The 288,358-nt window shown below is 40.2% G+C and overlaps 8 protein-coding genes across 16 annotated transcripts; 4 read left to right on the forward strand and 4 right to left on the reverse strand.

Moving 5' to 3' along the window:
- Positions 1-14,575: 14,575 nt before the first annotated feature.
- On the reverse strand, positions 14,576-22,999 carry fam177a1.S (family with sequence similarity 177 member A1 S homeolog). Of its 2 annotated transcripts, XM_018232210.2 has the most exons (6): positions 22,560-22,999; positions 22,022-22,466; positions 20,868-21,044; positions 18,344-18,410; positions 17,440-17,537; positions 14,576-15,364 (listed from the first exon to the last, which is right to left on the reverse strand). In XM_018232210.2, exons 3-6 carry the CDS (start codon positions 20,994-20,996, stop codon positions 15,167-15,169), a joined length of 492 nt encoding a protein of 163 aa, XP_018087699.1. In that variant the 5' UTR covers positions 20,997-21,044; positions 22,022-22,466; positions 22,560-22,999; the 3' UTR covers positions 14,576-15,166. The 2 variants fall into 2 exon arrangements, with proteins under 2 accessions (XP_018087699.1, XP_018087698.1); XM_018232209.2 differs by lacking the exon at positions 22,022-22,466 and having other exon boundaries at positions 14,577-15,364; positions 22,560-22,997.
- Positions 23,000-26,787: 3,788 nt separating this feature from the next.
- On the reverse strand, positions 26,788-43,147 carry srp54.S (signal recognition particle 54kDa S homeolog). Its single transcript, NM_001087095.1, is given in 16 exon segments — positions 26,788-27,116; positions 27,873-27,968; positions 28,890-29,060; positions 29,321-29,429; positions 31,060-31,133; positions 31,414-31,500; positions 33,282-33,382; positions 33,532-33,680; positions 35,009-35,159; positions 36,005-36,062; positions 37,091-37,157; positions 37,251-37,355; positions 37,502-37,586; positions 38,213-38,304; positions 39,421-39,524; positions 43,032-43,147. Coding segments are annotated over 15 exon segments (1,515 nt in total). The 5' UTR covers positions 39,499-39,524; positions 43,032-43,147; the 3' UTR covers positions 26,788-27,024.
- Positions 43,148-46,938: 3,791 nt separating this feature from the next.
- Positions 46,939-95,353, forward strand: baz1a.S (bromodomain adjacent to zinc finger domain 1A S homeolog). Of its 2 annotated transcripts, none has more exons than XM_018232212.2 (28): positions 46,939-47,234; positions 49,886-50,016; positions 54,342-54,620; positions 56,723-56,860; positions 58,122-58,214; positions 59,037-59,124; positions 60,579-60,716; positions 62,018-62,108; positions 62,688-62,854; positions 64,630-64,725; positions 65,053-65,191; positions 65,519-65,665; positions 66,354-66,449; positions 66,820-67,044; positions 69,241-69,406; positions 70,224-70,331; positions 70,666-70,778; positions 76,242-76,820; positions 79,175-79,338; positions 79,455-79,603; positions 80,506-80,654; positions 81,276-81,371; positions 83,479-83,726; positions 88,251-88,459; positions 89,430-89,905; positions 91,549-91,694; positions 92,662-92,749; positions 94,364-95,353. In XM_018232212.2, the coding sequence occupies exons 2-28, from the start codon at positions 49,904-49,906 to the stop codon at positions 94,555-94,557; spliced, it is 4,695 nt and encodes a 1,564-aa protein (XP_018087701.1). In that variant the 5' UTR covers positions 46,939-47,234; positions 49,886-49,903; the 3' UTR covers positions 94,558-95,353. The 2 variants fall into 2 exon arrangements, with proteins under 2 accessions (XP_018087701.1, XP_018087700.1); XM_018232211.2 differs by having other exon boundaries at positions 46,940-47,135.
- A 4,077-nt stretch (positions 95,354-99,430) lies between these two features.
- Positions 99,431-118,396, forward strand: cfl2.S (cofilin 2 (non-muscle) S homeolog). 2 transcript variants are annotated; one of them, XM_018232213.2, is made up of 4 exons: positions 99,431-99,759; positions 108,912-109,219; positions 115,415-115,491; positions 117,900-118,396. In XM_018232213.2, the coding sequence occupies exons 1-4, from the start codon at positions 99,757-99,759 to the stop codon at positions 118,013-118,015; spliced, it is 504 nt and encodes a 167-aa protein (XP_018087702.1). In that variant the 5' UTR covers positions 99,431-99,756; the 3' UTR covers positions 118,016-118,396. The 2 variants fall into 2 exon arrangements, with proteins under 2 accessions (XP_018087702.1, XP_041430789.1); XM_041574855.1 differs by lacking the exon at positions 99,431-99,759 and adding an exon at positions 106,903-107,163 and having other exon boundaries at positions 117,900-118,311.
- A 5,140-nt stretch (positions 118,397-123,536) lies between these two features.
- Positions 123,537-143,130, forward strand: snx6.S (sorting nexin 6 S homeolog). Its single transcript, XM_018232214.2, has 14 exons — positions 123,537-123,694; positions 123,819-123,869; positions 127,230-127,334; positions 130,502-130,612; positions 132,560-132,681; positions 133,430-133,553; positions 134,598-134,693; positions 135,792-135,897; positions 138,087-138,162; positions 138,268-138,307; positions 139,804-139,890; positions 140,030-140,189; positions 141,153-141,238; positions 142,368-143,130. Exons 1-14 carry the CDS (start codon positions 123,689-123,691, stop codon positions 142,419-142,421), a joined length of 1,224 nt encoding a protein of 407 aa, XP_018087703.1. The 5' UTR covers positions 123,537-123,688; the 3' UTR covers positions 142,422-143,130.
- Positions 143,131-144,333: 1,203 nt separating this feature from the next.
- Positions 144,334-197,622, reverse strand: LOC108700461 (calpain-3). 6 transcript variants are annotated; one of them, XM_041574837.1, is made up of 24 exons: positions 197,114-197,621; positions 177,482-177,551; positions 176,328-176,446; positions 173,817-173,950; positions 173,329-173,497; positions 172,770-172,898; positions 169,794-169,877; positions 167,775-167,860; positions 167,412-167,489; positions 165,872-166,032; positions 162,864-163,033; positions 161,657-161,668; positions 160,216-160,424; positions 158,885-158,921; positions 158,370-158,390; positions 155,473-155,577; positions 152,997-153,071; positions 151,940-151,997; positions 150,948-151,012; positions 149,299-149,367; positions 149,089-149,167; positions 147,282-147,398; positions 146,620-146,678; positions 144,334-144,537 (listed from the first exon to the last, which is right to left on the reverse strand). In XM_041574837.1, the coding sequence occupies exons 1-24, from the start codon at positions 197,396-197,398 to the stop codon at positions 144,511-144,513; spliced, it is 2,418 nt and encodes an 805-aa protein (XP_041430771.1). In that variant the 5' UTR covers positions 197,399-197,621; the 3' UTR covers positions 144,334-144,510. The 6 variants fall into 6 exon arrangements, with proteins under 6 accessions (XP_041430771.1, XP_041430774.1, XP_041430772.1 ...); XM_041574840.1 differs by lacking the exon at positions 172,770-172,898 and having other exon boundaries at positions 197,114-197,622; XM_041574838.1 differs by lacking the exon at positions 155,473-155,577.
- A 38,247-nt stretch (positions 197,623-235,869) lies between these two features.
- On the forward strand, positions 235,870-237,039 carry clec14a.S (C-type lectin domain family 14 member A S homeolog). Its single transcript, XM_018233671.1, has one exon. It carries the CDS (start codon positions 235,870-235,872, stop codon positions 237,037-237,039), a length of 1,170 nt encoding a protein of 389 aa, XP_018089160.1.
- Positions 237,040-249,088: 12,049 nt separating this feature from the next.
- Positions 249,089-251,672, reverse strand: sstr1.S (somatostatin receptor 1 S homeolog). Its single transcript, XM_018233817.2, has one exon. It carries the CDS (start codon positions 251,173-251,175, stop codon positions 250,066-250,068), a length of 1,110 nt encoding a protein of 369 aa, XP_018089306.1. The 5' UTR covers positions 251,176-251,672; the 3' UTR covers positions 249,089-250,065.
- Positions 251,673-288,358: the final 36,686 nt, after the last annotated feature.

Consider the following 288,358-nt stretch of genomic DNA (forward strand, 5'->3'; position numbering starts at 1 on the left):
TTCTGAAGTGGAGTTTCAGTAAGTTATTTTTTAATAAAGGCTTTGCTATTTAAAAGTTTAATTTGCAGAATTCTGCACTGAAATCCGTTTCTCAAAAGAGCAAACAGATTTTTTTATATTTAATTTTGAAATCTGACATGGGGCTAGACATTTTGTCAATTTCCCAGCTGCCCCAAGTCATGTGACATGTGCTCTGATAAACTTCAGTCACTCTTTACTGCTGTACTGCAAGTTGGAGTGATATCACCCCCTCCCTTTTCCCCCCCAGCAGCCAAACAACAGAACAATGGGAAGGTAACCAGATAGCAGCTCCCTAACACAAGATAACAGCTGCCTGGTAGATCTAAGAACAACACTCAATAGTAAAATCCAGGTCCCACTGAGACACATTCAGTTACATTGAGTAGGAGAAACAACAGCCTGCCAGAAAGCAGTTCCATCCTAAAGTGCTGGCTCTTTCTGAAATCACATGACCAGGCAAAATGACCTGAGATGCACCTACACACCAATATTACAACTAAATACACTTGCTGCTTCAGGAATGACATTTTATATTGTACAGTGAATTATTTGCAGTGTAAACAGTGTCATTTAGAAATAAAAACGACACCATAAAAATCATGACAGAATCCCTTTAACAGTGTCATTAAGTAGCTATGATTTAGGATTATATAACGCAACTTCAGATTTCCCTCGATCTCTCACTTACAATAAATCACATTTATAGGAGTCATTACATTTATCAAGGATATTTCTGTATTTCAATAAGTTTATGTTTCCATCCTTATCAGTCATTACTATCTATGCACTCATTTTCTCACCATCTGTTGCTATATATATACAGTATATATATTTATTTCTTTATCTATATATAGAGATCATGTTCGTATCAGATCACACACATCCGATTTGTATTATGGGAAACCCCTGGATCACAGACCAAGAGAGAATGAGGTTTTATCGCCATGGTCAGTTGTCGGATAAGAAATACTGGGGATTCCCAAAGTATTGTCACTAAAGTCACACAGTGGAACAATCGCCTTCTGTCTTACACTTAAATAGTCCTGACAGGAAGTTCTGACACTAGGGGGCCGATTCACTAACTTCGAGTGAAGGATTAGAAGTAAAAAAACTTTGAATGTCGAAGTGTTTTTTGGGCTATTTCGACCATCGAATGGGCTACTTCGACCTTCGACTACGACTTCGAATCGAAGGATTCAAACTAAAAATCGTTCGACCATTCGATAGTCGAAGTACTGTCTCTTTAAAAAAAACTTCGACCCCCTAGTTCGCCATCTAAAAGCTACCGAACTCAATGTTAGCCTATGGGGAAGGTCCCATAGGCTTTCCTAATTTTTTTGATCGAAGGATATTCCTTCGATCGTTGGATTAAAATCCTTCGAATCGTTCGATTCGAAGGATTTAACCCTCCGATCGAACTATTTGCGCTAAAATCCTTTGACTTCAATATTCGAAGTCGAAGGATTTTAATCCCAGTCGAATATCGAGGGTTAATTAACCCTCGATATTCGACCCTTGGTGAATCGGCCCCTAAGCGTCGAATTTCGAAATACAAAAAACTTTGAAATTCGACCATCGAATTAAAAAACTTTGAATTCCACGTTTTTTCAACAAATTTGGCAACCCTGCGATCAAAGAAAAATCAATCAATTCGAAGGATTTCTATGCGACCAAAAAAAACTTTAGAAAAGTGCTCTGGAAGGTCCCCATAGGCTAACATTGCACTTTTGGCGAAGTATGAAGTCGAAGTTTTTTTAAAGAGACAGTACTTCGATTATTGAATGGTCGAATAGTCGAACGATTTTTACTTCGAATCGTTTGAATCAAAGTCGAATGGTCGAATATAGCCTATTGGATGGTCGAAGTACCCAAAAATTTACTTCGAAATTCGAACTTTTTGAAATTCGAACCATGACTCGTGCTTAGTAAATCTGCCCCTATAGAATATGACGACAAGGATATTCCTATACTGAAGGGGATACTAGAGCCGTTGCTGCAGCACAATAAGATCAAGTAGTCGCTGGGAAGCGTCTTTGTAAATATCCGGTCTCTCATATTGCGTTATGCAGCAACTACTTTATTTTTAATAAAAAGTCACGTCTTTGTATAAAAAAAATGAACAGTATTTTTTACCCATTTATAAAGCATCAGTCGCTCGTTTCCTTTAAGTGGCCGTATAATAAACAGTTTAAATATTCGGCATGCGGTTTTCTAGGTGAGTTTTGAATGTCACAAAAAGGGATAAGAGTTAAGGGCTGGGACACACTGGGCGATTTGGGGAGATTTAGTCGCCTGGCGACTAATCGCTGCGACTTTTCTCCCTGAATGCCTCCCCTCGCTCTGCGCCTGGCTAAAATGAAAAATCGCCTGCGCTAATCGCCTCACGAGGAAACTTCGGGCGACTTCGGAAAACGAATCGCCGCGTGTGATTAGCGCAGGCGATTTTTCATTTTAGCCAGGCGCAGAGTGAGGGGAGGCATTCGGGGAAGATTGGTCGTGGAAAGTCGCGGCGATTAGTCGCCAGGCGACTAAACCTCCCCAAATCGCCCAGTGTGTCCCAGCCCTAAGTGTTTGTTTTGAGCGTTTGTTGTTTGGAATCAGTACGAATGGATTAGGTTTAGGATTCAAACTGATGCACAAACACACTGGGGTTGATAGAATTAGTCAGGAATGGATTAGGGTTTGGTCTAAATAATAACATTTTCAATCTTAATACCTAACCCTAAGGGGCAGATTCACTAACGGGCGACTTTTCGCCAGCGTCAGCTTCGCACTCGTCGCACCACTTCGCCAGGCGCAAATACTCTATGAATACGCTAATTCACTAAAATGCGAAGTTTCATCCTGGGCGACGAACGCTGGCGACTTTTCACGAGCGTTACTTTGGCAGTGCGCGCATTTCATAGCAAGGATTCGCTAGCGTTCATTTGTGCCTAGCGAAACTTCAATAGGGATCTTGCTCTTAGATCAATTTGCATATGGCGGGTAATTTAAAGTTGTATGGACGTCTTTATTATAAATGTTGGTGCAAATGCTTGAAGTTACCACTTTTTATTACAAATGTCCAGGGAACCTTAATAAAGACAAGAGAGTTAATATAATGCCCTACACATGAGCCCACTGTATAGTTTATGTTCCATATGTTATAGAATGTCTGGAGAAAACCAGTTACCGAAAAAAGTAAGTTTTGCAGCCAATCCCGCGTTAAAAAACTGAAAAGTCGCCAGCGTTTTTGGAACTTTAATGCATTTTCGGCAGACAGGATATGATGTACAGTAAGTGACAGAAGATTGAGGAAGATGGAGCTGCTTTATAGCACTTCGCCATTGGCGATGTCCCTGCGGGTGGAAACGCTGGCGAAAAGTTACTAGCCACTTTTACTGCTGTATTAATAATAAAGATTCTCTGTGTGGCTACAATTAGGAGGAAATTGGCTAAGTAGTGACGAGCGATGCAGGTTATGAGAACAATGTGGAAGGTTAAAGTGACCCAAGAACCTCTACAATGATTTGCTCGATGCAGTAAATACTATAAACCTAAGCGTCTGTCACCGATAACAAAAAGAGGATTCGATGGCGGAGCTCTCCCCACTCCTTCCTCTCTCCCTCGTCCACCGCAGCTATCGCGGGATCTCGGTAACTTTGTATTGGTCAAATACTATAAACCTGCCTGTGTTGTGTGTAATTCCTGCAGCAATTGTAGAAGATCTTTCTCCGGAAGTTACTCCTCTATTTATTAAAACTCGACATGGATTTGTAATATATTCTAATTCTGCTGCTGGAAAGACAAACCTGACAATGGACTGATGTTGTTACCATCCATGGACTCGGAGATGCCTGACACAACTGTGCAGAATTGCCTGTATTGTTACTTTAGCAGAACATTATGAAGAATTACCGCTTTCTGTAAGGGTTATTAGCCCTTGGATTGGTCCTTTTTTCATATGATGCAGAGTAATTCCAAGTGACAGTCAGATTATTGCCCTGAAACTGACGGTGCAAGAAGAAATGCTGCAACCCCTGATTGTTCCTCCTTGTCTCTCACTATTTCTCATCTATTTGCTGGTCTGCCTGTACCACTGTGAGGATCTTGGGGCAAATTCTGTAACCGACGAAAATTCGCCAACGAGGGCTTCGCAGCCATCGCAACACTTCACTAGGTGGAAATTCCCTAGGACAATGCTAATTCACTGAAATGCAAAGTTGTGTCCAGGGCGCCAAACTCTGGAGAATTTTCGCTAGCGTTACTTCGGCAATCAAATCGAAGATGCGCTAGCGTTGCCTAATTTGCATACGGCGGGAAATAATAAAGTACAATGGACGTATATGTTGCAGCAAATACATTACATTACACAAGTCCAGGGAACCTTAATAAAGACAATAGAGTTGTTATATTGCCCTACACATGAGCCCACTGTATAGTTTATGTTCCATATGTTAGGAAATGTAGGGGAAACAGGTTACTCAAAACTTTTTTCAAGGACTTTTGCAGCCTATCACTCTGAAAAAAGGAAAGACGCCAGAGTTTTTTGGGACTTTTTCCACTAAAAAATATGATGTAAGTAACAGAAGATTGAGGAAGATCTATTCACTCCAATGCACTTCTCCTGGTCTGAGCTGGTGACAAGTCTGGCGAAAGAGCTAACGTTCAGTAAAATCCGCATCTTAGTGAATTGGCGGCGTTACGTTCATTCACCAGAGTGAAAATTCGCCTGCCGATAGAGTGCGAATGACCGCTAGCGTCTGTCTCTTACACATGCGCCCGTTAGTAAATCAGCAAAGTGCCTGAATGACGTCACTAATTTTCGCCAGCGTTAAGGTGGCCATTCACGGAGAGATCCACTTGTTTGGCGATGTCGCCAAACAAGCGGATCTCTCTCCCATATGCCCACCTTGAGGTGGGCAATATCGGGCTGATCCGATCGTGGGCCCTAGGGAACGGGTGGTCGGACCGCATCAATGAACAGATGCGGCCGCGATCCGACAGGATTTTTAGTCCCATCCGATCGAGATCTGGCCGACTTTCGGCCAGATCTCGATCGGGGAAGCCCATCGGGGGGCCCCATACACGGCCAATAAGCTGCAGACTCAGCCCGTGTGTGGCCACCTTTAGTCACTTTGCCCTTTAGCAAATCTGCCCCTTAAGGACTGTCACTAACGCCTGTTGTCCTAAAAGCAAAGGAACATACGCAGAAAGATCTCGTGTCTTCTATTTAATCCTGAGCATGTGCAGAACCTTATTGTCAATACATAAACTGTCATAAGTAGAAATGGCAGTTTGGACACACATTGAAGCAAACAAAAATCTCATCTTTCCTTCCCCGTGGAATTCCCCAAAGATGTAATGAGAGGAGGAGGCAGACAAAGCCCAGTAGAAGCCTCATTAGTGAGTGAAACTTCGTCTATTAACGACCCTTGTTCACAAAATCACCAGGATAAACAGAGGAGGCGGCTTGTGACCTTTTCCATCAGAAACACAAAGCAGGACCTTTCCCTTTGTTTTACGTTTTCTTTTCTCTGTAGATTTTTGGATGAGGGACAAGTCACACCAGAACTAACCTGACTCTTATGTGACTGTCTGTGGTTTCTATTAAAGGACAAGGAAACGCTGCTGCTAAATTCCACACTATATTATAGAGACCCCCTGTATGTACCCGATCATTGGTTTTTTTTAAATACAGCTCCTGTCTCCCGTAGCGATGTCTCAAATTTACCCCTATTTCCCCTCACTCACGGCCGCCATTATTAGAAGGCGAACTCCTAAAGTTTTATAATGTGCATGCGCCACCTGATCCTTCACCATTCTGCACATGACCTACAGTCTTGGTCTTGACAAACTAGAGATGCATCATGGGGAATGTTGTTACTGAAGTTTGAGGCTTTGCAGAAATTGCAGGGATTGAATTGAAAATGAGCTGAATACAGAGGGGAATGACAAGGGCATTGGCATGTCTATAGGTTTGGCTTTATCCTTAACATCTGACAAGGGCATAAAAATAATATATATATATGTACGTTAGGAATATCTACTGACTGGACTGACAGCAGCTCTTGTGTTGGATAATCACCACCAAACTTGACATGGGGGCAGCCATTCAAGCACAGGATACACAGTAGATAACAGATAAGTACTACTATAGTTTATATAAACAAGCTGCTGTGTAGCCATGGGGGCAGCCATTCAAGCACAGGATACACAGTAGATAACAGATAAGTACTACTATAGTTTATATAAACAAGCTGCTGTGTAGCCATGGGGGCAGCCACTCAAGCACAGGATACACAGTAGATAACAGATAAGTACTACTATAGTTTATATAAACAAGCTGCTGTGTAGCCATGGGGGCAGCCATTCAAGCACAGGATACACAGTAGATAACAGATAAGTACTACTATAGTTTATATAAACAAGCTGCTGTGTAGCCATGGGGGCAGCCACTCAAGCACAGGATACACAGTAGATAACAGATAAGTACTACTATAGTTTATATAAACAAGCTGCTGTGTAGCCATGGGGGCAGCCATTCAAGCACAGGATACACAGTAGATAACAGATAAGTACTACTATAGTTTATATAAACAAGCTGCTGTGTAGCCATGGGGGCAGCCACTCAAGCACAGGATACACAGTAGATAACAGATAAGTACTACTATAGTTTATATAAACAAGCTGCTGTGTAGCCATGGGGGCAGCCATTCAAGCACAGGATACACAGTAGATAACAGATAAGTACTACTATAGTTTATATAAACAAGCTGCTGTGTAGCCATGGGGGCAGCCATTCAAGTACAGGATACACAGTAGATAACAGATAAGTACTACTATAGTTTATATAAACAAGCTGCTGTGTAGCCATGGGGGCAGCCATTCAAGCACAGGAAGTGAAAACACTAGTTTTAACAGTGTAGAGCAACACTTCATTATATTGTCATTCCTTAAAAGAGAACTAAAACCTAACTTTTCTGCTGATTCACATGCTCTGTGCTGCTGTCACTTACTGAGCTTAGGGACCCACTCACAATATACAGTACACATAGAATAGAAATGTCACAATATAAGGCTGATTAGTAATTAATACACATAATTACTACATGGCAGCACAGAAACCAGTGCAATTAGCATCAGAATTGAATAATCAGCAAACCAGTAGCATCATCTTATATTACAGCCAGGGAATCTCATTTTCTGCTGGATAATTAGTGACGAGCCCTAAGCTTAGCTTCTCAACAGCCAATCAGAGCCCACTGAGCATGTGAGTGTCACAGACACTTTCCAAGATGGTGACCCCCTGTGACAAGTTTGAAGTCCTGGATCATTGCTGCTATTGACAAGCTCAAACTTTAGCCTCGTGAAATAAGTTCACTATAGAAAATAGGACATTTTTAGCCACATTCATTGTTAGCGTTTAGTTTCCTTTTAATAGTATTGATTCTGAAAGGAAAATTGCTTTTTGGGTGTTAGGATGTGGGAGTTGATCTTTACCAGGACTCCCCAGTTCTTTAGAGCAGTCCCAGGAGATAAACGTGGGTGTTTATTAATCATATTGAAAAGAATGAACATAAGAGAACGTATGACTGTATGTAGAGTATATAGGGAATGCCATGGAGTTTCCGCAGGGGATTTATACTGCAGGAATATTATAGGGAGAGCTTGTTTTTTGTTTTAGTGGATCCTTTATTCTGTTTTTATCTCATTTCCCCCCAGACTAAATGAAGAGAGGAATTTGTTGTTAAATCAGACCCTTAACTTCATACAATTCCTATAAGGGACTTTTTATCATAAATATCAACTTTATTTCTCTTTGGCCAGTAATTGTAGCTGCACATTTATAAGATTTGAGTCACTTGTTTGTCAATGACTGTAGATATGGCACAGATTTCTGTAGTGGAACTCACTATATCTGGAACGAACAACCAGGGCCTTGCCAAATGTTGTTGAACTCCAACTCCCAACTACCCTATGTCTGATGAAATAGGTTTACTAAAGCTCCGTAGCAGCTGTACAACCCTACATTTATTTGGAACTTTACAGCTCTTACATATGACTGTGCCACAAATGTGCCCTAAGGGTAATGTTACATGGGGCCAATAACACTCCAAACCACCTTTGCCGACAGTCGGTGATATTTGGCAACAATCGACACTTGAATATCTTCAGGCTCAACTTGGCCTTCTTTGCTCAGTGACTGGCAGTTGCTATTCACATCAAATGGTGCCTGTTTGATTGGATTGGAGCAGTAATAGCAAATACACATAGTGGAGAAATGCAGCTTGTGCCATTGAAGGAAAAGTAACACCATAAAATGAAAGTGTGTTTAAAGTTGAAGGAAAGGCTACAAGTAAGTAAGCTTTATCAGAAAGGTTGATATAAATACACCAGTAACCCCTCAAAGTAATGCTGCTCTGAGTCCTCTGTCAAAAGAAACACCATATTTCTTTCCTTCTATTGTGTACTCATGGGCTTCTGTATCAGACTAACTGTTTTCAGCTTTAACCTCCAGGGCTAGGGCTTGAGCATGCTCAGTTTGCTCCTCCCCTCCCTGCTGTAATCTGAGCCCAGAGCTATGAGTGAGCAGGGAAGAGACTCAGGCAGGAAGTGATGTCACCAAGCTAATATGGCAGCTGCTATCCTAAACAAACAGAGAGAGCTTCTAGAGCTTTTACTGGTAAAGCATTCTGCAGAATAAATATAGTGTTATAGCTTGCACTATTGTGGCTAATCTATTGGCAATAAACTACTTCGGTAGCTTTCCTTCTGCTTTAAGGTATAAAGATCCAAAATACAGAAAGATCCATTATCCAGAAAACCCCAGGTCCCGAGCGTTCTGGATAACAGGTCCCATACCTGTAATAATTTCTTAAATGTATGTAACAACACTGAAAATAAATTACAACTCCCGTCTTAGATGTGAACTTCAGTTCTATTCGGAAATACTTTTCCAAATCACTTCACTGTAGATGAACTACAACTCCCTTTTTGGAAATCTCAGCATAGCAACTAAAAGACTATTTGCACCAAAGCAACTGAATGTAACACAGATTGTATTTATACATCACTCATGTTAAAATCCCCTATCCCATTAAAAACAAAAAAAGCACAGCACTTGGAGCACTCCGATAAATACATATATCATATGCCAATATATGGAACGTTCATAAGGCCTGGAAAAATCATTATTTGGCAATACAGGTATGGGACCTGTTATCCAGAATGCTCGGGACCTGGGGTTTTCCGGATAATGGATCTTTCCATAATTTGGGTCTTCATGCTTTAAGTCTACTAGAAATTCATTTAAACATTAAATAAAGCCAAGGTTTTGCCTCCAATAAGGATTAATTATATCTTAGTTGGGATCAAGTACAAGCGACTGTTTTATTATTACACAGAAAAAGGAAATCATTTTTAAAAATTTGGATTATTTGGATAAAATGGAGTCTATGGGAGACAGCCATTCCGTAATTTGGAGCTTTCTGGATATCGGGTTTCCGGATAAGGGATCCTATACCTGTACTGCGCTCAGAGAATCACTCCGAACACGTTTACACCAATTTCTGCCACAGAATGTAAAATCTCTTGAAACAGTCAATGATTCACCTGCTTCAGCAAAACAAAATTTTCCAATAATCTAAACTTTTATCCTCTTTTTCAACTTGGATTTTATGATTTTTCGGCTATATTGCTTTCCTTTAAAAATATGAAGCAGAGAGAAATTAAGAGGCTAATGATGACCTAGATGTTACTATGGCACAGCAGCTCCACCTAAAGGCAAAATGTCAGTATGACAATCATAGGGTTAAAGGAACAGTAAGGGCTGAACTCCACGCGTGCAGACACCATTAATAATTCTCTGAATGTCTCCTCCTGGATCTGATTTCGAAATAACGCTTGTTATTAAAAATTGTATGTTTGGAGGCATGAAGATCATTTCTCTATTAAGAAGGTTTTTGTTAATGGTTTTTAAAGGGATTCTGTTGCAGTAAAACATGTTTTTTTTTTTAAACCATATCAGTTAATAATGTAATAATGATGTCCAGCACTGAAATCCGTTTTTCAAATAAGCAAACAGATTTTTTTTATATTTAATCATGAAATCTGACATGGGGTTAGAAATGTTGTCAGTTTCCCAGCTGCCCCAAGTCATGTGACTTGTGCTCTGATAAACTTCAGTCACTCTTTACTGCAAGTTGATCGGGGTGGCACTCGGATAGCTTTGTCTTTCCGAAGTGGCCTGAAGTTTCCTTGTGAGGCAACTTCGGAAAACGAAGCGTTCCGAGTCTCATCCCACCGGTGAAAAACAGCGTTCAACGGACATTGATTACAGGTAATGCTAAAATGCACATAAAATATAAAACAAGTTAGGGACCGCCATTCGGGGTTTACCTTGACGTGGTATGGTGGCTTATCAATTTTATGATCATAACTTTGTAACAAAATAACCCCTGTTTTGGGTACATATGCAATAGCATTTATTATACTTATATATATATATATATATATACTTTAAAGCCTTTAGAGTGCTCCCACAACCCCCGTTTTGATATTGTATATTTATATATATACATATATATAGTGAATAAAGTACCCCCTCTTGTAAAATATAAGGATATTATAAGTTACCGAGGAGTTTCATGACCATATAAAAGTACGAGGCCGAAGGCCGAGTGTTTTTATACAGGTCATGGAACTCCGAGGTAACTTCTAATATCCTCATATTTTGCAACTGGGGGTACTTTATTTATTATAATACACAAGTTTCAGTGAGTCATGTGACAGAAATGACATCAGAACTCACCGTTTATAACTGATGACATCAGAACTCACCGTTTATAAGGATATCATTTACAAGATATTCATGGCTTTTGTGTATTATATATATATATATATATATATATATATATATATATATATATATATATATATATATATATATATATATATATATATATATATAAACATAGATACACACGTGTGCCCGTTTATTTTAGGATTAAATATTTGACATGATCAAACCAAAAGACCCTCTGCCAATTACCCTTGAGGATCTAATCCCCAGCAGCCAAGGTGATACTGTTTGTAGTATTCTCATCAATCTAAATGGGGTTTGGAGCAATGAAAACAGAGAAGTGCTGGTGGCAAATGATGGGGAAAGCCCTCCGGACGTTGATGAAACATAAGGAGAAATTTCCGCTCATACAGAATGGGACTGGCCTGACTCACTGGCCTGACTTGCAATAACTTCTGAGCTTTTAAATGGCCACACGAATTAGCACTTCCCGTGTAAATCTACATACAGAAAAAGCAGATGTGTAAATATGAATTCAGCTCTGAGTTATTGCAATGTATTTAAAATTATAATTGCATTTGACTTTAAATACATGTCACTTATTTTCACACCGGTTTCAAAATAACTTTATAGAGGAAGTAACCGTTTCATAAATTTTATTTGAACTAAAGTGTCATTTCTCTTACAGGTCCAAAAACTATTTTTTCTTCAGAACTCCACTTACTTTTTCCAGGGTGCATCGACTCCCAAAGTCCTTATCTTGAATAACAGGATATGAAGCAGACCATCCTCAGACTTTGCCTTTAAACATTTTATTTCAGCGGAATTCACATACAAGCTGTCGGGGGAAAACCCCAACCTGAGGAAGGGGTTTTCCCCCGAAAGCTTGTGTGTGAATTCCACTGAAATAAAATGTTTTAAAGGCAAAGCCTGAGGATGGTCCTGTTATTCAAGATTTGTCTAACAGCTATCATAAATTGTACATTTTTTGTGTTCGTTTTGTGCTTCTCAAATGAAAAACTAGCCCAAATACAGCTCTAGAAGCAATAGTGTCTGATCATTCATTGGGGTCAAGCATCATTTATACCGGCCATGCCAGTAAAATACCCGCCAGGTGGCAACCCTCGCTATAACAGAGGAGGATAGAGAGGCAGGCACTTTACACTATTTAATCAGACTATAACAGTCAAACAATATAATTTTTCAAAAAGGCGGTATTTCTATCAACACAAGAAAATGTTGTTTATGTAAATGTACTTTCCCTTTTCTCTTGTACAAGAAGTTACAAACATTGTGCTATTTAGCCTGCTTAGAATTTGCATTACTTGTCTCAGTTAAAGGAGAATTCAACCCGTAATAACAAAACCCCTCCCCCCTACCCTGGGTAGACCCCTATCCCTCCAGCCTACCTGCCCCCCCCCAGGCAAATGCCCCTATTTTTTTACTCACCCCTCCGTGCCGATTCTGGCCTCGGAGTTCATGGCAGCCATCTTCCTTCTTGGGTTTTTTTTTTGGAAGTTTAGGCGCATACGCAGTTGGAGTAAATTTCCAGTCCCGAACCACTGCACATCCCCTGAAAGTCGCAAAAATTTCGGGAAATTTTCGTGACCTTCAGCGCATGCGCTGTTGTTAGGGACCGGAAATGTACTCGAACTGCACATGCGCCGAAAATGCCGTCAAGACACGAAGATTACCGGAGAAGAAGATGGCTGCTGTGAACTCTAAGGCTAGAATCTGCACGGAGGGGTGAGTAAAAAATGAGGGGCATTTGCTGGGGGGGGGGAGGAGGGAGGGGGTCTACCCAGGGTAGGGTTTTTTATTTTAATTGCGGGTTGAATTCTCCTTTAAGTAATTATGTCTGAAACGTGATAAATATAAAAAGAGAACAATAAACAGAAGGAAGTTGCCTGGTGGGTATATACAAAAACACCAACTATTTCCTCATAATCAGTGTGATAATATTCAGTGTTGGGAAACACAATACCCTGTACATTGGAACTGTGGCTTTTCCCTGAGACACTACCAGGTATACAATAAGGACAATGCAAGCCAAAATCACTAACCTGGGATACTACTTGTCTCTCCTCTTCTTTTAAAGAAATGCCGGGAGCAGAGTAGATCTGATGGATAAAGCAGTGCTATTGTGGCTGTTCATCCCAATGATGCTGAGCTGGAAATTGATGCTTTGAAGGGCCACAAGACATGTTAAATACTATACAGCTCCCAAAGTAAATCTACACAAAGCTAATTCTGTACTGAGAATCTGCAATTGTGTACAGGGAATCATTGGGAACAATAAACCCTGGACTGGTACAGTTTTAAGAAGAGGTGCGCCGGCCTGGAGTCCAAATAGGTAAACAGAATCTGTAGGGGGAGCCAAACTAATTGACACCTCTCAGTGATTTTGGTTGTGTTGTCCTTTAAAAGGATAATGAAATACTTAGGGTAGGACTACACGGACGTTTTCGGCACGATCCGACGCGCTGTGACAAGTCGCATGCGACGGAAATAATGTAAGACAGAAATGTCGGATGAAGTTGCAGGGTTGATCCGACGCAACACGACTGTCAGATGCAGACGATGCATCCGACAGTCGCGTCAATGCTGCGACTTCATCCGACATTACTATCTCTTACCTTATTTCCATTGCATGCGACTTGTCGCAGTGCGTCAGATAGTGCCGAAAACGTCCTTGTAGTCTTACCCTTAAAAGGAAACTATCTTTGACATATAAAAATCATTTACTCCTGTCTTGCAGCTGCCCAATCACAACTCATAATTCACATTAGCAGCATCCCAATTCCCACCATTGCTAAAGTGAAGTATGACTGGAGGTTTAGGGCAGTTGCACCACTGAATTAACTTTTATTCTTTAAAAAAGCTCTGTTTCCCCAATAATAATGTTTGTTTGAAATTGCCATTATCCCTTTAAGACCTTCATCCACATGAGGGGTGTTTAGTAGTTCTCCAAGTGCTGTGAACTCAAGTTTCATGGAGAGTCTAAGTTACTGTTATAGTAAATGGCTGTGCAGAGCTAGCTCTTCATGTCATCAATGGTGGGTGCAGCAGAACATACGATTAATACAGTTGTACAGTGGTTTTATATGTTGTATGGGCAAGATACTAAGCACAACTGGGAAAAATCTTTAGAACATTTTTACAATACAAAGAGACAAAGCCATTTATTGTCCTTGATTAGAAACAATCAAGTCTGTGTGTGTCTGTATATATAATATATATGTATAACAAAACAACCAAGGCTGTTAGAAATGGGTGCTGTTTAAAATGTCCAGATAACATGCAATAACTTAAAGGAACAGTTAAATATAACCTTAATAAATAGACGTTACAGGAGTTGGCCTTTAAAGGGGAACTTTGGTGAAAATTTAATATAAGCTTCAGCATACTGAAATAAGAAACTGAAAAAATCTGTACCATGTCTGAAAATAATCAAGTTTATCTTCACTACCCTTCTCTCAGCATCTGTTTCTCTTCATTCTGTCTTCATGCAGCAGTTGGGTGTCAGATATTCACTGACAGTTAGATCCAATATATCTTATAGGGGGGCTCCTTTTGCCTAGAAGATGTATTAGAGATCACTCTATTAAACTCACCAGACATCATGTCTCTCTACATGCAGAATTTGTGCAAAAGGCAGTTATTTTGTTCATACTGGAATCAGTTATTTGAGTGAGCTCTAATACATCCGCTAGGAAAGGAGCCCCCCTATAAGATTTATTGGATCTAACTGTCAAAGAATATCTGACACCCAACTGCTGCATGAAGACAGAATGAAGAAACACAGATGCTGAGAATAGTGGGAATAGTGAAGATAAACTTGATTATTTCAGAAACAGTACAGAATATTTAATTGATTGTATTAACAAAGTTTCTTATTTCAGTATGATGAAGCTTATATTACATTTTCATGAAAGTTCCCCTCTAAGTCATGTAAGTTTGAAAATGTACATTTTTTCCTGACCGTTGCTCGTTCCCCCCCAGTAGTCATCACAGAAAAGGCTTTGAACAGAATGACCTGTTAATAGAGCAAATCTTGGTAATGCTTTGCACTTGAACCTCTATGACCCTGATGGTTCATGTTTGATCCTTACAAGGCTGTGCACAGGGAATTGCCCATGAGATGGGGGGGGGGTTGTTTTTATATCTCCTGTTGCTTCAATAACAAACTGCATGCCGGAATCATCATCGGTACCGACGTGTGCCAATATCACTGGTACAAGTTACAGCTGGATGGTTGTAGACTTTTCATTTGGAGAGAAGTTTCTGAGGAAGGCACAGTTTTTTTGGCAAGAGTGATTTTCCCTTCAGTTCCCAGCACAAAGACAACAAAGCCATTCACTCCTAGGTGGGGACAGCAGAAAGTTCCTGCTTTTTGGACAGACTGACTGCGTCCCCTTCTTCCATGACAAAACTAATGTTGACAAAGGAGCTGGCGATGGGCTCAGGCTGCTGTGTGGCTGTTTCGCTCTTGCTTTGCTGATCCTCGTATTGCTTCTCTGCTTTTTCTGACATTTCGTTCTCTTCCTCCTCTTCTTCTGCCTTTGGGAGAAAACAGATTTTGCAGAAGACTTTTAAACTGTGTGGCTGTACAATATATTTTCAAAGCAAACAATCCACAAACTATAGAGTAAAATATATATATATATATATATATATATATATATATATATATATATATATATAAATATATATATGTATTAATATAATAATATATATATATATATATATATATATATATTATTATAATTAATATAATAATATATAGAATATATATAACAAACTATAGAGTAGTATATATAGTAGTAACTTAAAGAGGAACTACCACAAAACTATTACTTTAATATATTGTGTCATTTCTTATTTACTCCGGGCAAATTTTCAAATATGCTTTATAAATATGTACTGTTCTATAGATTATAGTTATTAGAACACTTTCCCACTTGCTTCACTACCCGGCTCTGTGTTTGTGTGCAACATTTCTTAATTTTTAACACTGTACCTACAAACATGTTTTAAATTATTTTACAGGTATGGGACCTGTTATCCGGATGCTCGGGACCTGGGGTTTTCGGGATAAGGGGTCGTTCTGTAATTTGGAAAAAAATCAAGTAAACATTAACTAAACCCAATAGAATTGTTTTTTGCTCCGATAAGGACAGATTATATCTTAGTTGTGATCAAGTACAAGCTACTGTTTTATTATTACAGAATATGCAAATCATGAGTCTATGGGAGAGGGCCATCCCCTAATTTGGAGCTTTCTGGATAACGGGTTTCCGGATCCCATACCTGTATATGACTGATATATATCCCTTTGTAAATGTCCTTTGTACAATAAACTGACTTTCTTTCCACACAACTACAAACCATACTAATATAGGGGTCAGCACATGCTCAAGGATAGAACGCTGGAATAGCTGGGAAGGACTTCTGTTTAATATAACTCAGTGGCACCTAAATATTATTTCATATGACATTACTGGATCCTCCTTTCAAGCCAACTTCTAGTCAAAATGCTACAAAGGGATGGGTTAAGTGTTGTATTTATATAAAAGCACCTAATGGCCCGTGCCAGGACGACTTTGTTAAGGGGTGGCCCTTGGGTGCCTATATACTGAATTCATTTTTTTTTTAGAAATCAAAAAATCCCCAACCTCTGCTTGAGACTTATCTGAAACCAGAGACAGGGCTGGTGCAGGTGAGAGTCTTAGCCTGTTGGCAGAGATGATGTCATATTTCGTCAGTTCGCATGCGTGATTGCAAGAAGAGGGAGGACGCACTTAGGTAAGATGCATGGACTGGCAGGTTTCATTACCAGCTTCTAAAACTACTTAGAATGATCACAAATAGGCCTCACGTACAATGAGGGGCCTTGACATGGCACGTGAGCTTACATTTTTTGGCCAAAGTGTGGTACGAACACCTCATTTTTTGGTAAAAATAATTTTTAAAGGCAAACCGTGCGCTATCAATTTTTCTCTTTTTCTTTGTGTACAAATATTGTTTTTTTTATTGTTTATAGTAGCTGTTATATGCGAAGATAACTTTGCCTGTCTGATCAGAGACTTCCCTGAAGAAACAAATTCAATTCAGAATGAAGGCTCAGTCTACTCGTGCTCAGAGTTCTTCATGGGCATGAAGAGACACGGCTTCCGCAGACCAGCTCTACAGAGCTCCAGGTTTGCACTATTACCATATTTTATTATTTTTATACTTTTGCCTCAGCTGAGGCTTCCTTTGGTTTAAAGGTGCAGCAATCAAGTGGTGATGTAACTGGCATAGTTGCTTAACAAATTCTTTGGGTCTTGTTTACGCCATCCAGAATTTGGGGCAGCTATTGGTATGTCTCCATGGTTCTCACAACTTTGAGGACGTAATCCTTTTTTCTTTAGTCCTATGGGGGAACGACGACACAGGGTCTGCATTTCATCTTTCTGTGTCCTGCCTCCTGATGGAGGAGGGGGATTTACCCCACTGTTTCTGTGTTTGCCATTGGACTAAAGAGAAATGGATTTATGGGTGAGTATGAAAAACCCCCTTTTTTAGCCGTTGTGATTTCCAAGTTGTTCACAATTATTCAGCAGGGACCCTGAACCCATCGTCCCTAGACAAACCTCTTTTTGCATTCTGTAGTATTCATCAATAGCGTACTGGTACTTCGGGGTACTGACACCCAGCACAGAAGCTATCTTCTCCCCCAAGAAATCACAAACTGAAAAGATAAATACAGACAAAAAAATAAATACAAAGTTATCCACACCCTTATTGGTTCTGTTTAATATAATAAAAGGTCAACTATAGCCTCTGAAAACATTGAACGGTCAGTAGATATATAAGAGAGATAACAAAGAACAGACTTCCTGAGGTTTTGTTCCTTAGTCTGAAGTGTGCTTAATATTCACATGCCCTTCAGGGAGCTCTGTTTTAGGGTTCTAGGGTAAAGAAGAACCCAGTAGATTTAGGGTACAAACCTAAATATAATTACATTTAAGGACACAGAATTCTGCAAGTTGGACTGATATCACCCCCTCCCTTTCCCCCCAGCAGCCAAACAAAAGAACAATGGGAAGGTAACCAGATAGCAGCTCCCTAACACAAGATAACAGCTGCCTGGTAGATCTAAGAACAACACTCAATAGTAAAATCCAGGTCCCACTGAGACACATTCAGTTACATTGAGTAGGAGAAACAACAGCCTGCCAGAAAGCAGTTCCATCCTAAAGTGCTGGCTCTTTCTGAAATCACATGACCAGGCAAAATGAGCTGAGATGCACCTACACACCAATATTACAACTAAATACACTTGCTGGTTCAGGAATGACATTTTATATTGTAGAGTCAATTATTTGCTGTGTAAACAGTGCCATTTAGAAATAAAAACGACATCATAAAAATCACGAGTGCAAGCTACATAGAAAATAATGATGCAAAGCCCTTAAACAGCAACCAAGCATTTTGTAAATGACTCCTTGTATCATACTCTGCTAAAATAAATCAAAAATAACCCTCAAAAAATACCTGAAAGAGTTGACGTTGCCACACGCAGCATATAGAACCATAAGTATGGAGCCCAGGTTAACTTTGACTGCAGAAGGAAAAAAGAAAAACTGGTATAACAATTTGCATCGATAAAGCAAGGCCAGGGTGTTACCTTCTGTATACATAGAGGAGCGGATTTATTAAGGATCAAATAGTAAATTCAAATTAGAATTTTCAAATTTGAGTGGTCAAAACTCTCGAATTGGAATTGGGAATAATCCAAACTCCATTTGAATATTAATTTGAAAATCGAGATTTAGCAAACCTTGACCCTTGGAATAATTCGATTTCGTAACCAAACACTTGCTGAGTTCATGTACAAGTGAATGGAGGTCCAGTGAACCATTTTAAGATGTTGATGTTAATAGCCTTCCTGAAATTCGAGTTTAGTCCAATTCGATTCGAGTTTTTGGGTCGGTAATATTAGTTCAAGTTATAGATATTCAATTTTATTAAATAATCTCCCAAACAAATGTCGATTATATTCAAATTTATTTGAGTTAAAAAATTCACTTGAATTTGAAATTCGACCTTTAAAAAAATGGGCCTCACAAAGTACAGCAAAAGTGACATTATTTTTCTAATCATTTGATTTCTCTTACAAAGTCAAGCTAAAATGAATTCAAGAAAGAAAGCCACAGAAGAATTACAAGAAATCGTTCTGTACTTTGAATGCTCCGTTAGACTTTTTCTGTAAACAAGGCACTGAGCTTCAGTACTGAACAGTCCCAACAGCATTTGATTTCCCGACTTGTCATAAGTAACACAAGAGGAACAGATATTCTCTGCCCTGCCTATGGGATCTGTTATCCAGAAACCTGTTATCCAGAAAGCTCGTCTCCCATAGACTCCATTTTATCCAAACAATCAACATTTTTAAACATGATTTCCTTTTTCTGTGTAATAATAAAACAGAACCTTCTACTTGATCCAAACTAAGATATAATTAATCCTTATTGGAAGCAAAACCAGCCTATTTATTTAATGTTTACATGATTTTTTTAGCAGACTCAAGTTATGAAGATTCAAATTACAGAAAGATCCATTATCTGGAATAGCCCAGGTCCTGAGCATTCTGAATAACAGGTCCCATACCTGTACCACCAAAGAACACAGACATTGTAAGAGAGTGGATCAGCTATTGAGAAATTACTAATTAACTACAATATTTTCCAAGCATAGAATAAAGTGCATCACATTATTTCCCTTGAACTTCCAAGAAGCAACCAGGATAATTAGCTCTGTATTATATTATGTTTATATATAATGCAACTTCTACAGAATTCTGAATGCTAAAAACGAGTACCAGTGAAACTGAAAGTTCCCATTCTAATTTCTATGTGGCCTGTGTATGGAGGGAGGCTGCAACCTCCTGTAAAAGAAAGGCACATGTTCCCAAACTGTAGTGTTGTCCCCCAAATGGTGACCAGAAATATTGGGCGTGAGGGTGATTTCAGTTGTCACATGATTTTCAATTGTAGCATTGTGTCGCAGCATTGATAATTTGGATTATTTGGTTAAAGGATAAGTAAACCTTTAAAATAAGTAAATGTAAAATTGATGGGGGTGCTATTCTAAGCACATTTGTAATTTACATTCATTATTTATCTTCTTTTGATTCCAAGATATTAAGGGATACATGTACTGTTAATATGAATGAATTTTGTTACAACAGTGCCACCTGCTGGTCAGTTTCCCACCAGTCTGACCACCAAGTAGACAAGGAAGTTGTCAGGAGAAAGAAAGAGGCTGATGTTCTTCTGCTTAGGGAAAAAGTAGAAACCTTTCTCACATCTTTCCTAAGCAGAAGAACATCAGAGCAGCCTCTTTCTTTCTCCTGACAACTTCCTTGTCTACTTGGTGGTCAGACTGGTGGGAAACTGACCAGCAGGTGGCGCTGTTGTAACAAAATTCATTCATATTAACAGTACATGTATCCTTTAATATCTTGGAATAAAAACAAAATAAATAATCAATGTACATTGCAAAAGTGCTTAGAATAGCCCCCTCGTCAATTTTACATTCACTTATTTTAAAGGTTTACTTATCCTTTAAAATGGGGTCTATGGGAGACAGCCGTTCTGTAATTCGGAGCTTTCTGAATAATGGGTATCGGGATAATGGATCCCATACTGGTACATGATTTCAGACAATAAACTTTCAGCAGTTTTAACTCCCAGAAGTTCAGAGGGCTGTTTCTTCTCTTCTGCTAGCCGCTCATGCAAAACTGATGTTGCAGAACTAGTTTCCACAAACAAATAGCACAAACGAAGGTGATTATTATATTACCATATGCACAAATGGCACCTGAAAAATGAAAGCAGTTAAAGTATTTGCCCAGTTCTTGCTGGAGTGTAGAATCATGGAACAAATATTAAATTGTGCAGATTATTGTTTTTTAGAAGCAAGTATTTTATATGTTTTTTTTTTATAAGAAAGTAATTTAAATTTCAGTTTTCCTTCTTTACATTTGTGTAACACAAATACAGATAACATTCCATACCGGGTCAATCGCTGGCAAAACATCCTTTCTTTCTTGTAACGCCTCTTCCTCATCAGTGCTATACTCTTCCATGGTCTCACCACTTGCAAAGTGGATAATTTGCCGAGGGGTTTTCTTCTTTTTTCGCATATCCCCCAACTCTACACTCTCAAATTCACGGTCACCACTTGGATGTACCTGTGAGAAAAGCAATTACATGCTAAATCTTTGAATTTATATAGAAGAAAATTCTCTCATATAGATAGATATATAAATGATAACAAATTGATAAATTGATTGATAGATAGATGATAGATAGATAAACGATAGATAGATCGATAGATCGATAGATAGATAGATATTCCTGAACCAGAGTATTTAGTTGTAATATTGGTGTGTAGGTGCATCTCAGCTCATTTTGCCTGGTCATGTGATTTCAGAAAGAGCCAGCACTTTAGGATGGAACTGCTTTCTGGCAGCCTGTTGTTTCTCCTACTCAATGTAACTGAATGTGTCTCAGTGGGACCTGGATTTTACTATTGAGTGCTGTTCTTAGATCTACCAGGCAGCTGTTATCTTGTGTTAGGGAGCTGCTATCTGGTTACCTTCCCATTGTTCTGTTGTTTGGCTGCTGGGGGGGAGGGGTGATTTCAGTCCAACTTGCAGTACAGCAGTAAAGAGTGACTGAAGTTTATCAGAGCACAAGTCACATGACTGGGGGCAGCTGGGAAATTGACACTATGTTTAGCCCCATGTCTGATTTCAAATGAAATCTAAAAAAAAATCTGTTTGCTCTTTTGAGAAATAGATTTCAGAGCAGAATTCTGCTGGAGCAGCACTATTAACTGATGTGTTTTGAAAAAATGTTTTTTCCTATGACGGTTTTACCATGTTCATTTTATAAAATTTGGCAGGTTATGAAAGTTTGAAAATATTTCTCCTTATCTAAACTCTTTTGTTATGTCTCAAAATTGTTACAAAGTATCTTATTTGCACCTGTTAGCTGTTCTGGGCTCTCTGCTAAAAGCCAATTAAGTGAGAAACTTTGTTTCTTTTTCTGGCTGTTCAGTGCAGAGAAAATAAGGACTTTCCAGTACAAATGAGGGACTGCGGGTTGAGCTGTCAAAAGAGGGACAGTTGGGAGGTATGCTTTAATAAAACATATCTGGACTTACTTTGAAAAGCTCTGTATAAAGCCGTTGGCACTGGAAGAAGCAAAGTCAGACGTTGAAAGTCAAGAGAGTCAAATTTGTCACATTTCGCTTGGCCACAAAATCTTGAGACGGGAATATTTGGCGTTTTTTGTTTGTTTGCACAATTCATACAAATCTTTTTATTCAAATTGAAATCTGATGAGACATTTCGCTCGTCACTACTGGAGAGGTGACAGGACTCGACCCCAGAGAAAGAACGACACGAATGTCACTGGTTCATTTTGAAGAAGGAATTTAGAGTCTGGTTTCCATGGTGACGCAGAGGCCACAGATAAATACAGTCACGTGTGTGTTGGAGACACAAGGCCCTGAGAAAGGCTCCCAGGAGATGATGTGAGTCATTTTAGTCCTACTGAAGTCCCAGAGAAGTGACATTAGCTCCTCCCCCTCACGTTACTGCTCTGTGCTTTACGACATGACGGAATAGAAACAATAAAAAACCTGTTGATGGAAACTCAGTTAATGGGGACGGTATACAATTGACTAGAAATGAACCCACCTCGCCAGTCGCCATCTCCTTTTATCAGTCGAGCACCAAACTGAAGACTTGGATTATCTCCTACTCGCCAACACTGGCTGAGCTCGGGCTCACTAGGCGGGTTTCGGGCGTCGTCTACTCACTATTTACATCCGTGCGTTCCAAGCCTCGATCTGAAATCAAAACCCAGCGTCTTAAACTGAGTGTAATCGAGTCCTGACACGCAAACACGGAGTATAATTTCTGAGTATCCTGCAGGGACATCAGTCTACAAAGCCTCTGCTACATGATATACCCATGATTTTCTTTTCTTCCGTTTACAGTTACAAGAAATGATTCAGCACTCTTTCCTTCATTGGATCGTTTTCAACCAGCGCCTATACAGTTACTAGTTCTACACAATGTTCCTCATGAATAATAGGGCGGCGCAGAGCGGGAGGATTATGTGGCCACACCCTTTTGTGGCCACACCCTCCAACAATCTAAACCTAAACTAATATTTTACAAAATTTGGCAGTTTATGAAAGTCTGAACACATTTCTGTGGTTGTTATGGGTTATTACAGTTTTGCTAATGAAGGGAATTGCTCTTTATGCTGCAAGTCACAGTTGCCCCAAAAGACCTGCTTATCTTAAATTGTTACAATTGTTTCTTTGCTTATCTTAAATTGTTACAATTGTTTCTTTGCTTATCTTAAATTGTTACAGATATACAGAGCCGGACTGGCAATTTATAAGTTCTGGCAAATGCCAAAGGGGCTGCTGTAAAATGCCATTGAAAGTGACTATTAAGTGGGCTGTTTGGGCCTCTGGGTACAGTGAATGGCAGGGCCTATTTTGAATCCCAGTCCAGTCTGGCAAATATATCAAAGTGCACCTGCCACATATTCTGGGCTCTCTGCGAAAAGCCAATTAAGTTAGAAACTTTGTATAATTTTCTGGCTGTTCAGTGCAGGAGCTCAAAGAGAAAGTCAGGGCATTTCAGTAAAAAACGACCCAGGACTGTGGGTTGAGCTGTCAAAATAAGGACTGTCCAGCAGAAAACGGGACAGTTGGCCATCATCAATACCGGCTAGACATATTGTCAGTTTCCCAGCTGCCCCCAGTCATGTGACTTGTGCGCTGATAAACTTCAGTCACTCTTTACTGCTGTACTGGAGTGATATACCCCCCCCCAGCAGCCTTACAACAGAACAACGGCAAGGTAACCAGATAGCAGCTCCCTTAACACAAGATAACAGCTCCCTGGTAGATCTAAGAACAACACTCAATAGTAAAATCCAGGTCCCACTGAGACTGATTCAGTTACATTAAGTAGGAGAAATAACAGCCTGCCAGAAAGTAGTTCCATCCTAAAGTGCAGGCACAAGTCACATGACTGGGGCAGCTGGGAAACTGACAATATGTCTAGCCCCATGTCAGACTTCAAAATTTAATATAAAAAAATCTGTTTGCTCTTTTGAGAAATGGATTTCCGTGTAGAATTCTGCTGGAGCAGCACTATTAACTAATGTGTTTTAAAAAAAAAAAAACATGTTTTCCCATGACAGTATCCCTTTAAAGACACTAGATCATCATCATTTTTGGCGTATTATTTTAATAAACACATGTGAACTTTTTGTTATTTCTTGCACTAAACAGGGCAAAGACTGAAACCTCTTTCACATTCGATCGTTCCTTGGTTCTTAGGAGCAACTGTGTGGCCAAAGGTAGGATAGGTATGTTTATAGAGATCTTATTTCTAATATACGATCCTCATTATAGTGGGAGATAAGGGGCAGAAAATGTAAGACGCAGAGCTACTAGCAGCAGCTACTTGTTAGGGCGGAGACACACGCTGCAATTTGGTGAGATTAGTCGCGCAGTGACAAATCTCCTCACCTTTGGGGCGACTAATCTCCCCGAAGCGAGAAAACTTCAGACGACTTTGGAAAACGAAGAGCTCTGAGTGCCATCCCACCGGCGATTTACATTCTAGCCGGCGGGAAGGCAGTTTGGGGAGATTAGTCGCCCGAAGAAGAGGAGATTTGTCGACGGGCGTCTAATCTCACTGAATTGCAGCATGTGTCTCTGCCCTTATGGCTACAAACTTCCACAAAAATACCTTTCCATAGACAATACTGAGAATTGCCTTTGCTAAAACACACATAGGGGCATATTTATGAAAGAGTGAAGTTAGAGATCGTCACAGTCCTCTAGAGTGAAATTCCACCACTCTCCATTTATTTCCATGGGATTTTTAAGAGTCTTTATCAATAGGTGAAAGTTCAATCTTTGATAAATACGCCTTTCAAAATCCCATGTAATGGACTCCCTTAAATTTGATGTGACCTGCTTTATAATATCACCTATAGCTGTATCCTGTGAAACAATTGTCATATCCAGTGATGTGATCCTCTTTTCTGTATAAGTCTGTGTTCAACCCGACATCACTTGTACGACATATTACCAGACAAGGTATTGTAATTCTTGTTTTAGGTTTGTTGTTGTTAGAACCAATCAAATTTACCTTTAAAGGGGTTGTTCACCTTCCAAACACTTGTTTTCGGATCGTTCACCATAAACAAATATTTTTTTCAGTTGCTTTCTATCTTTTACGGTTTCCCCAAAATGTAAGTGTAAAGTTTAATATTCCTGTCTCTGGTGATTCAGTCGGGCAGCTCAGTGAACTATCGTGACCGTTTTACTAATATTGAAGTGTAAAGTTTCATTTTTCACCTTCTAAAGCAGTTCTGGGAGGGAGGGGGTCGCCGACTCTAACTGTTCTAAATTCATACATATAGTTGATACAGTTGTTATCGTTGTCCCTGCTGAGCAGAATCTCTGAGTTCCATTAAAAGCAGTTGTTAGAATTGATACAATAGTTGCTAATATTCCACAGATGCTGCTGAGAAATGGATCAACTAATTGTAGCAAATTGTAACAGTTCAGATGCTCCTGGATCACTGAGCTGCCAGACTGAAACACTAGCGACACTAGTGATGTGCGGGCTGGCCCAATACCCATGGGTCGGGCCGACCTCGCACGCTCCTTTTTGGGTCGCGACCTACTTCCTACTTGGTCCAGCTTCCTACTTCCAGGTTGAGCTTTTATAGATGCGTGCCTCTCACCCCGCCCCTTTTGTGATGTCATCGGTGGGCGGGTCTATAAAAGGAACCCGGAAGTCAGGCTCAGGCGGGTGGCGGATGGGAAAAGCCCGACCCCACATCACTAAGCGACACAAACATTAAACTTAAATTGTGGGAAAACGCTAACAAATAAAAGATGGAAAGTAATTGAAAAAAAAGTCTTTGTTTATGGTGAACAATCTGAAACCAAAGTGTTTGGAAGGTGAACACCCCCTTTCAAAATGAATAGAGAGGGGCAGTATTTCACTCTAGAGGACTGCGGCAATCTCTAGCATTACTCTTTTATAAATATACCCCATAGTGTTTTAGCTAAGCCAATTATCACTATTGTCTATTTTGTAGCTGTAATAAGTAGCTGCTACTAGTAGCTCTGCGTGTCTTCACCCTAAAACAATATCAATTTTCCAATAGTGATATATACCAGAAAAAAAACAAACATGAGAAAAATATGGATTACTCTCTCATCTCAGGGGGACACAGGCACTGGAGGGTTAACTTTACCTTCCAGGAGGAAAGGACACTAAAAAATAAGAACTCTGACAGCCCTTCCACCTATCCCCGCAGGCTACACCCCCTCGGGAGGCTGTCACTCCAACAGTTCTTTTAGTGTCCTCATGGGAGGAGGACACTCTCCCCTTATGGGGAGTTTCTTCTTATTATTTAACTTTTTTCTTCCTTTTTCTTTTTCCTTACAGTTTTCCCCCGGGCAGGAGCTCCGGTTCAGTTCTAGGTGGCATAGGGCTGGTTGTCTGGACACGAGTACTGACTCTTCTTCTTTCAATTACAAAAGAGGGATTTTTGTCTTACCTGTAAAATCCTTTTCTCTCTCCATTGAAAGGGGGACACAGGCACTGGAGGGTTAACTTTACCTTCCGGGAGGAAAGGACACTAAAAAAAAAGAACTCTGACAGTCCTACCAGGGGGCTAGCCCACCTATCCCCGCAGGCTACACCCCCTCCGGAAGGCTGTCACTCCCCAGAACGTTTAACAATACTTCTAAAAGCTAAGGAGATAAGTGGAACCATTTAGAAATTTATTTTACAGTAAATTGAATTCCGGTAAAGGCTGTGAGAGCTGGAAGTTTATACAAACAGTTTGTCTTTGAAGTAACATTAACATTTCTTTTTTTTTACAACGGACTTTGTTTTGATAAAAACTAAATTCATTGTCCAATAATTTAAAATAAGGTGTTGCACCCCAGTTCCCTGAAAATAAGCAATACTTGGGGGATTTAAACAGTAGAAGAGAGGTTTCTTTTTATTTTTTAATGGAAATGGGGAATCTATAAGAACATTTTGTTTGCCCAGAAAGCATTCCAGTTATACGAAGCTGCAGTGGTAAGAAACTTCCACTGTTTCTTTACATATTGTTGAATCCCATCATCCCCTTTGTGCTGCCAGCTGCTCCTTGTTGGAACTGTTTCATCATTGATTGAAGTCCTGCCATGCCACCTAAAGGATTAAACATGATATTAATAAGCAACAACCAGACCCTACTGTTTTGTCCTCTGTCTTTACCACATTCCTAAATTGTTCTTGCAGTGCTACATTATTTTGTGTGTGTAAACCAGGAATTTTGGAACTAATACAGTAGCTTAACTACTGGGGGTGCACAAGGGCCCGCGGGAACATTGATAAGAATATCATGGATGGCCGGGTGGGGGAATTTTCAGTGGAGCAGCAGCTCAAGGCCCCCTGAATTTATACATGTCCTTGTCATTGAATAACAACATATTTCTATATAAAGTAAAGCAAAGTTAATTTAATAAATTGAAATGTAATAAATTGAAAAATAATTTATAAAGTGTGTATACTGCCATTTTATCCGTTACTGTTAACTGCCGTATTATAATCTCCAGCTCTAATAGGGCAGTTAAAGGGATACCATCATGGGAATTTTTTCCCCCCCAAACTTCTCCAGCAGAATTCCGCACTGAAATTCATTTCTCAAAAGAGCAAACTTTTTTTCTTAATTTCATTTTGAAATCCGACATGGGGCTAGACATATTATGTTTCTCAGCTGCCCCAGTCATGTGACTTGTGCTCTGATAAACTTCAGTCACTCAATAGTAAAAACCCATTCCAGTTAAAAAGAGACTGAGGAGTATCTGAATTTGCTTATCCAGTTGCTTCAAATAGGACCCCGTTATTCACATCCTTCACTGAAAAACTGCAGGGACCCATTCTCCAACTGTACAATGAACTTACCCATGTGCTGCAAAACTCTGGGGTCCATCATTTTAGCCATTTGCTGGTTTAGTTTGGCCATCTGTGATGGGTTTACATTTTTCGACATATCACCACCTAAAAATAAACAAGCAATATGTTAGCCCTCAAATATTGACATATGATATTTTCATTTAAGCCGTTTACATTATCACAAAGTCCAAGAATAACTTGTTAATGAAATGTACATGAACAATGATTTCTCATGTATAATGTTTAACTAAAAAGCATTAAAGATACCTTTGTACTTGTCCAAAATGTCTCCTTTTCAAGTGGCCAGAACTGACTAATAGCAGCATCAATCGTAGGGTCTTAAACCATATTACTCAGCTTGAGTAAATGATAATATGCAGCAAATGATGGGGTGGAAACTTTAGGAGGATTAGTAGCTTCCTATACAGAGTTATAGTCTGGTGACACGTGGGGGCACATTTACTAAGCTCGAGTGAAGGATTCGAACTAAAAAAACTTCGATTAGAAGTTTTTTTTTGGGTACTTCAACCATCGAATAGGCTACTTCAACCTTCGACTGCGACTTCGATTCGAACGATTCGAACTAAAAATCGTTCGACTATTCGACCATTCGATAGTCGAAGTACTGTCTCTTTAAAAAAAAAAACTTTGACTACATACTTCGCCACTTTAAACCAACCGAGCTGCAATGTTAGCCTATGGGGACCTTCCCCATTACTTTTTTTGTTTTTTTTGATCGAAGGAAAATCCTTCGATCGATGGATTAAAATCCTTCAAATTGTTTGATTCGAAGGATTTAATCGATTTTTCCTTTGATCGATCGATCAAAGTATTTGCGGTAAATCCTTCGACTTCGATATTCGAAGGATTTTACTTCGAGGGTCGAAAATCGAGGGTTAATTAACCCTCGATATTCGACCCTTAGTAAATGTGCCCCCTATTATCCTAAAAAGCTAAAACGTGTTTTATAGCAGTCTTATGTAGGAAGACACCAACAGTCTATTGCCAGCACAAGTATTTCATTACCTTTGAAGAGGCCTTTGATTCCACCCATCTTTTTAACCATTTGAGCAAATTTTGTATATTGTGCCAGCAGTTCTTGTACATCTCTAGCAGAGGCCCCGGATCCTCTTGCAACTCTCTGAACACGGCCAGGCTGCTTGGTAAAAACTTTGGCACCATCGGTGTTATCCAGTTCTATAGGAAGCAAAAAAAAAAAAAAAAAAAAAAAAACAATTGCATAGGGAGAAACATCAATAAATGATCTTTTCAGTGGGAAACAAATGTAATCCTTTTAACCAGGAATGAAGTGTACAGAAGCTTGATTTGAATCCAAAGAGTAAATGATTATGATCCTGAATATTATGTTCTCTATGAATGCTGCAAAACTGTTGTAAAGTGCTCAGATTCCCACAAGCAGTAATGGAGAAAAAGTAACAAACGACATAAAAAGTTACCCAGGTCGTTCATGCTGTCCATGATGGTCATTAGCTTCTTCAGTCGAGCCATTGATTCCTGCTCGTTGCCTTTGCTCATAAAATCTTGTCCAAAGCCAGGGATCATTCCCTGTTAACAGAGTTAATGAATTGCTCAACTAATGCTAACTACAGATGAAGGGTATGCAACCAAAAAAAAAATAACCAGTGCTATAATAAAAAAAACTCGGTAGAAGTACTACATAAATACAAGCAGAGTAGACATTTGCAATCTATTTCCCCTTTTTTAAAAAAACAAAAATGATTATATATCCTATGAGCCGTGGCATAACTAGATGTCACTGGGCCTCACAGCAAATTGATTTTAGGACCCCAAACATATACAGAGGTTGAACTTTTTTACCTATATATATATTGAAATTGCTTATTAATTATGGCCTCATGGAGCCCCCAATACGTCCTGGTCCCACCTGCAGTCACAGAGGGTTTTCTCTGTATTTATGCCCCTGCCTATGATGGGAATTTGGCTTTTAGTCATTCATAAAACCTAATTTGAACCTTAAGTTTCTCAGATATGAAATAAGAGAAAGCTTTTTCACAGGTTTTGGCCATTACACATGGGTCTTACTCTTAGAAAAGGTTAGACAAATTTAAACAGAAAATATAAACACCATCCAATTCGGCTACGTTAAAAAGGGAAATAACAGACAGGTTACAGTACCCAAGTACACACATTGGCAAATTCATTGATTACTAATGGTAGCTGCCATTGTGTCTTCTTCTAAATCAAAATAAAGTACCATCACATAAATAGATGCTTTGCATTATGCTTCTAGGCTATATATCATTTAATGCATAAGAATACACTTGTGTTGAGAGAAAAAAAAAAAACATAACCTATGTTTTCTATAATGTAACTTTACTAAACCTAAAGGAACAGTAAAACCAAAAATTGAAGTTTTTTTAAAGTCAACCTGTCACCCAGACACAAAAATCTGTTTAATAAAAGTCCTTTACAAATTAAACATGAAATCCAATTTCTATCTTTTATTAAAGTATTCATATAAGTTGTAAGGTCATTTAAAAAACTAGGCTGTCAATCAAATATAGTCTGCCCCTCCTCTATGCCTTAGGCAGACAATTACTTTCACTTTCCATTTAGCACTTCCTACATGTCACTGCTCTCCCCACATTTTGTTCCCCCACAAAATGGCTCCTGCCTGCTTCCTATAATTGTGAATTCCCAGACTGAAGGAAACAAGATTCAAATAATTTATATGGTGTAATTAAATTTCATTTTGCTTGACTAATGTGATAAAATAGAATTTTTTAATAATTTGTTTGAGTGACGGGTCCCCTTTAAAGTAATTAAAATAGAATGTAGTGTTGTCATGCACTGCGAAAACTTTAGAAACACTACTATTGTTTATATAAATGAGCTGTTGTGTAGCAGTGGGGGCAGCCAAGCAAACAAGAAAAGGCTTAGGTTACATAGCAGATAAGCTCTGTAGAATATGATGGTGTTCTACAGAGCGTATTTCTTACCTGCTATTTAACCCGTGCCATTTAGTCCTATATAAATTGCCTCCACTGCTACACAGCAGTTTATATTAACTATAAAGGAGTGTTTCTAAAGCAAACAGATCTGTTTTACCAGTGCAGGGCAAGACTACATTATATTTACATCAACACTTTCATTATTTGGTGTCACTGTTTCTTTAAATACATACAAAATCTAGAGTAATTGTTTTGGCACTCACCAAGATCTGGCTGAATGGACCCATTTTCATGATATTTTGAAATTGCTCATACATGTCTCTCAAAGTGAACTGGCCTGTAATGAAGAGGAAAAAAAAAAGGTAACTGCCACAGCCTCATTAAACTCACTATACAATACATGCAAAAATAGACATTTTAAAATAACCATAATGTGAGGAATCTTGCAGTTATGTACTGGAAGTTTATCTCCTATCACAGCATTTCTAAAATATAGGGAGACTGCAAATCTGTTTATTGGTACTGAATGTGCACATGAAAATGTTCTGAAGAACTCGAAGGGAAAAAAACATTTAGCAAGTTGCATTTAATAGGAATCCTCCCCTTTATGAACTTACCATGCTTTAATTTGTCGATCATGGCCTCATTGTCATCCAGATTTAATTCATTCACTTTATCTATCAATCCTTCAATGTCACCCATACCTGGAGAGAGTGAAAACAATTGTCAATAGTGATGGCTAAAAGCTTATAGCTTTGTCAGTAAATACATACATTTTTGAAACTTTTAGATATATTGGACATATTACTGTATGTAGATTTTAATTTCATTATAACCTTGAAAATTAAAAAACATTAAAAAATAAAGTGTTTTTAAAGAAACATTAAAAAATAAAGTGTTTAAAAAATGTACTGTTGCCGTTCACTGGTAAAACTGGAGTGTGTTTCAGAATCTCTACTATAGTTTATATAAACAAGCTGCTGTGTAGCCATGGGGGCAGCCATTCAAGCACAGGATACACAGTAGATAACAGATAAGTACTACTATAGTTTATATAAACAAGCTGCTGTGTAGCCATGGGGGCAGCCATTCAAGCACAGGATACACAGTAGATAACAGATAAGTACTACTATAGTTTATATAAACAAGCTGCTGTGTAGCCATGGGGCAGCCATTCACACACAGGATACATAGTAGATAACAGATAAGTACTACTATAGTTTATATAAACAAGCTGCTGTGTAGCCATGGGGGCAGCCATTCAAGCACAGGATACACAGTAGATAACAGATAAGTACTACTATAGTTTATATAAACAAGCTGCTGTGTAGCCATGGGGGCAGCCATTCAAGCACAGGATACACAGTAGATAACAGATAAGTACTACTATAGTTTATATAAACAAGCTGCTGTGTAGCCATGGGGGCAGCCATTCAAGCACAGGACACACAGGGGATAACAGATAAGTACTACTATAGTTTATATAAACAAGCTGCTGTGTAGCCATGGGGGCAGCCATTCAAGAACAGGATACACAGTAGATAACAGATAAGTACTACTATAATTTATATAAACAAGCTGCTGTGTAGCCATGGATGCAGCCATTCAAGCACAGGATACACAGTGGATAACAGATAAGTACTACTATAGTTTATACAAACAAGCTGCTGTGTAGCCATGGGGGGCAGCCATTCAAGCACAGGATACACAGTGGATAACAGATAAGTACTACTATAGTTTATATAAACAAGCTGCTGTGTAGCCTTGGGGGCAGCCATTCAAGCACAGGATACACAGTAGATAACAGATAAGTACTACTATAGTTTATATAAACAAGCTGTTGTGTAGCCATGGGGGCAGCCATTCAAGCACAGGATACATAGTAGATAACAGATACGTACTACTATAGTTTATATAAACAAGCTGCTGTGTAGCCATGGGGGCAGCCATTCAAGCACAGGATACACAGTAGATAACAGATAAGTACTACTATAGTTTATATAAACAAGCTGCTGTGTAGCCATGGGGCAGCCATCAAAGCTGAAAAAGGAAAAAAGGCACAGGTTACACAACGGATAACAGATAAGCTCTGTTGTATACAATGGGATTCTTCAGAACCCATCTTTTTTGCATTGTGTGTTTGAATGGCTGCTGAAGAGCGTGAAGTACAGCAGTAGATTGTGGTTACCAAGGAGTTTGTTACTTCCACACTCACCAACATACACAACTTGTTTTGAATACAGATAAAGAAGTAAGGAGACAGGAATATGACTATGAAGATTTTCATTCATCCAGGTCATGGTATATTTAATACAAGTAATTAAAAAAAACAAACTAGACTCAGAAAGTCCAGTTGTTTTTTTGTTTTTTTTATTACTTATACAATCTATTATTCAGCAGAATGATGGAATAATGATGGAATAATTAAAGGATCATAAAATGAGTGAAATTCACACACATATGAAAGAAAAATAATATTGCTTACCAAGAAGCTTGCTGATGAAAGGTTGTGTTTTGAATGGTTCAAAGTCATCAATATGCTCCCCAGTACCAATGAAAATGATAGGACTCTTTGTAGCAGCAACCCTATAATCATAAATCATAGTTACTAAGCCTATATCAAACTATATACACCACTGCAAATTAACATTGTTTGTCAGTGAGTAGAGCCACCACAATATAGATGTTTTTTAGGTAGTGGACCTACACACATGTTATGTACTCATAGCACTTACGCACTAAGTGCTCCTCCACCTTTTGCATGCCCATCAAGCTTGGTTACAATGACCGATGCTACATCCACCTTATCTTTGAAGGCTTTGGCCTGTGCTTCACAAGCTTGTCCAATAGAAGCATCCATTACATAGACTATATTATCTGGTTGCTGTAAAAAAAAACAAAATAAATTAGGGAATCCTATTCTGGAACCACCAGTTCGCAAAGCATGTATAGATTTTAAAGGTGAAGTAAAAAGTGCCCTGTATAGTCATCTTTCAGTAAGTGGCTTTGGTGGATGAAAAAGTCAAACAAGCATTCAGTTTCAGAAACAATTTAAATCTGTATATTTCTGAAGTACTGGAGGAAACACTATACTATCAATTATATATCACTGGCAGGAACCACCAATTACTGGTGACAAAGTGCCTACATTTTTTTAAGGTCTACATAACATGACCACTAAACACACTGTTGCTAATGTATCCTGCTGAAATGGATATTAAAATGTCCCTGCAATATTCACTTTCACATACGATGCATTTAAAAAAGAACTAAAGCCTAAATAAAGAAGTAGCTAGAAATGTTGTACATTATATTTTGTGCTTCTGTACCAGCCCAAGGAAACCACAGCCCTTTAGCAGTAAAGATCTGTGTCTCCAAAGATGCCCCAGTAGCTCCCCATCTTCTTTTCTGCTGATTCACTGATTCACATGCTCTGTGCTGCTGTCACTTACTGAGCTTAGGGAGCCACTCACAATATACAGTACACATAGAATAGAAATGTCACAATATAAGGCTGATTAGTAATTAATACACATAATTACTACATGGCAGCACAGAAACCAGTGCAATTAGCATCAGAATTGAATAATCAGCAAACCTGTAGCATCAGCTTATATTACAGCCAGGGAAGCTCATTTTCTGCTGGATAATTAGTGACGAGCCCTAAGCTTAGCTTCTCAACAGCCAATCAGAGCCCACTGAGCATGTGAGTGTCACAGACACTTTCCAAGATGGTGACCCCTTGTGACAAGTTTGAAGTCCTGGATCATTGCTGCTATTGACAAGCTCAAACTTTAGCCTCATGCAATAAGTTCACTATATAAAATATGCCATTTTTAGCTGCATTAATTTTTAGGGTTTATTTCTCCTTTAAAGTAAAATTACTGGAGGTCAGTTAGGGATGGGCGAGTTTTTCGCCGCAAAAATGCCGCCCATAGACTTGCATGGCCTTGTGTGTCAAAAAAAACAAAAAAAGGCTCGCATCCAAAAATATTTTCCGCGTGATAAGATTTCTTTTGTAAGGTTCAAGGACAACAAAAACGGTATCCATTTAAGATTGACAGACATAAGCAGGATTGTAGGTTCCTGGTAAAGCACTGAGCATGCATGTCCAACCTTATGCATCCTATGCTGTAACAAGACGGATGCCAAGGATGAAGGACCTTTAATCACAAGTTATTATAAAAAGAGACATTGCTTGCTAGTCCTTACTACTGCATTAGAAACTTGCAACATTTCTTCAAACAAGGAATCTTCCTGTTTGTGGCGCCCACTTGTGTCCACAATGACGATCTCAAAGTTTTCATTTTTAAATTTCTCCACCCCTTCATATGCAATGTTCACTGGATCCATTTCTGTGTAACTGGGTTAAAAACAGTAATGGAGTATTATAATGAGTGATCTGTCGAGGAATACACAGCAAAAGGATTTTAAAATACAGTTTAAAACTACAAATCCCAAAAACAGTTTGTCTTCGGCACACCACTTACTTGATATTAATAGGGTGCATTCAATTCCAGGCTGCTTCAAGCCCAACGCAGTTATCTCTTGAAAAAGGGGAAAAAGAAGCACCTGAGGAAGGGGTTGTCTCCAAAAGCTTGTGCCACATCTCTGCTGCAATAAAATGCTTTGAAGGCAGAAGCTGAAGTACGGTGTGCTTCTTTTTCCCCTTTTTCAAGAGATTAAAACTACATATGTAAGTATGTGTATATATATATATGTGCACTGGGGTTCATTTGGATGAGTTGAGTTTGATGGTCTGTTTTCAACCCAACTTAACTATGTAAGACAACCCTATATTAACAAGAAAAGAAAAACTTTAACCCCCTTTTTATTTTGGATAAAGATGTTTGATGGGTGTAATTCCACTTCATGCCCAGCATTTTGTGCTTCTTCCAAAGGACTGAAGGCTGAGAGCTCAGAACAAACGGGGAATGTGCTATGTGTCATAAAGGATCGGGTTCCATAATCTTTTTAAATTAAACAAGGATAATAATTCATCTTTTACATATCAATTATGTTTTAGTAATTGGCTTACATAACCCAATTCATGTTGGGTATCACTTCAGCTCTAGGAAGGATATCAGAAGGATAGCGTTTGTGGGAAAAGCACTGAGCTAAACCTAAGTCTTGAAATAAAGGGAGTAAATTAAATCACAGCTGGCAAAAAAAAAAAAAAAGTATATTGAAAAATAAAAATAAACTTACCTGCCATAGAAGGGTATTCTGGCTTTTGTGGCATTCTGTTTTAATTGATCAAAAGCTCCTACAAAAGTTATTATTTGTGTTATATGAATTCATACAGAGTAGTATATATAGGGGGTTATGTAATAAAAGGCACTATGTTTGCCCAGCAGCAGTAACCCATAAAAGCCAATTGTATGTTTGCTTTTAAACAGGTGACCAGTAAATGCTACCTTCTGATTCGTTGCTATGGGTTACTGCTCCTGGGCAAACTTAGTGCCTTTTTTTACATAACCCCCATAGTGTTTTATTTCTTAAAGTGGACCTGTCATCCAGAAACAAAAATCTGTATACTAAAAGTCCTTTTCAAATTAAACATGAAATCCAATTTCTATTTTAATAAAGCATTCGTAGCTGTTGTAAGCTTATTTGAAAATCTCAGCTGTCAATCAAATATTGCCTGCCCCTCCTCTATGCCTTAGGCAATTACATTCACTTTCTATTCAGCACTTCCTAGATATCACTGCTCTCCCCACATTCCCCCTCTCTATTTACAATTTAATTGTGTAACCAGGGCATGGGGATGGACATTAGGTCCCCCATTCTGGTGCACAAACAAGATTCTGAGATGATACAAGGCTTGCCTTAATAAGTGTCCACAAAATGGCTCCTGACTGCTTGCAATAATTATGAATTCCCAGACTGAAGGAAATGAGATTCAAATATTTTGTATCGATTAATTAACGTTCATTTGGCTTGCTTAATGCAATAAAATAGGATTTTGAATAATTTTTTGGGTGACTGTCCCCTTTAATGAAAATCTCAAAAAAAGACAACAAATTCATAATTATAAATTCATTCACATTCATTTTAGTGATAAAACTGAATTATATTTAAATGTTGCCATACAGTATGTGGCTTTTAAGCCTTCCATTGCTTCCATAGAGGTCAAATTAACATAAAAAGATGACATACTTGCTGGGTTTTCTAAAACAAAGAAATATTACAAAAAGCCACATAGAATCTGTTGTCTAAATCTATAACCCGTCAGTATAATGGATCAATTTCACTTTCTGAATATTTACCCAGTAGTTGAAGCCTAAAACTCACCAGCTCTGAAAGTGTCAGCGCATATCAAACAGGTTTTCCAGCCTTTCCTTTGATAATAATATGCCAACTGTAAAGAGAGAAAATCATTTTACATGTATATTTACAGTATGACAGAGATAAGTGAGCCTTCCAGGTAAGTCATTTGTTACAATTCACCCACCTTTGTACACGTAGTGGTTTTTCCACTTCCTTGCAAACCCACAAACATTATCACATTTGGTTTTCCTTTAGTGGGTGTCCATGCTTTAACCCCTGGATCCACCAGCTGTGAAAACAGGCCATCATTTATTATAATGCAAAGAGAACTAATCCGTTTACACCTGAGCCATGTAGTTCCACCTGTGTAGATGTATCTGTTGCTATTTTATAACTGCTTTAGCTCTTCTAATAACATTTTTCTTTTGTAAGTACCTTAACAAGCTCTTTGAAGACAGCAGTCTGGATCATTTTACGCTTATTCAAGCCAGATGCCATTTCCTCCAGATCGATAGCAGACCTAAGGGAAGAGTTTAATTCTTATTATATTATCCGGTCACTTGAGTACACCATCCCAAAAACATGGCACAAATCTCCTCCAGGCAACCCCTCCACCCACTAACTTGTATGGGCAGATTTATCAGATTTATCAATTTATTTTTTTACTACAACTCGAATGGGAGGTTATATGCATATGCAAATTAGGATTCGGATTGGTATTCGGCCAGAACTTTCGTGAAGGATTCGGCGAATTCAAAATAGTAGATTCAGTGCATCCCTACTTGTAAATGAACTCGGCAGGTTTTAAGTGGCGAATATTCAAATTAGAACGGTTTCCATGGTCGAGGTGTGATAAATCTCGCATTTGAATTTACATTCGAAGTGAGGGAATAAAATTTGAATGTGTGAATTTTTACACCAAAAAAACTTTAAATAAAAATTCACCCTTAATAAATCTGCCCCATATATAGTTGGACCCAAACTAACTGATATGGAAACAAATTCCCTTTTGAGCTACAATGTTAAGTTTATGCAGAGATACTAATACACAAAAACTAAAACTATGGCGGTTTCCTATAAAATAATCTGGCAATGTGGGTGTGCTGCAATACACATTAATTTCAATTTCATTTGAACGATACTTACTTAACATTTTCCCTTAGCTGTTTTACAAGCTTTATGTTTACATCAGCTTCCAGTAAAGCCGTACATACTTCCTTGAGCATAGCATTGAGCACCTGGAAAAAACAAAACAAAATACCAGTCTTGCAGATTTTTCTCTTCGCATGTAGTTTAAAAAGTATATACGCTAGTCTTTTTATGACTCCTCTTCAGGTGGAAATGTGTCAAGTAATGGCACAAAATACTTTATAGTGATTAATACATTACATAGCTCTTTCTGGTAGGGGGGGGTCTATGCGGGGTGGGGGGTAGGGTTTTTGGGTAAAGGGTTTGTTTCTCCTTTAAGGGACACTGTAGCAGTTCTTAGGATCAGAAAGAGCTATGTAATGTATTAATCACTATTTGGTATTTTGTGCCATTACTTGACACATTTTCACCTGAAGAGGAATCGTAAAAAGACTAGCAAAAACTATACCCCAAAATCACTTGAGCACCGGATAGTTTATATCAAATTAAGAGCATATTAAATATATATTCCAATTAAGTAAATATTGCCCTTTTACATCTCTTGCCTTGAACCCCATGTTTATGATGGCCTCTGTGCTGCCTCAGAGATCACCTGACCAGAAATACTGCAGCTCTAATTGTAACAGGAAGAGATCACCTGGCCAGAAATACTGCATCTCTAACTGTAACAGGAGGTCACCTGACCAGAAATACTGCAGCTGTAACTATACCAGGAAGAGATCACCTGACCAGAAATACTGCAGCTCTAACTAACAGGAAGAAGTGTTGAAGCAAAAGACGCGACTCTGTTAATTGGCTCATGTTACCTAACATGTATGATTTGTTTATGTGCACCGTAAATCCTACGATCCCAGGGGGCGGCCCATATTTTTTAAAATGGTAATTTTCTATTTAAGATTACCCGAATATACTACACATACTACTACTAAGACACATACTACTAAAAAAGTACATTATTATGAAAATGATTTATTTACATGAAGCAGGTTTTACATATGAGCTGTTTTATAATATATATTTTTAGAGCCCTACATTGTTCGAGGGGTATAGTTTTCCTTTAACCTGTACCAAGTCTACCTGAGCTAGTGCCAATTAAGGAAGCTGGGGCCTTGCATGCAACTACAGTTATGACATAACTATTTTTTACCAGTTGCAGTGTATGCTGAAACTATTTTACATTTTGGGCACCTTAAAAAACCTCTCACCTCTTCATTGATGATGGTTGCATTGCTCAGTGAGCGCAAGGCTGATGTGATCTTTCGTCCAAGGTCTGCCAATACCATCTTGGCTTCTGTTTGTTATAAAACGCCTGTATGAAAACACAACATGCCAAACATCAATTGGTCTGTATGCCTACTTTTTAATATTTATGCCAAATAAAGACTGATTTTTTAACTTTAATGGAATGCTTTGGAATATATTCTAGTTTATATAAACAAGCTGCTGTGTAGCCATGGGGGCAGCCATTCAAGCACAGGATACACAGTAGATAACAGATAAGTACTACTATAGTTTATATAAACAAGCTGCTGTGTAGCCATGGGGGCAGCCATTCAAGCACAGGATACACAGTATATAACAGATAAGTACTACTATAGTTTATATAAACAAGCTGCTGTGTAACCATGGGGGCAGCCATTCAAGCACAGGATACACAGTAGATAACAGATAAGTACTACTATAGTTTATATAAACAAGCTGCTGTGTAGCCATGGGGGCAGCCATTCAAGCACAGGATACACAGTAGATAACAGATAAGTACTACTATAGTTTATATAAACAAGCTGCTGTGTAGCCATGGGGGCAGCCAATCAAGCACAGGATACACAGTAGATAACAGATACGTACTACTATAGTTTATATAAACAAGCTGGTGTGTAGCCATGGGGCACCCATTCAAGCACAGGATACACAGTAGATAACAGATAAGTACTACTATAATTTATATAAACAAGCTGCTGTGTAGCCATGGAGGCAGCCATTCAAGCAAATGATACACAGTAGATACAGATAATAGAACAGATAAGTACTGCAGTAGTTTATATAAATAGTAAAAAGTACTATAGTAGTACTTATCTGTTATCTACCGTATATCCTGTGCTTGAATGGCTGCCCCCATGGCTACACAGCAGCTTTTTTAGAATAGTAGTATTATGTAGTAGAATTTCTGCAGCAAACACACCAATTTGACTAGTGCATGGCAACAACATTATAGTGTCATTCCTTCAAAACACTTTAATTTTTTGGTGTTTCCTTTAAAGGGGTTGTTCACCTTCCAGACACTTTTTTTTAGTTTAGTTGTTTTCAGATTATTCACCATACACAATTACTTTCCATCTTTTATTTTTTTAATGTTTTCCCAAAATGTAAGTTTAATGTTAGTGTCTCTGGTGTTTCACTGACATGTTTAGCAACATCTCCAGAAATCTATCTCCAATGTTAGTAAACATGCCCCTCAGTCTGGCAGCTCAGTGATCCAGGACCATCTGAACTGTTACAATTTGCTACATTTAGTTGATCCATTTCTCAGCAGTATCTGTGGAATATTAGCAACTATTGTATCAAGTCTAACAGCTGCACTCAGGGATTCTGCTCAGGGACAAAGATAAGAAATGTATCAATTTAGAACAGTTTAAGAGTCGGCGACCCCCCCCCCGAGAGCTGCTTTAGAAGGTGAAAAATAAAACTTTACACTTCAGTATTAGGAAAACGGTCACAAGTAGAAGTTGGAAAGTAATTAAAAAACATCTTTATTTCTGATAAATATCTGAAACCAAATGAACTGTAAAAAGTGTTTGAAGGTGAAGAATTCCTTTAAAAGAATAGCTGCTCACACCAAACTACACCTGTGGTGGGGTTACTACAAGTACTTATGGGCACCTCCTAAAGTACACGTCAGTATACAGAGGAACAAAATGATGGCAGACAGGCTTACAGATGCCAATGGAATTGCCCTCAAGTTTATTTGATCACATTAGTAAGGACAATCATTTCGGTCAACAAGGTATTAAGTCAGCACGTATCCCTTCCAATTTGCTTCAGTCTGGTGCAAGTCCAACAGTTTCCACCTCCAACTTGTTCACCGAATTATGTATTATCGACACCACCAATCCTGAGTTTCTTTGCTTTAAAATGCCTTTATTGAGACATGGGCTCTGACCAAGACAATCGGCTATTGTCTGGGTCAGAGCCCATGTCTCAATAAAGGCATTTTAAAGAAAAAAAAAAGAAACTCGTGATTGGTGCTGTCGATGATACACAGGACAATCAATCCTAAAATTATAATTCTTTACCATCATGAAACTAGAAAGATTCCCCCTTCCCCCCAATAAAATGATTTATGGTTACATCTACGCAAGCCACTGAGTTCTGTTAAAGGGAAACTTAGCGAAAATTTTATAGAAGCCTCATCATACTGGAATAATAAACATTCTAAAATAATATCAGTTCAATATTCTGCATTGTTTCTGAAATAATCAAATTTATTTTCACTGTCCCTCTCTCAGCATCGGTTTCTATTCATTCTGTCTTCATGCAGCAGTTGGGTGTCAGATATTCATTGACAGTTACATCCAATATATCTTATGGGGGGGGCTCCCTTTCCTAGCAGATGTATCAGAGCTCACTCAAATAACTGATTCCAGTACAAACAAAATAACTGCCTTTTGCACAAATCCTGCATGTAGAGAGACATGATGTCTGGTGAGTTTAATAGAGTGACCTCTAATACATCTTCTAGGCAAAAGGAGCCCCCCTATAAGATATATTGGATCTGTCAGTGAATATCTGACACCCAACTGCTGCATGAAGACAGAATGAAGAGAAACAGATGCTGAGAGAGGGATAGTGAAGATACAAATCAATAATAAAGGGCTGGCACATACCAGACCACACTCAATAGAAAGATGTAGTAAAAAACATCAAAGCAAAGCCTTATGTGTTTCGTGCCTTAGGGGTACTTAGTCATAGTGCTCCTCAGGCATGAAACACATAAGGCTTTGCTGTGATGTTTTTTGCTTAGATAAATACTTTTTTACTACATCTGTCTACGGAGTGTGGTCTGGTATGTGCCAGCGCTTTATTACTGATTCATATTATTTGCTTTAGGTCTGGGGCTTGAGCACCTGGACCCCCCCCTTCTTTTTGGGTAAATTAACCCCACCTATACTGCACTCGACACTGAATATCTTTTCCATTATAAACTTCCAGATAGTGAAGATAAACTTGATTATTTCAGACACGGTACAGCATTTTTAATAGATTCTATTTAGAAAACGTATCATTTCCGTGTGCTGAAGCTCATATTACATTTTCATTTTCACTGTATTTCCCCTTTAAAGCCAACACAAGGCGCATTTGTAAAATACCGGCTCTCCTTTTCTCTGTAAAAGCACAAACATCAGACGCCAACATTCCTACATAAAAGAATCGGAGAGGGAACAAGTGAACAATCATTGACAATGTTTTCATTTGATCAAAGGCCCAAATCTAAAGCTCAGAAAGCAAGAAATGAACAAACGAGGTGCTAGAAAACTGCCAGAGGAATTGCTGACTATATAGAAAACGAAGTAGGTTTATAAACTACAGGACACAAATGACATTTCTCCTCAGATTTAGATTTGCTAAAATGTGTCAGAAAGTGTGAAGTGAACTCTGGACTCTGTATATTGAAGAGCCATGAGAGTTACTGCTAGTGAAATAAGCAGCCGGTAAAGCAACAAGGCCTAATTGTGAGGCAGCTGCTGCTGTGAAGTGGAAACTCACAAGAATACGGAAGCCGATAAGGCGATTACTAGTAATGTAACTACCAATTTACCTGACGTAAAACAAGCCCCTCCCACTATTTCCTGTTATCTCCCCAACGGAACCGGTCGGTGCTGAGGGAACACAATGGCCATGTAACGAAATCTCTAACTCTAAGCCACCGACAAGAATCCCACAGCACGGCAACTTCCGTTCTATACGAAACGTCACCATTGGAAGTTCCCTCGTGACCCTTCAGCTGATATCCGCTTCCGGCTTAACCCCCTAGCACTTCCGCTTGGGACTGGGACACTCCTGATTTCCATAACGCAGCCCGCAGTTCCGGATAGCTTTAGACGTTTAGCTTTTTGGACGACTAAATTCATCCTCACTGCGCGAGCGTATGACGTCATTGACGTATATAAGCGCAGTGACGCCACAATGATGTTGGGTTTGAGGGGGAGACTAGCTGTACCTATAGGATAGTGTTCTGCTGTGTGGCACATAGTCTGGTTTGGGGATAAAGTGATGCGGGGTTCTGTTCCCAATTTTTGGTGTTCCTTGTGTTTGTTATCTTACTCCAGTTGGTGTGTTTGATCACATTAAAGGGATATTGTCATGGGAATTTTTTTTTTTAAAACACATCAGTTAATAGTGCTGCTCCAGCAGAATTCTGCACTGAAATCCATTTCTCAAAAGAGCAAACAGATTTTTTTATATTCAATTTTGAAATCTGACATGGGCTAGACATATTATCAATTTCCCAGCTGCCCCCATTCATGTGACTTGTGCTCTGATAAACTTCAGTCACTCTTTACTGCTGTACTGCAAGTTGGGGTGATATCACCCCCTCCCTTTTCCCCCCAGCAGCCAAACAAAAGAACAATGGGAAGGTAACCAGATAGCAGCTCCCTAACACAAGATAACAGCTGCCTGGTAGATCTAAGAACAACACTCAATAGTAAAATCCAGGTCCCACTGAGACACATTCAGTTAGGGCTCTTAAGATGGCCATAGACGCAAAGATCCGATCGTACGAATCAACGCACGATTGGACTTTCCCATCTCCTGACCCTCCACTAACCATAAAGATGAAAGTCTTACCATTCCGACCAAAAAAGTAGTAAAAGAACAGATCAGCCTTCTGTACTACCTCTGACAGCAATCGTACGATGGTTATGTCTGACAAATCTAGTGACAGTCTCCCACTGAAAATCGTACGATCGGTAATACATGCAGAGATATTATCGGCAGGCGAATTTTCTAACCTGTCTGATTGACCAAACGACCGTTCTCCGCCGGACGAAAAATGTCGGGACTCCACACACAGTCCGAAAATCGTACGAATCCGCGATTCGTACGATCGGAACGTTGCGTCTATGGCCAGCTTTACACACGGCCGTTTTTGCCTGCGCTCCCCTGCGTTGCGCTTTCTTCTGTTCAGCCGCAGGGGAGCGCAGGAGTAGACCCAGTCAATTATTTTGAAGGGGGACTGTACTAACTATATTAGAAACTTTTTTTATTTTGCACAGCCTGTCTATTTACCTAGTTAATATATTAAAAATGGGTAGAGTCCAGAGGACCTCTTGTATTTGTCTGTATAAATAATTCTACAAATGCTCATATCAAGCAAAATGTGGTTGAAAGTCACTAACTTTTTCCTAACTTGGCTGTAACCCTTTCATTCCTGAGCTTATCTTTTGATCAGTGATCTCTTTCAATCACATTATGGGTATGACCAATTGTGCAATTGGGAACTGGAGGGGAACCTCAGGATTTGCCAATGATTTCAGAAGTTTATATCCCTGGATCCATTGATCTTTCTGACAAGTAGCTTTTGTCTACAGTATACTCCAATTATATACTGTATTTTTTACACCAGCTACCATTGCCCAGGCTGGTGACTTGTGTAGAAGTCGGGAGTTACCAGATTTCGGGCTCTGTACCCCAGTCTCCCATTACATTCTAGCATTTTCCTATGACTTTGCTCAATTATAGACAATTTTAGGGCAAAAATCTGCTGGCCACCAAAGTGTCTAGAGGTTCAGCTTTTACCAGTATTTATTGAAATTGTATATGTATTAGGCCTTATGGGACCCCTATACCTCCTGGGCCCCCCGCTGTAGTAACGCTCCTGGTGACAGGCAAATCAGTCCCATTTTGCTTCATGAATATTTGAATAAGACGTATTTTCACATATATTCATTTATTTTTTTAGACTTTTTCACTGCACATATTGTGCTATGTTTAAACTACATTTGAAGTGCCTCTTGGCTAGTTTCGGGCTGGATTTATAGCCAACTTTGGCTGGTTTTCAAAATTACTCCAGGCAACCCTGTCAGTAACACAACTAAAGTTTTTATTTTTGCATTTTTCTCATAACAAATCATACAAACACATACATAAAAAAAAATAAAAAGACATTCATGTTGTAAGTGGAGCCATCAGTTAAAGTACCCTCTCGTGTAAAACACAATATTAGTGGGCGTCTTCATGTTCCAACCAAGCGCCCTAAATGTCCTCAAACTTTTTGGGGCAGCCCCTAGCTATATAAATCAATTTTTGGTAAGGCAAGATATTGTTAACCTGTCCCCTCCAAAAGGCAATGGTTGGGGGTCAATTGACTTCCAGTGTAAAAGGATAGATTTTTTCGCATAGTATAAAAGTTGTAGACAGCAAAGTTTAACAGTAGACTTCAAACCCAAGTTGTCCATCACTCCCAAAAGACAAACCATTGGGGTTCTAAAAGCCCCCACCAGCCCACTAAATACTGACTTTCTATGGGACCTTATAGTCCCTCTGGCATTTGCCAGAGCCCAAAGATTGCCAGTCCGGGCCTGCCTGTTACCCCAAAGAGGCATCCAGCAGGACCACACAGGTCTCGCCTTATGAACAATCTTTAGTGCTTTTTTGAACACTTCCACTGCTGTAGCCATTGGTATATACAGTAATTGAGCAGTACAGTGAGGATCCTCTATATAGCCTATAGCCAAAGCCTCCAATGAGCCCATGTTGACAACTTCAAGCATAGCAGAAGGCAGCGCCGATTCTGTCAAAGGAGCCGCCTGCAATGCCGCCCCCCCTCGCCAACTTACCTGTCGGAAGTAGAGTTGCCACCAGGCCGGTATTTTACCGGCCTAGCCGGTAAAAGACCTGCCAAGGCCGGGGCCGGTATTACAAATTTACCGCCAATGCAGTTGCCGGTAATTTGTAATACCCTTTAAAAAAAGCCCCTGGCCTGCCCCCAATTCGCACAGAACTTACCTTTTTTTCCAGCGCTGTGGACATCTCTGCGATGTTGCTCCGCCCCTTTTGCGGCACAACACATAGCTCCACCCCTTTTGCATCACAGACCGCCCCCCACTGGCCGGTAATATTTTTCAGTAAAGGTGACAACCCTAGTCGGGTGGGGAGGCAGGAACACTAGTGCGGAGAGTGCAATTGCGCTCTCTCGCTATAGTACAGCCAAATTTCCGGTTTAAAAAACGGAAATTCGGCTCTTAAAGGTACAGGAGCGGCTTTTTGCCTCCCCTGGAAACCTCTCTGGCGATGCCGTCTGATGTGAGCGTCTCAGCTCACCTCATTGGCGGAGCGCCCCTGGTGGAAGGGTTGTTAGAAAGTGGAACTATCATTACCAGCAATGCGCGTAGGTGAGTTGTCTCGCTAAAAAGTACCGCCTGAGATTGGGCAAAGCAAGGCCCCTCCTGTTGTTGGCGCCTGTAGGGTTGTAAAAGTAACACAACTATGAGCTCCTGTCAGATAATGAATGACTTGGTGACACATTGGACGCTGAGGCTTTAGGGGCAGGCGGTATGTTTGGAAACCACTACCAAAAAAAACTTTATTTTGTTATGTTATAACCTATAAAAAGTTGTACAATAAGAATTGAGAGTGAAGGGCCTCAGCTTGACGTGCCCAGCACAGATTCCCGCGTGTTTTTACCACAACTTCTGTCAGTCACTGAAGCACCAATCCCTCCTCTCATTCACTGGCGGAGTCGCTGCATTTATAGACAGGGGGGCGTGACGTCAGTGTCTCGCGAGATGAGACGTCGGGATTAGCTGTCCGGCAGGAGTCAAGGCGCTAAACGTTAACCGCGTTGCGGGACTTTTAAACAGCGATCCGGGGACTGCGGACTGTGTTAAGGAAATTGGGACTGCCCCGGGAAAAGCGGGCGGTATGTCCTCAGTTGTGTCCTCTCTCCTCTCTGCTGTAGTCTCTTGTCAGCCTGACTTGTATTGTGACAACTTTATCTGTGGGACTAGGAAGTTGTGAGGTAAACAAAGCGCGGAGGGACAGTGTTCTGGGCTGAAGCTTTTACACAAGTATCAGCAGCTGTACGGAAAGCAGTTTAGGACATAGTCAGGAGAACTCGCGCTCTACTGGCCGCTTCTTTATTACTGGCGGATTCACTTCTTTCCCCACGTGACTATAAAACCTGCACAACTGACTGAGACGCTTTCAGCTGATATTCATTGTCTTTCAGTTAAAGGGGAACTAATACGAAAATGTAATATATAAGTTTCCTCATACTGAAATAAGAAACTTTCTAAATACTATCAATTAAATATTTTGCATTGTTTCTGAAATAATCAAGTTTATGTTCACTATTCCTCTCTCAGCATCTGTTTCTCCTCATTCTCTCTTCATGCAGCAGTTGGGTGTCAGATATTCACTGACAGTTACATCCAATATATCTTATAGGGGGGCTCCTTTTGCCTAGAAGATGTATTAGAGGTCACTCTATTAATCTCACCAGACATCATGTCTCTCTACATGCAGGATTTGTGCAAAAGGCAGTTATTTTGTTACATTTTGTTTGTACTGGAATCAGTTATTTGAGTGAGATCTAATACATCTGCTAGGAAAGGGGCCCCCCTATAAGATATATTGGATCTAACTATCAATTAATATCTGACATGTAGAGAGACATGATGTCTGGTGAGTTTAATAAAGTGACCTCTAATACATCTTCTAGGCAGAAGGAGCCCCCCTATAAGATATATTGGATCTAACTGTCAGTGAATATCTGACACCCAACTGCTGCATGAAGAGAGAATGAAGAGAAACAGATACTGAGAGAGGAATAGTGAAGATAAACTTGATTATTTCAGAAACAATTGAGAATATTGTATTTAGAAAGTTTCTTATTTCAGTGTGATGAAGCTTATGTTAAATTTTCGCAATAGTTGCCCCTGAAATGAATATGCTGTAACACCAGAAGTTGATAGGTATACAGGTATGGGACCTGCTATCCAGAATGCTCAAGACCTGGGGCTTTCCAGTTAACGCATCTTTCCGTATTTTGGATCTTCATACCTTAGGGGGCAGATTTACTAAGCTCGAGTGGTTCGAATGTCAAAAAGTTTGAATTTCGAAGTAAATTTTTGGGTACTTCGACCATCGAATAGGCTATATTCGACCATTCTACTTCGATTCAAAGTAAAAATTGTTTGACTATTCGACCATTCAATAATCAAAGTAGTGTCTCTTTAAAAAAAAACTTCGACTTCATACTTCGCCAAATTAAAGCTACCGAAGTGCAATGTTAAAGTTTTTTTTTTGGTCGAATAGAAATCCTTCGATCACTAAAAGTCGTTCGATCCAATGATTTTTATTTCGACCACAGGATTGCCAAATTTGTTGGAAAAAAACGTCAAATTCGATGGTCTAATTTTGAAGTTTTTTGTACTACGAAATTCGACCCTTAGTAAATCATTCCCTAAGTCTACTAAAAAATCATGTAAACATTAACTAAACCCAAAAGGATTTTGTTTTTCCTCACCAGTAAACTTAGGGCGACTTTGGAAATGTGAGTGCCTTGGTGCAGGCATTTTTTTTCCCGTTAAAGCCGGTAGAAGACACGGGGATGCAGTTCAGGGACATTAGTCGCCCCAAAGAAGAGGTCATTAGTCGCTGGGCGAAAAAATCTTCCCGAATCTCCAGATGTGCCCTTACCCTAAAGGGGTGGTTCACCTTTAAGTTAACTTTTAGTATCTCATAGAATGGCTAATGGCTTCCAAATAGCCAATCACAGCCCATAATTGGATCCCCACAAACTTTTTTCATGCTTGTGTTGCTCTCCAACTTCTTTTTACATTTAAAAGTGCCTCACAGATAAAAAAAAAAAAGGTTGGGGATCCCTGATGTAGAGAGGGATATTCTGAGGCAATTTGCAATTGATTTTCATTTTTATCATTTGTGGTTTTTGTTATTTCGCTTTTTATTCAGCAGCTCTCCCGTTTGCAATGACAGCAGTCTGGTTGCTAGGGTCCAAAATACCCTAGTAACCATGCATTGATTTCAATAAGAGCCTGAATAGAACAATGAGTAATGTAAAGTAGTAATTACAATAATTTTGTAGCCTTACAGAGCATTTGTTTTTAGATGGCGTCAGTGACCCCCATTTGAAAGCTGGAAAGAGTCGGAAGAAAAAAAACTATAAAAAATAAACAATGAAGCCCAATTGAAAAGTTTCTTAGAATTGCCATTCTATAGCATACTAAAAGTTAAATTAAAGGTGAACCACCCCTTTAACATATGGAGATCCATATGATAGAAAAATCCCTTGCAGGTCACAAGCATTCTGGATAACCGCTCCCATACCTGTAGCATACAAACCCATAATGTTATTTTTGCCATGCTTCAGCAATCCATTACTTCTGTAAATGCAATTTGCAATATCCATGAACCTCCCTGTGCAGACTGGGATGCCGGGAATAGTGGTTTATTAAGGACTGGAGGGCTTTCACATTAGCCATTGAGGAACACCTTGGGGATTTTGTTTTCTTTTTATTGTGAATTTTTAATACTATACAAAAAGTAATTTACAAAATGACTGCTGGTGTAATGGCAGGCACCCGTTGCACTGGCTCTTTTTTTATACAGTCCTATGTTGTTAACATATTCCATTCTCTGAAACTGCAGGGTGCCGGGAGAGAGGACATGCCGTTACTGCACAGAAAACCGTTCATTCGACAAACCCCACCTCCGGATTTACAACCAACCGAGGAGCTTTTCTACTGCCGAGTTACAAATGAAATCTTCAGGGACTACGAGTAAGCCTTTACACAATGCTCTTCTGTCCAGCTGTTCTCTTATCTATGTTTCCCATGCCATGGGGTTACATGTTTTTCATTAGGATGACTTTATTTAAAGGGATACTGTCATGGGAAACATTTTTATATTTCCAAAATCAGTTAAAGGGGTTGTTCACCTTTGTAACAAATTGACAAATCTAACAGTTCACATGAATAGAACAAACTTTTCCATAGAAATAGTTAACAGAAAAAGTACAGTTCAAGAGATATTCACCTCAGAAGTGTCCCTGTACTAATCCTTCAGTTCCACACAGACCCTGTGCTGGGAGGGGGTCACTGACCCCCAAAAACACTACAGTGTTCACTTCCTCTTCCTTATATGACATCACACATTGTACTGGCAGCTAACTTAACTCCTATTGGCTATGTCTGCTGTCAATCTGCCACTGCTTCCTGTGCTGGGGAATTTGAGCAGCATTCAGGTACTGAAGAGAAACTGTTACAAGTTTGTGAGAGGGAGGGGGAGTGTGGGCTGTGTACTGCAGAGACTTCAACTGTGCAGATGGGGGGATCAAGGTGCTTGGGACCTGGAGTTTTCTGGATAATGGATCTTTCCATAATTTGGATCATCATACCTTAAGTCTACTAGAAAATCATGTAAACATTAAATAAACCCAATAGGCTGGTTTTGCTTCCAATAAGGATTAATTATATCTTAGTTGGGATCAAGTACAAGGTACAGGTATGGCATCTGTTATACAGAATGCTTGCGACCTGGGGTCTTCCGGATAGCAGATCTTTCTGTAATTTGGATCTTAGTACTAGAAAATGGTGTAAACACTAAATAAAGCCAATAGGCTGGTTTTGCTTCCAATAAGGATTAATTATATCTTAGTTGGGATCAAGTACAAGTTACTGTTTTATTATTACACAGGAAAAATAAATCATTTTTAAAAATTTTAATTATTGGATTATAATGGCTACTATGGGAGATGACACTTGTACTTTCCAGAAATATATAATTTTTTTTGGGGGGGGGGTCCATGTATTATTTTGTGTATTTACCTCCTAAAAAAGGTAAAATATTTTTCTGGTATAGATCCCTATATCATGAAAAATATAACTTTTTCATTTTTTGGTATTTAGAGCTCTAAATCTTGTTCCAGAAGTGGAACACTTAAAAAAGGTATCGTTTTCCTAGGTAAATTACCCCCCCCCCCGGGAGAGCGCACAAAATGTTCAAAAAACGTACCTTCCCTCATCACTGCTCTGCCTGTCACTTAGGGCTGCCACCTCACCCTTTTAAAACCAAACACATATGAAATGCACAGCCTGCATGGCTAATTAGCAATTCATTTAGATGCATGATACATGGCTGCACAGAAATCAGTTCAGTCTGCAGCATCTAAATGAGTTGATAATTAGCCATGCAGGCTGTGGATTTCATATGTGTTTGGTTTTAAAAGGGTGAGGTGGCAGCCCTACTGTCCCTGCAGATGTGTAAGTTACATACCGTATATACTCGTGTATAAGCCGACCCGTGTATAAGCCGAGGTACCTAATTTACCTAAGAAAACTGGAAAAATGTATTGACTCGTGTATAAGCCTAGGGGCCCCATGTCAGATTTCAAAATGTGAATGTGTAATCATGTTTTATGGCATAGAAATCTATCTAAAACGATTTAAAAGAGTCAGAACTATTAGCTGGACAATTGCCACTTGTTTTCCCTGTGACCTCCCACCTGTCATGGCTGCTCAGAAGATCAATGAGGTGCTGCACCTAGGAAAGCAGAAAAAAGGTACCGTACCGTACGCTCCTTCCGCGGCCCCAACACACCTCCCTCTCCCATAGCGCAGGACTGTCTGTGCCTCTCCCATAGCGCAGGACTGTCTGTGCAGGTCCAGGAGCAGATACGCTCCTTCCATCAGTTCCATGCTGATCCATAAACATTTTCTGATGTTGAGTTTTTCATTAAGCTATTAAAGAATGGATGGCCCGACACCATGCAACGCACAACTGACACAATGCAGAATCTTCTGCAGCCTTAACAAGAGTGACTGTATTGCTGATGTCACAGGCTCCATTCATTACCTTGTAAACTCTAACACTGTAACGATCGCCGCCCGGAGCAGGTCCAGGAGCTCCGGGCGGCGCGTCCTTCCCTGCCGGCGTTCGCTCTCAAAATGGCGGCGCCCATGGCCGCCACGTGGGTAGCGGCGCCGGCCGCTACCCACGTGGCGGCCATGGGCGCCGCCATTTTGAGAGCGAACGCCGGCAGGGAAGGACGCGCCGCCCGGAGCTCCTGGACCTGCTCCGGGCGGCGATCACACAGACAGTCCTGCGCTATGGGAGAGGGAGGTGTGTTGGGGCCGCGGAAGGAGCGTATCTGCGGCCGGTGAGGGATTGGCTACGGTATGACCCGCGTATAAGCCGAGGTCGAGTTTTTCAGCACATTTTGGGTGCTGAAAAACTCGGCTTATACGCGAGTATATACGGTATGTTTCTCAGCAAGTCAGTGCTGGTTTTGTTGCAATTTTGTAAATAACTGACATTATGCTTAATGCCAAAGGTTGCCAAACAATGTTGCTCCTTCCTTTTCTGCAGTATTTGTCTGCATGGCTGTGTGATTGTTTGTTGCAAGGCAGGTTTGTTTATATGCTGCGTCTGTTAACTTCTGCCATTACAATTGAGTAATCAACCAATGACCATTCAAATTATGTGACTGGTTACAGTTCACAAGCACCCAATAAATTACTAGGAGGAGGGCAGTATCAACATCCAATAGGAAACAAGTAAGGGCAAAGCCTGGGCATGATGATGTCATCATATAGGACGTTCTTGGTGTGTCAGGTTCAAAATAGGCCACTCCCATCACTTCAGAAACTGGTCAGAGAGACAGGAGAAGGACTGAGTTAATAGGTAAAAAATTAGCTTTTACAATGGCATTTTTACTTTTTGTTATGGAAAATGGTTTTTCTAACACATTGAGAGCATTGTTAGTGGTTTCATAAGATTTGTACATTGAAGGTGAACAACCCCTTTAATGGTGCTGCTCCAGCAGAATTCTGCACTGAAATCCATTTCTCAAAAGAGCAAACAGATTTTTAATATTTCATTTTGAAATCTGAAATGTGGCTAGGCATATTGTCTGTTTCCCAGCTGCCCCCAGTCATGTGACTTGTGCTCCCTAAAAAAAAAATCAAACCTTCCCGATCAATATCGTGTCCAGATATCGATCAGAAAGACCCGTCGGAAGCCTCCAAACACGGGCAGATTTGGTGTCAAATTGGTCTAAACGACCGATATTGGCAGCTTTATCTGCCCCGTGTATGGCCACATTAAGAACAACACTCAATAGTAAAATCCAGGTCCCACTGAGACACATTCAGTTACATTGAGTAGGAGAAACAACAGCCTGCCAGAAAGCAGTTCCATCCTAAAAGTAGTTGCCTGTCCTGCCTCTATGCCTCAGGCATAGAAGAGGGGGCAAGCAATATTTGATTGATAGCTGAGATTTGTAAATGATTTTTAAACAGCTATGAACGCTTTAATAATTTTTTATTGTTCTTGAAGTATTTGCCTTCTTTCCAACTTTCAAATAGGGGTCACTGGCCCCATCTAAAAACCATGGCTCTGCAATGCTATAAATGTATAGTTATTGCTAGTTTTTATTCCTCTTTCTATTCAGTCCCTCTCCTATTCATATTCCAGTCTCTTATTTAAATCAATTCATGGTTGCTAGGGCAATTTAGACCTTGGTAACCAGATAGCTGTAATTGCAAACTGGAGAGCTGCTGAATAAAAAGCTGAATAACTCACAAACCACAAATAATAATACTTGGAAAAAAATTGGAAGTCTCACAATATCGCTCTCTACATCATACTAAAAGTTAATTTCAAAGGTGAGTAACCCCTTCAATAAAGGCTGCTAGTTATCTAGGAACTCTATAGTATTTTCCATTATTTTGTCCATTATTTTCAAATACTAAACATTACAATTATTTCAAATACTAAATATTAAAACTTCAGTAATATAAAATTTCCTTATGTTGTTTTGTTAACGTTTGTATTAATTCCCATGTAGACCCATCAACTTTTCAAGGCAACTATTGTGTGACAAGTGCAAGCCATTGAAGCCAATGAGGCAGACTTGGGGCTTTAGCACTGCATTGTCGTGACTCTTAAAATGCATGCCAAAAGTGCCCCATGTGCTACTTCCTAAACGTTATTTTTATAAACTGTCATTTCAAGTTTACTTGTAATTGCACATAGATTCAAAAATACGTGCTTTTACTAGTTAATGTATAACGTTTCTACTTCTTTCCCTTTCTTCCTTACTCAGTGAGTTTTTTGAACGCACTATTCTGTGCAACAGCCTAGTGTGGAGCTGCTCCCTAACAGGCAAATCTGGCCTTACCTACCAAGAAGCACTTGAATCCGAAAAAAAAGTGAGACAGAGCCTGAAGACCTTCCCGGAGTCCTTAATCGTCCCTATCTTGTACCTCTCCACACTTGTGAGACGCCAGCGGGCGACAGATTTGTGTCAGGAAATATTTGCCTACGTGAAGGACAGATTCTTTGTTGGTGAAACAGTGACTGTAGTGAGAAACAGCGGTGCAAGGTAAATCAAATAAGCCAGTGAAGCAAATCATTGCGTGTCTTTGTGAAAGTACCAGTGTCTGACATTTCCTCTTACAATGGCTGAGCCAGAAAAACAACTCTCTGTGAAAGACTAAGTATTCTTTCATGATGTCTCACAGTGGAGGAAGTAGAGTCAAACAATTAGTGTTTCATTGGTATTATCTATATTATTTATTGTGTATCGCTAATAATGCTGCTTGGCAAGGGACACAATACCTTGTTGCTTACATAGAAGGCTAGTCTTTCCTACTTGGCAGTCTTTTCTTAAGATTAATCGCTGTAGAAAAGTTGGCCCGGGGACAGTTGCAAAAAAAGTTTATTAAAGTAATTATTTTGGTGATGTATCATGCTTTATTATTGACTTTGCTAAACATTTAATTATAGCAAAACAACAGAGGTAACAGAATATTTTTTTTTAACTTGGTGGTAACCTTTTTATGTGGGAATATAATTGTAAGAGGTGCTCAGTTCCTCATTTTCATTTATTTTCTTCATTCAAATGTCAAGTTTACTCTTCTAAAAAATCTTTTTTCTTTTTCTTGTGCATGAAAAGGGAGGATCTTTGATTTTGCAGCTTATGTACTGGTCAATATTTGGTTTATTAAAGCATTTTGCTCTTGGGCTAGTGACTGGGTTTCTGGTTTAGTTTGCCTGTCACAGGCGACACATAATCAATGGCTGATTGGACTCATTCAGATATGAATTTGACCAGGAGGATAATCCAAGCAGAGATCAGTCGGGAGAAGCCATTTTTGGCCCCAGCCAAAGGCTCTTTCAAAATTATTTGTGTTTTACCAGTTATTAATATTATTTCTTCCACTTCTAGGGGGACACAGAGACCGTGGGGGTAAAGAGTCCCGCCTATCAGGACGAAGGACATGTATGACATCAGAGCTGAAGCCCCTTCTACTCTCCCTTAATACCCTGCTATGACAGAAGGGTCCTGGTTTTTTTTAGTGTCCTTCATACCAGGAGCTTGGACTGGCCTTTAGGCAGGCCCATCTAATGGAGCCACTGGTTCCTGCTTAGCATCATTACTTGGTGTGAGGCTGTTTTAGACGTTGTCTGTTCACTCCAGGCTAGCCCCCTACACGGGATCCCCTGGCTGTGCCCTGGTAAGACACAGGCTCACTTCCCCTCCACCAGTGGCCACCTGAGTGAGCGGACTCTCCCTCTGCATTCAGGCTTCAGCTCCTCTCCCTCCCAAACAGCCATCCTATCAACCAGGCACCCATCACACAGGACAGACTCTAAACATTGCAGAAGGCAGGAGGGACGTGGGCAGAAACGCTAACCACACAGTTACTTTTGTTTGCTTCCTCGTAATGCCTCGCTAAATTTCAGGAGGGCCAACTAGATCCGCACTGTTCTTCTTGCAGCCCAAGCCAAACATATGTTTCCCACTCCACAGATTCACATCTGAGGTCGGCCCCAGTTGTTCCTTCCTTGGGACCCTCTCCCAAGGGGGACTTCGATTCCCAGGGTTACAAACTTCACCCTTCGCTGATGGCAGGGGATAAAGGTAGTTCCAGGAATAAAGGTAGAGAAGGAGGGTCTTCAGCTTTGATGTCATAAGTGTCCATCATCCTCATGGATTGGGCTCTTTACCCTGCAGTCCCCGTGTCCCCTTATGACTAGAGAGAAAAGGATTTAATAGTAAATACATAAATCTCATTCTTCAGTTTCAGATATAGAATAGAGGCTTGATTCAATCGTGTTTATTTCACATCTCGGTAAATGATTTTTTTAAAAAATAAATGTATGTAGAGGAAGAATATTCTGACTCATAAACTTGGGTAATAAGAGCTGGAAATTGTTAAGACAAGCTTGGAATTCCACAATTCTAACAGTAAAAAAAAAAATTTGTTTTATTCCTGTGAGGGCAGTTAGGATTTGCTGGAAAGTCAACTTTTGTAACTAAAAGACAGTTTTATGGATTTTCACACTAAAAGTTCTCTGTTACACATGATGAGAAAATAAAAGCGGAGCAAACCATTGTATGAATGTTTAAAACCATTCTTTCATGCACAGACATGCTTTGAAAAGGATTCTGCATAGTTTCATTCAGACTTTGTTTTTCAGGTTGGAGTGCAAAATCTTGGATGTTAAACTCCCCCCTCAGCAAAATGGTGTGGCTAATGGCCACATTAATAATGATGATGATACCATTGTTATCAGTGATAGTGATGAGGAACCGCCTACTGAAACACCACACATTAGGTAGGAGGATTTTAACATTAATTGCACATTGATTTAGAAAACTTGTAACTAACTGGACACATGACTTTATCTGGCTTCTAATTTTTTTAACCACTATTTCAGGACCATTGTTTGGTAGAACAACTTGTGTGTTTAGGATCGTTGTCTTACTGGACGACCCACTGTCCATGGACAGATGTCTTGACATTTTCCTTTATAATTCTCTGGTATAGTTCAGAATTAATTGTTCCATCAATAATGGTAAGCCGTCCAGGCCCGGATGCCCAAACCAAAACACTCCCACCACTATGTTTCACAGATGGGATAAGGTTCTTATACTGGAATGCAATGGTTTTCTTTCTCCAAATGTAACACTAGTTTAAGCCAAAAAGTTCTATTTTGGCTTCATCCATCCACTAAACATTCTTCCAGTATCTTTCTGGTTTGTCCACATGATCTTTAGCAAACTGTAGAGGGGGGAGAGCACTTTCTCCTTGCATACTATGCCATACACACCATTGCTGTTCAGTGTTCTCCTGATTGTGGATTCATGAACATAAAAATTTGCCAATGTGAGACAGTTGTTTAGAAGTTACACTGGGTTCTTTTGTAGCCTCTCGGACCATTAGACACCTTGCAATTGGAGTTAACTTTGATGGTCGACCACTTCTGGGTAGGGTAACAACGGTCTTGAATTTCCTCCAATTGTACACAGTCTGTCTGACTTGATGGTTGAGTCAAGAGATTGTCTTGTAACCCTTTACAGCTTTATGTCCATCAGCAACTCTTTTTCCGAAGTCCTCAGACACCTCCTTTTGTTCGAGCCATAAATCACAACTACAAATGTGTTGTATGTGTCATCAGGATTTGCTGGATCCTCAGTTATTTAAGTAAAACAGGGTCTCTCACTCACTCCCGATTGACATCCTATTGACTGAAAACACCAGACTCTGATTTCACCTTTAAATTATATGATAATCATAAGGATTCACTTATTTGTGCTACACGAACATAAATACATCACCAAATATAATTGTTGTTTAATTTGTTTAACAATTTTTCTTTATGCACTTTTAGGATTTGTTTGAAAAGCAAAATATGTTTTAGGTCACATTCATATAGAAAACTTTCAAGCACAGCTGTGTATTTGTGTGTGTAAACAAATCTACACACAAACACACACACCCACACACATTGTGTTTGTGTCAGATGTGTTTTCAATTCTTCCAACTATTCGTAACATTATTGTATGTTTTCTTTCTTTCTTTGTGTTGCTCTTTAGGAAGCCAACTGATCCCTCCTTAATTAAATATAAAGTTAAGCCAATTGAAAAGGAGCTATATGAATCTTTTACTGTCAAAGGATGTCAAATCAGGTTCGTATGAGCATATATATTGTCTAGTTCTTTCAAAGATGGGTGCCCACATCATACTTGGGGAGAGGGAGATAGACGGAATGGTGCAATATGTGAGTAAAACAGACAAAGGCAGACACTAGACTTGTTTATGGAAAGCCCTCCTACTATCATGGCAGAATAGCAAAGATTGTATCAAAATTGTATTTTTCTCTGCAACAAACATCACTTTTCTTTTGCCGATACATTTTTCTTTAATATGGGCTGTGTTTTTTGCAATGAACAAGGTTTTGGGGGCTCAAACCTAGAGCTATTTAAAGAAATGGGCATGTCATTCTTTGAATGGAAATCCCTGTCACTCCACATAATTAAGAATTTTCGAATTATTGGGAATTATCGAGTTGCTTCATCTATGGGAAGCTTGCACAACGCCCAAAAAGTTTTCTCGTTTACATGCTCAAGAAAAGTCAATGAATAGGGGATTAATAAAGTCGAAAAAAAACACTTTCTTGAATGAGAATTGGTGAGAAAGAAAGTGTTTTGAAAGTTTTATAAATACCTCATGAACGATTGGATTATACGAAGTAAACGGGCGCCGATGGATCGTGGGAACGCATCGACTAACTGTTGCTGTCCTCGATCGCTATAAAAATCATACCTGCCCGATTTTTGGGCAGATATCGATTGGGTAGACCCATGGGACGCCCCCACATGTGGGCAGATAAGCTGCCGAATCGGTCTAAAGGACTGATATCTGCAGCTTTAACTGCACAAGTATGGCCACCTTAAGTTGTATCCTCTTACTCATGATTACAATAAATGCCAGCTTTCATTTATTTCTAGTCGAAAACCATCGCTATTTTCCCAAGACAGACTGAAACTTTTTCTGAAGCTTCACTGTGAAGCACATGATGGAATAATAAAGACTAAGGTAAAGAAGTTGTTTTTATTTTTCATTTATATTTAAATAAACAAAATCACTTGGCCTAGAAACAGACAGTAGATGCATTTTATGGATCAGGGTTCCCTTGCAGAGCTGTGGAGTATGAAGCAAATTTGGGTACCTGGAGTTGGCAAAAATGTACAGACTCCTAATAAATTAAAATTGTAATTTAAAAAAAAAATTACAATGTCCTATTTCACAGATAATAGTCATAGTAACATACTTCTGATGTAGGAATAAAGCTCTGTGCATAGCTGTTTCACTAGTGTGAAGTCCAGCTGAGCAATTGTAACCTTACTGTTTTCAGTTTCTGTCTTTTTCTTAAAACTTTAGGTATAAAGGGCACCTGTTGCGCAGAAATATTATCTGCAACAAATGGTACAGGCTAATAGTGGTTGCACACACGGTTGGGGGTAACAGTATTTTTTTGAAACTAACTTGTTACTTACCCTTCTGCGCAGGTCCAATCCACGGAGTTCACAGACGACATCTTCTTCCACGCGATCATCTTCCTGCTTTGACCGGCGTTTTGGCGCATGCGCAGTAGGAGCATTTCGCCAGTACAGATCTACTGCGCATGCGCCAAAAGTCACCAAGTTTTCCGATTTCACTTCGTGACTTTTGGCGCATGCCCAGTAGATCGTACCGGCGAAATGCTCCTACTGCGCATGCGCCGGTCAAAGCAGGAAGAAGATCGCGTGGAAGAAGATGGCGTCGGTGAACTCCGTAGACTGGACCTGCGCAGAAGGGTAAGTAACAAGTTAGGGGCATTTGCCCAGCGGGACGGGTAGGCCAGGGGGAGGAGGGAGGGTGAGCAACACACGGGAGGGGGGGAGGGTTTTTGCACCGACTAGGTTTCCTTCTCCTTTAAAGAATAACGGGAAGGAGCTCCTGGTGCAAACAGTTATGTCAGTCAGAGCCCATGTGCAAATGCGTTTCTGATGTCATGCACATAATGAACAAGTCCTGGCACTTGCTCGTTATGTGCATGTCTGTGTCCCAACATGGTTGCTCGTACTGGAAGCTCCCAGGGGGCAATTTTTAAAAAAGAAACTGTAACCCCCAACTGGAGTGTGGGCTCTATTACCCTTCACCTTTGGGGATAATATTTTTCTTTAAGAAATGTTTGTAGTTTCTCTAATTAATAAAAAAAAAAAAGGCCACACTTATATAGGCTTAGTTGTAGATGTAGACCCAAACTTGAACAGGATCCTTATTCATGTTGGCAGCGATAGGCATGGATGGCCAATAGGTTAGTAGTTACACTTCCTAGCCAGTAGTTCTTTGGTTTGTTCCCAAACACAGATACCATCATCATATAGTTTTAAAATTGCTTTGGCAGACGGAGGTACCATAAAGTGAGGAGTCTGAGTTGAAGGATTTATCTACTGACCCGTTGTCTGGGATCTCATATAAATGGAAGCTTTTTCTTTTCTATGCAGGCAAATTCAGTCGCAAAATACCAGGTTTCTGTGGGAAACTTTCTAAATTATTTCCCTGAGGAGCCTCCGGATTTTCAGCACTCACTTCCAAACAAAAAAATAAGTGGAAAACCCCTTCCAAACAAGCACTTAAATCGGGTAGGATTGATTGTTTTTATTTTTTATGATTATGTTATTACATGGTTACAGGTATCATACAGGGGTGTATAGTCCGACCTTAGCAGATCTGCAACAAGACAAATAGTTTGTCCTAGTCCTTTGCTGATGTGGACACCAGGGGATGATATTGTTTATCTGAATAGGTAGACTGCCTTTCAGGATCCCCCCACAGTTGGATCTCCCTTCCATTATTTACCTGTACTTTCCAGAAAGAGTATGGAAGATGTGGGTAGGACTGCGTGCATTACAGTCCTGCTGTCGTTGAATGATCTGTAAAGGCGCCCAAGAGCTGGGGGCAAACAAAAAAGACCATATAGCTAAAACAGCATGGGGAGAACACTGGTGTGTGTGTTTATACAGAAAACGGAAATAATTGTCTGTGTGTGTTAAATATATGTTTGTGTTAAATGTGTAAATATTATTTGTAGGGGTTGAAAGAAATTTATTAGCAAGAACTTTTTTAAAAAGTTTAAAGGCTGTGTCTTGATGGATGAATGTATTTTTCAGCAAAGGCCCATCACCGTGCACCTACCATATATACTCGAGTATAAGCCGACCTGAGTATAAGCCGAGGTACCTAATTTTACCTACGAAAACTGGGAAAACTTATTGACTCTAGTATAAGCCTAGACACAACTACAGCCCTGTCTCCCAGCAGCGCACATTCTGCCAAAGCGGCCCCCCCAGCGATCAACCGGACTTCTTTGCAAAGTTGATGGTGACAGAGAATTGCCAAATGGATTACTGTGTGCATTGTCCCACTGTCCCACTACCATGTGCAGAGGGTGATGTGTGATATTGCCATCACTGTTATTCTTTCCTATAACCAACAGAGGGCGCTGTGTGATATTGCAGTCACTGTTATTCTTTCATATAACCAACAGAGGGCATTGTGGGATATTGCAGTCTCTCCCCAAGTGTACTGTTGGTATAGGAATGATTAAAAGTGACTGCAATCTCAGCTACTCGGTCGGGTACCGCTGACCGGAGTATAAGCCGAGGTAGACTTTTTCAGCACATTTTGAAAGCTGAAAAACTCGGCTTATGATGAGACTTTGAGGCCAATTTAGCAAAGGTCGAATTCATTCATTTTTCTTTGGATAAAACAAGAAGCCCACATTTAAATAACATTTAGTGTTTAATGTAGGAACAATGAAAAGGACATGCTTTGGTATATAACTACTTCCAAAAATCACTCCAAGTGTCTGTGTAGCATTTAAACTGTACATGTTTCTTTTGGTTTATCAACATCACTTACTTTTCCGTATTATTGTTTAAAGGGCAATGGATTAGCAAACAAGCAAAAACTGATCCAAGCTGCTAAAGAACGAGAGAGAATTTTGAAACAGAAAAAGGAGCTGAAAGCAATGGGTAAGGAAATCCCCACTAGCGAACACCTTTCATATTCTGGCTATGTGTTTATTTATTGCACACGTAACAATTGTAGATAACGTTTTCTTAATGTTTTGATTATATCTCTCGATGAACTCGATAGCTTCCTTGCTTGCCTGTCTTAATAACCATTAGCTGTATGTCATTACATATCAACTAAAGCTGTTTCATACAATTTCAACTTGCCTTCCTATTTCCATTTAAAGCCCCTTGTTAGTAGAGTCTTGGGATTGAATGAAATCCACTGGTCAACGCACACACATATGGTGGATTTCGACCAAAAAATGTTTTGTGTGTTTGTGCTTTTTTTTGTGGAAATCTGCCTAAAGTGCACAGTGACATTCAGATTTAATCTCTTCCGACCTGTCTACCTACACGGGGAAGCTGTGGATTAAATCAGCCTTTTCTTTGACAGGGAGAAAACTCTTTCTGTCATAAGTCTGAGGTAGAAGGCAGGGGAATCTGTTAATGTTCTGTAACTTCAGTAATGCCGATAGTCATAGTAGATCGGAATATCTGCTAAAACAGCATCTTTGCCCTCTCTGAATATTTTATTAGAAATGGAAAAGGCAAAGATGAGAAGAGAACGTGCAGAGGAGGCAAGATCACGCATGCAAGAGAAATTTATCAAGGAAAAGCAAAGGGAACAGCTGAAAAAAATAGTAGAGGTGCAAAGGTTAAAGAAGAAAGAAGAGAAAGAGAGAATAAAACTGGAAAAAGAGAAGGTAATGCACTCTTTAACAGTATCAATTCTAAATCTAGTAAATTCATTCAGCTTTTCTTATGGCTCTTAGGTAAATTTGAAAAAAAAAAAACATGAGCACACAGAGTATGCTATGAATTATTACTATTACATAGAAACCTTCAGATGTGTTGGATATCTGCTAGTGTTTTTTAAATGGCAGAGACAACCCAACTGCGGCCTATGACTACAATTCCCAGCTTTACTGGGAACTCTGCAGCTGTGAGCACCCTTCCACCAAAAAGGTCGCCCTGCTGTTTTTGCATGGTTCCCATTGAAGTCACTGGGAGGTGGTTTATAGGCACTTGAGAAAAGCTACTTGTGACATTAGCCCAAGGCTGGGTAAAAATTTCTTTAGTACCTTCACTTGAATGAAAAAGGAGAATGGCATCATGAAAGGCTATCAGTCCATCTTACTGTTAAATTAATAATCTGTGGTTATTCTCTTGCCAAGGCAGCTTTCATTAAACTTGCCCCTCATCTCCTTTAAACATGATTTAAAAAAAAAAAATAAAAAAAAATAAAACATACATTATGATTAGGAATTAGTTCAGAATGGTCCCATAGGAACTGCAGCAGTGCAATATGTTTTTTTTTTAAACTGACTTAAAGGAGAAGGAAAGCTACAGAGGCATTTTTGCCAATAGATTAGCTGCAATAGTGAAAGCTAGAATGCTATATTTATTCTGTAGAATGTTTTACCATACCTGAGTAAAAAGCTCTAGAAACTCTCTGTTTGTTTAGAATAGGAGCTACAGTATTAATGTGGTGTGACATCACTTCCTGCCTGAGTCTCTCCCTGCTCTGGGCTCAGATTACAGTAGAGAAGGGAGGGGCGGGGGAAGAGGAGCAAACTGAGCATGCTCTTGCCCAGGGCAATGAGTTTTAAGCTGAAGGCAGGAAGTCTGATACAGAAGCCCATGAGTACACAATAGAAGGAAAGAAACGCAGTGTTTCTTTTGACAGGGGACTCAGAGCAACATTACTTTGGGGTTTACTGGTATATTTAGATGGACCTTTCTGATAAGGCTTACTTAGTTTTAACCTTTCCTTCTCCTTTAAAGGAGAAGGAAACCTAGTCGGCGCAAAAACCCTTCCCCCTCCCGTGTGTTGCCCACCCTCCCTCCCTCCTCCCCCCTGGCCTACCCGTCCCGCTGGGCAAATGCCCCTAACTTTTTACTTACCCTTCTGCGCAGGTCCAGTCCACGGAGTTCACCGACGCCATCTTCTTCCACGCAATCTTCTTCCTGCTTTGAACGGCGTTTTGGCGCATGCGTAGTAGGAGCATTTCGCCGGTACGGATCTACTGCGCATGCGCCAAAAGTCACAAAGTTTTCCGATTTCACTTCGTGACTTTTGGTGCATGCGCAGTAGATCGTACCGGCGAAATGCTCCTACTGCGCATGCGCCTGTCAAAGCAGATCGCTTGGAAGAAGATGGTGTCGGTGAACTCCGTAGACTGGACCTGCGCAGAAGGGTAAGTAACAAGTTAGGGGCATTTGCCCAGGGGGAGGAGGGAGGGAGGGTGGGCAACACACGGGAGGGGGGGAGGGTTTTTGCGCCGACTAGGTTTCCTTCTCCTTTAATCACACTAGAACAATCTCATTTAATATAGTCAAATGATAGGCATGTTTCGAACTGTAAAATTTAACAGTTTTGCTTACTAAAAATACATGGGTGAATTTCTTTACAGATAGCATAACTTTCAAAACAATGTTTTGCATAGCTGTAATGACCATGTATGATTTACAATTTTAGGAAAGGGAGAAACTTCTTGAGGAAAAGAAGAAATATGCAGAACGTCTAAAACTGTGGAGCAAGCCTCGGGAAGATTTAGAGTGTGATGACCTTAAGGTATGATTTATTGTAGATTTTAGATACCGGTAATTGCCTTAGACATATTCTGGTACTATAGCCAGCTGTTGACAATACTGCTTTTCTAACATATAATAGGTAAATGGGTGCCTTCCACACTCACCCACAATATTGTAAGCTACATGCCCTTATATTAGCCATTCTGTTGAATTACCTTGTTTCTGAGAGGCCTCTAATTAAAAGAGGTATCTTACCTGCCAAAAGAATGAGGCAGGACTCTGTTTACTTTTTTCTCCAAACTAACCACTGTGTTTATTCTCAAAAATGCATCTAAACCATAAATCCCACTTACTTATTGTATCTCAGGAGCTTCCTGAACCTACTCCAGTGAAAACAAGGCTCCCGCCAGAATGTTTTGGAGATGCCATCATGGTGTTAGAGTTCCTACATGCATTTGGAGACCTGTTTGATCTTAAGGATGAGTTTCCGGAAGGAATGACATTTGGTAAGTTATTACCCATTCATAATCCGTACAGGTGATTAAATAGTAATAAATCAGCCAAAATATAACCCACATCTATCCCTCAGCACAAACCCTCCTGACCCACTGGCGTTGCTAGTTAGGGAATAGTCTGCAAGTCTTAACCGAGTATTAACAGCTGTTAAATGTCTGTGTATGCATGTATGTATTTAATACAAGGTGTAATATGTTTAGCTGAGAATAGGTCATGGTTGTGTAGCATATGCTGTTGTAGCAATGGTTATAGCTAATTTTTTAATGAATTTTATATTTGATCTTTCATCATCACAAATATTGTTTCTGTTTTTGCAGAGATGCTAGAGGAAGCTTTGGTGGACAGTGACCCTGAAGGTCCACTTTGTGAACTTCTCTTTTTCTTCATGATTGCCATCTTTCAGGCTATGGCTGAAGAAGAGGAGGAAGTAGAAAAAGAACAAATAGCAGAGGCTGAACCCAAAGGTCAGATGTTTTGTCCAAAACTGTTTTGTTCTGCTCCAGCAGAATTCTGCTCTGAAATCCATTTCTCAATAGAGCAAACTGGTTTTTTTATATTCAATTTTGAAATCTGACATGGTGCTAGACATTTGGTCAATTTCCCAGCTGCCCCTGGTCATGTGACTTGTGCCTGCACTTTATTAGAGAAATGCTTTCTGGCAGGCTGCTGTTTTTCCTTCTCAATGTAACTGAATGTGTCTCAGTGAGACATGGATTTTACTATTGAGTGTTGTTCTTAGATCTACCAGGCAGCTGTTATCTTGTGTTAGGGAGCTACTATCTGGTTACCTTCCCATTGTTCTTTTGTTTGGCTGCTGGGGGGGGGGGAAGGGAGGGGTTGATATCACTCCAACTTGCGGTAAGGAGTGATTGCAGTTTATCAGAGCACAAGTCACATGACTTGGGGCAGCTGGGAAATTGACAATATGTCTAGCCCCATGTCAGATTTCAAAATTGAATATAAAAAAAATCTGTTTGCTCTTTTGAGAAATGGATTTCAGTGCAGAATTCTGCTGGAGCAGCAATATTAACTGATTCATTTTGATAAAAAATGTTTTACCTTGACAGTGTCCCTTTAAATTAACTGGAAAGTATATTTGGTATTCTGCAAATACAATACTACTCAGGATTTCCAATCCCCCTTTATTTACAGATTTGTCAGAAGCTTTGGATGAAGATACAGATCCAACAACATCTGCCCTTACAGCTGTGGCCACTTTAGCAGCAGTGTGGCCCCAACTACACCAAGGTAGCTTACTTTTTTTGCAAACATTATCTTATGAAATATTTTATTAATTGTGTTTTGGTTGGCTGAGAGAGGGAAGTTTATAAACCACCCCCTTCGCCCTAGGGATTTTGTTTATCAATAATTAATATTTTCCCATAAGGAATATTATTAAACTACAGATAGATTTGATCGATAGAAATGTATTCTAGATGCCAGCACTTTTTGTAGTAGATGTTTTTTTATTCAAAAAATATTTATTGCTTCCATGTTTATTCATCATCTGCAGATAGTGTTTCCCTTCATACATTTGTTTTCAGAATCTTTATATGGATCTTCTTGAAAAACAATCATTTAGCAGTATAACACATTTTTTGGTACTTCCCTTATGCAGGTTGCCGTCTAAAAGAACTAAATTTGGACAGCTGCACGCTGTCTGAGATTCTGCGGTTACACATTTTGGCATCTGGTGCTGATGCAACTTTTGCTAATGCTAAGTATCGATACCAAAAGCAAGGTGGATTTGATGCTACAGATGATTCTTGTGTGGAACTACGGCTCAGCAATCCTACCATCCTGAAGAAGCTTTCCACCATATCTGTTTATGCCCTGCAACCTGGTGAGACTATTAAAGGAGAAGGCCGCAGAGGCCTTTTATTGCCAAAAGATTAGCTGCAATAGTGCAAGCTAGAATGCTATAGTAGTACTTATCTGTTATCTACTGTGTATCCTGTGCTTGAATGGCTGCCCCCATGGCTACACAGCAGCTTGTTTATATAAACTATAGTAGTACTTATCTGTTATCTACTGTGTATCCTGTGCTTGAATGGCTGCCTCCATGGCTACACAGTAGCTTGTTTATATAAACTGTAGTAGTGTTTCTAAAGCAAACACACCAGTTAAACCAGTGCAGGGAAACTGTAAATATTTTAAAACACGTTAATATTTTGTGTTACTGTTCCTTTAAGTGCAACATGGTAATGCCAGAGTTTTGTTTGGTGTGCAGAGAGTTGGATACAGTTTTGATTGTATCATGAGTCTGAGCTTGCTTCGATGCTTAAACTTTGTAACATACAAAGAGTGCACAAGCCTTTTAATTGCACATTATTGCTTTAAAATACTGCTTGAGCAAGCAAGTAGGTACAAATTCGGGAAAACATTTTTTTTTTAAAGAATTTTCAGTTACATAGTTAAGTTGGGTTGAAAGAAAGACCAAGGTCTATCAAGTTCAACCCCCTCAAAATGAAACCCGGAATCCACACAAACACACCCACCCACTGAAACTATATACCATTATCTATACTAATTGTAGCTTTTACTATTTCTATAGTCTTGGATATTATGCTTGTCCAAGAAATCATCCAAGCCCCTCCTTAAAAGCATTAACAGACTGAAGAACCACCTACGTTGCTTCAAATAAAAGTTATTTTCCTCTAGTCCAAAGGGGGGGCCTCTGGTCTGATGATCCATTTTATGGAAGAATAGATTTCCCACTAGTCTATAATGCCCTCTAATAAACGTATGAAGAGTAATCATGTCCGCTCGCAAGCATATTTTCTCCAGAAAGAACAATCCAACCTTCCCTCATAATTGAAATCTTCCATCCCCTTAAAGGAGAACTAAATCTTAAATAAAGAAGTAGCTAGAAATGTTGTACATGATGTTTTGTGCTTCTGTACCAGCCCAAGGCAACCACAGCCCTTTAGCAGTAAAGATCTGTGTCTCCAAAGATGCCCCAGTAGCTCCCCATCTTCTTTTCTGCTGATTCACTGATTCACATGCTCTGTGCTGCTGTCACTTACTGAGCTTAGGGACCCACTCACAATATACAGTACACATAGAATAGAAATGTCACAATATAAGGCTGATTAGTAATTAACACAATAAATTACAATATGGCAGCACAGAAACCAGTAGCTTATCCCTTAATACCCCTTCAAATATCTTTCCTACCATTAATGACAAACTTAACAGACCTATAGCTTTGAGGCTGAGAATGGGATCCCTTTTTGAATAGAGGCACCATATTAACAATTCACCAGTCTATCGGTACCATGTAAGACCTCAATGAATCCTGAAAGCTTAAAGAGGTTTGGCAATGACAGAGCTAAGCTTGTTTAGTACCCTGCGATGAATACCATCCAGTCCCCAGGCCTTTGTTTATCTTTACATGTTGTAGTCTTTCTTGAATTTCCTCTTTTGAGAACCATGCATCATTTGTTGTATTACTAGATTTGGGACAATTAAGAAGGAAACCTTCATTAACTGGTTCCTCATTTGTGTAGACAGACAAAAAATAACAGTTCAGAATCTCAGCTTTTTCTCTGTTCTCATCATCCATCTTAATTTTAGCTTGTTTGCTTTTTTGCATAATTTATTGGTCTCCTTATACCTGAGAAATGTTTTAGCTGTCCCGGCTAATTTGAAAGCCAAAAAGCATGTATTTTCTTACCAGCTTCAACACCAAAAAGGTTTTGCTTTGTGACCACATCCCTTGCTTACAAGGCGGATATACTAACATGTATATTTATTAAGCAGCATTTTAAAGACATCCCACTTCTGTGTTCAACCCTGTGAACAGCCTCTTTCAGTTAATATGTTGCAGAGAAGTTTTCATGTCTAAAATGTAGTGTTTTAGAGTTGTTTCTAACATAATCTCAAAGTAGACCATGTTATAATACCTATTCCCTAAATTCTCACCCACACAAATGCTAAAGATGAGTTCAGTATTATTAGTTACTACCAGGTCAAAAAGAAAGTAATTCTTAGTAGGTTCATGAACGAGGATGAACCCAAATTAAATCTGTTTCCCTAGGTGAGAAGTTGATGATTCTTCATGCATTGTGTGGGAAGCTGCTGACATTAGTCGCCACAAGAGATTATATTGAAGACTATGTGGAAGAGCTGCGGCAAGCAAAACAGGAGTTCAGAGAGCTGAAAGCTGAACAGAATCGAAGAGAACGAGAAGAGGCTGCTGCCAGGTAATAAAAAATACTCTTCCTCTGGTAGGAAAGCAGTCTTCCAGGATGGGGTAGGCTTTTATACTTTTCCTTGTAAAAAAGCACTATAAATATCATTTCTACCAATTGCAACCAGGCAATGACTCAGACAATGACTATTTTAACAGGCTTAAATTGTAATATAAAATTACTGACCATTGCACAGAAGTTCAAGGTAATTTATTTACATGACTGTCATTAACAGAAACGTGGAGGAACTTTAATCCCTGATCCAGAGCATTAGAAAATTGCAACTAGTGCTTATGTGCTTACCATCCGCAAAAATGTTCTTTTCTCAAGTGTGCCTATTAAAGGTTAATGCTTGGATTGAAATAATTTAGCATCACTAACAGTAGATGCCATATACAGGTATGGGATCTGTTATCCAGAATGCTTGGGACCCGGGGTTTTCCAGATAACGGATCTTTACGTAATTTGGGTCTTTATGCCTTAAATCTACTAGAAATTCATGTAAACATTAAATAAACCCAATAGGCTGGTTTTGCTTCCAATAAGGATTAATTATATCTTAGTTTGGATCAAGTACAAGTTACTGTTTTATTATAACAGAGAAAAAGGAAATTATTTTAAAAAATTTGGATTATTTGGATAAAATGGAGTCTATGGGAGACAGCCATTCCGTAATTCGGAGCATTCTGGATATTGGGTTTCCGGATAAGGCATCCTATACCTGTATGTCGAATATTATGCAATGAAACTAAGCTATTTAACTTAGTAGCTGGTATATTCATCGGTATACCTTATAGATGAAATTGCCTTCCCCGTTTTTCCAATTTAGGATTCGCAAAAGAAAAGAGGATAAGCTAAAGGAACAAGAGCTGAAGATGAAAGATAAACAAGACAAACTTAAAGATGAAGAGAACAAAGACTTTTCCAAAGATATTGGGTATGCCACAGTTGAATTCATAAAATGGGATGTTTAGTTTGATTAGTTTAGTTTTTCTAGGTTTTAGCCAAGAAGGTACACATTATTTGTATTATATTAACATTGGTCTCTCACCTGGCCTTAAATATAGTTATACAGGTTTATGATGCTCTCCCTCCATCATGCACTGCTCAGAGCTTTATTGCACTGCTTCTCCTTTCTCTTCATTGTATTTAGTCAAGGACAGGTAACCAACTATATACTTAGAATCTGAGGAATCCACTAAATACTTATTAATAATGTTCCTGTAATAATTTTGCTAATATTAATTGGGTTGGCACTACTTTTGTTCCAGAAATGAAGAGCAAGATGAGTTAGACACCAGCTCTGAGAACAAAGATGCTGAGCAAAGGGGCCAGGATTCAGCTTCTGAGGATGAAGAAGATGCTAAACCAACTGGCAAAAAAGGTTAGAAAAAAGAGAGACCTTGCAGTTAATGCAGTAACTGTATTATACCTTTAGGTGTTCTCAAACATTTACTCTATCAACAGCTGAAATAGCAGGATGATCTGTTGAAACTCCTCGAACGTTCCATACATACCCAGAGTGTTGGGAATTGTGGTCAATTTGCCCAACTGTCCATCAAAGTCTGAGCATTTATGACCAACTTAAGTTAGCCACTGTCTCAAGAAATGCTTGAAGAAATTGTTGAGATCTTATGGGGTGTTTAAGGCTCCTTATATTCTTGTGTGAGTAGAGACCCTATTGCCAGTTTGGGGTTTAAGACCTAGTCATCACCTTTTAAGACCCTTGGAAACCTTGCATGTGTATAGAATTATCTTGAATTACCTTGAACTCCTTGAGAGCTGCAAGGCCTGGTTTACCCCAGCCTATTGATTCTGGGTAACTCTCTTGCATCTAGTAAATCATTCAGTATTTGGTATCTCCCTTATCGGTAACTATAATATGAAGGCTTAAATAAAACAGGCCATACATTTTGTAGGGCACCTTGAAATATTTTCTCTCACCTAAATTGGGGGACACAGGGACCATGGGGATGAAGATCCTGCAGCTTGAGAATGGACATTGTTGACTCCTCCTCCTGCTCTGGGGTTCATCCCCATCCCTGTTTCTTTTAGTGTCCTCAGAAGAGAAGACATGGACTAGGTGGCTGGAGCAAGTGATCTAACTACGGTGCAGCTCATGCCACAATGGGGCCAGCGAACAACAGTACCCCGTGCCCCCTCAGCCAGAGGCTTATTAGCATATGCCCACCTGCCTTCCCGCTCTATGGAGGCTGCAGGCAAGGCTCCCTTCGTTCCCCTGAGGCTGCTGTTCCTGCTCCACGGAGGCCTGCACCAGCCTATTGGACAGGGGACATCATCTTGAGCACTATTTATCTCTGGCTGTAGAGGTAAGGAATAACCTTACTACCCACCCCAAATAGGTTGGCAGACATAGGGGGAATTATGCCATACATCAGTACCGGGTTTTGTTCTTCCCCTTCAATCCCCAGCGTTTTTAGTTAGAGGTTTAACTCTGGGGTCTCTTAGCCCTCCTCCTCTCCCCACATGCACCTATCCTTCTCCTCTAGCCACGTTGTGCTTAGCCTAGAGGAGCGCCATCTTGGAAAGGAGCAGGCACTTCAGGAAGTCGGCGCAATCTTGCGTCTCTGTTCGCTCGCAGCTTCTCCCGTGCACTGTATCACCACCGCCATCTTGTCTAGCTGTGCCTGTTTGATCAGCGCTCCCCAGTGCGAGTGCAGTCAGGATCCATCGGAGCAACAGGTGCAAGCACAGTCAGTTAGCACGACAGTGCAGAGACACCTAAAGCCCTTCCTTACAGGCAAGTTCAGTTTTTTCTAGGGGGAATTATACCTGCTTCGGGTCTTCACTAGTGTAGTAACCCTCTTGTCTCTACAGACAAGGGATCCATCCCCTAGCAGTGGAACTTCCTTCCATGCCCCTGCCTCCTAACTACCTAACCAGGGAAGGGAACCATGTCAGACACAGCAGAGGAAGCAGCCTTAGCCAAAACCACAGCGCCTGCACACAGGTCACCTCTGGTTTCTTATTTGGCCTGTGCAGCCTGCAGGATTAAATTCATTAATGCCTTATCTGCACCTGTCTGTACAGCATGCAGACCCACCATTGCCTCTCTTACCACTGCTCAATCTGACCCCCACCCACATCTCACGCAGACATCTCAGCCCATAGGGGCTCTGACTCAGAGCTTGTACGCCCGAATCACTGAAACTCTGGACAAGGTCCTTCAACACCTATCTAACCCCATACAAGCCCCAGATAGGCAACCAGCTACAACTAAACGGCCACCCGATTCTCCTCCGGGTCCAAAAGGGGGCCTGAATTCCTCCTCTGATGAGGAAGGGCAATTACTCTCAGACAATGAATCCGTATAAGATACTGATCCAGATCTGGAAACCCCCAGAACTCAAGGGGAAGTTAAAGGGCTAATTCAGGCAGTTCTCAGAACCCTTAATATTGAGGAGACAGTCTCTACCACTACAAACCCGGTGAAAAACATTTTCAAGAGACAAAGAAAGAGCTCCTGTGTCTTTCCAGCATATGAGCAGTTACAGGAGATAATCAAATCTCTAATCAAAGCAATTCACACAGGTATATCCTTTCCCACAAGAATGCTTAGATTTGTGGTCTTCTCCTCCTACAGTCAATCCGCCAGTCTCCAGACTGTCAAAGGCTACCACTATTCTCATAGCGAATGCAGCATCCTTCAAGGATCCAATAGACCAAAGGCTAGAGGGTTTTTGCAAGACTGCATCCGGGACAGCTTTTAGGCCTATGTTTGTTGTGCCATGGAGGTATGGGTGGAACAGGTAGCACAACTATTAGGTTCAGAGGATCCTACTACTGATCTATTGCTTTCCCAGATATCGGATGCCACAGCCTACATATGTGACGCATCACTGGATGCAGCCAAGCTGGTTGCCAGGGCATCGTCACAATCTGTAGCGGCTCGCCGCTTTTTATGGCTCAAGACTTGGTCGTCAGACATTGCATCAAAGAGGTCCTTAGTTAGTCTTCCCTTCCAGGGAAAACAATTATTCGGAGCCGAACTCAACAAGATAATCTCACAGGCCACAAGGGGTAAGAGCACCCTGCTTCCACAAAGCAAGCTTCCCAAGGGAGGTTCGAAGCAGGAGGCGCTTTTGACAGTCGTCCAAAATCTAGCAGATTTAGGGGTTATCCAACCTGTTCCACGAACAGACAAGGGAAAGGGGTTTTACTTAAACCTGTTCATTGTTCCCAAGAAGGATTAGTCCTACAGACCGGTGCTGGACCTGAAGGGTCTCAACAGATTTGTCAAGACCTACCACTTCAAGGTGGAGTCAATCCACTCCATCCTGATGTCTATGGAAAAAGACGAATTGATGACAGTAATAGACATCAAGGACGCCTACCTGCACATTCCTATTCACCCCAGTCACCACAGATTTCTGAGGTTCTATGCAGCAGGGGACCCACTGGCAGTTTGTGGCCTTACCCTTCGGCCTGTCGTCGGGGCCTTATCAGTACTCCGACTGAGGAGCATAAGGATGATACCCTACGATCTTCTAGTGAAGGCTCCCTCACTGGAGGTAGCACACAACCACACCTCCCAGGTACTACACACGCTGACTCAGTTAGGTTGGCTAATCAACTTCAACAAATCCACTCTCATCCCAGCACAGAGGATGGAATACCTAGGTTTATTCCTAGACTCCTGTTTGGAACGGGCTTTCCTACTACAGGAGAAGATCTCCACCCTACAAAGACGGATTGGGAACCTCGGGAGGGCTGTCAAGTTTCCTCTTCGAGCGACCATGCAGGTGTTGGGCACAATGGTTGCATCATTCCCTATGGTCCCATATGCTCAGCTCCACACCAGACCCCTTCAACAGCTAATATTGCGGCACCAGAAGAGGGATCGACAGAACTTAGACAGAAGGGTATTGCTTCCAGAACTGGTCAAGCTTTCCCTAGATAGGTGGCTTCTCCCTCACTGGATGACACTGGGAAAGCCCTTCCCCAACCACTCCTGGACGGTAGTGACAACAGATGCCAGTCTTTGGGGATGGGGAGGAGTACTACACCAGAACACAGTACAGGGTCTCTGGGACCAAACTGAGAAACTTCTTCCTATAAATCATTTGGCACGATTCTATACTTTCTAGAACACTGGACAGCACTCCTGAGGGGCAGGGCAGTGCAAGTGCAGTCAGACAATGTGACGGCAGAGGCCTAAATAAATCATCAGGGAGACACAAGAAGTCTGGTGGCCTTGGCAGAGGCAAAAAGAATCCTATCGAGGGCAGAAAAAAACGTTCCGGCGATCTTGGCAGTATATTTGCTTGGGAAAGACAACTGGAAGGCAGATTACCTAAGCAGATAAACCATAGATCAGGGCGAGTGGAGTGTCCAACTGATAGTGGACAAATGGGGTCTACCAGAGGTCTAGCTCTAAGTTCACTCAAGGTACAGGTCTCTGCACTTTCCATTTTATTTCAGGAAAGACTGGCAACAAGCAGCAACGTTAGGACTTTTTTACAGGGGGCTATCAGGCTGGTACCCCCCTATAGGGATCCAGTTCCCCCTTGGGATCTGAACTTGGTGTTGTCAGTCCTACAGGAGGACCCCTACGAACCACTAGAATCAATTCCACTATCCATACTTACAGAGAAGGTGGTGTTTCTTTTGGCAATCACATCAGCCCGCAGAGTTTCGGAACTGGGGCATTATCATGCCGGTCTCCATTTACCATCATCCATTATGATAAGGTGGTTTTGAGGCCGACTCTGGAATTTTTACCAAAGGTTGTTTCGGAATTTCACCTAAATCAGGATATCGTGGTTCCTTGCTCTGCCCTGAAACAAAGAATTCACTGGAGCGGCGTCTAAACAAATTTAGATGTTGTCCGAGCAATCAAGACTTATTTGGAAGCTACAAATGATATTAGGAAGACAAACTCTCTTTTCATTATTCCAGAGGGTTGCAAAAAAGGAATGAAGGCTGCCAAGTCAACCATAGCAAAGTGGATATGAGCCACCATCATCAGATCTTATGCTGTGAAGGGTAGGACACCTCCCTTCAAAATTCGAGTTCACTTTACATGTTCAGTCAGTGCTTCCTGGGCTGTTCCTCATCGGGCATCGGCCAAGCAGGTGTGTCGAGCCACTACTTGGTCTTCCATTCACACCTTCACGTGCTTCTACAGGCTTCAGCTGAGGCCAGCTTTGGGAGGAAGGTTTTGCAAACCGTTCTCTGATCAAATCAAGGGGTAAAGGTCCCGCCCTCAGGGGTTGCTTTGGGACATCCCCATGGTGCCTGTGTCCCCCAGTATAGGTGAGCGGAAGGAATATTTTAGTACTTACCGTTAAATCCTTTTCTCTCATCCTACATTGGGGGACACAGGCCTTCCCTCCCTGACAAAAGTTAGATGTGGCCCCTAGAATCAGTTCTCCACGTGGGAGTTATTTTTATATATATTTCAATCATAAGGGGTGGGAGACTCCTTTTTCTGTTTTGGGTGATATGGTTCTCCTTCTTCGGTAAGAAACTGGAGAGAGTAGGAGGAGTCAGGGAACTGGAGATAGTAGGAGGAGGCAGGGGATGAAGCCCAGAGCAGGAGGAGGAGTCAACTTTAACTCTTCGTGTCCATTCTCAAGCTGCAGGATCTTCATCCCCATGGTGCCTGTGTCCGTGCAAAATGCCAATTTGGTAAGTTATTATGATAGGTGGCGTATATAAATATCGGTTATCTGTTGGTCAACTTTTCCTTCTGAGCATATACTTCTCCTTTAAGATTTTAAGGTTTTTTTCTTCCTCCTCCCCTCAAGCTGAATAAACATTTTAGAGGGAAGACTTGATTAACTTCCATGTTTAATGACCGTTTATTCATTCATTATTTTTAAAGGCATCCGAGGCCAGAAGGGACTTAAAGATGGGAAGAACAGAAATAGGACTAGTGATGGGGGACTGGAAAAGAAAGAAGATTTGACTGCTGAGGAGGAAGAGCAGTTGCGGCAGGAATACCTAAAACGAGAACAGGAATTGGTGGAAAAGATCCAGCAAGCAACTGCTTGCACCAACATTTTCCCTCTAGGCCGAGATCGATGGTACAGGCGCTTCTGGACTTTCTTTTGTGTGCCGGGACTCTTTTTAGAAGAGGATTACTCTCACCTCACTGAGGACATGCTGCAGCCTCAGGCAGTTTCTAAACAAGAAACACCTCACAAGGACATCACTGGAGTAAACGGCCATGACTCTACATCTCCTCTCCAAGAGAACAAGAAAGAGACCGAAACTCCAAAACCGATAAACAAGCCAAATCGCTGGTGCTACTACAGCTCTACAGAGCAGCTGGACAAACTGATAGAAGCTCTAAACACAAGGGGCCACAGAGAAAGTGCCTTAAAAGATACACTGCAACTGGAAAAAAGCAAGATCTGTCAGAGGCTGGATAGTTTCCCAGTTAATCGCTTCAACATTGCAGGTATAACCCAACTGACCCTTTTTTCTGAATTTTTACAGTTTTTCTTATTCTGTGTGTAATGTATCATTGAAATGATGCATCATGGGGACACGAAGACTTGGTGCACTTTTCTGGTAGGTGAAATGTAACTAGTATTGGCAAATGACATCCATTTTTAGATACTTTATAAAAGTAGAACAAAGCTGTCCATTGCAGCACCAGTACGTTGTTTGCATGGTAGCAGTAAAGAAATGCTGCAGTTTACTTCAGCACCAATCAATGCTGTGCAGCTTTTTGGAACTATAATAGTGAATTATTTTTCCCCATCACTACTCCTATTCTTTGCCTTGGTTTACATGACCAGATTTTCTTTTCTTTGCTGCATTCCGTTGCACAGGGCCCACTGTCTGTGCAGAAGACTTACTCAAACCTCTCTTGCCTCCCAAAATTTCCTTTTATTTTGCAAAGAGGCAATGGGGGAAAAAAGAAAATGGCACATGTTCAAAAGTTTAAACTATTCGGGAAAGAGACAGCAGAAAAAACTAAAATTGTGGCAGCAAACTATTCAGAACATGGAATATTTTGGATTCTAGTACAGAGGAAAAGATTGACGGAGTTGTTTAGTATACAAATAACTGAGTAAATAGGCTGTGCAAAATAAAACATGTTTCTAATATAGTTAGTTAGCCAAAAATACTTACAAAGGCTGGAATAACTGTATATGTAACATAATAGTCAGATTTCTACTTCCTGCTTTGCTGCTCTCTTGATTTCCACTGATTGGTTGCCAGGCAGTAACCAATCAGTGACTTGAGAGGGTCATAACTGTTGCTTTTGAATCTGAGCTGAATGCTGATGATCAATTACAAACTGACTGAACAGTTATGTCCCATGTGGCTCCCCTTATAGTCACTGACTAACTCAGAGTTAGAGAGCTGAAAAGCAGGAAGTAGTGTTCTGGCTATTATGGTACACATCCACTCACTCCAGCCTTTATACATTACATTTTTTGATAATTATATTAGAATTTTTTTTTATTTTGCACAGCCTATCTATTCACCCAGTTTTTATTTTTACACTGAACTGTTCCTTTAAGGTAGCCACATCACCATAAGGTATGTACTTGATAACAATATAGTGATAATCAAGGCATTACCTTTCCTTCTTTAAAGGGGCAGAATACCTCTTGTTCAACATTAGCTCAATGAATAAGGCTTGTGCTAAACATACTTTGTACTTATTTTAATCCTGAAAACATTTATGTAGCTTCAGTTCACTTGTTTTTCATGTTTAGCTCAATACATATACCCAAAATGATGTATATTTTCGTGATTAAAACAAAAGGCAAAAACAGTTGCAGCACAAGCCGTATTCATTGCACCCATGTTAAACAAGTGGTATATTGTCCCTTTAGGAATGCAGTCCCAGGTACCTGCTTGTTCCTTCATCCAAGCCTGTGATATTATTAGGAGACCTGGAAGAAGAAAGTAATGGTGAGGAGATCCAAGCAGCATACTTTCATATGCACAAGGATACTATTTATGGAATTCTGTATGGCATTAATGCTAACATAAGGGGCATGAAGTGCCTGGCTTTTAGTAGTCTTAAAAGGGATATTCCAAAAACATAAGTGGTGCAGAGAACAACTTCAGTGGCTTGTTTATTTTATTTAGATAGATAGAGAGAGATAGAGAGAGATAGAGAGAGAGATAGATAGATAGAGAAAAAGAGAGAGATAGATAGATAGAGAAAAAGAGAGAGATAGATAGATAGATAGAGAAAAAGAGAGAGATAGATAGAGAAAAAGAGAGAGATAGAGAAAAAGAGAGAGATAGATAGATATAGAGAGATAGATAGAGAGAGAGACAGAGAGATAGATAGAGAGATAGAGAGATAGATGATAGATAGATAGATAGAGAGAGAGACAGATAGAGAGATAGAGAGATAGAGAGAGAGATACACTCACACATATACATTTTCTTAGTAGTTTTTATGCGGAGTGCTTATCTTAATTAGGCAATAGTAGAATGAATCGTATAAAATGTGTGTGGGGCCCATAAAGTCATTGTGATACTGATTGTTTGAATTTTATATAATGTAGTCCAAATGGGTAAGGCATAGATAGAGAGAGATAGAGAGAGAGAGAGAGAGAGATACACAAACATATACATTTTCTTAGTAGTTTTTATGTGGAGTGCTTATCTTAATTAGGCAATAGTAGAATGAATCGTATTTGTGTGGGGCCCATAAAGTCATTGTGATACTGATTGTTTGAATTTTATATAATGTAGTCCAAATGGGTAAGGCATTCCCACATTTGCTAAATAATATCGGTGCAAGAAAAGATCACATAAAAACCTTTGCTGCTTTCGCAGATAACACTCCACCAACATTAGACTTTAAGCCTTGTCGCGGAAAGTTGCTCAATGCATCTGAGAGTTTACCAGTATCTGCCGAGAAACAGCTTGAGCTTCGACTCTGTGACCTCATTCTGGACATTGAAGATAGAATCTATCAGGGAACCTTGGGGGCTGTTAAGGTATTCATTTTCTTTGCAAGTAGCTAGTTGAAAGAATTTAAAATAAAGTCTAATCAATTTAATTAAATTGATACAGATGTAATAAAAATGAATACTTGCCCCCCTTCTTTGAGCAGGTACCAGACAGGCAATTGTGGCGGGCGGCTCTTGAAAACAATGCATTAGAACTTCTGAACGACGAAGCAAAGGAAAATGGTTCATCAAAACCTATAAACCATGAAATGGAGGAAATGGAAATTGACATAAAGCAAAGTGCTAAAGACAGGTATAGACTCTATATTTCCTTAAAGGAAAACTATACCCCCATACAATGTAGGTCTCTAAAATATATTGCATTAAACAGCTCATATGTAAAACCCTGCTTCATGTAAACAAACCATTTTCCAAATGATATACTTTTAGTAGTATGTGCCGTTGGGTAATCATAAATAGAACATTGCCATTTTAAAAAAGTTACAGCTGCAGTATTTCTGGTCAGGTGATCTCTTCCTGTTACAGTTAGAGCTGCAGTATTTCTGGTCAGGTGATCTCTTCCTGTTACAGTTAGAGCTGCAGTATTTCTGGTCAGGTGATCTCTGAGGCATCACAGAGACCATCATGAAACAGGGGTTCAAGGCAAGAGATGTAAAAGGGCAATATTTACTTAAATATATATACCAGTTTGGTAAGATTTTTTAAATATGCCACAATTTAAAATAAACTGTTGCTCAAGTATTCATTTTGGGGATATAGTTTTCCTTTTACAAAGTCAATAGAGTATCCATATTTTCATTATATCATTACTCTTAAGAGATTATATGTGCATCACTCCTTAATGTAATTATTAAGGGGCGATGAACTTATAAAAATTACTCTGTGAATTGTTTGGATCTCCACACTGATATCCTCCAGCAGTGTTGGTATTTACATAGCACCATCCAAAACTTGTCCCAACATTTAATACCAGATAGCTGCTTGATACAGGGAGCTTTTATAAATCTGTATAGCCTTCCTTTCCATACTCAGGATGGGTAAATATGCAGATCACTAAAATGGCTTGCTAATGGCTGGTAAAATGTTTCTTAATTGCGAATATTTTATTATGAGAAGCATTTAGTAGTATTTTCTTTTGTTAAAATGTTGTTCCCCGTAGAATTGGAAAAATGATTGTAATATTGTTATTTTTAGGCTTCTGGGGTTGAAGAATGACACTCCTAGTGCTACATCCACAAGTACCAACACTCCCCAACCAGTGAATAATGCTGTGCGGTATCTAGCACGTGCACTGCTTCAGATTGAGCAGGGAGTAGAACGCAAATATCTGAAGGCTCCTCTTGGTAAGTGTACCTGAGGAATTTCATTCACATGTTCTTTTCTACCTATACTTACAGGGAAGTTGTCTGCTCGTCTAGAAATCAGTTCCAGAATAGATCTACCGTATATACTTGAGTATAAGCCGTCCCGAGTATAAGCCGAGGTACCTAATTTTACCTCCAAAAACTGGGAAAGCTTATTGACTCGAGTATAAGCCTAGGGTGAGAAATGCAGCAGCTTCTGGTAAGTTTCAATCAAAAAATTGAGGGTTTCTGCTCCCATTGGAGATGCTGGCGACCATTCTTGGATGCCGGCGAATATTCTTGGAGACTATTCTTAGGCACCGGCGACTATTCTTAGGTGCCGGCGACCGTTTTTGTGCTTGACCCGAATATATGCCGTGGTAGAGTTTTTCTGCATATTTTGGGGGCTGAAAAACTCGGCTTATACTAGAGTATATACGGTATGTCTTCTTATTAGATTAGTACATTTTGCCTCTCTACAGCAAGCCTTCTACCCCTTTTAATTGTCACAAGAAATGAACATTGGTCTGAACCTGGACCTGTTTGCAAAGCCCAGTTTGGTGCTTAATTTTGTGGGCTGGCAAGTTTACACCGTTACGCAACTTTTTTGTACTTATGTAGGAGATGCTGAGGATACTAAGAAAGATGCAAAATCAGACAAAAAGAAGAAAGATGACAAAAAAAAGAAGGATGAGGATCAAAACAGTGAGAAAGATGGTAAGTAAAGATGGTATTGGCAAAAAAGAGGTTGTTTGTACCTCGCATGGAATCTTTTCTTCTAGTTTTCTACCACTAGTTAGAGTATTGTTAGTGCTTAGTATGTTTGGGCTTGTTATGGTGTTCTTGGTGCTTTTGCATCTTTATGATTCTACTTTTTTGATTTTTGTAGTTTTTATAGATATGTATACTTTCCAAGCATTCCAAATGCTGGGAGTGGTAGGTCAAAATCTAAATCACTTCCAGCCTCCGAGTGAGATTAAACAAGGGCAGTTAACTAGCAGAATCGGGGTAATATTTGGGTGAAGCCTTACCAAGTCTTAACTACACAGCTCTTCCTTGGGTGTGGTCGTTGGCTGGATTTATAGGGATGCCATCTCATTACTGGCCCTCATCCATAACTCTGTGCCATGCGATATAAGTGTAAGACTTGCACATATCATTTCATTCTCATTCTACTTCTCTTGTGCATATCGCTACAGTTGTGAAGCGGAAGCATTCACAATCTTTCCCAATAGCCTTTCAGCAAACCTGGTTGCCTAAACTCTAAATCATTATAAATTGACACTCAGCAGTACCTGAAGGTGGTCTGATATAAAATATAGACACACAAATTGTCTCAAGTTTTAGCAGTGTAAAGATTGCATGGGCTGGTGGATGTGTTCAGTCTGATTCATAAATCATTGATATCACATGCAATTTGAACCTTGTTTATCACCAGACCTCACACACAACTGCACTGTTATTAGATCTCTCTTTCCAAGAAGTCCTGCGTAATTTGTCTTATATTACATTTGCTGTGTGAGGACCCCCAACTGCTGCAGCTGTGCCGAGTCACGATTTGCTTGGGAAATTGTCTCTTGATTCTGTCTCAATCCCCAGGATGTCTTGCACAACAAGTCCATGTAGTCTATCATGAAGTTGATTTTGTGTTGAATTTGGTTTAAATTGCAGCTTGATGCCTGCAGACATTGCACTAATGGGGAATAAATTAAAGATAATTTGTCTCCGTTTATCCCTATTCCTAAATAATTATACACAAATGATTTGTTCAAAATATGCATTCTACATTTGTCTCCTAAAATTAGTACAGGTATGGAACCTGTTATACAGAATGCTCGGGACCTGGGGTTTTGTGGATAAGGGATCTTTCCATAATTTGGATCTTCATACCTTAAGTCTAGAAAATCATATAAACATTAAAGGGATCCTGTCATCGGAAAACATGTTTTTTTCAAAACGCATCAGTTAATAGTGCTACTCCAGCAGAATTCTGCACTGAAATCCATTTCTCAAAAGAGCAAACAGATTTTTTTATATTCAATTTTGAAATCAGACATCGGGCTAGACATTTTGTCAATTTCCCAGCTGCCCCAGTCATGTGACTTGTGCCTGCACTTTAGGAGAGAGATGCTTTCTGGCAGGCTGCTGTTTTTCCTTCTCAATGTAACTGAATGTGTCTCAGTGGGACATGGGTTTTTACTATTGAGTATTGTTCTTAGATCTACCAGGCAGCTGTTATCTTGTGTTAGGGAGCTGCTATCTGGTTACCTTCCCATTGTTCTTTTGTTTGGCTGCTGGGGGGGAGGGGGTGATATCACTCCAACTTGCAGTACAGCAGTAAAGAGTGATTGAAGTTTATCAGAGCACAAGTCACATGACTTGGGGCAGCTGGGAAATTGACAATATGTCTAGCCCCATGTCAGATTTCAAAATTGGATATAATAAAATCTGTTTGATCTTTTGAGAAATGGATGTCAGGGCAAAATTCTGCTGGAGCAGCACTATTAACTGATTCATTTAGGAAAAATTTTTTTTTCCCATGACAGTATCCCTTTAAATAAACCCAATAGGCTGGTTTTGCCTTCAATAAGGATTAATTATATCTTAGTTGGGATCATGTACATGGTACTGTTTAATTATTACAGAGAAAAGGGAAATCATTTTTAAAAATTTGGATTATTTGATTATAATGGAGTCGGCCATTCCATAACGAATTTCTAGATAACCGATCCCATACCTGTATGAAAATTACCACTATCCTGCAATAGTGTTTCTAGAGAAACTGAAAGTGTTTATTTCTAAGCCTTTTTTCTCCCTTGTATAGATGTGAGTGAGAGTGGTCGTGTCCAAAGGACAGTGTTAGACCGTTGGAGAGAGTCATTGTTGTCATCTGGGAGCTTCTCTCAGATATTCCTTCACTTATCCACTCTGGATCGTAGCATTTTGTGGTCCCGCTCTATCCTCAATGCGCGCTGCAAGGTCTGTCGTAAGAAAGGAGATGGAGAGAGCATGGTGCTATGCGATGGCTGTGACAGAGGGCACCATATCTACTGTGTTAGGCCCAAACTTAAAGTAAGTTCAGTTGAGATCATATTTAACATTATGGGTTCAGTTTAAAAGTTCCACTTCCCTTTTATTAAGTATGTGAGCTAATAATAATTAGGAAATAATTTAGCTATAATAAAATAAATAGTAGCTATAAATTTTCTTCCAGCCATTCCTAAGGCAGGGTTGCCATCCGGCCGGTATTTAGGAAAAGGTGGCAACCCTATCCTAAGGCTATCCATAGGATGTGCATAAATACTCCCTGAGCTGACACCCACACACACCCCTTTTTTTCAAGTTCGCCCACGATGTAAGAAACAAACAAATTTGCTCTTGTTTTTGGCAGTTTGGCTTCTTCATTATAGTCGGTTAAAATGCACAGCTCTATTTGTCCCAACGTTTAAAAAGGGGGCACTTAAGTTAGAATACCAGCAGCTACTAGGTGTGTTTCTCACCACCCTCTTAAGGTGGCCATACACGGGCAGATAAAGCTGACGATATCAGTCGTTTGGACCGATTTGACAGCTTTTCTGCCCGTGTATGGGGGCTTCCGACGGGTCTTCCCGATCGATAGCTGGCCACGATATCGATCGGGAAGGTTGGATTTTTAACCGACCGACCCGTCGGAGCCCCTTGGCGCATCGTAATTCGATCGTTCGGCCATACGGCCGAACGTTCGAATTACCCCCGATATAGCCATGCTGTTTAGTGGCATATCGTGGAAAGATCCGCTCGTTTGGCGACGAGCGGATCTTTGAGTCTATGGCCACCTTTACAGGCACAATAATGAGGACAGACTTGCCTATTCTTTGATAGCTACATTACATTTCAGGTGTTTTCATTATCAAAATCTGAATTTTTCTCACTATTTTCTAAATACCACTCCAACCAAATCTGCCAGAAATTTCCCCCCTATTTATCAATAAATTTTCACGAAAAATTTCTTGTGCGGGGAAAAGACTCAGAATTATACTTTTTTTCTGATTTGTCACCAAGAAACCTGTGACTTTTTTGGATTTGACGCCCAAAACCTGCAACTTTCTCAGTCGTCTCAGGGGGACACAGGGACTCTTGGGGTTAAGCTCCACCCTCTAGGAGGCAGGACACTTAGAACTGGTTTGTAGGGGGGCGTGACAATATTATCAAGGCGGTGATGGAGGTACTAAAGATCATGCAAACCGCAGGACAGCAATCATTGTCTGCGAGCCTCTTCAAAGGGCAACACAAGTCCACTGTATGCTTTCCGTCACATGAACAATTGCTCAACATCATACAAGAGGAGTGGAATTCTAAATGAAAGTTCCAGGCCACTCGAAAATTTTCCAAGTCCTATCCTTTTTCCAAAGAGTTAGTCGAGTAACTGCAGTAACGTTGAGACGCCAGGGAATTTCGGTGACACCTTATCTAGACGATCTTCTCAAGGCCAGGATGGAAGAGAAAGGCAGACAGAACCTTCTTCAGGCGGTAACTCTACTTCAGAGCTTCGGCTGGACCATCAATTGGGACAAGTCCAGTCTCAAACCTAGTCACCAGATGATATTTTTGGGCCTCCAATTCAATACCATCACACAACGAGTAAGCTTGCCGCTGGACAAGCAGTTAAGAATAAGAGACCAAGCCGGCCTTCTGCTTGCCAACTGAAGTCCCACAGTCCACTTGGCAATGAGCGTTCTCGGACTGATGGTGTCTGCCATCGAGTCGGTGCCCTTTGCCCAGATACACCTTCGACCGTTACAAACCAACATCCTGTCAGGGTGGAAGGGAGATTCTCTCTCTCTCTCAAACGTTCACCCTGCTACAAACAACGAGGGTATCACTCGCCTGGTGGCAAAGTCTAGTGAACCTAGCCGCGGGCCAATCCTGGGCAATGCCGGACTGGACTGTAATAACAACAGACGCAAGTCTACTCGGTTGGGGAGCAACGTGGAACAATCTATATGTACAAGGTCCATGGTCCCCCAAGGAGTCCAAGTTGTCCATAAAGACCCTAGAACACCCTAGAACTTCGGGCAGTAAGACTAGCACTCAACTACTGGTCTCGCCATCTTCAAGCCAAGTCTGTCCGAATTCAGAGCTACAACTCCACCACAGTCGCGTACATAAACAGACAAGGAGGAACCCGCAGCATGGCAGCTCTAGCGGAAGTACAGCAGATCCTAAGTTGGGCGGAGCTCAGTTCAGTGAGATTATCCGCCATTCACATACCAGGAGTATCCATCACAAAGGCGGATTTCCTCAGCCGAAACCTACTGGATCTGGGAGAGTGGGATCTTCACCTGGAGGCATTTGCGGAGTTGGTGAGGGTATGGGGCAAACCCCAAATCGATCTGATGGCATCCAGAACCAACCGCAAAGTGACCAACTTTTTCGCTCGGTATCGGGATCCGATGGCGATGGGAGTAGATGCCATGACTCAAAGTTGGCAATTCAAACTAGCCTATGTCTTCCCCCCCCCCACTCCCTATGCTACATCAGGTGTTAAAGAAGGTCAGACAGTCAAAACTCACAGTAATCGTGATAGCACCATATTGGCCCAGGAGGACCTGGTTCTCGGATCTTCAAGAGATGTCCATTGTTCAGCCAATTCGCCTCTCACCCAGACACGACCTACTACAACAGGGTCCCATAGTTCACCTGGGACTTTTTGCTTTGACGGGATGGTTGTTGAAGCAGCCATTTGGAGACGACAAGGCATAACTGAGGAGGTCATTACCACGATGCTTAAGTCTCATAAGCCTACATCATCCAGAGCTTAACACAGAGTATGGCAAAACTATTGGAACTGGTGCAAGGACACAGGTTTATGGAATGCGACATACCAAGGATTTTGTCCTTCCTTCAGAAAGGATTACAGTTGGGTCTGTAGTTGAGTTCCTTGAAAGTACAAGTGTTCGCCTGGCAATTGATAACTCCATCCTTACCTTGTTACAGGGAGTAGCACACATTGTTCCTCCCTTGCTATCTCCAGTTCCTGGTTGGGATCTTAACCTGGTCCTAGACTCCCCCTTCGAGCCTCTGGAGGTAGTATCTGAGCAATGGCTCATCCGGAAGGTGGTATTCCTAGTGCCAATTTCATCTGCCAGAAGGGTATCGGAGCTTAGTGCCCCATCATGTGATCCATCACTCCTGGTCTTCCACAAGGAAAAGGCAGCACTGCACACGGTACCATCCTTCATTCCAAAGGTAGTATCATTGTTCCACATCAATCAGATCGTAGTACCATCTCTTTGTCCAGATCCAAAAAACGAGAAAGTACGACGACTACACAAACTGGATGTTGTTAGGGCACATAGTTGGTACCTGGAACAAACCAAATCATTTCGAAGTTCTCAAACTCTATTTGTGGAGCCAACTGGGCCGCAAAGAGGTATGGCAGCATCTAAGTCATCCATTGCACGGTGGATCAGAGAGACAACCAGTCAGGCCTACCTATCCAAAGGAAAGCTACCCCCAGAGAAAGTTCAGTTCTGCAAGTTTTTAAATTTCAAGTTCTATTAATCCCTGTGTTCAACAGTCTCTTTGGTACAAATTGAGGGATTATGGCAGTGTGAGGTTAAGCCGGACTCCTGGACATGCCCCCCTACAAACCAGTTCTAAGTGTCCTGCCTCCTAGAGAGTGGAGCTTAACCCCGAGTCCCTGTGCCCCCTATCGACTACAGAGAAACGGTGAGTATCAAAAAATCGGATGTGACGCCCAAACCACAAAATCTTCAGATTATTTAACGAAACCCAGAGCAGATCAGGATATATTAAAAATGTCAACTGGACATCTGCCTTTGACTTCTACATGAACTTGCAGGTCTAAGTTGGAATACTTTTTTTTATTCTGACTTTTAACACCACTGGGGGCTAATAAATCTCGAAAAAAAAAAAAATTCTTCTACGAAAAAAAGTTTTTTTCCCCCCTTTGAAAGTCTGACCAGAAAAATACAAGACTTAAATAAATAACCTTCAAGTACCTCTATATATGACACGTCTTTAAAATAACTTTTAGTAGGATGTAGACCACATATTCTGAGATTTTGCAAAGTTTCTGAATTTTTTAATCGTTCCTGTTTTTATCATTGAGCTTTATGGTCCACGTCTCTCAATTTTAGCAGCTATTTGGTTGGTAGGGTCTACTTCAGTCTAAGAACCAAGCAGTATTTTAAATGAGTTTGGGAGTTGAGTAAATGAGGGCCTGAATAAAAAGGCGAGTAAAGAAGGGAGAGGCAAATCATTCTGAAACCATATTAAACTAAAGGCCAATTGAAAATGTGCTAACTTTAGGATGTTCTATAACAGTGTTGTCCAACTTATTGCATGTAATGTGATGATTATTTCTCATACAGCAGGTTTACAATAAAATGATGTCAAACATTCAGGTCTATGGAGCATATGAGCAGCCATAAAAGCCTTCAGTTGGACAGCCCTGTTCTACAACATAATAAAATTTAAACTGAAAAGTCGTATAATATACTGATTGTTTATGAAATAATTTTTTGGTCAAATATTTAGATTCAGTCAGTTGAAATGATTTCAAAGCACCCTTTAAGCCATTACTTCTTGCAGTATGTTCCAGAAGGAGACTGGTTTTGTCCAGAGTGTCATCCCAAACAACGCTCCCATAGGTTGCCATCCAGACATAGATATTCAATGGATAGTGATGAGGAAGAAGAGGAAGAACTTGACGAAGAGGAGGAGGAGGAGGAAGAAGAGGAGCAAGAAGAGCTAAGTGAATCTGAAAATGAGCAGGAAGATGAAATGTCTGAAGAAGAAAGGTGCGTTCTTCACTCCTAATGATTTCCAGTATAATAAAGTTTTACTGCCAGATTTATCAAAGGTCAAATTTAGAAGTTATGTGGATTTTGTTTTTAATTGTAATTCGAATGTACTCACAACTCGAATGGGAGGTTATTTTAGACAAATCTCAATCGAATGCAAACGACCCAAAAATTCTAATCGAATGCGAATCGAGTTTTCCTCCAGAAAAAAAGACAATTAACATCTTCAAATGGTTCAACTGACCTCTGCCATTGACTTCTATATGAACTCGGCAGGTTTTGGGTGACAAATATTCGGATGAGAACTGTTTCCAGGGTCGAGTGTGATAAATCTCACATTCAGATATAAAATTCGAGTTGGTGATATAAAATTCAAATTTGTGAATTTTGATAAAAGAAAATTTGAGAATTCGAATTCGATTTACCATTGGAACCTTAATGAATCTGCCCCCAAAAGTCATTTTATCCATCTTGTTTCTGGACAACACAGAAATGTTAAAGTATGACTTATAAAACCACACATTTTTGTGCCAAGTTTAAAAAAAAAAAAAAAAAAAAAAAAGCTACACTGTCTTTACAAGTGAAAAATAAAGCTGCTGGGTCTTACTATACCAAGGCCACTCTTGCTGTTGAGGAGCACAGGATTCCCTCATATAAATTACATTTCAGTCTCAATTCCTGAGGCAGAATTTAGGCAGAGGAGTTGCAGGAGGGGAGGACACAGCTACACTTTTGGCAGGTTTATTATTTGTAACAGGTTGATTCTGTCATTTGCCATGAGAAGCCAACCAGGCATGGGCTGCAATGGTTGTTCATAACTATGTTTTTACTTGTTTTTTGACAAGTATTGTGCTGTTAAATGTTTATAGCCAGTCAATTTCATTCGGACAAATGTAGAGGGACTCCAGTATGCTTTTGTATTGTGCACAGGAGAAAAATACTGATTTACACTTTGTTTTCTTTGTAGCCCACCAAAAAGAGGGAGAGCCAAAGTGCAATTGCCTTTGAAGATGAGAGGTGGAAAAGCAACTGGCAAACTAGGGCCCAAGCCAAAAACAGGGAAGCAAAGTACACCCAAAAATACTCGGCCTGCACAAAAAGGTAGAGGCCAAGGAAGAAAAACACGTTCTGCACCATCTCTCGAACCTACATCTCGCCTCTCTGCATCTGATTCCCCAGCCCATGGAGTTTCACCTAATTCTTCCCTTGTAGATGTAGTTACTGTAAATGGCAGAGGACGAGGTAAAGGAAAGGGAAGAGGCAGAGGTAGAGGACGATTGCAGAAATCTGCAGATAACACACCAGCAAGCAGCCCCTTTGCTTTCCGCCCCTTTAGTTTAGATTCCAATGAGCCAACTCCACCTGGAAGAAAGCCAAGGTCACAGAGTTTGTTACCCTCACAGGCTGAGCCCAAAGGAAGAGGCAAAAAGTGCTTATCTGGAGGTAAGATGGGATGTGTGTGTGTTTAAAAAAAAAAAAAATAGAGAGTGTAAGTGTGTTTAAAGAGAGAGAGAGTGTGTGTATGTTTAAAAGAGAGAGAGTGTGTGTGTGTTTAAAAAAAAAAATAGAGAGAGTGTGTGTGTGTGTGTTTAAAAGAGAGAGTGTGTGTGTTTAAAAAGAGCGAGAGAGTGTGTGTGTGTTTAAAGAGAGAGAGAGAGTGTGTGTGTGTGTGTGTGTTTAAAGAGAGAGAGAGTGTGTGTTTAAAGAGAGAGAGAGTGTGTGTGTGTTTAAAGAGAGAGAGTGTGCGTTTAAAGAAAGAGTGTGTGCGTTTAAAGAAAGAGTGTGTGCGTTTAAAGAAAGAGTGTGTGCGTTTAAAGAGAGAGAGTGTGTGCGTTTAAAGAGAGAGAGTGTGTGCGTTTAAAGAGAGAGAGTGTGTGCGTTTAAAGAGAGAGAAAGTGTGTGTGTTTCAAGAGAGCGAGAATGTATGTGTGTTTAAAGTGTGTGTAAAGAGAGAGCGTGTGTGTTTAAAAAGAGAGAGAGAGTGTGTGTGTGTGTGTTAAAAGAGCAAGAGTGTGTGGGTGTTTCAAGAGAGAGAGAGTGTATGTGTTTAAAGAAAGAGCATGTGTTTTTAAAGAGAGTGTGAGAGTTTTGCACCACTGCATTAACCGAACACAACCATTTTGTAGTTTAGTTTCCTTTCGTAACTTCTTTTGATTGATGTATGTATGTATGGAGTTTTAAACTTTTTAATCGGTTTTGATATGCAACACCAAATGTTTTCAAATTACTTCATTCTGTTCCCATTTCGCGAACCCGGCGACATGGGTATAGGGCTGGCCCGCACATCACTAGTGTGTAGGTGCATCTCGGGTCATTTTGCCTGGTCATGTGCTTTCAGAAAGAGCCAGCACTTTAGGATGGAACTGCTTTCTGGCAGCCTGTTGTTTCTCCTACTCAATGTAACTGAATGTGTCTCAGTGGGACCTGGATTTTACTATTGAGTGTTGTTCTTAGATCTACCAGGCAGCTGTTATCTTGTGTTATGGAGCTGTTATCTGGTTACCTTCCCATTGTTCTTTTGTTTGGCTGCTGGGGGGGGGGGGGGAGTTGCATTTGCAGTACAGCACTAAAGAGTGATTGAAGTTTATCAGAGCACAAGTCACATGACTGGGGGCAGCTGGGAAACTGTCAATATGTCTAGCCCCATGTCAGATTTCAAAATTGAATATAAAAGAATCTGTTTGCTCTTTTGAGAAACAGATTTCAATGCAGAATTCTGCTGGAGCAGCACTATTAACTTATGGGTTTTGTATCCCTTTAAACCACATGTTAAAAAATGAAGAGCAATTGCAAATTGTGTCAGCATAGCACTCTATATAATACTAAAAGTTAAAGGTGAACAGCCCTTTTAAATAGAAGACCCTCCATGCCATTTTATTATGTTGGACTGGAGGTCACTAGTTCAGCCTATTTCTCAGTTAAAAAATCTGTAAGTATGTGGTTCCCACTTCAAAAACAGAAATGTTTAACATTTCCAAAGTTTTGTGGTTGTTGATTAACAGACTCTGTGTTGGCTGGAAGTACAAATACTGTAGACTGATTCTGGTAGAGAAGATGTTAAAATGTTTAACTTGTTTTCCATTAAGATATTTCTTCATTGGAACAAGGAAACCGGAGGAGCTCAGGAAGGCATCATGGTGTACATGAACTGTCAGCTTGTGAGCAGCTGGTTGTAGAGCTGGTCCGGCATGATGACAGTTGGCCTTTCATGAGACTGGTGTCTAAAAAACAGGTATGTTCAAGGTGATACATGTGGCTTGGGGTTCATTAGGGATTTTCCTGTGTGTGATCCACTTCACATTCATATAATGGGTGGGATAAGATGAGCTGGCCATTTTTAAAGGGCATGTAAAAGCAAAAAAAATAAAATCCCATTTTTACTTTCATTAATGAAAAAGAAACCTATCTCCAATATACTTTTATTTAAAAAATGTGTACCGTATTTATAAGAAACCTGACTTTATGCAGTGAAATTCTCCCTTCATTTACTGCTGTGGATAGGAATTGTCAGACGGTCCCTAACTGCTCTGCAGGGAAACAATCATACTTATGAACAGCAGGGGGAGCCCCCGCCTTACTTCCCAGCCATGCAGAACTCAAGCAGCTTTGTTTGTTTCCCTGTAGAGCAGTCGGCTACTGTGTATAGATTTGTATTGGATTTTATTTTTGCCTTTACATCCCCTTTACTGTTTCCAACAACAGCTGCAGGGACAAAGATCATGGAGCCAGATTTAAACAGATAAACTGGGATTCTGTTTGGAGGATTATTTTGCTGTAGCCACTGGTTCTGCAGAGTTGGAGAAAGTTTATATTAAACAATACAAAAACTATAAAATCCACATTAGATTACATGACAACACAGGACCCAGTGCAGTCTGTATATTCTGATTATTAATCAGTCTTGCTGTATCGGCTTCTGGCAGATATTATTTGACTTGTGCTGTTTTGATCATTTATGATGATCCCTAAGCAGCCCAGATCACACTGAGCAAGTGCACAGTCTTGGTCTTGCAAAGATGTTTAACAAAGTTACAAGATGGTGACCCCCTGTGGCCAACTTTGAAAGCATAAATCATTTGTTTGATTAGGCTTGTGGTGCAGTAAGTTCATGTTTATGTTTAGTATACAAAATACAGCATTTCTAGCCTTATTCTATTTTAGACTTTACTTCCCCTTTAACGCAAAGTCTTTTATTCTAGGTTCCAGATTACTTTGATGTCATCCAGAGACCTATTGCCTTAAATCTTATCCGTGAAAAAGTGAACAAATGTGAATACAAATGTGCATGTAAGTACCTGCAAGGTCTGGAGCTTTGTCATGGAGATTTTTTTAAGACATTGGATGTTATCTCACATATTCTTCTAGTTCCACAGAATTTATGTACAGGTATGGGATCCGTTATCTGGAAACCCGTTATCCAGAAAGCTCCAAATTACGGAAAAGATGTCTCCCATAGACTTTTAATTTTAAATAAATTTGTCAATCTTTTAAAAATTTCCTTTTTCTGTATAATAATAAAACAGTCTCTTGTACTTGATCCAAACTAAGATATAATTAATCCTTATTGGAGGCAAAACCAGCCTATTGGGTTTATTTCATGTTTGCACAGTCTTCTAGTTGATTACAGGTATGATTACGAAAAAGATCCATTATCTGGAAAACACCAGGTCCCAAGCATTCTGGATAACGGGTCCCATACCTGTACATGAACACGTGTATGTTAGTTCTATGCAATTACAAAAACTTGGGTATATAGATTATTGTACTTAAAGTAAGGTAATATACTGTATATTAATATAATATATAATTATAATCACTTCCTAATACCCCCTGGGTTTGTGCACCGGCCTGGGGTATTTCAGGAGAAGGTTATTTGCCAAGATCAGATCTAAGCTAAGATGGAAGATGCCAAAGAGGAAGGTGATGATGAGCTTCTACAGAACAATACGAGGCTGCTGCAGTTTTTAGCAAACAGGACTACAGGCCAGAGGCCTTTAGCTTTCCTTTAAAGGATAAGTAAACCTTTAAAATAAGTGGTCAGTTTCCCACCAGTCTGACCAGCAAGTAGTCAAGGAAGTTGTCAGGAGAAAGAAAGAGACTGATGTTCTTCTGCTTAGGAATAAAATTAGAAACCTTTCTCACATCTTACCTAAGCAGAAGAACATCAGCCTCTTTCTTTCTTTCAAATAATATCTGCCAGAAGCCGATACAGCAAGACTGAGTTTCCCAGCTGCCCCCAATCATGTGACTGGTGCTCTGGTAAACTTCAGTCACTCTTTACTGCTGTACTGCAAATGCAACTTCCCCCCCAGCAGCGTAACAACAGAACAATGGGAAGGTAACCAGATAACAGCTCCCTAACACAAGATAACAGCTGCCTGGTAGATCTAAGCAGAAGAACATCAGCCTCTTTCTTTCTCTTGACAACTTCCTTGACTACTTGCTGGTCAGACTGGTGGGAAACTGACCAGCAGGTGGCGCTGTTGTAACAAAATTCATTCATATTAACAGCACATGTATCCCTTAATATCTTGGAATAAAAACAAAATAAATAATCAATGTAAATGTCAAAAGTGCTTAGAATAGCCCCCTCATTCATTTTACATTTACTTATTTTAAAGGTTTACTTATCCTTTAAATAAAATAAAACCTAAACATGCATCCAAACTCCTGTGGATTCTCAATATCTATTTTAAGCATATAAATGGTTAATTAGTGCTTCTTAAAACTTTTTTTTTTTTTTTTTTTTACTACGCTTAACAGAACTAGACCTGCTAATATCCAGAATTTTTATTTCGTCGCCATACCGAATCCTTCGCAAAAAAATGTATTCGAACAATGTACCCAATCAACTTTGCATAATAACATTTGGAATTATTTCTGTATTGTATTTATTTCCAGCGGAGTTCATAGACGATGTCCACTTGATGTTTTCGAACTGCTTTGAATACAACCACCACAACAGCAACGAAGCCAAAGCAGGAATTCGCCTCCAGTCTTTCTTCATCACCGAGGCTCAGAATTTGGGGCTAGAAGTGTCTCCTAACAACAGAGCTCCTGCCAAAACACCTCCTGCCAAAAGATCTCGCTTTTAACCTTTCTTTACTTTTATCAGGGATTCCAGACAAGGGACCAAGGGTGCCAGTCCCCCACCTTCTCTCTTTCCTGGTTGCTAGGGGCGTAGCCTGCTGCATCATCAAAAGTAACGACAAGCACTGAATTATTATTATTATTATTATTATTATTATTATTATTCTAATCAGCACTCAGGGGAAAGCAGCTTTAATGGCTGCTGCAGCAGGTTCATTCATGTATTTTATACAAGTCTATATGTATATCAGATTAATGTTAGACTGTTCATTCCTCCATTTAAGGTAAGATGTTTTAGACTCATAGCCGTGCTACTGTGTCTGAACCTCTAAAGTTATAAGGTTTCTATGGTTACCGCTTAATGATAAAAATGTTCTGATCCGTTTTACCCTGTTTGCAGATTTACAGTTGAAACGATGGGGAAGAAATGGCGACCCTATAGTTTCGGGCCAAGCAAACACTACTTGAGTGAAATAAAGTGGCTATATTTTTTGTGACTAATGGAGTATTTCAGAATTTCTTACCTAGATATTTATTTAGAATCCCATGAAAATATGCAAATGTTTTTTTGTTTGGTTTATTTTGTATTTATGACATTTTTGTACTTGGAAGATACCACTTGTGATATAAATTTGATATTGTTCCTATCGGGTCCTAAAGACTTAGGGTTTGAGCCTGGAATTGACTTTTGGGGAGTGTTGCAACTAGATATACAGTTACTTACACAAGGGAATTGCTGATTTTTTGGCATTTTTTTGTGCCGGTTCCAGTGTAAAAGAACAATAAAGTTTCCTTTTCAAATGCTCTGCTTGTTATTTCTAGTTTGGCCTTACACATTATAGGATAGGCGTCGTCTTTTAGCTGCTGCTTTGCGCTTGGGATTTTATTTTAGAGGAAGGATATTGTCACACTCTTGGGGTTTAGGGGGGTTAGTTTGCCTTTAAACAGTATGTTTAGAAGCTGCCTTGGGGTAGGACTACACTTGGATGCAACTTTTTTAATACAAAAGTCGCATGGTGTAGCAGCGTTCGTACGACGCGTCACCACTGTCTGACGCAAATGATGCATCTGCATACAACAGTCATGTCACGTCAGACGAACGCTGCTACACCATGCGACTTTTGTATTAATTACCTTGTTTCCCGTCGCATCCGACTTGACGCAGGCGTTTTGTCGTCCAGCATCGGATCCGAAAGGAAACGCATCCAAGTCAGCCGAGTAGTCCTACCCTTATTCTTTGAACAAGTGTTGAAAAGGGGTCTGTAAAGGCCTAACTTTTAATTTCAGATTGTATAGCTATTTAACAAAACACAAGGCCAAGGTTCACTTCAATATGGGGGACAAAAGGACAACAATGCAGGATAATTGCTAATGTGCAAGTTTATTGCAATCCACACAACATGTTTCGGGCATCACAGGCCCTTTTTCAAGTGTGTATTAAAGGTGCAATACAAGACTTTGAATAACCACCCAGGGGTGTATTCCCCCGCCTCCACCCACCACATAGGTTAAAGGGATACTGTCATGGAAAAACATGTTTTTTTTCCAAAACACATCAGTTAATAGTGCTGCTCCAGCAGAATTCTGCACTGAAATCCATTTCTCAAAAAAGCAAACACATTTTGTTATATTTAATTTTAAAATCTGACATGGGGCTAGACATATTGTCAGTTTCCCAGCTGCCCCTGGTCATGTGACTTGTGCCTGCACTTTAGGATGGAATTACTTTCTGGCAGGCTGTTATTTCTCCTACTTAATGTAACTGATTCAGTCTCAGTGGGACTTGCTACAGCTTTACTATTGAGTGCTGTTCTTATATCTACCAGGCAGCTGTTATCTTGTGTTCGGGAGCTGCTATCTCCAACTTGCAGTACAGCAGTAAAGAGAGACTGAAGTTTATCAGAGCACAAGTCACATGACTGGGGGCAGTTGGGAAATTGACAAAATGTCTAGCCCCATGTCAGATTTCAAAATTGAATATAAAAAAATCTGTTTGCTCTTTTGAGAAATGGATTTCAGTGCAGAATTCTGCTGGAGTAGCACTATTAACTGATGTGTTTTCGAAAAAAACATTCACTTAACGTTTTGCTCTCTTTTGATGGAATGGCAGATTATACAATGTAGATATTATATATGCAAAATCCAGAGTTATGTGCCATTTTCAATACACAGAGTATGCTTTTACCCTTCACCAAAATGTCATCTTTAAGTTAACTCTAAGTTATAGAATGGCTAATTCTAAGCAACTTTTCAACTGGCATTTATTTATTTTTTGTATAGTTAACTATTTGCCTCCTTCTTCTGAATCATTCCAGCTTTCAAATGGGGGTCACCGACCCCATCTAAAAACAAACGCTCTGTAAGGCTACAAATGTATTGTTATTGCTACTTTTTATTACTCATCTTTCTATTCAGGCCTGTCCTATTCATATTCCAGTCTCTTATTTAAATCAATGCATGGTTGCTAGGGGAATTTGGACTCTAACAACCACTGAAATTGTAACCTGGAGAGCTGCTGAATAAAAAGCTAAATAACTAAAAAAAAAAAAAAATACAAAATGAAAACCAATTGCAAATATCACACTCTATGTCATACTAAAAGTTAATTTAAAGATGAACAACCCCTTTAATGCTGGGTACCATGGCTATTGCTTCAGGAACTCAAAGGGGAAGGGGACAGTTCCATGATTTTCTAAAATCCTAATGTCTCAATTGTCCCCTAATCTTTAGTTTGTAAACTCTAATTCATAGGGCCGTCTAGTCCTATTGTGTCTGTAACCCTTGTTTGTTATCCACCATTTATTCCCTGTTTGTTATAACTGCAGTAAAGCACTGCGTATCTTGTCAGCGCTATATAAATAAATGATGATGATGATCAATGATGATTTGTACAAAGTAGCCCAGTGCCGCTTCCAGTTATTTAATCGTGTCTCCATCATGACGTGACAAGAGTCAAGTGAGTCCAGAAGCCCATGGGGCAGATTTACTAAAGAGCGAAGTGGCTAACGCTAGTGACTTTTCATCAGCGTTTCAACCGGCAGGGACAAAGCCAATTTACTAACAGGTGCCAATTCGCTAGCGAAACAAACCTTCGCTAGCGAAACAAATCATCGATAGCTGTCATTCGCACTCTATTGCCAGACAACTTTTCTCTCTGGCAAACGGACGTTACAAATTCACGAAAGTGCGCCAGAGTTGATTTCACCACCTCAGACCAGGGGAAGTGCTATAAAGCAGCTTCATCTTCCTCAATCTTCTGTCACTTACATCATATCCTGTGAGCCGAAAATGCATTAAAGTTCCAAAAACGCTGGCGACTTTTCCTTTTTTTCAGCGTGATTGCCTGCAAAAGTCCTAACACGTTTTTTTGGGGAACCGTTTTTTTCCAGACATTTCTTAACTTGTCTTTATTAAAGGGATACTGTCATGGGGAAAAAACTTTTTTCAAAATGAATCAGTTAATAGTGCTACTCCAGCAGAATTCTGCACTGAAATCCATTTCTTAAAAGAGCAAACAGATTTTTTTATATTCAATTTTGAAATCTGACATGGGGCTAGACATATTGTCAATTTCCCAGCTGCCCCAAGTCATGTGACTTCTGCTCTGATAAACATCAATCACTCTTTACTGCTGTACTGCAAGTTGGGGTGATATCACCCCCTACCTTTCCCCCACAGCAGTCAAACAAAAGAACAATGGGAAGGTAACCAGATAGCAGCTCCCTAACACAAGATAACAGCTGCCTGGTAGATCTAAGAACAACACTCAATAGTAAAATCCAGGTCCCACTGAGACACATTCAGTTACATTAAGAAGGAAAAACAGCAGCCTGCCAGAAAGCAGTTCCATCCTAAAGTGCAGGCACAATTCACATGACTGGGGGCAGCTGAGAAATTGACAATATGTCTAGCCCCATGTCAGATTTCAAAATTGAATATAAAAAAATCTGTTTGCTCTTTTGAGAAATGGATTTCAGTGCAGAATTCTGCTGGAGTAGCACTATTAACTGATGCGTTTTGAAAAAAACATGTTTTCCGATGACAGGATCCCTTTAAGATTCCCTGGACATGTGTAATAAAAAGTGGTAACTTCAAGCATTTGCACCAACATTTATAATAAAGACATCCATACAACTTTAAATTACCCGCCGTATGTAAATTGACCTGAGCGCAAGATCACTAGCGAATTTTCATAAGGCAGAAATGAACGCTAGCGCATCTTTGCTATAAAACGTTTGCACTGCCGAAGTAACGCTAGCGAAAAGTCGCCAGTGTTCAGTGCCCGGGGCGCAACTTGGCATATTAGTGAATTGGTGTAGTCTGAGCGCATTTGCATCAGCAATGGGTGCGAAACGGATGATGGCGAAAATTCGCCAGTTAGTGAATCTGCCCCTATGTATATAGAAGTCCAGCAGAAGAGTGGCTACTGTAAGGCTACTGGAACAACAAGACTGGGCCTCACTGAGTGAAGGAGAAGTTTGCTTTGTGGTGGGAAGGGGAAGGCAGCGGAGAGGCCCATTTAAAGGGGAATCATTGAGCCGCTTGCCTATCCTTGTGCCAGTTCTTATTTCTAGTTATCACAAGGTTTATAATGTAACACTCCATCCCGGCTTAGTAGTGTCTCTTGCAGCAGACTCTGGCACAGGCAAAATCTTTTTTTTTTTTAATTTTTTTTTAATATAAAACGTGAGCATGTGTCTGGGCCCTGGCAGCAGAGCAGTTAATAAAGACTTGTGATTTTAAAGTATATTTTTTCTCGGTGTTTGTTTTTTCGTTGTAAACTAACGAATTTTTTTAAAACATTTTTTTGATGTTACTGGTCCTTTAAATGGCTTGTAGTGTTAGTGCAGCTGTCAGCTCTGAGAGTGTGTGGTATGAGCAAGTGCAAGGCATTTACTGACTGCCTGTTCTCCCAAAGTCTCTCCCCTCCTCTCTATCCAAACGCTCTTCCCCAGTCTTACTTCTTCTTGCTGCTGCATTCATCATCCTCCTCTTCCTCTGCCCCTCTCTCACAAGCCCACGTGTGTCTGTCCTGCCTCTGCCTGCGCTTCTTTCCCTCACTCCCCGAATCTTCCCTTTTCTGGACCGTTCTGTTTGCCACTTGTCAGTCCCAGTAGCCCCTCCTTATTGACTGGATCACTTGGCAAGCTTGGAAATCAAGGCAACCCCCCGGATATAACGCTCTCCTGACACAAGACAAAAGCATGGTAAGGAACCAGCCAATTTGCACTTATTCTTCTTTTTCTGATATAATCCTTGTGTCCCCGGGAATAATTTCTCTACAATTCTAGTCGGGGGGATGTAATAAAAGTCGCAAACAATTGGCACAAATAAGTAATATGCCATGTATTACTCTTCCTCAAACTGTCAGCACATTGCAAATTCTAATTGCCCACTTTGAAGGAGTCGTAATCTTTTGGAGCAAACGTAACGACTTTTTTACGTAAGAAGTTCACAGTAAAATTCGGTCACAAAACCGTTTCCGGAGTCGCAAAAGTTATATTAAATGCGCATAACTTTTTCGCATGGTCGAATATTTCTTCCATTACCGACTTTTATTGCGTTCCCCCACTTATGGGATGTTGTGATGTAATAATTCATCTTGCAGACTTCATGGTCCATGCAATTATATTCTTATTACAGACGGGCAGCTGGTATGTGATATAATGTATAAAGATTCTCTGCTGTACTTGCAACTGTATCTCCCGTAAAGCTGCCAGTGACGGGCAAAGCATGTGCTCATTTCTCACATAGTTAAGTTAGTGAGTAACTTTTGGGTTATGTATCTCGGCCCTGCTGGAACTTTCCAGAGAGTTTGCTTATATGGTATAAATTCTCTACTGTTATTATTATTATTATTATTATCTTCTCATATATGTTTTAGAAGTAAGGGGTAGGAGGCTTAAGGTTTGCCAAAAAAAATAAATGTCAAATCAATTTTTAACTCGAAATATTTACATTAAAGACGTCCAATCTTCAGCATTTTACCTGAAGACAGTCGAGGGGTTGTGGGAGTTGTAGTTTAACGGTAATCTCACCGTTTGATTTCTCCAGTTGCGTGGGCCCCTTATACTGTAGCTTTAAAATTCATGAATTTATGATTAAGCATTTTCTCATAATAAGACCAGAAAATAAATACATTTTAACCCGGCGCAAAACTTAAGCTTTCCTTATATAAAGCACCGAAGGGTGCCGGGGGTTTTGTGACACTCCCAGGACAGAACAAGTGGGGAGAAGAACAGAAGAACATAGTGAGGGAGGGTCCCCCCCGGCTGCATTATTTCAGAGGAGACCTTAAAAGGGCAAGAAATAAGGGATAATCCTGCTCTGTACTCTCCGAGCTGCTGCTCCTCATCTACATGCTATAGAATTCCCATGATTCATAGTGAGATGCTAATGAGAGTCATGTAGAAGGAATGTGAACTGAATAATCAGACTCCTGTGTTGTAATATATAAGGTCTGTGTTTTTTCCATGTGTTTAGCTTTCTCTCTCTGATACTGATTCAAGAACACTGAGCCTCATTTACAGCAGGAAATATTTGGGGCCCCGGTTTTCCCTAAAAACTGTCACTTTGACTGGAGTGTTGATGTATTATATCATTTTATTATGTTCATGGCACAAGCAAGAGTTTTGTATGTCAACGGTATAGGGCAGTGCACAGTGAATCTACACAAGGCTGCACTTTCATTACTCCTAATTGTAAGAAAATACTTGTTCACATTACATTAAAGGGATACTGTCATGGGAAAAAAAAATTTTTTCAAAATGAATCAGTTAATAGTGCTGCTCCAGCAGAATTCTGCACTGAAATCCATTTCTCAAAAGAGCAAACAGATTTTTTTTATATTCAATTTTGAAATCTGACATGGGGCTAGACATATTGTCAATTTCCCAGCTGCCTCAAGTCATGTGACTTGTGCTCTGATAAACTTCAATCACTCTTTACTGCTGTACTGCAAGTTGGAGTGATATCACCCCTCCCTTTCCCCCCCAGCAGCCAAACAGAACAATGGGAAGGTAACCAGATAGCAGCTCCATAACACAAGATAACAGCTGCCTGGTAGATCTAAGAACAACACTCAATAGTAAAATCCAGGTCTCACTGAGACACATTCAGTTACATTGAGAAGGAAAAACAGCAGCCTGCCAGAAAGCATTTCTCTCCTAAAGTGCAGGCACAAGTCACATGACTGGGGGCAGCTGGGAAATTGACAATATGTCTAGCCCCATGTCAGATTTCAAAATTGAATATAAAAAAATCTGTTTGCTCTTTTGAGAAATGGATTTCAGTGCAGAATTCTGCTGGAGCAGCACTATTAACTGATTCATTTTGAAAAATGTTTTTTTTCCCATGACAGTATCCCTTTAAAAATAAGTAACTAGGTCTATTGTATCTACTGTATCAACAGGCCTTCAAGATTTTCAGAGATGCCAAACTGAGATCTAGAAATGACAGTCTGGATTGGCCAAATGCCAAACTGAGATCTAGAAATGACAGTCTGGATTGGCCAATTCTTTGCATAAAGAATAAGATAATTAAAGGGATAATATGATCATATTGGTGTGTTTATAAGAATAATGCTGGGTGTCAACAAGTCAAGATGGAGCATTCTGATCCACTTGTACAGGCTATGGTTTGGGCAAGCAAATGAATCATATTCACCCATCCCTGGGCATGGCACCCAACATATAGCCTGGCCAATTAGTTTTTGACGTTTCAGAAGTGACTGCACATCTTGTAGATGCATCACATACATTTCAGTGGACTCTCATCCTTCCACTGCTGGGGCCTATTTGCTAATGGTGTTCCTTTTCCTAACAAGGTTTTCATCTCAGAGGATGATTCTTCAAACGTTTTTGGAGTGAGCTAGACAAGGTTCCATGGTCTGCTAATGTGAATTAGACACGAGACTAGGTGGCACCAGACTTGTTTTTTTGGCTTTGAGAACATTGGGATACAAAGGGATTGAATCTCCACTACTGAGTATTGTCCAACAAGCACTGTTGGTTGTCTCCCCATTAATAGCAGTGGAAAGTGATGCAATTTCCCTCGATCCACAGTTGATGCCTGAAATACATTATATTTCGGGATCCTGGTGATTTATAAGATTGGATGGGAACTGTGTATATGGGTCAGGGATCTCCAGTCTGCGTCACTTGTGTAACTGGACTCCAGCTGTCAGTCCAAGTCAGAGGTGTAATCCAGTAACATATGGTGCCCCAGTTGGTTTCCCAGCTCTTCAAACCTTCAGACCCCTGGTTACTTTTAATATGCATGGATTTCATTTGACTTCTAAGTTATATTTGCATCTAAATAATACATTGTAGCCGCTCTGTTCCCCCCAGTTTATTCAATGGCCCCTTTGCATTGGGCACAGATATTTTCTTGAAGAGCATTTATTTTTAAACATGTACTTGTGAATACTGTATGTATTAAGTGGCCTTAAGACTCGTGCATTCCTTCCATTGACTGCCTTGACATGTGTATGTGATGCCTCGCTGCTGTAAAGTGCAGAGGGAAGTGCTGCAGTACTATAGGGCTTTATTGTAGTTGAATTAATTCATTAGGGCTCTTACAGACGAGCGTTTTTACCTGCGTTCCGGTTTCACGCATTCAACCACAGGTCAGCGCAGGAGTAGACGCACTGAATTGTTTTCAATGGGGCTGTACTCACACAGACGCATGTAGGCGCTGAACGCAAGAAAAATGCAACATGCTGCGTCCCAACCTGCGTTCGGCGCTTACATGCGTCTGTGTGAGTACAGCCCCATTGAAAACAATTCAGTGCGTCTACTCCTGCGCTCCCCTGCGGCAGAACGTGTGAAAATGGAGCGCAGGTAAAAAAAGCTCGTCTGTAAGAGCCCTAATATATGAGGTTACAGTATATAAAGGAATCTATATATTGTTGCAGCCAGATGAAGTTTACCAGTAGAAACATGGTATTGGGTTGGACATACTATTACCACAGACGTGTTATATCTTTGGCAGACAATCCATGCATTTACTGTGGGCTTCACTAACATGTGAGCTCAGTATCTGGATTGCCTAAAGAAGAACAATTTCCCAGAGCCCTACAGCTGGAAGTAGGAATAGTAGACAAATAGAAACTATAGAAGGACAACATGGCGACAATATGGCGGCTTGCAGCATTTTAGGGAGATTCCAGGGACTGAGACTAATGGAATCAAGGTTATTTGCAAACTATGGACTTATTAACTGCAGTATCAGCCATGCAGCATATGTATTTTATAGGCTTGGTCAGGCAACACTTCTCAAAACGGTATCATTTTACTAGGACATATGAAACATGCCATGAGCAGGCTTATGATGACATATCTATAGTCTGATGTAATGTTAAGCTATTGAGTTTATTTTACATTTATCATGAATGTTAAGAATTGTCCTAAATGGATATCTAAATAGGTTTACATTTTAGTGGTAAAAATTAGCAACTGATCTGAATAAGTTACTTCTATCAGAGGTAATTGCCAACCCTCCAGTGGTTTGAATCCATTCTCATCTACGGCATAGGGCTCTTTTAATTGTTTAATTGCCGTTTAGTCTTCTTCTCTTTTACTGAAAAACATATATGTGGCCCCTGTGAAGCTGCAAATGATGTACATATGGTATATCTGCCCTGTAGTGTTGCCTGGGTCAGGAAAAACTCAACCCACAGCCAACTAACCTTAAAGGGATACTGTCATGGGGAAAAATTATTTTTTCCAAAATGAATCGGTTAATAGTGCTGCTCCAGCAGAATTCTGCACTGAAATCCATTTCTCAAAAGAGCAAACAGATTTTTTTTATATTCAATTTTGAAATCTGACATGGGGCTAGACATTTTGTCAATTTCCCAGCTGCCCCAAGTCATGTGACTTGTGCTCTGATAAACATCAATCACTCTTTACTGCTGTACTGCAAGGTGGAGTGATATCACCCACCTCCCTTTCCAAAAGAACAATGGGAAGGTAACCAGATAACAGCTCCCTAACACAAGATAACAGCTGCCTGGTAGATCTAAGAACAGCACTCAATAGTAAAATCCAGGTCCCACTGAGACACATTCAGTTACATTGAGAAGGAAAAACAGCAGCCTGCCAGAAAGCATTTCTCTCCTAAAGTGCAGGCACAAGTCACATGAAACTGACAATATGTCTAGCCCCATGTCAGATTTCAAAATTGAATATGAAAAAATCTGTTTGCTCTTTTGAGAAATGGATTTCAGTGCAGAATTCTGCTGGAGCAGCACTATTAACTGATTCATTTTAAAAAAAAAAAATTTTCCCATGACAGTATCCCTTTAAGCAAACCATTCAGAAAGAGCCAGCACTTTAGGAGAGAAATGCTTTCTGGCAGGCTGTTTCCTACTCAATGTCACTGAATGTGTCTCAGTGGGACCTGGATTTTACTATTGAGTGCTGTTCTTAGATCTACCAGGCAGCTGTTATCTGGTTACTTTCCCATTGTTCTGCTGGAGGGGGTGATATCACTCCAACTTGCAGTACAGCAGTAAAGAGTGATTGAAGTTTATCAGAGCACAAGTCACATGATTGGGGCAGCTGGGAAACTGACAATATATCTAGCCCCATGTCAGATTTCAAAATTAAATATAAAAAGATCTGTTTTTTTCTTTTGAGAAACTGATTTCAGTGCAGAATTCTGCTGGAGCAGCACTATTAACTGATGTGTTTTGGGGAAAAAAATGTTTCCCATGACACCTGAACCCAAACCTAACTAGCAAAATTTTGCCATTGGACCTTACAAGACATGTGCCTGTAATCGTGCCCTCAATGCTAATTCTGTGTGTGCCTCAGACTAAAAGACGGGGAATCTTCGGGAGTAGTGGAGGCACATACTTCCCCAGTCAGGCCCGCAACTTAACCCACAATGATTTGCCAAATTTCAACCCAAACCCACCCAACTGGCGGTCAACGCGTGGGTCATCGCAGGTTTTCGGGTCAACCCACACATCACTACTGCCCGATCTAAACCATCACACTTGCATGGAGCCACAGACCGAAATTATGACATTTAGTTCACAGACCAAACAATTGTTAAAGGAGAAGGAAAGGCTAAAAGTAAGTAAGCTTTATCAGAAAGGTCTATATAAATACACCAGTAAACTCTCAAAGTAGTGCTGCAAAAGAAACAGCACATTTCTTTCCTTCTATTGTGTACTCATGGGCTTCTGTATCAGACTTCCTGTTTTCAGCTTAAACCTCCAGGGCTAGGGCTTGAGCATGCTCAGTTTGCTCCTCTCTCCCTCCCTCCTCCCATCCCTGCTGTAATCTGAGCCCAGAGCTATGAGTGAGCCGGGAGAGACTGAGGCAGGAAGTGATGTCACACCAAGCTAATATAGCAGCTGCTATCCTAAACAAACAGAGACAGTGTCTAGAGCTGTTTACTCAGGTATGGTAAAGCATTCTGCAGAATAAATATAGTGTTATAGCTGCACTATTGTGACTAATCTGTTGGAGCTTTCCTTCTCCTTTAAACAGAACCATATAGGAGTCTTTTAAAGTAGACAGAATGCCAAAATTGACCAATAAGGACAATGGCAAATTATGTTCCCTGTCCATAAAAGTATCCATCTGAACAATGGTGTAGGGATGCTTTGTGCCGGCAATATTCTTGTCCTATGACTAATAGTGTCGATACGCCAGCTACAAGTGACAGTTAATCCAGCAAGATATAAAGCTGTTCTGAATAGCAAGTAAGTCATTCGCTGAAAGAATATCTTTGTACATAATTGTTTTGCAAAGTGTCAGGGAGCTGTTAGTTCATTGCTGGTCCATCAGTGCAATGAGTTTGTTGGACCATCAACATTCATAATAGATATACCAGCCTTTGTATTGCATTGTATGTGAGAATATGATCTAGTGGAGGTTATTTCTATCAGCCTTTGAGAAAGTGTGTAAAGCCATGAATAATGAACTATTGCAATACATTTATAATCTACAGTCTGGTCATTTCCCAATGGGACCAGACTGTAAATTATATCCTTATAAACGGCGCGTTCTGACGCCAGAACGCGCCGTTTATAAACTTAAAGGGACAGCACTCGCAGCTGCTGCCATCGCCTCTACCCGACCTTCCCACCACTATAGCTTTCGGCTCTGCATTTGCTTACCTCCCACAACGCGCTCCACCCCCTCCCTTCGGCTTCTCTTTCCTTCATAGCAGATCTCACTCCAGTAAAAAATCTGCAGCTGCCTCACTAGCGTTTCTCTTCTCCATTTTCACTCCCCCTCGCATCAACTATCTGAAGTCTCGCTCCCCCTCCCTCACCCTTCCAAAGTCTTGCTCCACCTCCCGTCCACTCTCTGAAGACTCGCTCCGCCTCCTTCCCTTGCCTTCACCCGTCTGTGATGTAGTGAAAGAAAATGTCACACAGTGCGGGAGCTAGCCTTCAGAGTGGATGGGAGGCGGAGCGAGACTTAGATAATGTAAGGGAGGGTGAGAGAGACTCCAGGTAGTGTATACGAAGGGGAGGAGACTTTGGTAATGCAGAGGGGGGGGGGGTGCAAAAATGGAGAGGAGTCCTGTGAAGAAAAAAAGGAAAGAACTACATCCCAGCTGTGACATGACCATAGCAAGAAGAAATAAAGGTACCCAGCTAAATATACTAAAGTATGGCATAATTTAAAAAGCAAAGAACTCGTCAGAAAGTACAAACTGAACCCAGAAATTGTAGATTATAATGAATAATGTACCCCCCACTGAAAATTTATAAAGATATTAATAGTCACCTCGGAGTTATGTGACCTGTATAAAAGCACTCGGCCTGCGGCCTCGTGCTTTTATATGGTCACATAACTCCTCGGTAACATAATATCTTTATAAATTACAGTAGGGGGTACATTATCCACTATATAATACACAAAAGCCGTAAATAATATCCTTATAAACGGTGAGTTCTGATGTCATCAGTTATAAACGGTGAGTTCTGATGTCATCAGTTATAAACGGTGAGTTCTGATGTCATTTCTGTCACATGACTCACTGAAACGTGTGTATTCTTATAAATAAAGTACCCCCAGTTGCAAAATATAAGGATATTAGAAGTTACCTCGGAGTTCCATGACCTGTATAAAAACACTCGGCCTTTGGCCTCGTACTTTTATATGGTCATGAGACTCCTCGATGACTTATAATATGCTTATAATTTACAAGAGGGGGTGCTTTATTCACTATATAATGAAGAAAAATAAGAATGTTTTGAGCTCAAGACCTTTCTGAGATGCAACATTTTTTAGGCTGCTTTTGAAATGATACATGAAATATAATCAGTGTCGGACTGGCCCGATGGGCCCTGACCCTCGTGGGCCCCCGCCGGGCCAGAACCCTTCTCCAGATATTTGGAATTTTGATATTTGGACAGCAGTCCCAGTGGGCCCCGGGCCCCCCAGTCCGACCCTGAATATAATCACCCTGCTACAGTGTTCTAATAGCAAATTATTACTTTAAATTATATTATTACTACCCACAAATATTTTATCCTGATTGATATTCAGACCTGTCCCACCTTGGGAACTCAGTCCCATAAACTGGGAGCCTCTGATGTCATAACACAAAGGGACATTGTGAGAGGCTGCAGCTTAGGTTGAACTTAAACTGTACGCTGAGCCTGTAACACAGGGGAGCCCAAAAGCTAGATCGGGATCTACCAGTAGACCTTTAGCTGGTGATCAGTAGATCTCAAGACACTGTCAACAAACAAATATTTTCCATGGAACAGAATGCTCACAAGGATTTTATGGATGTAGATCATAATAGGACAACATCAATAAAAGAAGACCTCACATTAGTAAAGTTTGGGCACTCCTGGTGTAACACCTTCATAGAAGCAAGTGGGAAATGTATATGAACGATTCTGTATTGAAGAGTATGGCTCATTCACCACCCGCTTAGACCTCCAACTAGGGTTCCCAAACCCCGAATCCTTTGTGAAAGATTAGGCCAAAAACCAAACCCAAATTTGCTTATGCAAATTAATAAATCGAGGTGGGAAAAGAACCATGCGTAGGGCACATAGTTAAAAACTTCCTTGTTTGTGTGATGAAAAGTCCCATGATTTTTTGGATTCGGATTCTGTTTTGCTGGACACTTGGATTCGTCCGAATCCTGCTGAATCCCAAACTGAATCCTGAATTTGGTCAATCCCTACCTCCAACACATGCCCTACCTCTTTGCTCTTTCAGGCTTCAGTTTTATAAATGGGTCAGTACTGATGGTTACTCTGATATATATACAGTATATATAGTGATATATTGCATATTTAGACTTTTCCTGTAAACGGCAATATGCTTTTTTGCAACCTGTCTGTGACATTATTTCTTCTTCTCACCGTTGACAGGCTTCTGGTGTAACTGTAAATGATGCGGTCATAAAGGTATTCAATGAAATGAAGGTGAGGAAGTCTTCCACACCAGAGGAGATCAAGAAGAGGAAGAAAGCGGTGCTGTTTTGTCTCAGCCCCAATAAGAAGGAAATCGTAGTGGAAGACACTAAGCAGATATTGGTTGGTGACATTGGTGAGGCAGTTGAAGACCCCTACAGGACCTTTGTCAACCTTCTACCACTCGATGACTGTCGGTATGGACTGTATGATGCAACGTATGAGACCAAAGAATCCAAGAAGGAGGACCTTGTCTTCATATTCTGGTATATTTTTTAAATGGGTTGCGGTGAATAAGAATTATGGCATTGTCCAACACTCAAATCTTTTTTTTTTTTATGTGGGGTTTTCATCTTTACAGTGATGGGTAAGGTCTCTCTTTTATTCAGATTGTGACTTCAGAGTGTCAGAAGATCCAAGTCCTAATGGGCCCTGGTCAATGACGATTCCCATTAGCCATTATTATCAACAAAGGATTATGTAATACTTATAAATCTACTACCTACATCTAAATGTTGTGAGAGTGGACCCTTAGGGGCCCATTTACTTATCTCGAGTGAAGGAATAGAAGAAAAAATACTTTTGAATGGTCGAATATGACTATTTCAACCATCAAATTTGCTACTTCGACCTTCGACTACTACTACGACTTTGAATCGAACGATTCAAACTAAAAATCGTTCGACTATTCGATAGTCGAAGTACTGTCTCTTTAAAAAATTCTTCAACCCCCTAGTTCGCCACCTAAAACCTACAGAGGCCACTGTTAGCCTATGGGGAAGGTCCCCATAGGCTTCCTAACAATTTTGTGATTGAAGGAATATCCTTCGATCGATGGATTAAAATCCTTCGAATGTTCGATTCAAAGGATTTAATTGTTCGATCAAACGATTATTCCTTTGATCGTTCGATCATAGGAATAGCGCTAAATCCTTCGACTTCGATATTCGAAGTTGAAGGATTTCAATTCGGCAGTCAAATATCGAAGGTTAATTAACCCTCGATATTCGACCCTAGGTAAATCTGCCCCTTGGTGTTAGAAACTTTGGTGAGCCCTATGAGTCCCAGTCCAAAACTGCTTTTATTTTATGAATATAAGTTTTTTAAAGGTTATTTTCTGTACTTTTTCAATTTGGCATATACTGTAGTACAGGCATTTTGGTCAAGTTATACCAATATAACTTTCATGAATAAGGTGTAAAATTCACAATGGAAGAAACCACAATTTATTCTAACATTTCATTTGCAAAAATGTTTCCTGCTAGATAGCGCCAGTCTTAGGGGGTTATTTATCAAAGTCTGAATTTATTTCAATATTTTCTGAAAAAACTCAGACCATATCTGCACGGGTTTATTCGGCTTATTCATTAATACGATTTCCCGAAAAAATTTTAGCATCAAAAATACGAATTTTACAAATTTTCACCTGAAGACTGAGATTTTTTTTTGGAGTTTTGAAAACCCGAAAACTTCTGAATATTGCACAAAACCCAGCGCAGATCAATATATCTTCGGGTCTTCTCCCTTTGATTTATATGCAACCTTGGCAGGTCTGTGATGCCGGATTTACGGATTCTGACTTTTTCCATCCTCGGGGTATAATAAATTCCGAAAAATTCATGATTATGGTGGGCATTTTATTAACATTATTAAAGGGATCCTGTCATGGGAAAACATGTTTTTTTCAAAACACATCAGTTAATAGTGCTGCTCCAGCAGAATTCTGCACTGAAATCCATTTCTCAAAAGAGCAAACAGATTTTTTTTATATTCAATTTTGAAATCTGACATGGGGCTAGACATTTTGTCAATTTCCCAGCTGCCCCCAGTCATGTGACTTGTGCCTGCACTTTAGGAGAGAAATGCTTTCTGGCAGGCTGCTGTTTTTCCTTCTCAATGTAACTAAATGTGTCTCAGTGGGACCTGGATTTTACTATTGAGTGTTGTTCTTAGATCTACCAGGCAGCTGTTATCTTGTGTTAGGGAGCTGTTATCTGGTTACCTTCCCATTGTTCTTTTGTTTGGCTGCTGGGGGGGGGAAAGGGAGGGGTGATATCACTCCAATTTGCAGTACAGCAGTAAAGAGTGAAGTTTATCAGAGCACAAGTCACATGACTTGGGGCAGCTGGGAAATTGACAATATGTCTATCCCCATGTCAGATTTCAAAATTTAATTTCTCTTTTGAGAAATGGATTTCAGCGCAGAATTCTGCTGGAGCAGCACTATTAACTGATTCATTTTGAAAAAAGAATTTTTTCCCATGACAGTATCCCTTTAACATGTATTTATATAGCACCAACATATTTGGTAGCGCTGTAATAATGTTTGGCAACCTGCAGGACATGCCATTTAGTTCCATGAAGAGTCAGCTGCTTCATTGCCATTACCGTAGCTTTGTTCCCTACGTTTATTGTTTGTTTATAAGGATTTGCTTATTTGATGTACCACTGAAAGCTCATCGTCTCACAGAATATCCTGAGATGAATAACAAAGTTATCTTCTTGATTGATGACATTGTATAGTATAATAATAATACCATAATGGACAATTTTTATGCGAGTCTCATCCTGATTCAAGCGATTTTCAGGCAAGAATCATATGAGAATAATCAGTGCTGGTTTTCTGGGGGACAGTTTTGGGGGTTATGTAAAGGTATGGGTTTATCCAGAAACCCTATTATCCAGAAAGCTCCGAATTACAGGAAGGCCATTTCCTATAGACTCCATTGTGCGCAAACAATTCTGATTTTTAAAATAATTTCCTTTTTCTCGACATAGACAGGCCTACCCAATAGATATGTGGCCAAAAATCAGCCAGATGTCGATCAGGCAACTTGATTTTTCTGTTGGATTGAGGATCACATTGGCTCATTGATACAGTCCTTGCTCCTAGGGCCAAACAATCTCGTTGCCATGATATAACCTTCTCTAGGTGACCCTGTCGGGAGAAAATATTCAATTCTTTGGCAACCTCGTCAAATGAGCAAATCTTACAGTGTATGGCCCCCTTAATAACAGAACCTAAAACACTACCTTGTAACTAAGCAACATGAATCCATATTGGACTTATTTAATGTTTACATGTTTTTTTAGCAGACTATGCTGATCCAAAATTACAGCAAAAACTCCTTATCCTGAAAACCCCAGGTCCCAAGCAATGTAGATAATAGATCCTATACCTGTACTGACGGAGGGTAAAATGCCCCAAATTTCTTTGGTGGATGTACCATAGACCTAAAAGTCTATGAAAAGAAGTAAAAGTAAGTAAGAAGTAAAAAAAAAAATAAAAACCCCACTGTGACTGCACCAAGTCCCTCAGATAAAAAATAGAGGCTTCGTGGACTGCAAATAATGTGATATTGCAAAAGAGAAGACAAAAAATGTAAGTGAAAAGGAACCACTTGAGAACCCCTCAGGGAAAGGTGGAGATTAATAAATGGATAGAGCTAGTGCCATTGAAAATATTAAAGGAAAATTTAACCTCTGGGGAAAAAAAACCCTGTACCCCCACCCCAGGTAGACCTCCGCCCCCCCAGGGTAGCTACCCTCCAGGAGAAATGCCCCACACTCCATACTTACCCCTCTCGCAGATTCTTCCAGCGGATTTCGACGCATCCATCTTCCGGCTCCTCTGTAATCTGACTGCGAGTTTTTCAATTTCCGTGTCATTCCGCGCAAACTGCTCCAACTGTGCCTCCTCTAAGGGAGGTTATTTATCAAAGTCCCAATTTATCTCAATATTTTCTGAAACAAACTCCGACCAAATCCGCGTGGGTTTTTTCTCCTTATTTATTAATACACTTTTCTGAAATTTTGGTTTGAGGGAAAAAACCCAAGATATAGTTATCGAATTGTACAAATTTTTCAGCTTTTCCACCCAAAAACTTTTTTTTTTTTAGATTTTTGCCAGAAAACCACGAAATTTTCCGATTATTGCACGAAACCCAGCGCAGATCAATATATCTTCAGGACTTCTCCCATGGACTTATATGCAACCTTGGCAGGTCTGAGATGCCGAATTTTCGTATTCAGACTTGTTCTATCCTCGGGGTTTAATAAAAAATTTGGACTTCATACTAAAAAAACACGAATTTTCAGGTTTTTGGCATTCGGAGGATAGTAAATAACCCACCAAATAGTTATAGTAGCAGGGTCGCTTTAATAAGCGGGCAAAGGGGCATCTGCCCAGGGCCCACTTTTTTGGGGGCCCACTGCTGAAACATAAATATAAGCAGATAGAGAAGTGCCGGTGGAGTCCAGAGGGAGCCAATGTATCAGGTTGCCGCATAACACCAAGCTCCGCGCTGGCCCTGCACATACACGTCATGAGCCAAGAGTCATCCAGAATCCGGATCCGCTATCCGACCACACCGAGTCTGACACACACAGTGAGTGACCCTCTTCCACATTCGCCCCAGGTCCCAATTAGCTGAGCCGGCTCCCTCACACACACCTTCTCTAACCTCCTCCTGGTCTTTCTTTCATCTTTCTCTCAAAAAATCTCTGTCTATTGCTTTCTTCCTTTCTATCTGGCTTAGTTTGAAGGCAATGTCCCCTGTTAGAAAATGTTGATTCCCAAAGCTTACTGGCACTTCTTACAGCGCCCACTCATTTTGGGGCGCACTGTCAGTGACTGCATAAATATTTAGAATTTGTTTTTTTTGGTTTGCCACCCTGTGGTCCTTCTGACCTGGCCCATTGTCACTAAACTAAATTCTGGAGGTATTTATATATGAAATAATCTCTGTGCCATCCTGATATTCCTGCTATGGGTTCTGGGGTTTTTATACAAGGAACTGCCACTGTACCATCTTGCTATGAGTAATAAATAATTGTTTATTCATTGATATAGCCCAACAGGTTATGCACCACTTTACTCTAATTTAGAGTCCTGCGCAGGTCTGTTTTTTGGAACCTGTACCCGACTTGTACCCACAACAGGCAATCCGCAAACCGAACCCGCATTCTTTCTCGCTACCCGACCCGCAAGTACCTTATCCGCAATCCGTACCCGCGACCCGCTGACCATCAAGAATCAGGAGGTGCTGTCATTGTAAACCGGGAATCCCTGAGATTTTCCATGATATTGAAGTGGGGGGACTCCAGAATAAATTAAAGGGATACTGTCATGGGAAAAATTTTTTTTTTTCAAAATGAATCAGTTAATCGTGCTGCTCCAGCAGAATTCTGCACTGAAATCCATTTCTCAAAAGAGCAAACAGATTTTTTTATATTCAATTTTGAAATCTGACATGGGGCTAGACATTTTGTCAATTTCCCAGCTTCCCCTGGTCATGTGACTTGTGCCTGCACTTTAGGAGAGAAATGCTTTCTGGCAGGCTGCTGTTTTTCCTTCTCAATGTAACTGAATGTGTCTCTGTGGGACCTGGATTTTACTATTGAGTGTTGTTCTTAGATCTACCAGGCAGCTGTTATCTTGTGTTAGGGAGCTGCTATCTGGTTACCTTCCCATTGTTCTTTTGTTTGGCTGCTGGGGGGGAAAAGGGAGGGGGATGATATCAGTCCAACTTGCAGTACAGCAGTAAAGAGTGATTGAAGTTTATCAGAGCACAAGTCACATGACTTGGGGCAGCTGGGAAATTGACAAAATGTCTAGCCCCATGTCAGATTTCAAAATTGAATATAAAAAAATCAGTTTGCTCTTTTGAGAAATGGATTTCAGTGCAGAATTCTGCTGGAGCAGCAATGTTAACTGATTCAATTTGGAAAAATTTTTTTTCCCATGACAGTATCCCTTTAAATACCTTTTCTCATTACTGGACACACCTGCCTATGAAGCTCAAGGCTTAACGAGCTAATCCAACCAATTTGGTGTTGCCAGTAATCAGTATTGAACAGTTACATGCATTCAAATTAACAGAATTACAAGGGTACCCACATTTTTGCACAGCCAGTTTTTCACATTTGATTTAATTTTATACTACTGAATACTGCTTCACTAAAAATCTTTGTTCAGAAAATACCCCAGTACTCATTCAACATGGAGAAAACATACTGTACAGACGGTGTCCCAGATTGAAGTCAACAGAAGACTTCAATCGGCAGATGTGTCTGTGCTCTGTAAGGCTACAAATGTATTGTTATTGCTACTTTTTATTACTCATATTTTTATTCAGGCCTCTCCTATTCATATTCCAGTCCCTTATTTGAATCAATGTATGGTTGCTAGGGGAATTCAAACCCTAGTAACCAGATTGCTGAAATTGCAAACTGGGGAACTGCTAAATAAAAAGCTAAATAACAAAAAAAAAACGAAAAATGAAAACCAATTGCAAATTGTCTCAGAATATCACCCCCTACAATACATCATACGAAATGTTAATTATATGGTGAACAACAACTTTAATGGAAATTGTCAACGACCATTGTGTTTATATGATCTTCCCTGTATATTTAGGCTTGTTTATATTGTAAAAGGTTACTAATGTGTTATTTCTTAGGGCGCCAGATAATGCACCTCTAAAAAGCAAGATGATATATGCCAGTTCCAAAGACGCAATTAAGAAGAAATTTACAGGTTTGTATACAGTTGTACACAGTATAAAAGGTGCCCAATTAATAGGACTTACCTTATTACCCCTTGAAGTTTAAGTACTACACCTGGGCAGTATTTTCTGGCATATTGTTACACTGTACAGAGACATTTCAATATAGTTCCTGCATATCAATGTCATTTTCAAAATGAATCAGTTAATAGTGCTGTTCCAGCAGAATTCTGCCCTGAAATCCATTTCTCAAAAGAGCAAACAGAATTTTTTTATATTCAATTTTGAAATCTGACATGGGGCTAGACATATTGTCAATTTCCTAGCTGCCCCAAGTCATGTGACTTGTGCTCTGATTAACTTCAATCACTCTTTACTGCTGTACTGCAAGTTGGAGTGATATCACCCCCTCCCTTCCCCCCCCCCCAGCAGCCAAACAAAAGAACAATGGGAAGGTAACCAGATAGCAACTCCCTAACACAAGATAACAGCTGCCTGGTAGATCTAAGAACAACACTCAATAGTAAAATCCAGGTCCCACTGAGACACATTCAGTTACATTGAGTAGGAGAAACAGCAGCCTGCCAGAAAGCATTTCTCTCCTAAAGTGCAGGCACAAGTCACATGACCAGGGGCAGCTGGGAAACTGACAATATGTCTAGCCCCATGTCAGATTTCCAAACTGAATATAAAAAAATCTGTTTGCTCTTTTGAGAAATAGATTTCAGTGCAGAATTCTGCTGGAGTAGCACTATTAACTGATGCGTTTTGAAAAAAACATGTTTTCCGATGACAGGATCGCTTTAGGTTTTGTTATCCAATTGAGTAGCATGCAGTCACAAATCACTTTGTCTCAATCAAATTCTTTGTATTGCAACAAAAAACATGAGTGTAGGGCCCACTGGAAACCACACCAGGTCAGACCAAAAGTTAAAAAAAAATGGAAAATACTTTATTGAACAAACAACTCAAGCCTTATGCATTTCATGTCCATCTGACACTTACGTGTTTCATATCATGATTTATTAAGGGTTGAATTGAAAATTCAAATTTTCGCTTTTTTATGGTCAAAACTCTCGAATTCCAATTGTGAATTATACAAACTCGATTCGAGTTTTAATTCGAAATTCCAGATTTATCAAACTCTGGCGCTTTAGGAACTCGAATTAGACTATTATAATTTAAAACCTGCCAAGTTGATGTACAAGTAAATGGGAGACATCCAGGGACCAATTTTGACATGTTAGTAGCCTTCCTGACATTCGCGTTTTTTTCTGAGAAAAAACTCGAATCAAGTTTCCAATTCAAGTAGTTAAAATTCTACCGAGTTTTATATATTCTATTATTTTTTTTATAAATATCCCACCAGTCAAATTTCGAGTAAGTTTGATTTTAATAGAGTTTTAAAAAACTCACATGAATTCAAAATTGGACCTTTAATAAATGTGCCTCCCCATCATAGGCTCCTATGGGAGGCTATAGGAGCTATGATTATGGGGGTTATTTATTAAGGTCCGAATTTATATCTCAGTATTTCTAATATCAAACTTCGAGCAACTCTGAATTCCCGAATGGACCTTATTTATGAAGAAAAAAGCCTGAAAAAATAGGGACAGGCAAACTTAGGAGCTTTCCCCCGAAAACTCAGAATTGTTCAGAGTTTTCCGCAAAAACTAAAAAAATTTCTGAGTTTTCGGAGTTTTTTTGCACAGAAACCATGAAATCATCGGATATCAGTACGGACATCAGCGCAGACACTGGAACCTTCCCGTTGACTTATACAGGACCTTGAGAGCTTTTAGATGCCGGGGTTTCGGAGTTTTTAGACCATCGAACTTTAATAAATCTCTTTTTTTTTGCTCTGAAAACGACAAATTATTCAAGTTCGGATATTCAGAGCTTGATAAATAACCCTCTAAGTGTCAGATGGACATGAAACGCGTAAGGCTTGAGATGATTATCCAATAAAGTATTTTCCATTTTTTTTAACATTTGGTTGGACCTGTTGTGGTTTCCATTGTGCCCGACACTCTTCTTTTTTGTTGCTATACGGTCTAAATCCGCTCCCTTGAGCTGAGAGCCTGGGGCTGGAGCACCTGGGCCATCCCTCTACCTGGTGAGTCTTTATGAGCAGCTGTATTTATACTAGAAATATTTCTTGGATGACTCAATCATTGATTGACCTCAAAACCCCTTTAGCCTTTATACCTTGTATTTAGTCTTTGGAAGGGCCATTTAGAGCAATCTTATGAGCCTAGCATGTCCTCCTAGCTCATTGACTGGTCTTAAGCTTATTTAAACTAAATTAAAAAGTACATACAATAATATTATATTTATAACACTTTTCTAAGATCTGCCTCACCATGAAATTCTGGTCAGTATAAGATCAAGCCATTGAGATGTGTTTTATTATAACACTGTTTCTTTTCATTCAATACAGGCATCAAGCATGAATGGCAAGTGAATGGATTGGATGATATTAAGGACCGCTGTACCCTGGCAGATAAACTGGGGGGAAATGTAGTGGTTTCTCTTGAAGGAGTTCCACTGAAATGAATAATTCCCATCCTACCCTGCAGAAGCGAACCCAGTCGAAGCTTTTGTTCTGACCATAGGCAAAGTTTTAGGTGTTTTATTTATTGAATTTATTGAATTTCCTCATTTTCAGTCCCCCCTAAAAAGGTAACAGCTCATGAAAATAGGATGTTACCATGTAAACTTAAAGGCATAGAGCATCATTTACTTGGTAACGGCAGGGTTGCTTTAAATTAGGGATGCACAGATTCCAGGATTTGGATCGGCCATTTTCAGCAGGATTTGGATTCGGCCAAATCCTTCTGCCCGGCCGAAGCAAATCCGAATCCTAACTGGCATATGAGGGAAATCATGTGACTTTTTGTCACAAAACAAGGAAAAATGTTTTCCCCTTCCCACCCCTAATTTGCATATGCAAATTCAGATTTGGTTCGGTATGCGGGCGAATCTTTCGAGAAGGATTCGGGGTCTGACCAAATCCAAAATAGTGGATTCGGTGCATCCCTACTTTAAGGGGCAGATTTATCAAGGGTCGAAGTACAAAAAACTTCGAAATTCGACCACCGAATTTTTTCAGCAAATTTGGCAATCCTGCGGTCGAACGATTCGAACGATTTTAGCGTACAATCGAACGATTTTTATTCAAAGACTTAGAAAAATGTTGTAGAAGGTCCCCATAGGCTAACATAGCACTTCGGCAGGTTTAATTTGGCAAAGTATTGAAGTCGAAGTTTTTTTAAAGAGACAGTATTTCAATTATCGAATGGTCGAATATCATTTATTCGATTATCGAATGGCCGAACGATTTTTACTTCAAATCAAATTAAATTTGAAGTCGTAGTATCCTATTCGATGGTCAAAGTATCCAAAAAATTACTTCGAATTTCGAATTTTTTTACTTCGCAAATTCCCTCAAATTCACTTCGACCCTTAGTAAATCTGCCCCATAATGATAGAGAGGCAGCTCCTGTTGTTAAACCCTGATAAAGAGCCCAAACCACAACCAAGTCTAACCATTTCTATAATAATTATAAAAGCTGCAATACAGAATCGTGCATTTTTGTGACCCAAAAACATTAAGCTGGGTTCGGCAGCCCAAGGGACGGTGGGCACGGGTATCATGGTCACCATTTCCCAATGTCATCAGGATATAATTTTCAGTGACACATGCAATATAAATGACTGCAGCTCAGCAGCTGTAAAAGGTTTTATTGCATCTGAAGCAACGTGATACCCCAAAGCTTACAATAGTACTGCAGTTGCTGGGAAGCCTTCAGAATGGGCAGAAAAAGCTGCTAAATCTTCCAGCTGTTGTAGGACATTTCTCAATAGTTGACTCAATAAACGATGCCATAACTTCACATGAACCAAGACATTTATTACCGATTCTGTGCTAATAAACCAATTATAAAAACCTTATTTTTTTAGCGCCACCAAAAAGTTGCAATAAAATTGCTGTTCCGGCTATTAACTTTACTTGTCACAGTTTTACTTGATGATGGGCCAAGGACATTTCTCAAACATTTCTGGGAATATTTTCCGCTAACAGAAACATTTACTAAACCAAAAAACAGTTTTTATTGTTATTATTATTAATATTTGATGACGCCAGAAACAATGTTTTGTGGAATTTTGGACAATTCGTGTGCAACGTTTGCACCAGGTCTAGATTCCAACCAGTCAGCACGTAACTAATTCTGGACAACTGTTCCAAAACAAACATCTGTTTGGTTGCAGATTTTGCACATTTTAGAGCTTGACCCCATTCAAAATGGACTGGAATTTAGTGTCATCTTAATATTTATGCTTAAAATTATGTTATAATTCAAGCAGCACTGTTTAATATATAGTGAATAAAGTACCCCTTCTTGTAAAATATAAGGATATTATAAGTTACCGAGGAGTTTCATGACCATATTAAAACATGAGGCCGAAGGCTATTTTTATACAGGTCATTGAACTCCGAGGTAATTTCTAATATCCTCATATTTTACAACTGGGGGTACTTTATTTATTATAATACACAAGTTTCAGTGAGTCATGTGACAGAAATGACATCAGAACTCACCGTTTATAACTGATGACATCAGAACTCACCGTTTATAAGGATATAATTTACAAGATATGTATGGCTTTTGTGTATTATAAGTACATTACCCTACGCAAGCGGATGATCTAGAGCAGTAGTCTCCAACCAGTGGCCCTTGAGCAGCATGTTGCTCACCAAACCCTTAGCTGTTGCCTCAAACAGGTGCTTATTTTTTGAATTTCAGGCTTGGAGGCAAATTTTGAACAAAAACCAGAAGTACTGCCAAACAGAGCCTCCTGTAGGCTACTAGTCCAGGGGCTACCAAATCACAGCCCTTATATGGTATCCAGAGTCGGACTGAGATGCCTGGAAAACCTTTTTCCTTTTTTTTCCGTTATTCACTTTTCTTCTTTCTTTATTATTTGAATCACTTCTCCTTACATATTATCATCCATTCTTCCCTCCATTCCCTCTCTTCTCTCTTAGAAATGAGGGAATGGCTGTGGTATAGACATACAAGGCAAATAATTGGGTGAGCAGAAGGGCTCACTGATACCTGGGCCCACCGGGAGTTTTCCTGGTATCCCGGTGGGCCAGTCCGACACTGAAATCCCCGGAAACATGTTTCATGTTTTTCTTGCTCCTTTTACATTTGAATGTGGCTCGAGGGTAAAAAACTCGACAGCAACTTCTGATGAGCGACACTGTGCCCCTAAATCCTTATGAATTACACACAGGCACCCCCATTGGTGCCTGTGTGTAATTCACAAGGATTAACCTTTAATTGATAATTCCTTTATTGGCCAGATTATTGTTCGGGTTTCACAAGGCTGAAAACCGAACAGAAATTTAAAACTGGCCATACACAAAGAGATCCGCTCGTCTGGCGACATCGACAAACGAGCGGATCTTTCCCCGATATGCCCACCAAAAAAGTAATAAGCTCTAGAAGCTCTCTGTCTGTTTAGAATAGCAGCTGCCATATTAGCTTGTTGTGAAATCATTTCCTGTCTGAATCTCTCCCTGCTCACTCATAGCTCTGGGCTCAGATTACAGCAGGGAGGAGAGGAGCAAACTGAGCATGCTCAAGCCCAAGCCCTGGAGGTTTAAGCTGAAAACAGTTAGTCTGATACAGAAGCCCATGAGTACACAATAGAAGGAAAGAAATGTGCTGTTTCTTTTGACAGAGGACTCAGAGCAGCATTACTTTGAGGGATTACTGGTATATTTATATAGACCTTTCTGATGAGGCTTACTTACTTTTAGTCTTTCCTTCTCCTTTAAGTCTATTAGAAAATCATGTAAACATTAAATAAACCCAATAGGCTAGTTTTTCTTCCAATAAGGTTTAATTATATACAGTATTAGTTTGGATTAAGTACAGGTACGGGATCCGTTATTCAGAAACCCGTTATCTAGAAAGCTCAGAATTACGGAAAGTCCGTCTCCCATAGACTCCATTATAATCAAATAATCCAATTTTTTTAAAAATATTTCCTTTTTCTCTATAATAATAAAACAGTAGCTTGTACTTGATCCCAACTAAGATAATTAATCCTTATTAGAAGCAAAACCAGCCTATTGGGTTTATTTAATATTTTCATTTTGTTCTAGTAGACTTAAGGTATGAAGATCGTAATTACAGAAAGATCTCTTATCCGGAAAAACTCAAGTTCTGAGCATTCTGGATATGAAAAATCTGAGATATAATTAACCCCACGGTTGCAAATATCAATAAATAAGTATAGGATAAACCATACTTTGATTAATTAGAGAAGAATTAAAAATCCAGAACATTAAAACCATTTAAAGATTGGTTTTGGGAGTCAGTATGGGACAGAGAAGATGTAAAATCTGTAGGAACATTAGTAGTAACTGGATCCCACTTGCCAGCCCCATACACCAGGCCTATTAATAGCAGACACATTCCTGCTCTTGTCATCGCTGGGCACAAATGGCAAAGACACATTCTATGGGCTGCACAGGGGGGGATTCTATGGGCTGCACAGGGGGAGAGTCTATGGGCTGCACAGGGGGAGAGTCTATGGGCTGCACAGGGGGGATTCTATGGGCTGCACAGGGGGAGATTCTAAAGGCTGCACAGGGGGAAAAATAAAAGTCTGGCCGGGTGAGGAGGAGGGGAAAAATTACTTTAAATTATTCAGATGTGAGAGAAGAATGAAACACTGCAGTTACTTATTAACCACTTGGAAATGTCGGCGCTCCCTCCTCTGTGCTATAGGAACAGGAAGACATCACCTGACCAGAAATACTGCGGCTCTAACTGTAACAGGAAGAGATCACCTGACCAGAAATACTGCAGCTCTAACTGTTACAGGAAGAGATCACCTGACCAGAAATACTGCAGCTCTAACTGTAACAGGAAGAGATCACCTGACCAGAAATACTGCAGCTCTAACTGTAACAGGAAGAGATCACCTGACCAGAAATACTGCGGCTCTAACTGTAACAGGGAGAGATCACCTGACCAGAAATACTGCGGCTCTAACTGTAGCAGGAAGAGATCACCTGACCAGAAATACTGCGGCTCTGATTGTAACAGGAAGAGATCACCTGACCAGAAATACTGCAGCTCTAACTGTAACAGGAAGAGATCACCTGACCAGAAATACTGCAGCTCTAACTGTAACAGGAAGAGATCACCTGACCAGAAATACTGCAGCTCTAACTGTAACAGGAAGAGATCACCTGACCAGAAATACTGCAGCTCTAATTGTAACAGGAAGAGATCACCTGACCAGAAATACTGCGGCTCTAACTGTTATTTTTTAAAATGGCAATTTTCTATTTATGATTACCCAATGGCAGATACTACTAGAAAAGTATATTATTATGAAAATGGTTTATTTACATGAAGCAGGGTTTTACATATGAGCTGTTTTATGCAATATCTTTTTATAGAGACCTACATTGTTTGGGGGTATAGTTTTCTTTTAAAGCACCAGCTACTGAAACGACTGCAGACTAAGCGGATCTAGCGGGCGTAAGTTAACAGAAATACTTCTGTGCAGTTTTAATGCGTTTCTATTTTACAACATAATGCATACCTCCCAACTGTCCCTTTTTCGGAGGGACAGTCCCTCTTTTGACAGCTCAACCCGCAGTCCCTCATTTGTACTGGAAAGTCCCTCTTTTCTTTGCACTGAACAGCCAGAAAAATAAACAAAGTTTCTCACTTAATTGTAAAACAAACATGGTAATTAGGGGGTGTGGCCAGAGAAAGGGGTGTGGTCAAAAAATTGCTGCGCTACGTGCGGAAAAAAAATAGTTGTCCCTCTTTTTACTTCTAAAATGTTGGGAGGTATGCAACAAAGAGAAAAATGTCCAGAGAAAAACAGTTAAAAATGTGCCACTCTTCTTATAAATGTGGGACAGACTATGAAAATAACACCCATACATTAAAACCTGTAACTTGAACCTACTCCCCATCAAGTGATCCGCCGAATAGCCGTAATATCACCTAGCAACCATTTACCCACAACAAAAATGGCCGCGGCTTCTCTTTGTCACGTGACACTGCAAAGCTTCCACCAGCTGTCAGTCCGCCTCCTCCCTCCCAGCTCCGTTGTCACGTGCCCCGGCGGCTTCCCCCTTGTCCCTCGGTTCGAGTCCTTCCCCTGCTTCGCCAGTGACAAGACTTAGCCATGATGGTAAGCGGCGCAACGGGCGGGGGATGGCGGTAATTGTCCGTGTGATATTGGACGTGGGGTCGGAACCTATTAACTGTAAGACTGCACTTATGGCTAATAACATATGTTTGTATTCCCTATTCAGCAGGAAGGCCTGGATGATGGACCTGACTTCCTGTCAGAGGAGGACCGAGCGGTGAGTACACAAACAACTACTGGCAGCGCCGGGACATAGAGACTTCCTGTATCACTACATGTCCCATAATGCTCCTCACCTCACACACCTGCACCTCATAATCCTGCTGCTCTCCCACAGTCTCCACTCTCTGTCATAAACCTGTGTGTTACATGTATTCCCTTTAGCTTTCTCCTTATAAATGTGTCTCTATGATATGTCTCAGTCTCAACTCTATCATTTACTTATTGCCTTGGCAACCAGGATACCCTGATATACCCCCAGCAGTGTCGTAAAGAACATCATAAACAACATAATATAAATATCATGATCTGTGTTCTCAAAACTGTCATCAAAATATACCAAGTATAATATTCTTTAAATACGTGAGAGAGAGACATAGAGCTCGTCAGTAATTGATGGGCAGCAAATGTTTCCTTTTTCTTTCAGACACAACCGTAAGGTCACTAAAGTGTTGCCTATAAATCAGACCTGGACTGGCAATCTGTGGCTTCTGGCAAATGCCAATAGGGTTGCCACCTTTTCTGGAAAGAAACACCGGCCTGCCTATATATCTATGTTTTTCCCTATTAATAACATTGGGATTAACCATAATTTTTACCGGCCAGGCCGGTAAAATACCGGCCAGGTGGCAACCCTAAATGCCACAGGGGCTGCTATAAGATGCCAATAGTGTTGCCACCTTGTCCAGAAAAAAATACCGGCCTTCCTATATATTTATCTTTATTCCCTATTAATAACATTGGGATCACTGACCTTCCTATATATTTATCTTTATTCCCTATTAATAACATTGGGATCATATCACTGACCTTCCTATATATTTATCTTTATTCCCTATTAATAACATTGGGATCACTGACCTTCCTATATATTTATCTTTATTCCCTATTAATAACATTGGGATCACTGACCTTCCTATATATTTATCTTTATTCCCTATTAATAACATTGGGATCACTGACCTTCCTATATATTTATCTTTATTCCCTATTAATAACATTGGGATCACTGACCTTCCTATATATTTATCTTTATTCCCTATTAATAACATTGGGATCACTGACCTTCCTATATATTTATCTTTATTCCCTATTAATAACATTGGGATCACTGACCTTCCTATATATTTATCTTTATTCCCTATTAATAACATTGGGATCACTGGCCTTCCTATATATTTATCTTTATTCCCTATTAATAACATTGGGATCACCGGCCTTCCTATATATTTATCTTTATTCCCTATTAATATCATTGGGATCACTGACCTTCCTATATATTTATCTTTATTCCCTATTAATAACATTGGGATCACTGACCTTCCTATATATTTATCTTTATTCCCTATTAATAACATTGGGATCACTGACCTTCCTATATATTTATCTTTATTCCCTATTAATAACATTGGGATCACTGACCTTCCTATATATTTATCTTTATTCCCTATTAATAACATTGGGATCACTGACCTTCCTATATATTTATCTTTATTCCCTATTAATAACATTGGGATCACTGACCTTCCTATATATTTATCTTTATTCCCTATTAATAACATTGGGATCACTGACCTTCCTATATATTTATCTTTATTCCCTATTAATAACATTGGGATCATATCACTCACCTTCCTATATATTTATCTTTATTCCCTATTAATAACATTGGGATCACTGGCCTTCCTATATATTTATCTTTATTCCCTATTAATAACATTGGGATCACTGACCTTCCTATATATTTATCTTTATTCCCTATTAATAACATTGGGATCACTGACCTTCCTATATATTTATCTTTATTCCCTATTAATAACATTGGGATCAACTATCATTTTTTAAAGTAGCGGCCAGGTGGCAACCCTAGATGCCATAGAAAGTCAGTATTTAGTGGGCTGATTGGGCCTCTGTCTACCTGAAGTGCCAGGGCTTATTTTAATTCTCAGTCCAGACCTGCAATAAATGCACAAAACAACTTATCACTTTATAGCATTAAGTTCCCTGACACCTGGGGGCAGATTTATCAAGGTTGAATTTCGAGGGTTAAAAAACCCTGCTTCATATATTTCTGACAAATTCCTCTAGGCTCTGGATGTATAAAAGTACCTGCCAGGCATTTCACTGGGTTGCATGGGGACATAGAGTTGGGGCAGTACAGAATGGAAAGCAATACTTACGTATTTGAGAATAAAGAGAGAGCTATGGCTGAAATTATAATTGCTACTTCATGCATGGTAGAAGGAATACAGATTTTTCTTTTTAAATTATCTTTCAGATGCGCAGCAATGTTATCTTTTCTTGCAGAGTTTGATCGTCCATTTACTTTTGCTTTTTTGAATTTTTACATGTTTACGTGCAAATCCAGTAGACTATTTTGATGCATCTTGTGCACATTTTACACGCAGTGTATCTTTACTTTTCACTTTTAGGCCGGCAATTAAACATCATTATACTTTTCTTTCATTAGGCAGAATTCCATTTTTAAGTTTATATTCTTGTTGAATGAAGGGAAAATAATTGCTTGTGGGTTAAGTAAATATTCTTTATGTAGAGTACTTCCAACCTGAAACTTTTCACTCCTAGGTGCAGGTAATGAGTACTTGGATAGGAGACTAACTGCAGACTTTAGAAACATCTTACTAATCTTAAGGTTAAAAAGTTGGAAGTTGACTCAAATGCAGACCGTAAAGAGGAAAGCAGAACTATCATATTGACTAGGGATGCACCGAATCCAGGATTCGGTTCGGGATTCGGCCAGGATTCGGCCTTTTTCAGCAGGATTCGGATTCGGCCGAATCCTTCTGCCCAGCCGAACCGAATCCGAATCCTAATTTGCATATGCAAATTAGGGGCTGGAGGGAAATTGCATGACTTTTTGTCATAAAACAAGGAAGTAAAAAATGTTTTCCCCTTACCACCCCTAATTTGCATATGCAAATTAAGGTTCGGATTCGGTTCGGTGTTCGGCCGAATCTTTCACGAAGGATTCGGGGGTCCGGCCAAATCCAAAAAAGTGGATTCGGTGCATCCCTAATATTGACCAACAAATATTCTAAATATATATATATATATTCAACCAAATATAAATATATATATATTCGGTTGAATTCTAGCCAGGTCAGTCTGCAAGACGTTTTATGTTCTCCCTTTGCTTTCGTCAGTCCCTTCAGTTGAATGGCTCCTTACCAAAAAATTGGCCCTAATATGTGTGATTGTGATTAGGGACCTCAGATTGTAAGATCCGCTAGGGAAGGGACTGATGTGAATGATGAATAATCTCTGTTTAGTCTAAATAATGGATAATAGTAAAAAATTAAATACCGGCATTATTATTATATTTTTTATATTTATGAAGCCAAGGGCCATCAATGTTGACCTGCAGCCGGATGCCACCCTTCAAGTTGATATTTCAGATGCACTGAGCGAGAGGGACAAAGTGAAATTCACGGTTCATACCAAGGTGAGTCTATGGGTAGACAAAATATAATTGAATGCAATGTGTGTGTGTATTAAATGTGCCCCTACTTGCAGCTCATTCTCATTGCGACTGTGTTATAAAGGTGTGACATACACAAGCATCACAGCTGGAGTGACAGGGAGTCTCTGTTATAGTTATTCGCTGTCTCTTCACTAAGGGTCAAATATCGAGGGTTAATTAACCCTCGATATTCGACTAGGAACTAAAATCCTTCGACTTCGAATATCGAGGTCGAAGGATTTATCGCAGATAGTTCGATCTAATGATCGAAGGATAATTCCTTCGATTGAACGATTAAATCCTTCGAATCGAACGATTCGAAGGATTTAAATCCGACGATCGAAGGAATATCCTTCGATCAAAAAAAGTTAGCCAAACATATGGGGACCTTCCCCATAGGCTAACATTGACTTCGGTAGCTTTTAGATGGCGAACTAGGGGGTCGAAGTTTTTTTTAAAAAGACAGTACTTCGACTATCGAATGGTCGAATAGTCGAACGATTTTTAGTTCGAATCCTTCGATTCGAAGTCGTCGTTGAAGTAGCCCATTCGATAGTCGAAGTAGCCCAAAAAAAACTTCGAAATTCAAAGTTTTTTAACTTCGAATCCTTCACTCAAAATTAGTGAATCGGCCCGTCAGTGTTACTCTGATATGTTGGACTTGTTTGCTGTGGCTACCAGCACCCTAGGCCCCTAACTGTCCGTGTTATTATCCCTAATCATAATTTCATAACCTTATCTGTGCATTTGAATTTATACATCAAAGCTACCACAATGTTTTCCTTACTAGCGGCTTAAAGGGGTTGTTCACCTTAAAATTAAATTTTAGTATGATGTAGAGAGTGAAATTCTGAGACAATTTATTTTTTATTATTTACGGTTTGTGACTTATTTAGCTTTTTATTCAGCTGCTCTCCAGTTTGCCATTTCAACTATCTGGTTGCTAGGATCCAAATGATCTTAGCAACTATGTATTGATTTGAATAAGAGACTTGAATATGAATAGGAGATACCTGAATAGAAAGTAGCAATAACAAAAAAAATCTGCAGCCTTACAGAACATTTGTTCTTTGGATGGGGTCAGTGACCCCCATTTGAAAGCTGGAAAGAGTAAGAAGAAAAAGGCAAATAATTCAAAAACTATCAAATAGAAAAAAAAGTCAGATTGAAAAGTTGCCATTCTATAAAATACTAAAACTTAATTTAAAGATGAACCACCCCTCTAATCCATTGCCTCAAAGGGATACTGTCATATTATAATAACTTCCAGTAATTATTAGGGATGCACCGAATCCACTATTTGGGAGGCAGCTGAACCCCCGAATCCTTTGCAAAAGCTTCAGCCGAATACTGAACCAAGACTTTTGGTGGGGTGGGAAGGGGAAACCATTTTTTACTTCCTTGTCTTGCATATGCAAATTCGGATTTGGGTTCAGCCAGGCAGAAGTATTTGTCCGAATCCTGCTGAAAAAAGCCGAATCCCGAACTGAATCCTGGATTCGGTGCATCCCTAGTAATTATAATTACATTTTACCTATCTTTTAATAATGCTTCGTTAATTTCAGTTATAGTCACATAAACTCGGCTACAGTTGCATAAACACCATGGATTCCCCCACACAAACATAATTACTTTGCAAGTAGTAAAAGATGTTTTCCATGACAGTTACTACTTTACACAATCTTACTCGTTGATCTCAGGTGTAAATAAGGGCTTTGTTTCTCATATCTGACCACAGTATCTCATACTGTATAAGTAGAAGAGCGCTCTCTTTGTATAATCACTTGCACTTATTATTAAAGTTTATGGCAGTTCTGAGTAAATACGCATAGTAGGTATTCTGTAGGTAAACCCAAGATATTTCCTGGTCCGTGTTTAAGCAAAAGCACCTTGTTATTATTAATATTTTATTATATTATTATTATTGGTCAAGACTCAGATCCTGTGCAATCATTACTGCTTACAAACAAATGTCCATGTAAATGAAACTCCACAGCCGACTGCTAAATGTACAGAGTCTCAGCTGGATGTTCACCAGGGTTGTTGGTGGTGGTGGTTATGGCCTTGGCCTTGGCACCATCACTATTCAACATTGTCAGTCTCTTCCCACAAAGACAGTTAAACCAGTGGGACACTGATTATAAGCAAGGACGTCGAATTTCTTATGTGCGTATAAATTGCAGTTGTACTTTAGTTTCAGTATTCCTGAAAACCCTTGTGCCCCCTGTCATAATAATAAATGGAAGCCTCTTTTTGGCTACCCAATTAGCAGTTTTCAGCCTAAAAATGTCATTTCATATCATTGTATGAGGTCTCAAGGGTCTGCAGCATTTTTCCAACCTAAATACATGTATTACTGTGTAAATTATTAGAGAGAAGCTATTGAATACAATATACAAGACTTTGTGAAAGCGAGTAGTACTGTATATAAGGCCAGAAAGGGGTGTGTTTACTACAAAAGGGGTGGGGTTTTTTGTTCAGGGGTGTGGTCAGATGGGCCTCTTGGCACCCACCAATCCAAATGGCAACTAGGGAGCCACCTGGCCGTTCGATTGAAGCATTTGCAGTAAATCCTTCGACTTAGATATTCAAAGTCGAAGGATTTTACTTCACTGGTCGAATATCGAGGGTTAATTAACCCTCGATATTCGACCCTTAGTAAATGGGCCTCCCCGTGTTTCGTCGTTAGGGCTTCTTCTAAAAGTGGTCGCTATTGGCTGCCAACTTGGCCACTCCTGAGTCCACGGCATATTGGCATGAGGATTGGGCCAGAATGGCAGCATGTGCTACCAGTATAATAATAATAATAATAATAATAATAATAATAATGGGGCTTAGAGAAATATTGATTATGAAGGATGGAGCATTATGTTGGCAAAGACCACATGAGACACTGTATAAAGCATTACCTGATCAATAATATAAGTCCTGCTGTCATACTTAACTCTTTGTATTCAGGACAGGTGAAAAAAAATATTTTCTATCTCCCCGGAAAATCAGTTTTAGGCCTGTTGGTGTTTTATGCAATATAGTTTGGCCGTATTGTTATGTTCTAAAGTTTGACATTTTTCAACGTTTTATTATATTTGTAAAATCATATTTTATTTAAGCTAATTTTTTTCTCGTTGCTGTTGATTTTTTATTGGCAGAGCTCATTACCGAACTTCAAGCAGAATGAGTTCTCGGTAGTAAGGCAACATGAAGAGTTTATCTGGCTCCATGACTCCTTTGTGGAGAATGAGGAATACGCTGGGTATATTGTAAGTATGGCGGCAGATCTGTACCCATGACTGTCCCTCGCATTATTGTGTGTTTGTGTGCGTTCATTTTGTGAAAATCTCTATCAACATAGATGACGATGCTTTGCTTTAAGCAGATTTATAATTGAACTCTACATTTTATTCATTATAAACTACAGTCATGATCATAAGAGTTACTTTTGTTAACCCTATAATTTTCTCCTTAGCTGCCTGTTAGTGCCGATTACAGAAAGACTGGTAATTGGCAGATATTGAAGGAATAAATCAGGCTTACAGCTTGGGAAAGAAGACAATATTACTTCTCTGTAGTTGCGGCTGGGTGCTAAGCTGGAGACAGATTTAGGACACAGTTACAGTATTTTTACAGGGTAGTGATCCCTACATTTTGTTGTTATCTCTTACAGTAACATTTACTGTTAAGGCTAGTGGCCCAACGACAAATCTTCTCTTTTGCTGGCGACTAACCTTCCCGTACTTTGAAACGATCCCGCCAGCGATTCGTATTTTAGCCGGTGGGATCGATTCGCATTTCAGAAGTCGCCTCACGAGACCTGGGATGACTTTGGAAATATGAAGGGATCCCGCCAGCGATTCTTATTTTAGCCGGCATGACAACAGTACGGGGAGATTAGTCGCCCGCAGAAGAGGAGAATTAGCAAATGATCTCCCAGTCTGCCTCTAGCCTTAGGTAAATGCGAAGTCGCAGGAACAAAATTCAAAACACAAAATTGCGTTAGAACCCACTTTTCAGACTCCCCTTATTTTAATTACTATTTTGTATTTAAAGAATAATTGTTTTATTAGTATCCTGGGGATTCCTAGGTTTAGACTCCCTGTTGTGGGACACTAAAAGGCAATGCAACTAAAGATCTCATGAGACACAAGAAAATGCAAGTTTAATAATTGCTGGTATGTTAGTGCCCTTTTATATTACATACCCTTCTCCCAGCTCCACTATATTCTAAAATGCTAAAATTCTACATTGCTGAGTTCTTACCACTGGAGGCAGTGCATTTATTTTAGAGTCAATTCTTTGACAAGAGATCCACCTAACTGGAGTATTAATTACAAACACAGAGATCCAGGGATAGGCATCAAACATCTACAAGCTCCAGCGTACGGACGAATGCATGGAATGCACCTAATCCACTATTTTGGATTCGGCCGAACCCCCGAATCCTTTGCGAAAGATTCGGCCAAATACCGAATCAGAATCTTAATTTGCATATCCAAATTAGGGGTGGGAAGGGGAAACATTTTTTACTTCCTTGTTTTGTGACAAAAAGTCATGCGATTTCCCTCTCCGACCCTAATTTGCATATGCAGATTAGGATTCTGTTCGACCGGGAAGAAGGATTTTGGTCGAATCCTGCTGAAAAAGGCAGAATCCTGGATTCGGTGCATCTCTAGATGGTCAATTAACCATGTAATAATCTGGCTGGTGCAGTGTCCCATGTCCGGGATATATGTCATAATAATATTATTGGGGGGCAAATTTACTTATGGTCGAATATCGAGGGTTAATTAACCCTCGATATTCGACTGCCGAATGGAAGTCGAAGGATTTACCGCAATTCGTTAGATCGAACAAAAAATCGTTCGATGAAATGATTAAATCCTTTGAATCGTTCAATTCGAAGGATTTTAATCCATTGATCGAACAATTTTTCTTTGACCTAAAAAAGCTTGCAAAGCCTATGGGGAAGGTACATTGACTTCGGTAGGTTTTAGGTGGGGAACTAGGGGGTCAAAGTTTTTTTTTAAAGAGACAGTACTTTGACTATCGAATGGTCGAATAGTCGAACGATTTTTAGTTCGAAACGTTCGAGTCGTAGTCGAGGTCTATTCCTTCACTCGAACTAAGTAAATGGGCTCCTGTGTGTATGTCGGAGGAAGGTGAGATATAATTGTATAATTAAACTGTCATTTACCCTGGTGTTTATGTAGATTCCTCCTGCCCCACCAAGACCAGATTTTGATGCTTCCCGGGAGAAACTGCAGAAACTTGGCGAAGGAGAAGGATCAATGACCAAGGAGGAGTTTACCAAAATGAAACAGGAACTTGAAGCGTAAGTTTACTTCTATATTGAAGTGTAGTTAAATAGATAAAACTGAATCATTAAACCCAAGAGCGCCAAAGAAGTATGGTAAGAGGTATTTATTGCAAGTACTGGGCAGAGCCACACACTGTAAAACCAAAATACACTTGCACTCCAGATCGGCCCATTCCAAAGCTAAATGAGTTTAAATAAATGTGTCCTATTAAACAACAATGACTGTGATTTTAAGTGATTAGATGTTAGGTAATCCATTGAATGCATAGATCCAAGTACCAGAAGATACATTAAATAGTAGGGTTTTAAACATCATGTGATATTATTTCTGATCTAAATAGTGTAGAGGTATTTCTTCTATTTTCCCACTGAGGATTTCTTTTCCATGAACCTCCTGTTGTGTCTTTTAACCAGGAGGGGACAGAAGGTTAGTGATAGGCAGTCACCTATTTATATATATATATATATATATAAATATATATATATATATATATATATTTACTGCGTGTATATATATATATATATATATATATATATATATATATATATATATATATATATATATATATATATATACTGTGTGTGTGTGTGTATATATATATATATTATGATAATATAATATATTCTTTAGTTAACTATGCAAAATCTGTTAGACGCAGCTTGCCTTTTGATTTCATTTCATCCTTTCTGTCTTTGTATGGTTTACTCCTTGTTTTGCATGAGCCTTATATATATATGACCAGATGCTGGTGCTTATTTGCAGAGAATACCTGGCTATCTTCAAGAAAACCGTAGCAATGCATGAAGTCTTCCTGTGCCGAGTTGCAGCTCATCCCATTCTTAGGAAAGATCTAAACTTCCATGTCTTTTTGGAGTACAATCAAGACGTAAGTGGTGCACTGTCATATTATAAAGCGCAGACCTATTACCTATATCTTACAGAGAATATTTGACCCTTGACAGTCCCTGTCCAAGTAAAGCCCTTTTTTGCCTACCACAAGATAAAAAAATTTTTTCTACAAATATGGTATTTTAGCCAAAAATATATTATATTGTTAAAGACATTTAACAGCTGCGTTAGGGAATAAACCAGATGTATACAGATACCTGCACATCATAATAAAGGTAGCTTAACTATCATCATCATCATTTATTTATATAGTGCCGACAAGTTAAGCAGTGCTTTACCTTAGTTATAACAAACGGAATAAATGGTTGATAACAAACAAGGGTTTACAGAGTAAACTAAAGGCTAGGGTACAATTGACACATTATGATTTTAGAAACAATTTTGTGATTTGTGAACTATGTAACCAACTGTAATTAAGGGACTAAAGCGAATAGAGAAGTTTGTAGGAAAATGTAGTACAGATATGGGATCTGTTAAAAGAAACCCGTTATCTGGAAACTCGTTATCCAGAAACCTCCGAATTACAGACAAGCTGTCTCCCCTAGACACTCTTTTATCCAAATAATCTAGATTTTTAAAAATGATTTCCTTTTGTTCTGTAATAATAAAACTGTAGCTTGTACTTGATCCCAACTAAGAGATAACTAACAACAATAACTAACAAACTGCAAGAAATATAATAAACTGCACACCTTTTCCTGCAATTTACAAAAACAAAAAAACAACCCATTATGTTTTAGCCAGTGGCACTGAGGTGATTTTTATTGACTGCCATTTTTGTCTAACTCTTTGGCTTTGTGCAGTCCTTCTACTGTACCTTCTTACCTTCAATCATAGATGAGATGTGCATCTGAGTATAAGCTTATACTACTGTGGAATATATAGACGCTTTATAAATGTGCTAATAATATTAATAAGGCCCTTTCGGAAGGAAAAGTTGACCACACCATGTGATGCATTTCAGTAATATGAAATAGTTCTTGTAGGAATTCTATCAGTTCTCTTTATCCACTTGTTTCAGTTAAGTGTCAGAGGGAAGAACAAAAAAGAAAAGCTAGAAGACTTCTTCAAAAGTGTGGTGAAATCAGCTGATGGAGTCATTGTATCTAGCACCAAGGTGAGATCCTTCTGGCATTTTCTCAACTTTGAAGTATAAGACTAGAAGTGCAAACATGGATATAAACCTGTGCTGTATCTATTGTGTCCGGCATTGAGGCTGTTTTGTAAGTATGGCTTAATCTTGATTTAGATGTATTTGGCTTTAAAGGGCATGTAAAGGCAAAAAAATAAAATCCCATTTTTACTTTCTTTAATAAAAAAGAAACCTATCTCCAATATACTTTAATCAAAAAATGTGTACTGTTTTTATAAGAAACCTGACTGTATGCAGTGAAATTCTCCCATCATTTACTGCTGTGGATAGGAATTGTCAGATGGTCCCTAACTGCTCTGCAGGGAAACAATCATACTTATGTTCAGCAGGGGGAGCCCCCGCCTTACTTCCCAGCCATGCAGAACTCAAGCAGCTTTGTTTGTTTCCCTGTAGAGCAGTCGGCGACTGTGTAGAGATTTGTATTGGATTTTATTTTTGCCTTTACATCCCCTTTACTGTTTCCAACTCCAGCTGCAGGGACAAAGATCATGGAGCCAGATTTAAACAGATAAACTGGGATTCTATTTGGAGGATTATTTTGCTGCAGCCACTGGTTCTGCAGAGTTGGGGAAAGTTTGTATTAAACAATACAAAAACTATAAAATCCACATTAGATTACATGACAACACAGGACCCAGTGCAGTCTGTATATTCTGATTATTAATCAGTCTTGTGTATCGGCTTCTGGCAGATATTATTTGACTTGTGCTGTTTTGATCATTTATGATGATCCCAAAGCAGCCCAGACCACACTGAGCATGTGCACAGTCTTGGTCTTGCAAAGATGTATAACAAAGTAACAAGATGGTGACCCCCTGTGGCCAACTTTGAAAGCATAAAGCATTTGTTTGATTAGGCTTGTGGTGCAGTAAGTTCATGTTTATGTTTAGTATACAAACTACAGCATTTCTAGCCTTATTCTATTTTAGACTTTACTTCCCCTTTAATACTTACAATTATATAATTCTAGAATCTAGTTCAGGGACCTTCTGTATCGCTTCATACATATGACACTTTACAGTGTTTTTGCTGCTCATCCACAATCATTTTATTTGTTGGAAGGACGTGGATGATTTTTTTGACCATGAGCGGACCTTCCTTCTTGAGTACCACAATCGAGTAAAGGACGCAAGTTTCAAATCTGATAAGATGACACGATCCCATAAAAGTAAGTACTCGTTTACTGAGGTCTGCAAAGGAGAGGATTTGTTTTTTGCTCTTTGGGAATCAGTGTTGCTGGCACGTTATTAGTGTCCGTGTCGCCCACATTTTTGTATTGGGGCTCTTTTATCAAACTGTGCCTGGGCAGTAACCCAGAGCAACCAATCGGTGATTAGATTTTTTTCAGCCATTTGTAGGTAGAACTATGAAAACTATGATATTAAATGATCCCTAACATGTCTTAGAATGAAATGGGATACTTTCTACCTCTGCCCTTACTCATATTATGGCTTAGATGCTGCAAAGTTTTCTATTCTGCCCATTTAAAGGAGAAGGAAAGCAATGGAGGCATTTTATTGCCAATAGATTAACTGCAATAGTGCAAGCTACATTCTTTAGAATGCTTTACCGTACCTCAGTAAAAAGTTCTAGAAGCTCTCTCTGTTTGTTTAGGATAGCAGCTGCCATATTAGCTTGGTGTGACATCACTTCCTGCCTGAGTCTCTCCCTGCTCACTCATAGGTCTGGGCTCAGATTACAGCAGGGAGGATGGAAAAGGGAGATGGAGAGAGGAGCAAACTGAGCATGCTCAAGCCCTAGCCCTGGAGGTTTAAGCTGAAAACAGTTAGTCTGATACAGAAGCCCATGAGTACACAATAGAAGGAAAGAAATGTGGTGTTTCTTTTGACAGTGACTCAGAGCAGCATTACTTTGGGGGTTTACTGGTGTATTTATAAATTTTTAAAACCAGATAAACAAATTAGATATAGAGGCACATTTATCAAAGTTCAAATTCATGTTAGTTTTTAAAAACTCCCATAAACTCGAAATTCGACCAAATTAAATATATTAATAAAATAGAATTTTCAAAAGTTGGATAAACAGAATCGACCTGAAAACTCAAATCAAATTTGGTTCAAATTTAAAAAACTCGATTCAAGTTTTTTCCCTGAAAAAAACTTGAACGTCAGGAAGGCTGCAAACAACTCAAAATTGATCCCATGACGTCTCCCATTGGCTGCCCCCATGGCTACACAGCAGCTTGTTTATATAAACTATAGTAGTACTTATCTGTTATCTACTGTGTATCCTGTGCTTGAATGGCTGCCCCCATGGCTACACAGCAGCTTGTTTATATAAACTATAGTAGTACTTATCTGTTATCTACTGTGTATCCTGTGCTTGAATGTCTGCCTCCATGGCTACACAGCAGCTTGTTTATATAAACTATAGTAGTACTTATCTGTTATCTACTGTGTATCCTGTGCTTGAATGGCTGCCCCCATGGCTACACAGCAGCTTGTTTATATAAACTATAGTAGTACTTATCTGTTATCTACTGTGTATCCTGTGCTTGAATGGCTGCCCCCATGGCTACACAGCAGCTTGTTTATATAAACTATAGTAGTACTTATCTGTTATCTACTGTGTATCCTGTGCTTGAATGGCTGCCCCCATGGCTACACAGCAGCTTGTTTATATAAACTATAGTAGTACTTATTTGTTATCTGTATCCTGTGCTTGAATGGCTGCCCCCATGGCTACACAGCAGCTTGTTTATATAAACTATAGTAGTACTTATCTGTTATCTACTGTGTATCCTGTGCTTGAATGGCTGCCCCCATGGCTACACAGCAGCTTGTTTATATAAACTATAGTAGTACTTATCTGTTATCTGTATCCTGTGCTTGAATGGCTGCCCCCATGGCTACACAGCAGCTTGTTTATATAAACTATAGTAGTACTTATATGTTATCTACTGTGTATCCTGTGCTTGAATGGCTGCCCCCATGGCTACACAGCAGCTTGTTTATATAAACTATAGTAGTACTTATCTGTTATCTACTGTGTATCCTGTGCTTGAATGGCTGCCCCCATGGCTACACAGCAGCTTGTTTATATAAACTATAGTAGAGTTTCTGAAACAAACACACCAGTTGTACCAGTGCAGCGCAACACAACATTATACTTTCATTTTTTGGTGTTACTGTTCCTTTAAATGAGGCAAAATATCCATATTAACATGAGAAAAGGCCGCTAATCTCAGTATAAAGTTTGGAGACAATAAAATACAAATATACTATTGCCAGCTGCAAATAGTTTTACATTATAGATCTAAACAAAGTGAACCCAGAAAGGCAAACGATTTACACAAAGCAGCTTCTTGTTTAATAATTTCTTATCCACCCACCTCAGGTGCTGCAGACGACTACAACAGAATCGGCTCAGCAATGTACACCTTGGGGACACAAGACAACTCGGATATATGCAAGTAAGAACAAATTGGTTACACAAATGGCATTCCCAATAACCCATAATCATTTAGTTCTGTATAATATAAAGCTTCAATATCTCATCGTCTTTTTATGTCTTCCAGATTTTTCTTGAGAGTCTCCGAGTTGTTCGACAAAACTCGCGTATGTATATTTACTTGGGGTTAAGGGCCTTGCGTGTCTTTATAATAAGAGGGGCATTATTGTGCTGAAAAAGAGAAACGACCTTCCCTAAACTGTTGCCGCAAAAAGGAAGCGCAGAATTATCAGTAAAGACTATGTCCAGTATAATGTAAAGTTTTGCTTTCACTCGAACAAGTTACATAGTTGAAAAAAGACAAAGTCCATCAAGTCCAACCCCTGCAAATATAAACCCCGTGTCCACATACACACACCCCTCCCTACTGTCACATAAAAGTGACGATCACAGTGAAACTCACAGATGTGTGAAAGTGTGATCCAGTCACAATGGTAATGTGAGTTTCAATGAGGCAGGTGTTAATCTTTCAATGTTCATGACTGGAAGTGTGAATTGTTGTAGAGCCGCTGGGGTAGGAATTAGGGATGCACTGAATCCACTATTTTTGGATTTGGCCGAACCCCCCGAATCCTTTGCGAAAGATTCGGCAGAATACAGATCCGAACCCTAATTTGCATATGCTAATTAGGGGTGGGAAGGGGAAAATATTTTTTTTCCTTGTTTTGTGACAAAAAGTCACGCGCTTTCCCTCCCCGCCCCTAATTTGCATATGCAAATTCGGATTCGGTTCGGCAGAAGGATTTGGCCGAATCCTGCTGAAAAAGGCCGAATCCTGGATTCGGTGCATCCCTAGTAGGAATATATAAAGTGGCACTGTATGTTGATGACAAATGGTGTCACAGACCTTTCCTCTGTTCAGGGATGGTTTTTCCACTTTGGCATCAATGGCCTCTTTCAAACCATATGTCCTAACTATCCAAAATGTGCACATTGCTGTCCCTTTTCCTTGAGATGTAGATAGACTTCCGAGGAGTTAGCCCTTCTATGTTGGCCCATTCTCTTACAAATCAGCTGTTTTGTCCCCTCGATGTATCGATCAGAGCACTCTTCACTAAACTGGACTGTATAGTATTGTGGTCTGTGTGCTAACTCCTCAGGACTAGACTGGATTGGTGATTGGATGTCTATGACTTTACTACCATCAAGGGTTTAAATGCTGGGAATTATTAAATAGCAGCACCAAATTCACCGTTTATTTCTGCAGTAGAACTAATGTGTCTGCTCAGCTTAATAATACCTTTGTCTGGTACTTTTGAGGTCCCTCTGTACCAGAATCCATTGTGCTGCGCACATTACATATAGTCTGTGTGAGATGGTAGTACAGTAATTATCATAGAGTTTATATGCTCAGGACAGTTTCCCTCATCTCTTTCTTTCGTAGGCTGAATATGACACCAATTACACTTAGTATTGTTGTGAGAGCCTACATGGCCCAGTCCAACAGTGATCTCTGTAAAGAACTGCATAATAGAAATCAAATATATTCATAAGCAGCTTCCAGTTACATTGATAAAGGTCTTATTTCTCTTGTCGTGCTGGTATGTTACTCTCTCTTTCTATCACCTTGTTACAGTGCTGCTCCCTATTTTTGTTTGTGTAGAAAATTGAATCTCGAGTGTCGGCTGATGAAGACCTAAAGCTTTCGGACCTCCTTAAATACTATCTAAGAGAATCACAAGCTGCTAAGGTACTGTGCATTATATACTAGTTTGTCCCTTGCTAACCGTGATGGGAAACCTGTCCAGGATTATAGGCTTCATTGACTTTTGTTGGAAAATTTGTTTGTAGAATTGACTGTTACTTAAAAAAAATGTTATGTTCTTCAGGATCTCCTCTACAGAAGGTCTCGCTCATTGGTGGATTATGAGAATGCGAATAAAGCACTAGATAAAGCCAGAACAAAGAACAAAGATGTTTTAGCAGCAGAAACCACACAGCAACTGAGCTGTCAGAAGTTTGAGAAGATATCAGAATCTGCAAAGCAAGGTACACCCTGAGTTTCCCTGGAGAAAGTAAACGTTTGGACCCCTAAATGTTTCTTAAATAAGGGTTGCCTTATTCAATCGCTGCGGACATCTGTTTGAGCAATCCTATCTGCCGCCCCCTCACATTAACTCTTAAATCTCTGATTTACTGTACTATTTGAGCCTTATGTTGTGTTAGATTTCAATATCTTAATCTGGACCACTGGCCACTGCAGAAACGTGTCACACTTAAAGGGATACTGTCATGGGAAAACATGTTTTTTTCAAAACACATCAGTTAATAGTGCTGCTCCAGCAGAATTCTGCACTGAAGTCCATTTCTCAAAAGAGCAAACAGGTTTTTTTATATTCAATTTTGAAATATGACATGGGGCTAGACATACTGTCAATTTCCCAGCTGCCCCTGGTCATGTGACTTATGCCTCGACTTTAGGAGAGAAATGCTTTCTGGCAGGCTGCTGTTTTTCCTTCTCAATGTAACTGAATGTGTCTCAGTGAGACCTGGGTTTTTACTATTGAGTGTTGTTCTTAGATCTACCAGGCAGCTGTTATCTTGTGTTAGGGAGCTGCTATCTGGTTACCTTCCCATTGTTCTTTTGTTTGGCTGCTGGGGGGAAAAAGGGAGGGGGTGATATCACTCCAACTTGCAGTACAGCAGTAAAGAGTGACTGAAGTTTATCAGAGCACAAGTCACATGACCAGGGGCAGCTGGGAAATTGACAATATGTCTAGCCCGTGTCAGATTTCAAAATTGAATATAAAAAAATCTGTTTGCTCTTTTGAGAAATGGATTTTAGTGCAGAATTCTGCGGGAGCAGCACTATTAACTGATTCATTTTGAAATTTTTTTTTTCCCCATGACAGTATCCCTTTAAAATAAATCCCATATTCTTATGAACAGAGCCTACCCACAGGCTAATGTTTATGCAAAACAATTTTGTCCAATTTATTCTTTTTGAAACAGAACTCACGGACTTTAAGACTCGGAGAGTGGCAGCATTTCGCAAGAACCTTGTAGAACTGGCTGAACTGGAACTAAAGCATGCCAAGGTACGCCCACAAGTAATATTTCTGCCTACAGACCGTTACCCACTTACTCAATACTTATAGGAGCAGAATGCATTACTGGTGTAGAAGAACAAGCTTGAGGCTTTCTTAGTGCTGACGCATTTCATATGTCCCTTACTGATTGGTTGCAGCTCAGTAAAACATCAGAGGCATCAGCATGTGTTGCCTCAAAGGCATTATTTTTGCATGGCACAGGCTGTAATAGTCTAATACAATTTGCTATTAGTCTTCATTTTATATAGGTTTTCGGTTATGGTTTATATTTTGCAGCTCTTAGGCTCCAGCTCACCTCTTATGTGAATTAATGTGATGTACGATAAGGGAGCATAGCATAGGCGTTTCGTGGTTTTCTGGGAAAAATAATATTACAGGTACTTTCTCCAATCAGAATGTGGACTTTGCTAGCCCTCGCCTCCATTGTGGGAAACCAATTTGATGTCATGTGAATTCATGTGATGTTCGAGAAGGGGGCATAGCATAGGGGTTTGGTGGTTTTCTGGAAAAAAATAATATTACAGGTACTTTATCCAACCAGGGTGGTCTCTGCTAGCCCTCACCTCCATTGGGGAAAGCATTTGATGTTATAGGTGCCCTTTGAGTAACTTGGAATCTCATTTCTTAGTACTGCTGCCTGCATAGTAGTTTTCTTACTAAAAAAAATTGCTTGTGCTTTTTTATCACTCAGCCTTTACACCATAAATTGTTATATAGATAGACCTTGTGATAACTGTTATTCTTAAAGGGAGACAACTATTTTTTTTTTTTTATCCGCAAAACCAAAAGAGGACGGCACTCCAGTAAAAAAAGGAGGTTTATTGTGGTGTCCTGCAGATATCCATTGCTTTACGTGTTTCGGGAACAAATCCCTTAATCAAGCCTATGATTAAGGGATTTGTTCCCAAAATGCGTAAGGCAATAGATATCTGCAGGACACCACAATAAACCTGCTTTTTTTACCAGAGTGCCATCCTCTTTTGGTTTTGTGGATATGTGTTGGCAGTGGGTACGCTGCGGAGAAACCCGGTGCATTATATGGGAGCAGCCACGGGGTTGTGAGTTTGGAGCGGTCCCTTTTGTTTGTTGGTAACTATTTTTTTATGTTTCATTGCAGGGTAACTTACAGCTGTTGCAAAGCTGCTTGGCAGTGTTAAACGGTAGGCCATAAAGCACACTCCGTCCTTATTTCCATAATAATAAACCCTCCTTCCACATCCTAGAGTTACGTCACGTTTCCTTAAAGGAACCTAATGGGCATTCCCAGCTCAGCAGAGGACGATCTCCTGCACAGAAAATGGGCAGCCTCCAAATAAAAACCAGCCACGTGCTTGTAGGGCCCACTCTATGTATCCACGTGTACCTTTATTTAGTCCAGGGAGGGTCAGCTGTGGGTTCCCATCTGAACTGCACCATAGGATTCTGGGTCGTTGCTCTACAGAGACTGACACTCGCTGATTTAGTCATTGTATGCTTTATGTCCTTCACAATGCGATTCATCATTTTTCCTTGTGAAGATAAATACTCCTCTTGTTATGAACTGTATTACATAACGCTGCCAATCATAATTACCAATGTATGTTAATCATGGATGATGTTACATTCACGGTTCGAATGGAATTAACATTTGCCATTAGTCGTACGCGTCGTATATCTTGTCCGGGTTCCATGTAATAAGGTTTTTTTTTTTTTTAAGCTGTTATCTTGATTTACCGGATTCTATATTTTTCGTTTTTATCCGACATTTCTTAGATATCTCAGAGCGCTCCAATGATCTTTTTACATTTCTTCCTAACGCTAAAGCATCAATATGTTTGCCTTAACTTGTAGACTTATCTCAAATTGTAAAATAAACTGTGAATCCGATGATTTTTAACTTACATTGCCCTTGCGTTCTTGTTTTGCCATGATAATGTTCATGCTTTGGCGACCCCCCCCAAGAGCTAAATGTTTTATTTGCCTGAATATCAATCTGGCCTTATTGAAATTCACTTATAAGCCAACAACACGTATAGGGTTATTGGGGAACCATCGTGTTCACCCAAATATTTCCATTTCTCATCTGTGATTGGTGCTGTTTAACCCTTATACCCTTTATATATCACTAAATTTGTGATTAAAGACACAATATGTTTATACACACCCAACATTATATTTAAAAAGATTTGAAACAGCATTGCTTTCAAAATAAATCAAGCTCTATAGATATATATAGTTCTCTAACATAATCCTTGGCATGGACTATATGGGAAATACGTTTGTGAAGATTCTCATCCATCCAGGTCATGGTATATCTGTAGAAATAAGTCAAAACAACTGGATTTGCTGTTTTGTTTTTTTTTAACTTGATGACGTTTCACCAGTCATCCAACTGGCTTTCTTAATTCAGAATAACCAAGTCATTCTAAATTGAGAAAGCCAGTTGGATGACTGGTGAAATGTCTTCAAATTAAAAAACACAGCAAGTCCAGTTGATTTGACTTATTTCTACAGATATACCATGACCTGGATGGAGGAGAATCTTCACAAACATATAGCCCATGCCGAGATGTTGTTTTAAACAAGGTTTATGTTGGAGAACTACCGTATATACTCGAGTATAAGCCGTCCCGAGTATAAGCCGAGGTACCTAATTTCACCTCCAAAAACTGGGAAAGCTTATTGACTCGAGTATAAGCCTAGGGTGAGAAATGCAGCAGCTTCTGGTAAGTTTCGATCAAAAAATTGAGGGTTTCTGCTGCCATTGGAGGTGCCGGCGTCTCGTTTTTGGATGCCGGCGACCATTCTTGGACGCCGGAGAATATTCTTGGAGACTATTCTTGGACGCCGGCTACTATTCTTGGACGCCGGCTACTATTCTTGGACGCCGGCTACTATTCTTGGGCGCCGGCGACTATTCTTGGGCGCCGGCGACTATTCTTAGACGCCGGCGACCGTTTTTGCTCTTGACCCGAGTATAAGCCGAGGTAGCATTTTTCAGCATATTTTGGGGGCTGAAAAACTCGGCTTATACTCGAGTATATACGGTATATATATCTATAGACTTATTTTTACAGATACTATAAAGGAAACGAGGGCCCCAGTCATTTTCTCGATGCTTTTAAGCTGAACACAGTTTTAGGGTAAGGCAATGAAAACTTTAGACTGTATCGTGAGGTAAATGTGACAAGCTCCGTCCAACAGAGATCCTGAGAGACTTTCCTACGCAGAACCTTGAGAGAAGATCCTAACCAGGAGCAGAGAGGTGGAGTTCAGGCCTTCTAAGCATACATGGTAAGCTGCAGCCACTGGAAAGATAATGTCAAACATTCTGTAAACCATCCATTTTTGAGACACACACAAAGGACTACAACTTAACTGTGTATACAAAACATTTTGTTATTTAGTACCACTATATTTTGCATAAGGAATACATTGTTGCAGGTATTGGATCCGTTATCTGGAAACCTGTTATCCAGAAAGCTCCGAATTACAGAAAGGCCGTCTCCCATAGACTCTATTTTGTCCAAATAATTCACATAAATGATTTCCTTTTTCTGTGTAATAATATAAAACAGTAGCTTGTACTTGATCCCAACTAAGATATAATTAATCCTAATTGGAAGCAAAACCAGTTTATTGGCTTTAATGTTTATATGATTTTCTAGTAGACTTTAAAGATGAAGATCCAAATTACAGAAAGATCCATTATCCGGAAAACCTTAGGTCCCAACCATTCTGGATAACAGGTGCCATATTTGTATACCAAAGAGACAAATCAGCAGCTGCTTTGTATACATACTGCATGGCTTCATAGTGTCAAGCTTGCCATACTCTTGTTGTTATTGTCGGCCATTTGTGACCTAGCTGGCAGCTAACTGGCCCATTTATGGGGATGAATCAGTGGCCTGTTTGACATTAAAGGGATCCTGTCATCGGAAAACATGTTTTTTTCAAAACGCATCAGTTAATAGTGATACTCCAGCAGAATTCTGCGCTGAAATCCATTTCTCAAAAGAGCAAACAGATTTTTTTATATTCAATTTTGAAATCTGACATGGGGCTAGACATTTTGTCAATTTCCCATCTGCCCCTGGTCAGGTGACTTGTGCCTGCACTTTAGGAGAGAAATGCTTTCTGGCAGGCTGCTGTTTCTCCTACTCAATGTAACTGAATCTGTCTCAGTGGGACCTGGATTTTACTATTGAGTGTTGTTCTTAGATCTACCAGGCAGCTGTTATCTTGTGTTAGGGAGCTGTTATCTGGTTACCTTCCCATTGTTCTTTTGTTTGGCTGCTGGGGGGGGAAAGGGGGGGGGTGATATCACTCCAACTTGCAGTACAGCAGTAAAGAGTGATTGAAGTTTATCAGAGCACAAGTCACATGACCAGGGGCAGCTGGGAAATTGACAATGTGTCTAGCCCCATGTCAGATTTCAAAATTGAATATAAAAAAATCTGTTTGCTCTTTTGAGAAATGGATTTCAGTACAGAATTCTGCTGGAGCAGCACTATTAACTGATTTGTTTTGAAAATTATTTTTTTTCCCATGACAGTATCCCTTTAAGTTCATGGACAGTTGCATAGTAGCTGAGGGTTACAGGTATGGATGTGTTTGAGGGTTAGACAAGAAGTGAGGTACTTCATTTTGGCTGTTTTTGCCTCCGTCAAGTGGAAAGTACAAGGCACAGACCTTGAGGAGGTGCTCAGGGCACTTATACATTCAGTTTTCTTACAGGTAATCAATTGAACAGAGGTTTTAGATGGAAAATAATGCAAGCAAATATGCACATAAGGAACTTGCACTGTAACAAAGAGGGTATACATTATCATCTGCGTGTGTAAATTGTGCACAAGTTGTGGTGTAATTCACTGTGAGGCAGATTTATCAAAGGTTGAATTTCATATTTGTGAATTTTTTTTTTACTCTAATAAATTCGAAGGTACTCAAGACTCGACCGTTATCATGCTTAAGCAAAAACTCGAACGTCTAAAATTCAAACAAATGTTACTGACTCACAAACTCAAATCGAATTTCAATGAAACTCGATTCGAGTTTTTCTCCGAAAAAAACTCGAATGTCAGGAAGGATATCGACATCTTCAAATGGGTCAACGGACCTCTGCCAATGAATTCGGCAGGTTTTAGATGGCAGATATTCAAATGAGAACTGTTTCCATGGTCGAGATGTGATAAATCTCACATTCAAGTTAAATTCTAATTTGTGAGTTTAGACACAAAAAAATCTGAAGTACATTGACTTTACTCAATGTTACAGGATTGTCTTATCTATGACTCAGTATCCATTCCTTTGTCCTGTATCTCTCAGGCTTATTGTGTAGCCTCTCTCCCTGTCACTAAGAATCAAATATGAAATATATGATATATTACCTCCAGCACATTCAGCTTAATGATACCATCTCCATCTTTGTCAAATGCATGGAATGCCCCTGTTAAAAGCAATGGAAAACGATGAATGTCGCCAAACACCAGGTAATAATGCACTTTTCCAATATGTGTCTGTATGTACACGTGCTGCAGTTACGCATTATAGATGAACTACTATATATGTCATTGATTGTGGTACCTCGGTGTCTATGTTACACGCCTAGATAACGAGTTCATTAGTACCGCTAGCAGCTCCCTATTATACATGTCATATAGTTAGGGTAGGACTACATGGACCTTGACAAGTCGAATGCGACAGAATTAAGGTAAGATAGGTAGAAATGTCAATGAAGTCGCAGCATTGATCCAACATGACTGTCTGATGCAGACGATGCACGCTGCGCCTGCATCCGATAGTCAGATTGCGCCAAAAACGTCCATGTAGTCCAGTCGTTTAGCGCCAAAAACGTCCATGTAGTCCGGTCGTTTAGCGACAAAAACGTCCATGTAGTCCGGTCGTTTAGCGACAAAAACGTCCATGTAGTCCAGTCGTTAAACCCAAGGGCTGCAGATAATTCTGCCTTTGGAGATAAACTAAAGGAGATAAACTAATAACACGTGGCGTTGTATTCTGGACAGTAAAATGTCTGGACAAAGCAACTTACGGAACATTCCTTCCAGACGCACAAAGCAGCAGATGAAACTGTCAAAGTTGATGTCCATTCTCTTATTGGCATAGCGCATTGTGATAATATCATACAGCTGATTGTTCAGGTGGAAACCTAGAGAGGAAACGTGAAAGGGGGCGATTAGCTAAATAAGGAACAAGTCTGAAATAGAGGTACGTTTTTATATAGGCCACTCGTTTTTTATATTATTAAAATTAGGATAAGTTTGTTTACACAGCTAGGCTAGTTCATAGGCAAGCCTATCCTCCCTAAAGCAAATAAAGGAATAACAGTTGTTTTTTTAAATATATATATATATATATACACACACACACACACACAGAGTTGTGTTCAGAATAGTAGTCTGTTTAACGATCAAAATCCTTAATAGCTTTTATTTCCATACACACAAATGCATTGGGAACACTGCACATTCTATTCCAAATCAAAACATGAAAACAAATGTATCAAATTTGTGTTATTCCTTTACAGAAAGTGAATTAAAGGGAATATTAGGCTGTTCCAAAATATAGCAGTGTCTGCATCTTCTATATAAACTCATTCACTGTATAAACTGAAAAATATTTCAAGATGTTGCTTTCCTTTGAATGACTGAACTAATATTTAGTTGTATAATAATCAGTGTTTCTGAGAACTGCTGCACATCTGTGTTACATGGAGTCCCCCAACTTCCAACAACCTGTTACATTCCACAATTCTTCTGCATTTCTTGCTTTTGTCTCACAAACACAAGTTTTCTATTGGATTAAGGTCAAGGGATTGGGCTGGTCACTCCATAATATCAATCTTGTTGGTCTGGAACCAAGATGTTGCTCATTTACTGGTGAGTTTGGGGTCGTTGTCTTGTTGTAACACCATTTCAAGGACATTTCCTCTTGGGCATAAGGCAACATGATCTCTTCAAGTATTTGATGTATTGAAACTGATCCATGATCCCTGGTATGTGATAAACAGACCCAACACCACAGTATGAGAAACATCCCCATATCATGATACTTGTGCCACCGGCTTCACTCTCTTCACTTCATTACTGTGGTTTGAATTCAGTGTTTGGGGGTCGTCTGAGAAACTGTCTGTGGCCCCTAGACCCAAAAAGAACAATTTTGCTTTCATCAGTCCACAAAATGTTGCGCCATTTCTCTTTAGGCCAGTCAATGTGTTCTTGGGCAAATTGTAAGCTCTTCAGCACGTCTTTTTTTCAACAATGGGACTTTGCGGGGGGCTTCTTGCCGATAACTTGGCTTCACATAGTCTTCTAATTGTAATGGTATCACAGGTCACTTTACTCCTTCTCTGATCTTCCTGGAGCTGATCGTTGGCTGAGTCTTTGCCATTTTGGCTATTCTTCTATCCATTTGAATGTTAGTTTTCTGTTTTCTTTCACATCTTTCAGGTTTTGGTGCCATTTTAAAGCATTTGAGATGATTTTAGCTGAGCAGCCTCTCACTTTCTGCACTTCTTTATATGTTTCCCCTCTCCAATTAACTTTTCAATCAAAGTACGCTGTTCTTCTGAACAATGTCTGGAACGACCCATTTTATTCAAATTCTCAGAGAGAAATGAACTATAACCAGCAGCACAACATTTTCTTCTTCTTCAAAAGGTCTTGAACTCCACACTGATATTATTTGACACAAGCCTCAATGAATAATTCAATTACACTGAATTAGCAGCAAGTCATGACTGTTGGATTTCTATAACTCTACTGCACCTACTAGTAAATTATTTACACACAGAATTATGATTTCTACCAAAAACAAAAAACAGTGGTAGGAAACGTTACCAGCTTCATTGATGGCATTGCGCATCTCAAAGCTACTGATGGTCCCCGACTGGTCGGAATCCAAACGCAGGAAGATTTTCTACAATGCAGGAAAATATATATTTTTGTAAATATAATCATCTGCTAAGAATATAATATGGCTTACACATAACGGATACAAGATGTTGAATTGCAATTGAGACTAAATCATATAACAGATACATGTATTACCTGCCATTGTTTGATCTTTTGCCAAAGGTGATAGAATTCCTGCAGGTTGAGCCTCCCGCAGCCATCGGTCTGTAAGAAGTTTTAGCTAAGGGTGGACAACACAACAGCGCCGTGTGCAGAACGTAACATGTCCTTGGAGCACATACTATAAGAATATCTAGAAATAAAACTCTCATTCTCTCAACATTACTCAACCACAGTGAGTAGAGTTTGCAAGAGAGCAGAGGCCATGCTTTATTGAAACAGAATTAGGAGTCAGATCAGAAAAAAACAACTGAGGTTACTCAGCATCCAGAACAGGAGGGTTGTGTGTTATTAAAGGTGGTCTTATTAAAGGTGCTATTGGGGATCTGCCATAGAAAAGTAAAAACGTTGCACCACCTTAGTCTACCATAATGAATTGCCATAGGCAGATATACCGTATATACTCGAGTATAAGCCGAGTTTTTCAGCCCCCAAAATATGCTGAAAAACTCTACCTCGGCTTATACTCGGGTCAATCGCAAAAACGGTCGCCGGCGTCTAAGAATAGTTGCCGGCGTCTAAGAATAGTCGCCGGCGTCCAAGAATAGTCGCCGGCGTCCAAGAATAGTCTCCAAGAATATTCGCCAGTGTCCAAGAATGGTCGCCGGCATCCAAAAACAAGACGCCGGCACCTCCGATGGGAGCAGAAACCCTCAATTTTTTGATTGAAACTTACCAGAAGCTGCTGTATTTCTCACCCTCGGCTTATACTCGGCTTATACTCGAGTCAATAAGCTTTCCCAGTTTGTGGAGGTAAAATTAGGTACCTCGGCTTATACTCGGGACGGCTTATACTCAAGTATATACGGTACTCCGTTACCTTTATTGAAAATAGAGAAAACCTCAAAGTGTCAAGCGAAATGGACATGGACTTAGAATTATACAGAGAAGAAAAATCATCCATAAACTAGGGAATTAGGAGGGAAGATCCTGCCTTAGCATGAGGTCCGACTCATTCAGTGCGTGAAACACAAGCCTTCTCAAAGGCCCATATGAGAGTGTGTTACACGTGTGTGAAATGTAGCAGATGTTTCGTTTCTATAGGCAGGTCCTTATAACTCATGCTAAATGGGAATGGGTGGGGGAGACTAATTGGAAGGATGGGAATGTGGCAGTTGGCTGCCAAAACTCACTTTTTTGACCTTAGCAAAGGCAAGTGAAGGGAGGTTCAACTATACTGTTCTCTTTTCAAGCAGACATTGGCTATTTTGTAGCTCCTAACCGACTTACTTTAGGATGGTTATTTCACCACCAGCTTATTCATTATATACCAATACCCGGGCAAGATCTTCACTCCTAATAATCCATGTGCAATAATAAAACAGTATCTTGTACCTGATCCCAACTAGGATATAATTAATCCTTATTGGAAACTAGACCATCTTAATGGGTTTATTTAATGTTTATATGATTTTCTAGTAGACTTAAGGTATGAAGATCCAAATTACAGAAAGATCCATTATAGGTCTCAAGTATTCTGGATAATAGGTCCCATACCTGTACTAGAAAACCCAGAACATTTGCAAGGATGAATATGTCAAAATTCCTGCAAAGTAAGAGATTGTGAGCTACTATGGTCATTCTGCTGGTTTCCAGTATCATTATATTAGATATTAAAAGGATACATCCATAAGCGCAATCATACTGCGACATGATTCTAGGGTGAATCCACTGGATTTCAGGGTTTTATCTGAACAAAAGTGGAGCAAAAATGGATTATAATCAAATCCTTCTGATCAGTTCTCTTGCTCTTGAATTAAGAAATTCCATGATGATAATGTAATGTAGTTACAGGCAACTGATAAGCAAACTTTCTGTACAGATGGGAATTATTAAGGATTTATTAAAGCTGGCCATAGACGCACAGATCCTATTGTACGAATCGATGATTCGTATGATTTTCGGATCGTGTGTGGAGAGCGCCGACATCTTTCGTCCGGCGGATCCTGCCGGAGCCCATTGCGCATCGTAATCGGATCTTTCGGCCTAACGTTCAGATTACCCCCGATATAGCCGTGCTCGTTAATGGCATATCGGGGAAACATCCGCTCGTTTGGTGATGTCGCCAAACGAGCGGATCTTTGCGTCTATGGCCACCTTAAGAGTGACTTAGCCTTCCAATAAAAGTGATTAAATGTTTTCTAACAGTAAGATTTACTAAGGTTCGAATTTTCGAATTTTTTTGGTCAAAACTCCAATTTTGAATTTAAAACAAGCAACTCGAATTTGAATGTGAGATTGAGTGTTAATTACCTTCCTGACATTTGAGGTTTTTTTTGGAGGAAAACCTCAATTCCAATCAGTTTCGAATTCGATTTGAATTTTTAGATCATTCTTATCCGATCCAATGTTAGACGTTAGATAGACGTTAAATAACCCCCTATTTGAGTTGTGAGTACGCTTGAATTTCGTAGCACATAACTTCGAAATTCAACCCTTGATAAATAACCCCCTAAATGTTTAAAGGCTCTAGTGTAGAGAAGGCTGGTTATTCGCTCCCAGTTTAATGTTCATCACTCTTATCCTCATCTACAGCAAATAGCAATGCTTCCAATGAACATTCGCTTTAATGAAAGGGACGCCTCTCTACATTATTACAGGAAGAAAAAATACTTACGTTTGTTAACGACATTGTTCAGGACACTTTGAAGCTCATCAGCGCTAATTTCCATGTCCTAATTAGTGAAAGAGAAGGTATTTTGTAAACCTTAAATATTTGTCGTATGCCCTTTTGAGCAATAAAAGAAAATTGGATCTTTGCTTAATCTGTTACTTTTGTTTTTTAAAAGTTGATGTACTTCTCTTATTCCTGCCCATACTGCCGGATATGACCACCTCCTCTTTTGTCCCTCTGATTATTCCTTTCTCTAGAATACGCTATGTAAAAAGGAAAAGTTGCTCGCGTCAAAACCGTCACGCGTCAACATTATTCGGACACCCATTGACTTTAACACCAGAGGCATAATTGACGTGAGCGCCAGAATTGATGCGGGCGGCAAAATTCATGTTTTGCAAATTTCGTGGAACTGGAGCGAAAATTCTGGAAAAAAGGGGATAAAATGCTTAAAGGAACAGTTCAGTGTAAAAATTAATCACTAGACAGGCTGTGCAAAATAAAATATAAAAAATTCTAATATAGTTAGTAGTTATAGTAGAACATATGGGTTAACCTGACCCATTTTAGATTTGTGAAACGGTAAATAATTCACTAAATACGATGTCAATGAACTTTTTTTCACAGACCATTTTTTTTAACATTATATTAATATAGTCTAGGGGGGGTTTTATTGCAGCAAAATATTTTGCTCATCCCTATAAGTTTGCCAAAAATGTCATCTATAAAGGCTGATCTGGCTATTGTGTTACACATCCACTCACTCCAGCCTTTATACATTACATTTTTGGCTAATTAACTATATTAGATAAAGTTTTTATTTTGCACAGACAGACTGTCTATTTACCTAGTTTTTATTTTTACACTGAACTGTTCCTTTAATATCTCTCTCAGCTCCTGTTCTTTCAGTTCCTATGGCTTGAGTCATGTTATATCCTAGTCCAATAGAGCACTGCATATAATAATGAATAGCGCTATCATCATCATCATCATCATTTAAATATTGGACTGAACTTATTAAATATCAAACGCCATTTGGCTGTGAAATATTGTTACTTACATCCCCTGCAATTTGTTGGAAGATATTCCTAAACTGCTTTTCTTCCTCTGTCTCGGTGTCTGTAGTAACAGCGGTCTAAAACAGAAGTAAAAAAATAAATGACAATCGTTAACTGATCAGCTTTGTTTAGATTCACAGCAAACTGAGGAATCCCCCTACAGACTTTGTTTTTATAACTAAAGCTACATTTTTAGAAGAAAAAACTAGGGTTTATTATTGTAACAATTTCATTCAAAGTTATTTATTATTTTCTTGTAAATTCCTTCAGGTTCTTAGGTACAGTAGTGCCTACCAGTGTTGTGGAGCTATGGAAGCCTTGTCAGGGGTTGTAACAGGAAATGTGTGGGGGTTGTAACAGGAAGTAGGCATTAGGCAGGGACTGTAACAGGAAGTAAACATTGTGCAGGGTCTGTAACAGGAAAAGGAATTGTGCAGGGGCTATAACAGATAGTAGGCATTGTGCAGGGGCTGTAACAGGAAGTAGGCATTGTGCAGGGGCTGTAACAGGAAGTAGGCATTGTGCAGGGGCTGTAACAGGAAGTAGGCATTGTGCAGGGGCTGTAACATAAAGTAGGCATTGTGCAGGGACTGTAACAGGAAGTAGGCATTGTGCAGGCGCTGTAACAGGAAGTAGGCATTGTGCAGGGACTGTAACAGGAAGTAGGCATTGTGCAGGGGCTGTAACATAAAGTAGGCATTGTGCAGGGACTGTAACAGGAAGTAGGCATTGTGCAGGGGCTGTAACAGGAACTAGGCATTGTGCAGGGGCTGTAACAGGCAGTAGGTATTGTGCAGGGGCTGTAACAGGAAGTAGGCATTGTGCAGGGGCTGTAACAGGAAGTAGGCATTGTGCAGGGGCTTTAACATAAAGTAGGCATTGTGCAGGGACTGTAACAGGAAGTAGGCATTGTGCAGGGGCTGTAACAGGAAGTAGGCATTGTGCAGGAGGTGTGTCACCTCCATATGAAAATTAAGGCTCAGGTTTGGTTCGGGATATAACCGGTGTTTAGTGCATACAACAAACCATGGGCAAAATCTCAGTACTGTCTCTTGGTGACCCCAAACCAGTAAATGAATCACCTCGTGTCCATTGATACCAAAATATAATTACTGAAACTGTAGTAAATCTTCTAGTAAAGCTCACGTTTGCCTCTTTCCATGAACAAATGGGAGGAATAGAATTCGGACGGTCATGGGTTCTGCAGTTAAGGTTTTTAGTATCTTTATCTTATCACAGATTTGACACATCTTCATGCTGGTAATTTTGTGTCAGGGATAGTTGCCGCCTGGCAGGTGAAATTTATATTTGATGCAAATGTTAATAATAGGGAAAAAGATATAAATATTAGAAGGCCGCTAATTTTTTCAAGAAAAGGTGGCAAGTCAAGAATCCAGCAATGCATTTAGCTGAAAAGTATTATTTTAAAAAATAAAAAAATAGCAAATTAAATACCTATTTTATAAAAACTGTTCAATTACACGTAGGGGCAGATTTATCAAGGGTCAAAGTGAATTAGAGGGAATTTTCGAAGTAACAAAATTAATTTTCGACCATCAAATAGGATGCTACGACTTCAAGTAAAAATAGTTTGAATATTCGATCATTCGATAATCGAAGTACTATCTCTTTAAAAAAACTTCGACTTCAAATTAAACTCGCCGAAGTGCTATGTTAGCCTATGGGGACCTTCGACCGCAGAATAGCCAAATTCAATGAAAAAAGTTCGAATTCGATATTCGAATTCAAGGTATTTCAATTCGATGGTCGAATTTCAAAGTAATTTTTAATTTGAAATTCGACCCTTGATAATTCTGCCCCTAAATGTTAAAACATTGATATCAAATAAATGCCTTTGCTCTAAAAATTAATAAATGCTGGAAAATTTCCATTTCGAGAACTTTGCTCCACATTGTAACACAAGACATTTCAAGGAGACGGAGTTCAGTGTTCTAAGGCTTTTGAATACACTTCAGCATCCTCAGTATTTTCTTGGAAAAAAATGATAAAAGTAAATATCGTAAAGAGTTTTATAAGCGATTACTTCTTATTCAAAGAATTACAATATTTTTCTGAATTCAGTTAATGGAAGAAATGGTTCAAGTTTGAAGTGAAGAAACACAAATTAGATATTTTTTTTAAAATTAAGAGACACAAGGTTGACCAGGGGTATGCAGTTGAGTTTGATAAAGTTGAGTCCCATCAAGGCCAACTCTATCTTAGACAATATGGTAAAAGGTTGGTACTCGCTCAAACCTCTACGATCAGACCATCTTGACCATCAAAACATGCAAAGACCCAAGGAATATAAGAACTTTTAAGACGTAAAACAAGTGACAAAGTACAGAACGACTTGTATATGTCACAAATAAGCCTCAGACAAGGTCATTTGTCAAGACAAAGTCCCTAATCACTTCACCAACAGCCGGTCCAGAAATAACAGCTCTTCTTATCAAAACAACAAAAAGGCACAAAGACCTTATCTTTTTGATCTGCGTTCATTTTTTTCTGATCTTCATCAGTTGCGCCATCCACGGTCAACTCCTTATTGCTGTTTGATCTGTCCGACACAAAGATGATAGGCTGGATACGGAAGGAGAAGTGTAAGAGGGAAAGAACGAGTGGTTATAAAATGGATGGGGGTAACTTGAACCAAGCCAACCATTCGGGAACAACGTCCATGCAACAGCTGCCAGCCCAGAAAGAAATGGCATAATGCATCATGCACGGGATTAGTCATTACAGAGGGAATTCGCGCTATATTTTAATAATAATATTTTGGAAGGTAACCTAGACAGTACAGATTTGGAAGTCTGTATAATAATCCACCAAATAATTTTAGATGTATCTTTTACACCGTTTTTGAGTCCATGGGACCTTCCAATGACAACAATATTTAGTAAAACCGTCACATAGTCTAGAGTAAATTATTCATTCCATCATCCGTAATTAAAAAAACTTACATTTTAACTCTTATCCCCATGCAACAGCACATTGCTAAGGACCTTACGTTGCTATTCAGACCATGTTTCTGGGGAGTCAGTGGATGAACTCTAACCTCATCTGTGCAAGTGAATGTAATATGAATGTATGCTTGCCCAACATACAAAGAGACCCCAAATTTTAATGGTCAGGTTGAAGCGTGACGCAGATAGAAACCAAACAATTATTCACAGGACTCAAATGGAAATAACCATGCAAAATGGTAATGGATCATGCACAAAACTGAAGTATATATCTGGATCAAAATTTGATATGAGAGAACATCTCCAATCTGGGAGCAATACAAGAGAAAGGCAAGATAACAGATGCTTTTTACCAAAGACATTTTCCATTACTACAGCTAAAAACAGTGGCTGAATCGGTAGCCTAACATAAAGGTGCCTTTCACATCACTAAGCTCATATTAATAGTGATGGACCAATTTATTCACCAGGCGCAAATTCACGGCGAATTTGCGAGATTCGCCGCGGGCAAAAAAATTCACGAAACGCCCTTGAAAATTCGCTGGCGTCAAAAAAATTTCAGAAAAAAACGAGACGCCGGTGCCGTTTTGCAAATTCGTGAATTCGCCCATCACTACATATTAAGTAATGTACATTTTCAGATGCAGAAATCAGTAACACAACTTGCATCATTAAATTAAATGACAAATTAAATCTAGAGATGGTAAAAAAAGAAAAACTTTGCTTCCCCTCAAGAACTTACATTAATGCTATCCAGTGCAGGCAATGAGTGATCAATGGGTGGTTTTCTATTCTTGTATTTGGGGCAACAAAAACCCTACCCCTCTACCCTACTCCCCCCAGTCTAAGTGTTACCCCGGGCAAATGTCGTTAATGTTTTACTTACCCTTCGGTGCTGATTCAGGCATCGGAGTTCACAGGCGACATCTTCTTCTCTTCGGAAATCTTCAGAATGAGACCGGCATTGCGGCCCATGGGCAGTTGGAGCAATTTTGCTGTTTTGCAACATCTGAAACTCACGAAAATTGCCAAAGCGCCGGTCTTATGCCGAAGATTACCGAAGGGGCTGAAGATGATGCCCGCGAACTCCGATGCCTGAATCTGCACCGAGGGGTAAGTAAAACATTAGGGGCATTTGCCGGGGTAACACTTAGGCTGGGGGGAGGAGGGAGGGGAGTCTATGTAGGGTAGTAGGGGTTTTTTAACTTTAGGGTCTAGTTCTCCTTTAATAAATAACTAGTTTGTTTGTTTTTTTAGAAAAAGAGGGAGTTTGAAGTTACTCCATGTTTGGCCCTTTTGGGGTGGATTGCCAATCCATTATGCAGGATGATTATCTGTGGACTAATAATATATTGATCTTCCTCGAAAGGGTCAATCATGAATTGAGGTTCAGTTTTCCTGCTTGCCCTGTTCAGCTCAACAAAAATGTAAACAATAGGCAAAAAAAGTTCAGCACTAGCAGTATTCACTGTTCTCATCAGTGGCGTATCTAGAGTGTGCAAAAAAATCTTCAGAGAGGCCCAGTGCACTCCAATCTCCATCCTCCCACCCACTTCCCACCCTGACTCCGCCCACTGTCCACCCAGACTCCACCCACTCTCCACCCAGTGCCAGCTTAAGCTCTGCTTCCCCACCACTGGTAAGAGAGCGGCTGGGGAAGGGGTTGGTTCTTGTTGGCTATAGAGGAAACAGACCCCGTCGTCTGGGCCCCCTTTTCCCATCTGTATTAATTTATATGCAAACGTGTATTTTAATTTTTTTTAAATGTTTTGAAGAGACTTTAAGGGGCAGATTTATCAAGGGTCGAAGTGAAAATTCAAATTAACAAAATTTGAATTCCAAGCTATTTTTTTGTGTACTTTGACTAGGGAATAGTCCAAATTCAATTTGAAATACATTAGAAAATTTGAATGTACTGTCTCTTTAAAAATTAGACTTCGACTATTCGCCATCTAAAACCTGCCGCATTGCTGGTTTAGCCTATGGGGGACCTCCTGGAGTCAATTGGTGGACTCTGAAAAATAAAAAACTTTGAATCGAATTCAATCGAATACAATGTTTTTTCCATTAGTATGATTCAAATTCGAATGAAACCGGCCTATTCACCCAAAAAAAAAACTGATTTTTTAAAATAAATTCCGGTTGGTCTTTTTTTTTTTATTTGGATTTCGAAGGTTTTTTTTTTTTAAAATTCAACCCTTGATAAATTTGCCCCTACCTGTTCACCAGTTCTTTTTGCATGTACTTATGTATCCATATAAATATATGCATAGGTTTATAATGTAAATATTCCTCCGTTGAGCTACATTAAAAATACCAGGGAAGGTTTTATTTACATTTTTTAGATTTTAGTAAGCATTGCACATGCAATATATTGGCACATGGATGCCTGACTAAATCAGAACCCACCTTGGCTTTCTTTTTCTTTTTCTGGGGTAAAAACAAGAACATAAGACAATCAAAAATGACATCACAATGTTCAATTTATTCCAATCCTTACAAATCTTTACCCTAGGGCTGCCACTTTTTTTTTGGAAGTAAACGTGCAGGGGGCGGGGCAGTGCTGTAGGGGGGTGGGGCAGGTGAAGTAAGGAGGCGGGGTGGATGATGTCAGGGGCGGGACTGATAATGTGGTGATCAGCGATTGCCGGATAGCCATGTCATTCACTTCAATGTCCTGTATGGATTTCCTAATTTGGAAATCTGGACAGAAACTTTTCCCCCGGGCAGCCCTTCCAAAAACCGGGCTTTCCGGGTGAAATCAGGACAGGTTGCAACCCTACTTTACCCCTTGGTATGAGACTCAGAGACTATGGATTTTTGATAACTGAACTCTTTTCTCTGATGATTGAACAGACCTTATGACACAGACTGGGATGCAACGGAGAATATTAATACATTCACAATCCCAACGTCATACTCACAATTGTTTTTTCTGCTTCAATCTTGTTTTCAACTTCTCTGAAGGAAATAATGAAGAAAATAAATGTACAGGAATAATTACTTTAAATTTTTATACCCCTCCCATATTGACTACAAATGGCCTGTGACCCTTAAATAAATGTCAATAAACACCGATAGTGTCACAGGGACTAGCAGGACCAGAACTAGGGGTAGTCACGTGCCTCGGGCACAAATCTAGGGGCACATAACTTACATGCCTTCTACCCCTAGTCTGGTCGCTCTCTCATAGCCGATTTGCGCTTCCATGCGCCTTGAGCATCAATTCACGCATACTGTACATGCTAGCGGCAATTTGCGCATGCGCTCTTCCATTCGGAGGCGCAGCGACCGGCCAGGTTGCTTAGGGTGCCTGGCTGGTCTGGCCCGGCTCTGGGGACTAGTGATGTGGGAGTCAAGAAAGACTCAACCTGCAAAACCTTAACCCTCACCCAAACCTAGCCCGCAAATTGTTACCATTGTAGGAGCCGCACCCAACCTATACCCTTATCTCAGGGATCCCCAACCTTTTGAACCTGTGAGCAACATTCAGAAGTAAAAGGAGTTGGGGAGCAACACTAGCATGAGAAATGTTCTTGGGGTGCTGTAATTGGCCGTTTGGTAGCCCCTATGTGGATTATCAACCTACATTGAGGCTCTGTTTGGCAATACACCTGGTTTTTATACAACCAAAACTTGCCTTCAAGCCTGGAATTCAAAAATAAGCTCCTGCTTTGAGGCCACTGGGAGCAACATCCAAGGGGTTGGAGAGCAACAAGTTACTCATGAGCTACTGGTTGGGGATCACTGTCTTATCTTGTCACTCTGGGAGCACTAAAGGAGTGTATTTCCCCAGTCTGACCTACACCCAACCCTAAACCACAATGGTAACCTAAATTTCAACACAAACCCACCCAACTGGTGGTCAACCCATGGGTCACTGTGGGTTTCAGGTCAGCCTGCACATCACTAACAGGGACAGCTGCAAGTTTAATACTGCAGAACCTCAGGATAAATTCAATGTCAATTTAAATGTTGCAATTAACATGGATTTGTACGGCTTAGTTAAAAGGATATGGTAATGTATTACTAAAGAAATCTGTCAAAAATGAAGAATGGCTGATTTAAATAGTGCACTGTGGAAAATGGCATCACAATATTGGTGTAAAACAGGTTTCTCAATAATAGATCCCATACATCTGATTCCTCTTTTTACCTTTATCAGCCAACTGGAAAATATATGGATGGAAAATCTATATATATGTGATATTTATGTAGTATGCTGTATATCATCAGAAAAGAAAGACAAACTTACTCTGAAATGTTTCTTTTCTCAGAGAAAACTCTCAAAATGAACTCTCCTTCCTGGTGGGGCTCATAGGTAGAGGGGATAATGACATATTCACTCGGGGGCAATCGGAAACGCTGGCAGACTTCTCTCATGTTGATGAAGGTTTTGCACTTGGCTTTGGAGGCATTGTAGAGGAAGAAATCCTTTTGCAGGTGCTGATTGTTGCCGTGCATCTGTAAGAAGGGGGTGTTGGGCTATTTTAGACTAGTTGTGGTTAATATCAAGAGTATGATGTTCGGCTTAAGACCATGAAATGATGTCTTCTGCTCTTATGCACTCTATTAAGGAAAGTCCTGGAGCTCATTTAGCCTTGGGCAGAGACGCTCAGATTCAAGGCGATCAGTCGCCCAGCGACAAGCTGTGCGCTTTGTTTTCCGAAGTTGCTCTAAGTTGCCTCATGAGAAAACTTCGGCTGTCTTCAGAAAACGAATCGCTCCAAGTGCTATCCCGCCGGCGATTTACATTCTATTCGGTGCGAGACAGTTCAGAGAGATTAATCGCCCCCCAAAAAGAGGCCATTTATCACCGGGCGGCTAAATCTTCCCGAATCTGACCGTGTGTCTCTGCCCTAAAGCTCTGTAATCCAGTTAGTAGCATTATGTGCACCTTTGTGACCCAGGAATAAACAGAGGCGGAATAAACCATGAAATATATTACGTGTTCTATCATTTCACAGTTTTATGAATGTTCAAGTGAATATTACATCTGTATTACATACTGTTTATCTTTAGGGGTTAGATAATAGAAGGTATTAAAACACAAGCACATGCAGGAAAAGTAACAAAGATAGGTAAAGAAATGAATTATTCTTCCACAACAGTTTATGATCAAAATTTGTGTTTTGAGAGATTCTTAAAATATTCAGATGACCCCTTCAATACCGAAGAGCAATTTATTAAGTTCTGAATTTTCCTAGTCAGGACTTTTAAAGGAGAAAATAAAAAAAATTTTCAGAAAAAAAAATAACTTGATATTTTCGGGATTTATAAAAGTCAGATGGTGTTAAAAGTCCAATGAAAAAAGTACTCCAACTCAGACATGCCAAGAACATGGAAAAGTCAATGTCCCGTTAACAATTGGAGTTTGCGATGGATTTCCGAAAAAACCTTAGCTATCGAGCAATATTATGAAAACGGTCGGAGTCGTTTTCAGAAAATAGGATAACTAACCCCCAGAATTTTTACTGATCTATTAATTAATTACAAGTTACTGTATATTTGTGTCCTCCACTTTGGGGATTTAGTCTTGGGTCTTCTTGTCCCTTATAGAAAGCCTTTATTGACTAATGCACGGCAAGTTAGAAGTAACACAGCAAACAAACCCAACTGAAGATGTTCCAACAGGATCACAAAGCCACAAACAAATCAGCAAGCAGTTCTTCAGTATTCATCCTTATACATCATACCTCTTTTGGAACCTTTAAGTGAAAAAGGGAACAACTGTCAAATGTAAGTTGCAAGAAGAAAAGAGGTGAGAACAATAACAACCTAAGCGAGATATAAAGTATATAGGGTCATTTAATAAGACCTAGGGCAGAAGTGCAAAAGTACTAAGGGCAAATCTACATGTCTCTTAGGGTTTATTTAGGGGCTCTGTACTTAAAGGAATCCTGTCATCAGAAAACATGTTTTTTTTCAAAACGCATCAGTTAATGGTGTTACTCCAGCAGAATTCTGCACTGAAATCCATTTCTCAAAAGAGCAAACAGATTTTTTTATATTCAATTTTGAAATCTGACATGGGGCTAGACATTTTGTCAATTTCCCAGCTGCCCCATGTCATGTGACTTGTGCCTGCACTTTAGGAGAGAAATGCTTTCTGGCAGGCTGCTGTTTTTCCTTCTCAATGTAACTGAATGTGTCTCAGTGAGACATGGATTTTACTATTGAGTGTTGTTCTTAGATCTACCAGGCAGCTGTTATCTTGTGTTAGGGAGCTGCTATCTGGTTACCTTCCCATTGTTCTTTTATTTGGCTGCTGGGGGGGAAAAGGGAGGGGGTGATATCAGTCCAACTTGCAGTACAGCAGTAAAGAGTGATTGAAGTTTATCAGAGCACAAGTCACATGACCAGGGGCAGCTGGGAAATTGACAATATGTCTAGCCCCATGTCAGATTTCAAAATTGAATATAAAAAAATCTGTTTGCTCTTTTGAGAAATGGATTTCAGTGCAGAATTCTGCTGGAGCAGCACTATTAACTGATTCATTTTGAAAAAACATTTTTTCCCATGACAGTATCCCTTTACCACTATGTCCTGCACGTATCACCATCAATATCATTCAAACCCTGCAGTTTGGGGATGGATTCGGAATGGACGGACAGGGGACACCTACGTTCCTCGCCCTATTCTATACAGTACACAGACAGTGCTGCATTCATGGGGCAGAAGCAGGTCTTGTTTTTTTTACATTTTTTTTAGCTCCCTGGTTTCCAGGTTGTACATGTCTTCATACCTACATAAATATTTACATACATGATCTAACATGAAGAATATGGTACATTTTTAGAATGAAATTGCATCTTATAGCAAAAAAACACCCTTACAATTTGCTGTGATTCTAATAAAATGCTGTGACATCACATGTAGAAAGATCATGTGCCATTCCGTTACCTCATATATAGCAAATCCAATGGTGAAAAGATTGGCTCCTGCCTTTCGATCTTTCCTACGATTCTTCTGCATTAAAGCTACAACAAAGCTACAGACAACCTCGTTGTCAGCAGGGTCATCATCTTCCTCCAGAAGCTTAAGACGATACTGAGGGTTGGTCCAGTAGGTGTCTACAACATTATATATACATCTGTGTAAATATATACATTTAATAATAATTTGAATAAATGTGGCAATAGAAATTACAATTATGATCTTTCCTCTGACCAATGGTAGCAGGAAAGATTGTTTGTTTTCAGTACTAACTGTTAGAGCTGAAGTTTCGATATACAGGCAGAAATATTAGAATTCTACCTGTATCTGATGATTCAGCAGTAACAGTGGACAATGTTCGGGTGCCATCAAAGGGGCCAGATCAAAATTTTCGGGACAGCACAATCAACAAGCTGCCCAATATCCAAGTCTTCTGCCAATATCGGTTGGCGCGTCTCCTGCCATAGACGTCTATGACCACCTTTAAGCTGTAATCAGCTGACATATTTTATCTACTGCAATACTTCTGTCCAACGTCCTATATCTGATGAACAAGGAAATGTTCTGACATGATCCATCCATAGACCCATGCTGGTAAATACTTCAAATTCCATTCTCTAAGACATAAGCTTGAATGGGATCTCTTCACAAACTTTCAAATAACTTATCCACTATATATGTCACTGTTACATTGAAATATTGCCAGGTTGAGTCCATAAACCAGTGTTTACACTGTAAAGTATATACTGGAATTTCAGTTGTTTCGGCCAGTCCCTTGTTGCCATACTAGCTGAGATAAATCCTGAGAACATTAGGAAGACACAAGTGTTATGTGAATGTGTTTGATCAGGCTTTCAAATCATGCTTCAAATATAGGCATCTTATGTTTCTATACTCTGTCTCTTTGAAAGTTTTACATTCCTTTTTGTTAAAAGGTTTTACTGCTTGATTTCACATGACATATTAATTTAATTTGCAATCTTTGTCCCAGCTCTGAGTACAGCCTTCCATCCGTTTAACTCCTAGCAGTCAAGATCAATAACTTAACCCTGCCATAAAATCTACCATGATAATTCAGGAATCACAAATTTGCAGCCCACCACCTCTACAGTAGTAACAAATCATCAAAATTGCTCATTGACAGGCAGAAGTGTGGCAGACATACTGGACTCATTGGCACTTTATTATGGTTGAACTACTTTTGTGAATGAGACCATATCACATTCTAAAAGTCTTAAGTACCTACTAAGTTTGTCAGGGATTTTATTTATATTTGTTTTGCTATAAAGTTGGGGCCAGGTATTGCAGGAAGGCTTGGGCACCAATCTAGGGGAAGAAAAGTCTGTAACCTAGCCTACAGTCCTCCAGCTGAGGACTCTTTGTACCCTAAGGGGTTCCAGCGACAAATCTCCTCTTTTTAGGGGCCACTAATCTCCCCAAACTGCCTTCCCGCCGGCTAGAATGTAAATCTCCGGCGGGATGGCACTCGGCACGCTTCGTTTTCGGAAGATGCCCAAAGTTTCCACGTGAGCCAACTTGGGGCGACTCCGGAAAACTAAGTGTTCGGGGAGATTAGTCGCCCCGAAGAAGAGGAGATTTGTCGCCTAATCTCCCCGAATCTGCCCTAAAACTAGCCTGGAACTTGTTATTGCTAGAGTGTATATGGAATTCACAAAAGTGGAGTAGGAATGAAATTGGAGTTAAATGTTCATCAGCTAATGCTGAATTCACAGCTTCAACTGCATAACTTCTTAAAGGGATCCTGTCATCGGAAAACATGTTTTTTTCAAAACACATCAGTTAATAGTGCTGCTCCAGCAGAATTCTGCACTGAAATCCATTTCTCAGAAGAGCAAACAGATTTTTTTATATTCAATTTTGAAATCTGACATGGGGCTAGACATATTGTCAATTTCCCAGCTGACCCAAGTCATGTGACTTGTGCCTGCACTTGAGGAGAGACATGCTTTCTGGCAGGCTGCTGTTTTTCCTTCTTAATGTAACTGAATGTGTCTCAGTGGGGCCTGGATTTTACTATTGAGTGTTGTTCTTAGATCTACCAGGCAGCTGTTATCTTGTGTTAGGGAGCTGCTATCTGGTTACCTTCCCATTGTTCTGTTGTTTGGCTGCTTGGAGGGAAAGGGAGGGGGTGATATCACTCCAACTTGCAGTACAGCAGTAAAGAGTGATTGAAGTTTATCAGAGCACAAGTCACATGACTTGGGGCAGCTGGGAAATTGACAATATGTCTAGCCCCATGTCAGATTTCAAAATTGAATATAAAAAAATCTGTTTGCTCTTTTGAGAAATGGATTTCAGTGCAGAATTCTGCTGGAGCAGCACTATTAACTGATTCATTTTGAAAAAAAAAATTTTTCCCATGACAGTATCCCTTTAACTCTAATTTCAGATTTTTTTTCCAACAATTCCTTACACGTCAAAAAGTCATAGTAACAGCGTTTCTGCCACTTTCTGAATCTGACATATTAATAGAAGCAAAATGCAGTCAATAACCACCAACATCTAATTCTCCTAAGTGGTTCTGACAGATTTATGTGACTCTTAAGTGTTACTTTAAATTTATAAAAGTGAGGTCTGGAAAGCAAATCTAATGCCAAAGTGTATAAAAACTGGAGGGAGGCTTTTGTGAATATCAGAATTTGATGCTCTCATTTTTACATTGCTCCAACTTGGGGAATAACTGGCTAGCAAGATATGATATATCTATAGTTCCATATGAGTTATAATAATCATACTGTGAGCAGACTATATAAATGTGTTTATTATACATATATTAAGATATTGGAAATTGTGTTTTGCATCATTAGCCTTGGGAGGTTGTTGATAGTATTATTAATACCAGCACCATTACATGTATCCAAGATGCAACGGTGAAGCCTACAGAGCAAACAACATAACCACGACTGTAAACTGACTACATGTGCCTTATTATTATTCTTCACTTTGCTTTTTACCTGGATAATTTCGGCAGCCTCCTGCTGAGCAGCCCCTGACCCATCGGCCTTCATTTACAGACACTGTCCATACTTGGAGTGAATCCGATTCCAATGCATCTGGTGTCAGATTGCAGATTTCAGTCTTGGTAAAGTTCTTCATAAAATCATCATATGACATCCTAGGAAGACGTATACAAAATGGAGCACAGTCTTAAGAAAAGGAGTAAAAGTGTAAGAGCAGGAACACTTGTGGAAGGGGGATTTACCCCTCAAAGGATATAATAATGTAGAACAAGCATGACGGCCCTCAAACCTTTTATAAATTATGCCAGTAAAGATGTTGGATGTTGATACAAAATGACCTCAAAGACAACGCAAAGAGAAGGTAAAAGTAAACACCTAAGGGCATAAGATCTTCAGTAACAATTTTCAATTAACTTGTCGTTACTTTTGAAGTAAATGACTGTATTGCTCCATTGGATCAAAATCCAAGTTGACACTTCTACCTTTAGGTATCATTAAAGGTAAACTATCACGAAAATGAAAATGTAATATAAGCTTCAGCATACCGAAATAAAAAACTTTCTAAATTCAACCAATTAAAAATTCTGTACCGTTTCTGAGTTTCGAAGTATTTTTTTGGGTACTTCGACCATCGAGTGGGTCAAATTCAATCGAATTCGATCGAATCGAATGATTCGAACGATTCAAAGTAAAAATCGTTCGACTAGTTGACTATTTGATAGTCGAAATACTGTCTCTTTAAAAAATACTTCGACTTCATACTTTCGCCACTTTAAACCTACTGAGGTTCAATGTTAGCCTATGGGGACCTTCCCCAGCACTTTTGTAAGTTTTTTTGTGGTCGAATAAAAATCCTTCGATCGATCGCTTAAAATCGTTCGAATCGTTCAATTCGATGGATTTTATCGTTCCATCAAACGATTTTTATTTGATTTGAGCTTTTGCAGTAATTCCTTCGATATTCGAATTCAAAGGATTTTACTTCAAGGGTTTTTTAACCCTCTAAATTCGACCCTTGATAAATCTGCCCCTTAGATCCAATATATCTTATAGGGGGGCTCCTTTTGTCTAGAAGATGTATTAGAGGTCACTCTATTAAACTCAACAGACATCATGTCTCTCTACATGCAGGATTTGTGCAAAAGGCAGTTATTTTGTTACATTTTGTTTGTACTGGAATCAGTTATTTGAGTGAGTTCTAATACATCTTCTAGGCAAAAGGAGCCCCCCTATAAGATATATTGGATCTAACTGTCAGTGAATATCTGACACCCAACTGCTGCATGAAGAGAGAATGAAGAGAAACAGATGCTGAGAGAGGAATAGTGAAGATAAACTTGATTATTTCAGAAACAATGCAGAATATTTAATTGATTGTATTTAGAAAGTTTCTTATTTCAGTATGATGAAGCTTATTTATTATTACATTTTAATTTTCACGATAGTTCCCCTTTAATGTAATCAAGGCAGAATTAAGTATACTGTAGATTACACTAGTCATCTCAATTGCAACCAACACAAAGATATTCCTTACCAAAACTCGCCGTCTTCATGTACCTGGTGCTGGAGGCGAATCTTTTCTGACTTTTCAACCATAGCCCATTCCTTTGCACTACAGAGGAAAAAAAACCAAAATATACCTTGAGATGCAGATTTAATTTCAGCCATTCTTACCCTTAATAGCAGATACAGTATGTATTGCACAGATGCTTCCTAAAAACAGACATTACCATAACTATAATCAGAGCGATGTACAGTACATGGTAGATATCACTTATGTGAGAGTCCACAAGGATTTGGCACAAATGTCATGAAAACCAGTGAAATGTCAGTAGAATGGTGATGGACTCAACACAAGACAACCCACTGTTTATACCAAGTATAGCAGTTGCCTTACTTGTCACTCCATGAGCCATTCCATTCCACCTGTCCCCAAGGGTTCCTGAGACGAACAAGTTTGACTGATTTTCCTTTTAACATTGTCTGTAAAAGGAAATGTTTTGAGGATGAATGTATTATACTGTATGTGATAAATATTCCTTAACATGGGCTGTATAGTAGCTCTGTTAACAGAACAGCTTCTAGTAGCTATAACTAGAAATCCCTCATTATTGCTATCCTACGTTCCTAGAGTGGTCATCTGGTTGGAATGTGCCATTTGCTGAGTTCCAAGAAATACATACGATATTCTGCAAAAATTTGCTCAAACACTGGCAATCACAAATTAAGCACCAGCCTTGATGAAATGTCACATACGCAGAAAGACAGATAGAGAAGGTTAATCTTGATTTTCCAGCACATGTGGCAATTATATATACTTATATTATGTTCCTGTTTCATTCCTTGCTAATCTTTCATCTGTTTCCTTATTTTCTGGACTCCCCAATTTCCCTAACCTCTACAGCAGTGATCCCCAACCAGTATCTCGTGAGTAACATGTTACTGTCCAACCCCTTGGATGTTGCTCCCAGTGGCCTCAAAGCAGGAGATTATTGTTGAATTCCAGGCATGTTTTTGTTGCATAAAAACCAGATGTACTGCCAAACAGAGCCTCTTGTAGGTTGGCAGTCAATATGGGGGCTACCAAATGGCCAATCACAGCCCTTGTTTGGCACCCCAAGAACATTTTTCCTGCTAGTGTTGCTCCCCAACTCCTTTTACATGGGAATATTGCTCACGGCTTCAAAAGGTTGGGGACCCTGCTCTACAGTCTCCAATTTTCCTTTACCTCTGAGGATTCTCCAACTTCTCTATATCTACTCCTCATTTTAATCTTCATTCATCCCACTCTTTTTCACTCAATTTTATTTCTCGTTTTAAACTAAAATCATGGTATATGGATGGTCGACTCTGTTCTTTTGTACAATTTAATTCATTGAGTTGTCTGTACGTCTATTCACCTTTAATTCTCCTTTTTGCCAATGATGATGTGTTAGAAGGTGCAGAAAATAGATACAAAATCGATTTTCTTTTTCATTTGAGATGCGATATTCTTACTCTTTTCTCCTCCCATTCTCTTTCTGAATGTCCCACCCAGTTTCTCTCACCTTCTCAGGTTTCCCATTATATCGTTACGAACATAAAGACATGAACACATTCTAGGCTTCGGGGCCAATTCATTAACTTAGAGTGAAGGAATAGAAGAAAAAATACTTTGAATTTCGAAGTGTTTTTTTGGCTGCTTCGACCATCGAATGGGCTACTTCGACCATCGACTACGACTTCAACTTCGAATTGAAGGATTCGAACTAAAAATCGTTCCACTATTAGATAGTCGAAGTACTGTCTCTTTAAGAAAAAACTTTGACTCCCTAGTTCGCCACCTAAAAGCTACTGAACCCAATGTTAGCCTATGGGGAAGGTCCCCATAGGTTTGGCTAAGTTTTTGTTGGTCAAAGGATAATCCTTCGATCGTTGGATTAAAATCCTTCGTTTCGAAGGATTTAATCGTTCAATCAAACGATTATTCCTTCAATCGTTCAATCGAAGTATCTGCGCAAAATCCTTTGACTTTGATATTCGAAGTCGAAGGATTTTCATTCCCAGTCGAATATCGAGGGTTAATTAACCCTCGATATTCGACACCCTTGATGAATTTGCCCCTTGATGTCCTAAGCCACACAAATTCATACATTGCAAATTAACCATTTTGTCTAGAGCACCCCAAGCACATTGCAACTTAGAAGTATGGCCCCAAAATGGCTCTTTATTGTAAGTCAGCATTAAGTATAGGACCTGTGAGCTTTTAGTTTGTGTTTGGTGCAGCCTAAACAAACATGGTGGATGCCAGGATCTCTCAGTCAAAGTCCCGCATTGATGACTTATTGAGTTAGCGGCTGCAACCTGCTGGTTGCACTTTGGTGCAAATATCCTACAACTGCTAGTTTGTAGTGCATTGATGAATTGCAGATCATACCTCTTCAACCCCTGTTACAGAGTATGCGTGGCCTTTAACCAGTCCATTGGCCATGCGGGTCTCCAGACGAACAGGCACAAGGGTCTGAAAGATTGGTTTAAAAATGAGTCAAGTCATTAAATGTTATGCTTAGAAACATTCTAAATGAAATAAATCATATAAAGCCAAAGGAGCCAGGAACTTGTAGAAAGAAGCAACAACAAAAAACCCCCAAACATGACAGTTCTTTAAAAAGAAAATGGGAAACTGAATATCTACAGTATTAAAGCTACTGTTACTAATGGCTTAATAAGCTGAACTATTTTTCACTAGTGTTGAATGAATCTGTCACGTTTTGTCTAAAAATTTGTGACACAATTCGCAAATTTTTTTTTTACATGAAACAATTTTTTGACGTGCGCAACAGTTTTTTTCCACTCGAAATTAACTCGAAAATCAATGGGTGTTTTTTTTTTGTAGCGACTTCTTTGTTTTGGTGACTTTTTGTCTTTGACTTTTTTGTCTAAATCCATTAGTCAAAGTGATTTTTGCCGCAGTTTCATGAAAGAATATGCAGATGGCGAGGTGCAGAATTTTGCTGAGAATTCAAAGCTGCGAAAAATTCACAATTTTTCACCAAATCCAGCAAATGTCTGAGGGAGTAGAGGGAATAATGTATGATTATTGCCATGTCAGGTAGATTAGGATTAATGAGATCTACATAATCAGATCTTTACATTCTGTTTTATTCGTATCTACTAACATGTAATTTTTACACTATGGTAAAATGGAGCTACCGAGGGTCAGTCGCTTTCAACTCTGATCCATGCTCTGGGCAGTAGCGCACCCAGGACTTTCTTACTCTCCTCGGTGGAGCTTCAGGCTGCTCAGCTAGCTAGCCCTACTCCTATCTATCACTCCTAGAGTGATCTAGGGCAGCAAATATCCTACCACTCTGGTCCTACCTGCCTGCTCAGGTAAGAACTTCTGGAAAATGGACCCAGAGCACATGTATGCTCCAGCTTATACACTATAGCTGGCCATTAGATGCCACTGTTCTGTGGAACTGCAAAGGTTATACTTTGACAGAGGAAGGGGAATGTTCCCCCCTTAGCTGTCTAGAACTTAAACAAGGCCCGCTTTGCTGGCCAAACCATTAGGGTAGGGACACACTGGGCGATTTGGGGAGATTTAGTCGCCTGGCGACTAATCGCCGCGACTTTTCTCCCCGAATGCCTCCCCTCGCTCTGCGCCTGGCTAAAATGAAAAATCGCCTGCGCTAATCACACGCGGCGATTCGTTTTCCGAAATCACCCGAAGTTGCCTCACGAGGAAACTTCGGGCGACTTCGGAAAACGAATCGCCGCGTGTGATTAGCGCAGGCGATTTTTCATTTTAGCCAGGCGCAGAGCGAGGGGAGGCATTCGGGAGAAAAGTCGCGGCGATTAGTCGCCAGGCGACTAAATCTCCCCAAATCGCCCAGTGTGTCCCTACCCTTAGGGGACTATCCAGTTTAAAGGGAAACTATTTTACCAGTTCCCTACATAATAAATAAAGAAGGTTCAAAGATACTGAAGGGATTTTGAAAAGTGGTTTAACCAAATTGACTTGCAAACACAGGAACAGAAAATGCAAAAATAGGTCAAGCAGTTTAATTAAAAAAAAAAATAGAACAATACAGTTTCAGTTCATTGTTTTTGAGCAGTGTTAGTGTATATACTATAGTTTCTTAATGTTTTCATTATGGAGCATTCATATAGAAAACCATCAAATATTTAGCTAGAAATAACATGCAATGTAGCATCATGTAATATAAACTGCCTGAATGTGCACAAACCTCTTTTTGATTCCTCTCGTTTCCTGACTGCCAGATGACATACCGTTTGGCTACACACCAGGATGACTAAGCTACTTTAAAGGATAAGTAAACCTTTAAAATAAGTAAATGTAAAATGGATGAGAAGGCTATTCTAAGCACTTTTGACATTCACATTGATTATTTATTTTGTTTGTATTGCAAGATATTAAGGGATACATGTACTGTTAATATGAATGAATTGTGTTACAACAGCGCCACCTGCTGGTCAGTTTCCCACCAGTCTGACCAGCAAGTAGTCAAGGAAGTTGTCAGGAGAAAGAAAGAGGCTGATGTTCTTCTGCTTAGGAATAAAATTAGAAACCTTTCTCACATCTTTCCTAAGCAGAAGAACATCAGCCTCTTTCTTTCTCCTGACAACTTCCTTGACTACTTTCATATTAACAGTACATGTATCCCTTAATATCTTGGAATAAAAACAAAATAAATACTCAATGTTCATTGCAAAAATGCCAAGTATAACACTCTCATCAATTTTACATTCACTTATTTTAAAGGTTTACTTATCCTATAAAGGGATACTGTCATTTCCCAGCTGCCCCCAGTCATGTGACTTGTGCTCTGATAAACTTCAATCACTCTTTACTGCTATACTGCAAGTTGGAGTGATATCACCCCCTCCCCCCCCCCAGCAGCCAAACAAAAGAACAATGGGAAGGTAACCAGATAGCAGCTCCCTAACACAAGATAACAGCTGCCTGGTAGATCTAAGAACAACACTCAATAGTAAAATCCAGGTCCCACTGAGACACATTCAGTTACATTGAGAAGGAAAAACAGCAGCCTGCCAGAAGGCATTTCTCTCCTAAAGTGCAGGCACAAGTCACATGACTGGGGCAGCTGGGAATTTGACAATATGTCTAGCCCCATGTCAGATTTCAAAATTGAATATAAAAAAATCTGTTTGCTCTTTTGAGAAATGGATTTCAGTGCAGAATTCTGCTGGAGCAGCACTATTAACTGATTCATTTTGAAAAAAATGTTTTTTCCCATGACAGTATCCCTTTAAGGCAAACAGAGAACTCTATAGCTCATGCCACTTTCAGCCAATTACGTATCACTCAGAGAAGCAAATCGATTATTTTTGCAAAACCAAATGACCATGCACAGAGAATACAGACCGCTGGCTTTGGCCGCAAGCCTTTGCCATTTGTGCCAGGACGTGTGTCGCCCACACTCTCTATCATTCTCATTATTGCATCCTCCATATTACCCGGAGGTGCAACTCCACACGAAGACCCGTATTTATCCTGGCGCCAGCAACAGAGAACATACAGGGAAAGAAGTTAGAGAAAAGAGAGCTTGGACATTAGATTGACAATAGTGATACGGTTGGAGAAGATTACACCACAATCAGCTTCTCTTATATTTAAAGAAAAGGAAAGGATCTAAAAGCACCAAATGATGGAATCAGTCTGATTTAGCTCAGCAGATGGAGGGCAATTTGGGTTATGAACTGTTTATTTGGTGACCTCAGTAAACACCCCATATATTATTAAATTAAAAGAATAGGCAGAATACACTTACAGCATAGGTTCTAATTACTTAGCTTGTGATTAAAAGACTATATAGGTTGTATACTTTAAGGTAAAATGTTAAGTGTTAAAACATTTTACAACCCTAACACAATGGCTATGGTTTTCTAACTGGAAGGTAGTGGCATCACCTGGATGTACTTACATCAATTGAGCATCCCATGAGTGAGCCTCTTTCAAAGGCTTTCTTCATTATATTGTACATGTCCTTTGGAGCTTCTTTAAGCTCATAAAACTCTGTTACTCCTCCGGTGAAGTCCTCCATGGCTTCTGTTGTATTCCCACCCTTGAGAGCCTCATAGGAGCCATGGAGCCTGAAATGGATTGCAGATCCCATGGTGTTACTGCATGTATCAAAGCTTATCATACACACTATTCTTTAGTATGGGAAAGGTTGGAGTATAAATGAGTGTTTAGAATAACTGGCGCCTCCAGCTGTCACCAGGGTCTATCAATTTTAGTATTCCATTAGATTTGCATTTTCATTTAACTTTTTGGCAGTTGCAGAACATCTTTCTCTTAAAAATGCATCATAAGGTTTTACACTGGATGCTCGAAGAAGAAACCGAGACAGGATTTATGAAAAGTATTGTTACTTTACAATGAAATTGGCATCATGAAAAAGTTCCTTACTTTGCATAAGCCTTCTCCAGCAAAGCGCTCCAAAACTCATTCCGTTGGGAAGATTTGGTGAAGACAAGCTCATTGTTATATGTTGGCAAATAGTCATCTATGATCACATCTACCCAGTCTCCGTAACGCCAGAACTACAAAAATTAAAAATTATACAAATAATCCATTCATCTACCACAGCAAAAAAAAAAAAAAAATTTACTCTGGGACAGCGCAAAGCAAAAGCATTTCATTTGGCCAGACTCAAAAGCCACTTCATAGCCACTTTCTAGAATTGAACCCCACCCCCTTTGTTTAGGGTGACATATAGTGATGGGAGAATAAATTGGCCTGGCCTGAATTCGCAACAAATTTCTGCTTTTCGCAAAACTCCCACGAAAATCCGCTGGCGTGAAAAAATTTGGGATGTGCTTTCGAAAAGTTTCTCACGTCAAAATCGCTGCGCGTCAACACTATTCGGACGCCCATTGACTTTAACAACTGCGTTAAAATTGATGTGAGCGACTTTGCGGACGTGCGTCCAAAATTTACGCGGCCGTCAATTTTCGAGTTTCATAAATTTTTCGTCATTTCGCGAATTTCGCGGGGAAATTTGCAACTTTTCAGCTAAACGGGAGAAATGTGCCCATCACTAGTGATATACCAATAAATAAGAATGACTTTTTTCAGCCATTGAATTGAGCATGGACCAATCACAGCAGTGACACACACATTTATTCTTTGGGGTGTTTGGAAAGCCCCATGTTTACGGATACATCAGAAGATGAGGAAATTAAGTTTAGTCACAGTCCCTCTACAGGGCTGCCATTAGAAATCACAGGGCCCAACAACAACATTTTTGGGGCCCATTAACTGGGGATCCCGTTCCCCAGTTAAAATACCCCACAGACAGGCTAAAAACGGTAAACCCCCCTCCCACACAAGTTATAAAAAGCCATTGATCATCAGGCCTCCCCTATAAATTAAAAAGAACAGTGGTGCCAGGGCCCCCCATAAAAGTTATTTTTTTAAAAAATTGGTGGTCAAGGCCCCCCCTACAAGTTAAAAAAAAAATTGGCGTCAGGGCCCCTTAATAAAAGTTTTTGAAAAAAACATTGGTGCCTGTGCCTCCCTTACAAGTTAAAAAAAAACATTGGAGCCCCAGAGAATATTTTTTTATAAAAAACATTGGTGGCAGGGGCCTATAGAGTATTAAAATAATACATTTTTTGGCTAGGGATTTAAAAAAATAAAAAAAACACACATTGGTGTTCAGTAGAATTGAACTTGCGACTTCAGAGCTTTGGCTTCTTTCATGACTTTGGGTTTTTTCACGGCTTCAGGACTTCAAGTTTGGCTCTTTTCATGACGTTGGGTCTTTTGCGGCTTCGGGACTTCAACTTCGGCTCGTTTTGTGGCTTCGGACCCAGTACAGGAGTACCCCCTGATGGCGACCCTGTCCCTCTATACGGCATGTCTGCTCTTGTTCTGTACAGTGCATGGCCCAATCTGGCACGACTAGGACTAGGGGTAAGTGATGGAAGAGGTACATGTCCAGCACCCCCCAACGCTGCTCCCTAGGCACGTGCCTCTTCTGCCTACCCCTAGTTCTGACCCGGCTTATACTTGATCCAATCTAAGATATACAGTAATAAATCCTTATTGGAGGCAAAGCAACTGTATTGGCTTCATTTAAAGCTCAAATACATTTTTCGTAGATTTAGGGTCAGATTTATCAAGGGTCCAAGTGAAATTTCAAAGTAAAATAATTCAAATTTCGAGCAATTTTTGTGTACTTCGACTATTGAATAGACCAAAATTCGATTCGAATTTGAAAAAAAATTGACTTTTTGAATATCAAAACTGTATCATGTACTGTCTCTTTAAAAGTTTGACAGACCATTCGTCATCTAAAACCTGCAGAATTGCTGTTTTAACCTATGAGGGACCTCCTAGAACCTATTTGGAGTCATTTGGTGGACTTTGAAAAATCAAAGGTTTTTGGGGAAAATACTTTGTTTCGAATTCGATCGAATGCGCTAAAACTTTGATTCGAACGCTTGGAATACAGCCTATTCACCTGAAGTTAAAAACATTGTTTTTTTTTAAATAAATGTCGATTGTTATTTTTTTTATTCGAATTTTGTAGTTATGGGAATTAAAAAAAAACTCCCCTTACTTAGAAATTCGACCCTTGATAAATCTGCCGGCAAAAGTGGTGAGTGAAATTATGCAAAGATTCATTTCTGGATAAAAGGCCCCGGAGGAAAAATTTTACACTTTTTTGAATTTAAATTTCAGAAAAATGGTCAAGTTTGTGAGGTTAACACTCCTTTTTTCCAGTAAAAAAAAGACCCAAAATATTATTTTAAGATGTAGAATGTTCCTGCTTCATCATAATGGGAATAAAGCTCATGGAGACATTTATATATTTATAAGTTTCTTTTCTGACAGATCTCAGATGACGCATAGGATTGGCTGCTACACCTTAGAATGGAAACAATGACAAATAGGTTATAAATCTATTTTCACCTGAAAATGAAATATTCCAGCATAGTTGTCTGTGAAATTCTGGTCTGGAGGAATGACACGAAAAAGGACTTTTTCATTGAGCGTCAAACAAGCGATAGCAGCCAAGAACCAGCAATCCCCTGAAATGAGAGAAAGAGAGAGAATAAAAAATATATAATAAATGTAAAGGCTAAAAGTTTACTGTAGTAGGACCTACATGGAGACCTGTGGGCCATAGTCTGTCCAAAGACTTATTTGAATATAAATGGTCCATGCAAGGAAAAAGCAGGAAAATGAGGTGGGATTAGTAGAGGTTAAACAAAATAGCTGATAAACATTATTAACTTGTCACCTTTATTAAAGTGTATCTCTTGCTTATTAGTTGCCCTTTGTAAACACGCTTGCTCATTGTACTGTATTCAGACCTCAGAGAGATGCCAGATCTGGGGATTTGTACTTCAGTGCTTTTAGCAGTAGCTCTGTGGTGTAGTTTTGTGGTAGTATTTTTGTAGGATTGCAGCATTATACAGACTATGGAAAATCTTACTGTAAAGTGCTTTCACCCTGGTGGTCTAGTGGGCTGACGGGGACACCCACCGCATGATGTTTTCCGCTGGTCTGCCTTAGGACACGCGTGGCGCGCACTTCCAGGTTATACGTGCGCAATGTTGCCCGTGTCATGATGTCATCACGCAGTGGCTCCAGATTTAAAAGTATTTAAAGGGGCTTTTATTTTAAACTCATTGCCTGTTGTTTGCTTCTGCTTGTTAGTTTCCTGGGTGCTTTATTGCTGATTCCTGTTTTGACTTCTGCCTGCCTGGCTATTCTGAACTCCGTAATCCTGACCTGTGCCTGCCTGACCATTTTGGAAGATCTGCCAGTTTTGACCCTTGCCTGTCTGACTTCACTTGAACTCTGCCCACACCGACCCGGCCTGTTTGACTACACTTTGTCTATTACTAGAACTGTGTTTTCCTCCTAAACCTTGCTAACGATCGTGCCCCTTTGCTCATCCAGAATCTTCGCTTGGCTCCTCTCTTAAAAAGACCTGGCGGCATCCGATTAGCCGAGGTCTCCTCCCAAGGTGAAAGGCGGCTGTTAAAGGCAGAAGCAAGAACTGAGAACAGGGAGCTTAACTTTGGTTCTGGATTCTGGGTGCCGTTCGTGACACTTACCTAAATCTCCTTGGCAGATATCAGTTCTGTTTGCTCCTCCAAGAATGAACTGGGGATTCTCACAAATTTCCTGAAGTGAAGAAATAAAAAACATTTTTATAGATGCATAAAATGGTAACAGCCATTAACTTAATTGGAATAGAAACAACATACATTGGTATCTAAGGAAAATGCCTCTGACAAACAAAAATGCCATTATGTATTACATTAAAGACGAATCATTTGAAATTCCTGAGCATCCAGCAGAGGATGAACTTTTTTAGTTCCCTTTTAAAGGGATTTCGTCATGATTTTTATGATGTTTATTTCTAAATTACACTGCAAATAATTCACTGTACAATATAAAATGTCATTCCTGAAGCAGCAAGTGTATTTAGTTGTAATATTGGTGTGTAGGTGCATCTCAGCTCATTTTGCCTGGTCATGTGATTTCAGAAAGAGCCAGCACTTTAGGATGGAACTGCTTTCTGGCAGCCTGTTGTTTCTCCTACTCAATGTAACTGAATGTGTCTCAGTGGGACCTGGATTTTACTATTGAGCGCTGTTCTTAGATCTACCAGGCAGCTGTTATCTTGTGTTAGGGAGCTGCTATCTGGTTACCTTCCCATTGTTCTGTTGTTTGGCTGCTGGGGGGATGGGGGAGGGTTAATATCACTCCAACTTGCAGTACAGCAGTAAAAAGTGACTGAAGTTTATCAGAGCACAAGTCACATGACTGGGGGCAGCTGGGAAACTGACAATATGTCTAGCCCCATGTCAGATTTCAAAATTAAATATAAAAAACAGATTTCAGTGCAGAATTCTGCTGGAGCAGCACTATTAACTGATGCGTTTTGAAAAATTATTTTTCCCATGACAGTATCCCTTTAACATTAGCAGCAATATTGCAAAGAATCTTGTGGTCATCCTGCCAAGGTCCTCTGACATTTAGGAAGGAGCTCAGCGAAACCTTCTTCTAATCGCCGTCATCACTATAACCAGTTTGGGTTGAAATCTCAGACAGAAAATCAAGTTGTAGAAGTATCTGTAGTACCAATAATTAATCCAATTAGAAGTTTAGGTTTGAGAGAGTCTGATGTACAAGTAAAAGATATTTTCTGTTGAAAGCAAAGGCTCCTGTTGAGAACTTAAATGAAATCTTTCTACAGGACGAGTCTCTAGTGAGCAGAATGGCTTCTTTCCAAATGTTTCCAGTCAGCTGCTGTCATATCTGGTGTTAGCGATGGTATGTCGGCAGTTGTTACACATGGAGTGCGTCTGTTTAATGGCTGTGTATCTAACATCAACCGACCTCCCGTCTATGGGGCAGATTTATTAACCGGCGACTTTTCACCAGCGTCATCTTTGCATCCATCGCAACCTCTTCGCCAGGCGTAAATGTGCTATAAATACGCAAATTCACTAAAATGCTACGTTTTGTTATGAGCGCCATACGCTGGCGACTTTGCGCCAGTGTTAATTCACGTTGCGCCCATTTTTTTAGGAAACATGCGCAAGAGTTCATTTGTTCCTAACGAAACTTCGCTAGAGATCTTGCGCTAGGTCAGTTTGCATACGGCGGGAAATTTAAAGATGTATGCTTATTATTATAAATGTTGGTGCAAATGCTTGAAGTTACCACTTTTTATTACGAATATCCAGGGAACCTTCATAAAGACAAGAGAGTTAATATAATGCCCTACACATGAGCCCACTGTAAAATTAATGTTCCGTATGTTATGAAATGTCTGGAAAAAAACGGTTACCCAAAAAAATTCTAAGTTAGGACTTTTTCAGGCAATCCCTCTTCAAAAAAGAAAAAGTCGCCAGCGTTTTTGGAACTTTAATGCATTTTCGGCAGACAGGATATGATGTAAGTGACAGAAGACTGAGGAAGATGTTTCTCCTGATCTCAGGGGAACGAAGGAAACTCTGGCGAAAGAGCTAACGTTCAGTAATATCTGCATTAAAGAAATAGTCATCAACATCCAATCACAGTTGTTCCATTGAACTATTCAGGTAGACTTTAACCTGAAACTCACAGAGGTGTGAAAGTGTGACCTAGTAACAGTGATACCATAACAACTGAATGACACTGTCACACTTTTTTACACTTTCAGCCGACACCTAACTTAATAGTTCTATGGAACTGCCTGAAAGGAAACCTTACCATGGTGGTCTAGTGGGCGGCGGGGGTCCCCTGCCATGTCTCCGAAGGGGACGCCCGCCGCATGTGTCTTTTTCCCTTCAGCGCCAGTTCTTCTATGGCACACGCAGCCACGCGCTCCCTTGGTTATGTGCCGGCATGATGACGTCATCACGCAATAGCGTGAAATTCAAACTATTTAAAGGGGCCTTATAGTTTAACACATGGCCCGTTAGGTTCAACTTAGCTTGTTCCTAGTGCTATTGCCTTTGGCATCCTGCTTATTTTATTGAATCATGATTGATCTTTTGAGTATTGACCCTTGCTTTGCCTGACTATCCCAAACTCTCCAATTTGACCCTTTGCCTGCCTGTTTACTCTGACCTCTCCAAGCTGATCCTAGCCTGCCTGTGACTACTCTGATCTCTCCTATCCTGATTCTGGCCTGTCTGAAGATTCTCGGCTTGTGCCGGCCCGGCCTGCCTGTTCCTGGTGATGTTCTTCCTTCCAGTATCCTGGTGAGACGATTGTGCCCCTTTGCTCGTCCAGAACTGTTAGCTTTGCTCCTCTCTCAAATAAGACCTGACGGCATCCGATTAGCCGAGGGCTCCTCCCGAAGTGAAAGGCGGTGGTTATGGGCGGAAGCGAGAGCCGTAACCAGGAAACTTAGCTTGGGTTCTGGAGATATTGTGCTGAACGTGACACTGCCATTGACCATTGATGGTATTTATATGTTGTGCCAATAACTCCTTCCAAAACACCCTATCCAGTATGTGTTCAGATGCAATGTAAGTACAGTTATGGGATCCCTTATCCAGAAACCCGTTATACAGAAAGTTCCAAATTATGGAATGAACATCTCCCATAGACAAATATATCCAAATGTTTAAAAAGGATTCCCATTTTCTGTGTAATAATAAAACAGTCGCTTGTACTTGATCCCAACTAAGTTATAATTTATCCTTATTTGAAGCAAAACCAGCCAATTGGGTTTATTTCATGTTTATATGATTTTATAGTAGACTTAAGGTATAAAGATCCAAATTACAGAAAGATCCATTATCAGGAAAACCCCAGGTCCCGAGCATTCTGGATAACAGGTCCTATACTTGTATTAAACAATCCCCACATACCAGACAAGCAGGTGGAGGATGAGCAGCTGATTAGTCTCTTGGCCCTGATCTCCAGCACAAACACCATCCTGGGTAAAGCTCATAGGGATGTAGCTCATAACAACCAATAATAGAAGCCTCTTAATTATTCTTCCCAAAGTAGATTTATCCAATCAATTGCTGATGGGTTACTGGACTGTTTCAAATGATATGGATATGGGTATAGATTAGTGTTTATATGTAGAAGTAAATTGTATTTGAAAAGGAAACAAATGTTATAGTTCTGTGTAGACCTTCCTCATAATGTTCAACCAAAGCCTGGCTTTGTCTATAGATATGCAGAAATAGCTATCCGTAATTTGTTGAGACAATCCAGTTATAAATAAGAATTCACTAATTTCACAAAAGCCTTCTGCTGTCCTCATTATCCTCATCCATGTGACGTATTTATACAACGGCAAATGGACAAACAAGGGTCATAGCCTGAATGATATGGGAAGATCCAACACACAAGACCTCAGCAGAGCATGAGCAGAATGTTACTATTCCGTGTATGCGTCTATTCTTTGTATTTTAAAAGATTTGTTGAAAGCTGGTATTTAAAATATGCTATAGCTGGGATTTCAGATATCGACTGAGCTGTGCGTAGTGTGCTAAGCAGAGGCAGCTCATTAGAAGGTGTTGATGAAAATAAATCTTATTTGTTGGGTGTATCTCAGCTGCTACATTTAGTTTGGTTTTATGCACATTTATATCTTCAGTGGCTAAAACGTAATGCAAATTGCTATTGAAACAGTATCAGTCTGGATCTTTACATTTATTTTATTAATGGTTGTTATGGCTAACAGACCTGGTAGATACATAGGGATAGATTCACTAACCGGCAAATTTTCGCCAGCGTCAGCTTCGCACACTTCGCACCACTTTGCCAGGAGCAAATTGACTATGCCAATTCACTAATTTGCAAAGTTTCGCCCTTTGTGCTGAACGCTGGTGACTTTTCACTAGCGTTACTTCGGCAGTGTGAGAATTTCATATCGAAGATTGTGCTTAGGTCAAGTTGCATACGGCGGGTAATTTAAAGTTGTATGGACGTCTTTATTATAAATGTTGGTGCAAATACTTGAAGTTACCACTTTTTATTACAAATGTCCAGGGAACCTTAATAAAGACAAGAGAGTTAATATAATGCCCTACACATGAGCCCACTGTAAAATGAATGTTCCATATGTTATAAAATGTCTGGAGAAAACAGCTTACCCCAAAAAAGTCTAAGTTATGACTTTTGCAGGCAATTTCGCTTCAAAAAAGGAAAAGTTGTCAGCGTTTTTGGAACTTTAATGCATTTTCGGCTCACAGGATATGATGTAAGTGACAGAAGATTGAGGAAGATGGAGCTGCCGAAAGAGGTAACGTTCAGTAAAATCCGCACTCTACTGAATTTGTGGAATAACGACCTTTCGCCTGGCAATAGAGTGCGAATGAAAGCTATCAATGGTCTCTTTCGCTAGCAAAATGGCACCTGCATCTGTTAGTGAATTGGCGATGTCCCTGCGGGTGGAAACGCTTGCGAATTGTCATTAGCTTTAGCCACTTTGTCCTTTAGTGAATCTACCCCGTAGGGTTGCCACCTTTTCCTTTGGTGGAAAATGGGAAGGAGGTGGGCTGATCTGTGACATCAGGGGGCAGGCTGGTGATGTTGGGGGGCTGGACAGTGGCATCGGGGCTGATGACATCAGGGGTGGGACTGATGACGTTGTGGCCAGCGATTGGCTGATCACCATGTCATTTAATTCAATGTCCTATCCGCATTGCCTAATTTGGAACTCCTGACAGGCACTTTTCACCCGGACAGGTGCAACCCTATAGACACATGACTTCTGCTACATTGGTTTCAGAGTCAGAAAGCAGAACGGGGCAATCAAATATTTTTCCAATAGCAATTACCTTTACAAATAACATTCAAACCATTGCAGTTAATTAAAGCATATTAGAAAGTTCCTTAGAATTAAATTTCTTTCATTATGCAAACAATTTGGGTGGACGCACTTTAACATTCCCGTTGTAAGACCGAATAAAGGGCATTTCAATAAAACGGTATAGTTACTCCCAACAGTGTGAGAGCCACAGGCTGACAATACGTCATATGATTTCTCTTCTAGCCCTTTGCTGCTCCTAGAGGCCCTCTGGCAACTCTGATGGCAAAAGTAAGTCAACAATAATTGTATTGAGGATGTCAGTCATAGTAAAAAATGTTCCTCCCAGATTTCAAGGTTGTACTGTCTTACCTTAAATCTCTCTGCATTGATGAAGCAATAGGCTTTAGGTTTGGTAATTTAGGTCTTAAGGTGGCCATACACGGATAGATCCGCTCGTTTGGCGATGTCGCCAAACGAGCGGATCTTCCTCCGATATGCCCACCTTGAGGTGGGCAATATCGGGCTGATCCGATCGTGGGCCCTAGGGCCCAACGATCGGATCCTTCACGTTCGCAAACGGGCGGTCGGATCGCGGGACCGCATCAACGAACAGATGCGGCCGCGATCCGGCGGGATTTTTAACCCCATCCGATCGAGATCTGGCCGACTTTCGGCCAGATCTCGATCGGTGAAGCCCGTCGGGGGCCCCCATACACGGGCCAATAAGCTGCTGACTCGGTCTGTCGGCAGCTTTTATCGGCCCGTGTATGGCCACCTTTAGAGAACATTTTCTTAAACTTTGGTCTCCCTTTTTTAACATTCTGAAGTCGGAAGATAGAACTTACATAGAAAAATGTATGTATAATTCAGATGAGAATTCTTCTTTCTCTGCTCATTGAAGCTTTAAGATTGACTGAGGATGTGATCATTTTTGTTTTATTTGGGTAAATATTTTGTTATATTTTGTTGATAGAGAGGAAGGTTTATCTTATCTTATTTTATATAATTTTTATATAATTTTTTTGATGTTTTGTTAACAATTTATTGTTGCATACTATTTATTTTCTTATTTTGTAATTGACAATTATTATTACTTTGTTGCTCCTTGTTCTTTTTGTTTATTCAAAAATTTCAATAAAAACAATTGAAAAGAAAAAAAAAATCCTACATTTTGTGCTAATTTTAAGCATATACAGTAACTGATAATACAATCAGAATGAATCGGCATATTTGCACTTATACATGTAAGATTAAGCTATCATTTTGCAAAAAAAAACAACCCTCTCATCATTTTGTTTATTTATTGCAGCCTCCAAATTAAGTAAACATGTCAGCTGTGTAAGATAACCATGGGAATGATTCTGCTGGGACTGGGTATAAATTACTTTGCGCCACCAGAGCACCTTCCATATTACTTTTATTGTCCTAGACTTCTAATACATGACTCAGATGGGACTTATAATTAGCCAGTTCCCATCTAGAGTTTCTAATGACCCTACATACCAGAAACATTTCTTGCTGGGGACGGTTCCTGTTGTCAACTTTCGGTTTAGATTATTGAAGCAGAAACACTGTGGGGCCTTGATCGCTAGTTTATTAAGAGAAAAAAAATAAAGCGCAACAGAATATTCCTGTGTGTTTTTTTTGCAGAAAAACTGAGCACACCGGCAATAATCACATAGTTCCATTCATTTTCTGAGGCACGTTTTAATGGCCAGATAATATCATTTAATAAAGTTTAATAATTTAATAAAAATGTAATAATTTAATAAAAATTCAGGTTAAAAAACATTTCCCTCGACTTCAGGTTCTGAGAAATATTGTCGAGTATATTTGATTTCTTGTTGTTATGCCGTATTTTTCCTCAAATTGTAAAAAACATGCAAACTTGAATTTTGATAAATCTACCCCTAAGCGTGGTGTTCAAATATATAATTCAGGTTGCCTGGATGATTTATTTAGTGTTTTAGAAGATCCCAGCAAGTGTCTTCCCTGCCCCCTGTGATGAGCTAAGTGAAAGCTGCTGGACAAGCACATTGTGAGTGTGTATAGTCACTGTCTGATCAAGATCACGTGTAAGAGAGAGAGAAAGACCCACCTTCAAAATGGATGATCACTCGCTTCTAACGTAATGTTGTGGTGATTGTTATTGAAACTGGAGTCTCCTAGAAAAGCATAACTGACCTTACTAATCGTCCCAGCCCATCTGAAACATGTGCACAACAAACTCAATATAAAAGGGCTGGTTACCCCTCAAGCTCATGTTATATTAAAGAAAAGGATTCATTTTTTGTTTGTTGCTTAATGACCAAGCTTAACAAATACTCAGAGATACTGTACATACCAAGTAAATATTGTAAGGGAGAACATAGGGAGCGCTGTGGAGGCAGATGAGAAAAGGGTGAGTCTTTCAGGCAGGGACTGGCTAATTAAACAAGGAACTGAACAGCGGGACAGGAATAGGGAGACGAGAACGTAGAATCAGAACTGGGCCGGGTTGAAGAGGGCGATGAGTCAGAACAGGAGCAGACTGAAGGATAGGACTGGACGGTGTGGGCGTAGATCAGATCAGACTGGGGACTGGATAGCAGGAAAGGGAAAGATAAGGTTCAGGCTTGGTAGACGAGATTCAGACAGGAAAAGGAAAGAAAGGGCAACGTGCAAGGTAAGGTCAAGGCAAGGTCAAGATTGGAGGGAGGAACAGAGCAAGATTCAGAATAGCGAGGAAGACAAGGCAGGGCAAGGTCAAGGCAAGGTTAAAGCAAGGCAAGATAAAGGTCAAAGCAGGACTGGAACCGGAGTAGAAACAGGTAAGGCAAGGCTTAAAGCAACACAGGATAAGAACAAGGCAAGGTAACAAGGCAAGGTTCAGGGTAAGGCAGAGAAGGGTTCAGACAACACAAGTCAAAAAAGGAAGGAGGCTAGAGCAGGAACCTTAGCTAGGGGCAATGCCACAGTGTTATTATAGGTAATGCTCAGGCAAGGAGTGTGAGGTGGGCTGGCCTTAAATAGAGCAGAGTCAGTCCTGATTGGCTGACTCCAAACCACCAATCAGTCTGCTGCTGAGCTAGGGCTGCAAAGGTCAGGTAATAGATCCCTGCAGGTTGCTCACCTGGCCCAATGGTTAAAGCACAGAGCCAGAAACCCAAAAGTCCCTGGCTCGAATCCCAGCAGAGCCTGACACATATGCAGTTACCTGTGATGTACTCCATCAACACTAAATATATGTGCTGGCCTCTGTCTATAGACCCACAACTGACTTGTGAGCAGCTACATTTACTCCTCATCACCAGCTGAACACCAGGAAGTGATGTCAGTGGAAAACAGGAAGTGGGAGCTGCAGTGACTCCAGACAGATATTGTGTCGTCAGCATGCGGTACATGCAATAGATATTTAACTATTTGGCCCATTATTTCAGTAGGGTCTCCATGGAAGGAACCAGTTCTTTGTTCAAGTACAGATTAATTAAAATTGTAATATTGATTCAGTAGTGTCCAGTATGAATCCCTCCAGCTACTGCTGTTCTACTACTTTCATCAACATACCTAAGATAGCATAGAGGGGTGATGTTTGGAATTATAGTACAATAACATTATATAACAATATATATTATGTTATGTCCCTATCCAAAGCACCTTATACTGTATTTACAGCTTTGATGGCTAAGAAATAAAACATTCTGGTGGAAAGATACAGCTGAATCCTGATACAAATACCCCTGGAGCAAGTTAACTAACTAAGCCAACCCAGCTCTTCAACAGCACACCCTACAAAAGCAAAGAGTGTAAACTATATACTGTATGTATATATATATATGTTACTTTAATGCCACTACAATACTGCTCCCATATCTCTTCCCATCTTCATTAAAGGCCTCAGCTGTTAAGCCAGGAATACTATAATAAAAATGGGGTTATAGGCAATAAATATAAAATTGCTAAAGCAACTGGCTCTTCTAAGACACACACAAAAACATAATTATTCCCCAACCTTTGGTCTTTTCCAGACAATGTTCTTCACTTTTGTGGATTTTTGTGAAAATTCTTTCTGGCCCAATGACTGCGCATCAGGTAGAAAGATTTGATCCTCAAACAGCTTCTTCTTACCGACACATTCGTTTCTTAGAGAAGCAAAGTCCTGATTTTCAAATTGAAGTGGTTTGACAAGTGCTCCATCCACATTTCTTCTCTGTCTTTCCCGTATGGCGCGGTCACATATGAAGTTGGCTGGTGTGAAAGACATGGTTCCCTGGTCTGTAAGTCTCATTGGGTGCCACTAGCTATAGTGGGGTTATATAAATAAATAAGATATGGAGATGATGCACTAGGCAAATAGCCCAGGGCAGGTAGTTTCCTTTTTGGATGGTCGGTTTAATACATACAAGTGATTCCAAAAGCTTCGAGGGGAATCCTCTATGAGAATCGTGCTTCAGTGCCTGCAGTTAAAAGCGTTTGAACAAATGTGTTCATAATAAAGCAAACCCTGCTCAATGTTTTGCTCATGCGGTTTTTTTTTTCGGGAGGGGAGGTCAGTGACATGTTAAACAAATCACACTCTGACTTGTCCTGTCTCAGCAAATCTCATTCATCCTATTCAAAAGAACTGCTGCCAACAGTCTATGAGACAGTTACAAAGAGGCAGTATACGTTAGGCCTATTCAATGAATCAGTACATAGGGGTAAGGTACACTTACCAAAAATAATAGGGGGCCTCAGACTTTCAGCTTGGGGAGGTAATTACTAACATATTATCAAATTGTAGACCGGATTTCACTCCGAGAAATGAGGCAAAAAAAAAAAGCAATTTCCTTTAAAAAAGAAAAGAACATCTCAAAAGGGGGTAACCCTACGCGTTTCGTGACTTGTGGGCACTTAATCATAGGCCAAGGGTATTCCATACAACCAGTGATGTTTAAATGGGAATTAACCGATCAGAGTATATAATAAATCCACATTTAAAAGCTTAAAAATACATATGTTTACAAATAGTATATTTCCAACAAAGATTCTTTTGATTGTAAATATACTTTTTGTAAACATATGTATTTTTAAGCTTTTAAAAGTGGATTTATTGTATACTCTGTTTTCTTGGATGATCCAACTGACTGTTCCGATTGGCTGTCCAAAGCACTTCTCTGATTGGTTGATTCCCATTTAAATATCACTGGTTGCATGGAATACCCTTAGCCTATGATAAAGTGCCCACAAGGAACGAAACGCGTAGGGCTACCTCTTTTTGAGATGTTCTTTTTCGTTTAAATAAAATTCCTTTTTTTTGCATCATATCTCGGAGTGAAGTCCGGTCTGTGCCAGCCTACAATTTGATAATATGTTTATAGTTGAATCAGTTAATAGTGCTGCTCCAGCAGAATTCTGCACTGAAATCCATTTCTCAAAAGAGCAAACAGATTTTTTTATATTCAATTTTGGGGCTAGACATTTTGTCAATTTCCCAGCTGCCCCCAGTCATGTGACTTGTGCCTGCACTTTAGGAGAGAAATGCTTTCTGGCAGGCTGCTGTTTTTCCTTCTCAATGTAACTGAATGTGTCTCAGTGGGACCTGGATTTTACTATTGAGTGTTGTTCTTAGATCTACCAGGCAGCTGTTATCTTGTGTTAGGGAGCTGCTATCTGGTTACCTTCCCATTGTTCTGTTGTTTGGCTGCTGGGGGGGAAAGGGAGGGGGGTGATATCACTCCAACTTGCAGTACAGCAGTAAAGAGTGACTGAAGTTTATCAGAGCACAAGTCACATGACTGGGGGGCAGCTGGGAAATTGACAATATGTCTAGCCCCATGTCAGATTTCAAAATTGAATTGCTCTTTTGAGAAATGGATTTCAGTGCAGAATTCTGCTGGATCAGCACTATTAACTGATTCATTTTGAAAAATGTTTTTTTCCCCTTGACAGTATCCCTTTAAGAAAGCCCTGAAGCCTATGTGCCAATCATATTTGCCATCTTTAGAATGCCACTGATTTGACTGACATTCCAAGTGGATATAAATTATATTACACTAAACATACGAAAAGTCTGTAAGATGTCATTAAAGTTAAGCAGGAGGGCTACATATTAAAGGGGTTATTTGTCTTCACAAAAGTAATGCTTCCAATTGGTAGACCACAAAATAATACATTCTCCCCCTGCTTTTTATTTATTTTTTTTGAAATTTACATTCACTTTACATTAAATTTTTTTGGGGGGGAGGTGACCCTCTCTTCCTTAGACATGAACATTTGTAGCCGTTTATAAAAGGCTGAGAACCGTTTCACAATTGTGGTTGAGTGTGTGTTGAAATTCTGTGCACTGTATATGGTTGTGACACCAAGTCTGCTGTCATGGGAACACAAGCACCGGCATTACACTTGCAAATCAAGTGCGCAACAACTACGTGAAAACACTAACGGGGGAATGTAATATGTGTCGTAGCCAAAAAAACGTTCACAGACACCTTTGCGAGTGTTGGTGGCCATGTTTGTGTCCTTTTTGACCAATTACAGACCTCAACGGCTTCCTCGCAAAGTTTGCGACCAAATGGTTGTTGCCAACATTCGCAGTATATGTAACATTTGCAATTTTAATTTCATTATCCTCTAAAGGGGGTAACAGTAACAATGTGGCATGCCTCCTAGCTGCATCCTAAGGAGCTGTGGGGACTCAAAGGGGCAAATTCACTAAGATGCGAAGTTGTGCCAGGCGCAACTTCGCCGCACTCCGCCGCACTTCGCCAGGCGTAGTTTCGCCAGCGGTTCACAAATTCACTAAAATCCGAATTTGCGCACAGGGGTAGCGTAAGGTTGCGGAGTTGCACTAGCGTTGTTTCGCTATATAAAGCGAAGTTGCGCTAGCGAAGGCTAATTTGCATACGGCGCGAAATTCAAATTTCAATGGAGGAACACGTATCTGCACTACAAATGCCTAGAAAACCTTCAAATCTGCAAATAAAAATTTTATTTTGCCCTACACATGTGCCCACTGTCTAGGTAAGTTGCCATGAGTCAGGAAATGTAGGGGGGAAGGAGGGGAGCCCAAAAAATTTTCGATCTTTTTCAGCCTATCAGCCATCATGTAGAAAACACGCCAGCGTTTTTTGGGACTTAGAAAAAATGTTGACTTTTTTTGAAACAATCCCTATCTACTCTATTGCGCTTCGCCAGGTCTGAGGTGGCGAAGGAAGTCTAGCGTAAAAGGTAGCGTTCAGTACACTGCGCGCATTAGTGAATTTGCGTAGTTTCGTCGCTAGCGAAGATTCGCCTGGCGTAAGGTTGCGAAGTAACACTAGCGAAACTACGCCAGCGTTCGTTAGTGAATTTGCGCTGTAGCGAAAATGCCCAACGCTAGCGAATTAACGCTAGCGTTCGGCGCTTCGCACGTTAGTGAATTTGCCCCAAAGTGCTTCGGTGCTTGAGGGATGCAGGCAGGGGCGTAACTATAGAGGAAGCAGACCCTGCGGTTGCAGGGGGGCCCAGGAGTTTAGGGGGCCCAGTGAGACCCTAATTAATTAGCAATTTTAATATATCTTGGTAAAATAGGCCAACTTATAAATATTTTGGGCCCTAAATTGAATTTGCTATGGGGCCCAGTAACAACTAGTTACGCCACTGGATGCAGGGAGGGTGTGCGCGGTAAAAGGCCGGCACTGGGACCATGCGGCCTGGGGGCGCTGCTTCTTGAAATCCGGCCCTGGTCCTACCTGCAGCCCCTGAGGCTCTGCCTTGTTTACCCCAGTCTGACACTTCATTAAAACTTACTATAATTCATATCCCACCAGATTTAGGAGGTTTATGGACATTTGCCACAAAAGTATTTATCATAAAGGGGGGTGACCTTTTGCTTTATGTTGGTTTATGAGTAATATGTGGATCCTGCAGATCTTGTGGATACCTTTCATCTGGGTGTAGTTAAATAACAGCTGCGAGTCGTATCACATGAACACAAGGTTTCCAACTCGACTGTCCCGTTGCCAAATGTCAGAGCCATAGAGCAGCGCACTTTACTGACAGAAGCCTCACACCATTCTAAAAGCTCATTTGTTACATTTGCTGCTTTGCTTTGTCCATTTATTCTCCAGTATTGGCTCCTAAGCCTGTGCCGCAAGCTTTCCATAGCATCGCACAATGTAAGATATTTCTTTATATGTAATATAGTGAGAAGGTTTCTACATTTTTAGTTAAATGTGAAGGAGCTAAACACATTTTTTAAAGGAGACCTAAAGCCTAAAAAAGGGTTATGGCTAGAATTTCTGTTATATACTGAGCTTACTGTACCAGCCCTGAGGATCAGCAGCTCTATAATAGTAAGGATCCTGGACTTTAAAGTTGTTTTCAGCAGCTCCCCAACTTTTGAGTGTCAGCAGGGAAACCAGAAAAACCTGGTGGGCCCCATTGCTCACGGCAACTCAGGTTTAGTGCTGATACCCCCCGTCCCTGCAAGAAGGAGACATTAGTAAGAGCTGGATTTTACAACTGGGGTGGATGCCCCGGGCAGCAGTGGGTCCTGGACACCCCAGTCTGATACTGAATGTCAGTGACACCAGGGTCGGACTGGGGAGCCCGGGGCCAACCGGGACTAATGTCCAGGGCCCCCTCCGACCCCCCTGCCTCCCTACTATGACGCGCTGAGCACACTTGCGCGAAGCCGCTGCTCGGTGTGCCTGCGTGTAGGCACCGCTCCTTACTGAAAGGTGCTGCGCGCATGCGCAAATGGCGCTATGCGGCACATAGAAAAACCTTTTTTTCTTTCAAGTATGATCGGGACAGGGGGGCCGGCCCGGCGGGGGCCCATTAGGGGTCGGGCCCACCGGGTTTTTTCCTGGTATCCCGCCGGGCCAGTCTGACACTGAGTGACGCTGCACATGTGACGCAAGTAAAATTGTGGCTCATCCATGACCCTCAACCCTGTGGCAACCGTAGGCTTCACCTGTATTTTAGGGCTGAACTCCACGGGCGTCTAACGTTGGCTCTCCTCGAATCGACAAAACGCAGGAGACAAGTCGTATGAAGCTGCAGCCGCAGAATCTAATTGGAATGAACGAATGTCTCTGTATTCCAAGATATGTTTGCCCTGAAAATGTTATGGATCTTTTTAAAACAACCAACAGCATGGAAGTATCTCAGTTATTTCTGTTAAGTACCCAGTAAGTGTTGCCATGTGATGGCCGCAAACTCAGTTTAAATGGCACCTGCTTTCTGAAGACTTTAAAAATATTCTATTGCAAGGGGGCTATTATTCCCAGGGAATTGGGCAAATGATTTGAGGTATATGTCCTGGGCTTTTAGGGCTAAACTCCTGCTAACGTCGGCTCTCCTTGTATCGACAAAACGCAGGGGACAAGTCGGATGAAGCCGCAGTCAGCAAAAAGTAATTGGAATGAACGAAAAGTAGCAGGTAAGTACTACACTCCATCAGGTCTGCACTGGGAGTCAAACCAGGCCCTGCCATTTCAAGTACATATAGGCCCAAATAGCCCTCAAGCAGCCCACTAAATAGTGACTGTCTATGGCATCATACAGCAGCCACTCTGGCATTTGCCAGAACCCACAGATTGCCAGTCCGGGCCTGCACTCCATCCGAAACAACGCGACTATCGGATGTAAAGGCGTCTTCATCCGACACTATTATCATGTCGTTCTTACCTGCTACTTTTCGTTCATTCTAATTCAATTTTGATGGCTGCAGATTCATCTGACTTTTCTCCTGTGTTTTGTCGATCCGAGGAGAGCCAACGAAAAACGACGTTGGAGTTCAGCCCTAAAAGCCCAGGACATATACCTCAAATCATTTGCCCAATGCCCTAAGAATAATAGCCCTCTTGAAATAATATTTTTTAACTCTTCTGAAAGCTGGTGCCATTTAAACTGAGTTTGCTGCCAGTGAGCATCACATGGCAACACTTACTGGGTACTTAAAGGGATACTGTCATGGGAAAAAACATTTTTCTAAAAATGCATCAGTTTATAGTGCTGCTCCAGCAGAATTCTGCACTGAAATCCATTTCTCAAAAGAGCAAACAGATTTTTTTATATTCAATTTTGAAATCAGACATGGGGCTAGACATATTGTCAATTTCCCAGCTGCCCCAAGTCATGTGACTTGTGCTCTGATAAACTTCAATCACTCTTTACTGCTGTACTGCAAGTTGGAGTGATATCACCCCCTCCCTTTCCCCCCAGCAGCCAAACAACAGAACAATGGGAAGGTAACCAGATAGCAGCTCCCTAACACAAGATAACAGCTGCCTGGTAGATCTAAGAACAACACTCAATAGTAAAAACCCATGTCCCACTGAGACACATTCAGTTACATTGAGAAGGAAAAACAGCAGCCTGCCAGAAAGCATTTCTCTCCTAAAGTGCAGGCACAAGTCACATGACCAGGGGCAGCTGGGAAATTGACAAAATGTCTAGCCCCATGTCAGATTTCAAAATTGAATATAAAAAAATCTGTTTGCTCTTTTGAGAAATGGATTTCAGTGCAGAATTCTGCTGGAGCAGCACTATTAACTGATTCATTTTGAAAAAAAATTTTTTTCCCATGACAGTATCCCTTTAATGCAAATAAAATAAAAATAATTGAGATACTTCTATGCTGTTGAATGTTTTAAAAAGATCTATAACATTTTCATTGCAAAAATATCTTAGAATAAAGAGACAAATGCAGGCTCTACCTCTGGAAAGTAAGGACATCAATACTGTAGTTGTTGGGTGTGGGGTATTGTTTCTGCTGAGAGAGATCAGTTACTCATTAATATCTGTGATGCAGACATATGGATTCTAGTTGGTAGCGCATAGATGTTGATCACCTAGGGGCAGATTTACTAAGCTCGAGTGAATAGTTTAAATCCAAAAATATTCGAATTTTGAAGTTATTTTTTGGGTACTTCGACCATCGTATTGGTCAAATTCGATCGAATCGAACGATTCGAATGATTCGAAGTAAAAATCTTCGACCATCCGATAATCGAAGTACTGTCGTACGCTAAAATCGTTTGACTCGTTCGATTTTACTTCGATTGTTCGATGCCCAAATTCGGTGAAAAATACTTTGAATTCTAAGGGGCCGATTCACTAAGGGTCGAATATCGAGGGTTAATTAACCCTCGATATTCGACTAGGAACTAAAGTCCTTCGACTTCGAATATCGAAGTCGAAGGATTTAGGGCAGATAGTACGATCGAACGATCGAAGGATTTTAATCCAACGATCGAAGGAATATCCTTCGATCAAAAAAAGTTAGCCAAGCCTATGGGGACCTTCCCCATAGGCTAACATTGACTTCGGTAGCTTTTAGATGGCGAACAAGGGGGTCGAAGTTTTTTTTAAAGAGACAGTACTTAGACTATCGAATGGTCGAATAGTCGAACGATTTTTACTACGAATCCTTCGATTCGAAGTCGTAGTTGAAGGTCGTAGTAGCCCATTCGATGGTCGAAGTAGCCCAAAAAAAACTTCGAAATTCAAAGTTTTTTAACTTCGAATCCTTCACTCGAAGTTAGTGAATTGGCCCCTAAGTATTTTAATTCGATGGTCGAATTTCAAAGTATTTTACACTTCGAAATTCGACCCTTGATAAATCTGCCCCATAATGAAGCAAAAATTGCATTCATCAAATATATCAAATCCTGCGCTTGATGAGCTTCTCCCATTCATTCCAGTGAATTTATTGTAAATTATAAAAACTGTTAAAAACAAGTTCACAGGACAATTTAAATACCAGCAATGGCAGTTAAATGAAATGAACAAAGGTACAGCTACAGGACCTGTTATCCAGAATGCTTGGGACCTGGGGTTTTCTGGATTAGGAATCTTTCCATAATTTTGATCACCATATTTTAATCAGATTTAACACAATAAAACATTGATTGTTTTGCCACCAGCATAGATTATAGCAGGCATTTTAGAATTGTTTGCTTATAATGGGCTCTATGGGAGATCACCATCCCGTAATTCAGAACTTTCTGGATAACCAGTTTCCAGTTTAATAAAGTTTTTGCGAACCCGGAAACTGTTAAGTGACCACTTCTGACAGGGGAAGAAGGTTTGAGAATTTTATGGTTTGCGCCAATGCACAGTAAGGGGCCGATTCACTAAGGGTCGAATATCGAGGGTTAATTAACCCTCGATATTCGACTGGGAATTAAAATCCTTCTTCGACTTCGAAGTCGAAGGATTTAGCGCAGATAGTACGATCGAACGATCTAAGGATTATTCCTTCGATCGAACGATTAAATCCTTCGAATCGAACGATTTGAAGGATTTTAATCCAACGATCGAAGGAATATCCTTCGATCAAAAAAACTTAGGAAAGCCTTTGGGGACCTTCCCCATAGGCTAACATTGACTTCGGTAGTTTTTAGGTGGCGAACTAGGGGGTCGAAGTTTTTTTTAAAGAGACAGTACTTCGACTATCGAATAGTCGAATAGTCGAACGATTTTTAGTTCGAATCCTTCGATTCGAAGTCGAAGTTGTAGTCGAAGGTCGAAGTAGCCCATTCGATGGTCAAAGTAGCCCAAAAAACACTTCGAAATTCGAAGTTTTTTTACTTCGAATCCTTCACTCGAATTTAGTGAATCAGCCCCATAATGTAATAAAACTTCTTGTTGTTATGTTTACTCCAAAATATTAGGACACCTTCAAGCTCTTCTTTAGTGATGGGCGAATAAATTCGGCAGGCGCAAATTCGCCAGCGTCAAAAGAATTTAGATCGTGTTGGAATAGTCGCTCGCGTCAAAACTGTTGCGCTTCAACATTATTCGGAAACCCATGAAACCTTAATGTGGACGTCAAAATTGACTCGAATTGACGAAGGCCTCAAAATTCTCGCTTCGCAAATTTTTCGCTGTTTTGAGAGAAATTCAAGGATTTTTCGGCCAAGCGAAACAGGACAAATTCCTCCATCGCTGCTCTTCTTAAAAATGGGCAATACGCAATTAAAATTTGCAACGCAATAACCGTTTAAGGAAGAGAATTATATTGCAAAATGCAGATATTTATTCTTATTTGTGCAAATTGTTTTGTTCTTTAAGATTTTTATTACATTCCCCCGATTGTCCCTTGTTCTGAGCGTGGGAGGAAAGGGTGGGAGGCAAAATATCCCAGACTGTGTGTTAGAAGCAGGATCCCCCACCTGCAGGGGACAGAGCCCACCTAATAACTACACCAGTCACATTGCAGCTTTCGTATGAGCAACAAAATAAATTCAATGTCTCAGAGTAATAAAAATAGACTCCGGCTGATACCCAATACCTTGAGAAAGGCCAGTGGTACATGGGGTGCTCTTTGCTTTCCAACTGATAACTATGTTGCTTTACACAAATACATATTACTGCCTTTTAATAAAACAAAAAGGAATATTCAAATAAAATTCATGGTTTTGATAAAGGATCCAGATTAGAAATTACACAGGGACCTTCACTCGGACAGCCCTTTCATTGTTTTTAATTTAAAAAAACAAAATTCTGTTCACTCCCAAGTAGTTTTAGTGTAACCTCCCAACATTGTGGTGTTGCATCCTCACTACCCAAGCCTATCCCCCCATCTCAGTTAGAAGAGGGGACCCTTGTATAACCAGAGGGATTATGCACTTCTTCTGCTCAGGGCCCTAAATTTACACTATCCATATTCCTTCCTTGAATGGCCGCCCCCATGGCTACACAGCAGCTTGTTTATATAAACTATAGTAGTACTTATCTGTTATCTACTGTGTATCCTGTGCTTGAATGGCTGCCCCCATGGCTACACAGCAGCTTGTTTATATAAACTATAGTAGTACTTATCTGTTATCTACTGTGTATCCTGTGCTTGAATGGCTGCCCCCATGGCTACACAGCAGCTTGTTTATATAAACTATAGTAGTACTTATCTGTTATCTACTGTGTATCCTGTGCTTGAATGGCTGCCCCCGTGGCTACACAGCAGCTTTTTTATATAAACTATAGTAGTACTTATCTGTTATCTACTGTGTATCCTGTGCTTGAATGGCTGCCCCCATGGCTACACAGCAGCTTGTTTATATAAACTATAGTAGTACTTATCTGTTATCTACTGTGTATCCTGTGCTTGAATGGCTGCCCCCATGGCTACACAGCAGCTTGTTTATATAAACTATAGTAGTACTTATCTGTTATCTACTGTGTATCCTGTGCTTGAATGGCTGCCCCCATGGCTACACAGCAGCTTGTTTATATAAACTATAGTAGTGACTGAATTTTCTTTCCATATTCATCTTATTTACACTGCTAATTAAACCTGAAAAAGTGTTACATCCTGCAGTGATGTCATGTTTTACATAATATATCATATCTATGATGTAAAACATTTTCATATTCATATATATATATTTCTTAAGTATTCCAAATGCATAAAATGAAGTGGAAATATTAAAAAGGGGAAATACTAGAAAACAACACAGTCTCTTTCTCAAGCTATTTGCTAGTGACATTATAAGCCATGTTGAATCTGAAGAAAAGGGGCACTTACTGGAGGCCTTTTCCATTCAAACTTGATGGGGAAATTCTGGCTGTAGAATAAAGAACTTTCATTGGGTGGAAACTCGCGATCTTGAAAAAAAAAATTTCTCTGCAAACATTTCTTTCTGAGCTCCTCAAAAGTTTTGTCTCGTCCTCCAATAATTGGCAAATTCCTGCTGATAATAGCCGAATAAATGCCTCCTCCTGGGGCAGCACCATCACCAGCACCGCCGGCCACTGCCGACCCAGATTCAGCATTATTCTGTGCTACCGCTGGAAGGGTTCCTGAAGGCATGGAGGCTTCTGATAGAACAAATAAGCACAACTTTCACAAGTCCTGAGTAGAGCAGAGAGGAAGTGCTACTTCCCTGGGTTGCACCGCTGTGACCACAAGTTATAGTTCAGAAATCTGTGTCCAAAGGCAATGCCCCCAAAGTTCAGTTATTTAAACATGGACGATCTGTCAGCAGGTTGTTGTGTGTCCTGTGCCTGGGGCTGTCACTGAGGCGTGTGCTCTTGGGACAATTCAGCAAGTGAGCTAAAAATAAACAGATGCAAAAGCTCTTTCCTGCAATCTCATTCCTGTAACCTTAATGTGGCCGTAGGGAACTTCCATGTGCTGACTGCTTTGACTTTCACTTTCTATGCTTTCATTTTACAGATTGGAATGTATAATAATGTATTTCAGGACATTACGGAATTAGAGAGGGGACAGAGAAGGGCAACTAAGCTGGTAAAGGGAAAATCTTAGCTATGAGGAAAGACTGGCCAAATTGGGGATGTTCACACTGGAGAAGAGGCGTTTAAAGGTCTAAAATAGAATAAGGCTAGAAATGCTGTATTTTGTATACTAAATATAAACATGAACTTACTGCACCACAAGCCTAATCAAACAAATGATTTAAGCTTTTAAAGTTGGCCCAGGGGGTCACCATCTTGTAACTTTGTTAAACATCAAGACCAAGACTGTGCACATGCTCAGTCTTGTCTCACTCAGTCAAAGCTGCTTGAGTTCTGCATGGCTGGGAAGTAAGGCGGGGGCTCCCCCTGCTGTACATAAGTATGATTGTTTCCCTGCAGAGCAGTTAGGGACCGTCTGACAATTCCTATCCACAGCAGTAAATGAAGGGAGAATTTCATTGCATACCGTCAGGTTTCTTACAAAAACGGTACACATTTTTTAATTAAAGGATATTGGAGATAGGTTTCTTTTTCATTAAAGAAAGTAAAAATGGGATTTTGTTTTTTGCCTTTACATGCCCTTTAAGGGGTGATATGATAACTATGTATAAATATATAAGGGGATCATATAATAATCTCTCTAATGCTTTATTTACCAGTAATTCCAACCAGCTGACACAAGGTCACCCATTCCGACTGGAAGAGAAGAGGTTCCCTCTAAATATTGGGAAGGGGTTTGTTACAGTGAGAGCTGTGAAGATGTGGAATTGTCTTCCTGAATCAGTGGTACAGGCTGATACATTAGATAGGTACAAGGAAGGGTCGGATGCTTTATTCACCAGTAGCTCCTCCCAGCAGACAGGAGGGAGCCAATGAGATTAGAGGAGGGAAAGGGGTGTTACAGGGAGAGGTGGAAAGTGAATCAGGGGTACAGGCTGATACATTAGATAGGTACAAGGAAGGGTCAGATGCTTTATTCACCAGTAGCTCCTCCCAGCAGACAGGAGGGAGCCAATGAGATTAGAGGAGGGAAAGGGGTGTTACAGGGAGAGGTGGGAAGTGAATCAGGGGTACAGGCTGATACATTAGATAGGTACAAGGAAGGGTCGGATGCTTTATTCACCAGTAGCTCCTCCCAGCAGACAGGAGGGAGCCAATGAGATTAGAGGAGGGAAAGGGGTGTTACAGGGAGAGCTGGGAAGTGAATCAGTGGTACAGGCTGATACATTAGATAGGTACAAGGAAGGGTCGGATGCTTTATTCACCAGTAGCTCCTCCCACCAGTCAGGAGGGAGCCAATGAGATTAGAGGAGGGAAAGGGGTGTTACAGGGAGAGCTGGGAAGTGAATCAGGGGTACAGGATGATACATTAGATAGGTATAAGGAAGGGTTGGATGCTTTATTCACCAGTAGCTCCTCCCAGCAGACAGGAGGAAGCCAATGAGATTAGAGGAGGGAAAGGGGTGTTACAAGGAGAGCTGGGAAGTGAATCAGTGGTACAGGCTGATACATTAGATAGGTACAAGGAAGGGTCGGATGCTTTATTCACCAGTAGCTCCTCCCAGCAGACAGGAGGGAGCCAATGAGATTAGAGGAGGGAAAGGGGTGTTACAGGGAGAGGTGGGAAGTGAATCAGTGGTACAGGCTGATACATTAGATAGGTACAAGGAAGGGTCGGATGCTTTATTCACCAGTAGCTCCTCCCAGCAGACAGGAGGGAGCCAATGAGATTAGAGGAGGGAAAGGGGTGTTACAGGGAGAGCTGGGAAGTGAATCAGGGGTACAGGCTGATACATTAGATAGGTACAAGGAAGGGTCGGATGCTTTATTCACCAGTAGCTCCTCCCAGCAGACAGGAAGGAGCCAATGAGATTAGAGGAGGGAAAGGGTTGTTACAGGGAGAGCTGGGAAGTGAATCAGTGGTACAGGCTGATACATTAGATAGGTACAAGGAAGGGTCGGATGCTTTATTCACCAGTAGCTCCTCCCACCAGTCAGGAGGGAGCCAATGAGATTAGAGGAGGGAAAGGGGTGTTACAGGGAGAGCTGGGAAGTGAATCAGGGGTACAGGCTGATACATTAGATAGGTATAAGGAAGGGTTGGATGCTTTATTCACCAGTAGCTCCTCCCATTAGACAGGAGGAAGCCAATGAGATTAGAGGAGGGAAAGGGGTGTTACAGGGAGAGCTGGGAAGTGAATCAGTGGTACAGGCTGATACATTAGATAGGTACAAGGAAGGGTCGGATGCTTTATTCACCAGTAGCTCCTCCCAGCAGACAGGAGGGAGCCAATGAGATTAGAGGAGGGAAAGGGGTGTTACAGGGAGAGCTGGGAAGTGAATCAGTGGTACAGGCTGATACATTAGATAGGTACAAGGAAGGGTCGGATGCTTTATTCACCAGTAGCTCCTCCCAGCAGACAGGAGGGAGCCAATGAGATTAGAGGAGGGAAAGGGGTGTTACAGGGAGAGCTGGGAAGTGAATCAGTGGTACAGGCTGATACATTAGATCGGTACAAGGAAGGGTCGGATGCTTTATTCACCAGTAGCTCCTCCCAGCAGACAGGAGGGAGCCAATGAGATTAGAGGAGGGAAAGGGGTGTTACAGGGAGAGCTGGGAAGTGAATCAGGGGTACAGGCTGATACATTAGATAGGTATAAGGAAGGGTTGGATGCTTTATTCACCAGTAGCTCCTCCCATTAGACAGGAGGAAGCCAATGAGATTAGAGGAGGGAAAGGGGTGTTACAGGGAGAGCTGGGAAGTGAATCAGTGGTACAGGCTGATACATTAGATAGGTACAAGGAAGGGTCGGATGCTTTATTCACCAGTAGCTCCTCCCAGCAGACAGGAGGGAGCCAATGAGATTAGAGGAGGGAAAGGGGTGTTACAGGGAGAGGTGGGAAGTGAATCAGTGGTACAGGCTGATACATTAGATAGGTACAAGGAAGGGTCGGATGCTTTATTCACCAGTAGCTCCTCCCAGCAGACAGGAGGGAGCCAATGAGATTAGAGGAGGGAAAGGGGTGTTACAGGGAGAGCTTGGAAGTGAATCAGGGGTACAGGCTGATACATTAGATAGGTACAAGGAAGGGTCGGATGCTTTATTCACCAGTAGCTCCTCCCAGCAGACAGGAAGGAGCCAATGAGATTAGAGGAGGGAAAGGGTTGTTACAGGGAGAGCTGGGAAGTGAATCAGTGGTACAGGCTGATACATTAGATAGGTACAAGGAAGGGTCGGATTCTTTATTCACCAGTAGCTCCTCCCACCAGTCAGGAGGGAGCCAATGAGATTAGAGGAGGGAAAGGGGTGTTACAGGGAGAGCTGGGAAGTGAATCAGGGGTACAGGCTGATACATTAGATAGGTATAAGGAAGGGTTGGATGCTTTATTCACCAGTAGCTCCTCCCAGCAGACAGGAGGGAGCCAATGAGATTAGAGGAGGGAAAGGGGAGTTACAGGGAGAGCTGGGAAGTGAATCAGGGGTACAGGCTGATACATTAGATAGGTACAAGGAAGGGTCGGATGCTTTATTCACCAGTAGCTCCTCCCACCAGTCAGGAGGGAGCCAATGAGATTAGAGGAGGGAAAGGGGAGTTACAGGGAGAGCTGGGAAGTGAATCAGGGGTACAGGCTGATACATTAGATAGGTATAAGAAGGGGTTGGATGGTGTTTAGCAAGTGAGGGAATACAGGGATATGGGAGAGAGCTCATAGTACAAGTTGATCCAGGGACTGGTCCCATTGCCATTTTGGAGTCAGGAAGAAATTTTTCCCCTCTGAGGCAAATTGGAGAGACTTCAGATGGGTTTTTCGCCTTCCTCTGGATCAACTGGCAGTTAGGTAGGATACAAAACAGTTAAAAGGTGGAACTTGATGGACGTGTGTCTTTTTTCAACCAAACTTACTATGTTACTATGTATTTAAAGGAAACCAGTTACGTATATAGACTTTGCTACATTTAAGCACAACCCAATCCTCTGCAGCACAGTTAGTGGTGTTTTGCTTTGAAGGCTGGATCTGAAGTACAGTTTGTTCAGGGGGAATGGGTTCCTGTTTTGTGTGAATCTATGCAAAATGGAAAACATCTCAAAATACATAGACTCATATGAAAGTAAGTGCAACTGTAGCAGTCCAACATGCATTTCTCTCGTTATATTTTGAATGTGTGCAATGGAACACTAAGGGGCCTATTTACTTAGCTCGAGTGAAGGAATAGAATAAAAAAACCTTCGAATTTCGAATGATTTTTTTGGCTACTTTGACCATCGAATTGGCTACTTCGACCTTCGACTTTGAATCGAATGATTCGAAGTAAAAATCGTTCGACTATTCGACCATTCGATAGTCGAAGTACTGTCTCTTTAAAAAAAAAACTTTGACCCCCTAGTTCGTCACCTAAAACCTACCGAAGTCAATATTAGCCTATGGGGAAGGTCCCCATAGGCTTTGCAATCTTTTTTTGGTCGAAGAAAAATCCTTCGATCAAACGATTTTTCGTTCGATCAAACTATTTGCGATAAATCCTTCGACTTCGATATTCGAAATCGAAGGATTTACATTTGACAGTTGGATATGGAGGGTTAATTAACCCTCAATATTCGACCCTAGGTAAATCTGTCCCTAAAATGCAGATCCGAATACAGCACAGAATCAGTTGTCTCGTGCCCTTAATAAAATTCTGTCTTGCATCTCAGACAAACGGACATATAAAATTACTAGTTACTGGGTCCACAGAAAAATCTTTTTGGGTTCCCTTTCCTCCAAATCTTGGGGAAGTCGACTGTTTCCACACACACATACAATGAAAGGCACCTCAGTCGTGTGATGCATAAAAGACCAATGCAGGGGAAGCTGCACCAAGCTGCAAGAAAAATGTAAATGTAAGTTTCAACTCGTCATTGACCATTTCTAAAACTATAAACCTGTAAAATACGTTATTTGATGAGTTTCTTGGGAATAAATAGAAAATCTTTGCTATAGGACTCCATTGAATCACTTCATGCCAGGGGCTCACCAATGAGTTATTATATATAAGGCAATTAATCCAAGATTAATGTCAAAGTCAGTTCCCTAAAGTATATTGTGTGTGTGTGTGGGGGGGAGGTTTTTGCCTTGGGTAAAATAACACTAATGATTTTGAGGTGTCAGTAAATGAATAATAAGCCAATCAATTACATTTGCCCTTGAGAATCGCTTGTTTAACTAATTTGTTCTATGGAAGATTTAGCTACTCAGTACTGACAGTTTGCGCTGCCCAATGTGAAGGTTCCTTCCAAAGTTCCTGGGTGCTTTCTAGTCTGTTTTTCTGATCGTGTTTCCCGTGTATTGACCCTTGCCTGTCCCTGACTTTGCTTCTTGCTGCTTGAACTGACCCCTGCCTGGCTGACAACTCTTGTGTTTTCTGAATTGATACCGCGTTAAATTCTCTGTGTGTGACCTCAACCTTGCTCCAGCTACTCCCTTTTGTTACTGCATTGCCCGTATGTGTTTGATCCGGCCTGTTGTTTGACTCCGTTATCTGCTCTGCTCAGTGTCGGACTCGGGTGCCAGGGGCCACCAGAAAACCTTAGACCGTGGGCCCACTTTCCAAACTATTATTCCATTTCTCCTCACTCAGCCTCTTTTATCTCTACATATTATACTCTATTCTTCCATTATTAAGAATTTTTTCCTATAAATAAAATAGGGAATGACCATGAAATAGACCAAATGGTTAGAGGCAAGAGGACCCACTTACACCTGGGCCCACCGGGAGTTTTCTTCTATCCTGGTGGACCAGTCCGACCCTGGCTCTGCTGTCCTATCCATATATGTTTGGTTCCCATGCTCACCCAAAACTCTCTCCCTGGTTCTCCCACAATAAGACCTGGTGGCATCTGAGTAGCAGAGGGCTCCACTGCAACCAAAGGCCATTGCTAAAGGCAGAAGAGCAGGCCGAGACTGGAACATTGGAGTACATTACAAATAGCTTATCTGAAAGGACGACAGTAAAACATCACTTGAGAGAACCATTCATAGAGCCATTTTTTGTTGGCAGGGTTTGCCATATTTGCTTGGAGAAGCTGTTATGTGTCCCCTGCATCGGTGTTGCTTTCACTCTTCTTCCCACAGTTGAAGTAAAACCCCATATCCATGCATGTTCATGGTCTCCTGATGTAACGATTGGGAATTCTAATTGCAAGCTCCACAGAGCTGAGAATCATTGTTGGTGCTCTATAGATAATGAAAAATAATTACTTAGATAATCTAATTAAAGGTCCCCATACAAAGGCCAATGGGCTTCCCTGATCGACATCTGGCTGCAAGTCAGTTCTTTTATGCGTTTCTCGATCTGACCGTCCGTATTCTCCTTTTTTTCAATCCGAGTGTTGGGCCCAACCATCGGATCAGCCAGATATCACCCACTTTTGGGGCAAGATCCTTCCCAAACGAGTGAATCTCTGAATGCATGTCCAGCTTTACTGTCTGCTCAAGGAATGAGATTTACAGACATAAACAAACCCATTGCAGAACGATCTTTTTAAATGGAAAGTTGTACGCTTGTTTTCTACACAAGATCAGTACTGGTGGCCATTTGGTGTGGCCATTTATAGAATGATTGATGGCAAGATAAGTGGACATTTAACCCAATTCATGTTTTAGAAACAGAGGCTCAAGTTTATTCCCTAGAAAATCCAACTTTCTAATTAATGATGAAACTGCTGAAAGTTTTAATTGCATTAATTTGCAACAGTCAATATATCCACCAAACCTAACCATGGAATTCTACAATCTGCAAAATGATACTGGCCTTCCTATATATTTATCATTTTTCCCTATTAATAACATTGGGATCATATCACTGACCTTCCTATATATTTATCTTTATTCCCTATTAATAACATTGGGATCGCTGACCTTCCTATATATTTATCTTTATTCCCTATTAATAACATTGGGATCACTGACCTTCCTATATATTTATCTTTATTCCCTATTAATAACATTGGGATCACTGACCTTCCTATATATTTATCTTTATTCCCTATTAATAACATTGGGATCACTGACCTTCCTATATATTTATCTTTATTCCCTATTAATAACATTGGGATCACTGGCCTTCCTATATATTTATCTTTATTCCCTATTAATAACATTGGGATCACTGACCTTCCTATATATTTATCTTTATTCCCTATTAATAACATTGGGATCACTGGCCTTCCTATATATTTATCTTTATTCCCTATTAATAACATTGGGATCACTGGCCTTCCTATATATTTATCTTTATTCCCTATTAATAACATTGGGATCACTGACCTTCCTATATATTTATCTTTATTCCCTATTAATAACATTAGGATCACTGACCTTCCTATATATTTATCTTTATTCCCTATTAATAACATTGGGATCACTGGCCTTCCTATATATTTATCTTTATTCCCTATTAATAACATTGGGATCACTGACCTTCCTATATATTTATCTTTATTCCCTATTAATAACATTGGGATCACTGACCTTCCTATATATTTATCTTTATTCCCTATTAATAACATTGGGATCAACCATCGTTTTTGGTCATCTGGTAAAATACCGGCCAGGTGGCAACCATAGTCTCAGAGAGTGTTGCTTATTTCCATGCTTATATTTGTCCTTACTGTTATACACTTTTTAATAGGTATTTTGGATTACTTACTCTTTTCCTCAGTCTTTCTGAAATCCCCAGTCCAACTCACTAAATGCAAAAATGTAACTGTCAAAAATCCAGCAATTTGGGGAGGGGGGAAATGTATCCTCAGAAATGAGGTCCAAGGCATAACTATGTCACCAACCTTTTCATTTTTCCATCAGATAAAATGTATTTATGAATAAACATCTATAGTTATGAATGTTTTCCTCACTGCAGACATTGTGGCAGTCAAGAGACCCCAGTGCCATAGCCCTTAAAGAGTAGAAAGAGTTGAAATACAAAGATCTCAGTATCCAGTGCCAAGCATTTGTAGAGTTTAAGCTGTGAGCTGTTAAAACTCATGAGGTGTTTATGTATGGTCAGGAAAAATCACTGACAGGGCCCTGACATGGGCAAGAGGCCAATGAGTTGGCCAAGCCAAGCCAGAAGAAACATATGACACATTAATGTATCAGATTCAGCTATGGTCCCCTGTCACTTTCCATGACCCACTATATACTCAGTTATGATTGAGCAGGCACAGCTTCTCTGAACTGTATTTCTATTCTAGGCTCGTATCAAGAAAGTCCCTGAAACAGTTGCCAACAGTAGATTGTCCTAGCCCCTCATGCTGGATAAAAAAGGTCTCTGTTAATACACATTTGTCTGCTCTTCCCACTTTATGCAGAATTAAACACTCATAAACATATACGCTGTATATAGTTAGTAAAAGGCATCTGATTCTTATTAAAGAAAAGAACTGACAACTCTACATTTCACCACCAGATGGAACTGGATATCTAGTAATTCTCCAGGAGAATCTAAAGCATCACAACCAAGGAAATCACAGCTGGCAGCGATTTAGGTTTTGTATTAATTATTAAACTCACATTAGATTTAAAATATTCCTTTTTTTCAAACCTCATTAAGACTAAAGTCTGTTGTTCTTCATTCTCCCTCCAAAAATATAGGAGCAGTAATGTAATGACAGTATGTAGCACACTGGCCTAATTTGTAGTGCAAAGAAAGTATTTTATTGGCTCAAAGTAGACATCAAAGTTTGGCAATGTTTTGGGCCCCACTGGGCCCTTTGTGACAAAAAGTTATTTTAAAGGGGTTGTTCACATTCAAAACTCTTTTTTTTCAACTCAGTTGTTTTCAGATTCTTCACCAGAAAGAAAGACCAATTGCTTTCCATCTTTAATTTGTTTGTTTGTTTTTTTACAGTTTTTCCAAAATTAGTTGAATGTTCATCATGATTAATAAAACTCAGGGATTCTCCTCAGCAGGGATAAGAAACGTATAATTAATAAACAGTTTACAGGGTTGTTGACCCCCTGGTCACAAGCAGAAAATAGAAAGTATTTGAAAAAAAGTCTTTATTTTTGATGAACTATCTGCAAAAAAAACATGTTGGAAGGTCAACAAACACCCTTAAGAATTGGGCAAGGTATTTTACTTCTGCCAAATCTGAATCCTGCTGAAAAAGGCCAATTCCTGAACCTAATCCTGTATTTGGAGCCTCCCTACCTGAAGCATCATGGGAAACAATTGTTTAGGTCTGGATGGTTCTTTGGTGTTTACCCACTGGTGCTCTTTGGCAGATAGGGAGGAAATTTGAACTCAAGGTATTTGTGATGTATAAGTCATGAAACGGTGATACAGGGGGAAAGGCATGAGTTCTTATTGCTTCCACATATAATGGGAACTTGTCTCACTATTTCATTTCTGTTCTTTAATAAAGGCTCAGAATAAACCATTGCTCCAGCCAGTTGGAAGGCACAGGACAATAACCGAGTGTAAGAGGAAATTAACAGATAAATCACAGTGTCATTCAGTGTCATACTGATCCTTTATTCTATTTAATGAATAAACCTGTGTTTCTTTCTATCACAGGTAAAAACAGAATACAGCGAGAAATTAAAGCAGTTTTAACTGGACCCCTATAGATACATCTGGCCATGGCTACATCCTCATATATTAGAAATGTGGTGCTTATTAGAACTTATTCAGAGGAAATGTGCCATTCTATCTTGTTCTCCTCGTCCTGAATTGCCATCTGTGCCATGACAGAATGGCTGAATAATGTGTTTTCTGTGGATTTATGGAAAAGTTTCTATTATTTGATGTATATGAAGCCTCTTGTGCTGTATCCTGCTATTAAGGCTATTGTGTTATCTACACAGATTCTTATTCAGACAAAGCCCAATGTATGGCAGCTTTCGTCTGCTCTTTAATAGGACATAGCTCCATGTGATCATCTCATGCACAATTATATTATCAGCCAGTGTAATGTTAGTGTTGGATGGAGGGCTGACAAATTCTGGTAATATCAGGATAGGCTGTCAGGTTAAATGATCTGTGGTAATGCTGGAAATTCTGTTCTTGGGCAAGAAGCCAACACTATGGCTGTTTCTTTAAGCATTATCACTGCAGGGAAACGTGACTTTGCAGAGACAATTCCAGCCTTGCTATCAGACTGATTGTGGGCTCTTCAAGAGATGTGGTTGCCCTGGGCCAGGCATCTTGGAGAGTTAATAACAACAGCGCAAGATGGAGATTCAGAGGTTTTCCAACCCACAACCTTTTCACTCTCATGGCCTTTGCCTAAAAGACAAATATTAGATAATTCAAGCTTTTACGTACAGCTGGCACAGGGCTAGTGACCATATTAGTGCAAAGTTTCTACCTGGCTGGTATTTCAGTGGTCTATTCAGTAACATAGCAGCTAAGGCTGGGGCTGGTATTGCAAACCAGCAAATACATACTAGTAAATTTGTAATCCCCAGTTGTTGGCCCAAAAAAAACTATTGCTTTTTACTGTAATACATTGTGTTTAATTTTCTACAGTGCAACGGGATAGGGGGATAAGTCCTCTTTTGTATATAGGATAATTCCAAAAAAAACTGCCCCAATCCCAAAACCCTTCTCACTGAATTTAATTTATGGCTAGCCCTTTCCACCCCCACAAAGTCACATCTGCCCCTTCGTGGACCCACCACCACATCATATGTCATCATCAATATTCTATAATAGGAAAGGATAACAACCAGGAGGGACCAGGAGGGGGACTCTGGACTGAATTCTGCACCAGGACTATGCCTCTGAGTTGAATGATAAAAACACGGCAAAGCATGTGCCGCTGATGTCTGACAACAAAATAAAAGTTCAGAGTTTAATTAAAATGCCAAAAATGTCAATGAGGAGTTTTTTTTGCCTGAACGCAAATAATAAATGGCGCAAAGTTTGGCATAATCATGTACAGCAAGAAGGATTCCTTGAACACTGGCTATGACCAGATAGTAAGTTCAGCACCCTCGTACTGCTATAATTATTCTATCAGGCACTATTTGCAGTGTAGGGTATCAAGCCGGATGTATTAAATAAAACAGCTTGCTATCACTAGCACAGTGAGAATAATGAGAATCGTAACAATAGGAAAACTCTGCTGTGAGTTACAGCCAAGTAAAAGGGTGTTGAAGCCTGACATGCTATTTTCATGGTCATCACATAACCCTTATGGCTTTCTCAGCATTTCCATATTGGGCCTCATGCAGATTTCTTACAGTCAAGAGCATTTATGGGAGGTTTAAAAGCACTAGCCAATGTGCTACAGATTGACTGAGCCCAGGCACCATTGGCTTTTAAACTGTTAATAGCATTTTGTTAGGCAGATTTTGCAAATAAAGGCAGTTTACGCAGCAAAGTTCCTGATTCTTACTCTGGGTTACATTACTCTAATAAGCCTAACGGCACAGGGGTTGTTTTCTCTTCTGAAGAAAAGCCAATCCCCTGCTTTTTTGCCCCTACATGTGTATGTAATGTGATAACTTTACTCACAGACTAAGGTCTTATCTCTCAGGCACAGGAAGAACTTTGTTCTGCGCCATTAAAGCACGCGCTGCTTTCTAAATCCATAATTTGCTAGTAGAAGGTCTCTAGTAATTAATTAGGAAATGTCTTTGGAGATACTTTGAAATCAGCTGCATGCAAGTAGAACACAGACAAACGTGCAATTTCTGTGCACCAATTGCCATGGTTTTTTTTTAATCCAAAATGTTAAATGTTTTTTTGATCAGAGTTTCAACATAATTGTGGACCTCGGGTAATGTAGCAGCGGCACATGAGTCACCAGCATGGATACAAATTAGCATCTGATCCACTTGACACAAGTCACTTGCAACCATGGACACAACAGAAACCCTGCAACTAGCCTGGTCCAGATTGGTTATGTACATCCATACACACAACCCCTCCATACACTCACATAAATTCTATATACCCATATCTATACTAACTATAGAGTTTAGTATCACAATAGCCTTTGTATTATGTCTGTCCAAGAAATCATCCAAGTCCCTCTTATAGTCATTAACTGAATCATCACCCGGCAGTGCATTCCCCAACCTCACTGTCCTCACTGTGATGAACCCCCTACTCTGTTCCTTTAAATGAAACTTCTTTTCCTCTAGTCTGAAGGGGAGGCCTCTGGTACGTGATTCTCTTTATGGGTAAAAAGGTCCCCTGCTATTTGTCTATAATGTCCTCTAATGTACTTGTAAAGTCTAATCATGTCCCCTCACAAGCACCTTTTTTCCCCCAGAGAAAACAACCCCAACCTTGTCAGTCTCCCCTCATAATTTAACTCTTCCCTCCCTCTAACCAGTTTAGTTGCACTTAGTCTCTGCACTCTCTCCAGCTCATTTATATCCCTCTTAAGGACTGGAGTCCAAAACTGCCCCCATACTCCAGATGAGGCCTCACCAGGGACCTATAAAGAGACACAATTATGTTTCATCCCTTGAGTTAATGCCCTTTTTTATACAAGAACTTTATTTGCTTTAGTAGCCACAGAATGACACTGCCCAGAATTAGACAACTTGTTATCTACAAAGACCCCAAGATCCTTCTCATTTAAGGAAACTCCCAACACACTGCCATTTAGTGTAGAACTTGCATTTATATTATTTTTGCCAAAGTGCATAACCTGCATTTATCAACATTGAACCTCATTTCAGTTTGCTGCCCAGTTTCCCAGTTTAGACAAATCACTGTGCAAAGTGGCAGCACCCTGCATGGAACCTATAGTTCTGCACAATTTAGTCTCATCTGCACAAATAGAAACAGTACTTTCAATGGCCACCTCCAGGTCATTAATAAACAAGTTGAAAAGCAAGGGACCTAGTACAGAGCCCTGCGGTACTCCACTAACAACACTGGTCCAATTAGAAAATGTTCCATTTACCACCACTCTTTGTAGTCTATCTTTTAGCCAGTTCTCTATCCAGGTACAAATACTATGTTCCAGACCAACATTCCTTCATTTAACCAGTAACCTTTTGTGTGGCACTGTATCAAATGCTTTAGCAAAGTCTAAGTAAATCACATCCACTGCCATCCCAGAATCAAGGTCCCTGCTCACCTTCTCATAAAAAGAAATGTAATTAGTCTGACAAGATCTATTACACATAAAACCATGCTGGCACAAAATCATAGTATTTAGAACAAGCTGAGTGGGCACATTTACTTGTATTTGGGAATAGTTTATGTTTGCATCCATACTAGACCTATAAACAGGTTGGTGCACCTTTCTCCTTCATATACATGCCCTCTTGTTATGTGCTGTATGGAAACTGTTGTACTTGTATTAATATGGCCCCCCACACTCTGAAACTGCTCTCCTTTTATCCTCAGGGTGATGGCAGTAACATTGCACAGAGCAGAGGACAGGGGGAGATATGTCCTGCAAATATTGGGGTTCTGTTCTGTTATCATGCAGATACGGAGTTGAGAGGGGAGATTGAATTTAACAAGACTTTTATTTACCCTTGATATTGTATTGGGGTGGTATAAACGCCGTATGGACAAAAACAAGACTTTGCAAGTTTGGCCTTTTGGAATTGGTGGTTTGGTGGGAGTTTTTGGAATGTTACCTATGGACAGAAAGATGGATTCTACGGGTATGGTTGGGTTTAAGGGATTTGGATTATTGTAGTTTTTGTTGTTTTGTTTTATTCTTTGCTGATATGTTCTGTTTGGGTAATTAATGTAAGTGTTTTTTATAATATAAATTTCTATAAACAAGGTCGTACAGGGCCGGCAGGAAAAAACCCGGCTGCTTCTCGCCTAAGACTAATGGTGCTCCCCCAATCATGGCCTCAAAAGAAAAAGTAAAAGGTACGCACTGGGTGCAGGGGGGTGGGGGCGGCAGCATCAACATGTGAAGGAGCCTGACGGGTGTATGGGGAGCACTAAGATGGCAGCCCCCAGACTCCAGAGTCCCATGCTGCAGAGCCCTTGTGCTTCCCCAGTGGTCGCCAATATATCCCATTTCAGGGCCATTTGCAGAAGCAGAAGGTTAATTAGACCAGTACAAGAGCTCCCACTGTAACACTTTTCTATGAAAGCAGAATGTTTTGCAGTTGGTAGAAAAGCTATAAAAAACATTTCGCAAACTAGAAAACCTAACGAGTTTATTTGACACTTGTGATCTCCTGGCACAAAGCGTATCCTGTTATCATTTTATCTGAGAATTTTCTGCTTGAGCTTCTTTCATTTGTGTCCCAAAAACAACAGCTGGTGCTTGTGTGTTACTCGTCTAGGATTCTTCTCTCAATTTAAACATTTAAGAAACCCAGATAATTTGAAGACATTTTATTTTTCAAAAAATGCCTGATAAGCCACCACAGATAATTGTTTCATCTTCCCTTAAATGGAAACCACCAGTTGGTGAGAAGTTTGGGGGTGAGAGGTGGAACTATGAGAATTATTAGCTGTGGCACAACGGAATAGATCATCAGTGTAACACAGAGAACTAGTCCAGTCTCACACGTGCCAATATGGATATGATTGTAATTGTCCCCAGAGGCAGTTCTCAGTTCTGATAAGAATTTGTCACTGTAAAAAGTCACTAAGACACAATGTCACAACCACCCCATATACCTTAAGAGCTAAGGACAATCAGCACAGATTCCTTCTCACTAAAACCAGATGCTGAAAAATGTTCAATAAACCAAACTGCTCTATAAATGTGCCATGAATCCACTTGAATCCACTTTAACTCTGCCCGTTTACCAATAACACAGTTCCGTTTTCATGAAGAGGGGAGCCCCTATAAAGAAGAGGAAATGCTCTACCACCAGAGCTAAATTCTAATGACATTCTACTTTCACAGCATTTGTACAAAGATTAAAAAATGGTATTGGTGTCTTTTTATCTTTAAAGGGATACTGTCATGGGATTTTTTTCTTCAAAACACATCAGTTAATAGTGCTGCTCCAGCAGAATTCTGCACTGAAATCCATTTCTCAAAAGAGCAAACTGATTTTTTTTATATTTAATTTTAAAATCTGACATGGGGCTAGACATATTGTCAGTTTCCCAGCTGCCCCCAGTCATGTGACTTGTGCTCTGATAAACTTCAATCACTCTTTACTGCTGTACTGCAAGTTGGACTGATATCACCCCCTACCTTTCCCCCCCAGCAGCCAAACAACAGAACAATGGGAAGGTAACCAGATAGCAGCTCCCTAACACAAGATAACAGCTGCCTGGTAGATCTAAGAACAACACTCAATAGTAAAATCCAGGTCCCACTGAGACACATTCAGTTACATTGAGTAGGAGAAACAACAGCCTGCCAGAAAGCAGTTCCATCCTAAAGTTACATCTAATAATCCCAACTGTAGCTTCCAGACCCTTTAATTATATGCCCCATTCCAACTGGGCTATGCCCAGACACATTGGGGCAAATTCACTATGCGCCAAAGCGCCTAACGCTAGCGTCAATTCGCTAGCGTTGGGCATTTTCGTTACTTCGCAAATTCACTAACGGACGCTGGCGTAAATTCGCTATTGTTACTTCGCACCCTTACGCCTGGCGAATTTGCGCAATTGACGTAACTATGCAAATTCACTAACGCGCGCATTGTACTGAACGCTACCTTTTACGCTAGACTTCCTTCACCACCTCAGACCAGGCAAAGTGCAATAGAGTAGATAGGGATTTCTTCAAAAAAAGTTAAAAATTTTTCTAAGTCCCAAAAAACACTGGCGTTTTTTCTATATTATGGGTGATAGGCTGAAAAAGATCGATTTTTTTTTTGGGGCTCCCCTCCTTCCCCCCTACATTTCCTGACTCATGACAACTTACCTATACAGTGGGCACATGTGTAGGGCAAAATAAAATTTTTATTTGATGTTTTGAAGGTTTCCCAGGCATTTGTAGTGCAGATACGTATTCTTCCATTGAAATTTGAATTTGGCGCCGTATGCAAATTAGCCTTCGCTAGCATAACTTCGCTTTACATAGCGAATCAACGCTAGCGCAACTTCGCAACCTTACGCTACCCCTGAGCGCAACTTCGGATTTTAGTGAATTTGCGGAGCACTGGCGAAACTACGCCTGGCAAAGTGCGGCGAAGTGCGGCGAAGTTACGCCTGGAGCAACTACGAATCTTAGTGAATGTCCCACATTGTGATACATTCTACACCCAATCTGCAATCTAATAAATCCACTCTCTTTTAGGGTAATTTGTTACATGGTCTTTTTGATTATTCCGTTGTTGGCATTTTATAGATTTGTGGACTGGGGGCCAAAGAAAATCAAAATCTTAAAAGGACCTGCTACACAAATACTGTAGATACACAATATAAACAAATGGCCACGTACTAGTTATATCCTAATAGCAACTACATGCCAAACATGGGCAGCCCTCTACTCCCAATGCAAACAATTGGATATTGATAAATTAACTAGATTTTTTTGTATTAACTTTTCAACTGATGTTTTGTTTTTTTTGTTATTATTTGCCCTCCTCTTCTGCATCTTTTCCGCTTGCAAATGAGGGAGTCAATAAACCCCAGGAGCCAAAAAACTATTATTCTCTAATGTTACAATTGTATTGTAACTTGTAACTTGTTGTTATCTCTCAATTCAGGCCTCAATCTCAGTCTCTTGTTCCAACTGCTGGTTGATAAAAAAGTACCCTAGAAACCAGCTGCTAAAATTCCAGACTGGGGAGCTGCAGAACAAAAAATAATTCAAAAAGTTACAAAAAAAATTAACAATGAACAGCGATTGCTACTTCTCAGATTCTCACTGTCTACATCATACTAAAAATGAATCTAAAGGTCAACTGTGAACGTATGCTCCACTGACATTCAGTTGGGAATCAATAACATTTTATACAAGAGAAGCTGATTGTTTCTGTTAGTTGAATATTTGGGTTTTTAGGATGTCAGCCTTTATATATAATACAGTTATTAAGGGGGTTATTTATCAAAGTCCGAATTTATCTCCATATTTTCTGAAAAAAACTCCGACCAAATCCGCACAGGGTTTTTGGGTTTATTTATGAAAACACTTTCCCTGAAAATTTTGTTTGCGGGAAAAAAAAATCAGATTTTCACGATTTTTTCGGATTTTTCACCCAAATTTTGCCCAAAAACCTTGTGGTATCGCCAAAAACCCAGCGCACATCAAAAAAATCTTTGGGACTGCTCCCATTGACTTATATGCAACTTCGACAGGTCTGAGACAGACTTTCCTCATCCTCGGGGTTTAATAAATTTGTGCTTTTTCTAAAAGTCAGATTTTATGAAAAAAAAAAATCACACATTTTTTGTGATTTTTGCATTCGGAGTTTAGTAAATAACCCCCTAAAAGTTATGTTTTAACTATCACCGTGACACTCTTGGGCATTTTGATGGGTCGCTGCACTTATTTCTCTCCTTTAATATTTATACGCAATGTATTTGGCTTTGCACGCCATTACATGTTTCTCCTGTGGGATGGAAGGGGCTCCCATTAGTGATGGGCGAATTTGCGCTGTTTCGCCGAAAAATTAGCGAATTTCGAAAAAAGGCGAAAAATTTGCAAAACTGCGCTGGCGTCTCGTTTTTTGACGCCGGCGCCTGTTTTTGACGCCGGCGCCCGTTTTTTCTACGCTGGTGCCCGTTTTTGACGCTGGCGTCTGTTTTTCGGAAAATTTCTTTGACGCCGGCGAATTTTTGCCGCGAATTTTCGCGGGCGTTTCGCTGCAAATTCGCGTCTGGCGAATAAATTTGCCCATCACTAGCTCCCATTTTTTTTTTATTCTACTACACCTACTAGTAAATGATTTGCCATGTAGAAATAACATTTCTACTAAATGCAGTGATTGGGATTGCTCTTATTCTGAACACAAATGTATCATCTTTTTATAAGAATGTTGGATGGATAGAACACAAAGCGGTGAACATTCCAAGAATATCTGTATCGATTGTTAATGGCTGATTGCGAAAATACGTTTCATTCAGTTTTCTTGTAAATGTTCTATTTCTGAGCAAACGCTCGCACATTATGTACCAAATCCGGAGTTTGCTGTGTGTCAGTAATTCTCTGGGATTTGATTCATATTCCCATTGTGGATATGGTCTCAATTACCAATATTTCCTGTTTTCATCCGTGTAGAACATTTTGCCCAACTTATTGTTTTCTCAGAATTAGTGTTTATATATAGGAGCTCAAACCTTTCTTTCTACACACAAAACATGGAAACAAACAACTGTCACAATAAGAGATAAGAATATCCTACATTTTTGGCTGCCACGTCTAGCGCAAAGTATTTCTGTCTTGTACAATGTTACAACATACACAAATTCCTGCCCACCAGATTTAATGGAAAAACTAAACACAAAAGAGTCAATTATATTTCCATTACTTCCTGCAGTTAATTATCTTATAATACACAAAAGCCACAAATATCTTGTAAATGATATCCTTATAAACGGTAGTTTATAGTAGTGATGTTATCAGTTATAAACGGTGAGTAGTGATGTCATTTCTGTCACATGACTCACTAAAATTTGTGTATTATAATAAATAAAGTACCCCCAGTTGTAAAATATGAGGATATTAGAAGTTACCTCGGAGTTCCATGACCTGTATAAAAACACTCGGCCTTCGGCCTCGTACTTTTATATGGTCATGGAACTCCTCGGTAACTTATAATATCCTTATATTTTACAAGAGGGGCTACTTTATTCACTATATAATACACAAAATCCACGAATATCCTGTAAATTATATCCTTTAAATGGGTCTTAGTGATGTCATCAGTTATAAACGGTGAGTAGTGATGCCATTTTTGTCACATAACTCAATAAAACTAGTGTATTATAATAAATAAAGTACCACTGGTTGGAAAATATGAGGATATTAGAAGAAACCTTGGATAAAAGCACAAGGTATTCGACCTTGTGCTTTTATATGGTCATGCTCCTTGGTGACCTTATATTCACGATATAAATCAACTTCCTGCAGTTTTGGCCGAATAAATTTGCCTAGTACGAATTTGCGGCATATTTCCGTGTTTCACCGCCGTCCAAATAGTGTTGACGCGTGCCAAACTTGACTTGATTTATATGGGGTTACATTACAGTATAAAATACATTATCTGATAACCCTTTATCCAGAAAGCGCCAAATTTTAGAAGGCCACCTCCCATAGACTCCATTTTATTCAAATAATTAATTTTTTTAAACATGATTTAATTTTTCTGTGTAATAATAAAACAGTACCTTCTATATGATCCCAACTAAAATATAATTAATCCTTATTGGAAGCAAAACCAGCCTATTGGGTTCAATGTGTAAATTATTTTTTTAGTAAACTGGAGATCCAAATGACGTAAAACCCCTTATCCGGAAACCGTTCCCATGCATCCTGCATAACAGGTCCCATACCAGTACAAGTATGGGATCTATTATCTGGAAGCGGTGGTTCACTTCAGGTTAACTTTAAGTATGTTATAGATTGGCCAATTCTAAGCAACTTTTCAATTGGTCTTCATTTTTTTTTTTTTTTATAGTTGATGAATTATTTGCCTTTTCCTCCTGACTCTTTCCAGCTTTCAAAAGGGGGTCACTTTCCCCATATAAAAACAAATGGTTTTGCTACTTTTTATTATTCATCTTTCTGTTCCGACCCTCCCCTATTAATATTCCATATAGCTGACACAGCAAACTGAAGAGCTGCTGAATAAAAAGCTTAAATAACTCAGAAACCACAAATAATAAAAATGAAAACCAATTGAAAACTTTTCTCAGACTATCTCTCCTTACATCATACTAAGGGGCAGATATATCAAGGGGTGAATGTCGAATTAAAAAAACGTTGAAATTCGAATTAAAAAAGACCAACTGAAATTTATTTAAAAAATCAAGTTTTTTTTTGATGAATATACCATTTACATTCAATTTCGAATCGTACGATTTTTGAAAGTCCACCAATTGACTCCAAATAGGTTCTAGGAGGTCCCTCATAAGCGAAAACAGCAATTCAGCAGGTTTTAGATGGCGAATGGTCGAAGTCGAATTTTTAAAGAGACAGTTCTAATCGAATTTGGGACTATTCCCTAGTCGAAGTACACAAAAATTAGCTCAAGATTCGAATTTGCACTTCGAACTTTGATAAATCTGTCCCTTAAAGTTAACTCAAAGGTGAACAACGCCTTTAAGGTATGAAGATGCAAATTAAGTAAAACTCCAGGTCTCAAGTATTCGGGATAGAAAGTCTCATACCTGTATATACCCTAGATATTAGTGATGCGTGAATAAATTCACCTGACACTAATTTGCAGTGAATTTCCGTGATTTGCCACCAGGGAATAAATTCGAGAATCTCCCGCAAAATTCGCAGGCAGAATTTCGCCAGCATCAAAATTTTTGGACGCGAGTCCGAAAAGTCGCTCGGGTCAAAATCCACGCGCGTCAACACTATTCGGATGCCCATTGATTTTAACGTCAGCATCAGCTTGAACGCGGGCATCAATTTCCGGTTTTCAAAATTTTTCATGAAAATGTCCGAATTTCAAGATTTTTTCGCTAAACTTTCACTGTTTTGCGAAATTTGCGGGAAATTCACTAATTTTTCATCGAAGTGAATCGGGAGAAATTCACCCATCACTACTAGATATATATTGTGTTATTGTATTGATACACAGAAGCAGCTGGTCTATAGAATACAGGGGACACACACGGGGGACATAAGGCAGACAGAGTATGGTACACGGCAGAGTAGGGAGGTAGAGCATTTCTGTCATGGGATACTGTCATGGGAAAAAGCATTTTTTTCAAAATGAATCAGTTAATAGTGCTACTCCAGCAGAATTCTGCACTGAAATCCATTTCTCAAAAGAGCAAACAGATTTTTTTATATTCAATTTTGAAATCTGACATGGGGCTAGACATTTTGTCAATTTCTCAGCTGCCCCTGGTCATGTGACTTGTGCCTGCACTTTAGTAGAGAAATGCTTTCTGGCAGGCTGCTGTTTTTCCTTCTCAATGTAACTAAATGTGTCTCAGTGGGACATGGATTATTACTATTGAGTGTTGTTCTTAGATCTACCAGGCAGCTGTTATCTTGTGTTAGGGAGCTGCTATCTGGTTACCTTCCCATTGTTCTGTTGTTTGGCTGCTGGGGGGGGGAGGGAGGGGGTGATATCAGTCCAACTTGCAGTACAGCAGTAAAGAGTGATTGAAGTTTATCAGAGCACAAGTCACATGACTTGGGGCAACTGGGAAATTGACAATATGTCTAGCCCCATGTCAGATTTCAAAATTGAATATAAAAAAATCTGTTTGCTCTTTTGAGAAATGGATTTCAGTGCAGAATTCTGCTGGAGCAGCACTATTAACTGATTCATTTTGAAAAAAATGTTTTTTCCATGACAGTATCCCTTTAATATGCTACGTTAAACAATTATGATTACTTTGTAAGCTTAGCATTCCTTTTTTTTGGGAGTGTCTTTGTCCTTGTGAAAATTGTTCTTAGCTCATGTACAAATTTCTTCCTAACAGGAAATTCCAATTGCTACTCCCATCCTGCAAGGGCTCCTATTTGAAGCAAAGACAAAGGCACAGCTTTCACTTAAAGCAAATCCAAACACTAATCTACTTCATGGACAAGTCAAGAAAATAGATCATGACATATATAGCCATTACATGAATAAATAACAGATATTTAGGGGCACATTTACTAAAGGTCGAATATTGAGGATTAATTAACCCACGATATTCGACCATCGAAGTAAAATCCTTTGACTTCGAAGTCGAAGGATTTACCGCAAATACTTTGATCGATCGATCAAAGGAAAAATCGTTTAATCAAACGATTAAATCATTCGAATCCAACGATTCGAAGGATTTTAATCCATCGATTGAAGGATTTTCCTAGAAAACTAATAGGGAAGGTCCCCATAGGCTAACATTGTAGCTCGGTAGGTTTAAAGTGGCGAAGTAGGCAGTCGAAGTTTTTTTTAAAGAGACATTACTTCGACTATCGAATGGTCGAATAGTCGAACGATTTTTACTTAGAATCGTTCGAATCAAAGTCATAGTCGAAGGTCGAAGTAGCCTATTCGATGGTTGAAGTACCCAAAAAAACCTTTGAAATTCTAAATTTTTCATTCGAATCCTTCACTCGAGCTTAGTAAATGTGCCCCCATATCTATATTGGAGAGTTGCTGAAATTGTAATTTTCTTTCTTTATGCAAAATGTGTTTATATCCCCTTTAAAAGCCGGTTGGTAGAAGAGACTCCTAGGGGATTGGGGTTCAGTTTCACATTTTTTCACACAAAGTTCGTAGCAGTAGTGATGGGCGAATTTTTCGCCGTTTCACAAATTTTGCAGGAAATTTGCAAATTTCCGAAACAGCGCAAATTCGCCCATCACTACTTAGCAGCTTGAACACTCAGCTGATGAATAGTGTTAATTCTGAAGGAATTACTAAGAATATTATAGGGCAGCCATTTTTATAGTTGTATTTTTTCTGGTAGCTTTGGCACTTGGAATGTAGGAACGTAGATTCATTACATTATCAGAGACGATGGAAACATGGAAACATTGCTGATCTATTGTTATGGGAGACTAAAAACATCCCAGGTTGTTCCATTTTCAACAAACATTTCCTTCCATTAAAATCCTACCGAAATCTTAATGAGTTGACCTTTACACAGAGTGCGCCTGGCCAGTCCTTGGGAGTCAGACTTTCCATTCTTTCACAATTGTAGTTTATTAAAACATATTGTGGATTTTGGACACAGAATGATTCAGTTCTACAATGGATCTTCTACCATGTGTTATTGTTATTTTATTGTCCACGTATACAGCTATGGGACCTGTTTCCAGAATGCTCTGGACCTTGGGATTTCCGTATAAGGGATCAAGTCAACTAAAAACGAACTAGTCAACTAATTTTGCCAATAAGGATTAATTATATCTTAGTTGGGATCAAGTACAAGGCACTGTTTTATTATTACACAGAAAAAGGAAATATGTCTTAAAATTTCGAATTATTAGATTAAAATGGAGTCAATGGGAGATAACATTCCCATAATTCACTGCTTTCTGCATAACGGTTGTCCGGATAATAGATCCCCTACCTGTACTTGTAAGGAAAAAAATAGATATATATGTAGTCATGTTCCCCTCCTGTACCCACAGCAGCTGCCGATTCTAAACCAACCGATATCTCAACCAAACCGATGCTAAACCAAGGGAACAGGGAGAAAATTGTATTAGAGGAGGCGACCAATAGAATTCTTTCCCTTGGAGAACTTTTATTTGTGAACAACAGTTGACAGTTATTTATGAATGTATGACAGCTAGTAAATCTAAGCCTCTTTATATGTCTATTCCCAATCAAATTTCAAGTCTTTCTAAAAAATTTTTTATTTAAAACTTATTCAATCAGATTTTTTTGGTTCCTGTCTTTTACAGATTCTTTTTTTACATGTATTCCTAATATTAAGAAACCAATGACCGTCAACTCTTCCCACCCTTCGCAATTCCCAAGCTCCGAATTACAGAAAGCCTGTCTCCTATAGACTCCAGTTTATTCAAATAATCCAAATTTTAAAAAATGATTTCCTTTTTCTGTGTAATAATAAAACAGTAACTTGTACTTGATCCCAACTAAGATATAATTAATCTTTATTGGAAGCAAAACCAGCCTATTGGCTTTATTTAACCACCAGACAAGTGATGTAATTAAAGGTGCAGAGTTTCTGTTGGGTCTTGTTACCTACAGCAATCCATCAAGTATTTGCTTTCAAACAAGTGACCAGTTAACACTATTTGCAGGTTGGTTGCTATGGGTTACTAGACCTGGAGCAAAATTTGTTGAATTTATTACACGACATTTATAAGTTACTAGGTAACATAGGGATAAAACACGTCAAGAACACGCAAAGAAAGATGTTAATCGGTAATTTACATCAGCTTCTCATATATTTGACACCATTACATTTTACCTTTACTAATATATCCATTTAAATCTTTTCTGCTCCATTAATGGAATAGTAGAGAAAGCGCTCCAGCTTATCTCAGCCGCCATGCTCATACCTTTGCCTGATGAGCTCCCACTCAAATTTTAGCAGCTGTTGTTATAGGTCGATAAAGGAAACAAGAACGTGACATGAAAATGAAAGCGATGTCTCCCATATCAGAGCCCAACATCTCAGCAGATTCCTTCCCAATGTCTCTTGGGATAATTACATAGAACACAGGGGAGGTAACGTTTGTTTCATTAACATCTATTCTTGGAAGGTCGGTTTCATCTAATTACGATAAAGTGGAAGGAAACACTAACGTTCCCTGGCAGTAGAGTATTTGTCAGCAGTACAAGAGGAAGGTTTTTCTGTAGGGGTCATTTACGTTCACAAGGGCTGCAAGCAAGTAAAATTGCCATCGTTTTTACCCACAATGCAGCGTTTCCCCTCCAAAATTCCAGCATAATTGCGCTTGAAATTTCTCTATATTTCGTTAGACCATACTTAGGGGCAAATTCATCAAGGGTGGAATATCGAGGGTTAATTAACCCTCGATATTCGACTGGGAATGAAAATCCTTCGACTTCGAATATCAAAGTTGAAGGATTTTGCGCAAAAAGTTCGAATGAATAATCGTTCAATCGAAGGATTGAATCCTTCAAATCGAACGATTCGAAGGATTTTAATCCAACGATCGAAGGATTATCCTTCGACCAAAAAAACTTAGCCAAGCCTATGGGGACCTTCCCCATAGGCTAACATTGGGTTCGGTAGCTTTTAGGTGGCGAACTAGGGGGTCGAAGTTTTTTCTTAAAGAGACAGTACTTCGACTATCGAATGGTCGAATAGTCAAACGATTTTTAGTTAGAATCCTTCATTTCGAAGTCGAAGTCGAAGGTCGAAGTAGCCCATTCGATGGTCGAAGTTGCCAAAAAAACACTTCGAAATTTGAAGTTTTTTTAACTTCGAATCCTTCACTCGAGCTTGGTGAATGGGCCCCTGAGTTTTATTTCCTTTATAAGGTCCATCTAGAAATGTTTAGCAATTACTTTAGCCAAGGGCTGAAACTAGTGATCAAATCATTTATTTGGCAGGCGTGGATTCACTGGGAAATTTCCCATGACACCATTGTCAGTTTTATTTCTCAAAACAGCTGCAAAATTTTGCTGTGAAAACCCCTTCAATCAAAACACAGCGGAAAGAAAATGCCAATAACAAATGCCCATTGACTTGCATTCTATACTAAAAAAAGTGCTGGGAAAAAACTTCCAACGGCAGTTTGCAAATTTTTTGCCAAGATTTTCTTATCACTAGTTGAGACTTTCCCCATAGGCTAACATTGGCCTCGGTGGGTTTTAGGTTTGCGAACTAGGGGGTCGAACGATTTTTAGTTTGAATCGTTCAATTCGAAGTCGAGGGTCGTAGTTGAAGGTCGAAGTAGCCCATTTGATGGTCAAAGTAGCCAAAAAAAAACCAATCGAAATTCGAACTATTTTTTCTCTATTCCTTCACTCGCGCTAAGTAAATGGGCCCCTTAATGTTTTACTATAATACATTTTGATTTATGTGTTTTTTTTACTTCTGCCAAGCCATTTAGCCATTCCAGTATCTTACAGACTTCAATAGCATGTTCTGTTTCCACTGAACTGTAAGTCACACAGATCAGGCCTGTAATCACTGCCTGGCTCTGGCAACTTGTATAGAACAGGGCCTTTTAGATTTCACAGTCACAAATTGTTCAGCTGCTGTGATAACATTATAGGTTAATGGAAATACTAGAAGCTGAACAATCCTTGGATTTAAATATGTTACCACTTTTCACAGTGGGTCCTGGGGTGCTCATGCTCCAGACCTTCAGCATAGAGGAGTAGTTCACTAGGAATTCATTATGGCAGGGAGGCAGAAGGAGTAGAATTCAGGAGCTCAAAAGTTTAAATAGTACAAAAAAATGTATTTAAAATTATGTATAAAAAGCAGAAAGCCTCACGCATTTTGTGTCACCAAGAGACACTTAATCATGAGCCTATGATTGTGTCCCTTGGTGACACGAAACGCGTAAGGCTTTCTACTTTTTATAAATCATGTGAAATACAATTTTCTGTACAATTTAAACTTTTGAGCTCCTGAATTCTGCTCCCTGGTGTTCCGGATTGATGCCTCCCTGCCATAATGAATTCCTGCTGTGATGATACCAGTTTGAACAGTCCAATGTAATTTACTGGGACTGGACTAGGAGAAATAACTATAAAACCCAAGAGTAGTGGACATGTATTTTAAAGTAGCTATGTTATATATGTTTGCAGTGTCGGACTGGGACACCAGGGGCCCACCCAAAAACCTTAGACCAGGGGCCCGCCCAAAAACCTTAGACCCACTCTCAGTACTATTTTTCTTCCTCTCCTCATTCAACCTCTATTCTCCTAGTCTCTTTCTTTACATAATATAATCTATTGTTCCATCTATTTAGTCTTTTTGTTCATATAGAAATAGGGAATGGCCATGAAATAGGCCAAATGTTTAGCAGCATGAGGGGCCACTGACACCTGGACCCACCGGGACTTTTCCTGGTATCCTGAAGGGCCAGTCCGACACTGTATGTTTGGATATCAAATTGGAGAATTTACATTGGGGCATTGCACTTATTTTTGGACAAATGAGGGGGGGGGGGTTAGTATGTGAAGATTGGCATTCATCCAGGTCATGGTATATCTGTAGAAATAAGTCAAATCAACTGGACTTGCTGTATTTTTTCTTGAAGACATTTCACCAGTCATCCAACTGGCTTTCTCAATTCAGAATAACTTGTAACCAAGATCTTTCTGGAAAAAATACCCTGGAATGTTCCTCCAATCAGCATAATCTGTTTATCATAATCAGCAACTATCTGGGCCTGCTCCTGTTCCCAGACTTTAAACCTTTTAATTCTGTTCTACAAAGACCTGAATTGTGTTAAAAAAAAGCCTTTTAGGTACAATTCAACACCTATTTTTGTTGATGTATCTATTATGACTTGAAACTGATTGTTTGACGGCAGCAGTAGATAACATTGTGCCTGTAACAAGGATGAGAAGCAGGGGAATAAACATTGGATACAGGGGACAGAAATGGTAAATAAAGGCAGGGAAATAAGTTAAACAAAGAAAACAAATAACTGAGAATGAACACTAGGGAAAGATAGAATTGCTGGAAAAAGTCTGGGAAATGTGCTTGGGTACTTGTGGCAGCAGGGCCGGAACTAGGGGTAGGCAGGGTAGGTGCCTGCCTAGGGCGCAATCATTGGGGGGCGCACTTAGGAGGAAAAAAAAATGTAACTTTTTTTTTTACTGTGTCTTTTTTTTTTGGCCTTTATTAACGCATGTGTATATGTTTAATAACCGCCCACCCAAATCACCTTAGCGCTGTCAGTTTCCAATTTCTCTACACCCTCTTCACCCCTCCTGCTGGATTGTACCTTTCTTCCGTTGGACGCATGCGCAGTGGACGCCGGTGGCTGCGCATGACGTCACTGTATCAGTTGACGGTACTTGCGCTGGTGTGGCCTCACACTTGCTGGCTAGCCTCACAAGAGAAGAAACATTGGAACTGGATATTTGAGGCATTTTTGCCAATTTTATTTGGCACACTGGCTGGCTGCTGGCACAGGTACACAGGGGGGAGGTTGTGGGGGCTAATTTAATATGGCTGCACTTCATGGGATCCTGGTGTGGCTCAACTCTCACACTGGAGCAAGGTTGGAGAAGGGTTTGATGAAAGTTTGGACACAGTTGTTGGACCAATTTTATGTGGCACCGGCTGGCTGCTGGCACAGGTATATGGTGGCAAGTATTGAGGCTAATTAAAAATTTAATATGTTGGCACTGTTCAGGGGGACCTGGTGTGGCTCTTGCTCGCTTGCAATGAAGAAAGATTGGAGAAGAATTGGAGAAAGTTTGGACACAGTTGTTAGACCAATTTTATGTGGCACTGACTGGCACAGGAACACGTGGGCAGGTAGTGGGGGCTAAATAAAATATAAATATTTTATGTGGCTGCACTGATGCTGACACAGGTTCAGGGGGCCCTGGTTAAATTTTTATGGGCTGGAATTTCAGCAGCTATATTGTTGCTATTTAACATGGCAACCCGGTAGTGTTTTGAGTAGGGATGGACCGAATCCAGGATTCGGCTTTGGGGATTCGGCCGAATCCCAAATACTGGATTCGGTGCATCCCTAGTTTTGAGTGAGAGACTGTAAGATGAATATAATAAAAAAGTAATACTTTTTTAGTCTCATAAAGTTCCAATGCCTTCTGACCCTTGCATAATATAGCATAACCACCCAAATCACCTATCAATGAACACACATAAAAGGGTCAGAAGGCATTGGAACTTTATGAGACTTTATGTGCCAAGGTGAAAATGGTTATGGGAGACTACTGATTGGGGGGAGGGGGGCACCAAGTGAAGCACTTGCCTAGGGTGCCAAAATACCTTGGTCCGGCCCTGTGTGGCAGAACCAGGGCATTATATTGAGCTTGGGCCAAGAAGATTAGGAAAGGGCATAGGTGGTACTGGGTATATCATGACATTAATGAAGGGAGGTTTAGATTGGTAGGGGCCAGAGAACATGGGCGACCAGGGAAAGAGCTGATGATTGTAGCAAGTGAAAAGAGACTTAACTGGAAGACCGTGAGCTCCACAGAAGAGACAAATATTGGTGTCTAGATTGGAACTGGGAAATGAACATGAACAATAAACACAGAGCTGATGTCTGAATCAGGGGAGTTGACTGGGGAGAAATCATAGGAATATGGTGAAGCAAGTGAAGGAGCGAGAAAAAACAAATTCCATGCAAAATCTATTTCTGCTTGATATACTGTCATCTAATTATCTGCCAAACATGGAGTATGTTCGATTTCCCTGTTGCCCTGATTAGCTCTAGAAATAACAGAATCCACTGATTTTTTTAAAAAAAAATTAAATCAATAGGCAAAAAGTGTGATCAGCACAAGCGCTTCTCATTGTACTCCTATTGTATATTCTGCCCATTTAACTTCCACTGGGAAAATGATACAAATCAGAATTGAAATGAATATGTGCTCTAACTTGTTATTGTGAAGGAAACAATGATTAGCAAAGTACATACTATAAGCATTTACTTTATTAAATTATCCTATAAATGGTCCCAGGCGCATCTCTTCCCGTAGAACTAATACTGCACAAACCAGTGGAGTTCATTAGCAATGCGTGGCTTAACATGGCAGCATTTAATGTTCAAACCATTCATATGCTAAATGTTATATGATGATAACAGCGATTTTCTAATCCAGACAATTAAAACTGAACAAAGGCCGGTTCATATTTGCAGTCGCTACTTAATTGGAGATACAGGGCCCTTAATGGATGATGAGACGGCGCTCAGAAACAAATATTCATTATCCCTTCTGAAAGGTCACACAGAACTGTGAAAGGCTTAAAATGAATTTAGGGAAGGAGTTTAACAGCTTTCATATTTTAATAGACCTTTTAAAATTGTCTAACAAAGAAATAATAATTGCCATTCGTTTTTACACAGTAACAAAGTAAGTTAGGCTGAAAAAAGACACTCGTCCATCAAGTTCAAACTTTTTACTTTTTTTAATCTGCCAGTTTTGAATGTGTCCTGTGAGCTGTAATCGCATCAAGACTGGGTAGTTAAAGGGACAAGGTTCTATATTTACAAGTACGCTTTACATTTTATTTTTTCCTATAAATGTTCAGTCTATTTTTTTATCTACATATATTTATATACCATAAGTTGGAGGCGACAAAGAAATTACCAGTGCAATTTGTGGAATACAAGTATAGGACCTGTTAACCAGAATGAACGGGACCTGGGGTTTTCCCGATAACGGATCTTTCCATAATTTGGATCTTTAGAGTTACATAGTTACATAGTTAAATTGGGTTGAAAAAAGACAAAGTTTTTGTAACCCCTAGCCACCAATGTATTATTTTAATATAGGCCCCTGCCACTTGATTTCTAATAGCGGCCCTCGATAAGCCTAATGTAAGTATAACTTTCCATCATCAGTATCACAAGCACGTGTTTTAAGTAGAACGGGGGCAGAACTACGGAAACCACCAGTGGAATCTTTGCCTTTGACCAACCAGCCTGGGGAATATCAGACAACATCAACCTAAACTTTACCTGGCTGATTCACTGATGGAGCACTGGCATAAACTGGAATATATGAAGTAGTATCTCAACCACTAGGCCTGGGTCTGACTGCTCTCTCAACGTACTAGAGCAGAGATTCCCAACCAGCGGGTCTGGTACAACATGTTCCTCACCAACCCCTTAGATGTAGCTCCCAGTTGCCTCAAAGCAGGTGTTTCTTTTTGAATTCCTGTCTTTGAAACGAGTTTTAGTTGCATAAAAACCAACGTTCACTGCCACACAGAGCTTTTTGTAGGCTGCCAGTCAACATAGGGGCCACCAGGAGTCAACCACAGTTTATAATTGGCACCCCAGGAACTTTTTCATGCTTGTACTGCTCTCCAACTTTTTTTAACATTTGAATGTGGCTCACGGGTAAAAAAGATTGGGGATCCCTGTACAAGAGAGTCTCCCGGTGGGTTCCAGCCAAGGAAATCCATCAGCCCTTTCATAATTTCACCATAGGTCTATTACATTTAACACTGACTGTATCATCTTAGACCGGCTTCTAAATATTACTTGACTTTCATCATCTCTGTTTTTGACACAAAGCAGTTCTAATCGTTAAGTGATTTTTGTTGGCAGGTGCCTCCCCTGCCTCTGACACCAAAATGGCCGGTATAATTGCCAGTGTCTCTCAGTCTCTGCAGCTGTTTACTGTATTTCATTATACATCCCTGACCTCTCACTTTTTTGTTCTCAGCGGTGCTTAAATAATATCTTTTTAATGACTTGGAATAACAATACAAGGATGTGTCTTGGGCTGCTCGTAATTGTGATCTGTAACCCGGATTGTGTGAGTTTCCAGTTTTCCAGCTTTTTTAAGGTATGAGTCATGGAAGCCGGGAAAGAAGGATCAGTGCGACTCTGTGCAGGACTGCAGAAAGCCTCTACAGTGCAGACTTTCATCTGTGATTAGTGGAGCTTTTAGGATTCAATCCTAAAACGAGTTTTCATTTACTGTTAATATAAAATCATAAAAATGAGGGTTCGTTTTTTGATTATAACCAGTGATGGCTCTGTTAAGTCATCACTGGAAGAACCATCAATGAACCAAGTTTTCCTTGACCCAAGACAGGTAATCTCTAGTTAGAGGTAAGTGAAGTAGCCAAAAAATACCCTCATTTTTAAAAAATGAAGGCTGGTAGGAATAAGCAGTAAAACTTAGGATTGTCCCTTAAGGCAGTATCATACCAGGGACATTAAACCATGAAACTCATGGAAATGGCTCCTGGTGTCAGGTACTAAGTTGGATGGCAGGTTGGAGCCTATGTGCTGTATAACCCGGGCTGTGCATGTAATTAAGATGATCAAAGGCAGCAGACATGTTGCAATGAAGAAAAGAAGAGTTAATGAAAGGATGCAACAAAGTCTGAGCAATCATAAAGACACAACTAGTCCTAATACCAGTCCAGTGGTCAAATGCAGGCAGCTAGCAATGGCAGGTCCATAAAACAGGAAGAGGGTATTGACAGGCGGCAAACAAGGAATGTCCAATGAACAGGTCGAGGTCTGGAGCAGGCTGAAGACAAAAGCAAAGTCCAATAAAAGGCTGTGGTCAATACCAGGAAATCTTACCAGAATCAGGCAGGGAACTGAAGCAGGGAACAAGGGCAGAAAGCGGAGAACCAGGCAGGACACGAGCAGGAACAGGGAACAGGTAGGGAATCAGGAGACAGAGGCAGAAATCAGGTATAGGAATCACAGGAACAGCAGGTGAGATCAGGCATGGGAGCTTTGATGATCAAGCAAGGATCACTGGTCAGGGACAGGTTTATGAAGGGTAACGAGATGGGAGAAGACCAGTGAGGAGACAAAAAACACAATGAATATATGCCTAAGTAGGAGGACTGGTCAGATGCATCCATGAGAGCCTCCAGTTGCTCAACTGGAATGTGCTTTGTCCCAGGAAAACACATGTTCGAATCCCCAAGAGTGCTAACACCTGGTGCAGCAGATGTCCATGTTCTCTGCAGTGAAACTCTGATTTGTATGTTCTCCAAATGCCTGAGTTGGTTTCTTTCCATAGTTAAATAAAATACAGGGTCAACTGACTATCCACTCTAGTCCAGTAGGGCTGGTACTCGTGTGAAAGATGACTAATTGCTGCAAAGGATAATACAAAAGGAGAACGTGGTTGGACGAGCCTGAAACATCTAAGGCCCATGACTTGTTTACTTTTTTAAGCAAATCAAGATTAACCATTTAATTGGAAGAACATGCTGCTGTGCATCATTTTCTATATGACAATATGGGAGTCAAGGAACACTGAGGATCATGCAGCCCCTCTTCGAAGGAGACACTGGGGGTGAGCTAGGAGCCCCTAAAATGCCTATTTTTAAAAAACAAAGGAGAAAAACCCATGTGAGACTCCACAGAGGTTTTTAGGTGGCCTAAAAAATGATATTTAGTTCTACTGAATCAGACACAGGTGTTACATCATGATTAATGGCAAGAGACTCAGCATTAAATGACCCAGACCCATAGGTGAGACAGGCGTGAGGAAGACACACTCTCTAGTCTAGTGCCATTAAGATCCATTGATTAGAGAAGTTTCTGTTGGGAAATGGTTTGATCCACTATTGATCGAGATATTGTGGTGGGGCACAGGTCCGGACTGAGAATTAAAATAGGCCCTGGCATTTCTGGAACACAGAGGCCCGATCAGCCCACGTAGAGGCCCAAACAGCCCCCACCAGCCCACTAAATACTGACTTTCTATGGGACCTTATAGCAGCCCCTCTGGCATTTGCCAGAACCCACAGATTGTCAGTCCGGGCCTGGTGGGGCATGTGGTCACCTCCATTACTAATGATGTTGAATACATTAATCTGCCTTGAGGCAATCTGGATGATACATTAAACAAGCTGTCATTTATTTCTTCCTAACCTTCTTTTTCTAGTTCCCACCTTTCCTTCCCCCTCTTTCATTTTCAGTCCCTCTTGTTCAACAGGTTTTGAAACAGACATACAGCTATGGGTGTATAGGTTTATATGGCACTTATTTCACTAGTAACACAGACGTATAGATTGTCTTTTCTTTTTTTGAAAAAATGAATAAAATAATACTGTCCGTATATATTTGACATTCATTCCCATTGTGTTTCTATTATTATGGCTGAAATTTTATTCCTTGGATTATTTCCCCGTGCTTCATTGACAGTATTAGCAATGGTACTAACAGAGATTCATGTCCGACCTCAGCGAGCTTGTAGAGTAATACACCCGTATTGCCATGAATGCATTTACGCCGACTTAAAGCTATTCAAGTGCAAATGAATAGAGCCGGCAGCTAAATAAATATATTTTCCCCTTTGTGGAGTGGAGCTGTGTTCATCAATATTTGTTTTCTGTCGTCCCTCCGGCAAGTGATTTATTCTCCTAATCACCCCAATCTGAACGTTGCTTCTAGTTTCCCTGGAAAAGAACGCAACCAGGAGAGACATTGGCAACAAGTCGAAAAGGAGTTTTAATTATTGTCTACAGAATTAACGTCAGATGAGATTTTGGATGCATTGTGATAATATGAAAAAAAAAAAAGCAGAGGCACCCAGGACATCAGTAGCACTAAGGGCAGAGACACACGTGAAGATTCGGGGAGATTTAGTTGCCTGGCGCGGAAACTACGGACGACTTTGGAAAATGAAGTGCTCCGAGTGCCATCCCGCCGGCGATTTCGATTCTAGACAGCAAGAAGGCAGTTTCGGGGAGATTAGTCGCCCGAAGAAGAGCCGATTTGTTGCCTGGCGACTAAATCTCCCCAAATCTTCATGTGTGTCTCTGCCCTAATATACATTACAGTAATGTATAGAGTTCAAAAATAGTAACAGAATATCTTAAAGGGGAAGGAAACCTAGCCGGCGCAAACCCCCCACCCCCCCTCCCGTGTGTTGCCCACCCTCCCTCCTCCCCCCTGGCCTACCCGTCCCGCTGGGCAAATGCCCCTAACTTGTTACTTACCCTTCTGCGCAGGTCCAGTCTACGGAGTTCACCGACGACATCTTCTTCCACGCGATCTTCTTCCTACTGTGAACGGCGTTTTGGTGCATGCGCAGTAGGAGCATTTCGCCGGTACGATCTACTGCGCATGCACGTGACTTTTGTAGATCCGTACCGGATCACATTATAAGACACATTTGCAGCTCAGTACGAGACCCATCACTGCTCTTTATCATGAACAGCAATGATATTTAGCGGATTTTTCTCCGGCGAATTTTTGCAGCGGCGGAATGTGGAAATTCGCCACAAATTAGCACCTGGCGAATTTATTCGCCCATCACTAGTGCTCTGCACCTTGTAGAAAAAATATCATTGCTGCATTGGTGGGGGAGGCCAACTCTGTACTTACCATCTGCCATAGGGCAACCAGTAATAATGGGGCTCCAATGCAGGACTCCCTAACTTATATCTGAACGACACGCATGGTAAAGGACGGGCAGGGGTCAGGAGGAAGCCCACCAAAGTGCCTCCTTCCAGGCCTCCCCTTATGCATACAGCACAGACAATTGTGCCCTTTTTTTGCCCTTTGCACACAACCTTCTGCTCCTTAAATAACCCATTGTGTCTACATTCTTGTGCCATTAGAGGATAGAGGTTAACTCACTATATCTACAGTACTGAAGCCAATAAACCTGCTAAAGGCTGATTCGTTCTTTTTAGCTTTACGACTTGCACAGGGTTAGCAATGTATTATAAAAGAGCAGCTGTGAAGGGATTAATTGTTAGTGAACTGAGCTGCTCCTCATTGTAATAATCTTGTGCATTGGCTTTTATCCATAGTATCAAGTATGGCTGCTCTTTTCTCACAGCAGGTACAGAACAACGGGATCTCCGGAAAGCCAATTAGTTTGTCTCACTGAGCTCTTAACATTAGCAGAGCTTTCTGAACAGTCAGCCATTACTATTTCTAAGGTCATCAATGTACCCTACTACTACGTAGCCAAATGAGACATCTTCTCCATGGGGGGAAGGAAGTAAAAAGCACGTCTGCTGACCACTCAGTAAGGGACCAACAAGGTTGAATTTGTCTGCAGAGGAAAAAGCCAACTTTCACGCAGAAGCCTTAGCCCTTGTGTCTTTAGACTCATGAACAAAATAAGACAGAAATAGAAGGTAGAAAATAAGTAACCATGGTTACTTACATATCAAGTAAGAAATGTCAGTTGTTGTCCTTGGCATACAAAACCTAGTTGTATGTTTGTAAAACCATCTATTATTGTTATTGAGTAAAGTTGTTTGGATCATCACAGGTCACTTCAGGTTTACCTTTATATATTAAAGGAGCATCATATTATGTCAATGTCCTCTGAGGTGGAGGAAGAGGTTTGGGGAAACATTACAATGAGAGGATGGAGAGGCAGAGCTTATTACTCTCAGGTCTTCATAAGGACAAGGTGCAAAGTGCAAACAATAGGTGAAAATGGCATTTTCTGCTCAAATTGTATGATTTTCTAATGGAAGGAACTGGCATATAGCAGGGTCAGGCTCAAACGTCTAGGCCCCCTTGACTGTAACTGGCTCCCTAGAAGTAGGGTTACCAGATCAAGAAAATTCAAGGGCACATGTAGTAAATCCAGCTAGAACTTCTGCACTGAAAGTAGCATAGTAAGTTACTATGTCCATCAAGTTCAACCTTTTAACTTTTTTTTTGACCTGCCTATCTTCCAGAGGAAGGCAAAAAAACCCATCTGAAGCCTCTCCAATTTGCCTCAGAGGGGAAACTCCAAAATGGTAATGGGAACAGTCCCTGGATCAACTTGTACTATGAGCTATCTCCCATATCCCTGTATTCCCTCACTTGCTAAACACCATCCAACCCCTTCTTATACCTATCTAATGTATCAGCCTGTACCCCTGATTCACTTCCCAGCTCTCCCTGTAACACCCCTTTCCCTCCTCTAATCTCATTGGCTCTCTCCTGTCTGCTGGGAGGAGCTACTGGTGAATAAAGCATCCAACCGTTCCTTATACCTATCTAATGTATCAGTCTGTACCCGTGATTTACTTCCCAGCTCTCCCTGTAACACCCCTTTCCCTCCTCTAATCTCATTGGCTCCCTCCTGTCTGCTGGGAGGAGCTACTGGTGAATAAAGCATCCGACCCTTCCTTGTACCTATCTAATGTATCAGCCTGTACCCCTGATTCACTTCCCAGCTCTCCCTGTAACACCCCTTTCCCTCCTCTAATCTCATTGGCTCCCTCCTGTCTGCTGGGAGGAGCTACTGGTGAATAAAGCATCCGACCCTTCCTTGTACCTATCTAATGTATCAGCCTGTACCCCTGATTCACTTCCCAGCTCTCCCTGTAACACCCCTTTCCCTCCTCTAATCTCATTGGCTCCCTCCTGTCTGCTGGGAGGAGCTACTGGTGAATAAAGCATCCGACCCTTCCTTGTACCTATCTAATGTATCAGCCTGTACCCCTGATTCACTTCCCAGCTCTCCCTGTAACACCCCTTTCCCTCCTCTAATCTCATTGGCTCCCTCCTGTCTGCTGGGAGGAGCTACTGGTGAATAAAGCATCCGACCCTTCCTTGTACCTATCTAATGTATCAGCCTGTACCACTGATTCAGGGAGACAATTCCACATCTTCACAGCTCTCACTGATTAATTTAATTTAAACACAATCATTGGACTGGCCTCAAGCGCTATGTGGATTGCACATTCATGAATGCAGATTGCAATTTCATCCAAATTTCCTTCATCTAACCTCCCCCCCACACACCTTTCATATATTAATAGCATAAATAACATACTTATAACCCAGAAACAGTTCAATTTCAGCTGAGCAAGGTGAAATTTGTTCATGCAGTATTTTGATGTCATTGTTTTAGCCAGCAATAGGATCATTTCAAGTGTTTTGACTCTGTGTTAGTGAGAGAAAGTGTTAGAGATTCAAGGGAATGGACAAGGAAGGAAAGGGAGACCAACCCAGGAGAATAAAGAGAACGATGGAAAAAGGAAGGACAAAGGGAGATTGACACAGTAGAATAAAGAAAGCTAGTAAAAGAAAGATAGATGGAAACAGACTCAGGGGAATGAGAAAAGCTCATAGATAGAGACCCAGGAAATTGAACAATGTTTGGAAAGGAAGGGTAACGGAAGGGTAACAGGAGATTGACTAGTGGAATAAATTATGCTGGGAAGGGCAGAGCCCATGGGTGGGAGATCCAAGTTGGCTAGAATTATACACAGAAAAATAATTATAAGTGCTCTTTTAGTCTAGATTCTGAGCAGGGTATATATTTTGTTGAACTATCAGAATGGTTGACATTTTCAAAGGGAAAGTATTTTTCAAAGGTGTAAAAGTATTTTGGTGTGAGCTATAAGAAAAGTGTAACAATGTATAAACTGTAAGAGAGCAAAGATCTAATAGGAGTAGAAATATTGCTGTTGGTGTGGACAGTGTAGTGTAGTTATATAGATACACGTCATGGAAAAAGTGCCTTCATCTCCGTGTGCACTGAAGTTAATGATGATCCTTTTTAACTACTTTTCTATATCTTTTACTACTGCGGTTGAGCTCAAAAAACCAAATTAAGGTCCACTGACTTAATTTTAATTTGCATTGAATTCAAATATAACATTGATCTTTGTTAAATAAAAATGTAGCCTCGTTCCAAGCTTATTGGCCTCGTTTCCAAGCAAAAGGAAGTTCTCCAAAAAAGTAGCCTGCGTCATTTTCTAAATGCCATGGAATTTGCATAAACAAGTCCATTGTATATTCACCATCCTAAACCCGGTCGGCTTGAGTTACCTCATATTTCCTGTTTCTCAGAGTTCTGCTCACGGGCTGAGTTATCATATCCTCACAAACTTCCGAAAGCTGTGGATGTCAGACTGCAGTCATGCTCCAGTGCTAGATGGGCCTGAGAAATGAAAGGTATGCTGTCTGCCTTTTTATTGCTTGTGGTGTGTCTGTGCATGGCACCCATGTTTCTTGGAGAAGATATCTACTGCTTTCCTTCTGGCAATTGCTACAGGATCCTCACCAGGCAGCAGAAGTTTCAGGATGCCATCTCTTCATGTGGATCTAAAGGCATACTGGCATCCATGAAGGATAAACAAGAAGAAAATGAAATTTTGCAACTCACAAGCTCTTTTTATGGCAATCAGGATACGTATTTTTTCTGGATTGGACTTTCCAAGCCAACGGGAGAATGTGTAGTGGAGCACAAGACACTCAAAGGCTTTGTCTGGATTTCAGGAGGAGAGAACTCGTCTTTGGATTACTGGGAAAGCAAGCCTAAAAAGTCATGTACTAGTAAACGTTGTGTTGCTTTAAAGGTCGGAAATCACAGCCTGGTTTGGAAGGACTTTCCTTGTAAAAAAACCTATTTTTCAGTCTGTCGTTCTAAGGTTTCCTGGAAGGTTTCCGCTGAAGATCTAGAAAAACCCTTAAAAACCCTTCACCCGTTCTTTGACAAGGATGCACCTGATATGTTTTCAGAGGCGACAACAATTATTATACACTGCAGGGGCTGCGAAGGAAATGTATCTCTGACATGTAAAGCTGAAAAGATGCAAGTTTTATGCACAAAACCCCAATGCTTTTGTGCTGGGGTGGAGGGTGATGGAAGAGGGACTGAGCAAGAAAACTGTAGAGAACAGAATGGGATCAGTTGCTTGGAACAATGCTTGAACCCTGCCTATGTGTCTGCTCCTTGCACCCTACCACCTCCAACACCTAACACTGTGGTATATAACTGGAGTAAAAGTCCAGATATACAGGTAACTGCATGCCCTTGCTTGGATGAAGACATCTTGTGTCAGGACAAATGTGCATTTAATATCTCTTCTTCCCCAGCAAATCTAACAGATACAACTACTACATTGCCTGCCCCAAATAATACCACATATCTAGTGGTTGATGATGAAACTTTGTTTGAAACATTAATTATTCCTTTGATACTTGGTCTGGTGGCCTTAGGAATACTGGCGATGCTTTTGTGGGGTGGGATCCAAATGTGTGTCAGAAAAACGAAACCACCAAGGAAAAAATCAATAGTCCCCATGGAACCCAAGGGCAGTGAAACGGACTCCACAGACCATTCATCCAGCGAGGAAGAAGAAGATCCACAGGACAAGGCAGAACTACCATGACTCTGTTATTGAGTCTGAAAGAGAAACAGAATGCATGGAAATATCAAATTATCTACTGAAGGGTGCAATAAAATGAACTTGGTGTTGGATACAAGTCTTCAATAGAACTCATGTAGAAATTTTATTTTTTTTGCAATTTGGTTGAACTCTTATGTGAACGGTGGCCAAGTATAAATGTTAAAAAGCAATGTTCTGGAGGTGAGCATTGGTAAAGAAATGTAATGCATACAGTATATGTGTGTTCCTAGTATCTAATTCTGCTCCTTATATTATACCTCTAATGTACAGATACAGTTTGGGATAGTTTTTTTTTTTGCTATTGTGTGCAGCACGTGTTTAGCTTTATGAAAATTATTAGCAAAATCAAAAAAATTTGAATGTTTGGTGAATACTTGGGAAAAAGATTTGTATTAGTAAGTTCCCTGTTGCATGGTTTATTGATGTAAGTGTATATTGAAAGGGCAACTGTTTATTGAAGAGATAAGCAACATATAGGGGCTCCAGGTTAAGCAAAACAATAGCTATATAGTTAATAGCGTCTAAGCTTCTAACCTTTTTACCCATACAAATGCAAAAAGAGATGAGGAGCAAAACAAGCATCCTGGGAATACCCAATAAGGGATATGATTGGTTGTTTGTACTGGCAGCCTATAGTAGGTTCTGTTTGGCAATACACCTGGTTTTATACAACCAAAACTTGCCTCCAAGCCTGGAATTTAAAAATAATCACCTGCTTTGAGGCCACTGGAAGCAATATCCAAGGGGTTGGGGAGCAACATGTTGCTTGTGAGACACTGGTTGAGGATCATTGCTTTAAGCAGAGGAAAGACGAACACATGGAGTGCCCATCACTTGGGTTATTTTATGTGGCCACTTCACAATAATTGTAATACAGTTCAGTCTGTTAAAAACCAACTTAAGCTCTAGCTCTTGGATATGATGTATTTATTGACTTATTAAGATGATAACCACAGCAACTGTTCTCAACAACTTAGCTTGAACAAGAATTTGAAACATACTGAACACTTGCTGTGATTATCACCTTATTTAGCTAATGAAGGTATCACCTTCAAAACGTAATATTCACTGCCAGGGAGCATGGGCACCAGTGACACCGCCAAATGTGTTTTAGTTGTCCTTTAAAGAAGGGATCCACAGCTATCGCTGAACTACAAATCCCTGCTGCTGGGAAATGTTCCTTTGCAGCAGAGATCAGTTATTTTGACATTTTCTCTATGCAATAAAACTGAAGTATCCAAAACAATGCAACTATAGTACTCTGTAGTAGGGGACCTATCTGTCTTCATATACCAGAACCTGCATGCCTTGTGTGTGTTAATAAGGGGTTTTTATAGAGTTGTGGTTCAGCAGCAGCTAACAAAATCAGTAGCCAAAAGAAGCCTGTATTAAAGGACACCTATATTCCAGGCTGCCAAGAGTCTGTATTGTGCCATAGGAACAAGCAGCGTTGGGTGGTGGAAGCCCATCGTCTTCATCTTCAGATGAGCCACAGCCACATAGAAATTTGGAATTGGATCTCCAAAGACACAGACAACTGGTGACCCTTCAGACTTTGATGAAATAAAACTTCAACACCAGCTGCTCAAAGAGATACACGTTCCTCATCACTTGCCATAATGTCTTCTATATGTTTTTCTTGTTCAGACATTTATAGTATTTAAGGCAATGTGTGTTTTGTACTTGGTGATGACCCAAAGATGTGTATAGAAGAGATACCCCCCAACCCTATGGCCTTAGGGAGATTCTGATTTAGCCCTAGATTTTTTTAGACCTCTTTCTCTAAATGGAAACATGAAATAAGCTTTCAAAAATGGTGTATCATTATGATCTTGATGCCATGGGGTTAGTTGATATTTCTAATATAGAGGCTTCTGCTGCTAAGTTTATATTGTTAGGACAGAAAAGTCTACTTCTAAGTTTGTGCCTGTGAACATTTATATACATATATTTTTTTTTGTACATATAATTCCAGATAGAATTAAAACATTGGAAGCTCAAAAATATATATAAATATAAACTGATGATTAAATTTGTTTTTTGAAATAAGGGGCATCTGCAATGTTTGACTTTTCTAATGTGTTTCACAGATTTAGGGCACCAGTGAGGACAGCCCTACATCACTCAATTCAGAACAGTAGGTCTTTTTACTTTTTTACTTTATTGATATACCCTTTAAACTGATGCTTCCATACTGAGGTCTGATTAACACCAAAGACGAGTTGTGCTTTAGAACCCAGAAGAGTTTTTAACTTCAAATACAAGTCATTAGGGTTGAGGAGACTGCCTCATACAGATTTAAATAAACAAAAGGAATCCTGGGAATGAATTCCAAACAAGCTCCAAGAAAATCCCATTTACATGGGTTTATCCTATAGGCTAAAGCTCACCCACTGGGTCTTTAAAGCAGAAACCAGGATAATAGCTGATCAGATTCCCAACTACAGACCGGTTTGACCTTTCTTGAGGCTCATCAGTGTATTGCAGGGTTATCTGATCAGCTTAGATAGAGTCACTGTGTGGTTCCACATACAAGTCATTAGGGTTGAGGAGACTGCCTCATACAGATTTAAATAAACAAAAGGAATCCTGGGAATGAATTCTAAACAAGCTCCAAGAAAATCCCATTTACATGGGTTTATCTAGCCTATAGGATAAACCCATGTAAATGGGATTTTCTTGGAGCTTGTTTTTAGTGGAAAGAAAAACTTGAATTTTTCAGGATTTATTAAAGGCCGATGCTGCAAAAAGTCAGAATCTGAAAATCCGGCATCTCAGACCTGAGGAGGTTGTATATAAATCAGTGGGAGAAGTCCCTATCCTATTTGGAAGTTTCTGTGGTCTGTGCTGGAAATAGCCTGAAAATCTGACTATTTAGGACTTTTCTGGCAAAAATCAAAAAAATGTGGGCTTTTTGGGAAAAAGCCTGAAAAAATTTGTACTATTTGGGAAAACTCAGGGATTCAGGTTTTCACTCGATTTTATCAGGATTGTCCCCGATCCGATTTATTCATGCTTTTTAATAATAAATAAGGTCACCTCGTGGATTCTAGTTTGGTGTGACTTTTTTTATTTTTTAAAAATTGGATTTTGATAAATAACCCCCTTACTGTTCAGTAGCTGATCATTATGGGGCAGATTTATCAAGGGTCGAAGTGAATTCAAGGGAATTTTCGAAGTAAAAAAATTTGAAATTCAAAGTAATTCTTTGGATACTTCGACCATCGAATAGGATACTACGACTTCGAATTTGTTTCGAAGTAAAATCGTTCGAATATTTGACCATTCGATAATCTAAGTACTTCAACTTCAATACTTTGCCAGATTAAACCTGCCGAAGTGCTATGTTAGCCCATGGGGACCTTATAGAACATTTTTCTAAGTTTTTTGAAGTCGAAGAAAAATCGTTTGATCAAACGATTTTACTTCGACCGCAAATGGCCAAATTCGATGTAAAAAAACGTTGACTACGATATTCGAAGTCGAAGTATTCCAATTTCGATGGTCGAATTTTCGAAGCTTTTTCTACTTGGAAATCCGACCCTTGATAAATCTGCCCCTATGCGATTAGTGATGATTTCATACATGTCATAAACACAAATAACTTGCCTGTACATTTGCAGTCAAAAACTTGGATCATTAGGCTAATGCACAACACACTGGCCCACGGATGTCCAGCTTTATACTCTTTATACTCTTCTTGGGTTGGAACTGGGTAAGAATTACACAATTGATACATTCCGTACAATATTTGTAAGATAGAATCTCTCAGTGGGGTCCATTGAGTAGCTCAAGAGTAAAAGCTCACAATATAGTAAAGTAACCTAAATCAGTCTTTTGACCAACATAGGGGGGCAGATTCACTAAGGGTCGAATTTCGAAGTTAAAAATACTTCGAAATTCGACCCTCGAATTGAAATCCTTCGACTTCGAATATCGAAGTCGAAGGATTTAGCGCTAAACGCTCGTTCGATCGATCGAAGGATTTTTCGTTCGATCGAACGATTAAATCCTTCGAATCGAACGATTCGAAGGATTTTAATCCAACGATCGAAGGAAAATCCTTCGATCAAAAAAAGTTTAGCAAACCTATGGGGACCTTCCCCATAGGCTAACATTGACTTCGGTAGGTTTTATCTGCCGAAGTAGGGGGTCGAAGTTTTTTTTAAAGGGAAAGTACTTCGACTACCGACTATGGTCGAATAGTCGAACGATTTTTCGTTCGATTCGTTCGATTTCGTTCGTATTCGAACGAATTTAACCAATTCGATGGTCGAAGTACCCAAAAAATACTTCGAAATTCGAATTTTTTTCATTCGAATCCTTCACTCGAGCTTAGTGAATGGGCCCCCAAGACTATGAAAGGATGAGATGATGAGTCAGTAGAAAATACAATATTATTCTGATAACAAAAATAAATCATAAAAGAAAAAAAAGATGCACCGAATCCACTGGTTTGGATTCAGCAGAACCCCTGAATCCTTTGCGAAAGATTCGGCCGAATACTGGACCGAATCCGATTCCTAATTTGCGGCTGTTTTTAAGCGGTAAATTGATGCCGCAGGTTCACAAATTATTTGCTTCCGTCGGAATGCAGAAATTCGCCACAAATTTATGTCTGGTGAATTTATTTGCCCATCACTAGTTACAGATTGAATTTGTACATTGTTGATCCAGGGACAAGTCAGATTTTGGAAATGAAAAGGAATTCTTTCCTCTACTAAGATAAATTGGAGACGTCTTCTGATGGAGCCCAAGGTGCATAGTACAGGACACACGGATGTAGGGGAGCCCTGAATTAATGCCCTCCTTCAGGAACTGCTACTTCCATTGTTCCCTTCGGGGCAGATTTATCAAAGGTCGAAGTGAAAATTCGAATTAAAAAAATTCGAGCTAATTTGCCAGAAATTAAAAAATTCGAATATCGAACTTTACTGTCTCTATAAAAATTTAACTTTGACCATTCGCCATCTAAAACCTGCCGAATTGCTGTTTTAGCCAATGGGGGACCTCTTAGAACATATTTGGAGTCAATTGGTGGACTTTAAAAAATCGAAGGTTTTTTTTGGGAAAAACTTTTATTGGAAAGATTTCGAATTCGATCAAAAACGGACCTATTCAGCCAAAAAAAAACTGATTTTTTAAAATAAATTTCAGTTTCAATGTAAAAAAAAACACCAAGCCATATGAAATTGCAAAGTCTTTATTAAAAAATAACTTACCGAAACTCTGCTTGCGCTCCTCTTCAGAAAAGCCGTCAGGGCGACGATCCACCATGCGGCGCTCGATTTCTCCTCCCTGGCTATCTCCTATGGAAGGCAGGGAGGAGAAATTGAGCACGGCACGATGGATCGTCGCCCTGATGCCTTTTCTGAAGAGGAGCACAATGTGAGTTCCGGTAAGTTACTTTTAATAAAGACTTCGCGATTTTAAAGTTACATATGTCTGGGGGGCAGATTTATCAAGGGTCGAATTTAGAAGTAGAAAAAGCTTCGAAATTCACCATTAAATTGCAATACTTCAACTTCGAATATCGAAGTCGAAGTTTTTTTTACATTGAATTTGCCCATTTGTGGTCGAAGTAAAATCGTTTAAAGGATTTTTCTTCGACTTCAGAAAAATGCTCTAGAAGGTCCCCATAGGCTAACATAGCACTTCAGCAGGTTTAATTTGGCGAAGTATTGCAATCAAAGTTTTAATAAAGAGACAGTACTTCGATTATCGAATGGTTGAATTCGTAGTATCCTATTCGATGGTCGGAGTATCCAAAAAACTACTTTGAATTTAGATTTTTTTTTCTTCGAAAATTCCCTCGAATTCACTTCGACCCTTGATAAATCTGCCCCTTAGTGTTTTTTTTTGTTCTATACAAACAAAAAAAATTTTTTTAAAAAAAATTGACGTTACTGGTCCCTTAAAGAGATATAAGTAGGGCTAACAATATTGTAGCCACTTTCTAAATACTTTCTGTTTTTTTTAAAAAAATTAAATTTTTCCCTATTGGCCATATTCTGTAGACTTGATGCTGATCCAGCTCTCTCTGCTGTGCCCCTGTCTGGATTCTGCCAGTGATTCTTCTGTGAGGTTGGGGCACAAGCTCTTTCTATATGTTATATTTCCGTTGTTGATTTTATCAGGTTTGTTCAATAATGAGCCTTTCTATCTTTAGCCCAGAAGCACTTCCATCTGACAGGCCCATCAATAATACAACACTGCCTCTCCTCGACTGGTGTGGTTATTTAGCTGGTGTAAATGTCTATAATGAAAGCAATTATCTCTAATAGATACAGCTCTGTTTCTGCCACTAGTAGAACAGGCACAAGCTTTGCAAGGTGTAGAATATCTGTGTATAACAGGCTTGTTGGGTTTAGCTGTATAGTACAGCTGGGGTGTAACTCAACGTAACAAAGTAGCTGCCACCCCAAAACCTTGCACACGTCAACCGGGTGTCCCATCGGCCCAGTCTGATCCTGTCTTTGTTTTAATAGAGAATAGAAATATCCATCGGCTGGACTCAGTGACAAGCACAGGTATGGGATCTGTTATCCAGAATTACAGGAAAGCCACCATTGTAATAAAAAAATAATTGTGTAGGGACCCATAAGTATAATGGCACTTAAGGCTTCATTCCCTAACAGTGTTTCCTTCCCCTGTTGCTGGGTTAAAACTATGGATGCATCAAATCCATTCGCGAAAGATTTGTCTGAATACTGAATCCGAATTTGCATATGCAAATTAGGTGTGGGAAGGGGAAAACGTTGTTTTGTGACAAAAAGTCACATGGTTTCCCTCCCGCCCCTAATTTGCATATGCAAACTAGGATTCGGATTCAGTTCAGCACTGGCAGAAGGATTCGGCCGAATCCTGCTGAAAAAGGCCAAATCCTAGCCCAATCCTGGATTCGGTGCATCCCTAGTTAAAAGCCATGTAACATATTGGTACCTATTTTCATACCCATTTCATTGGCTCTAGGTTGATGACCATATCCTGCATCACTGTAACAAAGTGCTTTGCAGGGGGTGGTCCTTCATCTTTGGCCTGCAGGAGTAGATCTGGGTGGAGGTGTCCATTGAACCTGGAGTCAACAAGGCAACAAAGAAGTAAAAGGAGTTGGGGAACAACACAAGCATGAAAAATGTTCTTGGGGTGCCAAATAAGGGATGTGATTGGCCATTTGGTAGCCCCTATATGGATTGCCGACCTACATTGAGACTCTGTTTGGCAGTACAGCTGGTTTTTATACAACCAAAACTTGCCTCCAAACCAGGAATTTGAAAATAATCACCTGCTTTGAGGCCACTGGGAGCAACATCCAAGGGGTTGGGGACTAACAAGTTGCTCACAAGCTACTGATTGTGGATCAGTGCTCTAGAGAGAGTTAGTGAGTATTAGTTAGTAAGAGCTGCTTCATGCTCCACCAAGGAGGATAAAAGGGGTAGCTCTCCCCCAGGCTCTGCTCAGCATCGGACTGGGGCCTTGGGGCCCACTGAGGCTGCTGCCTCAGGGGGCCCTCCACCCCAGATGCGAATCGCTTTTTGGCCCCGCTCCTTACCTTCTTTCTGCTGCACTGGGGGCCAGGAAGGGAGGAGTCGGCTTCCATGAAGGGACGGATATGGGCCAGGCCCAACTGTTTTTTTCCCGGTGTCTGACCGGCCCAGTCCGACACTGGCTCTGCTTTGCCTGTAGTGAAGGGAACACAGTACTGACAAGGGAATCTGGTTATTGTTCTATCCCTGTTCCAAGTCTGCTGTAGGGGATCTGGTCCACATGGGTACCGAAACCCTGTAAGGTGTATACTTCAACTCCCCCTGTTATTCCTTCAGTGGTGTCTTTCTATGCTGTGTCTGCTACACCTTTGATGTATCTGACATGTATCATGACTACCTCATGTGTGAGTATTAGAACCCTGTGGTGCTTTATAATTGAATAAAGCCTGTTCTACTGTTTGCCAAGAACCCCTGCCGTCCAACTCTATTCTTTTACACCTTTGGCAGCAGTAGTGAGTTGTTGTTCAACAACATCATGATCTTTCCATTTAGTGAAAGCCCATCCTGGTGAAAGAGGGTCCAGTGTAGCCCATGCTCAGTAGTTGGTGTTTGTCTATTTCAGATGCACCGAATCCAGGATTCTGGCTTTTTCAGCAGAATTCGGATTTGGCCGAATCCTTCTGCCTGGCCAACCGAATCCTAATTTGCATATGCAAATTAGGGGAGGGAAATCTCGTGGCTTTTTGTCAAGGAAGTAAAATGTTTTTTCCCTTTCCACCCCTGAGGTTCGGTATTCGGCCAAATCTTTCATGAAGGATTTGGAGGGTTCGGCCGAATCCAAAATAGTGGATTCGGTGCATCCCTAATTTCAGCCAAACTGGGGTTTCAATTGTTGAAACGATTTCGTTTTTCTCTGTAATAATAAAACAGTAGCTTGTAAGATATAATTACGATAATAATGAATCCTTGGTGGAGGCAAAATAATCCTATTGGGTTTAATTAATGCATAATTGATTTTTAGTAAATTTAAGGTATAGAGATCCAAATGACCCCATATCTCAGGGATCTCCAACCTTTTGAACTCTTGAGCAACATTCAGAAGTAAAAGGAGTTGGGGAGCAAAAAAAAAGTGCTGTGATTGGCCATTTGGTAGCCCCTATGTGGATTGTCAACCTACATTGAGGCTCTGTTTGGCAGTACACCTGGTTTTTATACAACCAAAACTTGTCTCCAAGCCTGGAATTCAAAAAGAAGCTCCTGCTTTGAGGCCACTGGGAGCAACATCCAAGGGGTTGGGGAGCAACATGTTGCTCAAGAGCCACTGGTTGGGGATCACTGCCATATCTGGAAAGCCTATGGACCCAAGCATTCTGCATAAGAGGTCCCTTACCTGTACATTGCCAAAACAGGATTTATTACTCATTTGACCTATATTGTGTTCCTTTTTTAAGGTAACCAGGCCTAACCTATAAGCATTCAGCTCAGCTTCAGCAACAGAATTCCAGGCACCGTTACTTCCAGCAGACTGAATACAAGGAGCTGTATCTCTGCAATTTTAGTGACACGGGGAATTATAACCTCCTGTTTAGTTAATGGTCTGAAAGCAGCGACTGGCAGGAAAATGTCTTTCCTTGTTCAAATGATCAAGAAAATATATAAAATAAATTCGGTGTGGCACTTACCCATGTGGAATAATGAAGATTAAGATTTTCCTTTCTACTAGTTATATCAGCTGAAGGCTCTGACGTACCTTTCTGCATAGAAATATAGGAGAATAATGATTCCTACCAGAAGTTGGGAAAGTGGGTTAGAAATTTAAAGGTACATTGTCATTACATAAAATGTTACTTTGATCATTTGTTCCTAAATCCTTGAATGATTCCTCATCAGTTTGGATTAAAATTGCTGCACGAATCATCGTTGCAAGTCTCATCTAGTACTGACCTTTTCTGAGAATAAGTGGCCTTGATGATTTCATTTGTTTATTGCTCCCATACAGGTATTTATATCAGTTGAATTGGAAGTAAAACAGGATCAGAGAACAGGGCTAGGGCGACAGTAAGAAATTTAGGGGCACCTGGCAGTGCAGGTTGACTGTCGGTTGGACATCCCAGACCGTAAGCAATTACTTCACAGTATATTATGCCCACTATGATTCTATCTAGCTTCTGCCAAAGAGCCCCCAGGACAAATTCTTTTTTTCCCTACCCTTAATCCAAGTCTGAGTTTGTTATAACTAAAATTAGTCGGTAGCCTTCTATTAAACTAACCCAAGCTTATCTCATAGGGCTCTTGTATAGGTGTGAAGGTGCAGAGTCCTGTGCGGAACCAATTTCTAAGACTCAGGCCAGACCCAAACCTGTATATTTACCCACTTTGATCCGCTACCCGACCCGCAACTGCCTTATCCGCAACCCGACCCGCAACCTGCTGACCGCCATCAAACAGAAAGTGATGTCCACACCCTCCTCTCCATCACTCTCCAATCCCTCCCCTCCATCACTCCCCCTCCCTCCCCTCCAACACTCTCCCCTCCCTCCTCTCCATCACTCTCCAATCCCTCCCCTCCATCAATCCCACTCCCTCCCCTCCAACACTCTCCCCTCCCTCCTCTCCATCACTCTCCCCTCCCTCCTCACTAAAGCACTGCGTATCTTGACAGCACTATATAAATAAATGATGATGATGATCACTCTCCAATCCCTCCCCTCCATCACTCTCCCCTCGCTCCTCTCGCTCCTCTCCATCACTCTTCAAACCTTCCCCTCCATCACTCTCTCTCCCTCCCCTCCATCACTCTCCCCTCCATCCCCTCCATCCCCTCCATCACTCTCCCTCCCTCCGACCAAAACTCTCCTGTGCCTAGAAAGATGCCCACTATCCCTACTGCCAAGAAGTAGAATATGAGGGTTCAGGATGTGACAAGCACATAGGTCCTAGTTAGAGAGTCAGGTCAAATCAGCCAGCTCATGCTGATAAGGAACTATCAACAAGATCCCACCAACACAGTTGAAACAACTAACCAACCATTAGCACTTACAAATAACCACACAAAAGGGAAATGATGGACACATTATATGAAAAATAACAGCATAGTTCTTTAGCAAAAGACAAAACACAGATCCATACACCAGACATGGGAAACACTTTGGCTCTAAAGCAGTTTATCCAAACGTATCCAGTGTATCCAAACAGATGGTGACAATCATTAGGAAAGAAAATGCAGAAAGTATGTACTTAATCGGGACATGATGTTCATCACACCATGAATCAAAATATATTTTGTTAGGAGAATACTGTATCTATAAAAGATAAAATGTAATGGTACATGCCAACTCTCCCGAATTTCTTAGGAGGTAGCTGGTTTTGGATAGCCCTCTCCAGATCTGCCACCTGATTTTGGCCACCCCTTTCTGGCTCTGTCGCCTGCTTCAGCACCAAAATTAAAGTTAGCCCCTCAACTGAAAAGTAAACGCTTCGAAAATTAGCTTAGATACAGATGGAATCATACAAAGTTAGGAGGCAGGGCCAGAACTAGGGTCAGGCAGATGATGTACAGTAACTGCCTAGGGCGCAATTATAGGGGGAGGGCTGGGCAGGTTAAAGGGTCTTCTGCCTACTCCTAGTCCAAGTTCACTCCCCTCTGCCACTCTCTCCTCCCTCCCCTTTTATCCTCCCCTGTACCTCCCCTCTGTCATTCTCCCCTTTCTTCCCTTTTTTCCATCACTCTTCCCTCCCTCTCCTCCATTACTCTTTCCTGCCCTCACTCTCCCCTACTTCACTCTCCACACCCTCCCCTCCATCACTCTCCACTCCCTCCCCTCCCCCATCACGCTCCACTCCCTACCCTCCATCACTCTCCCCTCCATTACTCTCGTGTCCCTCCCCTCCATCACTCTACCCCCCTCCCCTCCATCACTCTACCCCTCCCCTCCATCACTTTCCCCTCAATCACTCTCCCCTCCCTCCCCTCCATAACTCTCCCCTCCATCACTCTCCCTTCCCTCCCCTCCATCACTCTCCCCTCCATCACTCTCCCCTCAATCACTCTCCACTCCCTCCCCTCTGTCATTCTCCACTCCCTTCCCTCCCCTCCATCACTCTTCCCTCCCTCTCTTCCATTACTCTTTCCTTCCCTCAACCTCCCCTCCACCACTCTACCTCTCCCCTCCATCACTTTCCCCTCAATCACTCTCCCTTCCCTCCCCTCCATAACTCTCCCCTCCATAACACTCCCCTCCATCACTCTCCCTTCCCTCCCCTCCATCACTCTCCCTTCCCTCCCCTCCATCACTCTCCCCTCAATCACTCCCCACTCCCTCCCCTCTATCATTCTCCACTCCCTTCCCTCCCCTCCATTACTCTTTCCTTCCCTCAACCTCCCCTCCATCAGTCTCCACTCCCTCCCCTCCATCATTCTCCCCACAAGATCCCAAGATCCCACCAACACAGTTAAAACAACTAACTAACCTTCGGCACTTGTTATCCTATGGCTTTATGACATTAATGAGAGCATTCCCTTGGCTCCAGGAAGTTCAGAAATGTTCCTGTTGTTGACTTAGTTTTATTAGACAAGACAAAGAAATACAATGCTTCATAAATACAAAGTTCATCATAATCCCTGTTCATCATTTCTGAAAAAAAAACCAATCATATAAACACATCATATTGTCAGTAAAATAACCAAAGCAGAGAGCAGAGATTGGGAACAAACAGAAATAAATTCATTTTATTCATTGTATCTTAAAATTCTCTGCAACGTATAAAAAACATTGAATAAATAGAGATATAACTCTACTCCTAACCCCAAAATAATAATGCTGGGAGAAAATAAACCGCAATTTGATCCACTGACAACATTTACCTTTAATAATACTACACATAGCACCCCAAGATTCTGATTCCCAATGCCATGCACTGACTGAAGGAGTGGTAAGGCCTGTACTGACACCACAATGAGGTTCTGAATAGACTGATACAGAATTAGCCTATTCTACTACATTCTGCACAATATGTACAACTGGGGATTTCCCTGGAAAAAGTTGAAGCAAATGTATATAGGTATCAGTCCTGATAATAAAATACAGCACGAAATTTTAAAACAGCCTTTAGATCCCTATATATGATCAGACATCATACATATTGGCTGGTGTAAGGAACCAAAATGAACTCTTACCTGCTCAATATTTAATAAAGCCCCGGGCAAAATCCTGCAACCCAAGCATTGGTGCAGTTCAGCCCTCAACGGACTCTGCTCTTCTATGTGATTTGGTTGTTGGCTCAAGGGATAAATGTTCATATAAGCCTATCGGGATCAACCCCTAGGATAGATCCACTAACCAAAAATGTGCTCATTTGGATCTATGTGTGTGACTAGTTATTGGCCCTTGAAGGTTAGTTGTTGGCAACAGCTATTGGATACTGTATTGAGGGAAACGTTGCCCTTGTTACCAGATCATTGGCAGTGCATTGTGTTCTACTTAGAAGTAGATATCAATCCTTGTGTGTCCAGGTAAATGAATTAATGAGTTCTAGATGTACAAGTACCATTGCTGTATATACCTCCTGTAGTCAACATGCCATTCTGCAGCTCCTCAGCACTATATGCTCTACTTTTCAAAGCAGTAGCATAATAATCCACCGGCTCTTCATTGGCATTCTCCATCCAGCTCAGGCAGAGCACCTTCTGGAAAGATCGTTTAAAATTGTCTGAGAGAAATCCATAGAGGAATGGGTTGGCACAACTATTTGCATAACCAAGTGCAACGGAAAGCTGGCTAACTGTGGTGTCACCTTTCCTTGCAAAAACTCCCACTAGCTGAACCACATAAAAGGGCATCCAGCATACTACAAAAACGGTCACCACCACAGTCACCATAAGTGTGAGTTTACGTTCAGATTTACGTCTCTGTTGCCAACCAGCCTTGAGGGCTACTACTCTCATCTTCGTGATGATGAGGATATAGCAGAGACATATAGCAGCCATTGGTAGGAGAAAGCCCATCAAAAACGTGTACAGCACAAATACAACAACCCAGCGTTGTGACGGTTCAGGCATTAACACATTACAAGCCACAGTGCCATCGCTGTTAGGTGCAGTGCTGGAGAAGACTACAATGGGAAGGATAATGAGGATTGAAAAGAGCCATACTCCAAGATTGACCATCTTGGCGACACTTGGCCGCCTGTATCGGGCAGCGCTGATAGGATGTACCACAGCTACATAGCGATCCAAACTGAGCACAGCAAGGCAGTAGACACTGGTGAACATATTCATAGCATCCAAGCTGAGCACCAGCCTACAGAGCAGAGAGCCGAAAGGCCAGTGACGGAGAAGAGTAGAAGTCACCAGGAAAGGGACACTCAGCATAAGGAGTTCATCAGCAATGGCAAGATTCAGAATGTAGATATTGGTGGCAGTTTTCATTTTGGCATAGCGCAGGATAACATAGATCACCACTGAATTGCCACATAATCCTATGATACACACTAAGGAGTACACAAAAGAGATAAAGATAGCAATCCCAGGCGAGTCTGCAGAAGTGCCGTTGAGAGTGTTGTTACCCCAAATAGACTCTGGCATGTTGTCAAGTGGTCCCATTCCGTTTGTAGAAGTATTATTTGGCAACATGTTCTATCTGCAGTTTCAGAACAGTTTAGTGAACTAATTTGTCATCTTCCAAACCTTGGAGCTCACAGCTGCTCACATCGGTTGTCACTATAAGGCACTTCAGTAGATTCAAATTTACATTTGATGTTGCTCTTTTCCAACAGTGACGCTCGGTGGGACTTGAAATGTGTCATTTGTCTTATCTTTTCCTTGTAAGAGAAAGTCAGCTAAGAACGGCTCCATGCCCTGTTTGCTGTAGGGATGATCTAGTCATCATGGTGCCGAGTTAAAGCAAGACTCCAAAATCCTTTGCTTCATTTGGGAAAGAGAAAATCGGAGAGGGGCAACTGTGTAGCTCTGCCTGAAGCACACAAGTCTCAGTTCATCCATCAGTAGCCTTGATGCTCCAGAGCTGCAGGTTTCAGTGCCGTCAGTCCCTGGGTAATAGAAGGAGGAGGAGGAGGAGGAGGAGGAGATGTGCTTGTCAGTGATTCACAGATCTGAAAAGAAGAATCAGAAGCTGTTATTACAGGATAAGGAAAGCTCCAAAAAGCAATGCTCTGGCTCCAGTGGCTGCATACTAAAACAAGGCAGTATCAGTATGATGTTGAAGGACAGAAGAACTGGGAGGTCCTTCTCCTTAGGAGTTGGGAGGGGAAGATACTCCTCACTCAATATATTGATCCATCCCCTTGGGACACTTAATTTGTCTGTCTTTACTTTTCATGCTTTGTATTCATCCCAATTCTTCCACGATTAAAGACCTTACAGTGTTTCATAGGCCTACCTGGCAGCAGAAAGCGGTGGGACACTCACTCCATTTGTTTGCAACGTGCTGTGCTGTCAGCTGGTTTTTATCTGATGTTCCCTCTCTTCTCATCTGCGTGATGATTTATTTTCTCATTAACATTTCCATCTATCGATGTCATTGAGCTTGAACTGGGATAAGTGGGAATATTGACGCAATAATGTGTGAAATGCACCTGGAGAGAGAGATATGAGCGACTGATATCTGACCTAAATGAGACTTTACTGGTCACTGGGACATTTCATGGTCTCAAAGTAAACCCGTTGTGTCAGGGTCAGTTTCAAATTAGGGCAGAAAAAAACATTTGCTTTCAGCAGCCAGTACCGAAGAGAGGATACAAAAGAAGATGGATACAAAAGACCTCTTAAATTATGTAATATTTATTAGATATTTTCAATATATAAATCAGAGATATGCAATTGACAGCCCTCCTACCACTAAAATCTCACTGACAGATGGGAGCTCTAGCCTTCGTACCTCTTAAGGTGGCCATAGACACACAGATCCAATCCTTTTCGGATTGTGTGTGGCGTGTGCCGACATCTTTCGTCCGGCGGAGATCGGTCGTTTGGTCGATTGGTCAGGTTTGATTTTGACCCGACTGATCCCGCCGGAGCCCATGGCACATCGTAATCTGATCGTTCGGCCATATGGCCGAACAATCAGATTACCCCCAATATAGCCATGCTTGTTAATGGTATATCGATGGCCAAACGAGCAGATCTTTGCATCTATGGCCACCTTTATTCTCTCTTTACCACCTTGCACTGTGTAAAAACAAATTCCTAATCCAGCTCTACTGGGCAGGAATAAAGAGATTGTTGCATGGGTTGGCCTTAAGGCCTCCATACACGGGCCGGTAAAACCTGCCGACAGACCAAGTCCTCCGACGGACTTTCCCGATCAATATCTGGCCTGAAAGTCAACAAGATGCCGATCCGGCAGGGTAAAAAATCCCGTCGGATCGCGGCCGCATCTTTTCTTTGATGCAGTCTTGTGATCCGACCACCCACTTGGCCTCCATTCTGATCCGATTGTGGGGCACTAGGGAACACGATCGGATCAGCCCAATATCGTGCACTTCAAAGTGAGCATATCGGGGAGAGAACCGCTTATTTGGTGACATTGCCAAACGAGCGGATCTCCCTGTGTATGGCCACCTTTATACAATAAATAGTTTGCTGACATTTCTGGCATCGAAAACAGTCACATCTAAAATAAAGAATCCATGAGTTGGACAGGTTTAGTAGTTAGTATAGTATACACATCTGTATAGCTCTAGATCTATATTGATCTCTTGATTATGCACAATAAAAGGATTTTTTTAATTTTGAAGCGAGTCCTGCGATTGGTGAGTCATTGCAGTGAATGTGATTGTTTAACTACTATCCGACACCCAGGCAGTTGGTGGATTTGTTTTTTTGCGTGTGCCCTTCATTACTATGGTCTGTATAAATCTATCTATGTCTCACTCTGTATAACGTATAATAACATTCACAATGGCAGCGACTGCAAATGAGCAAGTTTTAGTTTACCAAGAACACAACATTCATTCCAACACAATTCCAGCCTAATTACGTCCATGAAGGGGAGTTGCATTTGGAACAATGGTATCTAATGCATAAACTGTGTCATTTGTGCCGCCAAAATTGCATCTTTAATCATAATGTTACATTTAAAATATAACATTATGAAAAGATGCCATTTTGGCGGCCAACTGCTGTGGCCAGCATCAAAATATGCAGCAAAATGTAACATTTTGCTGCATATTTTGATGCTGGCCGCAGCAGGAGCTTTGGATATACCTCAAACTTCAAGGTGGTGGTGGCTCCAGGGTTTCCCAGCATCATTAAAACACTTATATGCAATTTATGTGAAAAAATTGCGGACACCATAAGGACACAATAGACAAACACAATTAAAATAATTCATCATCTTGAAATGCAAAAATGGGGAACGTTAACATCCGCCTGAAACATCAGGCTTTATTTAGAACTGCTGGTGCTTAAAGAGATAACTGTGCCAAATGATTTCTGTATTACAGGCAGGGCCGCCATTAGAAATCACGGGGCCCCGTACAACAAAATTTTTGGGGCCCCCTGTGCCCCGCCCACACTGACGACCAAGCTCCACCCCATATGCCGCCCACTCCACATCGTAGTTAAAAGACCACACAGACATCAGCGCTAAAAAAGTAACACCCCACACAAGTTATAAAAAGCTATTGATGGTCAGGGCCCCCTTATAAAAAATTGGGGCCCCAAAAAAAAAATGTAAAAACAAAAAGGTTTTTTTAAAAAAACATTGGTGGCAGGGGCCCCCTTATAAGTTAAAAAAAACTTGGGGCCCCAACAAAAAAAAATTTAAAAAAAAAACATTGGTGGCAGGGGCCACCTTATAAATTAAAAACAAATTGGGGCCCCAAAAAAAAAAATTAAAAAAAAAGTGGCAGGGGCCCCCTTTAAAAAAAATTGTGGCCTCAAAAATTCTTTTTTTTTTAAAAAAAAATGTTTTTTTAAAAAAAACATTGGTGGCAGGGGCCCCCTTATAAGTTAAAAAAAACTTGGGGCCCCAACAAAAAAAAATGTAAATCCCCCCCCAAAAAAACTGGTGGCAGGGGCCCCCTTACAAGTTAAAAACAAATTGGGGCCCCAAAAAAAATTTTTTAAAAAAAGTTTTTTGGAAAAAAAAAGTGCGAATTTTTTTTTTTTTAAAAAAAAATTAAAAAAAAAAAACATTGGCGGCAAGGGGCCCCTTACAACTTAAAAAAAATTGGGGCCCCAAAAAAAAATTTTTTACAAAAAGATTGGTGGCAGGGGCCTATAGAATATTAAAATAATACATTGGTGGCCAGGGGATTAAAAAAAAAAAAAAAATACACAAACTGGTGTTCAGTAGAATTGAACTCATGGCTTCAGTACTTCAACTTCGCCTCCTTTCGTGATTTCGGGTCTTTGCGCCGCTTCAGGACTTCGGCTTCGGCTGTTTTCGTGACTTCGGGTCTTTTCGGCGCTTCGTGACTTCGGGTCTTTTCGGCGCTTCGTGACTTCGGGTCTTTTCGGCGCTTCGTGACTTCGGGTCTTTTCAGCGCTTCGGGACTTCGGCTTTTTCCGTGACTTCGGGTCTTTACGGCGCATCGGCTTCGGCTTTTCGGCACTTCTGCATTCGGCAACGCAGAGGGAAGACGTACGGCTTGGGCGCTCGTAAGGGGGGCCCGGATCTTCAAAAAATGCAGTGCTACCGGGCCCCCCTTCATGCCCGGGCCCGGTACGCTTGTCCCCCCTGTCCCCCCCTGATGGTGGCCCTGATTACAGGTATAGGATCCCTTATCCGGAAACCCGATATCCAGAAAGCTCCGATATCTCCCATAGACTCCATTTTATCCAAATAATCCAAATTTTTAAAAATGATTTCCTTTTTCTGTGTAATAATAAAACCGTAGCTTGTACTTGATCCCAACTGAGATATAATTAATCCTTATTGGAAGCAAAGCCATCCAATTGGGTTTATTTAATGTTTAAATGAATTTCTAGTAGATATAAGGCATGAAGATCCAAATTATGGAAAGATCCGTTATCCAGAAACCCCCAGGTCCCGAGCATTCTGAATAACAGGTCCCATACCTGTACTAGAAATAAACGTGGATCACAGATAAAAGTCAGAAAAGTCAGAAAAGACAAATTGACATCTCATTTTGGTCCCATCGTTAAAGTGTTTAATTATGAAACGACAGCCCGTGTAATTGCCGTGTTTCTCTGATTTCTGAGAATTAAGTGTGTCTGCAGGACGTCAACAGATGGAGCTTTAACTTCTGTCTTACCTGATAATAAACCTTTTGGCTGCAAGAAGATTAAGCTGGGCTTCTTTGTTTGCTACTTTACAAGAACATTGAAAGCTTAACCCAGAACTGAATGTGAAGAAGCTGAAGACTTGTATAGTCTTTTTGCCCTCAACCTACAAATATTTCCTGATATGATTCTGCAAAACATTTTTATTATAAGGTCCATTCAGTTTCTTACTCAGTCCCTAACAAACCACCATTCAAAAATCACAAATATTGAATTACAGTGAAAGACAGTATAAGCTGGGACTAAGCCAGTATATGTACAGGTATGGGATCTGTTATCCAGAATGCTGGCGACTGGGGTTTTCCAGATAATGGATCTTTTCATAATTTGTATCTTCATAACTTAAGTCTACTAGAAAATCCTGTAAATATTAAATAAACCCAATAGTCTGGTTTTGCTTCCAATAAGGATTAATTATTTCTTAGTTTGGATCAAGTACAAGCGACTGTTTTATTATTTATTATAAGAAAAAAATATTTCTTAGTTTGGATCAAGTACAAGCTACTGTTTTATTATTTATTATTATGACAGGTATAGGATCCCTTATCCGGAAACATGATATCCAGAAAGCTCAGAATTATAGACTCCATTTTATCCAAATAATCCAAATTTTTAAAAATGATTACCTTTTTCTGTGTAATAATAAAACAGTAACTTGTACTTGATCCCAACTAAGATATAATTAATCCTTATTGGAAGCAAAACCAGCCTATTGGCTTTATTTCATGTTTAAATGAATTTCCAGTAGACTTAAGGCATGAAGACCCAAATTACAGAACCCCAGGTCCCGAGCATTCTGGATAACAGGTCCCATACCTGTATAAGAAAAAACATTTCAAAGATTTGGATTATTTGATTATAATGGAGTCTACGGGCTTTCTGGATAACAGGTTTCCAGATAAGGGATCCCATACCTCTACAAGTATGGGAGCCTTTATCAGGAAACCTGTAATCCTGGAAGCTCTAAATTACGAGAACATGTCCCATAGACTTCATTTTAATCAATTGATTCACATTTTAAAAAATGATTTCCTTTTTCTGTGTAATAATAAAAGTAGCTGATACTTGATCCCAACTAAGATATAATTAATCCTTATTGGAAGCAAAACAATCCTATTGGATTTACTGTCATGGGAAAAAAAAAATTTTTCAAAATGAATCAGTTAATAGTGCTGCTCCAGCAGAATTCTGCACCGAAATCCATTTTTCAAAAGAGCAAACAGATTTTTTTATATTCAATTTTGAAATCTGACATGGGGCTAGACATATTGTCAATTTCCCAGCTGCCCCAAGTCATGTGATTTGTGCTCTGATAAAATTCAATCACTCTTTACTGCTGTACAGCAAGTTGGAGTGATATCACCCCCCTCCCTTTCCCCCCCAGCAGCCTAACAACAGAACAATGGGAAGGTAACCAGATAGCAGCTCCCTAACACAAGATAACAGCTGCCTGGTAGATCTAAGAACAACACTCAATAGTAAAATCCAGGTCCCACGGAGACACATTCAGTTACATTGAGAAGGAAAAACAGCAGCCTGCCAGAAAGCATTTCTCTCCTAAAGTGCAGGCACAAGTCACATGACCAGGGGCAGCTGGGAAATCGACAAAATGTCTAGCCTCATGTCAGATTTCAAAATTGAATATAAAAAAATCAGTTTGCTCTTTTGAGAAATGGATTTCAGTGCAGAATTCTGCTGGAGCAGCACTATTAACTGATTCATTTTGGAAAAAAATTTTTTTCCCATGACAGTATCCCTTTAAATATTTTAAATGATTTTTTAAGTAGACTTAAATTATGGGGATCTCTTATTCAGAAAACTCCAGGTCCTGAGCATTCTGGATAACAGATCCCATATCTGTATTTTGCAAAATCTAGACCTGTAGATAGGTATCTCTGACTGTCAACAAAGTTTGTGCAGAAAGATAATATTATGAATTTTTTTTGACATTTTGTAGCTAAAACTATGTTTTTTTTAGCCAAACTTTTTGTGATGCCTCACTGCTTAGAGATGTATGAAAACATGGTTGTAACTGCCTTTATCCTCTTTAAATGAATGGATAAATAAGGCAGTAAATTATCACTGATCTCAACTCTGACACTAGTTCATCTTCAGACTGGGCCTTCCATTTGCAACTCTGGGAATTCCTAGGAGCAGGTATTTTGGAGATGGGGCAAAAAGCTTTTGATGGAGGAAGGGAATTGGAAGAAGAAAGGAGGTTGTGAACCTTCAGGAGAACATGAGTCTGATGGCATTTTTGGGGTTATGAGAAAAAAACTTTTGCAAGGTGTGGGTTGGGAATTGTCAGGGGCCTTGCGGCTCCAGTAGTTGAGGAGGACCAAGGGGGAAGCCCAAGGATTAAAATCCGATTTGCAGTAGTCAAAGGATCAAGAAATAGCTTAGTCAGATTTCAGGCAGGAATTCAAGAAGCAGGCAGCAAGGATCGATGTCAGGGTCAAAGCAAAGGGTTAGACATCCAAGGATCAATAATATAGTAATTTAGGAACACCCAGGGACACTATGAGCGTGACCTATAATTGGCTATTGAACCAGTGACCTCGGCATCTTCTTATTTCAAATTTTTGTGCCAGATGCGTGACATCATCATGCCAACATCAAGGCGCTGCTAGCCACTAGCCGCTATGGGCGCCAGCATCTTGGATTCAGTGCCGAAGGAGATGCCTTTGGGTGCTCCTGACGGGAATATATTGCTTTAAAGATGAGTTGGTATTTTACTAATGATAGTTTATGGCTAACAGAATAATCTGTTTTTCAGCTTTACATTCTGGTTTATAAACTTGTATTGAAGTTGGTATAAGGACTCACTTGATTACGATAACGACGTTCTTTATTGGTGCCTTCCAGTCATCGTTCCTACTGTCTGAGAATTGTATGATTATAAATGCAGCTTAGTGTACTATTCTGGGGTGCAATTGGCCACATTGTTATGGGGGTGCAACTGGCACAACTGGATGTGGTATCCAAAAACGTGCACTAATTACTTTGGGCATCTCTATGAATTGAAAGCAAGTTGCAGCATTTTCAGAGTGGGGATCATGGTGTCAGTAACAAGATAAAAATGCAATTCGTTTAGTGCAGGTCTATGGCCACTATTGACTGTAGGAACAGTGGAATTACTATTTCCAGGGATCCCCAGCGTCAGTAGAAGCAAAATATCAAAATTTGTCAAGCACAGCGAACATGTTTGGGCCCAAGTTCCTTTTATGAATGGTGTCCCTATGTGTATAAATTGGTCTACATGTTTGCAACATTTGTAAATGAGCATTATATACTGACCTATAAATTGTTCAGTAAATATTTTAAATATATATATATATATATATATATATATATATATATATATATATATATATATATATATATATATATATATATATATATGGGAGGTGAGAATTAATAGAGTTTCAAACCATTTTTTTTATATATATATCATATTTTTTCATCTGCTGTTACTTGGAAAAGAGAACTAGATCTATATTATATGAAATGAATAGACAAAACTGGGTTATGCAGAAAAGCTGTATGTAAAATGTGCAGGAAAACCTATTTTTGCTTTTATAAATACTCCCAGTGGAGCTTATCAAAGAGTCTGTCAAGCAGCCAGGGAAATAAAAGCACAGGCTGAGTGGTTGGAACAAACACAGGCTCTCACCAACAGATCAACTCATATTCACACTCACAGACAATGGAGTAAATTTACTAAGTGGCGAAAATTCGCCAGCGACGGCTTTGCAAGGCGAAAATTCGCTCAGACAACACTCATTTACTAAAATGCAAAGTTGCGTCCCGGGCACCGAATGCTGGCGAATTTTCGTTAGTGTAACTTCGGCACTGCGAGCAGATTAAAGCGAAGATGCGCTTGCGTTCAATTATGCCTAGCGCATCTTCGTTAGAGGTCTTCACTCAGGCTAATTTGCATACGGCGGGAAATGATAAAGTTGAACAGACGTATATGTTGCAGCAAATACATTACATTTTCTAACATATGGAACATAAACTATACAGTGGGCTCATGTGTAGGGCAATATAACAACTCTATTGTCTTTATTAAGGTTCCCTTGTGTTATGTAATGTATTTGCTGCAACATATACGTCCATTGTACTTTAACTGCACGCCGTATGCTAATTAGCCAACGCTAGCGTAACTTCGAACCGCTGATCGTTATTTCGCTGGCATAATCTCGCCAGTGTTTGTTACCCTGTGCGCAACTTCGGATCTTCGTGAATTAGCGTTGTCCAGGTGAATTTACGCCTGGTGAAATGTTGCAATGTGCGTGAAGCCAGCGCTGGCGAATTTCGCTTGTTAGTGAATTTGCCCCATAGAGTCATAGAATACCCTGAGCTGGGCCTGTGCAGCTGCTGTTTTTGCAGAGCAAGGCATTTTTCCAGAGCATCATAGCATTTTAATCACAATGCAAGTGTCTTTTTATACAAATACATATGGCACCACCTTCTTCCCCATGCCCCTACCCAAGATGAATTTATTTTAATAGTTACAACTGGTCAAATTCTGTGAAAAAAAAGTATTAGGCTGCAGTTATTTCTCCACCAAAATCTGTGGTCTGGTGTCCATTATTTCTAGGTTCAGTCAATAGATATTTTTGATCAATATCCAGGCCTACTAATCCCATGTAAACTTAAAGGAACAGTAACACCAAAAAATTAATGTCTTTTAAAGTAACTAAAGTATAATGAACTGTTGTGCTGCACTGGTAAAACTGACGTGTTTGCTTCAGAAACTCTACAATAGTTTATATAAATAAGCAGCTGTGTAGCCTTGGGGGCAGCCATTCAAGCACAGGATACACAGTAGATAACAGATAAGTACTACTATAGTTTATATAAACAAGCTGCTGTGTAGCCATGGGGGCAGCCATTCAAGCACAGGATACACAGTAGATAACAGATAAGTACTACTATAGTTTATATAAACAAGCTGCTGTGTAGCCATGGGGGCAGCCATTCAAGCACAGGATACACAGTAGATAACAGATAAGTACTACAATAGTTTATATAAACAAGCTGTTGTTTAGCCGTGGGGGCAGCCATTCAAATCTGAAAAAGAAGAAAAGGCACAGGATACACAGCAGATAACCGATGAGCTTTGTAGTATACAATTCTTCAGAACTAATCTGGTATCCATTGTGTATCCTGTGTATGAATGGCTGCCTCCATGGCTACATAGAAGCTTGTTTATAGAAACAAAACTTATGTTTCTGAAGTAAACACTCTAGTGTTATCAGTGCAGAGCAACATTACATCACATTGTCATTCTTTTTAAGAAACTTTCAGTTTGTGTTGTTACTGTTCCTTTAAATAACGTCTAGAAGCCCAATGACAAATGTGTTACCAGCAGTCAAATTATAAAGCAGAATGTTTTCTTGACCTTAATTAGCACATTTTGTCCATCTTTTTCTACATCCTCCGTCACCCCGGAAAAGAACTACAGAAAACTGTGAATGAGGAACAAATGCAAGTTCAGATACAATCTCAGTGGTAATGGATTTCAAACAAATGTATATGATTTATTTTGTATGAGCTGTTCTATATTGCTGATCATTGTTGGCTCTATGCATTAGTGGATCTATCGTCACTCAACAAACACGGGGATATTTAACCATTTATTAAGCAAAGAATGGCATCTGGGAAAGTCATTATCTGTAGCAGACCCATTGGGGCAAATTCACTAAGCGATGAAGCGCCGAACGCTAGCGTTAATTCGCTAGCGTTTGGCATTTTCGTTACTGCGCAAATTCACTAACGAACGCTGGCGTAGTTTCGCTAGTGTTACTTCGCACCCTTACGCCTGGCGAATTTTCTCTAGCGACGTAACTACGCAAATTCACTAACGCGCGCAGTGTTCTGAACGCTACCTTTTACGTTAGACTTCCTTCGCCACCTCAGACCTGTTGAAGCGCAATAGAGTAGATAGGGATTGTTTCAAAAAAAGTCAAAATTTTTTCTACATTATGGGTGATAGGCTGAATTTGGCGCCGTATTCAAATTAGCCTTCGCTAGCGTAACTTCGCTTTACATATCGAATCAACGCTAGCGCAACTTCGCAACCTTACGCTACCCCTGAGCACAACTTCAGATTTTAGTAAATTTGCGGAGCGCTGGCGAAACTACGCATCTTAGTGAATTTGCCCCATAGAGTGCCATTTCTATCATCTGATTGATCTTGTTTCCTATTGCATGAGTATTGCAGGGTGACAGCCATTTTTTTTATCTTGAGTTGAATGCGCTTTTATTAACATGAGTTTTTTTTCTTCTGCTGTTCGTTACAGCTTGTTCAGGTTTGAATGTTTCTCTTTCATGTTCCCCAGGCTTTTCTTTGCTGAGCAGAATGGGGCAGCTGGGAGATGAGTAAATAAAGAGCTTGGATATCTTATCACTGGGCTATGAGATCTGTGCTGTTCGGTGCTGCTAATGACTTCCTATCTCTGCCACTGTTATTATTTGCTTTCTAATGTACAATTTGTGCCAACAGCTGCAGCCATGTCTATGTACTGGCGCTGAGAGGCCTTTCAGAAATTTACTAGATATTATGGTATTGAAACATTAAGTATCAGGAGTTTTGGCACCATCTATTCTTTCTGTGTCTCCTTACATTTAGTAGTACAGGTATGGGGTCCCTTTATCCAGAAAGCCATTATCATATTATAGGAAGACCATCTAACAAAGACTCCATCTTAAATAAATAAATCGAATTTCAGATTTCCATTTTCTCGGTAATAATAAAACAGTACCTTCTACTTGATCCTTGCTAAGATATAATGGGGCAGATTTAATAAAGGGCGACCTGTCGCCAGTGACCACTTCATATCGCGCCACTTTGCCGGGTGCAAATTCGCTACCACTGCGCTTATTCATTAAAAAGTTGCACCCTGGGCGAGGAACGCGTTACTTTGGCAGTGCAAGCATTTTATAATGAAGATGCGCAAGCGTTCGTTTGTGCCTAGCAAAAACTCGCTAGTGATCTTACGCTTTGGTCAATTCACATACGGCAGGTAAATTAAAGTTGTATGGACTTCTTTATTATACAGTAAATGTTGGTGCAAATGCTTGAAGTTACCACTTTCTTCTACATGTCCAGGGAACCTTAATGAAGACAAGAGAGTTAATATAATGCCCTACACATGAGCCCACTGTAAAATTAATGTTCCATATGTTATGAAATGTCTGGAGAAAACCGGTTCCCCAAAAAAAATTCAAGTCAGAACTTTTGCAGGCAATCCTGCTTCAAAAAAGGAAAAGTAGCCAGCGTTTTGGAACTTTAATGCATTTTTGGCTCACAGGATATGATGTAAGTGACAGAAGATTGAGGAAGATGTAGCTGCTTTATAGCACTTCTCCTGGTCTGAGCTGGCGACGTCAACTTGAAAAAATGTTTTTTTCAAAACACATCAGTTAATAGTGCTGCTCCAGCAGAATTCTGCACTGAAATCCATTTCTCAAAAGAGCAAACTGATTTTTTTATATTCAATTTTGAAATCTGACATGGGGCTAGACATATTGTCCATTTCCCAGCTGCCCCAAGTCATGTGACTTGTGCCTGCACTTTAGGAGAGAAATGCTTTCTGGCAGGCTGCTGTTTTTCTCAATGTAACTGAATGTGTCTCAGTGAGACCTGGATTTTACTATTGAGTGCTGTTCTTAGATCTACCAGGCAGCTGTTATCTTGTGTTAGGGAGCTGTTATCTGGTTACCTTCCCATTGTTCTGTTGTTTGGCTGCTGGGGGAGAAAGGGAGGGGGGTGATATCACTCCAACTTGCAGTACAGCAGTAAAGAGTGATTGAAGTTTATCAGAGCACAAGTCACATGACTGGGGGCAGCTGGGAAATTGACAATATGCCTAGCCCCATGTAAAATTTCAAAATTGAATATAAACAAATCAGTTTGCTCTTTTGAGAAATGGATTTCAGTGCAGAATTCTGCTGGAGCAGCACTATTAACTGATGCATTTGGAAAAAAACATGTTTTTGACAGTATCCCTTTAAAGCTTGAGCAACAAAGGGGGCCACAGTGCTAATGTGTTCTCACTTTGCCTAATGACAGGAGCAGCCCTGAATGGGAAGGATTTGGGTTTGTGGCTGCAGATGAAGACTAACAAGTGCTATTTTGGGAGTGAGTCTGCAACTGTATATTGCACTGCAGCTCCTATTGTACAGCCATGGATTCCCTTATCTGGAATGCTTGGGACCTGGGGTTTACCAGATAAAGGTTATTTTTGCCTTAAATGTAATAAAAAATATGACTCTTTTGCTATGAACATGGATTGATGCAGTTTAGTTATCACATAAACGGCATTAAATTATTATTGCAGTAAAACATGAAATTATTTGTTTTTTATAAGACACCGTGGAGAATGAAAAAAGCTTTTTGGATATCAGATTTCCAGATAATAGATCCCGTACCTGTACAACTATAAATCCTGTTGATTGGTGGCATTGATATACATGTGTCACTAGTTGTAAGTGCTGCCAGACTGGACAGTATCTTTAAGTCACATATACCCGGTATATCCATTACCGGTTATTATGTTGTTTTTTTCCTTTGTTGTTAAGCAGCTGGTTAAATAATATGCTGAAATAAATGGATTAATAATGTTACGTCTGCTGCAGGAAAACCTCTGTTTACTCAACTATTCAAGGAAAATGATTGTCTTGTATATTCTCAAAGGCAAACGGTTGCTAAAATCTAAACAGAAATGCCCTACAGGAGGAACAAAAACCAGTCAATACATTACAAATTCTGAAGCATTCAGGGCTTGCTGCTAGGGATGTAGCGAACTGCCGATTTGGTGTTCGCGAACGCCGTTCGCGAACACCGGCAAAAAATGCGAACGTTCGCGGACAGTTCGCGAACTTCGAACACCCGCTAAAATCGTTCGATTCGAACGATCGAAGGATTTTAATCATTCGATCGAAGGATTTTCATTTGAATCGAACGATCGAATGCTTTTCATTCGATCGAATGCTTACAATCGTTCGAACGAATGGAAATCGTTCGATTTTTAGCGGTCGAAGGAATTCGAATGGTCGAATGGTCGAACGATTTGTATTCGAATCGAACGCGAACTCAAAATGCGAACGTTCCCAAGCGTTCGCGAACATCCGGCGGACGCGAACGGTCGTAGTTCGCGCGAACTAGTTCGCGGGCGAACAGTTCGCTACATCCCTACTTGCTGCCACTTTCCCTAAAACCCCAACAAACCCAAGAACAAGGGGCATGTTTCTCCCTTGTGCATTTTGACTAGTTTCTCGAAAAATACATTTAATAAACAAAATTGAAAACATGGGAGAATAAAGGAGCCAACCTAAGGGCAACAGCTGGCGTTCAAATGATCATAATTGTGCCAGATTTTTTTATTTGCAGTCAAACCCCAGGCAACATTTCTCTCTGAATGGGCATTAAAGGGCATATAAAGTCTACAATAGAATAAGGCTAGAAATGCTGTATTTTGTATAATAAACATAAACATGAACTTACTGCACCACCAGCCTAATCAAACAAATAATTTATGCTTTCAAAGTTGGCCACAGGGGGTCACCATCTTGTAACTTTGTTATACATCTTTGCAAGACCAAGACTGTGCACATGCTCAGTGTGATCTGGGCTGCTTTGGGATCATCATAAACAAAGCTGCTTGAGTTCTGCATGGCTGGGAAGTAGTGATGTGCGGGCCGACCCGATACCCTTTATACTTTTGCATGCTGCCACCTAGTGGGCAAACCATAACCTAGAGCCCTAGAGTAAATCCCAGTGGACCCAGGAAGGGAGACATGTGCCTGTGTACCTGGTATACTGTAGCTCCGTGCAGCAAAAGATCCAGTCACAGAGATGATTCTTGCAGCAAAATAACTGGTTTATTTACAGTGAACAGTTTCAAAGAAGTAGATTACTGCCATTTGGATGTCAAACAGTGTATATTGGCACACTGACTGCTTCTCAACTCACCCACTGAGGTTCCTGCACAAGTGATGGACTCACCACGGGGTCCTAACCCAACTATTTCTCCTCGTTGGAGTGGAAGCTGCTCACTATCTTCCCTGAGCCCTCCACTAGCTTCTAGAGCAACTCTGACAAAAACTTACTAGTCCTCTATAACTCTTTCTAACTTTGACCAAACAGTAGACCTGGACCTGTAACAACATCACGGAGAGGTGAGGTCCCAGGAAAGACCTTTAGCACATGGGGCTAAACCCCTTTATACTTTTACATGCCGGGCAAACCATAGCCTAGAGCCCTAGAGTAAATCCCAGTGGACCCAGGAAGGGAGACATAGCTGCCTGAGTAACTAAAGGACCACTTACTGTAGGTGTCCAAATACAAAGGCGGAACTGCCTGAGTAAACATACCCAAATCTCAGGTTCCCTACATCGGAAGATAGATTCAATACTGGAATATATGAAAATAATAAGCTTGGTGTCAGCTTGAGACAAATGGTCCCTTCCTGAATTTTCATTTGCTCACCCCACACAAATGGAACTATTCTGTCCTGATCTCCTTTCCATTAACAATACCTTGACATTTATACCGTTGTCCAAACTAAGAGGAATGATGATGTTGCTTAAGACAAATCTAAGACTTATCCAGCCCACTCAGCTAAAGTGCTGCCATCTATTCCAAGATGTAGATAACATATGAGAGAAAATCAATTCCTCATCACAGAAATCAATCTTAAATTTTTCTCATCCTGCGAGGGACTGGAATCTATTTCGGATAAACAGGAATTTAATGATTTAGCCACACATGCTGTACATATGTAGCACTTAATGGATGTGCATTAGTTGACGGCACAATTCACATCAGAGAAAATCTTGAAATGAGGGACCTTTTAAACACTGTCAAAAGTACAAGTCTTTCGTTTTGTGGACGAATTTTAAACAGCCCCATGCGCCATTACACTAAAGATAAGAGCTTTACACTACAAAGAACATTGCGTCCATGATGGTGTTTAATCAAGAGTGAAGCAGAGGAAGATATGGAAATTTTTATTGATGGAGATGTTGGTGAAATTACCAGCTTTAGCGCCTCACCAGGTTCTTCAGTTAGAAGAGAGGAATACCATAAATATATATCTATATTTGCCCTTAAATCAACATGTCCACACATAAGATGGGAATTCAAGGAAATTTTACCTTGTCTTACATATCCTTTTTGTCAGTTTGTTTTGTCAGGAAGCAGATTCATTTCACACTCGCGACCCATCTTTTACCTTTGGTTTGACCAATACTGAGCAATAAAAAAGATGTTCAATAGAACATTCCACAAGGGATTATGGGTGTAAAGTGGCACCAAAGTATTAGCAGAGAACATGGGGGACAATACATCTGAAAAGGTTTTATCTTATGGAGGAGACCGCTACGTTGACCCTTGAAATAAGGAAATAAATAGATTAAGAATGGGAAACAAAACAAGATTAAGGGGCACATTTACTAATGGTCGAATATCGAGGGCTAATTAACCCTTGATATTCGACCTTCGTTCGATCGAACGTTTGAAGGAATAATTGTTGATCGAACGATTAAATCCTTCGAATCGAACGATTAAAAGGATTTTAATCCATCGATCGAACGATTTTCCTTCGATCAAAAAAAGCTAGGAAAGCCTTCCCCATAGGCTAACATTGATGCTCGGTAGGTTTTAGGTGGCGAAGTAGGTGGTCAAAGTTTTTTTAAAGAGACAGTACTTTGACTATTGAATGGTCGAATAGTCGAACGATTTTTAGTTAGAATCGTTCGATTCGAAGTCGAAGTAGCCAATTCGATGGTTGAAGCAGCCAATTCGATGGTCGAAGTAGCCAAGAAATTCGAAGTATTTTTTATTCTAATCCTTCACTCGAACTTAGTAAATGTGCCCCTGAGTCTCTGAGAAGAACCAGAAGAATGCAATGAGAAAGTGTTAAAGTAAAAATATCTTATCTTTAGCTTGGCAGCATTGCAGAAAACAAGAACTTGGTAGAACCTAGTGGGCCTCAGACCCCCTGACATTAGGGTGGTTATTTACTAAAATCCAAAAATTTGTCACTATTTTCATAAAATTACTTTGACCAAACTCCCAATGCACATTTTTTACCATAATTATTGATAAATTTACTTGAAAAAATCTGGTGAGGGAAAAGACTTGATAAAATCGTAGACTTTTCAGATTTGATGCCTAAACTCTTTTTCAGATTGCTGCCCAAAAACCACAAATTCTTTGGATTATTGTATGAAGCCCAGCGCAGATCATGACATCATTGACATCCGCCAATGACTTCTACACAAATTTGGCAGGTTTGTGATGGAGTACTTTTTTATTTGGATTTTTAGCCGTCTCTGGGTTTTTATAAATCACGAAAAAATTTGAGTTTTCTCCTTTAAAACTCTGACCAGAAAAAATCGGCCTTTAATAAATAACCCCCTAGGTAACAGTAAGTTATTTGGTTCATGGAAAGAACTGAGTGAAGCTTTGGAAGTTAAAGAGTTGTTCCTGTATTATGATGCAAGATCATAGGATAGGAGAGGAGTGAGCCATGGGATGCCAATAGTTTGTTCTGCTGCCCTAAATATAAAAACAATGAGGTCTCTTGCATGTCTATTAATTCAAGATGAAAAAGGCCTGTGGACTTTGCAGGATTGACACCATCTATAAACTTGTCATTATTTTTCTAGATAGACAGATGCCCCTTTGTGGTTTTAGCCCTTGAAGAACACGACCCATTGCAAAATCTCTATTGGACCTGACTTGGTAACAAACTACTGGTCTAAAATATTGATGACAAGCTTTAAAATGTGTTGTTTGTGTTGTTTTTTGTTGTAGTGGAAGGCACCAATGCTGTAAATGCTGAGATTCCAGAAACCATTCTCAATAGTTTTCATTTTTTGAATTTCTAAAGAAAATCTGCTCTTAATCTTAACTGTTCTCCCCAGCAATGCAGACCCAGCAGCAAACGTTCTCATCCCTTAGACTGAAGTGATCTGTCCATAAACATTCCATAAGCTTCTGCTCTTATTTTCTCCTGCCTTGACCATCATAACTTACTATATACAGGACTCCATCTTCATTATGCTAAGCTTGGAGGTGGAATCATCTACATCACAGCCAGGGACACTATAACTATGGTGGACAATTTTAATGGGAAGAGGGTCCCAAACTACTGTCTCAAACTGGGACTCTTCAAAGTTTTGTTTCAGCTCTCATATTTAAAAACATTGCAAGTTTAATTTGCTTCCCTATTCATCAACTTGTCACTGAAACTCTCTGCTCCTCAATATCCCAGACACCCTACTCATACTTTCCTTACACTGCTAAAACAGCTCCTACTGTGTTTACTAAGGGGTTATTTATTCAAGTCCTAATTTATCTCAATTTTTTCTGAAAAAAACTCAGACCAAATCCGCACGGGTCTTTTTGGCTTATTTATTGATAAACTTTCCTGAAAATTTTGTTTGCGGGAAAAAAATCAAAAAAATTCGATTTTTACGAATTTTTATGAATTTTCACCCAAAAACTCTGATTTCTTATGCTTTTTGCCTGAAGGTATTGCACGAAACCCAGCGCACATCAAAAAATAATTGAAACTTTTACCATTGACTTATATGCAACCTCGACAGGTCTGAGATGCCGGATTTTCTGATTCGGACTTTTCCAACCTCGGGGTTTAATAAATTCCGAAAATGTTTTCATTTTTTTTAATAAAAATTGGGATTTTATACGAATTTTTCGGGTTTTTGGCATTCAGATTTTAGTAAATAACTCCCTAAATGTTCCCTGTGTCACAGATTCTTGCTATTCTAGTATGCATTTAAATTAATACCTACTGTTTCTGTTTGTTGAGCCTATTTTTAATGCATTCTCTACTGTGAATAATTATTTTTTCTATGTATTATATTTTTGTAAATGGCTGCGCACCCTGTGGTGTGTATAAATAAACTCCTACATCCTCCAAACAAATCTGCTTTTGAAAAACAACCACGTACTTTAAAATCGTATTCAGTCAATGTGACAGATAAGTAAAAAAAACACCCAGGCAGAGCTGTTATTTGGGAAACTGAATTCTGAGAATCAGAAAGAAAACATAAATAAAATTACATAGGCCTGTTAACTAGTGATGGGCGAATTTATTCGCCAGGCGCGAATTCGTGGCGAATTTGCGTGATTTAATGGCAGCGAATAAATTCGCAAAACGCCCGCGAAAATTTTTCCAAAAAAACGGACGCCGGCGTCAAAAACGGGCGCCGCCGCCGTTTCATGAAATTGCGCAAATTCGCCCATCACTACTGTTAACTGATACTGCAGAATTTTGAGTCAATATTAGTATGGAGCTTCTCTCTAAACGATAGTGTCTTTCCCATTCTGCAATTAAATCCATGGCATTGCTCCTTATAAAACATTAGGAAGCTTTTGTCACCATTGCTTCTTCCAGATGTGCCCACTAGAGTCTCCCACTGAGACACATTCAGTTACATTGAGTAGGAGAAACAACAGCCTGCCAGAAAGAAGTTCCATCCTAAAGTGCAGGCACAAGTCACATGACTGGGGGCAGCTGGGAAACTTGCTCTTTTGAGAAATGGATTTCAGTGCAGAATTCTGCTGGAGCAGCACTATTAACTGATGCGTTATGAAAAAAACATGTTTTCCCATGACAGTATTGTAGACAAACCCAACTCACTAATGTGTCTACTGAATGGCTGGCTGTACGTCATTATAGTTTCAATCAATGGAACCAAATAATCAAGCAACATCGAGGCAGCAGCCACTACCAATTAAAGAAAACTATTGTTCAGCACTGCTGTTATGAAGCTACTTTATTTTCCCTGCCCAAAAGTATGAATTACAGGCTGCAATAACAGGACAAGCAACAAATACATGAGATAATGAGATAATGATGTTGCCATTTAGAATGAAAGAGAATTCTATCCGATTTTGCTCATAGGCGAATGGGTAATGTCAAAACTTGTAATATATGGAACTTGGGTATTAACACAATTTATTCATTTTCATTGTGTGATCACAACATGTCTAGGGAGAGACTGGGCTGTGAATAATGCACAAATAATGCACAAATAATGCACAAATAATGCACAAATGATGCACAAATAATGCACAAATAATGCACAAATAATGCACAAATTATGCACAAATAATGCACAAATAATGCGCAAATAATGCACATAAAGAAAGGGAAGGGATGAGCGTGACTCACCGACAGCCCCAGACACTGCGACACATTTAGCAGCCGGAGGTAATGGCGGCTGATGTTGTGCATATTAATAAACATTGCAGCCAAAAAGACATCAAGTCATTTAACCCAAAACTGTTTTTAAAATGATGTTAATGTTTGCATAGCTATGAATAAATCAAAGGGGTCGGTCACCTTCCGAACACTTTTTTCAATTCAGTTGTTTTCAGATTGTTCCCCAGAAATAAAGACTTTTTTTCAATTACTTTCCATTATTTATTTTTTTACTGTTTTTCCAAAATCTAAAGATGAATGTCCCTGTCTCTGGTGTTTCAGTCTGGCAGCTCAGTAATTCAGGAGCAGAATCTGTTACAATTTTGCAACATTGAGGGTGGGACTCCAGGGGCGATTTCCGTGCATTCGTATGCGCTGCGCAAAAACGCAGGCGTCAAGTCGGATGCGACAGAAATAAGGTTAGAGATGGAAATGTCGGATGAAGTCGCAGCTTTGATGCGACGCGACACGACTGTCGGATGCAGACGCAGCGTGCAGCGTCTGCATCCAACAGTCGTGTCGCGTCCGATCAACGCTGCGACACCATCTGACAATGGTATTACTTGCCTTATTTCTGTCGCATCTGACGTGACGGTTGTATTTCTGCATGCCGGATCCTACAGAAATCGCCCGTGGGGCAGATTTATCAAAGGTTGAAGTGAAAATTCTAATTAAAAAAATTTGAATTTCGAGCTAATTTTTGTGTACTTTGACTAGGGAAAAAATTTTGAAAATTTGAATATGGAAATTTATCATGTACTGTCTCTTTAAAAATTTGACTTCGACCATTCACCATCTAAAACCTGCTGAATTGCTGTTTTAGCCTATGGGGGAACTCCTAGAACCTATTTTTTTTGGGAAAACTTCTAATCGAATTCAATTGAATGCGCTTTTTTCATCCTTGGGAGAGAGGGTGTGCCTGACTTTGGAGCCAAATGTACGGGGTCTCCCAGAGAGCTGAACAGAGCCAGCACGAGTAGCTGTAAGACTGTCAAGTACAGAGAAGCTGTTAAAGCTGTGGAATCTGTGGAGGTACAGATTGAGCCCAGCCTGTTCCCTGCCAAGAGACTCAGAAGGAGAAAGGTGCCACTGGTGAGATTGATCCTGCTGCAGAGCTGCCTGTAATCTCCAGTGTGAATTCCTCTGAGAGCACCCCGGTGAGTGAGCCACCCAAGGGAGGATACTGGCAAGGATACAAGCGTGGGGCCCCAAAGTGAAGATAAGTCTTGTTTATTTACCTGCTATGTAGGAACTGCTGCTTAATTCCAAAGGGAGAGGTACTTTTGGGAATTGGTAGCACTACCTGGGAAATAAGAGCTCTGGGGAAGGGACATTTCATTTAAACGGTGTGGTTATTAACCTCTTCTGGAGGATTGGGACTTTGATATTAAAAAGGACTGTGTTGGAGCAACAGTTAAGTACCTAATAGTGATTTAAGTAGTGTCCCACGTGTCCCCAGTGTAGGAGTGTATGGTGTATTAGTTGCCCAAGTTGTACTGCAGTTTATATAAAGTTTATATTTGTTTAATTTGCAAACTGTGTGTGTTTTATTATTCCTAGTGGAATCCCCCTGAGGTGTGTTCCTCAGTGTTCCCTAGGTTGGAGTCACTGCGCTGTAATTCCCAGGTCCGGTATTTTTCATACGCATAAGGGACTCAGGGCCCCTGGATTGCCAAGGGTAAGTTGCTATTTAAACAGTAACCAAATGTGGGTTAAACTTTTCTCTAAGGGTGTGTTTTATGCAGAACAACACACAGAATATTCCTTCTATCATAAAAGGGATCTATACTGTATGTTCTGAATTGATACTTAGCCAAATATATAATTTATGACAGTCTTCATGACCATCAATGGTAATACAGTAATACATTAGAGCAGTACAAGGGTATTATGTAACATAATTGTATCCAGTGCACGGACTGATAAAACACATATTGGAGATGACAGTTGAGGAAGGTCACTGAGGACACACAAATGGTGAATGGCCAAGCAGTTGAATCACTGCAAATGTAAACTTACTGCTGGACTATGTTAGTAAAATGGGTAGCTGATTGTTAAAGGAGAAGGAAAGTCGTTTACCACTTGGGGGTGCCAAATGTTAGGCACCCCCAAGCGAATGTATTGACTTACCTGAAACTCTGGGCCGGTGCTCCGATCAGCAGAAAACTGCACCGGCCCGGGGTTATACCAGTGAGCACCGCGGAGCGATCTTCTTCTGGCTTCTTCTGTCTTTACATTTTTCGAGGCAGACGGATGCGCAGTAGAAGGAAAAGGTGACTTTTTAGATAAAGTTCAGCTTCTCACTCTAATGTGAGGAAGAAGCTGGAAGTGGAATACTCCGTCTCCGTGGTGCTCACTGGTATAAACTGGGGCCGGTGTATTTTTCTGCTGATAGGAGCACAGGCCCGGGTGGTAAATGACTTTCCTTCTCCTTTAAAGGAAACACAATTAGAGCAAGACAAAGAAACCAAATGGGTTAATACTCTTTTTATACAAAGTTTTTTTTCAGCATACCTATCCAGAGCAAGAACACTTTCAAAGTGACATCTAGCCTCGGCCATAAGCCCATGTCTAGATACAAAATCCCAAGGTACAAGAATATATTCAGGTTTTTAAAGCTGCCACAAAGAAATACTGAAAGAGAATGCAAACGAGACAAATGTCCTGCAGTCAGATGATAAACAGAGAGTGTTATTAAAAAAGCTTTATATTTGTATAATCCACTTGGAAATAGTGTGCTGGCTGCCACATAACAATTGGTTTTCTCTGCTTTTATAGGATAATGGTTTTATTTGCTCTGATTCAGCTAAAATATTCTTATTCCCTTTCTTTCTACTCCCACAGGTAACTCTATCACATGCATTGCCAGTCAGCTAAACTACAACTATAAATAATACATTTAGCTCACAAGCATTGGCTTCTTTTGTCATGTTGTAATAAATATATTTTTACTTTTTGATCTACTGCGAATGTGTATTATTAACACATGACAAAGCTGCAAGTTTTCTATCCTTCAGCTGAGGTAATTAAATGTGAGCCTCAAATTATATCTTTAACTACTCATATTTGGTTACTTTTTACTGGGCTGATACAATGGCTTAACTAGAGTGCATCTTACTGGTGAAAAAGGGGATGCAAGTCGGGGGAAGGACGTGGGTGGAGTCGAGGGCCGGGCATGGGTGGAGACAGGTGGGGCGTGGGCGGGGTGGAGGCAGGATGTGGGCGGGACAGGAATAAGAATGAGCCGGGCCCCTCTGAAGGTTTTTTTGTAGGGGGGCCTGGAGCACTCTGATCCCTGTCCCGCCCACATCCTGCCTCCACCCGCCCATGCCCTGCCTGTCTCCTTCCATACCCGACCCTCGACTCCGCCCACGTCCTGCCCCGACTTGCATCCCCTTCTTCGCCAGTAAGAGAGCGGCTGGAGAGGAGGGGGTTTTCTTTAGGGATGCACCGAATCCAGGATTCGGTTCGGTATTCGGCCAGGATTCTGCCTTTTTCAGCAGGATTCGGATTCGGCTGAATCCTTCTGCCAGGCCGAACCGAATCCGAATATGCAATGCAAATTAGGGGGCGGGGAGGGAAATCACATGACTTTTTGTCAGAAAACAAGGAAGTTTCCCCTTCCCACCCCTAATTTGCATATGCAAATTAGGGTTCGGATTCGGTTCGGCCGAATCTTTCACGAAGGATTCGGGGGTTCGGCCGAATCCAAAATAGTGGATTCGGTGCATCCCTAGTTTTCTTATTAGATATGGGGGAAGCAGACCTCACAGTCCGGGCCCCCCTGCGACTGCGGGGTCTGCTTCCTCTATAGAGAACAGAAGAGGGGGTTCTGCAGACCAAAGTATTTAAAATCCGAAATCTTCTCCAAAATGTATTGCGCGACACGTTTTGCCACAGAAGCCGTTAATCATAAGCTTATGACTAAGGGCATCTGCACTCGAAACAAGCGGTACTATGCCGCGTGTCTTTTTAAACATGGACGGGTAAAGGATTTTAAATATTTCGGTGTGTGGGACCCCCTCTTCTGTTCTCCATTTTGTGTGGCGTGGGACGCCGAAGGAATCCAGCACCCGGTCTCATGCTCAGGCCCTTTTACATGCGGTGAGTCGGAGCGGTTACACTAATTTATTTTCTGCTTCCTCTATAGTTACGCCACTGGGCTGAAATCACATACTAAATCAAGTTGTCGTGTTATACAGAACAAGCTTATCAATCTACTGCACTGATTTTAGCTAAAGGTGTCGAGTTGCAATCCTAAAACAAGACAAATCTGCTCTATTTTTTGTTCTGGAGGGTGTAGAGACTGTGATAAGTATCTATAATCCACTCTATATGACAGGAAAATACAGGCATATATTTATATATAATACACAAAAGCCGTGAATATCTTGTAAATTATATCCTTATAAACGGTGAGTTCTGATGTCATCAGTTATAAACGGTGAGTTCTGATGTAATTTCTGTCACATGACTCACTAAAATTTGTGTATTATAATTAATAAAGTACCCCCAGTTGTAAAATATGAGGATATTAGAAGTTACCTCGGAGTTCCATGACCTGTATAAAAACACTCAGCCTTCGGCCTCGTACTTTTATATGGTCATGAAACTCCTCGGTAACTTATAATATCCTTATATTTTACAAGAGGGGGTACTTTATTCACTATATATAAGGGTAATTTTATGATGAAAGCATGCCTTTGAGTGTGTTGTTATAAATACTGAATAAATACAGAATTAAAGGGATACTGTCATGGGAAAAAACTTTTTTTTTCAAAATGAATCAGTTAATAGTGCTGCTCCAGCAGAATTCTGCACTGAAATCCATTTCTCAAAAGAGCAAACAGATTTTTTTATATTCAATTTTGAAATCTGACATGGGGCTAGACATATTGTCAGTTTCCCAGCTGCCCCCAGTCATGTGACTTGTGCTCTGATAAACTTCAATCACTCTTTACTGCTGTACTGCAAGTTGGAGTGATATCACCCCCTCCCTTTCCTTCCCCAGCAACCAAACAACAGAACAATGGGAAGGTAACCAGATAGCAGCTCCCTAACACAAGATAACAGCTGCCTGGTAGATCTAAGAACAACACTCAATAGTAAAATCCCATGTCCCACTGAGACACATTCAGTTACATTGAGAAGGAAAAACAGCAGCCTGCCAGAAAGCATTTCTCTCCTAAAGTGCAGGCACAAGTCACATGACCAGGGGCAGCTGGGAAATTGACAAAATGTCTAGCCCTATTGTCAGATTTCAAAATTGAATATAAAAAAATCTGTTTGCTCTTTTGAGAAATGGATTTCAGTGCAGAATTCTGCTGGAGCAGCACTATTAACTGATTCATTTTGAAAAAATGTTTTTCCCATGACAGTATCCCTTTAAGAAGAAGCCTGTGATTCTGAGTTACCAGAGAGGCTGAAATCCTCAGTAATAGAAAGCATCCAGTTTCTGGGGTTGAGATGAATGGCAGCTGAAAAATCCTCTGCTGCTTCTGAATAATTGGCCAGTTGGGTGTCTGCCCTTTCACGGAGTATTCTGCTCAGGGCAAAAAAATAAAGTACGTACATACAATTTAATTAATAAAGAAATACATATCACAATATAACACTCCTCAGTGCTACTGTAAAACACAAAGGCCCTGGAAAAAGAATGAAGGCTGCAGCCTGAACTAAAAAAAAAAGAAACTGTGGCTGCTGTCAAACTACAGAACACAGGATTAGTGATGGGCGAATAAATTCGGCAGGTGTGAATTTGCAGCAAATTTCCAGCGAAACTGCAGTGAAAATTTGCCGGTGAAAAATCTTGGGCGTTTGACATAATAGTCGAGCGCATAAAAATTGTCGCACGTCAAAATTATTCGGACACCCATTAACTTTGATGCATTCGGACAAAATAGGCATTCGTATAAAAATTGTCGTGGGCGTCAAAATTTGTTTAACGCCCATTGCGTTTCGTGAATTTTTTGCCATTTCGCGGTAAATTCCCGGTAAATTCGCCCATCACTACACAGGATGAATCAATAACCAGATGCTATTGTTGGATGGCTAGACGGCTGCAGGTTGGACATTTCTGTGTTGTTATTGTATAGAACAATCATTACACAGTAAATATCTTTTAGTTTTTGCTGCTTTTTTTGTCCTATGAGGCCCTCTAGTGCTGGAAGCTCCAACTTAATGCCCTCTTATCCCTACCATAAAATCCCTATCATGCAGACATCAGACAGTGAACGCAATTTGTTGGCAAAAGGATTTCCATGCTTCTTTTTTTTCTTTATACAATCTAGAATAACAAGAGGTATATAAAAACGTCACAATATTTGCTCCATACTAATTTATTTGTGTGTAGCAATTGCATCAATTTTTTAAGAAAAATATTTGCATGCCAAATTCAATTCATTGTTTCTGATATCCCTTGTTATTAGATCTACATTGTCAAACACAGTGTTTTTGTGCAGGATGAGTGTGTGGGATCAGGTACAGAGCAGATATGTGAGTTTCCATTAATTCAGGAGAAGGAAAGCTACGGAGGCATTTTATTGCCAATAGATTAGCTGCAATAGTGCAAGCTAGAATGCTATATTTATTCTGTAGAATGTTCTCTAGAATGCTTTACCATACCTGAGTAAAAAGCTCTAGAAGCTCTCTGTTTGTTTAGGATAGCAGCTGCCATATTAGCTTGGTATGACATCACTTCCTGTCTGAGTCTCTCCCTGCTCACTCATAGCTCTGGGCTCAGATTACAGCAGGGAGGGGAGGAGGAAGAGGAGCATATATATATATATATAGGCAATTCTCTAACATACTAAGGGACTTATGTAATAAAAGGCCCTACGTTTGCCCAGGAGCAGAAACCCATAGCAACCAATCAGCAGGTAGAATTTACCAGTCACCATCATTGGTTACTATGGGTTACTGCTCCTGTGCAAATTTAGTGCCTTTTATTACATATGTGGGTACAAGTTAACTTTAAGGTAAACTACTCCCTTAATAGTTATAGTTTTCTTTAGCCTTCCAAACTCAGTCACTGAATCATAACTAGAATATTTCCCATCACAGTTCCCTTCATTTGATGCCTTCCTATATTATCAGCAAACTATTCTAATTAAAAAATGTGTACCGTTTTTATAAGAAACCTGACTGTATGCAGTGAAATTCTCCCTTCATTTACTGCTGTGGATAGGAATTGTCAGACGGTCCCTAACTGCTCTGCAGGGAAACAATCATACTTATGAACAGCAGGGGGAGCTCCCGCCTTACTTCCCAGCCATGCAGAACTCAAGCAGCTTTGTTTGTTTCCCTGTAGAGCAGTCGGAAACTGTGTAGAGATTTGTATTGGATTTTATTTTTGCCTTTACATCCCACTGTTTCCAACTCCAGCTGCAGGGACAAAGATCATGGAGCCAGATTTAAACAGATAAAATGGGATTCTATTTGGAGGATTATTTTGCTGCAGCCACTGGTTCTGCAGAGTTGGGGAAAGTTTGTATTAAACAATACAAAAACTATAAAATCCACATTAGATTACATGACAACACAGGACCCAGTGCAGTCTGTATATTCTGATTATTAATCAGTCTTGTGTATCGGCTTCTGGCAGATATTATTTGACTTGTGCTGTTTTGATCATTTATGATGATCCCTAAGCAGCCCAGACCACACTGAGCATGTGCACAGTCTTGGTCTTGCAAAGATGTATAACAAAGTTACAAGATAGTGACCCCCTGTGGCCAACTTTGAAAGTATAAATCATTTGTTTGATTAGGCTTGTGGTGCAGTAAGTTCATGTTTATGTTTAGTATACAAAATACAGCATTTCTAGCCTTATTCTATTTTACACTTTACTTCCCCTTTAAGGATTCCCTTTGCTGTTGCGCTGAGAACTCTTCTGTCCTATTCAGCTCCTCCATGCACCGGAAGGACACATCTTATTTACTGCACCCCCTAATATCTGTGACTGTTGACTCCCTCTAAGGGTCACATGCTGTGAGTTACATCTAAATTCCCAATAAATGGCAACTTACTGCAACACACCTCCTGAGCCCCGCGTTCATTTTAGAAATGTTTTTAATCAGGTGTCAGGAGGTAAGTACTACACCAGGGAAAACACACTTTAATATTTTAAGCATATATGGAGAATGCAGCTATAAATTAAGATTATTTTTATGTATTTTTCTTTAACCAGAAATAGAAGCTAAACGTGATTTTGCCATATAACTAAAAACACTTCAAAGCTTTATTTATGTTACAAATGACCAATGACTTAAAGGGATCTGTCATCGGAAAATATGTCTTTTTCAAAACACATCAGTTAATAGTGCTACTCCAGCAGAATTCTGCACTGAAATCCATTTCTCAAAAGAGCAAACAGATTTTTTTTATATTCAATTTTAAAATCTGACATGGGGCTAGACATTTTGTCAGTTTCCCAGCTGCCCCTGGTCATGTGACTTGTGCCTGCACTTTAGGAGAGAAATGCTTTCTGGCAGGCTGCTGTTTTTCCTTCTCAATGTAACTGAATGTGTCTCAGTGGGACATGGGTTTTTACTATTGAGTGTTGTTCTTAGATCTACCAGGCAGCTGTTATCTTGTGTTAGGGAGCTGTTATCTGGTTACCTTCCCATTGTTCTTTTGTTTGGCTGCTGGGGGGGGGGGAAGGGAGGGGGTGATATCACTCCAACTTGCAGTACAGCAGTAAAGAGTGATTGAAGTTTATCAGAGCACAAGTCACATGACTGGGGGCAGCTGGGAAACTGACAATATGTCTAGCCCCATGTCAGATTTCAAAATTGAATATAAAAAAATCTGTTTGCTCTATTGAGAAATGGATTTCAGTGCAGAATTCTGCTGGAGCAGCACTATTAACTGATTCATTTTGAAAAAAAATTTTTTTTCCCCATGACAGTATGATTTTCTTTAATGCATATAGCACAGGGGACATCTTGTGGACATTATTAGTAGTGCATGCTGACGTGAAGACTATTAATAATAATTTTTTTCAAAAGACAACAGAAGCAGAAACAATGAAGTCTAAGGCTATGTACCTATTAATCTAATTAGTATGTACAGCAAATAGATAATTACATAAACAATCACCCAGCTTTTATTTTACCACTCTGGATAATGAAGCAGTGGCTGCTGTTATATATATATATATATATAGATTATTTAGCCCGCTTGTGTGTCACCTGATTTTAAAACATGCCAAACAAGTCAATCTGGTCTCAAGGTTTGAGGAACAATGCCCTAGCCTTTTATCTAACCTTAGAGCTAAATAGTTTCTTTAGTTTACTGCAGCATCATACCTCCCAACTGTCCCTTTTTCGGAGGGACAGTCCCTCTTTTGACAGCTCAACCCACAGTCCCTCATTTGTACTGGAAAGTCCCTCTTTTCTCTGCACTGAACAGCCAGAAAAAGAAACAAAGTTTCTCACTTGGCTTTTAGCAGAGAGCCCAGAACAGCTAACAGGTGCAAATAAGATACTTTGTAACAATTCTGAGACACAAAAACACAGTTTAGATAAGGAGAAATATTTTCAAACTTTCATAACCTGCCAAATTTTGTAAAACAAACATGGTAATTAGGGGGTGTGGCCACAGAAAGGGTGTGGTCAAAAAATTGCTGCGCTACGTGCGGAAAAAATTCTTTTGTCCCTCTTTTTACTTCCAAAATGTTGGGAGGTATGCAGCATATCCACCTTCTTAAAACATGGGTGGTTTAAATGAGCACTGTTCAATGGATTTAATTAATTAGCATTTAACATTAAAAACAGCTTGATTTGAATCAGAGTTTTGGGGGAGCTGGAGCCCAGAACATCCTTTGGGTTTCAGAATGCAGCTGTGACTGTAAATAAAGCATAACCAGGATACATTGGGCCAGATTCAAATCAATAACAAAACTTTATATTATGGTTTATCTCTTGAAAACTTACAGGGTGAGATTCAACTCGAGGAGAAAAATAAATTCTCCTAATTCCGTTGCAACCATAAACTTCAATAAATGGTTCTAGTCAGTGACTGACTCAAGATATGATTCATAAAACTTTAATTTAATAAAATCGAATGTGAAGAAGGAGCCAGGGCCAGATAGAATACACCCCCGAGTTCTGATTTTCACAGATTCACTTTCATCTGGTATGGTACCTATGGATTTGAGGAAAGCTGATATTTAAAAATGAATTACGATCTCAGCCTGGTAATTATAGGCCAGTAAGTTTGACATCTGTGGTGGGTAAATTATTTGAAGGCTTGTTCAGGAATCACGTTCAAAATTTTCCTGTCCTAGTGAATGGCATTATGAGCAGCAATCAGCATGGCTTTATGAATAGTGATGGGCGAATTTGTCCCGCTTCGCCTCGCCACGAATTTCGTGAATTTAAAAAATTAGCGATACAGTGATTTTGATGCTGGTGTCAAAATGGGCACTGGCGTCAAAGTTGACGCCAGCGCCCATTAAAGTCAACGGGCATCCGTTAATAGTTGCCGGGGTCGAAAAACCTTTGACCCCGGTGTTGGAACAGTCGGCTACATCAAAATTTTTTCGACGCGGGTGAATTTTCGCGGCAAATTCATGAATTTGCACCTGGCAAATAAATTCGCCTATCACTACTTATGAAGGATAGGTCATGTCAGACAAATCTGAGCGTTGATCCGACGCAACACAACTGTCGGATGCAGATGCAGCACACAGCGTCTTCATCCGACAGTCGTGTCGCGTTGGAACAACGCTGCGACTTCATCCAACAATGCATTCACTTACCTTATTTCTGTCGCATCCGATTTGACGCCTGCGCTTTTGCGTAGCGCGTAGGATTGCTCCGAAATTGTCTGTGTAGTCCTACCCTAATATTCCATGCAGAGAATCTAACTCCATTCACTTTCTCACAGAGTCCTAAGGCTGAAGGAATGTATTATTCTCCTCTATACTATGGATTACACAGTATTGTAAATTCCCTTAGTCATTATATATCTATACTATACCCAAGATTACACTTTATCCTTAGGTTATCGTGTCATAAATCTCTTATGCCATGCCTTAATAAGACTCTGTGTTATGCCCTAAAACTGTGGAGTAAGTCCATGGCATATGTCCTTTAGTGATGGGCGAATTTCTCCCGTTTCACTTCGCCGAAAGATTTGCGAATTTCCCATCTAGATAATAGATCCTACACCTGTACTAACTTCAAGATTCCACTGTACAATATGCTAATAACACTGAAATTATCCTCCCTTATATTGGGCGAATTTCTCCTGTTTCACTTTGCCGCAAAATTTGCGAATTTCCCACAAAAATTTGCGGAACGGCGAAAAATTAGAAAATTGCAGACCGCGTAAATTTTGATACCGGCGTTAAAGTAATGGCCATCCGAATATAGTTGACTCGCGGGGGTTTTGACACAAGCGACTTTTTTGACGCTGGCGAATTTTCGCAGGGGCTTTGTGAACGTAGTCACAGATGGAGCTCGTGTTGTTTTACATATAAAGGCAGTGAAAGTTTGGGTCACAGTGTAAGAAACCTACCCTGGTGGTCTAGTGGGCAGCGGGGTCCACGCCGTGTCCTTGGCGTGGACGCCCGCTGCGCCGCTCCTGTCCTTCCTTTGCCGCGCCATATTGGATTCCTAGGGCGTGAGTGGCTGTGCGTCTCTTAAAGGCACAGGTGCGCTGGCTTGATTGCGCCAGCGCACATTGGCACGAAATTGCACACGTTTTGGCGCGAATTGGGACCCTATTTTTAAGGTCCATTCAGATCTGTAGCCAGTGCCCGTTATAGGATCATATCCTGTGGTTTCCTGAGCCTAATGCTACCTGTTCCTGAATTTGCTATCCTGACTGTTCTTTCCGTGTTTTACCCAGCCTGTTCCTGACTATTCTGACCTCTGTATCCTGATTCTGCCTGTTTATTGACTACCGAGCCTGCCTGATCCTGTTTGTCTGATTACCCGGTTTTGACCCTTTGCCTGTCTAACGACAACTCCTTCTGCCTGATCCAGTCTGTCTGATTACCTGGTTTTGACCCCTTGCCTGCCTGACGATTCTGTTATCTGCCTGTCCTGATCCGGTCTGTCCTGTTTCCGTTTCCACCAGACGCCTTGTCCTTGACCATCTGCCCAAAGACACTTGCTATTCGGTCGTGCCCCTTTGCCAGCCAGAACACCTCGCCTTGTACCCCTCGTTAAGTCCAGGTGCCACCCAATTAAGCAGAGGGCTCCTCCCGAACCCCAAAGGTGGTCACACTGCCGGTGAAGCCGAGCCGAGACCAGGGTCCTTGAAACTTGTTCTGGTATTGGGTGCCGGCTGTGACACACAGTTTGTGATGACCTTGATCTAATTGTGCTTTGCAAATAATGAATAGAAACCCTGCTCTACACTGATGATCTCCAACAAATGCAAAATGTGCTTTATAAACACAATGGGTGCAAACTTAGAAGTAAAAGGTGAATTACTCCAAAGAATTCGGTTTATCCCATAGGTGTTAATAAATGCTAAGGCTGCCCCTCGTTCCATTTGTTGGAATAGATCCTTGGAGTTCTATCTGGGATTAAATGGTTGGCAAAAGTAAACACATAGCGGTATCAGGAGAGTAGTGACATGGGTGGGCAGCTGCCTAAAGACTGATGGTAGTTCTTGACACAATGGGAATTGAGCGGACCCTGCACTTGCTTCTGTGAGGGGCTCTTTGTATCTACAGGAGGGGCTGTTATGGATAATTGCTTTCTTAAGAGAGACTGCATTCCGACAAGAGAGATAATCAGTGTCCGACCAATTACACTTGTCTTTAGCACTGCCTCATTGCGGATTTTTTAAATAAAAAAAGTCGAACCAAGCTAAAATCCATGATTTGCCCTTATTTATCAATTATAAACTTGAAGAAAAAAAAAACGCAACTTTTTCGGATTGTCACACGCAAACAGCCACTTTTTCGGATTGTTGCACGTAAATACACTAGCGCAATGTGCTATTGCCTAAGAAACCACTAAGCGTATTTACGCAGCGGTCAGCTTTTTTTTAAAAACGCAGCATGGACCGCACCAATAAAAGGCCTACATCTAGAGGCCTCTGATGGGTTTTATTCCTTTACTATAAAAGAGTTAGGAATGATTCTCAGGGGCAAATTCAAGTGCCTATCACAAGTGGAAATTCGCCAGCGTGACTTCATTTCATAACTTCGCCGATTTACTAACGCTGGAGTAAATTCGCTAGCAAAGTGGACCTACTCTAGCGCTACTTCGCACTCTTACGCCAGGTGAAGTTGCACTATGGCGAAGGGACATAACTACGCTAATTCACTAAGATGCGCATTTTACTGAATGTTACCTCTAGTGTAATGTATTTGCTGCTACATATACATCCATTCAACTTTAACTTGGCGCAGTATGCAAATTAAGCATCGCTAGTGTAACTTCACTTTGCTTGACGAATTAACGCTAGCGCAACTTTGCTACCGTTCTCCTCCCTGAGCGCAACTTCGGATTTTAGTGAATTAGCGGCGCCCTGTCGAAACTTCGTCTGGTGAAGTGCGGCGAAGTGTGGCAAAGTGCAGTGAAGACGTCGCTAGCACATTTTCGCTGCTTATTGAATATGCCCCTCAGAGTCTAGCACTTAAAAAAATTATATAGAGATAGTCATGGGGTTATTTATCAAAAATTGTTTTGATTTGACCTTATATATCAATTAAAAAACTCTAAAATAAAATTTAAAAAAAACCCAAAAACAGCCACTTTTTCATATTGTTTTTTTGCGAAAATTCTGAATTTTTTGGATTTGACACCCGGAAAGTCGGAATTTTTTGGGAAATTGTCAGAAAAGCCTGAAATGTTTGGATTATTGTAGGAAACCCAGCGTAGCAAAAAATAAAATTTTTAAGTAAAAAAAGTCCAACCAAACTAGAATCCACGAATTAACCATTTATCATTTAAAAAGTTCAACAAAATAGTTTTGCAAAAAAACTAGAAAAATGCTGTTTTTTGCAAAAACAAACTCCAACTTTTCAGGTTTTATGCCTGAAACGCTTGAATTGTTGAAAACACCCACATTTTTGGGATTTTTGTCCGAAACTCAGTGCAGACCATAATATCTTCATATTTGAAATGGGACCTTTGTTATTGGCTTCTGCTGGTCAGTTTCCCACCAGTCTGACCACCAAGTAGTCAAGGAAGTTGTCAGGAGAAAGAAAGAGGCTGATGTTCTTCTGCTTAGGAATAAAATTAGAAACCTTTCTCACATCTTTCCTAAGCAGAAGAACATCAGCCTCTTTCTTTCTCCTGACAACTTCCTTGACTACTTGCTGGTCAGACTGGTGGGAAACTGACCAGCAGGTGGCGCTGTTGTAACACAATTCATTCATATTAACAGTACATGTATCCCTTAATATCTTGGAATAATAAATAAATAAATAATGAATGTACATGACAGAAGTGCTAGCCTTAGAATAGTCCCCTCATCAATCTTAAACTGAGGTTCCTAGTTCCAACTCTCAAAGACCCCAAACAATTCAGTCACAATTCAGATACAGATACCAGAAGGCCTGGACAGTGTTGTGTTATGGGATATAATTCTGTAAGCTCTGCAGTTCAGTTTGCCTGTACAGTTATTATTTCCTTCAGTGTTTTCTGCCTAGTAAATAGACATTTGCTGTAAAGGGTGAGGGTGCTAAGTGAATCTCCCCTATTCATTTTACTGAAGGTAGGAAAAGCATAGTACAGGTATGAGACCTGTTATCCAGAATGATCGGGACCTGGGGTCTTCCGGATGACAGATCTTTCCATAATTTAGATCTTCATACCTTTAAAGGGGCAAATTCATCAAGGGTCAAATATCGAGGGTTAATTAACCCTCGATACTCGACTGGGGAATGAAAATCCTTCGACTTCGAATATGGAAGTTGAAGGATTTTGCGCAAATACTTCAATTGAACGATTAAATCGTTATTATCGATAAATCGATATTAATCCAACGATCGAAGGATTATCCTTTGACCAAAAAAAGTTAGGCAAGCCTATGGGGACCTTCCCCATAGGCTAACATTGGGTTCGGTAACTTTTAGGTGGCGAACTAGGGGGTCGAAGTTTTTTCTTAAAGAGACAGTACTTCGACTAGCGAATGGTCGAATAGTCGAATGATTTTTAGTTCGAATCATTCGATTCGAAGTCGTAGTCGAAGGTCGAAGTAGCCCATTCGATGGTCGAAGTAGCCAAAAAAACACTTCGAAATTCGAAGTTTTTTTCTTCTATTCCTTCACTCGAAGTTAATGAATTGGCCCCTTAGTCTACTAGAAAATCATATAAACATGAAATAAACGCAATAGGCTGGTTTTGCTTCCAATAAGGATTAATTATATCTTAATTGGGATGAAGTACCAGCGACTGTTTTATTATTACACAGAAAAAGGAAACAGTTTTTTAAAATTTTGATTATTTTGGATAAAATGGAGTCTATGGGAGGTGGCCATTCCTTAATTCGGAGCTTTCTGGATAGCGGATTTCCGGATAACGGATCCCATGCGTGAATATGATTAGTAGAAAACGCCGGAGTGTTTTAAGGCTGACATTTCAGTAAAATAAATCAAACCTGTTTTCTCTCTTTGAATTTAGTCATCACATTGACCACTGGAAGATAAACCAGCTTGTGGGAAACTCAACGAAGCTATAAAACTCGATGGCTGAATAGGGTTTACAGCTGTAAAACATTCCACAAATGTCTGCCGTTTTTTGACTGGCAATCGGCAAATCATGTAGCTGATCTTTAGAGGGATGTCACCCTGTCTCTTGCTCATTTCTTTTTATGAAATCACATGAAATCTTCAGAATTCAACACGACCAACCTGACAGCTGCCTCGGGGACTCTCCTCACTGCAAACATTCCCCGGGGTCTATGAGCAGAAAAGAGTTGTTTTTGGCCCGTTGCAGGTAAAAAGGTGCATGTTTTTATAGACCCGCGTCTCCTTACTGCAGCTATTTATCATTCTTTGTGCTGGAAGACAGAAGAGCGTGGAGCTCTGTGTGTGGCCCTTTTACCTGCCTAATGCCCGGCACAAACATGTTCTTTTGTGAGAGTCGGGGGAAAGGTAGAAAATGTCAGTTTGTTTCGGTGCCATTGATAATCTGACAGTAAGTGTTTATTGAGGGGAGGGGGCTGCCTTTGTCTCTTGCTGCTATTTGTATTAATACATCATCTGGTTTAACTAGAGGTGCTTTAGGGGCTGCAGATAAGTAAGGACATGAAAAGGGTCAATAAAATGCCAAGGTAACTCATTAGAAAAGTACTTGTGATGAACATGAAGATGTTCTACATCAACTTATATCAACTTTATGCACTAATAAAATGTGGCTCCAAGATAAAGACCAAGGAACACACTTATAGGCAACCACACGACATATTTTGTACAGCGGATGAAGGTGCACAAACTGTCTTCTTTTCCTCATGTCAACTCAATAAAGTTTATGGATCAGCTGTGGGCACAACAGCAACATCTAAGGTGAGTGGAGTGCTGGAGAACATGGAAATGATTGAAGTGAAATGTCATTATTTCAATTTGTGTAAAGACGGCCATGGACGCAAAGATTTCATCGTATGATTTTCGGGGCTGTGTGTGGAGAGTCCTGACATCTTTCGTGCCATGCCGATCGGTCGTTCAGTTGACGGGCTAGAAAATTTCTGTTGGCTGCCGATAATATCTCTGCGTGTATTGCCGATCTGACAATTTCAGTGGGAGACTGTCACTAGATTTGGTCGGACATAACTTTCGTACAATTGCTGTCACGGGCAGAACATCGGCTGATCTGTTCTTTTACTACTTTATTTGATCTGAATGGTTAGTGGCAGGTCAGGAGATGGCACCAAACGATCGTTCATCCGACATGATAACAAATCTGCACGTCTATGGCCAGCTTTAAGGTGACCATACACGGGCCGATAAAAGCTGCCGACAGACCGTGCATGGGGCTACCCGGAATCTCGATCGGATGGGACAAAAAAATCCCACGATCTGACCGCACGTTCCCATTCGTTAGGATCCGATCGTTGGACCCACGATTGGGCCCACGATCGGATCAGCCCGATATCGCCCACCTCTCTCCGTGTATGGCAACCTTTAGGCTGTGGTGACTTCTAAATGGCAGTTAAATGATAAGGTCCCCAGTATTGTGACCAACTGTCACCTTTCTACAATCCTCCTCTCTGCAAGGAGTTTGGTTGTTCTCCCCTTACATATAAAGGTTTTCTTTGGGCTCTCCAATTTCTTCCCACGTTCCAAAAACACAGACAGGTAAAATAAAACAAAATGCTTAACGGCTCTTACACAC

Source organism: Xenopus laevis, chromosome 8S (assembly GCF_017654675.1).
Source record: "Xenopus laevis strain J_2021 chromosome 8S, Xenopus_laevis_v10.1, whole genome shotgun sequence".
Classification (NCBI taxonomy): domain Eukaryota; kingdom Metazoa; phylum Chordata; class Amphibia; order Anura; family Pipidae; genus Xenopus; species Xenopus laevis.

Excerpts from the sequence above, each read along its gene's own strand:
- cfl2.S (XM_018232213.2), top strand. Across the intron at positions 109,220-115,414 it reads GACCTTGTCTTCATATTCTG|GGCGCCAGATAATGCACCTC; the intron begins GTATATTTTTTA and ends GTTATTTCTTAG. Across the intron at positions 115,492-117,899 it reads AATTAAGAAGAAATTTACAG|GCATCAAGCATGAATGGCAA; the intron begins GTTTGTATACAG and ends CATTCAATACAG.
- LOC108700461 (XM_041574837.1), bottom strand. The coding sequence starts at position 197,398 with ATGCCTTCAGGAACCCTTCCAGCGGTAGCACAGAATAATGCTGAATCT. Across the intron at positions 155,578-158,369 it reads AAAAGAAAAAGAAAGCCAAG|CCTATCATCTTTGTGTCGGA; the intron begins GTGGGTTCTGAT and ends TTCCGTATCCAG. Across the intron at positions 151,013-151,939 it reads GAACAATGTCGTTAACAAAC|ATAAAACCCTGAAATCCAGT; the intron begins GTAAGTATTTTT and ends ACTTTTGTTCAG.
- fam177a1.S (XM_018232209.2), bottom strand. Across the intron at positions 18,411-20,867 it reads TTTTGCCAGCGATTGACCCG|TCAAAGTTAACCTGGGCTCC; the intron begins GTATGGAATGTT and ends TTCCTTCTGCAG. Across the intron at positions 17,538-18,343 it reads GGCAACGTCAACTCTTTCAG|TTTGTGATTTCTTGGGGGAG; the intron begins GTATTTTTTGAG and ends TTATCTTTTCAG.
- baz1a.S (XM_018232212.2), top strand. The coding sequence starts at position 49,904 with ATGCCGTTACTGCACAGAAAACCGTTCATTCGACAAACCCCACCTCCG. Across the intron at positions 59,125-60,578 it reads ATGGAATAATAAAGACTAAG|GCAAATTCAGTCGCAAAATA; the intron begins GTAAAGAAGTTG and ends TTTTCTATGCAG. Across the intron at positions 88,460-89,429 it reads GAAATGTCTGAAGAAGAAAG|CCCACCAAAAAGAGGGAGAG; the intron begins GTGCGTTCTTCA and ends TTTTCTTTGTAG.
- clec14a.S (XM_018233671.1), top strand. The coding sequence starts at position 235,870 with ATGTTTCTTGGAGAAGATATCTACTGCTTTCCTTCTGGCAATTGCTAC.
- sstr1.S (XM_018233817.2), bottom strand. The coding sequence starts at position 251,175 with ATGTTGCCAAATAATACTTCTACAAACGGAATGGGACCACTTGACAAC.
- snx6.S (XM_018232214.2), top strand. Across the intron at positions 138,163-138,267 it reads GACAACTCGGATATATGCAA|ATTTTTCTTGAGAGTCTCCG; the intron begins GTAAGAACAAAT and ends TATGTCTTCCAG. Across the intron at positions 141,239-142,367 it reads TGGAACTAAAGCATGCCAAG|GGTAACTTACAGCTGTTGCA; the intron begins GTACGCCCACAA and ends GTTTCATTGCAG.